General features: G+C 44.5%; 29 protein-coding genes and 1 pseudogene across 29 annotated transcripts; 10 read left to right on the forward strand and 20 right to left on the reverse strand.

Annotated features, from left to right (window-relative positions):
- Positions 1–3,671: 3,671 nt before the first annotated feature.
- LOC128711159 (protein croquemort-like) lies at positions 3,672–5,403 on the forward strand. The gene is made up of 4 exons (XM_053806024.1): positions 3,672–4,103; positions 4,169–5,013; positions 5,086–5,176; positions 5,245–5,403. Exons 1-4 carry the CDS (start codon positions 3,672–3,674, stop codon positions 5,401–5,403), a joined length of 1,527 nt encoding a protein of 508 aa, XP_053661999.1.
- A 514-nt stretch (positions 5,404–5,917) lies between these two features.
- LOC128711161 (uncharacterized) lies at positions 5,918–7,830 on the reverse strand. The gene is made up of 3 exons (XM_053806026.1): positions 7,732–7,830; positions 7,579–7,656; positions 5,918–7,483 (listed from the first exon to the last, which is right to left on the reverse strand). Exons 1-3 carry the CDS (start codon positions 7,828–7,830, stop codon positions 5,918–5,920), a joined length of 1,743 nt encoding a protein of 580 aa, XP_053662001.1.
- Positions 7,831–9,793: 1,963 nt separating this feature from the next.
- Positions 9,794–11,509, reverse strand: LOC128715227 (uncharacterized). The gene is made up of 3 exons (XM_053810109.1): positions 11,453–11,509; positions 10,070–11,362; positions 9,794–9,988 (listed from the first exon to the last, which is right to left on the reverse strand). The coding sequence occupies exons 1-3, from the start codon at positions 11,507–11,509 to the stop codon at positions 9,794–9,796; spliced, it is 1,545 nt and encodes a 514-aa protein (XP_053666084.1).
- A 1,771-nt stretch (positions 11,510–13,280) lies between these two features.
- On the reverse strand, positions 13,281–14,361 carry LOC128715206 (uncharacterized). Its single transcript, XM_053810088.1, has 3 exons — positions 14,308–14,361; positions 13,553–14,224; positions 13,281–13,478 (listed from the first exon to the last, which is right to left on the reverse strand). The coding sequence occupies exons 1-3, from the start codon at positions 14,359–14,361 to the stop codon at positions 13,281–13,283; spliced, it is 924 nt and encodes a 307-aa protein (XP_053666063.1).
- Positions 14,362–15,483: 1,122 nt separating this feature from the next.
- LOC128710915 (venom dipeptidyl peptidase 4) lies at positions 15,484–18,107 on the forward strand. The gene is made up of 6 exons (XM_053805778.1): positions 15,484–15,747; positions 15,823–15,900; positions 15,969–16,021; positions 16,097–17,652; positions 17,725–17,930; positions 18,018–18,107. The coding sequence occupies exons 1-6, from the start codon at positions 15,484–15,486 to the stop codon at positions 18,105–18,107; spliced, it is 2,247 nt and encodes a 748-aa protein (XP_053661753.1).
- A 3,306-nt stretch (positions 18,108–21,413) lies between these two features.
- On the reverse strand, positions 21,414–90,268 carry LOC128710935 (uncharacterized). Its single transcript, XM_053805799.1, has 12 exons — positions 90,109–90,268; positions 86,925–87,072; positions 79,577–80,593; positions 52,278–52,381; positions 28,170–28,798; positions 25,055–25,857; positions 24,787–24,944; positions 24,556–24,677; positions 24,351–24,414; positions 23,867–24,046; positions 21,635–21,739; positions 21,414–21,551 (listed from the first exon to the last, which is right to left on the reverse strand). Exons 1-12 carry the CDS (start codon positions 90,266–90,268, stop codon positions 21,418–21,420), a joined length of 3,624 nt encoding a protein of 1,207 aa, XP_053661774.1. The 3' UTR covers positions 21,414–21,417.
- Positions 26,563–27,079, forward strand: LOC128710937 (uncharacterized). Its single transcript, XM_053805801.1, has 2 exons — positions 26,563–26,622; positions 26,705–27,079. The coding sequence occupies exons 1-2, from the start codon at positions 26,581–26,583 to the stop codon at positions 27,077–27,079; spliced, it is 417 nt and encodes a 138-aa protein (XP_053661776.1). The 5' UTR covers positions 26,563–26,580.
- Positions 62,555–63,694, reverse strand: LOC128710936 (uncharacterized; annotated as a pseudogene).
- Positions 90,269–93,953: 3,685 nt separating the features above from the next.
- Positions 93,954–95,797, reverse strand: LOC128711165 (protein brambleberry-like). Its single transcript, XM_053806030.1, has 3 exons — positions 95,778–95,797; positions 95,625–95,716; positions 93,954–95,560 (listed from the first exon to the last, which is right to left on the reverse strand). The coding sequence occupies exons 1-3, from the start codon at positions 95,795–95,797 to the stop codon at positions 93,954–93,956; spliced, it is 1,719 nt and encodes a 572-aa protein (XP_053662005.1).
- A 1,217-nt stretch (positions 95,798–97,014) lies between these two features.
- On the reverse strand, positions 97,015–98,693 carry LOC128715058 ((Lyso)-N-acylphosphatidylethanolamine lipase-like). Its single transcript, XM_053809940.1, has 6 exons — positions 98,626–98,693; positions 98,478–98,545; positions 97,866–98,247; positions 97,526–97,789; positions 97,239–97,425; positions 97,015–97,152 (listed from the first exon to the last, which is right to left on the reverse strand). Exons 1-6 carry the CDS (start codon positions 98,691–98,693, stop codon positions 97,015–97,017), a joined length of 1,107 nt encoding a protein of 368 aa, XP_053665915.1.
- Positions 98,694–99,758: 1,065 nt separating this feature from the next.
- LOC128711303 (heparin sulfate O-sulfotransferase) lies at positions 99,759–101,127 on the forward strand. Its single transcript, XM_053806170.1, has 4 exons — positions 99,759–99,888; positions 99,964–100,205; positions 100,278–100,363; positions 100,433–101,127. Exons 1-4 carry the CDS (start codon positions 99,759–99,761, stop codon positions 101,055–101,057), a joined length of 1,083 nt encoding a protein of 360 aa, XP_053662145.1. The 3' UTR covers positions 101,058–101,127.
- A 10,840-nt stretch (positions 101,128–111,967) lies between these two features.
- On the forward strand, positions 111,968–113,989 carry LOC128710835 (alpha-tocopherol transfer protein-like). The gene is made up of 3 exons (XM_053805690.1): positions 111,968–112,139; positions 113,129–113,223; positions 113,312–113,989. Exons 1-3 carry the CDS (start codon positions 111,971–111,973, stop codon positions 113,987–113,989), a joined length of 942 nt encoding a protein of 313 aa, XP_053661665.1. The 5' UTR covers positions 111,968–111,970.
- Positions 113,990–114,957: 968 nt separating this feature from the next.
- Positions 114,958–116,814, forward strand: LOC128714320 (la-related protein 7). The gene is made up of 3 exons (XM_053809196.1): positions 114,958–115,141; positions 115,199–116,081; positions 116,154–116,814. The coding sequence occupies exons 1-3, from the start codon at positions 114,958–114,960 to the stop codon at positions 116,812–116,814; spliced, it is 1,728 nt and encodes a 575-aa protein (XP_053665171.1).
- Positions 116,815–117,084: 270 nt separating this feature from the next.
- On the reverse strand, positions 117,085–117,613 carry LOC128711169 (NHP2-like protein 1 homolog). The gene is made up of 2 exons (XM_053806034.1): positions 117,587–117,613; positions 117,085–117,467 (listed from the first exon to the last, which is right to left on the reverse strand). The coding sequence occupies exons 1-2, from the start codon at positions 117,611–117,613 to the stop codon at positions 117,087–117,089; spliced, it is 408 nt and encodes a 135-aa protein (XP_053662009.1). The 3' UTR covers positions 117,085–117,086.
- Positions 117,614–118,228: 615 nt separating this feature from the next.
- LOC128714701 (SNAPIN protein homolog) lies at positions 118,229–118,618 on the forward strand. The gene has a single exon (XM_053809575.1). The coding sequence runs from the start codon at positions 118,229–118,231 to the stop codon at positions 118,616–118,618; it is 390 nt and encodes a 129-aa protein (XP_053665550.1).
- Positions 118,619–118,722: 104 nt separating this feature from the next.
- On the reverse strand, positions 118,723–119,651 carry LOC128713748 (ribonuclease H2 subunit B). The gene is made up of 2 exons (XM_053808615.1): positions 119,618–119,651; positions 118,723–119,549 (listed from the first exon to the last, which is right to left on the reverse strand). Exons 1-2 carry the CDS (start codon positions 119,649–119,651, stop codon positions 118,723–118,725), a joined length of 861 nt encoding a protein of 286 aa, XP_053664590.1.
- Positions 119,652–121,559: 1,908 nt separating this feature from the next.
- Positions 121,560–127,187, reverse strand: LOC128713329 (transcriptional activator Myb). The gene is made up of 8 exons (XM_053808188.1): positions 127,098–127,187; positions 126,872–127,021; positions 124,009–124,935; positions 123,298–123,570; positions 122,904–123,121; positions 122,533–122,833; positions 121,775–121,888; positions 121,560–121,688 (listed from the first exon to the last, which is right to left on the reverse strand). The coding sequence occupies exons 1-8, from the start codon at positions 127,185–127,187 to the stop codon at positions 121,560–121,562; spliced, it is 2,202 nt and encodes a 733-aa protein (XP_053664163.1).
- A 3,050-nt stretch (positions 127,188–130,237) lies between these two features.
- On the forward strand, positions 130,238–132,542 carry LOC128714612 (nucleolar protein 10). The gene is made up of 4 exons (XM_053809485.1): positions 130,238–130,303; positions 130,371–131,497; positions 131,571–132,233; positions 132,299–132,542. Exons 1-4 carry the CDS (start codon positions 130,238–130,240, stop codon positions 132,540–132,542), a joined length of 2,100 nt encoding a protein of 699 aa, XP_053665460.1.
- A 162-nt stretch (positions 132,543–132,704) lies between these two features.
- Positions 132,705–133,301, reverse strand: LOC128711171 (deoxycytidylate deaminase). Its single transcript, XM_053806036.1, has one exon. It carries the CDS (start codon positions 133,299–133,301, stop codon positions 132,705–132,707), a length of 597 nt encoding a protein of 198 aa, XP_053662011.1.
- A 266-nt stretch (positions 133,302–133,567) lies between these two features.
- On the forward strand, positions 133,568–134,662 carry LOC128710776 (zinc finger protein 330 homolog). The gene is made up of 3 exons (XM_053805629.1): positions 133,568–133,701; positions 133,771–134,318; positions 134,385–134,662. Exons 1-3 carry the CDS (start codon positions 133,568–133,570, stop codon positions 134,660–134,662), a joined length of 960 nt encoding a protein of 319 aa, XP_053661604.1.
- Positions 134,663–134,894: 232 nt separating this feature from the next.
- LOC128711532 (COP9 signalosome complex subunit 6) lies at positions 134,895–136,202 on the reverse strand. The gene is made up of 4 exons (XM_053806413.1): positions 135,752–136,202; positions 135,529–135,680; positions 135,099–135,455; positions 134,895–135,035 (listed from the first exon to the last, which is right to left on the reverse strand). Exons 1-4 carry the CDS (start codon positions 136,200–136,202, stop codon positions 134,895–134,897), a joined length of 1,101 nt encoding a protein of 366 aa, XP_053662388.1.
- Positions 136,203–142,500: 6,298 nt separating this feature from the next.
- Positions 142,501–144,596, reverse strand: LOC128711767 (uncharacterized). The gene is made up of 2 exons (XM_053806653.1): positions 144,118–144,596; positions 142,501–143,872 (listed from the first exon to the last, which is right to left on the reverse strand). The coding sequence occupies exons 1-2, from the start codon at positions 144,594–144,596 to the stop codon at positions 142,501–142,503; spliced, it is 1,851 nt and encodes a 616-aa protein (XP_053662628.1).
- Positions 144,597–152,602: 8,006 nt separating this feature from the next.
- On the reverse strand, positions 152,603–153,871 carry LOC128715316 (uncharacterized). The gene has a single exon (XM_053810199.1). It carries the CDS (start codon positions 153,869–153,871, stop codon positions 152,603–152,605), a length of 1,269 nt encoding a protein of 422 aa, XP_053666174.1.
- Positions 153,872–170,278: 16,407 nt separating this feature from the next.
- LOC128710754 (protein artichoke) lies at positions 170,279–177,369 on the reverse strand. The gene is made up of 8 exons (XM_053805607.1): positions 177,230–177,369; positions 176,698–176,858; positions 173,345–173,667; positions 173,082–173,284; positions 172,754–173,000; positions 171,531–172,682; positions 170,781–171,463; positions 170,279–170,699 (listed from the first exon to the last, which is right to left on the reverse strand). Exons 1-8 carry the CDS (start codon positions 177,367–177,369, stop codon positions 170,279–170,281), a joined length of 3,330 nt encoding a protein of 1,109 aa, XP_053661582.1.
- Positions 177,370–180,370: 3,001 nt separating this feature from the next.
- Positions 180,371–183,850, forward strand: LOC128713693 (DNA-directed RNA polymerase III subunit RPC2). Its single transcript, XM_053808555.1, has 2 exons — positions 180,371–180,439; positions 180,515–183,850. Exons 1-2 carry the CDS (start codon positions 180,371–180,373, stop codon positions 183,848–183,850), a joined length of 3,405 nt encoding a protein of 1,134 aa, XP_053664530.1.
- A 203-nt stretch (positions 183,851–184,053) lies between these two features.
- LOC128713927 (metaxin-2) lies at positions 184,054–185,004 on the reverse strand. The gene is made up of 3 exons (XM_053808798.1): positions 184,959–185,004; positions 184,296–184,887; positions 184,054–184,228 (listed from the first exon to the last, which is right to left on the reverse strand). The coding sequence occupies exons 1-3, from the start codon at positions 185,002–185,004 to the stop codon at positions 184,054–184,056; spliced, it is 813 nt and encodes a 270-aa protein (XP_053664773.1).
- Positions 185,005–185,888: 884 nt separating this feature from the next.
- LOC128711180 (uncharacterized) lies at positions 185,889–187,352 on the reverse strand. The gene is made up of 2 exons (XM_053806043.1): positions 186,165–187,352; positions 185,889–186,089 (listed from the first exon to the last, which is right to left on the reverse strand). The coding sequence occupies exons 1-2, from the start codon at positions 187,350–187,352 to the stop codon at positions 185,889–185,891; spliced, it is 1,389 nt and encodes a 462-aa protein (XP_053662018.1).
- Positions 187,353–191,254: 3,902 nt separating this feature from the next.
- Positions 191,255–192,361, reverse strand: LOC128711081 (protein phosphatase 1B). The gene has a single exon (XM_053805945.1). It carries the CDS (start codon positions 192,359–192,361, stop codon positions 191,255–191,257), a length of 1,107 nt encoding a protein of 368 aa, XP_053661920.1.
- A 6,574-nt stretch (positions 192,362–198,935) lies between these two features.
- On the reverse strand, positions 198,936–205,894 carry LOC128714460 (RING finger and SPRY domain-containing protein 1-like). The gene is made up of 6 exons (XM_053809334.1): positions 205,620–205,894; positions 200,385–200,718; positions 200,217–200,306; positions 200,029–200,146; positions 199,319–199,941; positions 198,936–199,241 (listed from the first exon to the last, which is right to left on the reverse strand). Exons 1-6 carry the CDS (start codon positions 205,892–205,894, stop codon positions 198,936–198,938), a joined length of 1,746 nt encoding a protein of 581 aa, XP_053665309.1.
- Positions 205,895–207,982: 2,088 nt separating this feature from the next.
- On the reverse strand, positions 207,983–209,580 carry LOC128715339 (RNA-splicing ligase RtcB homolog). The gene is made up of 2 exons (XM_053810222.1): positions 209,336–209,580; positions 207,983–209,258 (listed from the first exon to the last, which is right to left on the reverse strand). The coding sequence occupies exons 1-2, from the start codon at positions 209,578–209,580 to the stop codon at positions 207,983–207,985; spliced, it is 1,521 nt and encodes a 506-aa protein (XP_053666197.1).
- Positions 209,581–225,009: the final 15,429 nt, after the last annotated feature.

Consider the following 225,009-nt stretch of genomic DNA (forward strand, 5'->3'; position numbering starts at 1 on the left):
AACATCATCGTTGCTAGAAAGCGTCGATCTGCTCTGAATCGTTAAAACTGCATGCTGCAAGGGATCACTGTTAATCATTAAGCAAAACCGAAAGATATAATCGACCGATCGAGATGTTTGTTACGCGCGTACGTTGACTGGTTCATGGCCACGACGGCGGTGGTTTGAATGCGATTGTTTTAAATCTTACATATTTTAAAAGAAATGTCTAATAGTAGCTGCTATCGTTGTAGCGCAATGAAACGCAACAATACAAACACGTACGATAATAATTTCTTGTACCACTTCGCATTCGACCAGATCTTGATCTGTGAGGCAGATCTTTATCACGATGTTGGGGCAATTGATCGTTGATCTTTGAATGATATGTGCAAGATAAATAATGTAGCCTAATACAAGAACATGAATGTGTTTTCATGCTTACATGTGACAAAGGAACAGTAAAGAAGGACAGTGTAGGGAATTCGTTTAATCAAAGGGCTAAGAGAAAAGATAATTATCTATTACATGTACACATACATATATATGTATACATATATTCTACCAAACAAATCACATGCGCCAATAACGACTATCGACAAAATCGATCATGAGAAGAGCAGAGAGAAGATTATATAAATTGCATGTAACTCTACTGTCTATCATTAACACTAGACGCATGTGATGGAGTGTGAAACTAATGTGAATGTTTGTAACATTAAGTTATTCAAACTTCGATGAATGTAAGGCAAACCACACACACACACACACTGTTTATAAGCGTCCGTCGCTTAAGTATTGCGTTCGTATGTGGGGGAACTAACCTGATAAGAACAACGCGCTGTAAAAGCTATGTTTCAACGGCTCGGCCTGTGTTGTTGGTTGCATTTTACGGACGGCTTGTGAATTCGGGGCGATGGCGGAAAGCAAAAAGAAAACTTTGAAAACAAAATATATTTTATACGATCTAATGATGCGTTAGGAAGAAAAAAACGAATCCAAATCCTAATCACAAAACGATACAGAGAGATTATTTATAGAGATTAGAGAAAGGATCTGCAAACGAAGCATCTATATTTTTTTGTTTCCTATTGTGACATAATAGGTGTATAACATTTTTGAATGCACCGCGAAAATTGCACTTCAAATGTGCGCGCTGTTGAAGAACCGACTCTTAACGACTGAAACCTCACGGCGAATGAAGCGTTTTACCTACAGCGTGTAGGTTTAATGCAAAGATCCAACGAAAAGCAAACGGATGCAACTGAAAATGTCTGTTGTTCAGGTATGTTTTGCTTTTACACTTCGGATTGTTTTTTTTGTTTTGCGAATGAAAAATGTACCATTTGTATAGTCCGTATCCATCTCTTTGTGCACGTTAGATTTCGTTCCCCCCCGAACGACTCCTCTCTTACGAACTCAGTATATTTTTGTACTTTTCGAAGATTTTATGTAGAAAAAAAACACAACTGTTTGTTCAGCTGCAAGTGAAGCGCTTAGCGGGTAGAAGTGATGATCGTAATTAGTGTGTTCTTTTTTCCTTCCCTCACAGGGAATGAATGACACGTTCAATGTCAATGCAGGTGAAAGAACCGAACTGTGTGGATCGTTATGGGCGAAACCCGGCAAAATGGGCGATCGTTGAATAAAGTTGAAGGATGTGTCATTTCTCCAAGAACGCAATACTTCTCAGCTGCTGGAGTATTAAAGGAAAATTGGCTATTAAGATGTTCAAATATCCGAATGGCCCTAAATGGCCGAAAAGGTTGAACAAGATCACCGGGTTTTGGTGTAATGGAGAAGAAAACGTCAAAAATCATTGATATTCTTTTCGTTTGTGGGAGCTCAAACAACCAAAATGGTGTCGCTTTCAGCGGTCCTGTTGGTCTAGACATACAGAGCGGATCGCTCTTTTGGAGTCGTCGAACATTTCACCTACCTTTGGTCAAAAGTTTGGAAGGATATGCTCAGTAGGATGTCCTTCCATATGTGTGGAAGGGCAACGGAGGAACCACTGCAATGAAGAGCTGTATAATTTATATGATGATCCTGACTATTGCCAGGCTCCCCGATACAACAATGACTCACAACCGGTTTGGAGTACTTCTGCAGCATCCCAACACCGCGATAGATATGTGGTAAGTAATTATGATAGCAAAATTTGGCCAACCAAGTACTATTGACTCTCATAACAATAAACGAGTACTCTCGATATTATGTTACATAGAATACGTGGGAAAAATCCCGAAATTAGTGATCCCGCTTGATATCTGCTTCCGGAAAACACAGGCACACGCAATGAACAACTCATTCCTCAACGAACTATTACTCAAAAAAAAGTATCAACAGTGACATAGCTCACGCTACGGTGATAAGCAACAATTGCTAAGGGATTGCCCGTCAACGTCGGTTGCTGCTGCTCAATCATCCCGTTTTGTATTGCAGGAAAACGGAGGGAGGAATTAAGTAGCTAATCTAAAAAAAAACAATCTAAAAGTAGTAAATCTTATCTGGTGTGGATTACGTACGATCACTCCAATACGGCTTAAGAACCACCCGAAACAATGCACCTGCTGGATCGATTCGAGATTATCGGTTGTCAATGGTCCGTTAAATCGGTACTACGGCCCATCACACCTCCATATCATCTCATCGTCGGCATGGTAGTATCACTAAGCCCGCAATTAACCATTCAATATGACGATTTTGTTGCGGTAGGGCGTTAACATCAACATTTTCGATGGAGGCGTTAGGTTTAGTGTCAATCGTGCTGCACACCGATCCAGACTACAGGCCCAAGGTAACAAGACAGGTGATGTTCAAGTGATGGTTTTCAGCGGTATCTCTAGTGTGCTAGACCTGCAACAGGACATTGTAACGTAGGAAATTTCGCACTTAAGGTTTAAGGCTTTTGGTCCAAGACAAATATTGAAGAGTGAAGTTGTTTGAGTAAAGTTACTGGTTGCGACTATTGTTGAAGTTGAAGTTAAGTTTCATGTTAGTACGGCTTGGATTTTGGGTAGCTAAGTGGTCTATTTGGTAGCGGCGCCAGTTTTCACACGACAGGACCGACCCATAATTCCATCCGGACTAATCCCCCGTAGGCAGAGCTGACTATCCCTCTACGGGTAACTAAAGTCGCAGTGAGCCAGAAATGGTAGACCTTTTGAGGTTGTTGTGCCAATAGAGAAGAAGAATCCACTTTCGTTCTGAATGAAGATATTTAAATCATTTCAGAATTTAAGAAAATCTGAGTTTCTTCAGTGCCTTCAGTGCCATAAATCCCGTACCTCTGGTAGTACCTGTGGCAGATGTCAAACGATAAAAAAATTGAATAATTGCAATGGCCTTGACCCCTGAGATTACGTTGACATTGAACATAAGTAACTTACAACATCATAAATATCATTCTAGTTGAATCTAATTTTAATCTATATACCCGTCGAGGAGTTGTCGGGTATTATTGTCTATTGCGAAATCGTTAGCTCCAACCGTCACCCAGCTAATCCTAAAACCCCAGCGACCTTCGCTTATCGAACCCAATATGTATGCTTCTCATCCTTATCAGACATCTGATATTGTCGATGCAAACAATGCGGATAGAGCAAATCACCTGTCCGATCTTCTGATAACGTTGTCCAGCTCAACACCCACCGCGGTTGGATACACACACTCGTATTACCGAATCGACAATGGCCTGTTGCTCGAACTGGTCGCCCACTTCCAAGCGCCTCTGTGCCTTGGGTAGTGCCACGGGTGTGTGCGTGTTTGCGCTCGCGCTCGGCTTGCTGTGGCCATCGCTGATATGGGCAATTGCCAAGCAGGAGTTTGTGCTGGAACCGGGCACCGAGGTGTACGACAATTGGATCGATCCACCAATCGACATGTACCTCGAGATATTCCTGTGGAATTGGACGAATTCGGAGAACTATCTTACGGAGAAGCCACACCTGGAGCAGCTGGGACCATATACGTTCCTGGAGCGACACGAGCGTGTAAATCTCGTGTGGAACACTAACGACACGCTGACCTTTCAACAACGGCGTATATGGCACTACGTGCCGGAGAAATCGGTTGGCGATTATGAGACGGACCGTGTCATTACCATCAATCCCGTACTTCTGGTAATACCTGTGGCAGATCTCGCAGCAGAGCACCATTTTGATCCGTCTTTCTATCTCACTTGCAGACCGTCGGATATGCATTGCGCGACGAACCAGTATTTCTCTTCTACGTTGATGGGATCATCATGGAAAACAATCTGGCTACGACGCCCTTCTACGATGTGTTGGTACGCGAGATGATCTTCGAGGGGTATGATGATCAGCTGCTCACCAACCTGCTACTGCTGCTAGAATTGATCCCACCCGAAGCCCGTCCACCGATAGATCTGCCACCGTACGATCGGTTCGGTTGGTTCTATGGACGCAACGGTAGCGAAACGTACGACGGTACGTTTACGATCGGTACTGGCAAAGATACGGTGCATAACACCGGCGTGATGCGTCTCTGGAATGGAGCAAATCAGACCGACTACTATCGTGGCGTTTGTGGCCAGATACGTGGTACGACCGGGGAAGTATGGCCACCGTGGGGACGAAGCTTAAGCGGAACACCACCGAACGTGACGGTGTTTGCACCGGACGTCTGCAGCTCGGTTACGCTGCAGTACGCCGAAGAGATGGAACGGTACGGTATCGATGGGTTGCGCTGGGTCGGTAACGATCGAGTGTTTGATAACGGTGTACACTACGAGGAGACGGAGTGCCAGTGCACGGCGGAGGATGTGAACACCTGCCCGGTGCTGGACAATGGTTCGATGGATGTGTCGCGGTGTAAGTTTGGCGCACCGGCAACAGTATCGTATCCGCATTTTTATTTAGCCAACGAGAGTTATCTCGCTGGTGTTACTGGTATGAATCCGAACGAGAAGGAACACCGGTTCGAGATGGAGCTGGAACCGTACACGGGCGTACCGTTGGGTGTGAAGGCACAGTTGCAGGTCAACCTGAACGTTAAGCAGTACGGCATGACGTGAGTGGAGTGCTTCCGATCGAAAGTTATATCCATTGGGCCTTAACATACTCCCGCGTATCTCTCTTTTAGATTGCTAAGGAACATCCCAGAGGTGATGCTTCCGGTGCTTTGGTTCCGACAAACGGCGAGCCTCACCGATGAGCTGGCGGATGACATAAAGGTGAGCGATGTACTGTGACGTTCATTTTCAATGCTCTACTAACATGTGGTTACTGTGAATCCTCTCAGTTGATTTTACTGCTTCCGGACATCGGAGTGTACGTCGCGTACGCTATTGGAGGCATCGGAATAATTGGTCTAGTGCTAGCGATGTACTTCTCTGTCACTAGATGGAAGCTGCAGAATACGGAACCAGTGCAAACAGAAACCAAAATGGCACTAGACTAATTTGCTTAGGAATAAAACATGAAGTACGGAACATATTGAATTTGAATGTGACCTTCTTGAAGCGAATTTTCATATGGAGAAAGGCAGAACCTTATATAACGAGCTGCTACACACTAAGAATATAGTTTTAGAACGTGAACACAACGACCGCAGGTCAAATAGGTGGCAGTATCCGTCAGATTTCACTTGGACTCTCAAGTCACGCTGGGTACCAAATCAGGGGATGTGTATTCCACTGTACCGAAGTGAAGACCGTACGAAAAAGAAGAGTACCATCTTTGCAGAGACCGGTAGTGTTTGAAGTACTTGTGGTCATGGAAGTTCATCTTTTCCAATTCAAGGAGAAATGCTAGGTCTCTGACTAGTTATCTTTGTATCTTCTAGATACCTACCTTAATCGGTAAACAGCCACTCCTCTCGAAGCACTACTCTACATACGGTATTTTGCAGTTTACAATGCAAGCTCTTTATTTAGAATACCTCGTTAGCTTAACAAACTGTTCCAAACGCTCGTTTACGCAATGCATTGGTTGTACGCGGCAGCAATGGCTGCGAAATCGGCAGCGGCCGCATTGGCCGTGTTGGTTGTGCAAGTCGCCACTTGGTTGGCAGTGCTGGCGATATCTACTACCTCAGCGGTCTTAATGCTCAGGACATCCAGTGCCACGTTATTGATGTAGGCCGGAGCGTTCGGTACGGTGGCACTCGTGCACACCGTGGACGGGAAGAGGGACGAAATGCACAGGGTCACACCGGCGGTCGAGGTGCGGATGCGTGAGGCGGCCGAGTTAACCACCGCGATCGTGTTGCCGACCAGGATGTCCGCAACGGTCGTCGCCTGGACGACGCACGATCCCAGAGCGGTCGTGTAGTAGACGTTCGTACGCACAGCCAGTGGCAGGTAGGTCTGCGAGCAGGCTACGATGGTTGCATTCGTGCTAGCGAGGTTGTTCACCATCGTTCCAATGACGGCCGATGCGTTACCCGTGATGGAAGCGTTCGCCGATGCGACCGCATTCAGCGTTACGGTATTCAGTACATTCAGGTTGGTCTGGAGCGTCGAAACCAGGTCGGTAAGGTTGTTGACAGCAAGCTGGGCAGCGGTCGTAACGCTCGTCTTTGCGTTACCGGCAAGCAGATTGAACACACGGTTCATGTTGCTCACAGCCGTGCTAATGGTGGAGGTGGCCTGCGCCAAGGCGGCGTTCGTGGCCGGTTGCGCGTTCGCGATCAGATAGTTGAAGGAACCGATAGCGGAATTCAGCACGTTGTTGGCATTGGTCAGGGCAGAATTGACCGTCGCATTGACAGCGGCAATACCGGCCGCACTGTACGGCACACCGGCATTAAGCGCAAGTGAGGCGTTTACTCTGGCCGCAGCGGACAACTGCAACGGAATGTTGGCCGTCGTGTACAGCACATTGGCCGCATCGCCGAGGAAGGTCGCAATCGCGTTGACACCGTTCGGACCGAGCGCACCCAGCAGGGTGGTGGACGTGCCCGGATTGGCGACGGCACTGTTGATGGCTTGCAGGGCGGTGGCCAGGTCAGCGTTGAGCGTGTTGGTAAGGTTACCCAGCGCGGCCGAAACCGTGGGGCTACCGAAGACGGACGAGGCAGCATTCACGGCCGAGTTGACAGCGGTGGCAACGTTGTTGAGTGCGTTGGCAACGGCCTGACCGTTGGCGGTGGTTGGAGCACCGGTCAGCCCGGTACCGATCGTGCCCAGGTTAGTTCCCACCCCTCCGAGCAGTCCGTTCAGTGTGTTCGTGATGTTGCTCAGCACTGATCCAGCTGTCGAACCGATGTTGGTGATGGCCGTGTTGAGTGCGTTCAGCGTTGAAGAGACCACATTGTTGATGAGGTTCAATATTGGCAGGTTCGAGTTGAACGAACCGGTACCACCAACGGTGATGCCACCGATGTTCAATCCTCCGGTAAGACTGCCACTAGCCGACAGTGAACCAGATGTACCGGCGGCAAATCCAGAGGCCACTCCGTTTAGCAACGTGGCCACACCATTTACAGCGGATCCGATGAGCGAGGTAAGTCCACTGAGCAGCTGGGGTTGAGGTTCCGCCTGGGAAAGGAAGCGTTCCGTGGAAGTAAGTCAGTGCGAAAACAGCAGGAATAGACGAGTTTCTGATGCTCCCCAAGAGCTGTCCTTTTACTCACCTGGACGGTAACCAACAATGCGCAAACCAGGAAGGCTTTCTTCCACAGCATCTCGATAGGGAGTTGTGTTTTTTTTTGCTGCTTAATGAGCCGACGAAGGCAACGACTTCGATAACTGTACCAGATCGTACGGTGGACGAGTTACTTTTATACCGTGGTGGTTGCTTCCTTCGGAGCTGTTCCCACTCCACCCAGAGGAGGACACCCAGGTGTGATGAAACGTTTTGCGGTACACCCGACAATGCAACCCATTGTGTAGTGCGCGAAAAATTCGACGCACTCCAAAACACCACCTCGATTGATCCTCGTACACACAGCGCGTGCACATGAACCATCTAGAAGCATAGCGAGATCGTCGAAGATCGCATGTAGATGACTGTATGAAAACGCCGTTCCGGTTCCCTATTCACCTTCCGCATTTATTCTAGAAGGTCAACGGCGCGTCCCTATGTTGTTATGGGGACGTGATAATCAAGTTCTAAGACACATCTGCGTGCCACCCGAAGAGAAGGTGTTCGAGGAGCACAGTGTCAACCATTGATAGGGCGGTTCGTTTCGCCTGTGGAGTAGTTTTGTCAGCAATCGTGGTTTAATAAAACTACAGATCAACGTTTGTGACGTTTTATTAGTGTATGACGCGTTGTTTGTAGAGCCCGGTCCGATAGCTCGGTTGGCAATTGTACCAAAGGAGACTTGGATGGAAAACATCCAGCACCTGTCCTCCCTTCATGAGTTCAAGGTCCAAACCACTTGGTAATATGTGCAATAGCAGCTGTTGGTAGACGTCTACTAATTAACAAAATAGTGTGGATATTTTTCCTACAGTTATTGTGCTCTTGTTCCTCGTGGTGATCGTTGATTCGAGAAGACCTCCAGAACACACCAGAACTCTTGGGAATGTGTGCAATAGAAGCTCTTTATAGATGGCTAACTAACGTAGATTTTTTTATTGTTTTTTGTACAATTTTGTACTTCTTGACGATCGTAATGTGACTGCGTATAGTATTGTACGCCCCCAGCCATCACATACATTTCTGAGGCATAAGGCAATGTCTGAAGTCCTCTCAATCCCAGGGGTTTTTGCACTACTGTGTAATGGAAAGAGTGGGTCGGTGGGGTATTTGGTAGTGGTTCCGGTTCCAAACGACGGTTTACTTACTTACATATCAAGCGCTACTACCGCCTCGCGGTCTTGACCTGCAGCAGGAGCCAATCCATAATGACGACCTTTCTGGACGACATCACTAAATCCCAATTTGGGTCTACCACGCCTCCATGTGGACAACCTAAAAGAACCTTAAGGGCTGGATCTGGTGGTCCGGTGTCATTCTCATCAAATGACCACCCCATCGGAGCCTAGCGGGTCTAATCCACTGTACGACAGTGAGTTCTCCATACAGCTCGTAGAGCTCGTCAATGTAGTGTTGACTACAATACTAATGTAATGCAGTAGTCAATGTGGTATAGGATCCTCCAATGTCTTTCCACACATTCGGGGTCAAAAATCCTACTGACCATCTTGCTTTCGAACACGGCTAAGAGGTTTTCGTCAATTTTGGACAAGGTCCATGTCTCAAAGGCCTATGTGAATAGTGGAACTATACAAGTGCTATAGATTCCCGGCTTCGTTCGTTGCGATCAGATCAGGCAGTCTGCACCGTAACGCGTATCTCACAGGACATACGACAGCACCGGTACAAAATCTCATCCGGACCAATCACCCGTAAGCAAGACTGACTATCCAGCTACGGGTAAACAAAGCCAAAGAATGCCTGAAATGGTAGGCCTAGGACTCTTGAGGTTGTAGTGCTACTAAAGAAGATGTCTTAGAAATAGAGGAGTTGCCACAATGTCAAAGTTCTACCAACTAATAAATTGTTTTCCTAGGAAGTCGTACCTCCTGAATGACACCGGACATCCCAAATCCTCCCTCCTCCTAATAAGATATCTTCTTTGCTTTTGGGTTGACTTAATTGTGCCACCCATCTCAGAATGATCACAAACATCATTGAGCGATAGCCTTCCAAATGGAATAGCACAGCGATTGGAATCGCCAAACAGGTGCTTCAATTGTTGTCGTCAATTTTGTAGATCGTGTAATGCCTGAGCCCTTATATACATCTGTGTAATTTTGTTAAGACCCATCGATCAATGTTTATTATTTCGTTGAGTGCTCGCAACTAATTCGAATAACTACATACATCCACGAACTGTACTACTGGTTGGAGGTCTGACAGGCGGCCAGCAAAGCGTCCAGTGCGGTGGCCTTTGCCACCAGGCCCAGGTTCATAATGGCGCCACAGCTTTCCACACGCTGCACCGTCGCCAAACTCTCCAGATTGATCATCGCAACGACCAACTTCGTCTGGATGCTGACATCCTTCATCAGAGAATCGTTCATGGTGACCGTCTGTGGAATCAAGGGAAGGGTAAAGTTAAATCGGTCTCCGGCCACCGGATGTCACCGGAGGTGCGGTGTACTTATACTCACCTCCGAAAGGCATTTAGCGATGCCAGCCTTTATCACTGGCGTTGAGCTGGTAGAGCCCAAATTGAGGCAGAAGTCGATACGGTTCGCAATGGTGCGCGTCTGCTCGCGCAGCACCATGTTGTACTCACTGATGAACGAATCCGTGTACCCGGTGTTGGCGAAATCGTTCAAGCATTTCTGCAACCCGTCGCGCATATTGTTCTCGAGGTTCGCGATCGCACCGCCGTACTTGTCCTTGCAGCTATTCGCGTACGTACCACCAAGCGACATGAACTGTGCCAGCTTAAACAGTGAATTGTCAAACACCGGCACCAACGACTTGACGTTGTTCTGAATGAACGCCTCCGCACCGGTATAGAGCTGCGTCATCTGGGCCTGCAGACTGGCGGTTATAGTGCTCGCGACGCTCTGGATGGCAGCGGTCGTGGTCGTGATCGAAGCGTTCAGCTGCAGTGCGGTGGCACGGGTTGTCGAGTCCTGCATGAATGGGTTCACACGCGACAGCCTGTTCACGATGTCATTGACACCGTTGGTGGCCTCACCGGTGTACTTACTCTGGTAGGAGCTGATGCGGCCTACCACCTGGTTGTAGTAATCGCGCTGGGTGTTGTTGACCGAGTTCAGCGCATTGGTCATGTCGTTGCTGTAGCTGTTCAGAATGCTGGTCGCTTGTTCGAAGGAGGTACGGATCGTCCGAACGGTGGTCGTGAGACCCTTCTCGGCCGTCGTCACCACCGAAATTGCACCGGCAAGGTTGAACAGTGTCGATGGCTGAATGTTCGACGACACGGTGCTGGCGGAAAGGGGTCCGGCCGCCATTACCGCCGTCACCTGCTTGTACAGTGTGTCCAGATAGGTAGAGATGTCCGTCACCGCCGTCTGGATCATCTTCATCCAGGACGTGAGGGCACCACTGTTCTGGGACGAGGTGGACGTTTGAATTAACGTTATCAATGCTCCGGCCTGGTCGAGTGCCACGTATGCCCGATCGATGGTGGCGTTCATGCTGCCGAACATACAGGACGGCGACAGCTGCCGCTGGCTAGCCACGATCGAGATGTTGCGCAGTACTTCGTTCACGTTCACGGTGATGTTGCCGACGAGTGAGACCAGTGCCTCGCCGGACGCAATCAAACTGGTTGAGCCGTTCAGCTTCGATATCTGGTAGCCACCGATCGCACCTTGCAGATCGGAGGTAGCCGACCCTACCATGTTGGCCGCCGACAGTACGTTCGGATTGTTCTGGGTAACATAGTCCATGGAGATATCCAATCCCAGGTCGGGTGAGGCACTCTGGAAGTGGGGACGAAAAACACGAGGAGCCCCAGAGCATGATCATTAAGCGCTGTTTGGAAAGAAGCAGCATGAGACGGTTCCACTTACAGCCAATCCACACAGCAGGGGTATTAGAAGAACGATCGAAGATCTCCACATTCCCATGGTGATTGCAAACTATTGAAACTACACTAGAAGATCGATCGGACGGTTGCTATATCGTATCGTCGTTACACACTTGCTCCACCGTACTACTATCACTGCGTGCGTTCTGTTCGAGCGCTTCTGGCATACTCCGCCGTGTCTGCACTGGTGGATCTGTTCTAGTTTTTGGAACCCGTCTGTTTGCTAAATCTGGCAACTCAAAACGAAACCACCACGATGTGTGGAAGCGGAGCGAGTTCCCCTGCCTTCTTTGCCGACGTGTCCATAATCGAGGGGGGGGAGACCGAAAGCTTTCACCATGCAGCCTACCTTCGCAATCGGTTTCGCTGTTGGATGCTCCACGTCTTGTCACGGGAGAACCTCAGTCGGCACACCGGTCCAGGCGTTCAAATATTTGAACAATCGCCAACCATTACTCCGTTGCGTTCTCGGGATGCTGAACACCGCCATGAAAATGGGGCTCTAGTGAAATCCTTGAAATCAAATCCATTTCAAAGCTGTAATCTCACGACGATAATCTGGCAAACTAAAATGAAAGAATGTACCAAAAATTTTATGTAACATGTTAACGGGTAGTGTAGGAAAGGTCATAATCCTCTTAATTAGATGTCCACCTTATCGCATCAACTATAGTGGCGTTAAAATTAAAGCTAAAGCCCCGACTGAAACTGTCGCCAGGCAAGCATTGTACAGCTGGACAAATATGTACCAATAATGGGCCCTGCTACTAAAACTATTACGTTCACTCAAATCTTTCAGTGCGTATGTTGTGTAGGATACATATCACTCTACTTCTCGATTCCTCGTTAGTGTAACCTTGAAGAATTCGTTGCAAACCTTCGTGTGATGCTTTTTTCTGAGTATCGAGGGCTTCTGAAGCCACTAACCCAGCGTGACGCTTTTCTACGAAAACCACCTGACACAATATTGAATTGTCAGACGATACTGAGAAAATAGCTGATGGCGTCTGCTTGGTCTGTGAGCAATTCTTTGAATAGTTTGTTCAATTGAATGGCAGTATAATACTGTCATGTCATGTCAGGTCTAATGGGATTTTAACTGGATATAAACTATTCCTGTTTAGGTGACTCTAGTGCTGAAGGATCTTCGGAATAATGACTGTGTTTTAGTACAATCTAGGACATCACAGGGTTATACAAAAAATGCCTTAAGCTTATTAAAATGGATCAATGCGATACCTTGAGTTCGATTTCTCGATCCTCGTTATGTTCTTCTTCTAGGACCCATCTTCAACCTAACCTCAATTTAAATCTTCGCAGCTGTTTTCTAACACACATCGAGCACAGGCCAGGACGTTTTTGGTGAGTTGCAAAAACAAAACCAAGGTCGGTACGGTAGATAAACAATCGTTTGTCAAATCACTTGATCAAACTTGCACCAATATTGTGCACGTTGCAGGAGGATGATTTGAGCGCCGTTATTAGCATGAAAATAAGAATAAAATATCGAGCGTCCAGCGAGGTTGGTGGATGTAAATGCTATGAAGTCTTTTTAGTATTTTTTTTTTAGAAGTTTTGCTACTTTTAAGTATACAATTGGAAAAAAAATCCTCCCCTAGAAACAACAGCTGATGTTGCCTATTATACTGCTTCTAGCGTGACAGTTCTTTCGTTGTAACACAGTTTTGAACAAACAAGCGAAATAATTTTAGATTTGTACGGTTTCTTTACATTTACCAAAGAAAACATAAACGGTCCAGGGTATACTGTGGTCTGAACTCGGTCTCGTCTAGCTTTCTCGCTTTCATCCTCTACTGGCCGGTCTGTAGGCACTGATTGAGCGCTGGCACGATTGCTTGCGCCATTGCGGTGTAAGTATTGCTGACTTGGTTAACGCAAGATTTGACCCGATCGTTCGATGCGACCACCTCCAGCTGCAACATGGTGGTGACAAGCTGGAACTGCTGTGCGAGCGTTGCCTTGTAAAGAGGAGCGACAGTGGTCGAGATCTGCAAAATAAAACAATGTTTTTAAAATGCATTGTAAGCTTTTAGCTCGTTGTGCGTGTGTATTCGCTACATACCCCCTTCAGACAGGCGGCTATTTCTGCCTTTACTTCGGAGCGGGAACCAGTAGAACCGAGACCGCTGCAGTAGCGTATATGGTTGCTTAACGCCTGGTAGTGTTGTCTCATGAGCGTCATGTAGTTGTTCAGGATCGAGGACACACGGCTCAGCTCGGTGTTCTCGTCGTTCAGACAGTCCTGGATGCGATCGGCACCCTGATTCACCAGATCGTTCGCCGTGTTGGCGAACCTTGAGCGACAGTCGGACAGGTATGGTGAGGAGGAGGTGGTAATGGCGTTGAAGTACGAAGCCTGGGCGGTGCTGAACGAGGTGAACGTCGCGCTAACCGATGCCTGCGTTTTGGTGTTCATGCAAGTGCCCACCGTGGAGAATGTGGCCGATATGGTAAGCGAAGCCGATACACTCGAGCTCAGGGTGGTGCTGGACGCTGACAGTACATCCGATGCGAGCAGCGCACTATCGCCGATTAGCTGGTCCGACAGGAAGCTGGTAAGCGTATCCGAGGCCGACCGCAGCTGCCCGGCCATGTCGGTGCGCAGGCTGGTGAACTTGTTCGCGTAATCGTTCACCTTGTTCACGACGTTGTTCGTGAAGGATGTCAGTGTGGAATTGATGGAGCTACGCCGGTTAACGATCGTGCTATCCAGCTGAGCGGATACATGGTGCAGCTGCAACGATTGAACAGAACAAAACGAACTGAAGCATGGGCATGACCGTCCCAGTAGCGGGTGTTTGAACACTGTATACTCACGTTGATTGCAAGCGCCGCCAGTACGGCAAACCACAGCAGGGAACGACGCGTCATGATTTTGGTCTACAGATAGGTCTAGTGTCTCCTCTCGTTCGAAATGCCGATAGTCGACTAAATCCAGCGCACCGTTTGTCAGCGAGTGTAGTATAGAATCTGGTTCGCACGGTTGTCAGAACAGTTGACAAAACTTCACACCAAAAAAAAAAAAAAAGGTGTCGCCAAGACCTCGAGGTTTGCCCACACCAGCGCGACACAGATACACATGCACGATTCATTGTTTGAACAAACTTCTTCATTTTCTTGCAATCGTGATGGGATGTGTTTTAAGTGGGGTGTTACACATGGACGGTATGGATCTATTCTTCCATCTCACTTTATCCTTTCCGTTCCGTGATTCATCTGAGCAGCCTCTGATTTATATCTCTTCTCGGATCCAGTTGAACAAATGCCATGAACGCTGCTGATGCTGTTCAGTATCATTCGTAGAACGAATTTTCATTGTGTATTATTCACAGCGGCGGTTCAACAATAAGGATATTGGGGTATTCGAACAAACTACCACAGAAATCCCTATATCTACCCAGAAAACTGTTGCTAAGGCAACGGATAGATGATCGCACAGGTTGCTATAATACTGTTTTATTGCTACTCAATGTTCAAAGTTGAAAGTACTAGTGACGTAGTGACGTACAAAGGAATTTTCTCTGGGAATTCTATGTCTGCAATAATGTCAACTCAACTACGGCTACCAATTAGCCAAGTGTCTTCCTTTCGCCTTCGATTCGGAATCTTTCTCCCCGCCTTCGTCTCCGCTACCACTAATCCAACACATTGTACAATAGCGTTCGATTGTCAATCACACTAATTCCTTACAAGCTTGTCATCGCATTCGAAGCAGTCCGCTATCTACACTCCGCACCGCGTAACGGTTACGGACGTTCGGCCTGCTCCCATCACACCTATCGAAAATGATAGCAAAAGATTACCTTATCAGCGAATTGGTTACGGGTCGTAAACCTACGGCGAACCTACAAGATGCATATAGAGGGCTTTGTGTGGGCTTCATTTAATTAACTGACCGCCACCGACGAAACCGGTGTGCTTCTTAGAGTGAGAGTGAGAGTCACCGTACGCGTGCGTGTATTGGAACGAATCGAAGTAGACCCGGTGTATCACATGATGCAGTACTCCGTACTGTTTGTCTTTTGGTGCTGCTGCTTGCTTGGTAGCCGTACCTTAGCTGCTCCGTTCGATGGAAAACAATCGTCCGAGCTGAAAGATTTCACCTTTGACGAAATCATCCCGAACCAGTTCGGATTGCGGAGCTTCAACGGCACATGGTTGTCTGGTGAGGAACTACTGTACAGGAATGGTGGAGACTACGTAAAGCTGAACTTAAACACGGGGGACAGTATCGTGGTGATCACTACTGATGTGTTGGTAGGTTGGAAGAAATTGGTTTAAAAACAAAGTGTCATTAGGCTGAAACCGATTTTCCATTCCTGTCTTCTGCAGAGTCAATTCCGCGGCGCATCGATTCAGTTGATTAAACCCGATTTCACAAAAGTCCTCGTCCGATACGATGTCCGAACGGTAGGCAGAAACGGTGATGGCAGAGTGATCGAACTTGCAACCTCATGCACAATCCCTCTCTTTCGCAGGTGTTTAGACATTCGTCTCTTTCCAAGTACGCAATCTACGACACATTGGACGGGTAGGTAGATAACATTGTCCTCGCTGGAAAAAGGGGGTTATAGGAGTACCTGATCGTTCTTGGCGTCCCTTTCAGATCTGTATACCACATTGCCAACCAGGAGGAAGTGTCAATCTGCATTCTCTCCCCGACCGGACAGAGCCTCGCGTACGTGAAGGATAACAATGTTTACTACCGAGCTGCGCTGCTTAATCCAGTGGAACGGGCACTTACGCTCGACGGTGTTACCGGTGTGATATACAACGGAATCCCTGATTGGGTGTACGAAGAGGAAGTGTTCGGTACGGATGCGACACTCTGGTTCTCACCGAACGGACGCCGACTAGCCATGGCCAGCTTTGACGATCGTGAGGTGAAGGAGTTCTCGTACCATCTTTACGGTTCACCGGATGATACGGACAAGCAATACCCGGAAGAGTTGCGCATTCGGTACCCAAAGGTTAACACCACCAATCCGACCGTACACCTGCAGGTGACGGATCTGTCTGTGAGTGAACCCACTTGGGTGGAACTACCAGCACCGCTGGCCACCGTTGGTGAGGATCATGTGCTCGGCACTGTCAACTGGGCCGGTGAGGATGTGCTAGGTGTGATTTGGACCAATCGCCGACAGAATGTGGCCACCTTCCAGAAGTGTCAAACCACCGCCGGAACCTGCACGGAAGCGATCAGATTCGATCGACCTAATGGATGGTACGACTTATATACGCCGCGCTGCTATGGACCCAATCGGTGCTTCTTGATGGGCGACAGTAATGGATGGCGCGCTGTGATGGAACTCGTCGATGGATCTTCTCCTGTTGCCCGTACTCCGTCAGGATTTACCGTTTCCTCCATCAACGGGTACGACGAACAGTCCCAGGCGCTCTACTATACAGCTGTTCCGGCAAGTCAACCGCACCATCGGCATGTGTACCGCGATGAGGAATGTCTCACGTGTGGCTTAACGGACGAGCTGGAGGATTCCGTAGCATGTAACTTTGCAAGCGTAGCTTTCAGTGCGGATCTGTCGTACATGGCAGCAACCTGCTCCGGACCGACACCTTCCTACACGCAGATCTTCCGTACCAGCGATAGGCAGCTCGTGGCGGAATGGGAGTGGAATATGGAGCGTCGTGAGCAGTTAAAACAGTACAAAAAGGTTTCGGTACGATTCCTGCGCGTCCCAGTCGGTGACGGTAGCTTCCAGGCAGCCGTTCGACTCTACCTTCCACCGGAGATTGACTTCGAATCACCTGCCACAGCAACTCGCAAGTATCCAATGGTGGTGAATGTGTATGCCGGACCGGATTCGGTCCGTGTCACAGATAGTTTCAGTGTTGGGTTTGCGAACTACATGGCCACGACCAAGGGCATAATCTACGCACAGATTGACGGTCGTGGTACGGGTAACCAGGGCTACGAGTTCCTGTTCTCCATCAACAACCGGCTCGGAACGTACGAAATGGAGGATCAGATTGCAGTTGCCCAGTATCTACAGCAAACGTACGCGTTCATTGACCCTCAGCGTACTGGTATCTGGGGCTCGAGTTACGGTGGCTATGCAACCGCCATGACACTGGAGAAGGATCACGAGCAGGTGTACCGGTGCGGCATCTCGGTGGCACCGGTTACTTCGTGGATGTTTTACGGTAAGTTCGGGTACAGGCCGAACGAGGTAAGGCGCCCCTAGGGCACTCATCACAATCAATATCCGTCTACAGACTCTATCTACACCGAGCGCTACATGGGACGTCCGACAGACAATGGAGCAGGGTATGATCGTAGCGATATCAGCAGCTTCACCGATGAGCTGAAGAATCATCTGTTCCTGCTGATTCATGGTACCGCGGACGATAACGTACACTATCAACAGTCGATGGTGTTTGTGCGTGCCTTGCTGGATCACGACATCGACTTCGAGCAGATGGTAATGGACCTGCTGATGGTGTGCTGTACGTTGTTGCAGTTGACAGCAAACTTATCTTTTGCCTATCTTTTTCCCACTTGTTTGCAGAGCTATCCGGATGAGGCCCATTCGCTGTCGGGTGTGCAGCGTCATCTCTATCACACGATGGACCAATTCTGGGATCAATGCTTTGCGTAAAGCATGTGGCCTTTAGTATATAGCACGGGGTACCCGGTAGAAGTAGGATGCTTACCACCCTGACGTATTCACCTCGCAATGCATGGAAGATCGCTAGAATCAAGTGTTGCAAGTTAATAGTTATGGACTACTTATATCCGAAAGTGGTTAATTTTTCATTTGGACAACTGTAGAAGAATACTGAGAGTAATAGTTTCTAAATGTTTGAGCATGTTTCCTCAGTATAGCTGTTATTGTCTCTTTGCTTTCAATGAAAGCACTCTTGGTTGAGGCTGGTTCACCATTTTCAATACCCAGAGATCATCCACGAAGGAAGTAACTTTCGGAGACAGTCACCATACGCCATTCTAATGGTCGATACGGTCGATCTTGTTTTGTGCATGTAGTCATGACCTACTCTTGGTTACTGATATCAAATCACTTTCATACACATGAGATCGATCTTTAGTGTAATGATGTGGAAATAATCTTTTAATTCTTCAACTTCGCCTCTAACTTAACCTAGCATTTGCAGCATCCACGAGTCGGAGACGTTTATAATTTGTTGAACCTATCGGAATTGAAATAGATGTCCTCTACTGATGGGATGATTTGAACGATTGGGGAAGAGAAGATACTTACAATCTGTTATGATAAAAGAGATTATGGTAGATGACGCAATACCCTTTTGAGATGCTGTTGCACTGGTGGTGGAATGTTGTGTATCTGTTGTATGCCTCGCCTGAGATGTGTACACCATTTGGATCGTTGACTCGGATCACCAAGCATTGGACACGTTGCTAATTATGCAATTATCAGTAACAGAACCATAGAGTTTCGTTTAATAGTTTAATTTTATTTAGCACTTGTTGCTCTTTTCTGTCCTTTTTTACAGATCTCATTCACATATTCAACGGATGGCACACTCCTTCATCCCGTAAGGAAGTTTCATATATATTGGATTTGTGTTCATCTTTATTTCGTCTTCTACACGTTATTCTGTAGTAATTGATTTGTGACCAGTGGGAACTTTCTGTTTTCTTTTTCTTCTTATTTACTTCATAACGTATCCGTTACCGTGTTCCATTCCCTGTTGCGCATCGAAGCATAAGTTTAAACGCGATTAATAAGTCCAACTAGGGCCACGTGGGATTTATAAGGGTGTGGGTGTGAGTGTTTGTGTATTTGCATCAGTTTCTATAGCTTATGTTTATAATATTTCATCTCGGGCCGCGGGCACTGTTCTGGCCCCGGTTCCGGCACTAACGCATTAACCTTTGTTTTGCCCGGTATCCGGTGCGATCGGCTGTGTACGACGGCGGGGAAGGAAAGATAAATGCAGTGTATAGCAAAATATGTGTTTACTTTATTTGATTTTTTGGTTTTTACGTCGCTTTCTACGTCGGAGCTTCCTGTCCTCTTGTCTCTCCTATCACATCTTGTGTGTCGCATACAAGCAGAAGAATCATATGATATGCATTGCAATTGTTTTGCCGGTTTTTTCCCGGCGGGTTCGTGCTGTGTTGAAGATGTCTATCAGAAAGTGCTAAAATGAGTACTATCAGGCGGGAAAACAAAAAGTCTTCGAAGAAGCTCATAAACGGGGAGTAGCTTTTTAACATAAACACGTACAATAGTGTCCTAATGGGCGGGTGGTGTGTGTGTGAGAGTGTTCGTGTAGGGAGGAATTTTGGTCCACCATGTAGATTTTGTGTTTACACGTTTAATTGGTGAGATAGATCAAAATAGTGTTCAGTGCTCCCGGCAACTTGTATTACAAACCAGCGTGTTCATATTCTTTTCCTGTTCCTTTCGCTGGTGTAACTGCTTTTATTTAATCTAATCTTTGGCAATAGCAATTGTTTGTCGCCATGTTGTTCGTGTGTCATAGTTGTGGGGCGCGATTGAGAGCCATTTTACTAGCGGTGGTTCCAGTTTGTGTTTAAATGTACCACCATCTGCTCTTCGGTAGATTGTGGTTTGCATTTAATTGAGTTTGATAACGGAGGTTTCTACTCCCTGTGTTGTATTCGTGTGGATGTGTGTGCGAATTATAGGGAACTAGAGCCATATCGATTGGTCATTGGGAGAGACCTTCTCGAGCAATAGTAACCTGTTTCACTGCAATCGTCCCTTATTCCAGTGACCAAATAATCCTCATCCCACGCTTGGTGTCAGCAAAAAAGCGACATACATGCTAAATTTTCTTATACTTCATCCTTCTACTCACAAATCCACATCCATTTACAGTCTTGCATCGGTTAGCTTCTCCTCTTTGTTCTGTGTGCTGCTTCTCTGCAATCAATAATTCTTCCCATTTTAAGCTAATTCCTATTCTGTCATCTATCCCACGCCGACTCACTTTCAATATCTCTGTACAATTATGTCCGGAATTGTGCATCTTTTCGCGTTCCTGGTTCCGCGCTCTGTTGAGCTGCTTTTCCTTTTACCTTTAGCGCTCTATAACATGAGTATAAACGGTCTCGGAAAAAAGCTTGTAAAAGCGTGCAGTAAAAGGTTTATTTTTTGTGTTTGGTTTAGTGCACAATTGTTAAACGGCGCCTTATCAAGGTAATGTCTACAGCAAACTGCTTTTGTTCGTTCGTTTGCTTGTTTGTTCGGCTTCTGCTTCCGCGAGTGTTTGTTTTTTTTCTGGATTGATCTGTGATGTGTTGGTTGTATTATTATGCAAGCTTGAGACGAATTTATCATTTGTAAACATCAACACCATTGGGATGTTTTGCCGCATCATACGCTAAAGTGCGTAAATGAATTGATTTTTTTCTTTTGCACATTATCAACAATTCCAGCTTGTAGTGTCGTTGTGTTCAGCGCCATATCCTCAGGGAACACACGCGATTCGCCCTGCCCAACTTTCGAGTCAGAGTACCGTCACAACTGGTTCGGTTCAGGTTCACTCCCGTGCTGAACAGAGTGTATGTAACAAATAAACACATTACACTTTAATTTTTGTTCTCTTCCTCCTCGATACGCACGCAAAACACGTAAAACGAAACTTTGTAACACAATGGACAAAACCATAGTCTTTTTGCCCCCCGTAATCGAAAAAGATGAAAACCTAACTGTCGTAATAGATGGCGTGATGTAGTGAAAAGATTAAATGTGATGATTAATGGAGTGCATCGAATATGCGCTGTGTCGCGTAGCAGCTTACTACACGCGCACACGCATGCGGTACAATGCAAACTTCCATGCGTATGCTTCCCGGCTGAACACATTCGGGAGGGTTTCCCATCGTATAAGGAAAGGATGCGTTGCTTGTGGAGATGATGAGCATGGGTGGGGCACAGGAGGCGGATGGTTAACACTTTTACAGTTCGGCCAGTTCCTTACTCTCTAGATCAAGGCGTTGCTTTCTCTTGTTGCGGTACCGCATGATGACCGCAAACACGATGCCATTAACAACAAATAGGCCCGCTATGATGAGCGAGGGAATGAGAATATCTGCAACAACAACAACAAAATCAATGTTAAAATACGTTACTATGGAAACGAAGGGGTTAGTTTCAGTAGTCGTGCCACCTTACCGTAAACAGTGTCCGCTTGCTTATCCGACATGTTGTCACTATCGCTGTATCTTCGCTTCTGTTCGTAATGCGACACAAGACCGCTCCCTTCGGTAGCTCTTTTTTCTAAAAATAAACACAGTAGAAGATCACACGTAAGTTCGGTAAGGTAGTACACACGAGAGGGAGAGAAGTAGCACGTCGGTCAAAATAAATACGGTTTGTATCTAATTTTCCCACGAGACAAGGGTGCATTCGATTTGATCTGTTTGATCTTATGATTCTTACCAAACAGATACAGTCTACGATATCCAAACGTGCGCGAACGATATGAATGAGTTGAGTCGTGCGCTATGTTGCTAGTGCTTGGCAGGGTGTACCATGTGAGACAAGACACATAACATACTGACCGTATGCCCACTGTCCTAATACACTTGAAGCAATCCAGCAACGTTCAATCGGATGGTGATAACGAACGAAAAATTCCCATCCAAAACATGGTACCCACACTCTCGTCTGCAAGAGATAATGCTACCCAACAAAGAACTGTGCATTATAGTCCAGTCCAGTTGATGACTGTGTGCGCTGGTGGAGCGAGACACTCTATTACGATCGATATAGGAGTACGTTGTGTGCGTGCAAGCAACGAGATTTTTTAATAGAGGAAGATTATGCTGCCATGAATGGATGCAGAGTGCACAACGATAGCATTCATTCATTTTAGTGAGCTGCACAAACGCGACAATTTATTGTAATATTAAAAATATACAGCCAACCCTCTTACAAGGAGATAATTCCTTTCCATGCTTTACTCTAGGTTAATATAGACCTAGAATCAGAAATAGCATAATATAAAATTCGCTCCTGGATCAGCTGCATTGTGCGAAAGATATATTTCATTTTCTGCAGCAGAAACTTATTCCCTGGCATCACTAACTCCATAATTTCTTCAGCTGTTGAGTGTTATTGTTTTCAATTCTCAATTTCAAAATAATGCCCAACTTTATTACTGCATTAACGGAGTAACTTCTGGACATTTCATTTTTAGACAATTTTTTTTAAATGTTTCTAATATTCGATTGCAAGCAGATAAAAGGGTATTAACTCTTAAACCCAAGGAAAGAAGACCTAAGCTTTAAGACACTAAAAATAGTTGAATTAAAAAATAATTATTAATAGCTTAAGTACACGGTGTTCTTACATACATTCATGTTTGTAAGTGCATTCTCTAATTATTCCGTTGGGAGGTTTATGGTTCGATGTCTTGATGAAGCTTTTCAAACCGTGGAAAGTAAGAACTTTAATTGTTATTGTTAGAACCAGTGCGAAGGGTCTTCAACAGTGTCATTAGCATGTTCGTCACACGATACAACCGAGTAGCGTAAAAGGTGGGCAACGCATGTCTAAGATTGTAACGTTCTCGGGTTCGATTTTCTGCACGTGGCCAGACACTACCGCTGTGCGGTCGTGATGTAAACGGTTGTGTTAATTTTTGAACAGACGCTGTTTGCTAAACGTTTAACGACCATTCCTATATCGTCTCTGGTACGTGTCAAGCTGGACGTGTATATTTTTACGCTGCGACATAACACAACGGTGCGTCTTCTGTCGCTCTCGTTTTCTTTAGTGGTTGATTTGTTACAGCAAAAAAGCATCAAACACTGTACGGTGATTACAACATCGTAAATCAATCAGTTAAAGTCGTAGGTTTTGGGTGAAACATATTCTGCGTCAAATACGATACCAGTTCGATGGTGAGGTAACAAACGTTGAAGGTGTCTTATATTGAGCATAAACGGCTGAAATTGTCTAATGCTAAGAGATACTACTCTTGGAGATTCCCTGGGGGATCTAATTTTATCTGGAGCTCACGGGAGAAACCAATCACGCGTACAGTTGTAATAGAAAGGAATGGAATCATACATTGAAAGCTATAATGGTAGACAAAGAATTGGTTTCGATTGCTGCTGGTTTGAGCCACTAATAGAAATTTACTGACCGTGATTATGCATGGTTAACCAACCGAAACGCACGTGTATTTAGTTCGCTTTCTGATGCTACAAATGTGAATTAATAAAACTTTCTTTAAAATTTAAGAAGCACGAACCCGTTTGAATAACTTCAACTATCTCCTTCTACCAGCACGGACTTACGAACATCTTCACAGAAGAACATGAACTGCATCTAATTGCCCTTTTGTGCACCCGTCAAAACATTTGCTATGCAGCAGCTGGTACCGTTTGATGCGCTTACCTATGCAGGCCGGAAGTGGACGATTCCAGGTGTGTTTCGCTGTGCAGATTAGCTCCCGAACACTTTCGCCGGTATCAGGAAACACGTGCAATGGATCACAGACGTACTTTACGCGGTGTTCAGTTCTTCGCACCAGCCGCATGTGCCCGGGCGTTGGTGATGGCAATTCGCAGCCTAATGCTGTAACAACAACAACAACAAAATCGACAAAACTGTTTAGACGACAACGCGTGCAAAGGCAACAAGCATAAACAAACGCACAAAAACGTCAAACTTGACGACAATTTTAACGAAACGTCAAACGATTGCACGAAATTGAAATTGTGTGAAATATTTCATCGAGGATATCGGAGAAATGTTTCATTCAGTTTCATACGAACGTTAATTGAAAATTTCCACAAATTTCAACTAATATTTTTTCGTAAAATGTTGAACAATATAGGAAGTACACATCGTATCCGACACATTCCCACCTGCCACTCACCTGTATAATGGACTAGCACACCGCGTTTGGGATAGATGACTTTCGTTGTCGTCCGTACAGAAACCTTTTGCGTATAATGTTAGAAGAATAGGAAGAAGGAATAGAACAACAAAGAGTGAATGAATCCGTACGGTAACGATAGCGGACAAGGATACTGCAGTTCCTGCGGCAATGTAATTAATCATACTTTGTGCAGTCTACCTACCTCAAGGCGTTCCTGTATGCTGACGATCTCGATCGGACGGCTGCTTTCGGTGCAGCTGTGAAAAAGCGTCTGGTTCGTGTTAAGATCGACCACTTGCAGATAATCTCGACACTCGTCGTCATCTACCTCGTGCCAGGGGCGAAAAAAAGGTTAAAATGTAAAGTTTCCCAAGCACCACCGGAAGCCATGCTTGCAGTTACTGCAATACAGGATTAATTTATTTTGACTTACAGCGTAATGCTAGGTCCAGCACGGTAAGCTTAATCCTTTGATGCACTCCGGCGTAGAGTGTCCACCGGCAGGTACTGTCGCCGATGTAATACTTTGGATAGCTGGGCGTCATGAGAAACCCTTGCCGGAGAGGATGCTTCAGTAATGTCCGCTGCACACTAAAAGAGCATACAGATTGAACGATAGCACAATGCCGATAAAGTTCCCAATAAAGAGGGAAGAGAGACCTCCCGGTTTGTTTGATTATCGATTTTTCTTTTTCGCTTACCTCATGTGCTTTTTGTGGGACTTGCCAAGCCGTCCGCCGTTTGGATTAAATCGTCGTGTTCCACCACCCCTGCCGTACTGTTCACCCCGATCATCCTCATCGGCATCATCTTCATCCTCGAAATCATCCTCCTCGCCGTCGTCATACCCACCGAGCGGTGGGTAGGGACCCTGACTCTCGTCGAACTCTTTCCGTACCGTTTCCTGCATTGTCTGGAACGTTCGATTGTTGAAGCTGAACGGTGGTGCACTTTCATCCACTGCAAAGCTGGTCCGGTTTTCGCCCGACAGTTGTACCGGGTCTTCCGCCGGTTCGGGAAGATCCAGCCGATCCACGTCCCAATGTCCGAGTGTCGTTTCGACGCTCACCGCACCGGTAGGTGGTAAAGGTGTACTGCTAGTGGACAATCTCGTACCCTCGCCGGATGCAGTTGTCATGGACGAGGTGACCGCGATTCGTGGAGGCGTTATCAAACCAATTACACTGATATCATCATCCGGCCGTGAACTAGCCGCTTCATCTGGCATGAGCTCGTTGTCGTAAATTTCGATGTCCTTCGTTGGTGCAGGCAGCACGACAATGTCCAGCGTTTCCGTCATATTGCTGGTGGTGTCACCGTCACCGGTGGTCGTGGAGTTCACTGCCGGTTGATCCTTCCTTCCGCCCGCACTATCCACAATTTCATTTTCCCTATCGTCGGCCACGACCTCGACGTCCTTCTTGAAGTAGTACTCATTGCCGATCTGCTTGATGTCCTCCACCACGTCCAGATTGGAGGGTAGAATTTTCAGCACGCGAAAGTCCTACGAAAACAGTGCGAGAAAATGCCATTAGCCGGAGGAAGTCTTAGCCTTGGAATGAGCCCAAAAGCGTCATTGGTGCTTACAAAACGTACAGCTTTCTTTTCGCCGTAGACAGTAATGCGGAATCGTGCTACATATTTTATTTATAGTGGACATTTATTTTATCTGTCCTCCATTTACTGGGGTATTGAGTGTGCGTGGTGCCTTGTCGTTCGGTTGATTTCTTTATTGTTCCTGCGTTATATGTTCCAGGCAAGGGTCAACAGTGATGATGGAGAAAATTAAAATAGCCAAACGACTCCCGATGGAGTTTTCGCATGCGTTCACACCGCGCTTGTTGAAGTCCGTCTTCAACCATAGAGTGTCGTTGAACGGGGAAGATCGAATAACGAAGCACAGTTTTGCAAGCAGATTTCTTTCACTGCATGAAGGGGTGAGATGGTGTTACCATGAACGTGGTTGCTAAAATACGTCCAACAAAACATGCCGACACCCAACAAATTCTGCACCAATGTGTGCACGGTCTCGCTAGAATCGAAATGCAAACACAAACCACCTGTATTTTACAACCGATATGCATTGTCACCGTTATACCGAACAGTACCCGAAATGGATAAATAAAATGAAATCTGTACAGTTTCTGGTGAAACCAGCACGATCCGCGTTACTTCACCGAACGAACCCAGTTCACTTTTTCACCGCGTGTCACCGAAACTAGTCGTGATGAAACTCCTGGTACTTTCTGTGCTTTTGTGCGCTTTGGTGGTAAGTTGCGTAACACTTGGAGCCGTATCTTTGGGAATGGGATCTAATACGTACACGGTTGTGTTCTTTGTTTCCCTACCAGGCCACCAGCACGGCCCAGTCATCCGTACGATCTCAGATGCAGAGCGCTCTCGGAAGCATGCTGGGGATCATGCGGGAAATGTCGCTCACAAACAAGGCACTCATCAGCAACGCGGACGATCAAATTGCATTAAATACGGCCTATACGGCATTGGACGATCTGTATTCACTGTTCTCTGTGTTCGGAAGCAACAACAGCGCCGGGTTACCACTGCCATCCCGTACCAAGTTGAACAGTGAATTTCCCCCTTTCCAGAACGCTGTCGCTGGGTGGGAAAATGCTCTGGACACGCGCACACCTGATGGCCTGTCCAGTGCGTTCAAAGCTATCGAAAATGCATTTTTGAGGCTAGCCGGAGTTGTGGTATCATTGTAAATTACAATTCTTCTGTAAATTACAACACGCACAATAAACGCTTGACATAATTTTACCATGGAAAACAAACCCATGTGTAGCTCTGTTTCAAGAAAAAATGTAAATTAAACATACGTGAGTTCAGTGTTCTGGGACGAGAACCTTCAAACACCTCATATCATATCACCTATGTCAATAGACGAATGGATGACGAGTGGTATCGATCAGTATGGTAGTGTATTCGTTATAGGCGCCGGTCTTCACATAACAGAGTCGGCCCAAGAAAACCAACCGGACAGACCAACCCCCATACACAGGACTGACTGATACAGGTACGGATAAATAAAATCAAAAAGAGCCATAAATGACAGGCCTCTAGTCCTCGCGAGGTTGGTTGTGCCAGTAAAGAAGACAAAACCAATACCACACTTGTCTATATTAGTTGTTCTGTTGTATCGTCCATGCAGCAAAGGAATGTCAGACAGCATGAGAATAAAATATCGGTAAGGCTACAAAAGAGTATAACAGGCTATCGCTACCGATAAGGCTACCGAAGTAGTCCAGCAGTTTTGCAAATATGGTTCGCAATGTATGCACAATTGTGTATTGACTATTTGAACATATGCAGTGCCACATGTTTCGAACGAAACCGATTTTCAACGGTTCGTTCCACGAAATTTATTCAAATGAAAATTAAACTCCAATTTTATAAAAATCCGCCTGTTACCAAGTGCAAAAGCCCTCCGATTCAATGAATCCGATCCGATTCATCTACAGAACTAGCATTTGTTATGAAAATTGCATACATTTAGGCGTTTAAGGAAAGGGAAATACTTGGGGCAAATAAAACATCGTTTTAAAAATCGCAGTCTTCGCTTGTTTAAAAAAAAAAGCTTGCCTCTAGTACACTCCCGAAAAACGAGAAACCACTACTAAATTCATCATCCCGCTCATTGCATGCTCAGATTGCGCTCATCTATAATGCAAACCAGCAAATGATGTCCTTTTGGTTGGCTTCCACCCATTTAAATTACAACGCCAGTCCTGGGCAATCAATTTGACGTTTGGGAACGGGACGGGTCCAAGGCAACTCCGTAACGGGTCTCCTTACCTGGGAGAAAACTTTCTGCCGTTGGCGGTTCCGGCTGCGGGTTGCCACCTCGGGCTCCTGCTGATTGCGATCCATATCCGTATCGTTGTGCTGCTGGTGGTGCTGATGCTGCTGTGGATGCTTTTGTTGCTGGTGCTGTTCGCGCATTGCCACCTCCTCCTCCTCCTCTTCGTCGTCGACGGGTTTGAGAATTTTCAAATTGTGAAACGAATGTACTGTGGCCGCCTGTAGCGCTTCGGCTCGTGGTTCACCGGCCCGCATCAATCGCCGATACGGGGAGGCAGACCCACCGGCAGCATAATGGCGTTCTTGGAGCGTCACCAAAGATTCGTCCCGCAAATCTTCGCCACCTTCGTTGGGATCCCGTGCTGCGGAAGGTTGTTCGTCGGAGCCGGGCACATCATTAGCGGATCCATTAGCGATACCATCGGTCGTTGGTTCGTTCGGTGTTTGGTGCCGCCAGGCGGTTCCCGAACTTCCGGCCGTCTCCGCCCCGGTACCGTATGCAGGATGGTAGCTCTCGTCGTCACCATCGGTCGAGTCCTCGTCGCTGTCACCGTCCAGCGGTTCCCAGTGGACCTCATTGCCAACGATCAGATGCTCACCGCAGTACTTGCTGATACGGAAGTCTGGAACGAATAACGAAACGGAGATTGTAGTAGCAGTGCAGAAGTGCAAAAGTGTAATTAAATACTTGACAAATTTGTGAACAATTTACTTCACGCTAAAACCACCAACCAGCCAGTGAGGGATGGAACGCAAATGGATGAGTAAATGCTGAAGCAAATCACTGTTGAACACAATACCGGAAGGTAGACTGCGGCGGTACACTGCAGCTTTCTAACCTTGGTACCAACGTTTCGTGTTTCATTCTCCAAAGGTCACTGCATGAATTATTGCTGTTGCCGTACAAAACACAAACACCACGTGTGCACGTTCCGATTCCCGAGAATCAGCATCCGATTTACATACCCATCCAGCCCGGCACAACTCGTTTAACATTATCCCTGTACCTCACTGCTTTTGGGTCGGTTTCTAACCCACATCACACATGCTTTAAAAGCCCTGATATAAATGACGGTCGGAAACAATAAGCAACTTTCGATGTAAGTACAATTAAGTCCATCAAGCTTTCATTTCTAGTTACCGCACTAATGGGGTATGCATACATAAAACAATGATATGCTGGTCGTATGTTGCCTTGCGGTACTCCTGTTACCGCATCTGGACAATGGGATTCCATTTGCAATTTGGACTTATAACGGACGTCCGGTAGCCATATTGCACTGTATGCATATCAGGAAGAGACAGTCAGTCATGTTTGGGCCAGCGTTTTTTTTTTGGTTAAATTTTAACAAACAATGTTTAGATATGTGCAAAGAGTAACCTAAAGCAAACATATCTCCTTCATGTGATTCAAAATCAAGTCGCATGTACTCGTCGATTGTTGCATTTTGAGATGCGACAAAGACTGATCCTTGTTGGTTAGACAGAACGCAACGTCTAACGAACCATCGGATAAAGGAGTTTCTGGAGTGAAATCGTTATCGATTGTTGTCCTTGAATTCTGCAAGAATATAGCTAACCATACTGCCCTAGATATAAACCGAACTAGGAAAGAACTTCCGATGACAAAAGACACGAGATCCGAGCGTTGTCTATTGTTGTCGAACTATCGATTTCGCCTCAGGGGTAAACCACCACTCGAGCTGGTAATATGGTTTTTGTTACAATTGTAAGCAAAATTTGTTGCTATTCAAATGAGAATGGTTTCCTCATCAAAATTGCTTCCGTTTGCAGTGTCTTATCAACGTTGTAAGTGTCACGTTTCTTTAGCTAATTCGACTAACTCTCTCTGGTATCTGTCATAATTCACAATAACGTAGTTGATTATCAGTCAATGGTGTCTATGGTGAAACCTACGCCTTAGCCTGCTAGATAGACACCTGAAATAGCATAACAAAACAGGACACTTTCTAATCTAACGATGCAATCACTGTCTGACACACCGTTGGACTTCGGACCCAAAATGGAACGAATGCCTTACTGTATTCTGCCACAGATGCTATCTTTCATTCATAATTACGTAAAAAAAAAAAAAACGCCAGCGTTACTAGTCAAAAGCCCGTGCTAAATGTCTCCACTTTGGCACTTCCACTTTATGGATTGCGTCGTTCATAAAGCGTCGCTTTCTCAAGTACATTAAATTAAACGCACACCGTGGTGTGCACGCGGAACGGCGGTTTCACTCAGCCGGTGCGAGCAGCACTGAAGATGGGACCGACCTTCAGCCCAGCTGGAATGATGCCAGACGCGTTTCATAAAAGCAAACGATAAGTGTCACTCGAGCTGATTGGAAAACCGTTCTACAATCTGCTCGTGCGAGCATCTAATCGGATTTTAGATATCTTTGCTAAACTGTGCTCGCTTCAGCTTCAGACGTGTGTTTTTCGGGTGCCTGACATAGGCGAGCATGGTGTGCGCTAAATTTTTTTTGTTTAAAAAAGCAGTGATCACGTAATAAAGAATGCAAAGATATTAAAAATAATCTACCACTGCTGCTGCTGCTGCACCAATCGCAGATTTACAGCCCCTAAACGTTACAGTGCGCGTCATTGAAGTATCGCAAATGCGCTGATGTTTGTTGCTTCAATTAGCAAATAACCGTTCGAAGATACACAAACATGCTGCCGAAGAGTTACGTTTCACAAAGCAAACAGAGACCATTGATTATTATGAATGATGCCATAAAATGTGTGTACAAACAAACGTGTGTGGAGCTGATGGGTGTATTCCGCGGAACATCAAACAGTCGGGAGGTTTTTGTCTATTTACAATATTTATTTGATCAAAGAAATCTCGATCGTATTGTATGTCGTGTTGCATAGTAAAATGGCGCTTTTTATCGCGTCACTATGCAAACAAAACTGAGCTGTTGGTTGAAACGAAATGGTCTAAAAGAAGAAAATAAATCTAGAACAACGAGTAACATATTTCAGTTGTATATTTAAAAAAAAACAGAACTACTAACTATGTAATGTACTGTTGATTGATATTCACCAGGAAAAAAAACACACACACTCGCATTTAAGCAAAAGAAGAATTCTATTGTTACGCAGAGTTAATTGAATTTTAATCTGTTGTTCTATGGAATATGGAATTGGTTCCTTGGAAATGGTTAGAAAGGTTTTAGCAGTCGATAATGACGTTCCGCTGACCTTTAAACATGTCCACCGAGCATCGCACATATTCAGAGTTATTCTAGCCCGTTGTCTAATCGAGGGGAGAAATTGTTGATTACCCGCCTACACAACAAGAAGTGTGATGCTGCTACTGATGCTAAGCACGTTCGTCTTCGGATACTGTTCTTCAATGGCGATCAACTGTGATAATGATTATTCCTGCACGGTTATACAACTCACCGCCAACCAGCTACGAGACCTTGCCCAATATCCGTTTGAGAAAACAAGCGTCCTTACGCTGAGGGATGCACAACTGCCAGTATTCGTCGGCTCGTCATTACACCCCAGCATACTACAGCTCAACCTGGAGAGATGTCAAATAGATAAACTAATACTACCGGCTAACGGGTCGCTCGACTACCTTATGCTAGACAGAACGATTGGAAGCATAGAAACGGCACGCAACGCACGACTCCGACACCTGTCCGTGACAAAGTGTGAGCTTTCTGCCCTGCTGCCAGCACTGATTAATTTGACTGCGTTGGAAACTATGCGCATACGGCGGATGCGAATTCCAACGTTCGACTTCGACGTGCTGCACGGGAAGGAAAAGCTGTTTGTGGTCGAGCTGAACCACGATCGTATTGAACGGCTACATCTCTCGCCGAACTGCACCTGCTGCCAGAACCTGACTGAGATCGATCTCTCCTTCAACCGCTTGGCCATGGTCGACCTTACGCTGCTCAGCAGACTGAGTGCGTTGAAAAGGCTTAGACTGAGCACGAATAAGATCGCCCAACTGTACGGTTCGCTCGAGCTGCCTTTCTTGCTAGAGCTAGACCTGCAAAGCAATCGCCTCCAGAGAATCGATCTGTGTCACTGGAACATCCGATCGTTGATGGAGCTAAACGTGGACAGCAATCGGATCGATCATATGCCCCACTGCGTTGGGAAGTTGAAGAATCTGATGAACCTTCGCATTGGGGACAATTTGCTGGTCGAGCTGGATTTTGCACCGTTCGCGGGGTTAGCGTTGTTGCACACGGATTTCAGTCACAACCGAATCAAGCAAGTTCAAAACTATCAGCTACTGTCACAGGAAGTGTATTGCTTGCTGCAAGGTAATCCTATCTGCAACTCATCAGATGTTTGCAAAGCAGCATAATTCAATTAGACCAAAATGAAGCGGGCACAGTTGCCGAACAGTACTTCGCTTCAGTTGATGCTCAGTTGCTTCAGCCGTCGATTACGTACGGCACGCATATGAAAGATGAGAATAAATAAGCTTTAGATACATTTATTTCACTGTTGACAGTTTATTTTCGTAATATCCTAAGCAGGGCATTGTTTGCATCTGTTATCGTTTTTCGTACACTGAAATTTCCATTCACCATTTTCTTGCTCTGTTTTCCATCTCCTATCCCAACTGCAGTCTACTGGGTTGCAGTGCATGTGGAAAGAGGTAACGTTGTGCGTAATATTTGCCGGTTCCAACTGTTCAATCAAATTGCAGTTGACATTGATGCCGAGCACATCGTTTGCGACTGGCACACTGATAGCTGTTATCCGATTATGCTCCGCGTTGAGGTATGTAAGCGATGGAAACCCAACGGTGCCCAACACTACGCTCGTAAGCTTATTATAGCCAACGTTCAACATTTGCAGATGCTTCATGCTGGCCAGTCTGCTCCAAATGTTGCTGTCATGTAAAGCATTTGCGGACAGATGAAGATAGCCTACGTTGGTCATCGCTTCTTCCATGCAGGTCGGTAACTGCTGAAGCGTATTGTTGTATATCGCAAAATTTAGCAGCTTGTCTAGAGTCCAACTGCAGCAGCAGAGTGTTGAGATGGAATTTACTGATAAATCGAAGAATACTAAATTACGCGTAACGAATGGACCCTCCACTTGGATGATCAGATTGTTTGAAAGGTACAACGATCCCAGGGTGTGCATGGTGTTGAAATGCGTTAAGTTTACCGTTGTCAGACGGTTGTGAGATAGGTGAAGCTCTTTCAGGTTCGGAAAATCACCGTCCGCTATGGTGCTGCAGTCAAGATGTTTGATTAGGTTGAAGTTCAGGTCAAGGCTTTCCAGCCGGTGCAGTTTGGCGAACAGGCTAATGTCAACGCTGCGTATGCGGGAGTTTGTGATCTGGATGTACTCTATACCGGGTAAGTAGATCACTGTGACAGGTACATCCTTCAATCGACTGTCATTAATGGACAGTTTATCCAAGTAGGTGTTATTTGCTTCGAATGTTATATTGGAGACATACGTTTGTTCGAAAACCAATCCAGAAAGCTTAGTATGAGATGGTAAATAAATACTGTGAACTGGTGATCGCTTAATGGATGTGCAGCTTTCGAGCATGCCTTTCTGATCAAGCAGTGCCATGCTTAGCGACGATATCTTCAGATTTACGTACGTCATGAATATGGTTTTAGCTGGTCGGTGGTTTAGTGTAAATGAACTCTCCTGTATTGGATTCCAGTCCCATACGGTGCAATCAAAATCGACACATTTCCACTGTACCGTTGCAGCACCTGACGATGCTTGAAGAAGTAACATCAACAGCCTAAAAACACATTTAATATGTATAGCCCCTATTCAGTAAGCATTAAAGACGCTCAACTATTCATACCAAACACAGCACATGCTTAAAACACACCACACTATTCAAACTGATAAAATGGTTTATAACTTCCCAAAGGTTGATCTTTTCATGAAATGAGCGAGTGCCACAGATGCATATGCCTTTTATTTAACCTAATCCAACCGCAAAACCGCAACGATGTACGATGTCATTAAAAACGAGTTATTTACGGCAGCATCAAGTTGATTGAATGTGACGACTTCCTGCGAAAAAATCCCGCGAAAATTATTGGCAGCTTCATTTTATGCTTTGCTCCTTTTATCAAATGTTCACGGAATGTTGTTTTTCTTTAGCGGCATAGCGTCCACAATTAGGTCTAGGCCTGCCAATTCTAGCTTCCTTTGACATTTATGTGCCCATGAAACATTAATTTAAGTAGTTAGCTGGAATCCAAATCCTTATTGGATTGCCTTTGGATTGAATGTTCTCGGACTCCCCGAATATAACTCTTTGTGCAGTATTAGGCAGAAAACTATCACCAACTCTCAAATTGTTCCAAAATTATAAAAATTCCATTGTCTATTATCAGCCAGAAGTTGCAGCGCCTCCAGAGCCTTCATGCTAATTTGCTCTGACTGCTATTAGACGTTAGTCTGTGGAACCGAACGATATAAGTAGTTCGGATAAATGAAATCTACACCTACAAGTGGCCGGGAATTGAAGGGACTCGGTGTAACTTTCCGGCAAGGGAGAAATCTTGGGATTTCTGGGAATTACAATTAGTTATTATGATTTTCCATTTCTATATCGCTTCAATTCGCAATTCGCAATCGCACGCATCAAAAGCATCCAAATTAACTACCATGGAAATAAATAGATGATGCAGCCAAAGTAGTAGTGATCATTGTTTCAACCGAAACTTTCTGAGAAATGGAACTATAATGATTATTGAATGCCTCCGCCCACCCTCTGCAGACTAAGCATGAACATATTAAAAATGCATTTGATAGATTAGCGGGATTAAAACAGCAAAATATAGCAAGCATTATACGCTGATCGACGACACTGACGACAGTCTATAAATTAGTCTATATTATTTTAGAGGTGCTTTTCAATTCCAATTATTCTGTTCATGATGGTCTATGACAGACTCTATGCGAAACTTAACTACACTGATTGATTTAATGAGATTTTATTTTGCCTTTAGTTGTAATAACCCACCATATAAGGTAAGGTTGCATTATATTTTTCGTTTATGACACTGCAATGATCTAATTTACGCTTCACCTACATCGCGAATCATGTTTTTTGTTTTCCTTACACGTATAATTCGTACTGATATCGCAATCAGGTGTGTTATAAAAATTACATTCCAACGGATTTCCTGCCATTTCCAGCTGCGTTAGATTTGTTGAAACTTTGTCCCAATCTACACTGCTAATGCAGTTGGAGGAAACATTTATTACGATATACTTATTGGGAACATACGGTATCTCTAACCGTGTCAATCTATTTTTACTCAAACTCAAAAGGCTCATATTCGGTGGAATACTACCGTTGTTAATAGTGACGCGCGTTAGTTTGTTATTGGTCAGTGTTAAATGGCTCAAAAATTGAAACCTTCCAAATACGTTTAGTTCATCCAAATGGAGATGATTGTAGTCAAAATTTACGTAAGAAAGATTCACTAATGTCTGCTCAAGGCAACTTGGCAGTGAGGTAAGTAGATTGTTATTGACCTGAAGACTGTTTATGTTTGGAACAACCCACTTACAACAATCCACCTTCAGCAGCCTGTTAAACGACAGGTCGAGATAATGCAGACCACTAGACAGCAAAGTGCCCGACACTGCACTGATGAGATTGTGTGATAGATCAACCTTTTCGAGAAACTTCATCGCGTTGAAGATATTCAGATTGATGCTTCGCAGCCTGTTATCCCGAAAGTACACATCAGCCAATGTCGGAAATGAAGTTTCCTGCAGCGTACAGTAGAGCGAGTGTATTCTGTTTTTGGACAGATCCAACAACGTTAAATTGTGCAACTCGGCAATTACATTCAAGTTTACCGTTTGAATAAGCGAGTGACTTATCGTGAGAACGTTCAGATCGTTCAGCTCGCGTATGGAAATCGGCAGATGGGCGAGTTTGCTGCGCTTGATCTTCAGATTCGTCACGCTACAGTTCTTCCCGAACAGTATCGAGCTAAGGAAGGTGTTTTCGAACTGCACGGCATAGAACGTTGCTCCGTTTTCTAACACAAAATTGCGTAGAGTGGACCTTTTCACGACGAGCGAGGTTTGCTTATCGTGACGCGAAGTTTCAAAGATGTCGAACAGCTTGCTGGTAGTCGACGATATTAAAAGATTTTGCAGCTCCAAGAAGATGTGAGTGCTGGGGATGTGATCCAACACAAACGTTCCTTCCTCACTCGGGTTCCAGTTCCGTATTGTACAGGTATAGTCAGCGTTACAATCAAAACTAAATTCCGTGGATGTGTGCAGCAGTGTGGACCACAAGATAACACTGAAACGAATTATTACCATTAAATATGTCACAGGAGAAAAGTACTTTAACACACCGTAAGACGATAGTCGTGCTGTCAAAACCCATTTTATGCGCACAAATGTAGTAATGCACGAGGTTGCGTACGTACAATGAAGTGATCGACAAGTGTGTAGTTATATAAACACGAGGTTGCCTAGTATTATCGTTAACAATATCCTAAATAGTCCATTGAAAGTACGTCATGCGTACATTATTACGCTGCACAATGAAGGAAATCACGCGCATTAGTATAATTAACGTCAAATTAAATGTCCATTTTCTACCACCGTCGATCTGCGCAAAGCATGTTTTTCGTTTGTTGTCAAATGTATCTACGTGTACTGACAGGGGAAAAACAAATTCAGGATCATTTTACTTAACAAGGCATCGATCGTACGTTTCGAGTGGTAGTAACCAAAGAACACCACCGCTAACCGAGGCCGGAGTGGTAATCGGTTGTCAGATGATTGAAAAATTGGAGGTGTAATATCATTTATAGACGTGCATTTCAATAAAGCCATAAACCTCGAGCTACGTGTAAGTGTTCATGATGGCTAAATTAGAACAACTTTACACAACCGATTGCTTTAATATTGACTTCTCGCAATTGCACGAACATGTATGCGGTAATCATATTTTTTTATTTAATTTAAGTCACATTTGTTGACTTTGCTTACTACACACGAAATATTGGATCTTATTAGAATACTGGCTGTAAGACTGCAATCCAACGGATTTCCTTTCATTTCCAACATCGTCAGATTTGTTGAAACTTTGTCCCAATCCACACTGCTGATGCAGTTTGAGGAAACATCTATGTACAAATCCTTATTGGGCACATACGGTATTTCCAAGCGTCGTAGTTTGTTGTTACTTAAGCTCAAATAGTTCATTTTCATCGGAATAGTACTCTTGTTCAGAGTGACGTACGTAAGTTTGTTGTTGTCCAATGTTAAATATTGCAGATTATCAAACTTTCCAAAGCGAGAGGTTTCATCCCGATGGAGTTGATTATGGTGAAAGTCCACAAACGACACATTGATCAGTGTTTGCTCTATACACCTTGGCAGAGCGAGAAAATTATTGTCATTGGCTACTAAGTTGCTTAAGCTTGGAACAACCCACTTACAACAGTCGAGCTTAAGTAGCCTGTTGAAGGACAGATCGAGAAAGTTCAAACTACTAGATACTAAAGAGCCCGACACGGCACTGATGCGATTGTGTGATAGATCGATCATTTCGAGAAACTTCATCGCGTTGAACAAGTTTATATTGACGCTTCGTAGTCTGTTTTTCCCCAGATGCATACTAATTACCGTCGGATTCATTGTCTTTTGGGTTGCAAAGTACAGAGCATGAATTCTGTTTTGCGTCAGATCCAATAGCGACAGTCTAGGCAGCTCAGCAACTACCTTTAGATTGACCGCTTGAATTAGCGAATGGCTTATTGTGAGCATGTTGAGATCCTTTAACTCGTGGATGGAAATCGGCAGATGGGCGAGTTTACTCCGCTTGATCTTTAGATTCGTCACGCTACAATTCTTCCCGAACAGTATCGAGCTAAGGAAGGTGTTTTCGAACTCCACTGTTTTAAGCGACGCATCATTCTCCAACGCAAAACTGCGTAGAGCGGACATTTTCACGATGACTGAAGATTCCATATCACGGCGCGAAGTTTCGAACAGGTCGAACAGCCCGCTGGTAGCCGACGATATTAAAAGATTGTACAGCTCCAACCTTCCGTGAGTGTTCGGGACGTGATCCAAAACGAACGTTCCTTCCTCACGTGGGTTCCAGTTCCATATCTTGCATACGTTGTACGCTTCACAATAGAAGCGCAGTGCCGCAGGTGATTGAACGAATGTTGACCACAAGGCAGCACTGAAACAAATCATTTCCTTATCATGTGTCACAGGAGAAAAGCGTTTCAACACACCTTACGATAAATGTTGTACTGCCAAAATTCATCTTGCTGCTGGTTCGTTTCACACGACGTCCTTTCGTATGTATGATCAACTATTCGGCAAAGCCTATGCAATTGACCTTCTAAATTGTTAATTTCGTGATGGCCATTAGTTTATGTGTCATTAAAAGTGCGTCATGCGTAAACCATTACACTACACAACAATATTAGCGACACAATAAAATAATTCAGATCGCACTACACGTGTGGCTGTATGCTATTCAATAACCTTACATATTTATGACTTAACAACGCATTGGACTTTCCCAGCGGCTCCCCGCGTGGTAAGCACATTAGGAGCAAAACAAAAAATTTAAATTTAACATAAACTTTTGTAAGGCATTTTTTAAGGTAAGGTTAAATTAATCAATAAAAGGTGTAATGATAATCATTACGCATAGCAATCACAATGTTATTTATTTCAGATACGGTTTTAGATACGATCGATTTAGAATAGTTTATTTTAGATTAGATTACCATACTATCTGCCCAAAAAATCACCTAAACCTAGGACCTAGGATACGAGATTTAAACTCCAATTGTTGCTGTAGATCGAAATCTTAGAAAAGTTCCATGACGCGTTAATCCTGATAAACCGTACTGCAAAGTTATGTCCTTTGCACCTCGTTACGACCTACGATACAATCGCACAGTTACTTGTTGTGTAATAAGTTTAATAAAATACATATCAGTCTACTCCAGCAGTGGAGTTGCAAGCTTTTGTCACAATTTCGTCATTTACGGTGCACTGCATTTTCTCACCTCTGCGCATTAGTGCTGTATCAAATGAGCAGTCAATCGGATTGCATTGCATATCTAGGACGGTTACATTGGCCGAAAGTGTCTTGAGATCAAACTGCTCTAACAAATTGTATGACACGTTAATTCGAAGGCCTTTCCCAGCCACCGGTACGCTCAGGCGTGTGATACGATTGTGTGACAGGTTTAGGGTGCCCAGCGAAAACGTTACAGCACTAAACACGGCACTAGTAAGCTTGTTGTAACTAAAGTCTAGTAGTTTCAACTTCTTCATACTAATTACGTTCCAAACGTTGCTATTTTCCAGCGCATTTGAATGAAGCCCCAGATAAACAACGTTGGGCATTGCCAGTTCCAGGCATGTCGGTAAACTGGATAAACCATTCTTGTTCATAGCGAAAGAAGACAGTTTGCTTACGTTCCACTCGCAAAGGTACATCGTGTCAATGCGGTTCTCGCCTAGATCAAGGAATTTTAAGCTGCGTGATACGAACGGGCCCTCAACACGCCTGATCCGATTCCTTTGAAAATCTAATGTGTCGAGCGCCTGCATGCCGTTGAAGCTGTGCAAGCTAACCGTTGTTAGTCGGTTGTTGGACAGATAGATCTCTTTAAGGTTGGAAAAATCATCACCAGAATCAACGGAGACACGCAGGAAGAGGATTTTGTTTCTGCACAGGCTAAGATGCTCCAGATGCTGCAGTTTGGCGAAGAGATTCAAATTGACGGCTTCGATGGGCGATTGTATAATTTCGAGCCTTTTCAATGCTGTGAGATGTGCAACCGTGGGCGGTACGCTCTTGAGCTGGCTCACGGAAATGCTTAGATATTCCACAAGCCCATTCACCTTTTCGAAGTACACGTCTTTCAGGTGTGTACGATCTAGCTTCAAATATGATACGTTGGTTGACGCTGGAAGCACAATACGATAGACGGGAGATTTTTCTATCTCAACAGAGATGCAACAATCAACTAACGCGTTGAGTATTCCCAGGTTGAACGAATGTTGATATAGGTTGATGAATTTTAAAATTGCAGTATTTTCAGGTACATGTGTCAGCACGAATGTGCCTTCCTCGTTCGGTGCCCATTTGGTAATAGTGCATGACATCTCGGCACACAAAAACTGGAACGCTACGATGGGCGTTGTTGCCGGTAGAAGCAGTAGCAATAAAGCGCTGAAAATAAAAAAAAAGCTTTACACAAATCTCTTCAACCAGTCGCTAAGAAAGAAGAGAAGAGAGTCATTACGTCGAACACATGGTACGAATAATGTGATTTCACAACACGACACAATGAATCTGCGACTCGTTAACGACTGCGCACACGAATATGCTCCGTTGGCACTGAACCCTGATGACTGCTGTTGTTTACTATCCCAAACAGTAAATGGAATAGAACGTACCCACTTTCGACTAGCTTTCCGTTGTTGTTTTTCTAATGTTGTTCTTCTAACACATTTAAAATCAGTTTAACACTTCCGCATTATTAATTTCGTCTAGAAGTTTTGCGAACGTAACAAATACTACCCTGCAGTGTTTCTCAACCCAACTCAACACCATCACCATGAATCTCAACACCATCGATTGCGATGTGAACATGGCAAAATGGCAACCGCCTGCTAACATTGCAAGCGACGGTGCTGAGATTCGTGGCGACATGTTTGAGTTGGGCTGTGAAACACGGAACACATTTTGGCGCAACATGGAACAAATTACCGTGAATCGTTTTACAACAGTCACACGGTGTTTATTGCATTCGTATGTCTGTGTGTGTGTATGTGAGATTGGATTAAGGTTAGTTGGACTTAAAATTGATCACACCTTATCCACTGCACGCGGTTTTGTGCTATAGGTGAAGCATCCATCCATCCATCCACAAGCCGATGCAAAGATTAATGTTTAATCACCAGCAAGTACATCAATCACAACATACGTATTTGGCGGTTTCCGCTCGTTTCGATCGGGCTGTGCTGCGGCCGCGAGTCACCGCGTGTTATTTATTCGCATTAGGATATGAGGTTTACTTTCAGCTGAAGCGAGAATTAATTGCATCCCGCTTGCCTCATTTCCATTCAGCTTGGCACAGCGTCTGTTTAGCTGATTTGCCGGAATGTAACTCGTCTCGCTCCAACTGTGAATTGTGTAGGGAAATTGTGATTGTGGATGATTCTTTCGTATTCTTTGATAACACGCTAAATCCCACAGCAAAATCATGCTCAAAACTACAAATTGTGTTGATGATGATCTTAAATAAAATTCGGAGAATATTATCCTAAGTTACCTTATTCAGAGATCGGTGAGCTGATGGATTAAATAATTTAATTATAATAATTAATGTTCATTACGAGAATCGTACATAGAAAATATGATTGAATTTCTCAGAATTATTGTACTTATTTTTTTTTATTTTAAACAAACAATGTTTGATGTTTACAATTTTTGCAACATAAAACATGCACGCTACGACTTTGATTGTAATCGATTGTTGCTTTAATGTTTTGATTCGAGCTATCTTAATTTACAGACGAGAGAATATTTCCAAGAACATCTTAAGACCCGAAAGACGAAAATCCTACCAGTTCATAACATTGACGTTATAAACTGCCCTTAGAGCACTCTGGAAACGCAGATTATTACCCACTGGCCTAACCTAACCACTCATTAGGATCTGTTCGGTTGGAAGCGCAACAACCTGACACCTTCAAATCCAACCCTTGCCGTGCTATTTTTAGCCGCGCCGCACACTAACTCCATCGCCACCAGGCACGTTCCTCTCGCTGGACGTGTCCAGTGGTCGTATACCGGTCCGGGTACGGTCCGTACGATTGATGGACGACACCGCATCCGGTGGATAGCGTCCTGGATTTCGTAACAATTTCTCCCACTTGTGCCGACCGCGCATTACCTGCCGCACCCGGCACTTTCCGTTCACGAACATCGTCTGTATGCCGGTGAACGTCACCGGACAGTGGGCAAGAAAAGCCGAACCGTCCGCATTGCACACCAGCACACCGGTTGCGTTGCTCGCGTCCGGGTACGGTACAAACACACGCCGGCATACATCTCGCCGGACAGACCTAGATCCCGCATCCAGCTGACACTCGGTGACGTGCTGTATGAGTACTCGCGCACTAGTCCGGCAGGGTCGCGTACTTCGACCACAACTTTGCGTGCGACGATTGAAGCAACGCTGCCCGGGGCAGGACATTTCGGTGGCTTTACCGCTCTCGCACACATAGTACCGGTTGCAGGAGGTTTCGTGCTCGAGTCGTAACCTGGCGACATCCGGTGGACATAGGTAGTCCGGTACGGTTGACACGTTATAGCAGCTGATCTGCCTGAACGCGATGTTATCCTGAGCTTTACTGCCGGTCAAAAAACTTGCCACCATAATCACCACTAGCAGGCGGTATGCAGTACGCTTGATGACAGGTTGTGTTACCCGCTTGACCGCTCGGTACTCGTGATGCATACTGTCACTGTAAGGTAACAGGCTATACTGACCCCAATTTGCGAGTCGTCAACTATTCTGATGCTTTCTAAGTATTAGACATTAAAAAACTGCACGCAGAAACGTGAGACAACGTACGTAACCGCTCCAATAAAATTGCGTACCAAAAGTGTGTCCAGACACTCCACAGTCGGCACACAGCTGACACATACGATCAGGGTCATTACAACGACACGAAAAACAGAAGCAAGCTGCATAACCTGCATTCGGTTGCACATTTTACCAAGTGTTGTTTATGTCTATTATGTCGGTTCGTTAGACAGTGAATGCAAGAAGGAAACAACACCAATCGTGCTCGCGTAACTATCCACTTTAACGAGAGCCAGAGTGTGCCAGTGTGGAATGGACGAAAAAAAACACACACACATGCCATTATCCAGGCTATAAATTTTATTCAATTAAACAATTTATCGCTTGAACTGTCAGCGGTTCGCTGCCGTTTTATCGGATTCGATTCCCCGCAAACAGGGATGGGATCGGGTCCAGATGTCCCGCGCTCGACCCAGTTCCGATAATCGATGATCGATTGTGGACCATGAGAACCGAATAGTTACTTCAAATGTTATCATCTCTCGTAACGATCGGCTGGCCGGGGTACGGGGTGGCCCGGTACGGTTCAGCTGCCAGTCAACTGTCACGCAAGCGCACATCGATTATCTGTCCCGGGTCAAACATTTCGCCCTGGCATTACGTTTTTTTCATAAAGTTTTCCTCAATAATCGAAACATTACTGTCCACACGTTCGACTCTTTAGCGGCGAACGCACAGCAAATGGTTGAGCTTACCGTAGCAGCTCATGCGGAAAAATACCTCATTTATCAATTCATTTTCACCGAGGAAGCAGATGGGATAGGGGGTTCTGTGTTGGAAAATGTTGTCATAGTTTCTGGAGCAATGTGCCTTCCACGGTGAAAAGTCGCATATTGGTGGTGAGGTAAGATGGATACTGGATGTCAGGTTATGTGACAATTGAAGTCGATCGGAAGCGATGAAATGAATGTACTTCATGACAACGAACCTCCATAAAGTACAGACGGAATACGCTAAAGCAGTGACATTCTCTCCATTTGCAGCTTACATGGACTACAGCGTGTAATGGTATAAATTGGTACTCAACTGGGCGGACTCGTTCAAAACCAACATCACCACTTTGTTTGGTGAACAAAAAAAAACACGAAACCCATCCACCGGCCAACACCAACCGACAAGGATCATTGAATGCGAGAATCATGTTCCGCCATAATCATTCTTCCGAGCGCTCGGCACCACCCGAAACACGTCTAACCTCACGAGGGATAGTAGCAAATTATCCGCACCACTAACCATCGTGTGTCCTTTCCACGGGAAAGGAACCAAAGTACCCACGATTGGTACGGTCAATCCAACCAGCTACCCGGTGTGCAACGCAGTGGCAGAAGGGAGCGATGGCATATCCTGCACACCAAGCAAAAAGGTTACCCCCGCACGTGAACGGAAGACACCGAAAGGACGCATCGAACTCACGGCGGAAAACACAATCAATCTTGCATCGCATCGATGCCACGCCGGTGATTTCCAATCACATTCCCCTTCCCGGGGCTAGCACAGTGCCAACCCTGGGACATGCCTGGGGAAACTCCAAAAACCCGCAAAACCCGGCACCAATCGTCTTTGTTATGCCATTGCTCAGCACCCGGTCGGGACTTTGGCTTCCGATTTTGTGTACCAAAGGACCAACGGTGACCGCGCTGCTATCGGTGCATGTCTGTCCGATTGGTTCCGATTTGCTTGCTCGCTCCGTTCGGTCCGAAAGCTAGTTCCACTATTGCCACAAACTGTCTCCCACACATACGTGTTGGTGTACCCAAATGTTTGTCAGCTGACTTGGTCGAGACCCGTGTCGGAAACGTGACTCGAAGCGAATGTGACGCTGACAGGCAGTTCTTGTCCGGTTTTAGTTTGTCCACTGTTCTCGACAGGGTTCAGAGTGCAAATAGACGAGTGTGCAGTGTAAGTGTAGTTAACTAAGATTTGACAACAACACAACTCATCCAATCTGAAGTACAAATTCCCAATATCAGCAACTTGATAGCGATCTGTTTTTAAAAACAACTCACAATGTACCATTTTTTCATTGGTCCCACCGAATAACGCATTCAAATATTCTTCCTTATGATGAAATTTAAACTCGTAACCGGTTGACAGAAATAATAATCGATTTCTTTGGTGCTTGAATACTATTGAGCTCGTCTTGTGGCATGCACTGATAGACTGAATGAAAAGTTATAACGAAATTAACATATGATATGTTCATTACTAAACAATTATGATACATTTTGTAGCCGGGTTTCTCCTTCTCATTTTATAGATCGATATTGACTTGGGAAGTGTGCAACAGTATGAATAAAAATGTCGGTGCCTGTGGTACTGAGGTCACGGTCAGGATGAAAGCGCATTATTTTGTGCATATCATATCTTCCCCCTGCTGCATGCAATCAACACTCTCCCTCCAGAAAACTTATAAGCCGCACAACTCACAGAGTGCCACACAGGAAAGGTTCTAAAATGAAGCTTGCAAAAAAAAAATCTTTATCGATTGAAGGGAAAAGGCACCGATCCGATCAGCGCTCAACCGTGCGTTGCAGGGGGGGAACCGTCCAATCAGGGGTTCGATGGTTTGGTATCCGATTTGCGTCCAAATCGGATCGCAGCACATGTGCGACATTTGTGCCGTCTGCGAATTAAAGTGCAGAACCGAACTGCAACGCAGAACGAGCGGAGTACGGCTCAATAAGATGAAACCGTTTATCAACATAAAGCAGTGCCGATTCACGTTGAGTGCATATTTTATTTAGCATTGTTAGCTAACAGCAAAAAAAAGAATCCTTGCGGTTAGTTCAATCTCACCATTTTCATCATCAATATGCATGTTTCATTTGCATGCAAAACCCCCCCTCCCGAAACAAATATTTTAACTCGACTGAATAAACTTTCACCTTTAGAGTATATTTGCCTCTCGTTGTATTTTTTTTTATTGTTCCCTTTGCTTCCCTTTATTCATTAGCAGCCGAAGTTTGCGTTCCAGGCAGATAAAGCGAGTACACCGCAAACACCACCGCAGCGAGTGCAGCTTTGCAAACTAACTCCGCAAAAGTTGTACGAACCCTGCTTCCAGCCAACTGCGCTCGATGTTCCCTTTGTTTCAGAGAAGTTTCAACTATTCGCGATAGTGTGTGGCATAGTAGTAGTTGGGTGTGCTGCAAAACAATCGTTCATCATAATTTCGTAAACAGCATAATTATAAATCCCTGTTCCACTCGGCTGATTTGCTTTCGCACTGCAATTTATCTGCATAAAGCACACGAAATATTTTAAATTCACCAACAAACAAATCGCAACCATAACAGGGGAATATTTTAACTTTCCAAATCATCTCAAAGTTCAAATAAACACAGCAGCCGAAAGATCATCTAGAAAGCATTAGCGCGAGGGATAATTTCAACCCCTTGGCAAACAAACAAACAACACCTAGCGGGTACAGATTTCGAATCGATGAAGGAAGATGATTGAGTTCTAGACGAGAATTGTTGTGGAAAAAATGGTTTCCCAACGCACACGGACACCAAAAACGGACCTTAAACCCACGAGTTCGCATTAGCAAACCGTTGTCCATCTGTGCGTAAAATTGCGTTGCTACGCAAACAATCCAGACCCTTGAACTTGCGCAAACCTTAACTCGACGGACATCCGTGTAGTGATTTGGAAAGGGAATAAACGGTAATCCAACCGTGTATTTTTTTTTCTTCTCGTATCTCTTCGCACAACACGCCCAAATTGCCCTTATCGTTTAGCTAACGGAGGTTCGGTTCAACTCAAACCCAGGAGTATAATTCTTGCTCTTCGATAACAAAAAAAAAAAAACAAAAACAATCGTCCCTTTTTTTGTCGTGGTCAAAGATCGATGCCAAAACGTTGGTTTGGTTCAACCATGAAAAGCTTGCTATCATTACCACATACACGCACAAACGAACGGCGCTTATCGATTTACATTGTTTGCGTAAGCGATTGGCCCCACTGGTATGCCTCAAACGTTCAAAGTTGGGAAAGGATCGTGGATAAAAAAAAACAAACACCCAACCAAGGTACGACGGGCGCCTCGATGTAAGCCATATATAGGAAAAACACGTTTTACAGGGGTTGAAGGTACAGTTTTTAAGAGTTTTACATGTTAGAATATTTAAAATCACGCACAATTGAGTATTTTCGTATTTTAGACGTGCCAAAAGGACTGTATTGAATGTGGTAGTTTGTTGGCATTCGCATAACATGATCTTCATTTACATGATAGAGCTTAAGAAGTCAATGAAACAGATTTTTTAATATCCCGCTGTAACATTATCTACCAGTAGAACCAGGTTGTCTGTGGTTAGTTTTATCGTATGTCAAGGTTTCAAATTGATAGAATATTATTCCAGAGAGATCCTTCTAGTACTTCAGAAATAGAAAAGGCCCAAGCGCCTTAAAACAGATGGGAGAATCGATATGGTATTTTCTATATTAATTTAGCAATGGCCATGTTCATCTTACTGGATATGTTTGTAAGATAATTACGTGAGAAGTTTAGAGTCATGCTGGAGTGATGGAAAGGGTTACATGTCATTTCATCAATACACAAAAGAACTAGTAAAGTTGATTACATTAAGCCTTGAGCGCATTTCACTTCGCACTTCAAAACCCTGCAATCAAACATTCCAACTGGTATTTACCACTTACAATGCTTCTGGGCATATACAAATTCATGACCTTGGATGATGCCCATCATCGTCAGCATACCCTTCGGGCAATAGCTGCAAGGCACGGTTTGCAAATAAGCGAACATAAAAGACGAGTTACCGAAATGTAAATCCCACATTGTTTTCGTTACAGAACGTCACCCATGAACGGAACCGTGGCTGGGAGGAAGCCTTACAGGTCGGTTTTTGAATGCCTCCATTCTTTACCACCTACCTAGCAAGGCGAGCGCTTTCGGAATTTGCCACAGTTTCGTTTCGTGCATGAGCAACCACAGCGAGACGATAAATTTGTATGATTTCTTCATGCTTCAAACCAGGGGAGCAAGATGCTAGAAAAATATTGCTGTTTGGGATTGCTTTGCTAAATCCTTAACGTCCTCTGCTTGGCACCACCGTGGAAATACGAGTGTGCAGGATTTGTCTAACATTACCGCCCCTAATCTGGAGAGGATTTCGCGTGCCCAAACGGTACGAAAATGGCGTCCGAAACGTCAACTTACGGTCCGACGTTTTGGCAAAGAAACATGAGGCGTCGAATGAAAACTCCCGGCCGTACGGTTTCTGGCTATGCGGTCTGGTGTGTTTGAAAAAGTGCATTCAGAGCGTTCAGTGCTTGACGCCTTCAACACAAAAATAACACCCATCCCAAAGCCATATAGCCACATGTTACGGATATTAGCTCGTCAATAAATTCATCTCACACGCGCTGCACCGCTGCATCCTCGACCGCGAGGGTTCGTCGTTCGCCGCTTACACCGCGTTGCAGATGCGACGAGGTGATAATGGAATCGTTCGTAACCAAACAATAATTCCCTGTTCCCGGAGGGTTCGATCGGAAGGATGGCAAGGGAGTAGCAAAAAGAAAACAAGGACGAATAAGGATGGTAGAATGGGAAACGTGATAAGGGATTTTTCCTGCAGCCTTTCGAACACAGCTTCATTTCGCTTTCGTAGTAGAGTTGATTTACCCATTGCGTACAAGGAGAAAAAAAAGTCCTCCCCACAACAGTTCACGCTGAAAAGGGTGCTAATTACGAACGATTGAACTGTAACCCAAACACTGTTCGGACGTGTCACAAATAGCCCCGAACCATAGTGGAACGTCGATGCGTCGATGTATCCTTTTTTTCTACGAGGTTGCCCCAAATTGGCAAAAGTTGTATCCTGGTCACGGCACCACCGGCTCAAACGACCAATTAATCAAATTCGCTTTCACCCGAAGATAAGCTCTTATCCTCATCCATCAATCCCATCTTCGAAGCTTTAGGGACGAAGCGATTATGCCATTGGCCAAAATGATTGTGTTTGCGTTGATCCTTAGCCCGCAATTTCGCTGATCAGCTGAAGCGTACGCACTGAAGCACTGGTATGTGTGTGTGTCATCGCCCTTACCCCGTACGTGTGGGAAACGTAAACAGTTGTGACATAGTTTCGGTTCCCATTGCTGTCATGAAAAGACACCCCTAGGCCGATCGAAAATCGATACCAATCGTGGTATGGAGTTTTGATTTTGGCAAACACGAAAGATTACTTCAAACGTGATAATGTTTAAGGTGGAGAATGGTCCCCACCCCACCCTGCCAAAAAGCAAACATCCACCCTCTGCACGGTTCGCACCCAGCGACCCCGATGTCGCGCTTAATATCGTGCAAATGTGCTATAACTGCGCAGTACAGTGGCTTCTCGCAGGAAACTTCCCTGGAAAACCGTTTTGGAATTTTCTTTTCCCATTTAGCTAAAACTTTCCAGACACTCGCACCGCAGGTGAGTGAAAGTTACTCCAACGAAAATGTTTGCCACCTATTAGACAGTGTGTTGTTTGCTTTTGGGATAATGAATGGGCCAAGACCTGCATTGTGCGGGCCTGTGTTGGGAATCCTTAAACCTCGCTACCTCAAAATCGAACCTCAAGAGATTGGATGACTTAATTTTAATGGCTCTGCTTTATGGCACACCAGGCTAATGTAGCCTGAAGCACTTCCCTTAAAACGCGGTGGCGCAATTCTTATCGAGTACGGAATGTTTGCTTAGGCGGATCCTTCTCATCGGGTGGTATGCAGCGTCCCATGGGTTCGGTTAAATTACCCTCAATTAGCGGCCACAGTTCAACGTCCATCCGGATGACCTCATAAAAACGCTTCACGCAAAATCATGGACGAATAGCATCCGTGAGGGTGATGCGGACCAGCGCTACGGCTAAAACTTTCCCGACCAACAACAACACGACTTAACGAGGCACTCATCATGCGAATTGTGTCGCCGATACGGCCAAGGACACAACATTACATCATCAGCTACTAAATCCGACGCACACTACTAGCGCCACGCGTCCTCAATGTGGAAAACGGAATACGATACGGTTGTAGACCAACAAAAAAAAGCCCCCCCCCCTCCACACACACACATACACACATGCCAGTCTCCATATCTTGTCCTTACGCCTCCCAAGCTTGGTCACGCTCGCTCACGTCGCAACCGTTGCGGCAAAATGGCCAATCAACGATAGCCCCTTTTTATGGCATTAATGTTCACGCTTGCAGGCGGCGTCCACCGGGCTCATCGTAATCCTCGCGCCAAACAGAAACGTCGATGATGTACGCGTATCAGTCTGTGTCACAATCCGTTTTTTTTTTATCGTTCTATTGCCTTTCTCTCGATTGATTCGATTTGCTTTTTCTTCCTGCGGCTCGAGGCAAGGTTTGACGTTACGCGATAAGTAGTGCACGTCGGGCAAATCCATTTCCATCTTGCTTAAGTGGATTACACTGTGAATGGTGAAAGGTTTGGTGAAAGATTTACGCTAGAAAAGGTTAAACGTGGAGGAATTCATATAAATTTCTGATTTTTAAACAGTTATAATGTTTTAGAGCATGTTAACAAGACGTCGATAACCAGTCAAATAGTTTTATATGTTTGTAAACTATATAATGTTTGTATAGATAATGTGTTAAAAAACATAAACTCTTTCCCAATTACCGATAAGCATTATGGCAATATATTTACGGAACATTTACCGTGCATCCAGGCGATATGACAAACTGCACTAACCTTATCCAAGCTCGACCATTTCAACTCCCATCGCCATTAGCACGCCTCACAAACCTCAATCCATTAGCGCCTAGGCGCAATTGGCTCTAGGTCTTATAAACATTGGCACACATAAAACACTATCAAACACATACCATCCCTTGACAATATCCTGCGAGAAAGACAGAGAGAAAAAGGAGCATAAAAAAACAACCCCATACGAAAGCAAACCACTCACCCCCGGCATCTATTTCCCGGGGCGTAAGTCACCCGGCACAAGATGCCACATTCACAATCGGTGTCCCACCATGTCCTCGGCCACGTCGCCATTTTTGTTCAGGACGGCAATGAAACCGCGTACGGTCTCGTAACATCGAAAAGCCGGCTGCCGGTGTCCTATGCCTTGGTGCTGGTGTGGAAGATTCACCCTCGAGCAAATCGTGAGAATGCCACTCTCGCAGACACCGTGGCGACAGTAAGGACAACCGGCATGCTGCACTCGGCTTGCTAAAGGCGTGCGTGTGGTGTGGGAAGGACTACCCAAGATCACCCCGAATGACCTTGAACATTCCGTCGATGCCGACGGCGGCCGTCTTCCCGATGGCGCGCTTCCTAATGGATGGAATTAGCATTGGCAAGGCCAAACGTGGGACGCTTGGTATGGGTTCGGGTTCGCATGCGTACCAATGTTGCAGATGTTTGCCACACACACGTTTCCGACCGGTCGATTAGCTCGGTACCGAAATCGGCCAAACGGTATGTCTTTTTTATGGCAGATAAATGGAATCCGTTATGGGAAAACAATGCACCCAATCAAATTTGTATGACTGTTTGATCAATGTATGCAAATAGGATCTATTTCGCAAAGGTTGCAATATTACTTTAAACTTAACTTTTGTGTGTATTTTTTGCAAGCAAAATGATTTACAATATCAGTATATTGTATTTCTAATTGTATAAATTATATTCTTAAAAGATTTCCTAGTTCTGTTTTATTGAACAATCATTAATTAGACGGTTAAATTATTTCAATATGCAATACTTTCAAATCGGTGCGATTTCCGCCTAAAAGTAGGCAATCAAATATCATCAGATCATTAATGACTATTTTTGCTTACTGCAACTACAGTAGAACGTTGATTATCCGGGCAACTGTGGACCGGCCGCATTCCGGTTAATCGATTTCCACGGAAAACAGGTCCTTCACCTTTGTACGTGCAATAAGTGAAGATGAAGATGACAGGACAAAGCTAAAAGCATTCATATGTGTTTAACTTTTGCAGCTATTGTTTATTAACATTATGGAAGATTTATCAGAAGATGAACTCTTTTTACACCATTCTAACCGGTTAAACGGTTACAACAGTCATTCTACTAGTTGTCATTCACGGATAATCCGTCAGCCGGTTAATCAAGCTCCAGATAATCGACGATCTATTGTATAAGAACACCATTACAAACTTCTAGTGTTCAAGCACAAAATTTGATAAGTTAAAACAAAATATTAGAACATCAACATCATTTATGCTTCATAAATAAACGTCAATCCTTCATCTCACGCTTGAAAACAAACGATAATGACAACCTTTTGACCCATTATCTATTTACGCATAAATTATAGCACCGAATGCACAAACCGTCGAAGATGCACCGGGAAAATGCAAATCGACGGCAAACCTTACCCGTACGTGGCCCACGACCGGCCGGTGGATGGAATTAACTATTCACAAGCGTACGAACGTGACTTACCGTCCATGCAGATGTACTTGATGCGCACCGTCCCTTCCTTCCAGACGACGGCGAACGGGTGGTCCTGTGAGAAGACGAAGCTGCAGTGGTTCTTCCCGGAGCACCTGAAAGCGGAACACGGACACAGCGAAAGATGAGCGAATGGAAATGGATTCAAAGCTGACAAACAGGGACAGCTACGCGTACGCGTGTATTTGTCTTTAAATAGTGCCGCCATCGACATGTTGGCATCTGCGGGAGAAGAAGATCTCATCCCGTGTTGGTCGGTCCGATTGGGAAACAATGGAAAGACTTACCCGCCCGTTCGAAAGTGCATAATTAAGGGGCAGGACATTTCGAAATGTTACGTTTCAGTCGATCAATTTCTTGAGGCGTTTCTCGACGGCAAGAGCACCAATTAGACCGTATCCAAAAAGCGTCAACGGACAACGGACTGTACTGCTGCAGACACGCGGGTCTAATTATGGCTTTGCGTCTTTCTTGATCATAAATTTCTCCAACGAAACCTACATAATCATGCATTCGGGAGGTGCATCATCGCATGATTGCATATGTCCGGTACGGCTATGCTTTATTCTTGCGAGAGGAGGAATGAACGTTGGTTCCTTGAGAAAAAAAAATAGAAACAAAAGAAAGACACCCTCCACAACTGCGTACAAAGAAAACAAAAGCATTCGTGACGTGGTTATGACAACCCACGAATGACTTACTCTGCTTCCCGTTTCATTTCACGGCACTACAAATGATGTTGATACAGTTTTAACAAACAAAACACGGACAATAAGCATAACCTTCAAACATTTCCTTACGACACACACCAAATCTTCGGATGCAGAATTTATGCTACGCCAACGTAATTACGTTCTCAACGGTCATAAAAATGGGCCAAACATAGCCATCCATCCGTGCGATCGTTACGTGCCGTAGCATAACGTGCGGCACACGGTACTTTTCTCTCACAATCCCATCACAATTTTGTGTTTTTCTCCCATTTTTTCCGTGTGTGTGGTTACGCTTCCCACATATTAACACTTGTGTGGGATTTAATTTATGGAACAAGCGTAATTTGATGGGTAGGATACGATCACAGGAAGGAAGCAAAACAACAACAACAAAAAAACACACCAAAAAATATACCCAAAAGTCACATAAAATGTGCCATAAATAAGTTAATATTTTCAGCTGCAGCATGGATGGCGCCCGGACGATCGTGAGGCGAGTAGCGAGCGAGAGGAAATTCAAAGTCAAAGCCGAACGAATGTTAAACAGGCACATCGGTGGCGCCAGCATTTGTTCGGTTTTTGTTCTTGTACAGTTGGAACAAAAGTTAACAATTTATTACCTTTTATGAACAACGAAATTATGGTCGAAGCAAATTGGTGGTAAGACTGGAAAGATGCTCTGTAAAGATCGGTAAACTTTGGTTCTGTTTGCGTCAAGCAGCGCAGCAGCTGAAGCGCATCTAACGAGATGACAATCTTATGTGTTTGATTAAATAGTGTGTTTCGTATCGGGAAAGGATCGTTTAACGAACGCTAAGTCACCCCGAAACGTAACATTTAGTTATAACGACGGAAGTTCCTGGGTAGCAAGTACACTGAGCCATAGTGGATTTAATAAAACTCTTAGCCCCTTTTAAATAAAGTGACTGCCTGTTTTTAAGCTCATTACGCTCCTACCCCGTGGATGCAGATGCAGTCCGGAAATGCGTCTCGCTTCCCAGGCGTTAATGATCCCATTGCAGTCGTCGAATGGCTGTGAAAAATGACCGATTTACAACCCTCTCGCAACCCTCACAAATAAGGCACCCAAATACCGGAACAGTGCCGTCGCCAGGCAACAATTAACTTTTATTCCGTCGCACTTCAAAGGATCAATTGAACTAAAAGTTCGGGGGAAAGAGCGACAGAAGCAGAAGAGAGAAGAAAAAAAACAAAGCCACCCAGGGCCTAGATTCAACCGCGTTTATCTGTCCCTTCCCGAGTCCCAAGTGACACACAGAATCTCACGGTTGATTTATGTGACGTCGAAGACGATTATTGGTGGCAGCGTTGGTTCCCGTTCCGTTTTCCCACTTCCGGCATGACGAAAAGCCGAATCCGCCGAGTCGAAGAAGATCCGCCTGCTTTGGTGCGCACGCGAGGGAATTAATTCTTCACACCCAACAGCACGGCAAATGGAGGCTTCTTTCAACAGGCAGAGCCACAAAACGTGTACGCGCGCACACATTCGTATAAAAGTCTTCGGTTTGTTAAACCCGTAAGGGGGACCCTTTTCCACGGACAACAACCAGTGCGTGGCAGTACTTTATCTTTCACACTGTTTGAAAATTATTTATAGCTTCGTGTTTTTGGGAGGCTTTTAAAAATCCTGCCAGTGCCCGCTGGAGAAGGTTGTTTCACTTGTGTGGGTGCGGGACCGAGATTTGTGACATTGAATTTATAATGGCTGAGGAAATCTGTTTGCTATTGAACATTTCGGGGAATATTTTACGGGTCTTTTGGGGACGCAATGGTGTAACGTGCATTAAAAATTCAGTAATCTGTCACACATTTACACTATTCGGTGGTATCGGTTGGAGCGATTTTAACCTACAAAAGGGAGACTTTTTATTTGATGCTTCATCTGTGACGAAAGCGAAAGTACAATCTTTCGTTTGGTGTTCTGTATTGAATAATATCTTCTTGCATCATAATAACGAAGTTGATAGGTTTTGTGGCCGTGTCAGTGTCTCAAACTGATTAGTTTAAATTAAGAACTCATAATATACGACACTCTCTTGCTCCCACCATATGCACCCACCAATACATTCAATCTTATCTTGGAAATTAGTTAATGACAGCTGCCAGAGACACATCTGAACGCTATTGGAAGATTGAAGATGCAATCTTATAAATTTAATCATTATTCTTATTTCCTTTGGTTGTCAAATGAACCTGGTGTTAAAGACACTTTTAAGATAGGCGGATTAAGATGACAAAGATTCGTCACTCAAAGTACTGTTGTTGCACAATTCTCTTAAAATCAAGCAAAGAAAATAAAGTACCTCTATATACACTAAATGACATTTAAGCTACTCCATCGAAAGCTGTCAAAATTCAGTATCATAAATGTCAATACCACCTTTGCTGACATGCAAGCATCAAATATGACCCTGGTTTTTCCTCGATTTTCAATTTCTGTTAATTTTTGGGAAACTTTTGCAGTGACTGCCCCATCTAAAGATTAATGAATCGTCATTTTGTTACATCAAATTTGTTGATTGAGCGATTATTAAACGTGACATTTACACGATAGCAGGGCTTTCACCATCATTACTGACCTTGTCCAATCAGCAACATAAAGTTCATCGCTTTCGTTGACATCGGTAAACTTGTTTCCTAATCTAACATAATCCCCCCACACTGACAATCACGAGCACGTGTTAGCATTCTCTCTTGGGAAGACTATTACCAACTGAAAATCATAATTTCCCCCTTATACCAGGCCAATCTGCAATGTATAAGCAGGGATAGCCCGATCCGTGAAGGTGCATAAAATTGAATTAAATAGAGTACGCGAAATGACCGGGAAAATTTCAACAACTCCAAAAAAAACACACAACTTCACGTGAGCCTCGGGCAGCGAAAACACACAACACCCGGAAAAATTACACATAGAGGAACGCCAAGCGGTATCCGGTGGGATTGGACCACCAGGCCAGGTAATGGTCCATTTTCCGACGCGTGGATGATGAAACGTGTACATAGCACGGCCGCATTCGTCCGTGCCCGGGATAATGCTGTTGGCACGTGATTACGCTACGACTAGTTGTTACAAATTAGCAGTCAACGCTTCGGCTCCTTTCGTACGGTCGGTTTCACTCGCCAACTGCAAATTGGGACAGCCTTCTCCTGCTTCTGCTCAACGTTACGATACCCGGCCGAACCTATCCAAAGCTGGCAAACGGAGTGGATAAATGCTCGATAATTGAGATATTGGCATGGTCTGCTGATGCTGATGTGTTGCTTTATTGTTATGCAAATTCGGTGCAATCAATGTTCCCAGACGGGCGCATAAGCGTAACGTGGAAGGTTAAATCCTTTGCATAACTTATCATCAACAGGGATTACACTCTGTTAGTCGCTTACCGTTGACCTTTTCGTACGCTTCAAGGTTGCGCAATGAGTCCTTTGAAGGGTGGAAGTTAATTTTTAAGTAAATTGTGCCAACAGAGAAACGCAATTCAAACTAATTGTTAAGCACACAAATCTGACTTGTTATTGATTTTTAATTATGCCGCTCTGATTTGAAATTGAACTCTTTTGATCTTTGAGAACGTTGGGGTCCCACTGCAAAAAAATGTAACGAACGTTGTCAAAAAATATCATAAGAAGATGCGTTACAGTACAATAATCCTACTAGTTCAATAATTTAATGTACAAATGCACTTCATGGTGTGAAAAATCTGTTAAAGTAATGTGACAAAACCATCTGCGTTTGTTCGTGGAACGTTGCGTCCGCGATTTTGTTTTTATTTTTTGTGAAAAAGGGGCTTTTAAAATTTCATAATTTCAATAAACCATACAACTACTAGCATTCTCTCGTGCAAAGCCATACAACACACACACAACCAAATACGCATATCGGTCATAAGGCATCTGTTGTGAGATGCATTTTGCATCCAACCGTAGTCGCACAAACCAAACATAAGCTCAAACCGAAAAACCATGTGCTAAATATTTCCCACCCATTTAACCGATACCGTTCCGTACCGTTTGTTTGCACAAAACCACAGCCATCCCCCGGTGTTCCGGTGTCGGTACGCGAGAAGGGCAGAAGGTTCTGAGTAGCTTACGTTGCGAGTGCTCCCATTTGGGTCGAATTTTTTATTCACTCTAGCCAACTTGTTGTTTTCTTTTCAGCTCGTGCGTGGTTTATTGCACACGCCCGTTCGGCAAAAAGGGTTGCAGTTCGTGCTCCAAATATGCTCCAGCTGCATGAGAAAAGGTGGATGTGATTTTGTGCGTGTATTTTATAGTACGTGAAACCGCACACAGCGATCCTGCTGCACATACGCTCGACGGAGGGTGAGAGTACGATGTGTATGCGATGGAGTGTCACAAAAAAAACACACAACGGAAAGCTTTTCCCACAACAAGTATGACGGCGTTGTCCGTGTCACATACCCATGCTGTGAAGCTCCGGTAATGGTAGGCCAAACCAAAGAAGCTTAGTTTTCATAAGATCACCACATACCATTGCATCTTCGGTAAGGGAGGTGAGTAAGTCAATAATACTATAGCACCATACCATCAGGCAGCAACTGCACCCCAAGATGTGTGATAATTCCTTTCCTCGAATACCAAGTTTCTACACCCGAAAGAAAGTTCATCACGCTGGGATGGATTTGGGGGACTGTCGTTTGGTTTTGTTTGCTTCACAGATAAAAATAGTACTGTTTCGACTGCTAACAAACTGTTGCCTTTCAAAAATAAAGTAAAACAAAAATCAGCACATTGTATAACAAAATCCTCTCAACCCACATCCCCACCGGGTAGCATCAGCCGGCGTTCACTCGGTACATCACCGTTGGCTACACAAGTCATGCTGTAAGTGGTGCGAATTCTTCGAAAGATGTAATGCCCCAACACTCTGCTGCTCGGCACCGAATCCCATTCCTCGCACGGTCACAGACACAACACATAGCCAAGCTTTTGCTTTTCCCGCTGTCCAGTTTGTGGCCCACGCATAAAACACCACGCCACGTGGACATCGAGAACAGCTCCGGCCAAGGACACGTTGGCGAGCATAACATTTCATTGCTCCGTTGCCCACGACGGGCAAGTTAATAAAAGCACCACTGGCTAGATGTGATTTGTGGAGCACGTGCTTTCTTCCTTCATAAAATAACCTTCGCTTGCCAGTGCTTTTTGACTTGGCGATAAGAGGGCGAGATCATCAACGAAAGTCGGGAAATTCTATTGGAACAGCAATAATACAGGGACGGCGAACAGAAATTCCACCAGTCAACTGTGATTCATCGATGAGAATATTTTGATGCGCTTAAAGATCAAACCAGCTGCCGAATGAATGATGTGCGAAAGTGTTTCGCAAAATGAAAAATAGTTCAGCCGTACTAAAGCTGTTCAATAAAAATATCAAAAATATGATAAAATGGCGTCTTGTTCGGTTGGATCAGAACTTGTTGGAGTTGGAGTTGAAGTTGAATGAATTGTCTTGAGTGATCCAGACAATCGAGAAATGTTCCACTATCTCGTTCTTAAAAACCAAACCAACAGTTTTTGTCATTATGTTTAATTTGACAGTGAAAGTTGTAAACAAATTCTTAGAATGAAGCATCTAGTTCTAGTATTTAGTTATCTTAGTAGAATCTTAGTAGAAGCTAGAAAAGTTGCTTCTTAGTATTATAAACAGTCTCCATTCTTATTTTCAATATCTAATTTAGCATTTACAGATTGTTAAGTAAATTATTACATTATCGAGCTGAACTGATATAAACGTGCAGTAGTGAACTCGTCGAACAGGAAGCGTAAACATTCAAGGCACAAAATTGTAATCATCGCAACGTTATCAAAGCAACGAACACGCGATTTAGGCTATTTTCTATTCAATCGAGAAACCCTTAGCATAAATAATTGCAGCCTAACCTCTAAAATTTCTTTGTTCCAGCTAAATTAGTCCAACAAATGACTGTATTGCTCCAAGATTCCGCTAACAGCGTCTCCCAACCTTAACCTCAAAATGTGGTAAACCATCCATTACGAAAAGTTTCAAATTAGTTTGCGAAATTCCCAAGCACAACGCATGTGTTTCACCTGATATGGTGCTGCCATCAGCGTAGAAGCTCCCATTTTCCTGAACTAACTCCCTCCCAAAAAAAAACCTTGATGAGCAAAATCTTAATTAAATGCTTGAGCCCGTCGTGGTTCAATCAACTGTTTGATTGGAACAAATATCTGCTGGATCTGCTGGAAGTTTTCTAGTGAGCCCGCCGGATCAAACCAAACCAGGGTTTTAAACTGAAAAATCCACTCCGTGTGTTTAATCTGGGATCGCTGTGAGGCACTCGCAAGCGTGAAGTGGAATTGTGCATTAATGCACAGCTTCGCCCCATGGAATCCGCACCCAACATCCACAAGCCCAGCAATCGCCAAGCGCGGGACCATAATTCATCCATTCGATTGTGTGCGTGGGCAGCGTTACGATGGATTGCCAGGCGTCGGAATATTGGCGTTGGCACCCGAGCATATGGTGCGCCGGAACCGTGAAACGGGAGATAGCAAAACTCTCCGACCGCTATCAAACTCCCTGCAGCTCCCTTTCAGTGATGGGGGAAATCCTTTAGAATCGCCCAATCCTGATGCGCTGATGGTGGTGGCAGGGCAATAAAATTCAACCCCCCGCCACAGGCACCATTATTTCCATGCTCCTGCCGGGCTAAGACTAAGCAGGTGAAGACATAAAAGTAAACCTCACCGGAATGCTGCAACGAAAAAAAAAAAAGGAAACGAAACGGAAATAACGTGTACAATCCAAATGCTCACCTTCCTGCTTCAACCCATCGATACCGCGATTACAGTAGCGTGGTTTTAGTTGCTCACTTCCGATAATACTTCCTATCGCGCAGATGGAGTGTTTCCGCCCAGGAATCGTTTTGTCGGCATTAAAGCACTCGTCCATACACTGCTTCCCTTTTGTGCTTTAATCTGAAGGCATCCTCTGGGTGTATTCTAAATTTAGTGTGTGTTACTTCATCCTTTCTAGTGGTTAGCGAATTCATGACGCTTCTCGAGGGATTTTCAATTCATGGTTGGTTACTTTGTAAATCTTGTGCTAGATACGGTCCTGTAGATTGTCCGTTGCGTGAAATGTTCTTTCAAAACTGTTGAAGATTTGTTAACCGAACCATAGACGTAACATTTATTGTACAGGAAACTTCTATTTCATATGTCTTTTCAGCAGCAAGAATTTGTTTGTAATACAGGAAATGGAAAAAAGTCATGCCTACCCTTTCCTGAACTTTACGATCTATTTCCGGACAAACGGATATGGCACGTGAATCGGATATGACTGGCGTGATGTCATGACAGACGCATACGTGCGTGCGTCGTTATCCTTCCGCTCTTCAATATCATAGAAAAAGTGAACAATAAGCAATATTAAGCTTTCTAGAGAACCCAATTTTATATTTTCGTAGGCTTCTCCTTTATTTCTAAACCATTTTTATCAGCAATGTACAGTGACAGAGCAGTAATTCTGAATTTCTGAAAACCCTTTAAGTACGCTTACACCCATTTGAGGTTTTCTTTTTTTTTAGTCAGAAGCATCATCATTGAACGGCGCTCGAGGTGCACCATTGAGGGTAGATTAATGAGCTACTAAATAAATTGGTACGACACCCCGCCTAACCACAGTATGGCGGGGGGTGTGACATCGTCGGGATATCTTGTTTGCGAAATCAACGAGCTGTTAAAAACAGTCTGCTTCTCGGGAGAAAAAAAGAACAATACCGCACTCGGTACGTAAGCGGATAAAGCCTTAATTAAGAAAGCAAACGGTGCACACGAGCTAATGAGGTGTAAGAAATCCCGCTCGCCAAGTTGTGCCGCATGCGGACAGGGTGGGATGAAACATTGGAGCATTGGATCCATCTCGCTTGGAAATTTATTTCGCAGATGGGAAACAATTTATCGGTGGTTTACGTTGTTCAAAATGAGATGTTCTTTTACGCTGTTATTTTTAAAACTGGCAACTATTACTTTTCCATCAAAATCAAAAGAGTATGACTAAACCATTGTCGGCAATATGGAGAAATTGCATACATTTAACTTACCTTATAACCTTATAGAATAAAGAAGAAGACTTAGTATAAAAGATTTGAATTTTTTTGTATGAAACTTTTTGTCCGAATGGGTGAAATAATCGCATAAACAAACTCGCTTTTTCCATTTAAAGTTGGTAAATGTACAATTTTCATTGAACATAAATTTCCATTACTCACAAAACGACGAAATGTCTCACGCATAGTTTAGCACGTAAACAATTCATACTTAAATAAAGCATTTTTTGTGCAATATTTCCATTTTTCTTCGTCCGCTGTCCCATTCACTGTACGAAAAACAGTGGAAATTTCATCGCCAAACTAAAAAATAAAATTGAATCCAAAAGAAAACAAAAAAAATACTGCGAAAGCAGTGAAAAAGTACGACTAAAAACCTAAACGGTTCAAGTGCTTCAAACAATTTTCTCTTCGTTGTTACACTCCCCTGTTCCATTGTGCCGCGCTAGGATAAATATTGTGGCCGCGGTACAATAACGGCCGCGGTACAACATAAAGGGCCTCCATTCGTTGCCATTTTTTTAAAGGGATTTTTCTCCGAACGAACGATGGCAAACGAGGGCTAAAACGAACCGCCCAAAACTCAAAAGCCAAACAAACAATCGGATCGCCATTGCTTCTAAGAACAATGGAGCAAACGCCAACGTGCTCCATCAGGACGTACTAGCTAACGATACTTCCGAGCAGTTTCCAGACCCGGTTGAGGCGCCACGCTGCACGCCGGAAAAAGCTCACCAACTCGTTGCCGCACGAGCGCGCTAAGGATTGTTTCGCCCTTTTTCTCAATATTTGTAAAAAAAAAACACAACAGAGCAAAATGGTTGGAGAAACGTGGGCTTTGCTTTGGCAGTTTTATTGTAAGGTGTTTTGCTCTTTTTTTGTGCTTGGTGCTGGTATGCCGTTTTTACTACACGTATTCCCTACCGCTAGATATTAGCACCAGCAAATAGGTTATCAACAACAGCGCCAACACGAATGCAGATACAAGCGATGGTGGCATAGCAATTAACGTAAATCGATTTAAACACTTGACAATCGTTTTCGTGACCGTCCATTACGAATTACGGTACCCCACGTTGGCTATTAATTGCTCGTTATCAGACAAATTAAGCTGCCATGTGATGAATATACGATCGACGCTAATGGATCTGACAAAGACACCGTCAAAGTGACGAACATTTTTTGAGAGCTTTTAACATTCTTCCAGCGGCAATTGATGGAACCGTGAGCAGTGTGAATATGAACGTGAATTTCTTGCTGTGTAAGATCTATTTCACCATTTTTTTACATTCCTTTTAGTAGCTTTGGTGTAGTTGGTCATGCGCATTGCATACTTTTAGGCATTTTTAGACAAAAAGGCAACTAAGCCATGAGCAGTTCTACGATTCGCGGGTCCAAAAATACGTGATTCGACATATGCATGTCGTACAAACATTTACTTTCGAAAACGTTTGAGGATTTTAGACACTTTTGCAACCATTATCTCCACCACTAACATTACCAAACAGCAACAACCGATTGCAGCATATCCACAAAACAGCACCTTCAAACTAGCCAGCTCAATATCCGCCCAGTGATTCTTGTGATGTTTGTGGTGTTGGTTCCAGGTACCAACCATATTGCGGTACGGTTTCTGCAACAAACCAGTCGAACGCATCGTGAGTAAGCTACGGCGAAAGAAGCAAATGTACTTAAGGATGATGTGAGGAGTAGCAACACGGACATTCAGCCATGTCCGAGCGAACGGCAACCACTCACAATTGCTTTAGCTGTTTCACATATTTGAACTTCGCACCGTACGGCACCGTGAGAAAGTTAACGATGAATTTCCGCTCAATCGGTACAATATCGCACATCCTACCGAGCAGTTTTTCATCGTGAAAGATTATGTTCATAACTGCCTCGTTAGCTAGGATAAGCACGTTGTTCCGCCAGTCGCAAAGGTAGTTGGCCAACCCTTCCGGATCTTCCTTGCGTATCAACCGTTGACAGGTGCGATCAAGCCTTCGCTGAGGTATGTGACCCTGTGCCAAGGCGGGAATATATCTAGCCAGATTATGCATCACCGGTATGCACACATTGTACTCGGGGACGTTCGCAAGATCTTTAAAGCTTTTCGCAGATGGTACAACGACGGGCATAGATAGCTGAGCGACCAGGAACGTCGCTAGTGCACAGCTAAGAATCTGCAGCACTATACCAACCAGCAGTTGCATCGCCCGGTTCGGGACGTACTCGTTCGGGTGCGGAAATGCACGTGTTCCACTGAGTAGCTCGTAGACAAAAAACAGATGCCAAATTGGTGCATGCTTGCGGGTAAGTACGATATTCAGCAGGATGATGAGCCCCATGAAACTTAATATTGCATAACGTAGATCGCGCGCAAATATGTCAATAAAAAACGTATCGGAGTGATGCGTGTGGTTCAGCGGTAGGTAAAGATGATAGCTGCAAGAATTACACAGCGGGGTTAAGCAAAGGGAACAGAACAGCCAATGGACTGGAAGGTAACGCACTCCATTTTTGCGACAATTATCTGGTTTTTAATCGTGCTTCCTAACGGCTCCGCGATCATTCCCAGATCAACGTCTCCTCTATCCAATGCTTTGTAAATCTCCGATGTATGGTTATAGTTTCGATAAAGTATGCTTTAGCGAGGGAAGAAGAAAAAATAATTGAGCATTCCAGTATTGGTTCGTACTTCCAAACTGCACAAACAAAAACACATACTTCAACTTAAAGTATACTTCCATTAATCGAAAGATCCACATTATCATGGGCTGTTCCGGTTTTCCAAACAAAAGTTTCTGAAACGAACATACAAAACAAACGCACAATATTTATGTTGCAAAACAATGAGATCGATATCGATTGCTTACCCCAAATGTTACATTGGAACCGATGAGTTGCTCACCAGTTGCCCATCCTGTTGAATGGTTTTGTTTCAAAATTTGTATGATTTGCTTCGAGTCGGCATCGTACCGAAATACATCGGCACTGCCCAGTTTATTGAGAAGATGGAAAGGAATTTTCATGCTCACAACAGTTGCAGCACACACTTTCAACCACTGTGAATCGCTTACTAAAACCGAACAGCACGAAAACTTGAAGGCACACTGTTTGACGATTTATCATTCATCTCACGCTAATTAGCGAATGAATGAGTGTGTAGTGAAATTACACTGTTTAATTAATTGCATGAATAAATAACTAAAATCGTACGATTTAACTCTCTTTTGGAAACAGAAACAGTAAATCGTATTCGAAACTGAATGTTCATTACCATGATGGTATTCTGAAAATCCTTTACCCCATATAATCATGTGGAATTTAAATACTTTTAAGCTGGAGAAAAACGTAAAGTTCCAATCCACCACTTAATTAAAATAATTCCAAATAATTTACGGTCTCATTCGATAGGCAACCCAATTACATCAACTGCGCACTGTTTCGCTTTTTGTAAAATTGCTTTAAATGAACATGATATATCTATTATCAAACAATTAAAAAAGCTTGTGCCACACTGCTGTGCCAGCCATTACCCAACATCGTGTTTTTTTTTTGCCACCACCATAAATATGCACAGCTTGTTCCTTCCCCTTGGAAATATGGCATGCTCGTGAAACGTGTTTGACTGGCAACTTTTCCTTCAGCTCCCCGGAACTATGCAAAAATCAAGCGTCAATGCCATGCAAGGCCACCGTAAACGAAAGTAAAAGTATCGCTTCTTCACTTCCTCCATTTCGGTGCTGAAGCGTTCTAGCGATTCCTTCCGGCGGAATGTGACCGTCGCACTACAAACGAAGGACGAAATGGTACCATCGACAGTAGGGTCGCGCGCGGGACGCGTCCATTGCTAGCTTCGTAGGTGCCCTCTCTCTGCACTGCGCATGTTCTGGGAGCCGGGGCATTTTTATGGCCAATGTTACCTTGGAAAGTCCGCACCAACAAAACATGGCAAAGTGCTGGAAATGCCGAGATGGCCTCGAATTCGACCCGGACAGGTCACGGAACTTGTGGGTTAAAGCTAAAGACAGTCAAACACGGTTAATCGCATTGACTGCTCTTGTCTAATCGATGAATTTGTAGAAATACTAGTATTTATACAAAATAAACTTTCTCTTTTTGGCATAATACTCTTCGAAATATTTAATGAAAAGTTATTAAATTTCCAACCCCAATTTAAAACAAATTTCAAAATTCAACATTTGGTGGGACATGTGGTTGCGTCGTCTATTATGAGCTGTCAGTACGTTCGATGCGACATGCAATGGAACAATTTTAACAAGCAATCAAAATATATTTCAAAACTTCATCTCAACAATTCACAATAAGCAAATAACCATCCCCACACACCTCTCCCTTCCCGTGGGTATCATAATAATGCGCGTCACGTTTTGTCGGATATTGCTTTGAAGTGTTCCGGGAAGATAATTCATTTGCGGAATAGACTTCACTTCCGGCTGGACAAACTTGGCAATGCCAGCCCAAATTCCAAGCCCAAGTCGTCCCCCTAATGAGCGGAGCAAAATGCGAGAGCCGCCGAGTTTGAAAGCATCCGGGGCAGTGTAGCCGGAAAATTCCTTCAACACCGTCCAACTTGCGGCCTGTGTTTTTCTTACGCGAATCCGAACCCCTCCGACACGCGTTAGCGTTCTTTGAAAAGTACACCAATCAGGTGCGTGCCTACCTGTGTTCTTTTCCTTGCTTTGTGTTATTTTTTTTTGCCGTAGTTGTCTGTTGCAGAAAGTTAACACACCTTCGTCTAAGTCCTCCTGTCGCACCTGTACCGGGCGGACGCACTAATGAAATTGTTCCACGGTTGCCATAAACGTCACGCCAGGCGCAAGGGGAGGGTTGGGAATTTTCATCACCGGTGGTACCGGCTGCCGGTGGGCAAATGTTTTAACCGTCCGGATAGACCCTCCGAATAGTAATGTCCGGATAAAACCCGGGGAAAAATCCTCACAACCTGTTTCCGTGTGCTTGGGTAGAATAAAGGAAAGAAAACCGATGGAAATCTCACCCCAGCGCACGAAGAAAGTTTCGAATTAGTTCCGTGACGATCCGGTCTTCGCAATTGGCTGTTCATATTTTCCTGATGCTGCCGTTAGCTTTCTCCATCCCCTACCAGGTTGGTGAGTTTTGGGAGGTAAAATCCGATGACAGGACGTTTATCAAATTCATTGCAATGTTTGGCTTATGTGTCGGAATTGGCGAGCGATACGAAAATAACCGCCTTAAAGTGCGATGTTTCCCTTACTGCAATGGCAATTTCGTAAGCAGCAGATGTCGCCTACAAGCTAAAAAGGGGTTGAACATTTCCGACCGGGCAAACCTGTAGCAATGTCGGAATGTTTCCCCTTTTTTTGTCGAATTGAACAGCACTCCCAATGCTTTCAGCATGCCCCCGTAGAGCGCTGCAAGATTCATCTGCAGTCACATATGCTACCAAAACTGGATGAAATATGATTGATATTGAGTTAAACCATGTTGACCTTTCAGAGCCCCGTGCCGGTGCCAGCACTGCCAACGGCACTATGTGATCAACAATCGAACCACACAGCACCTGAAACGAACTAGAAAGATCGTGAAAAAGGGGGATGTTTTTTCGCACTGGGAAATATTTTCCTCCCCACACAATTTTCCGTGAACTCCGACGTGGACTTCGGGAAGAGAGCGTCCCTAGCAAAACGTAGCGAGGACTAGTGCCAGCCCCTCCTAAAAAAAGGGCTCTTTTTGCCTTTGTTAGGCCAGAAAACTTTGCACCCCACAGACAGACACCTTTCTGTCACCGGCAGATATGTTTGGGTCGAACCTTTCGGAGCACATTTATGACACCCCTGACCCCACCTAGTTCGCATCGAAGTGCGCGCCCGACCTCCAGCAGGATAATTTATTTAATTATATAGCGTTGGTGTGTGTAATCTAATGAATCAAGCGAATTTCTAACGCTGGTTTGGTTTGCCACACAAAATAAAACCTCTCCGCTGCTACAAGTGGAACCGCAGAATGAAGATGAATGTTCCAGTTCACATTCCGGTTCCGCATTGGAATCGGGCCCGTGTGTTTGGAAATATTTTCGCGTCAAAAAAGAGACCAACACGTCCCGGTGGAAACACTGTGCGCGATCGGAATAGTAATGATGGCCAGAAAGAAACGTCAACACGTGCTTCGTATGTTACCCTTCAATGCATGCTTTCTAATAACAAGGATATTATGGAAAAATTGAGATATCTGGATAATACAGGGTTTTTGAGATGACAGAACAACGCAAGCGCCTATCACCACAAGCGCAGCACATGACATTTGAACGGCCTTACTAGACACCACAACCGCAGCAGGCATACTTCAATGCAAGCACATGATATCACAATGCCAGCGCACCTTACCATAAAACCCGTACGGCGGTATAAGCTAAGTACGATCCGACCAGTATAAACGTACCTTGGGAAGGATTTTGACAACCAAACGATGCGTGTTTGGAACCGAAGAAATATTTACCTCGATTATTGAATTTAATAGGCCTTACTTCATAAAAAATACAGTAAATGTTTCGTCGCTTGGGTATAAAAAATCCCTCCTTGGACATGTTTATACCAGTCGGATTGCACTTCACTTATACATCATGTGCGTTGCCGTTGTGATATCATGTGCTTCCATTTAAGTCTGCCCTTTGAGGCCGTCATGTGCTGCGATTGTTGCGATAGACGCTCGAGTTGTTCTATCATCTGAAAAATCCTGTAACACTCAATGAACAATGCATCACTTCAAACTAAAATTCTACCTATTCATAACATAGCTGCCTTTCCTTTAGCGCCGCATTGTTATTTCCCCAAATCGTCCAGGATAATTAACCATCCTCCCCAATGGGCAATTAGCATACTTCGAAAATATAATTTACTATCCTCATAACCGAAACCTTCATGGGCAACCATCCAACAAAAAAAACGTTCGGAATAGAACGACCACACCTTAAATGTCTTTCCTTGCATAAACATTCCGAATTTATGCGTTTATCGAGCGCAGGACGCATGCAACAAAAATCAACGTTAGAACAGAATCGAACTGTTGTCTTTTTGCTGCTTTTTCCTGTCCGAAACAACGACAAGCGGCTCGTACGCAGGGACGGTTTATACAATGGGAAACGCAACTGAGTCTTTTTTTACGACCCGATCCACAAAAGGGATAGCTTTTAAAGGACGCAAAACCCCTTTTCTAGCCGTGCCGTTGCGTTATAAAGCCAACGGTTGGTTGGGGGTTGGCCAGTGATGCACAACAAGGGGAGACTATAATTTTTCATTCGCAGAAGCGACCGGAGTGTATCTGCCGCACCACGATACCTGGTGGAGCTTGCTCACAGTGGTAAATAAAGCATTCAAGGGATGGAAAAGTAATTACCCTTTCATTAGAAACGATACGACGGGATGCGAAGTGCGATTTATAAACCAATGTCCCTGACAGGTTAGCAAGTTTGACGCAGAATGTTGGGAATTAATATGATTTACTGATGAACTGCTTCTGTGGAACATCTTTTACTACTTTCCTTTGTTTTCGCATCGAAAAGTACTCGAAAGAAGATCAGGTGATAAAATTGAATAAATTTAAATTGATTTTCTACGGATGAAGGAAAACGCCTAAAGTTATGCTATTCGCATGACATAATTATCTCGTTAAAAGCTGCTATAAACTTACCGTCGAATTTATCGACTTGCCTATCTCAATCTTAGTAGTAGTAGCAGTCTATTGTGACAAATTCTCATACAGTTTCATTAACATCTGGTATCCTTCAGACTTATTCGGTAGATCAAATCGAATCCCTCTCTAGCACCACAATTGCGTGGTTTGCCCGAAAAGAAAATTCCTGCTGAAGAAATTTAATTTCTTACTTTCCATTCCGCAACCGGTACGGTTCAAATTGGTCACGAACCCGCCGGTATATACACTTTTTTTCATCACTCCCGGCATTAATTCGCGTACGAACGGACACAGTGACACACGACGTGACAGCAATCCGTTCGCCTTCAATTTGTACCGCAGCACAAACGGTGACTTGAAATTGAATTTCTTTGTAGCAATGAAATCCAATCCAATCTCTATTCGTCCAGCTCTGCTCGGCAACAAACCTCTTCCCGAACCGTGCCGGATCTTTAAGGATCAAACGAAGTTGTCTGGGTGCTTTTTTTTTTGGCCAATGAGGACCATCACTTTCGTCCTTGAGTGAACGTCAGAGAGATACGGCGCACGGAACCATGGGACTGAAGTCAGCATCTTACGAAACATCATCTCGCACCGGGCCATTCGCTGCGTAAAGGACTCCCGGTAGGGCACGGAGTCTCCCGGGTCGGTTATAGACGCAAGCTAAAAGACTTCTTCACGCAATACAAACACGCACACGCAGCACAACGATGGAAAACAAAAACATGCCACGAACCTCTTGATGTCATTTCCCATCAAGAAGCATCGTGGCCATAGAGCCCTTTAGGGCCTATATAGCAGTGAGCGAGAGAGCCCAGCCAAAAAAAACCCCGGCGAATCTTCCACAGTAACGCCCAAAACACACTCCTTCGCATGGTTTTGATCCAAGACGAACTTCCCTGTGCGAAGTTTTGCAGACGAACGTTTGATGTCGCTCGCAGACTAAACAAATGCCCTCCGGGTGATGGTTGGCTATCAAGCCCCCAACGATTCGGCAAACAGTCGCCCCACAAACGCAACGGTTCGTTTAGTTGATGGTGACAGGTTAAGGAGCCGCTTTTGTGGTTTGTTCGAGCATGACGAGTTGGGGCACGGCAAACCGCCCGTCAAGTACTTATTATGTCTTCAATTTATTTTTCAAATTCAACCCCCCACAAATGCTTTGTTTACAGAGAGGATGGAAGGAACACCACTTTGACGTAAAGATGCAACGATTTCGGATTACCTTGGGCTGTGCGAAATCGAACCTGATTATGGCTCAAAACGACGAGTGCAAAGATGAAAAATAAAATATTTTCAACACTCGAATGCGCCAGTGCGGCAAAGTAAAAACACAAACAAATCATTCAACAACATTTTCAACCGGGAAATGGTTTAATCAGAAGCGTCTTTGCTGTTCATGTGAAAAATTCTTTTCACAACAGCAACAAACTCATCATGCCGGCCGGGACGGTTTTTCCTGCTGTAATTATGGGGGAGATGTTATCCTTCAATTGATGGACATATTCACGGGAAGTTAGATCCTGTTTGCCATGCCATCCTTGCCGTGCTCGTCCCCGTGCGAAGGGAAAACTTTCCAAGGCTTCAATTATTAACATTCCTTTGCTATGTTTGAAACTTTTGGGGGGAGGTGAATGAGCTACACAGTTTGTTTTTCCCTCGAAAGATGGCTTATTTCTTTTCGTCGGTGTTTTTTACGAAATTAATCTCTTTTTTTTGTACTTCATCTTAAACAGACAATTTTTGCTTTAGGTGTTTGTAAAAGTTTCTCATTGTTGGTTTTCTGCATTTACATTATTTTCAATTTTATCAAATACCTTAAGTTTCTCGAAAGTAATTTGACGAATACTACCGACGATTGATCGTAAAAAAAACTTTTTATTGTAATAATATTGTTTAATTTAAATTTAATAATTAAAAATTGTCACTAAAGTATACTACTCTTTCAACAGAATATAAAAAAAAACTGTCACAATAATAAAGAATAAATGTTATCTTTCCGAAAGTAACTTCAGTAACGATGGCGAATAATATAAACAGAGAAACTTAATAGTGAAACACAAAACGCTTTACTGAATCGTAAAAATTGGATATGGAATTGCGTGCACAAATTAATGAATAACAAATCGGACAGGCTGTTTACGTACATCCGGATTCAAGAGTTGAGATTTGATGTACAAAATTTTACGAATTTTTAACAAATGATGCACAAAACAGGAACTAAAACTTATGTTCAATAATAAGAAATATTTGTGATTAATGTTTGTCAGATATAATTGTCAACAATTTCATTTTATATAACCAAGCATGCCCAAGATAAGGCAAAAGACAAGGAGGAAATGCCTTGAGGAGTTTGCAATCTCTTCAGTCAATATACGACTAAGATACGTTATAAATGTAATAAATAAGAAAATTCGTTTCATATCTCAACTCTTGAATCCGCCTGTTAGTAAACAGGCTGGACGATTTGGCATTCACTAAATTGTGCTCACAATTCCATATACAGTATTTGCGATTCTAAGTAAAGTGTTTTGTGTATCGTTATTAATCATCTCGTTTATCATATTCGTTTGTGCGATTCAGCAAATTGGGCACGCCATATTCAATCTATCGTAAAACCATGTGCTAAATAACAAAACAAAACTTCAAAAACCAATTCAAACGTTTTAAGAAAAACTTTACTTATTTCCCTTTCGTATCGTTTTCATAAGCCTCAAGGCATTAAAAATCGATCGATAACGATACTCGAAAGGGGACAAAATGAAAGATAAAACCATACTGTCAAACGGTATTTTGCACAATTGCTATGGAAACCTCCCTAATGCAATGTTAAGCTTGAACAGGGGAAGATGTGCTGTCACTACTTTACCGGAAATACTAAATCTCAGCCAACAACGTTGTTTCCTCTGAATGTGAAACACAGCGCATTAGAAGTAGACAGTCCTACCCTGTCCTAGACACCTTCAATACCAACTTAGTCGGATTACCGGAATACTGTCGTCAATAGTACAAGCTTCAATTCAGAAAAATTCACTACCAGTCATGTAGCGTCAAACTGAATCACAATCGACAAACGGGTAATGTTCTACCGGAAAAGCTACTTTTCTCGAAAGTTTGTTTTTCCCGCAACACTTTCGTTACATTTCTGTTTTCCGTGGGAAAAAGCAACAAATCCATCTGTACTAGGTCCGAATGTAATGTTACTGAAAAGTTTCAGGGAAACCTGCGCATCCACAGCTGAAGACAGTGTGCCGAGCAGATGGGTGCGGGATTTTCCATTACATGGTAAAAGCTCCTCCACAATACGGCCCACTTGTCACATTCGTTCTGCACTTACCCAGGCTAGGACGTACGCGAGTACACGATAAAACTACACCTCCGCTAAAATGTTTTTCCTAGCATATGGGCATGTAGCTGCGAGTAACTGCGAGCTACTCGGAACTCATTCACACCAGCCGGGTGGTGGTGCATGTGGAATGTGGTGGATTTATAGATTGAGTGTTTCATTATTTATCCACAGCGCATTTCAAATCCCAAAGCAGAGCACCGGGAACACCCCTAGCAAAGCGAAGTTCGATTTACTTCACCGTAGCACAGCACCTGCATCATCCTTCGCGTACCTTAAGGGAGCAGGTAAGCGAGATACCACCAATCGGTTACAAAAAGCTGAAAACTTACTCCAAAACCGGCTGCAACACTGTTGCCAACGCGCCATCCTTCAGGAAACAACCCACGAAAAGTGGAAACGATTGAGGAGAAAATTTGCGATTGCATGTTCGGTGACAATTTCGATTACCGGGCTCCTGGTGCTGGCCACTTCTGTCTGGTTGTGTGTGTGTGTGTGTGTGTGTGTGTGTGTTTGTGGCTGGTGTATGGGGTTATGCCCAACAATAGCAACAGAATTATTTAAGGTTATACACTCAACATCGAGCCACCTAGGTAGAACACAGGGACAAACTCACCCCGGTCCAAAATTATCCCTGTACGACTGGTTAACATGCGAAGGAAACGAACCTAGAAACTTTTTCACCGATTGACACCGAGCACACTTGTAACGGTACAGCCTTCTTTGCAGAAAACTTCAAGTATCCCGTCTCCCGCACGTAGTAAGCGACCCAGAACCAGCGAAGGATTTATCGAATTACGGTACGCAAGGGGGATCGAAGTCTTCCTCCTTTTTTGTGGTACTACTGAGGAAACAGGTCGATGAACTCTGTCGCCATCTTTGCCTGGGATGCTTTCACACAGCAAGACCACCGAGCGAGATGGGGATGAAACGCGGTGGTGAAATAGATGGAGAGCACACACACACACACAGGCTGAAGAAGAACGATAAGTCCTTCGATTGCCACACTGCCGAGCACCAACAGAAAGAGGAAGTTGGCCTTTTTTGGTAAATAATTTGAAGAGATAGCAGTTGAGGGAAAAAGATGACTCGTAAGCCTAATTGAGTACACAATCAGCGTCCAGACATGCTGTGCGTGTATTCAAGATACTTCCGTCTACTTAATATACCGAACAGTCTGCAAACCTCGGTGTCTTTACTTTCTCATCGGTCCTTCACTTAATTATTAACCGTACACATATTATCCTGCGGAACCAAATTAGGAAGGGCAACAAAAAATGAAGCTCAGTTTTAAGCTCCCAAGCCTAAAGGATTGTGAAGCATCAGGATATTTTGTTACGATAATACATTCTAACGTCAGATTTACTCCCGCATGGTTATTGTTGCCTAATGAACTTTTCATACAGTGCACGAAGAATCAGTATCAGAAACATTCATAGCTACAGTTCTGAAACATTTCATTGAAATATATTTAATCTTCCCAGAAATGACAAAGTCTTCGTAACCGGAATGAAGATGCTCAGACAAAGAGGTTAAAGCTGCAGAGACCCGGGCTCAGACAGCTTTATCGTGTGAAGATGACAGACGATGCCACTCAACTATGATGGAAAACATATTCTTCGACTTCTTCGGCCCAAACGTAAAATCGGTATTCTCTAGCTAATTTTGAAATTAGGTAACAAATTACCTTTCCGATTGATACGGAAGAGCGAGGCAAAAAGGCCAACAAAAATCCCACAACGCTGAAGCAAACTAATTAAACTCATTTTTCATCCTATTTACAGCAAAATATATGGCAAGATACGCTGACGCATTATAATCAGCACGTACATCGCAGCGTTTCTAATCAATCTTTCCACTCGTAAAACCACACTGACGTTGAGTAATGAAATACACAACCGCTTGCCCGTTTTGCAGGCGAATCAAACTGCAATTAGCAGATGCTCGGTGTTTGTGCCCCGAGTCGTACGAACGCAGCATCGTTTAAAGAATGGAGATGTTTGAGGAGAAAAAAAAAGAATCCATTAAATGCCAAACGTACGAAAATCCTTCTCATCCCCCAAGCGGGTACCGGTGGCGAGCACTTTAGAGTCGCGCTCGCTAGACGTAATCGAAGTACACAACGCAAAAACCCTATATCGCACCCGGCTTAAAGTGGATCAACCGTGACAGCTCGTAGTGTATCATCTTTCTGCCACAGTGCCAGTGCCAAAATTCTGACATTGATGTACGACAGTAGCGCAGCTCGTTTGCATTAATAAGATGTCTACACAACAATAAACGAATATGTCACACCATCAATTACGAGCTCGTTCGCCGGCAGACCTCAACTTCGTGCCCGGGGCCAGCGGGTTTCTTTTCTGAGCCAGGGATCTATCCAGGTGCACGCAATTCGAGGTTAGCCGATCAGCGATTATTTATTCCATTTTGGCAGTGAACCAAGCCGTTGGCAGCTCAACATACCCAACGGTCGGGTAAAGTCAGTTGATCGATTTCGCATCTAACTTTATCGGGTGCGCGCATCATGATCCTCTATTGGGATAGGTTGCTCGCGTCATATCATAATTAGGTGCCCCCGTAAGAGATATTCGATAGCACACTGAGCATTATGGATGCTTAGATACAATATTGCGGTCACGATTTAATGCGATCCACTCGACCAAACAACCTACAATCCAGCTTGAAATTCGAGTATTCTCATTTTTTAGTATCCGGCATATTCTATGCCTAATTGCCCCTCCAAGGACTAATCAAATTCCGATCTACTTCAAGTAGATTACTTCTAGAAATAAAACCGCATCGTTTTTTTTTTTTGTTCAAGGATGTACCCATTGTATGACTATATCTTCGTTCACAGCGCAGGTACCGCACAGAAAATTATTTAATTTAATCCCAATTCTAACACCTTCCCCAAGCAGACAAAGAAACCTACGGGCCAACAATTACGGCAGCATTGGCTTAATTAAAAACACGAATCGAGCGAACGAGTCCCCGTTTGCCGTGCCTTCCCAATCATCCAACACTGAGTACACTGGATGTGGCTTTCTCCTTAGATCGAACCGTACCAGCTTCTGGCCTGTCTAGATTGTGCACCATTAATTGCTAATTGGACTAATTGATTACGAGCTGTACGCGTTCCCGGTTCCCGCGAGCGATGATTGGCAAACGAATTTTTTCCGACGAGATTCCCGGACCAACGGTGCAACGCTATGCCGATAAATGGTGTGACAAACTTGTGTCAACGGTAGACATAGGTAGACGAAATTGCATTGCAACTGCATACGGTAGCAAATTTTCCATTTGGTGGTCATTTTTTTGTACGACGCCAGGCTAACCATTTAACCCTTGAGCGCGTGATGAATGTTTTGAATTGTGTCGCGAAACCTAATACCAAACGTTATGATGTTAGTCTTGATTTTTTACACGCCTGAAGGTATGCAATCAGTCATACATATGATGTCGTTTAAATGATCAAATGCTTTAATAATCAATACAGGGTTTCGAATCATCAACTGAATTCCAAGATTGCTTTAACACATGGTGTGTGGTGTTTTCTGTCAAATAGGGCAGTTTGAAGTTATTTTGACACATTTAACTATGCAAAAAAACCACGCAAAAGTACATATTGTAATCGGTGCTGAAGGGAGCATTTTAATCAGTATGGTGAAATTTTCCACCATTTTAGGATTTTTCAAATATAAAATAGTTTAATGTTGTCATATCACTAGCAAAAAACATAATTTAAACAAACCGAATACAGCCGAGCCGAAATCGAATGATGACAATTGGCAGATTGTTTTCCAGAACGTTTTTAGCTAAATTCCTCTAAATGCTTATTAATATCTCCTAAGCAACTGAATAAATGTCCCCATAAACTTCAAAATTCCAGAAAATTTCTGACGAAACCCTCTCAGCAGCGTTCGAAAAGAAGATGCTCAGAAGGATTTTTGGCCCCGTATATGTGGAAGGACAATGGAGGAGCCGCTACAATGACGAACTCTACGAGCTGAACGACGAATTGAATTAGACTCGCCAGGCTCCAGCGGGCTGGTCATGCCATGAGAATAATACCGTACGAGCCCGTCCGTAAAGTCATTTTTGGGCTGTCCAATAGGACAGATTAGGCGTGGTAAGCCCAAATTGAGAAGGAGCGATGAAGTTGATGCGCCCTTCAGAAAGGCCGGGATAATGGATTGGTAGAAGATGACGTACGACCGTTACTCCTGCAGCATGCCAAGACCGACTGTAAAATACTTTGAAGACTTAGACGACTTACCCATTTAAGGGTTAATTTTAAAACCGAGCATCGTCATCCAACGTCTATTGGAATTGCAACGGCTTTGAAAGAGATGCACATTGTCAGAAGTCACGACGAAAAAGCACGAAATGCTGGTCATTGTCTTATCCTCTCAATCTACCCGGGGAACAAAAGAAGCACCTGACTACTAAACTTGTTAATCTCTTTCCAAACACCGGACAATAAACCGTCTTCTTATGTTCAGTTCAATGCTCCGCGCCGGCTCCTTGTTGTTCCTTGTGCGCCTTGCCGTATCATCCGCAGGACGAAACCGCGCCGGTCAGAACGTTGGCAGCATTTTCCGTGGAATGGCGAAACAAATTAAGTTGCATAATTAATTAGTCGCTTTAGCGCCAGCTGTCAGCAAATCCGGACCGCCCGAGGCATTCGGTCCAATTCCGACCAACAATCCCGAGCGGGATGAGTTTCGCGCTTTTTCTTTTGTCAATTTACGTGGCCAGCAGGTTCAATTTCTATAAGGCAAACCCAAATTGTTTTCCTACCCTGACCGCTTGATGTAAAATAAGCATATTTATCAACCTTTTTGGGCTGGGCTGGGAGGAGGTCCCAAATGTTGGTCTTACCTTGTGCAAATTTTATGCAAAACATCGCTCAAGGAAACGGCCACTCACGGTCGCATTACCGCCGTCCCCGTCAGCCCGTCGATCGTAAATCGTCAAAATGGCTCAAGTATTTTCTCAACCATCAAAGCACCGGAGTGACGGTTGCCTCTTGCAGCTCAATCAACGCATCGTCGCTTAAGCGGCTAAGCGGCATGATCGTCCCTAGCGTTACCGGTACACACGTTGCTGCTTCATGCAACCGAACACAGATGGGAGGATGAGTATGCAAAACAGCAACGCGCATCATAAAACAATAATTTTCCTAAAGTGCTACAGCAACCCAACCACCGGGTAACGCGCCCGGTGCCAGGTTTTGAGCGATGAATCCCATTTAACACAACGACCGAAATGACGCGGTACGCGGTGCAGATACGCCGATAGATATGATCCGTGCCGTATACAGCGCGTAAAGAAAGCTGACCAACTGCACACATCGCTATTTTGCATTCGGAATGGCCTCCCGGAGAAGATTAGGTAAATTATCTTCCACTCTGGTAAAGCGTAGGAGGATCAAGTGCACGTCGCTTAAAACAAAACCTCGTCGTCCGAAACGGTCACTAATGGTGGGATGAGAAGGAGGATAAAATTATGCAAATAGCATAGAACGTGATCGGGACGGGAGTGACTATGCACCAGATTTAGGATTGGTTTATTCACGACGTCGAAAAGGTGCACGTTATGTGCACTATACATTATTAATGTATTAATGCTATATCTCTGCCATTTTTTTTAATACACTTATTTTGTTACTCATAGAAAAACAGATGCATTGCAACGTTCTGTTTGAATTCATGCTTCTCCATTTCCATTTCATCATATAAAGTATGGTTGTAATAAAATATAATTCTCGTTATCTCCCGCACGACAAAAAAACACCCCCCCCCACTAAATGTCAAGAACAAATAATAAACCCGAATGCTGAAAGAAACCAACACAGAGGGCCCGCACATCCTTGCCGTTCCATCCGCACAATTCCACACATTGTCCCAGGGGAGTAACGCTACGACTGAAGAAAACGCCGAACCGAGCTTTCGCCCGTGAGTTGAAGATTGAAAACAAAGCACAAAATCTTCTCCAAAAGTTAAACGGACGTGCGGGGGAATGGCATCGGAATGAGATAAGCTGGTTGGCAGCAAAACGAACGAAGGGGCAACATTTTCATACCGGCCTTGGGGGCGACACGAGCACCAGGGCGCCGGTAAGCGGTAAGTCAAGACAGGACACGACAGGACATTGGGGAAGGGCAAGGGGAAGACTCATTTTCATAAAAAATACGACCGAGAGTAGCAAGAAAAACAATCTTCCACGATCCGTTCCGTTGGCAATTTGGGTTATGGTGGAAACGATGTGGAACGAAGCAACGGAATATCTTCGCTGCCAGCTGGACCAGCCGGAGGATGAAGGGACCGCACCGGTGGGTTAACTCCTTACGCAAACGAAGCACCTAGAACATAGACGAACGTTTGTGTAATAATTGCAACGCTTCGCTTCTTCGATATCGTTCTAGCGCGAGACATAATTGTACGCCGCGTAAGACCCAGTGCCGGCTTGATTGCTGCTCCGCCGAAACGATTCTTACCAAAACCGGAACTGATGGACGGCAATCGATGAATGGGCAAAAGACACAAAAGACAAACAGACCGGGGACAACAAAAAAAAAAAAACCCCCATCAACCAAGAATGTATCTCAATCAATCTCGGTGGTTTGCATCGGTATCCGAAACACGAACTAACCCCAAAAATCAATGGACCAGATCGGGTGGGTATTTCTAGACCCGTCACGGGTTTCTGTTGCGTTGTTTTGGGATCATTCTGCAAGACACAGCGCCACACTGCAATGGGGTGGGAAAAAGGTGAACGCAATCGAAAGGAAATCGAATGGAATTGAATTGTTTCTTTGGAGAAGTTTATTCGATTCGAAATCTTGAGGAATCCTTCAAGAAACCCAACGTGACTGTAACTCTTCCGAGAATTTAGAACATTCCCAAGACCTATTTCTCTTCTCTACTGCCGCATTGCGAATGCTTTGGTGACGTAACCGTTCGGAGTAGAGAATGGCATTAAAATAAGTTTCCAGAAATATTGGACATCGTTTGTTCACCTTAACAAATGTATCCTGTCCAATGATATGCATGGAGTGACATATTTTAAACACCAATACCCGCATCACATTCCCAACATTCGCGAACAATAGAAGAAATGCAAGTGTTACATAAAAATAAAGATATTATTCGCACCTGAATAGCATCATGATTTCCTACATCAACAGTGACGCTGCTATCGGTCGGCATTCAAATATTTCTCCTTTCATCCAATGATCCAGCGAACTCCAATCGGAAATCCGATTTTATCAGAACCCCCCCGGAAAAGCGTATAACCATAGAGAAATTTTGGAAAAATTCAACTTCTCACCAACTACCAGCAGCAGAACGTAACCTTACATCGATGCCACTTCCACAGGCTACATAGACACGGTGAAACAAAACGACTTACCGGTAGTTGAGTGCATTCCGGATGTTGTACTCCCGGAAGGAGCCATTTCGCATCGACCGCTCCAGCTCGAAACGATCCAGCTGCGATACCCGCTTCCGCACACTGTCACACTCACCGTGCCGTTCGGTCGGTTTTGGTTTCTGTTGTTTTCTCTGCTGCCTCAACTCACCCAAACGCCCGTCGGCTTCCTGCGCACCAGATGGCACACTCCCGTTCGGGAGATTATATTCCACCTCATCGCCATTATCGCGCAACACACTATCGCCATTAGCACCGGTAGCACTATCACCACTAGCCGGACGATCATCACCAGCGCCCCGGACCACACTAACACTCGCCTCGCCCGTCACTTCCTGCGTGCCCATCAACCCCGAAACGACCGGACCGGTGGATGCATATCCTTCTGCAGCATCCGTACCGAACGCTCGCGGCTCCATGGCACCGGTTCCGGGTGGCAAGGAGCTGACCGGTGGCTGCTGGTTGCTGGCCGCACGGTCCTCGCCCCACTGCTCCCGTTCATCTTCCCACGATTCGGTGAGGTTCGTGTCGGTGTCGTTGGTGAGCAGTGTAATTTCCATCGAGTTGGAGAATCCCGTCGCCGGTGGGTTCGAAGCGGTGCTCGCGTCCGGCACCGTGGCACTCACACCGCCGGAGTCAGTCGCCGGAAGCGATTGTCTTCGGTAGCGTGCGGCAACTTCGTATCCACCGGGCTCGTCCCCATCGTCACCGTCGGCATCGTCGTCACTCGTTAGCCGGCGAAGATAGCGCACTATCAGGTGCTCGAGCGTAGCCCGCAGCGAGCTGCGCTTGTCTTTGGCCAGTGAACGGGCGGCCACAATCGTGGTGCCCTCGCGCCGATGCGCACCGTCCGCCGTCAGTTCCCGCGCGCCGGGTCCATCGGACGCTTCCAGCTCTCGTTCGTGGTTGCGCCGCAGTGTGGCCAGGAAGCGCCTTCCGGCTTCCGTTTCCTCCAGGATCAGCTTGTCTACCTTCTGCGAAGCGAACGGATGGGCAATGCTGGAAAGGAGACGAGAGACGGATATCAGTTACCATACGGTAAGAGCACGAGTAGATTTTGAGAACGGAAGAAGCGAATGCAAATTGCCGACAATCGTAAAGGATCTAGACGGGGAACGAGTTTGGAACTTTTTACGAAACTTCTGCGAGCGAAAGGAAATACAATTTGAATTTTTGGTATATTTTTTCTGTACATTCAGGCGCACGATTACTCCAAAAAAGAAAAACAAAATCAAATCTCTCCATATTTTTAAGATAAGAGCAGAACAACTTTTCACACAGCTTGAAATTATGTAAAAGGGATTTGATTGAAAATTTTAAAATGTTTTGACATTTAACAAAAAACTTTGTTAGCTAAATTTTCTAAAGAAATCTGAAACGTCTCCCAAACACTCCATCACACTCAACATAACGTCCAGAACTGTAGCATTTATAGTCCTGGTACCGGCCTGGGACAAGTTCTGTTTAAAACAAAATCACGCACACACACACACAAAAATAAAATAAATATTCAACCGAAGCGTCAACCAAGCCGTCGGAAAGAAAGTGCGAACAAGAATTGGACATATGTTGCAAACGATTTTCCATTTTGCTCCATTTTTCTTTCACTTTTTTATATTGCGTTTTGGAAAGCGCTCGTACTGACCAAAACCAAAAAAAAAAAACGCTGAATAAACTTCCCACCCACGCCCAATGTCATTGTGATCCCGATGTCACTTGGGGACACACCATGCCGGGGCCACCACCCCCTCCAGCCATTTGACGATCCTTTCAACGGAGAAAAAAGGGAACTGTTTTTTTTTTGCTGACTTAGAACATTTTCCCCACAAATGCACCCTCCCCCGACTCGTGGGCGGTAAAAGTGTATGGCTACAGCGTTTCAAGAAAAATTCCCTGGAGAGCGGCACCAGGAGAAACTTTCCATCCTTGCGCGCGTGGAAAAAAAAAACTTCGTGTGCAGAACGGACGTTCGGGTAGTGGCTGGTGATAATGTCCTGCTTTAATGTGTTAACTGTTCCAAAGGCGACGGAGTGTGTTTGGTGGATGTGAACACGGACAGCAGAAGTTAAAAGTGCACTTTATATCACCGTGCCCGCGGGGTGCTGGCAAATGCGTAAACTGTTGCAACAGCACCGCTGGCCGCGTCGCGTACTGCAATGTTTGCATGTTTCTATGGCGAAAAAAATGCAGCACAAACCGTTACTGTTACCATCACTTTCAATTGGATCGTAGAGCAGCAGCAGCTGTGGAACAATTTAAGTAATACGATGGGATTATGACAGCGAGCATACTTTCCATTTTGTTAGGTTTATTCGCTTCTCTTAGCAAATAGAAAAAAAAAACATCAACTACCGTGGCGTGCGGTAGCAGTTTTTTTTTGTTCTCGGGACGTAATTTTCATCACGTTCGTCCCATTATTCTTTCTTTACTTTGCGAACATAATCAGCGAAGTAATTGGTTTGTATGATTGTCTTGTGAAACGCAGCATTTGAATTTTAGAACGAGAAGATAATCTTGCACTAAGAATACTTTATGCGCTCGTTGATTATAATAATAATCTTTAAAACAAAAACAGACAATAAGCTCACAATAACGCATCTCATATTGGTCCCATCTAGGGCAGAACATCCGTTTACCTACTAAGCAGGGTGATTGTCCACACAGGTTAATATTGTTTTACATACAAAGCTGGTGGTTTCAAAGAAATGTTGAAAATAAAGAGCAAAGGCTCACAATATTGCACCTTATTTGAGTCCCACCTCAGACCGACAAATTGTTTTTTTGATAGAGCAATAACAATTTGCACCTACATAAAAAAATGTTTTTAATACATTTTATAAGCACGTGAGTTTCGAAATAATCTTTGAAATAATTGAATAAATAGCTCTCAATATCGTATCTCATTTCAGGCCCATCTCAGACAGGGCACCGTTTTGTCATGAAGCAGTAGCAATTTCTACACAATTTTTTTCGTGACTTGTAATTAATGTACCAAATCTGGATAGACAGCTCATAATACAGCAGCTTATTTAAGTCCCATCGCAGACATAAACCCTTTTCTCCATTAAGCAGCAACAATAGCAATACAGATTAACATTGTTGTAAAATTGTTAATACAACAACATTGTAAGATTATTGTACAGGTAAAGCTCTAAATAACCTTCAAAATCAGCAAGCTCACAGTAAACCATCTCGTGGTAGTCCACCCTTTCGCAATACACACACAGATAAAAATTGTTTTTGACCGACAAAACATTCAATTGCCCTGAACGTACACAATTTTAACACATTGTCGTTTTATCTTGCTATCCATACTGCCCACACACACACACACAGACACACTCATAAGTAGTCTGCATAGTATGCACTACCAGAAAAGCAGGAAATCATTAAAGTGACAAAATTAATCACTGTCCGCTCGTGCTTCCCCGTCTGCCGTAATCGCCCAACCAGACCATAGTCACCTTGTCACCGAATGCCCGGCACAAAACTTAGCTCATTTGTGTGCCCGGCGGCTACATTGCATCGCTTAATGAACAACTTTATCAAACTGCTGTGTGCAACTTTTATCAGCCTCTGCACGGGAACGGGGTGTGGGAGGCGGGTGGGGTCTGGTTGCAAAGGGAGGAGGGGGGTTGGAACATAATTTTATGATTTTATTATTTGCTACCTTCCGTGAAGCAAAAACACGGCACCTTCGTTATGGTGATGATGATAATGATGAAGTTACTTTTACCATGCCCAGCCTTCGGTAACGCGAACCTTTGTCTGGTGGGTGGAAAAGGGAGGTGGGTGTGGGAGGCTTCAGAAGGCTACTTTTCCTGCAGCGAAACTAACGTACCGTTGTACCGTCATTTATAATCTCGCCGTGGTTCTGCTTGGAATGGGGTTTCGTATGGTTGGAATACAGCAGGAAACACAACGAGAACGTACCGAACTGCAAGCACAAGGATCCTTTTGTATCCGTTTGCGTTTTGTGCCCCCACCCTCTGCTGTGTCAATATGCTGTGAGTCCTTTGCTTTTTTATTTGGGTGCCCGCTCCTTCGACCATAGTCAATGCCTTCGGTCGTCAATTATCGGAAGCAAACAGCAGAGACGAGCATGGTGGGAACGGCATTACCACACCAAAAACCCGAAAACAATCAAATGAGTAATTAATTTATTCCACCATAAGCCACCAGCGCGCGGGGTGACTTGAACGGACCGGGGGCATCCGGGTGAAAGCAATCCACCCTCAGCACAGCCCGAATGGACTGCGGGGTTTGCCCTTCGGTACGTTCGGTACGCCACAAAACATTCGCGTAACTTGTGCGGTTAAAAGTTACGCTTCCTCCACGTGGCAAGAGCGTACACACGAAACGGAGCATCGTGGAGTAGCCGTTTTTTACTCCATTTTAAGGTTGGATTTGCAGGATTTAGGTTTGACTGGTGTTTACAAACTCCCTTCGCGAGGATTACTGGGCGCTGGGTTGGGCTTAGGCTTGAATGCGTCAGCTTGGCACAATGTTCGGGCAAACTTCGACCACGCATCGTAGCGATGCGAATGTTCGAACTTCATAAACTAGGTCATAGTACATGCGGCCAGCATCGGGCCCACAACCACAGCCAGCAACACGCCACGGACGAACGTAAAATGTGAACCAAAGTTAGTGTATCTTCGGCTCTGTCAAACACTCGCTATAAACACAGCATCTCGCAAGGAATCGTTACACGCTTCCCTCACGTAACGCATTTAGTTTCGTTCGCCCGGTCGCGGCACTCGTTTATGAAGGTACCGCTCCGTAGCATTAGCCGCTAAAGACCATCATTTTACCGAAACAAACCTAATATGCGTCTTGCCTATTCACGGCAAAGCTCACATGTGTACGCGACGTTGGCCGGTGGGTTCACCGTGCGACGCTACGTTCCCTTTTCATTGAACGTACGTGATTTGAATAGATCCCATCGGTTTTTGAGGGTGCTTTGTTGCGAGAAATAACCATCGGGATTTATTCTTCCAGTCCAGCCCCACCAACGGGGCACGTTGGGCTCGGTGGGCACAGAAACAATGCCATCGTGTGGTGGTTGGTTTCTTGTGCCTGCCAACCCGGCACGGGGCCGCAACGTGTTGCAAAAGAGCGGTCACAAAGCACAGCATGCCGGGGGGAGGTTTCACACATCCGTTGGAATCGTCACAAGCCGTGGGCACACGTTCGTTTGGGGAAGGCTTTTTTTTCCAACAAACACATCAACATCACTCCGCTTTGGCAGGAACGAGCTTTCGGCGCCTGCCACAAAAATGGGCTAGATGGCGGAACCTACAAAACAGGAATGGAAAGGATGAGTGTTTCGGTGACTACAAAGAGACAGTATTAACATTCCGTGCAACCCGTACCCGGGCACACACGGACACATGAATATCATCAGCAGGATTCGGCGTGGGTTGCATAAGCTGGCACAATCAAAATATGCCAGCACGGTGAAGAAAGAAATTCGTTGAGGAAAAAGAAAAATTCAATGGTGACATAAACAACAGGATTCCGAACCGAACCTCCGGAAATGGGGGACTACAAGACTACAATCCAATCTACTTCTTCTACTACACTGGCCCTAAACGTTGTTTAAAGATAGATGATGTATAAGTTTCAATAAATTCAAGAGTTTTAATACAACAAAAAACATTTTTACCACTTCTTATATCCTCCACTCCGTATTTAAACATCTCGCAAAACGGTTACCCAATGTATAGCTTAATTATTCTCTGCTAACACAATTACTAAACCTACCACAACTCAGCCAGCGTCCGTTGTATGGAAAGTTTCAAACTTGAATTCTATTTATTTCAATTAAACTTTCTCCACCAACGGCTCAACCGCTTGGTTCGGTATCTGGTTGCAGTACTTTACAGCCAACTTACACCAACCGTTCTACCGTCAGCCTTTTCGCAACACGGAAAAGAATAGCAATTATGCTGCCGAAAGAACCAAGTAATAGGCAGCACATTTCCTTCCGAGAGGAAGACTTTGTATAATTTTTCTTTACATTTCTTCTGCCCGTAAACCCGAGAGGCGGGACCCGATGGTGTATCAGCATACGACGAAGCGGAAGACAGTGGAAAAAAAAATGCTTCCCCATCAATTAGTCAAGCGTCCTCGAGGCACAGGGCGCCGGTGCCGGACGAAGGAGCACAACCCCTGGTGGGAAAATGTTCGTCACCAACGGCGTGATAAACCTTTATAGCAACCATTAAGGAAGGTTTTTGCGTCGCGGTCGATTCAAACTGCGGTACCCAACTTCCAAAACCGACCAGAGCTCACCAACTTGCCACGAGCGTACCACGACACCACATCGCTTGGGTGACAATGTCACGAGGTCCTTCTGTTCAGCGCAAGCCCACGCATAGGCAACAACGACACAAAAAAAAAACCCACCAGTGCAAATCTCATCGGGTGGGAAAGAATAATAAAAGCACAAGATGAAATTAAGAAAAACTGGAAAACTTTGGCCTCGGAAGCAATTTCTGCGCGCCCGTCGCGCACGGTGGAAGGAAAACAAAAATACACAAAAAGATAAATTGCGAACGAACGACAGAGGACAGTGTTGCGACAACACGACGGGTACAAGTGTCAACGTCGTCTTCGTTTTGGCGGTTGAGGGTGGGAAGGCTGCGAGAACCGGCAGAGATTCCTGGGGGCCTTCCGTTTCGATGTGTCGTCGCTCACATCTCGCATCAACCGGGTCAAGGTCTTGAGCGGCCGCGTCGACAAATGGACGGGGACGACCGCGGAAAGCGACCGCAGAAGGTATTGTGCGGAGGTAATGATGCGACTGACGGGAAAATATGTTTTCCTTCCTGCCGTTAGTGCACAGTGGGAACAATACGGCACCCACCCATGCCATAACGTCCATTTACTTTTCTTTTGCAGCTAAATGCAGAAATGTTTTGATGAGATAAAACTCAACATTAATCTTTCTATGGCGCTATTGTGCGATAACAAAAGTGTTATAAAGTGTGCTCTCTTCAAGTTGCTTTTAACCCTGTGCAGCTTTAATTGATTGTATTAACACATATCATACCCAACCTCAAGTTGTAAAATGGTTTTTCCCGTAATAATACCAAAATAAACGCCTAAATTCAAAGAATTCGCTCCCCGTATCCTGGTCACGGCACCAAGAATAATCGCAACATATTCTTACCGCATTCTGCGCGGTGTCAACCTATCGCTAATGTCACTGAAAGAACATGTTAACAACCTTTTTCTATATATAGTAAACACAAAAATAAAACACCTGTACGGTGGTAAAGGGCAAAAGAAACGATTCTCTGCCGCGTTTACTGCCGATGCTTACCTGTGCTCGTCCATGTAGACGCAGTTCTCGGTACGCTGTTCCATGCACCGAGGAGTGAACCGTGCCTCAAGGATCGCTATTTTCGACTCGAGATTTCCACACGTCAGCCGTATTTCGGTGTTGTAGCAGCCCCATTCCTCGATTACCTCTGCGCGGACGACGTTGGTGAGTTGTTGTTGTAGGGCACGTTGCAGGGCAGCAGCACAATCGCGAATGCCCCATTTTCCAAGCAGCCGATGCACCACGTTAAATGGAACGATAGTAAAGCGAATACGGAATGGTGTTAGAATTGAAAATGTGTTCAAAGTTTCTCCATTTCAAACATACAAAAAAACCTCCGAATTGTAATCCAAATCCAATCAACATCCTCTCTCTTACTTTGCCCGAGTGACCCGTCGTCTCCAAGGTTAGGGAAATGGTAAATATTTTAGCTGTTTTAGACGACACAGTTTGAATCGATTTCGAGCTTTTTGTTATTCGTTTTCTGCTCAATTCTCTATTCGTAGACAAAGTTTTACTGTCCCCAAAAGGATACAGCGGGAACCGTCGGTCAGCTCACTGAGCTGACCATCCTGGCGGGGTTGGTTTCTAATGTGATGCTTCATAATTATACCCAACACCATCGATGCCGCAAAAGTTGAGTCCCCAGAAGGGACACCCGCAACAAAGGGACCAATCAGGCAGCGAAAGGTCAGGTTGAGCATTTTGAAACACTATTCCACCATTAACATCTCTCTTAGTGGAAAGGTCAAAACCTTCGTATAACATTATTATAAACTTTAAAATTGTACAATAACGTCTGGCTAAATATCTTCAATGGGCACCAATTGAGCCGTTTGTGACAAAACTAATGAGAAAGACTTTCGGAGATATGCAATCTGAATAAAAAATTAAGCAATGAACGTCACGTAACGATCCGCAGGATGTTTTTTTCAAGGACCCATTAGTATCCTTGCCATAAGTCGAGAAATATTCACTGGGTTTTTTATGAAAAAAAAAAACACACACAACGAAACCATATTAAAAACTGTCCTTTACAAACAAAACTCTTTCTTTTCTCACACACTCTGCGAAATAGGCTGTTATTGTTTATTCTTTGCTCCTTAAAATTCCATTCAAACAACTCAGGACATAATAAATACGATTTACGATTATTCCCACACCAAAAAACAAGATTACACAATTTCCTCCCTAACCCAACCGGGGTTAACATTAATCCCCTCCGTGCCCTTTGCACTCACCACCCACCCACCCCGCTCATTTCCCGGGAGTGTCACGACCCAGACTTCTCCTCGAAATCCATAACCCTCCGCCAAACAACAACCGGTGGTGGTGGTGTGTTTATGTGCATGTGCTTGATAATATTTGCACAGTCCTAAAGTTGAGCCTCATCCACTTCATCCACACCACCAGTGGCACCGGCGAGAGCATCGTCACCCTCAGTTGCGGGTAACCTTTTTTGATAACATTCACCCATTTCGCCGCCTCCCCCATTGGATTGGAACCCTTAAACAATTGTTATCCTCCAAGCCTAACCGAAATAAAATGTCCACCGCCACCGTGCTTTCGTCCCACGTTTCGGGGGGACCCCACCGCGGCTCCACACACGTCGGAAAAAAGGGTTCCGAAAACACTGCTGTTAATGGGACCTTTTTGGCAAAAAAGAAAACCGGTAAGCGCACGGTTCCGAGACGGTTCTGGGTGAGTGATCGTTACCTATTTCCCCTTCCTGTGCACCCGCCATCCGTACGGATGCAGCACTGCACGGTAGGATCATGAAGGATATGATCCTGCCACCCTGGACACGTCAGCAAGGACATGGAACGTTATAAAACTCAGTACCGCCACGGCTCGGTTACCAAACCAAGCAGCATTTTGAAGGGATGATTTTATTTGTACATACACTCGCAAGGACCTGGCTCTCTGCACCTCAGCCCAGTGAAACCAATTCACTCAAGAAATACGGTCAATTTTATTGCCCAACACCCCCGTCGAAGATGGAAGGGTTTTGGGCAGACGAAGGCAAGGTTAAGGTGCGAATTTAACAGCAATTGTGCGTAACTGAGCTGGTGGGAAGGCTTGCTGTATGGGCTCTAAATCCACCATCGTTTCGTCCGATTGATGGTTTATCAGACCGATACATCTGCGATAATTGCTTTATGCATTGCGGAACCTTTCCGACCCGTAAACGTGAGCTAATTGACCGCATTATTTATCGTGGCCATAAACAAATAACCTATAGAATAATGCAGCAAAGCGACGGTACGCTTCGTGCATGCGATTTGGATGTTATCTAAAGACAAGCAGTTGAATAAAATAAAATTACATTGTTTAATTGTTGTTTTGAAGGTCGTTTGAATTTTAGCTGTCAAAATTCAAAGTATTTGTATTTGTGTTGTTGTTCAAAGTACAGACAGTCACCGAGATACGCTATTATAGCGGACCGCTATAACCCGGGAAAAATCCGCGTATCTCGAATTTTCGCGTAAGTCGAATCCGGGAGAAAAATTGTTTATACTTCAAAGTTGACATCGTTCTCTGCACTTATTCAGCAAACCACGCTACTTTTTGATAGAATACATTAAAATAAACTAAAAACAAATGTTTTATGTGACAGAAGAAACTATTATTCAGAATTTTACGGCAATTTTAAACCTTCTTTCTTAAATTTTGTGCTATAAACTAACTCAGCTGTCAAATTTCCAAAAAACAAAAAAACAAAAACTCCAAATCCGCGTATAAGAGGAACCGCGTATCGCGGGGACTGCCTGTATTTTCAAAATTATTTGTGTTGACAGTTGGTGGCTAAGTAATTACTGTCATGCTTAACATTTTGACTGTTGTTAAGTAGCAAAACGAATAACAAATTTTGAAAAACACATCGAAGTGATAACCATCTCAAACCCATTTCTAATTTTTGAAGAGAAAATGAATTAATTCCTTTTGCAAAGATTTCCCTACGAGCACCTGAAAGGAGCCTTAAAAAGAATTAATTACCATATCATTGAAATTTTACCCTATTCCGATACCCATTCTCAGGCGTATTCTGCTATCATATCGCATCGCATCTACAAGTATTCACTCTTCCGGAAGACCTACTTTCATACGACAACGCACATACACCAGAAACACCCGGAGCCTGCACTTGACGTTGTGATGTCCTTTACCCCTTTTTTTCGCTTACCTATGGGCGCTATCATCATCTCCTCCATCGCACTGTGAGCAAACGTGCTGCACCATCCGAGGACAAACGGTAGCATCAGTAACCGAATGCCCGACAATGAATGCCAGTGGGCAAATCCTTGAGCATTTCCGGCAGGATCTGTGCAACGTTTCGTAGCCATACTGGTTTGGCTGTTTACTCTTTCCGGTTCACGGTATGGGTTTGATACGAAGTAGCAGCTACGGGCAGGGCACTTCCTGACTTACTATGATGCTGTGTTATGTTTTACATAAATAGTTGCAATAAATTAAATAAATAGAGACCTCGTCCTGCCGATATCCAGATCGGTCTGTTTTGATTCGATTACATTAATCTTTACACAATTTATCCGTCTGCTGCTGCCTCCAGTGATTGATATCCTTACGACACACTTTAACGCGTCTCTCACTGCTCCGTTTCACACACTTTAAACACCCCGACACTGGTGAGCTAGCGAAATTCTTCCAATGCCCCGAAAAACTCGCTGCCATCCTGGCTGGTGGTTGCCATGGTCCAGCAGGCTTTGGGGCAACGCATACTGAGCATCGAATGAACTGCACCACAACAACATGCCTTGGTGCTTACACGCTTATTGCACCAGCACAACACCTCGGTAAACACACACTTCACGCTACCAGGAGGGACTCCGTGTCCTTCATTCAGGCACATCCGTCGTCTCCCTGCCACTAAATCGCTAACATCACAGCAGTTGCACAACTATCCGCCCAAGCAATGGGGAAAAAATCCAACGATCAAATCTTACGCGTAACACTACCCCACGGTAGGCAATGGTAACGTGAATTGTAAGAAACACTGCACTCACTCCAACACTCCGCACGGACTACTCTGCCTGTCGACAAAAGCAATCAAGGAAGCAACACATCCCACCTCAAGGATGCTGTAACCGCACGGAGGGATGAGAACGAACTGGCACGCGCACAGTGACGTACACGGAATTTTCGCTCACTTTCCACAACGGTACACACCAGACAGCAGGTGGTAAGGACCACCTTTCAAAACAAGCATCACACACCGGGATACGCGCGTTTTGCACCACGGATCACACGACACAACCGACGACGCAACCGATCTGCTGCATTCTGGACTGGCGTCGTGCGGAAACGAATTCTGTTGGGCCTTATCCCTAGGAAGACTGCTGCCGGTATGCGGCTACACCACGAACCGCAACCGAACCGAACCGGCCAGAACGGTCGACCTTCTGAAGTACGGCCGAAAGGGAAACAAACATCCGAACGGTACGGGCGCCAGAACGCATGTGCGCCGGGAGCGAACACATTTCCTCCATCAGGTTGCAGGTCGTGTTGTTGTGTGTCGGTTGCTCTCCCATCTCTAACCTTTCCACAGCATAACAACCCCTCGCAACATAATTTCCACCCTCGCCGTCGCTCATGCACCTCGCCGTATTTTTTTTTTCAATGCTCTCATCTAATGTCCGCTCTATTTAGGTTTTGATGCTTCTAAACAAGTGTGCTGGAGATTGAACCGTTTTGGTAAAGTGGTTAGTGTGCTGGATTGTCAATCCATAGCGAAAGTGGTGTGTACGAGTTCAAATCTCAAGACTGTTTGAAGATGTGAAAAATATTTATTTAATTTCCTGCTGCTCAAAGTATTTCAACTTTTTAAGAGTAATCCTCAAATTCCTTCTTCATTATATCGAAGTTCTTGAAATTAAAGAAGTATTTTCATTTTGAACATTATACTTGAACAATGTTGCCAGAATGACACATATTGATGCTGTGTTTTTCTTCTCAGAAGAACTATTTTCCCCATGTAGTGGTGAGAGAGAGAGAGAGAGAGAGAGAGTAAGGAAATGCGCGCGAGAAAAATATTCTCACGAGAATGTACTCAGCGAGGGGAAATTCCAAACGAAGAATGCATTCTACATGCTCACCACCTGCTGAAATTCTCATGTTCATTCAATATTGACACAGTGCAGGACAGGTAAAAGACACCACATAAAATTTCACTTAAAAAATATTTTAAACATAAAGTTTTTCGGCATGATCAATTAATTTGGTTGTAAACGTTCTCTCCAAATTCCTCAAATAAATTAACCACCTAATATTTGGTCAAATGATAAATTATAATGTTAGTTCAAGGCGTTTTCAAGAGAAAAAAAACCTGTTTTTGCTCCCTTTACATCCGTAATTTTATGCTTTACTGCAAACCATCCCACAGTTCCCTTCCTTCCATTCCGACCCTTATGGTCCTTGTTTCAACAATGCTTTTGGCAATTCGCAAGTGTATCAGATTTTCGATTCTTGCTTCCACGCTTTACATGCATGGTAAATTCCGTCCTTTTCATTTAACCGCGAGTTATATTGTTGATAAAAAAAAAATAACAATGAGAACGCACAGCATCAAGCGCACTAGTCCTGCGAGAGCGATTTGTTGCATAGGACAACCAACCAAAAATCCAAACATTGATTTCCCGTCCCATGATGAGGTTCTGTTATTGCTCTTCTTTTGTGTATACGTTTTTCTTTCATTCTGCTGTTGTTGTTGTTGCCCGCATGACTAAAAACATCGGTAACTTCCGCAGCATCCAGAACGGATGTGCATCCCGTGCCCGTGGATGTTTTGAACAATGACAGGAACATATTTTTTTCATACTTTAGCAGATCGTTTTGTTGGTCTTCCAACAAGGACTTATTTTAGCTTAAAAAGTATCACGCTTTCTAACTGTTGAAACATTGCATACCGTGCTGTGTCTGTGCGGGTTAGAATTAATTTTGCCTTCAATAATGTAAATCCTATATCCGGTACAGTGATGGACGGATGATAGCGCGCCGTAACCATGGCAACGTCGGATACAAGCACGAGCAACAAGGATATGATTCAACCAAGAAAGAAAGATAGTTTTACCCATGCCACCCACATAGAATCAGCGGCGTTCTCACAAAACCAAATGGTTCATATCGAGATCGGAAATAGCTGCAACATTCCGATACATGTCTACCGGCAACAGCATAAAAACGGGGTTCATTTTTGCTTTTTACCAGGATTTCCACACGGCGCTGGATAAAGGACAGACTTTACGTACTATCGAACGGACCGTTATTTCCGCTCCATCTTATCATCAGTCTGCAATCATGAATTGTGTACACTGCACGGTAAAACGGTCTGTTTTTAATTAATAAACCTTCGCGTCAAATGAATTGTGTGAGTTTGAAATGAATTTCAATTATACAGCAAGCATTTTGTATACAAATTGCTGAGTATAATAAATTTTAGCTATTAGACGAAGAAATTCGATAAATATTATACCTAACTATTTTTTACAGACGAAATAAGAGACTTTCTTTCAAAACTTGTTTCTGCTATAATGATTGCAATTAGATTTTACTCTTCACCACTTAATTTATTGCTTAAATTGAACATGACTTCACGCTAAATTCTTGTACTATAAATTTGATTGTTTGCTGCATTAACAGTGCCATTACGTACAACTAATTAAAACCTTTAATCTCATTAAAAACAGAACAAATTCTAAAGCAACCCAAATGTAAAACAATAAATTATATCAAATGAGCTTTAGCAACTTTCAATCAATTGAAAAATATATATCTAACTTAAACTGCGCCCAAAACACAATAATATCATAGTAAAAGCAACATTTTGCACTATCGAACTCAACCGAATCAAATAAAAAAACATTAATTATAAGTGGCATTTTTTCCGAACTGCTTCATTCATTCTGCCTGAGGTATTCTTGAAGGGCGAGGTAAAGCAAATAATGGAACAATAATTTAAAACATAAACCCAGCGAATCTAACCAACGTTTAGTTACCACCCCTACTTACCTTTCACAAACCTCTGGGTTCGTGCAGGCGGCAAAACTCTGTACCAGCCAGTGCAAAACCTCGACAACGGTCACCTCGAAGCGTTATAGCGGTACAGTGCTGGCGCTCGCCAAATGATGCCTCCAGTGGGGTTACACTACGTCTACGAAAGTCATCGGCAAACCGTGAAACACTACGTCGGACGGAACCCAAAGCGGTGGAGCTGGTCGACTGTTCCCTTGTGACACTTTTCCTACGTTGCGTCGAACCATGATCGTACACTTCATCGGCTTCTTCATCACTTTCCTCGGTGGGACGTGATCGTGAGGGAGAGTTGTGTTCGTTTGTATTACGATTGCTATATTTTGGCGTTTCTACTGCTGCTGCTGCTGCTGTTGCCGCTGAAGAATCACGCAATGCAATGAATTTAATAACCGAGCGTGTCAACAAATCTACCACAGCTACACATCCCAATCCAATCGTTAGCCGTAGCAAATCCGGTTCGAATAGTTCCAACAATCCGCCGAACAGATTCCCCGGTACGGCAACAATAAATACAACGCGTAACAGTTTGTCCGCACCGACAAATGCAAGACAAATCATACCCAGCAGTAGGTAGCCCAGGTGCATGAGGATTACATTTAGCTTCGAGAGAATGTTTTCGCTACCACCGATCTTTTCCACCAGCCATGCTAACTGACGGTTAAAATCTTGCTGCAGGTTTTTGAGCGACTCGAGCATATTGACTACGGTGGCGTTAATGCGTTGCACCTGCTCCAATGTGTACCGGTACTGCTCTTCTACTGCACGATAATGCTGTGTAAAGTGAACTCCAGTTTGTTCTATCTTGGCCGCTATTTCAGCCGCATTCGCTTGCAATCGTTCCAGATCGGCTAGAAGTGAGTTGTGGTTCACTTTGCTTTGCTTCGATTGTACTTCCAACTGGGCCATGCTATCATCGATACGATTGCGTAGATCGGTCAACAGTAATGCGACTTCTTGTTGGCCAGCCTTTATGAGACCCTTTTCACGCAACAAATCACGATAATTTGACTCAACCTTCGCACGGTGCACCTCGGATAGCTTCATTATATCGCCCTGTTGTTGCATTATTCGTTCATTTTTGCCTTCCATATCGTCAACCACTTGCTTTGAGACTGTTTGCAACTTTTGCTGACGCTCTGCAAGTTCGTCCATCAGCCGTACCTGCTCGTGGGCCGTAGTCATGAGCTTATTCACCGTCAGCTCGGTAAGTCCACGGAACTGTTCGTGCCGTACGCTAGCACAAACCGCCTTCGCACGGTTCGTGATCAGATGATACGCGTTCCACGTATTAGGATCCATCCGTTCGGTACACTGGCTTAAAGACATTTCATCCAAGCAGGGAAACATCGAACGACCTTCCGAATCGGACTGACAGTTGAGCAGCCACACGGAAAGTTTCCCCAGCTGTTCGGCGTTTAACTCGTGGCAGGATTTTTTCAACTTCAAAATAATACGATGATGGCAGAGGTCCAGCTTGGAAAGGTGCGTACCAATCCATTTAGAAGCTTCTCGGATAAAGTTTTCTTCACCATCGGTTAATTCGTACGGTACCGAAGGAAAAGAATCCACAGCCGTTGAAGCATCGCCTGTAAGGTGGAACATTAGTATAAATTTGATGTTTTCTATCCTTTCTTCATTTATATCATGTACCATTCTCTTCTGTTGGCCATATATATTCAAGAAATGAAGTGGTGGATGGCTTAAAGCCTGTGATCAGCAGTAAAAGAATGATAGAAACCGTACTGGAATTAGAAAAAGTAGTTATTTATTTCATTTTTACTATAAATGGGAAATAGTTATTACCTTTGGCTGTTCACCAACATGCTTGTACGCACTGATCCCTCGGGTAGAAGGAAAGATTTTTCGCACAAATGACCCCAAGGATGAAATTTATTTTTGTACACCGAATGGTGATTTCTCCCCCACTGAGCTAACTTCAGCTCTCTAGCACGGAGAAAAATGAACTGCTTTGCAACATTGTAAAACGCTACTTATAAAACAACAATTTAACTAGGTGGTACCAAATGTAATGGCTTAAAATGATTTAACGCTGGATCAAATTAACAGCAATTAAATAAAATGAAACGAAACTTGCGCGCGAGTATCGTAATCGAAGGAAAGTAAATAAACAAATGTCATTCTTTATTGTGACAGCTCATTTCGCTCGCTCGTAAACTTTCGCCCTATTTCGCCCGAATTTAAAAATAAGCGGTAACAATACGTTGAGAGTTCGTTCCACTTGATCACGTTTTGTTGTCAAATCACTACGTTGCCTAGAAAAGCATACTCCCAATTGTTTCGTTATACTGATGTATGCGAACTTTATTACTTCCGTTATGTAAGACGCTAGTCATTACCGCTCAAACCCTAAGGTAATCTAGTTCGTAAAAAGAAAACAAAAACACAAACTTACTCACGCCATATGGTTAACAAAACTGCTGCTGCGCAGAGATTATATAAAATGCATTCTCTTCAAAAGATTGTACTAAAACAACGTTTCACTAATGTTATCACTTCATCTGGGATGAATCCGATTCTGGAAGGGATGCTTTGTTGTAACTATGGTTATCGTCGGGGGCTCCCATTTATCGGAATACGCGAATCAAAAACCTGACATCACTGGAAGCGTGGCATATAAAATATTCTGTGTGCCGTTTTTTGCTTTTTTTGTGCTTTCGTTTGATTGCTAAAAAAACACAGATGGAGGCTCTTAGTATTTGTTGACTTCCCTAGCTGTTGTCACTGTCGCTACTTCATCACACACTCGTTCTATAGAACAAAATACTGTTTCTGCTTAAACACGTGGAGTATATAATAGGAGAGCGTTTTATGACGTGTTTCGCTTGGGTTTCGCAAGGTAACTATCGCTCGTACTAGTGTGTGCAGTTCTCCAGCTGTCCGTTTGCGTTAGCTGGCAGTAGAAAGGTACATTATTTCGAGGCATTCTTTTCAAGTGATGGCATATTTCGTCGCTCTAAAATCTACACAGGCATGGAACCCGACTGGGAGGGAAGGAAGATGCGAGGGCGAGGATAGTAGTTCACTCCTCCGCCACAAGCTCGGTCACTTTGCTTTGTGCGTTGATACGTTTGTCGTACGTGAAGCAAGCTTCGTTGACATGCTGGTTAAATATATCCGGAAAGTCCGCATACAAATGATGACTAGCATTATCGATTATCTGCAAACGGACAACGGCAATAATGTAATGCGTATAGGGGGAGATAAATTTGATTACCACATCAAGAGCGTGTGTGTCTGTATTACCTTGACCTGGACGAAACAGCCGGCACGCTTTTCCTTCGTCACTTCACCTGCTTCAAAGTCGATCCAAGATTCGGATCCGTAAATGAATGTCATGGGTATGGTGGGATCGATTTGGTCGATTCGCTTCAACATCGGATTAATGGGCCAACCAAAGTTTTTCTGTATCGCACAGAAACCACTTTCACCGCTAGATAAAGATAAGAGAGAGAGAGAGAAAGAAAGAGAATGTGAAAACAAAACAAACATCTTTTTTTTTAATCTACAGTGTTCTCTCCAAATGCACTTACGAAGGTTTCTGAGCATTGACGAGATGCAGATAGTCCGCAACAATCCGTTCGTCCGGTACGATTCCTTCGAACCGCGAAGTAATATCTGTCCGCCGACGACTCAAAAGCCAAGCCGCGGTCGGACCGGCCATACGTACGACCGTCAATGGGTAAAAATTCATCTTCCGTGCCGTCCGATAGAGGATCCTTATCCAATACTTTCGCTTAATTCTCGGTGGTGTTTCCATGAAGCCCCATGGATCGGCTAAAATCAAACCGGCCACTCTGGAGGGTCGGCCGTAGATACAGTTTAATCAAACAAATGGGGAAAATTCTTTACATACTCATCACGCACACTTACCGCTGTGGATGTGTGATGGCGTAACTGCAGGCCAGGTAACCACCCATCGAATGACCCAGGATATACATGCGCTCCAAACCCATCGCCACACGCCAAGCTTCGATCGATGCGACAAATTGTCGTTCCGCTGCGATCGGATCGGCATCATACTTCGGGTGGGAGCTTCGACCAAAGCCCAGTATATCGATGGCATACATTGGCCGATGGTCTGCAATCGCATCCAGATTTAGCACCCACAGTCCAACACCGGCCCCGAGACCGTGCAGCAACAGGACGGGAATGTTTTCGGACTCCCGGTTCAGTGCCACCGTCCGAATCTTATCGTTTGTCCCGACACACTGACCTACTTCGACGAAGATACTTTCAAAGGGCTTTCGTAAAGCTGGGCGACAAAATCACATAAAAAGAAAAGACACCTTTGTGAGCACATAGTGCATTGATTTAGGCCTTGCCCCCGGAGGGAAGGACAACAAGTTGGCTAGCGCATAACGCTGACGAAGAAACTTGTTTGCACAGTAAACAAACAACACAGTTTCTTGCGCGAGCGCACCATCCCTTCCACAGGTAGTTGCTACCATGTGGGGTTCTACTTGCACACTCTGTTCTACCAACCTGACAGCAGCGTTTCTTCCACTTCTTCGAGTTTGGCACTGGAGTAGCGGGTCCATTTGTGCAACAATCTGCGGGGAAAGAGGGGGAAGATATCATCAATGAAATCAATTGCTTTGCTTCTAGATGCATCCACCAAAACGTGACTCACCTCTGCTCCGACCGCTTGTCCTCGCACGCCTCGTATGACTTCGATGGTACATTTCTTGTTCGGGTCATGGTGCTCTCTAAAACAAGCTGTTATGTTGTTCCAAAATCTGTCTGAAATCAAGTCCGGCTGCTGGCCACTGCTCAATCAGAAAAAAAAATTGCCAACCTCGAACACCGTGACCTTATCCGTTCCGTCTGCCAAACCACCGCCGAAATACTGATACGGACACTAGCGCGCGAGCACAACCACCACCGCCGCTGCTTATCGCATCGGGCGCGACTTTTTGTGCGTTAATTTGCTGCACAACACTTGCGAGGAGCATTCGCGACAAACGAACCCCCGTACGCAAACCAATTGGTGTTCTATGCTCTTGCCCAAGCAACAATTTTTTCACCGCAACTAACAATTTCACACCGGCCGACTCCACATACCGAACGGCTGTTGGTAAGATATTATACCTATCCCTTTCGTACATTGTACAGCGACTTAGTTTTTCAGGAAATAAAATTTAAATGCGTAACAAAACGTGATTCGTCCTAAAAATAACTTAAATTCTTTAAATTCATACCCTTTTTGGTACTCCGGTTCCAGAACCCATCCATCCATTCCTCACTCGAGATACGTACGCAGCCTAAATGATTCCGCTCCAGTTTGCTGTTTTTTATTCGTACGCTATCAAAAGTGTCAATAAACCACGCTAAAATTTTCTACGTTTATCCAAATGGTGCCCTTATCAAGATAAATTGAATGCTTACACAATATATCGATCATACTTGCAAGCCAAATACTCAAAAAAAATATGAAATTCGTTGCAACAAAAACTGATGAGAATCTTTCGAATCACACCGCTCCGGTCCACCCATCACTACAACGAATTGTCAAATTAGAAAGTAAACATTCACACACATCAAATCAAATTGTTATTGTCGTGACACAATCGGAAGAAAACACGTAGAATGTTAAACAAGATAGGGAAAATGCTCCCCGCAATTGTGCTTCTGTGTAATACCCAGTAGTCCTAAATATCCTAAAACGCTTCACCCAACTCGACATAACATTAGTCAAGCTACCAGCAGAAACGCAACAGCGCCACGCCATCGAAGGAATTACATCCTGCTAGGACAGGAACGGAAATGATAACAACAAAATACTTCTTTCTGCTCATATTGATTACTGCGGGTTTTGCGTTCATTCTACTGTACCATTGGTTCTCGACAAAGGTTATTCTTGCCGATAAGCAGCTAACGATTCATCTGGCTGAAGGTAAGTTTGGAGTTCCGAAAAATTTTACCATTGATAAGAGTAATTGACACCACTATCGCACACACACCCGGGCAGGAAACAATGAGCAACTGATACACAGCAACATCAATCATTGGCAAACGGCCACGGCAAAGGTGGACGACAGCACGACCTATCGGAACTATGATGAACAATTTGTGATAATTTACAACCGGGTGCCGAAGACTGGCAGCACCAGCTTCGTTAATCTTACGTATGATCTATGCAAGAAGAATGCATTCCACGTACTGCACATTAACATTACCGCCAACATGCACGTACTGTCGTTACCTAATCAGGTAAGCGGTTACTGAACCGGCCAACATTAACAGCGTGTTGCCCATTATGATTAATCATTCTCTTTTGCTCAGGTCAAGTTTGTGCGCAACATAACCGCTTGGGATAGCATGAAACCTGCCTTCTACCATGGACACATGGCTTTCTTAGACTTTTCAAAGTACTATTTGACGTGAAACGCAGATGAATAAGAAAACAAATCGAATACAGCCGCTTCTTCTTGTTTCAGATTCGGTATGCCATCGAAACCGCTGTACATTAATCTCATCAGGCAGCCGCTCGATCGGCTAGTGTCCTACTACTACTTCCTGCGCTACGGCGACGACTATCGACCCTATCTCGTGCGACACCGAGCCGGTGATACGATGACGTTTGACGAGTGTGTTGCGAGGCAGAAGCCAGACTGTGATCCCACGAACATGTGGCTTCAGATACCGTTCTTTTGCGGACACCATGCCGAATGTTGGAACCCTGGCAGCAGCTGGGCCCTCGAACAGGCGAAGCGCAATCTCGTCAACGAGTACTTCCTAGTCGGACTGACCGAGGAGATGGATGAGTTTATCGAGCTGCTGGAATTGTCGCTTCCCCGCCTGTACAAAGGTGCGGTATCACACTTTCAAAAGTCGAACAAATCGCACCTGCGCAAAACCAAATCCAAGGTTGAGCCTGCGGAAGAAACGGTGGCCAAAATTAAGGAATCGGCCGTGTGGCAGATGGAGAACGAGCTGTACGAGTTTGCGCGGGATCAGTTCCATTTCGTGCAGAAGAAACTACGCACGCCGGGCAGGAACGTGATGCAGGATTTTATGTACGAGAAAATTAAACCAAATCCAAACGGCGCCGCCAAGAACTGATATAGGAACCGGGATCCCCGCAAGGTGAAATCTCCCAAACGGCGTAGGGAGAAGATTTGAGCGGGACCCATAAAGAAGCAAATCGAGATGAATGGATGCTTGTGATACGGGTGAAATTTATGTCCTGTATATGTGTGTGTGTGTGTGTGTGTGTGAGAGACAGAGAGAAAGAGAGTATGTGACCAATGTGCGTATGTTTGTTGTTCTTTAGGTGTACGTGATTAGATTAGCGCAAAAAAGACACGGAGAAGAGGCAGAAGCTCATATACAATCTCTGCGCGGTTCGAAATAGGCTAAACCACATTGTTGATTAATTGTAATTTTGTTTTCCTTAGTGGCAGCTTCACACAGCACTAAAGCTAAGCTAACCGATCATGTCTCTTTTCTCGCCCACACGATAGTACTACGAACTGATCGATCGTCAAGCTCACGATGGGCTTAAATATTTCAAATAAGCATAAGGATTATTTTTATGTTAGTCAATTCTCACACGCTTCATCAGCATTGTTTCTCTTCATACGATCAGTTCGTTTAGTTTATCGTACCACAAATGCTCACCGTACCGCAAAAGACAACTTAACTCATTCCTATCGTATCGACAACAGTTTCCTACTAAAAACAACACAGTTCGGATGATTAGAAGCGATCTTCAATCATGCACGAGTATAGAAAGCCGCATTTGCGACAGTTTTGATAGCGAAGTAAAACAGCTTACCTATATAAGAATTAGGCAATTAATGATAACATAACCAAAACGCAAGACGCATACAATAACTAAATGAATAAAAGAAATATTTTTATTAAGCACTAAATACAGAGCCTACACACGGACGCGTATAATTTTAAGACAACCGGCAAAGTAAACCGATCGTCCGATACGTTGCGATCCCTCATGGAGTTTCACCACTCTACCCAGGAAATTAGCACCACGTGAGATAACGATTTGCCCTGTTTGTGGACCCTTATTGGGGGTTTGCGCTGCCATTGTTTCTTTACGCTTGTTCCGTGTCAGAATGGTCACCGATTACACCCGAGAACCTTTTGACTGGCCCCATCCGCTAAGGTGTAATTAACTATCTCTCTCCCATTTGCTGAACTTTGTTGATTACCAAGTTTTTTTTTACCGCCATCTGACCAGAAGTCAATCGTTCGCTCGTTTGCTGCATGTACGAGAAACGTGCCGTAAAAATATTAGTCTACCCAGGTAGGCAGTTAAGATGATCCGGAGTTAGTAGGCAAGATACGGGGCGGTAAAGCTCATCATTCTCCGGAAAACAAATGCACGTTAATATACGCACATTCACTCGGTGCAGCTTTATTTTTTTACACTGCCACTGTTGTTTTGTACCACACGTTCCGTTTCCGCGTTCGCGCAAGTACTTGGGTGCAAGTGGGTGAACTGTGCGCGGTCCACACGGGTGTATCTAATTAACCTAAAATTAATGATAACATCCTACCCCACTGTACTTTGGTACTGTCCATTGCGGAAAATCGCTCTAGTACTGTTGTACAGTGTGGTGGCAATCGAAACACGTACATCAAAACATTAAACATCAGTAGTTGTTCGATAGATTTGTAATTTCTTGAAAAAGATTTTGCAAACATGTTTACTGTGATTGACTGACGGGAAGAGTACCTTCTATCGCTTTATGTTTATACGATGGAGAAGATCTTGAACGATCATGAGCACGAAGTATGAGCTTATAATTATTCCAACTCTTCAACTACTCTTGTCTCCACCAAAGCCTTTTTTTAAGCGATTTCCATAAACCCTGTGTCTATGAGATCACATGATGAATTGTAATGGTGATCATTGGGATAAATGGAAAGCACTAGATAGTTGATGACTTCTGCAAGAATTTATTCTACACATGAGTACTTCAAGCTTTCAATCATATTGCGGGTTCCACGGACAAGAAAATGGTATATAAGTTAATCGGTAGCCTCGTACAAGATATGAGAACTCCGCTATGCAGATCAGCAGTACTACTGGTGATGTGTTACTACACACTATCTTTACCATTGCACACACACAAGAAGAAGCCTTCATCCACCTAAAAAAAGAAAAAAAGAGTTGTTTCATCCACTGTTGCGTCCAGCAACAGGAGTTCCTAGCCACACGAAGCCCCCGAAAAGCGCCCTCTTTCGTATAATCATGGGAATGTACCACGCACCGTTTCTAACAATCTTAAGATTGTGTTAGTGACGGTCACTAAACATTCTGATGGTAGTTCACTAGAAGGATGCTTCACTTTTCGCTCCACCTGCAAAAAAAAACCTCCTCTGGAAGCGAACGCCACTATCTAAGCGTATTTACTTCTTTTCTATCAAACCAATTTTGTAATTTTAAAACGACTTTTTTTCTCAACGGGCAACGGGTCTGTTTGGTTGCAATCTTCCGCATTTTATCCGGGGAGAGACGGCGTTGTTTTGTTTGCGATCGCCATTCCATTAGCACACGATTGTTCGCAGATGAACTTCCGTTTCTCACAGCACTACCACTCTTATCAACACTACCATAATCCTCTTGATGTAATGTTGCGTGCATGATTGCTCATTTTTTCTACTTTCAACAAAATATCCGCGCGTTTATTTCACGTGCCCGGGGGTTTTAATTTTACGAGCCATTGCGTGAACGAACGCATTGGGGCTGTTGGGCTGTAATGAGCTGAGGAGCGAGTTGCGAGCTTTTATTTCAGCTAACCTCGCACACCGGCTAATAGTAGTTAATTATGAATCAAACAATGATTACACAATAAAATCGCCGAGCAATTGTACGCGAGCTTTTTTAGGTGGTGGGGAATAAAAGAAGCGCCAAAACATATCATTGCAAGCGAAACGCGCGCAGCATCTTCACTTGGATCGGAAGAGCTAACCTTGCACACACAACAACCGAAGAGGTATTATGAGGATCGCGTCTGTCAACTCACTCACTGTTTGCCAAACACTTTGGGTCTTTGGGCTTCGGTGCATGTTTTTGCTCGACGAATCGACGTCGCTCACCACCTGAAAGAAGATTGTTAAGATCGGGGTGTGCTACAACAGTTTACGAGCACTGCAACATAAGCACTGAGAAGCTTATATGCGCGTACATACCATTTGTGCAACAGATCACCACCTCCGGCATCTTCATAGTACGGGTAGAAAACCGGGTGACCGACTCCCGGCAACCCGCTTGTACGTCCATCCATATGGAATCTTTGCACGGTTGTTGCAAACACCAAGCTCCCCACCCTTTGGGTGTTTCTCACTGGCGCGTTCGCCCCAAACTCTCTTTTGCTGGGTGCCGGCTTCTGCTGCAACAAACCTAGCCGTGATCCTCTAGTAGCCAACGCGGGCCAGCTAGTAGGACGGGTGTGCAAGAAAAATTTGAATACCACAAGAGGTTAAACTCCACCGAGGGCCGAGGTTTGGTTTGCTGTTGGTGTGCACGGTACCTTCCTACCCAGTAGGAGTTACATTTCGGTCGCGGAAGGTAGCAAAATAGTTTGCCTTCGTGAACATCTCCCCACGTGCGCGATCGCTTGTTGAGTGGGAAAGCAAAAGGTACCATTTCGTTTCGGGTGATTTCAGGCAGGACCATATTTTAGAGGGGCAGCAGTCACGAACAATTAAAAGATGCGACCGTAGTTAATTGGGAAAAACGGTTGCAACCACTCATTGTGCTGTGTGCTAAAACAATGTTCCGTAGTTTTCGTCATGGGCGGTTTTGAAATTGGAAACGTTTTACTCTAGTGCGCCGGTTAGAAAGTGATTAGTTGGCAAAGTGTCTTTTGCCATTTAGTTGTGCCACATCAGGAACGCGCACGGATGTGAAGTGTGTAGTGTCAGGGAGTGATGATGAAATGCTTTGTTTCTACTATTTACATTAATTTACCCTGGAAGAATAAAGAACCTAGTCATTCCTGCGGCTAATTCGTATGCGTGCCTAGTTGTATCTAGTGCGAGACGCACAAAACTTCATATAAAAATAATATTACTATTTTCTAACCTTCCTCACTACGGAAGGTCAACGAAAGTGCAGCTTGAAAGTATAGCTTAGCTTTAATTAATCACATTACTAACCAGTACCGTTATGAGCTGTGATGCACGCCCTCTATTGTGTGTGTATGTTTCTCCACTAGTAGATTAACCAAAAGGGGTGAGTGAACGCAGCAAAAGTGCATCTCCCGTTCGGAATCGCTCAGTTCTATTTTCGCGGCCCCGACTGCATTTTTCTGCATGTACATTATCAGACCCGTGCGCGCCTTTGTTTCCTATTTGCCTTCTACCCCCCCGGGGAACGAAGAGCGCTACGGTGAGTGGGGACGGCTGAGAGGCACAATCTCGGAGTCAAAGTGCCAATAGGGCGTCGAGTGCGGTGAATAAGTGAGTCGCTACAGCACAAAGGCCTACTGGCCGCCATCGACGCGGCAATCATCAGCGCGACCCGATCGGCCCGCGCTGCTGCTCTTCTAGAAGCGTTCGCATTCACGCGCACCACTCTCACTTCCGTCTTCCGAAACGCAACCGATACGGCTCGCCTCCAATAAACACAACCGGAGTGCAAGTGTTATATATCGGAACAGCACCAGTACGGGCAGCTTCAGTTGCAATCTCCTACTCTGACCATCCGCTAGTTTACCCATCCATCTTCTAGCTTTCGTGGACGCACCCTGAAACAGTATCGGTAGGTTATTGTCGAGCTGGTAGTGCTGTTACAAAGTGATTTGTGTGGAAATTTGTTGCGAATACTTACCAAACACAGGTGACACAGGTTGCTATTTCCAAAACATTCCAAGCAGAGGCGCTGGTCAGCTGTTGAACATCTCACTACAACTACGCCAGTGTGCTTTTGCGCAGAACAACACGTGCACGTTACCGTTCGCTGACTGTCAGAATATGAAACCGTTGCCAAGGGCAACCCATCCGCTGAGTTTGCGTACGATCCCGTGTCAAAACGGGACTATTGCAATTCTTCTCCGTCAGCTGTAACCGGGGATGCGTCATCGGTGCGTTGTGATTTCCGATTGGAATTCCACCAGAAACTCGCCCACGAGTCATATGAACACTCTCATCCCCCGATGTGAAGGATTCTGCGTCAATAGTTACGTGTGTCAGGTGCCGCATCTTGCATCCAGGTTGATATGACGTGGGTGATTGTGACCAGCACGTGGTGCGTGTGTGTGACCTTTATAATGTGTTTAGCCAATTTCAAACGAATCACTTCTTAAATTGTTTTCCGCTCGAACCATAATTCTTTGCATCGCATGTTCACATGCATTGTACCGGTCTTGCGTGCATTACCCGGCCGTAATCGGGAAGGAGTTATATATCATACGATTAAAGTGCGATGCGGTGCTGTTCTTGGGAAGTAGGAAAGCTACAAAGTATGCAAATTTCGCTGCGTGTCGCTTTTGAGGAATCACCAAACATACGTCCCCGTCATCAAACTTCCGCCTTTTCAGCGGCTCAGAGAATGTTTACCGTGAAGTTTATATGCCCGATAAATAGATTCGTCAGTCTAAGGGTGACTGGCGAATGATCCGGAACGGCACTCCCGATAACAGCAAGGCACGGACGGTTTCGAATAGTGATAACCATTCTAAAAGTATGCCTTGAACGTTAGTCAGAATGTTTGCGGGGAAATAAACTCTCCAAGTGTGATTCAAATGCAATTGGATTAAAGACATTGTCTGCGTGTGTGCGTGTGTGTCATTTGTGCATCAGGAACTTAATTGACCAGAACAGTGCAAAACGATCTAACATACAGACCACTTTATTGTTGTCCGTCTTCATTCCAGTCCAATCTTCATGGTAGTTGTGTGGTTTGGATGGTTTTATTCTAGTCAAGCGTTAAAGACGTTGTGTCCACAGTAAATTAACGTTGGAAGAGTTCCATATCCAATCACATGATTCGCTTATGATCGCTATAAATATTGCACTGGACATTGTACGATGGCCCCATATGCCGTTCTAAACCCGGATATACGCTTGTTTTCACTTACTTTCCAGCAACGACCAACGACCCCTCGTGCGATCGACCTAAGCCGAACCGAACGGCACGTGTAATCGTGTGGTTTACCAGCGTACCAGCCGGGCATACCTTTAAGTGCAAGTTCTAAACGAAAACAACCAAAAAAGATCGCCAACAGTGTTCACTTTATCATAAACCCCGACTGGAACGATATACGGTAAGTACACACCAGAAATACCGGTACCATTAGAGGTCAGCACAAAACGAAAAAGACCCACTACTTTGCATGGGCGCTACTGTTATTAGAGTGGCTTCGATCGCTCGGCAGCACACAAATCATAGCTTCCCAACAGTATGACGACAGACGTCCGGATGTGTTGTGTCATAGCAACCTTTGAACCGTGTGTGAGCGCGCGCGCACACGATCTGCACAAGTTGACAAGAGGTGACATATACACACCGGTCGAGATAGTAGTTGTCGTCGTACTAATCGAGGGAACACCTTTGAAAGTATAGAACATGGGCAAAATATCAACAACACTTGAACGGATCAACTTTACTACTCCGTTCGATTACCTCACAGTGCTGGCACAGGAATTAAGCGCAAATAGAAGTGCTCCTACGCCGGTTTAATAATATGGCGTGCGAGGTGGTTTGCGACGTTTGTGTCGTAGACGCTTTGCTGGTATAGTGCATGCGACTCGCCATGTGTGTCCCCGGGCACGATCGCAAAAACGGCTGCGATTTTGCTCTCGAACTCGGACCCGAGATCGTGTCGGGGCTCTCTTCAATGTTTGAAGAATCGGTTCAATTTACTCAACCCCCGCACATACAGCGGTCAGCGCCGAATGGGTGGGAGTGTCTGGCAGGTTTGCGCCGTCATCTTGTGCTTGGAACTGTACTCTCAAGCACATGCAGCTGCACATCATCATCGCGTTCACTCGCCATGCATCGATGAATTTTTCATTAACCAGTTTGCCTTTCGAGGGGGGGAGCTTCGTTTCCCGCCGCTTTCCGCCTGATCGTGCGCAAGACGACACACTTTAACTTCCTACAATGCGGGAACTGTTAAGCGGCCGGGCAGCAGGAACTACAAGCTTGCAAAGCAGAATATGGAAGGATCTAGTTATCCAGAATCATTAAAAAGCCATTCATCCATTGCGTGGAAGTTTGCCGGAAGAATCGGAACTCGGAACTCATGCTCCATACCACAGGCAACGGCTTGAACTCGCTTGAAGGTCGCCCATTGAAAGTGCGCAAGTATTTTCGAACTGAAAATGGAAAACGAAGCACACAAAAACGCAAACATCAGTTGCTTTGTTTAACGGTTATGATGCAACTTCCGCCTTAAGTGGGACATCACTTACAAGCTTCCAGTGGTACTGATAACTGGTAATAGGCACGCGATAAAAACGTTACCCCAGAGAACGCCTCCAACTCAGAGAACGTAGCTAAAATTAAAAGAAAAACTGCGTTTAAAGGGAAGATTATTAAATAATTAACATAGGTTGTTCCATTACAACTAATGTAATAAACGTTTACAGGTTAATATATGTTTTAATCGGAACTCACTCACAGTGCGCGCATTGATGTGTGAAACTGTTTTATGTTTCTGTTCGCCACCTCGCGTTACCCTTATTTCACACCTCGTTCAGACATTAAGCGATAAATCCATCTAAATTGACGCAATGCTCAGTTCCGATGGTGTCTCCCAAGGCAAGTCATAAATTTGACGCCTTTTTAAACACCACCCAAGCGTGTAAACGTTCGCTTCCGTCCATCGCAATTGAATCAGTATTGGTGTAGTATCGCTTTGTTTAAATCATGACTCGGTAAAAGTTTTAAGGTAATTCAATTTAAAACTCGGTCCTTTGTGAAATGGACTGTTTGAATTTCACTGTGTCATTGGCGATCTCACTTATCGATCACTCATCTCACTCACCCAGGGTTTGCACGTTAACTGTATTAAAACATTAATTTTGCATGATTTGCACATTGTTCGGTGTCTGGCAGCAACCGCTGAATGCGGTAGCGTGATTCATCTGTACGCGCGTACACACGTGAGGATCATCTCGAGTAGCGCGTTTCATATGCTCTCCCAGCACGACCGGCCATGATCTTTGGGTAAGCCCACCGCACCCATACCTCCCTTGTCATCTTACCGCCCTATGGAAAGCTTTATCCTGTTCATGTTTTTCATACTCTCGTACGACACATACCTGGCGCGCAAATGAACAAAGTTGGACGCTCTTTTGCTGTGAGTCGCATACTCCCTCCTGAAGGCTACCTACTTTTCGTTTCCAACCTCAATCTCACAATCAATGCCACTCGGTGAATGCACTGCATTGGGAAGCAAAACTATCCCAAAAACTGCAAACCTTCTGCAGCAAAGAGAATGCATCGCATATGCTTGAGAGTATAGTTCGCAATCGCAGTATGATCGCCATACAACCAAACCGTCAATCTTTTATTGATCTTTCCTTCTCAAAACTACCCCTCGGTACAGATGGACACTAGGTTTGCTAAAGTAGTGGGGAGGGTGTATAAACTGCAGGCCTACCCGGTGCATCGTACTTTACGCATCATGTACACTGCTCACCTTCCCTTCGGTTACCGTCCCAACGCTTCCAACACCGTTCCCCCGTTCACCAACCGGTACACATAGACGCGCGAATATCGACGATCTCCCTGTTCGTTTCGGCCGGTGTGTGTGCCGTCCAACAGGTGAGCTCAGAATTTTTATATAGCGGCTTGATCGATCAGCACTTCTCGCTAGTTGCCGAGAAACGTTCGCGAGCGTCGGTAACGATACGCTGTCATTAGTGCCGTGCTTCTTGTGTTGTGCTGTGCTATCACTGGTGGATATTGCTTAACAGCCAAATGTTAGTACTGCTATCGGTGCATTACAAGTGAATACGTCGTGTTTTACCCGTTTAGATGAGGGATATACTGCACTGAGTAAACGATCGTGATCATATGTTGCAAAAATTTCCACTTTTTACTGGCTTAACGCAACCGTTTGCCGGTGTAGATCCATCTCGTTTGGTGGTACTGTGGCGTAAGGGCATCACGTTTGCAGTTCCAATTTAAACCCCAACCGGATTTGTTGATCAGTTCACTATCGGAGTATAAGAATATAGAAAACATTTCAATGATCTTTGTCAATAAAAGCAATTCTTATCTCCAAATGGTTCTCCATCCATGGCAATATGAAACGTGTAAACTCTCTTTGCAAACACACAAGTGATAAAAAAACATCTACAAACCGGACAATAACTCTACCATATGTGCCTTCAAACCCATTCCATCACACATGTTTTGGGTGCGTGTTTTGCCTCACCTTGCGTGCGTACTCGGCAAGCGATCGAATTTGCCCAAGTGCCCGAAAGGGTGACGCGTTACACTTTCCATCCACCTTCAGTGAGGCCAGTGAGCTTCAGTTTCCCTTCCATTCGAAACCGACGAGAACGCGTCAAGGATTGCTGGGTTGGCTGTAGCATAGAACCGGCGGGTCTTTTCTCCCTTCTGTGCAGCAAACGATCATCAACTATGGTAGAGTGTGGAGGGTTTGTGTCTAATGAAGACAAAGAAGTAACCATCCCTTTAAAACACTGCACAAGTTTGGGGTAGTGTGGTACGCGGTGGCTAATTGAGTGGAATGACTTTGTTTTTTTTTTTTTTAATTCAGTGACCTATTCTATAAGACATTTGCAAAGGTGGCACACCGAACCTGCACCAAATGGAACGTAAAAGTTAATGCCCTTTTAGCAGGGTTCTCGGTATCAAGTAGAACCCAGGATAGAAAACAATGCACTATTGCTTGCTACTGTTTTGGGACGATGTAACAACACAACAACGTGATTTATATTGCATTGTTATAATATCTCTATCTACAAGCACAAAAACATCGTTTTTACTGACGCAAATCTATCATCAAACCGTTCTATCCAGGAATGCACCCCATGCGGGATAATGCTTAAGCTCAAATTGCTATCCTCACACCCTTACGAGTCCCCCCTTCGCATTACGAAGATAAACAATAAGTTGTTGTACCAATTAAACCAAACCGCTGATACGGATACGGTTCCCGTGGATATCTCTAACACTAAACACACCTTATTTTACGTAAGAGCATCGTTTCGTGCTGCTTGTGCGTTCATCATACGCAGCCAGCTAAATTGCGATCGACACAAAGTTGATAATGAAGATGGGAAAAAAGTATTGATTGAGTACGGTACGGGCATGAGAGAACTTTGCTCCATTACTGTACTTTGGTGCTGATAACGATCGAGCACGCTTTGAATTTGCGAGCCTGTCGATAATGGGGTGATCGACAACAACAACGGCTAATTGCCAGGCAAACATGATTCGTGCGCTAACTACCGACAAACTGGCAAGTCTCAAGGCGCACCAGCTCACGCAGCTGCAGCTTGTCCGTTAGGGTCAAGGGTGATATTCCCAGGGGGGAACGGGGCGGCTTCCGTCATTTAGCGGTACCGGTGCACAAAAGCAATTAGCACCTGATTTGGTGGGTTACAACAATAGAGGCTTGTTTCTTTTGTTGGCAACACCGAAAATTCGGAACCGAAAAAAAATGTACCATTTGTATGGAAAGGTCACGCAAATTATTTCCGCGACCACATCGAGAAGATCACGTTTACTTTGTGTAGAAAAACATCCCAAGTTTGTGGGCTGTCTTACAAGATTATTATACATTCAATCTCGTATGGTTTAAGATCTGCAGCTCGATACTGAGTTTTAAATATTGATTCTTGATTGCTGGCCCTCCAAGACGGTATCATTTCATCAACATGAGTAAGTAATTTCGATGAAGGTATTCTGATCAATTCGTGTCCGCAATGAGCCCCAGTGAATTTCCTGTAATAAAAAATATGTACATTTAAACGATTTCATCGTATTTCTTTAATCTCTTCCGCTTCTTCCAGGGGTACCAACGATGCTGTCCGACGTAGAGGAGCTGCCCTCGGTGCAGCTGGGTGACTATGTGCTACGGTTTGAGCTGGAAGATCTGACACCGTTCGGCAAGGAAGTGGCTAAGAACGAGCTACGCGAAACGCCCGAAATACGTACCGCTGCCATCGAGGAGCTGCGCACACTGCTCAAAGGTAAGCGCGTCTGGAAACCTTCGATGATCTCATTGCCCACGGGCTCCGTGTGCCCTTGAGGATGAAATTGCGCGTACCCCATCAATCATGCGCAGCTAAACACATTTCAAATGAAGCTTAATTAAATCCGTCACCGTCGCTGACGGGAGGGGGCATATATCCCATCAAGTTCGTAAAAATAAAAATCCGAAAGGAAGATTTCCACGTTAAATCACTTCGAAGAAAACATTTTCGCTGCATGAGTTGACAAATACAACAACGTGTCGTGGGTCTTGAGATGATAATTGAAACTATCAACAACTTAAACGATCATTGAGAGAAGTAGTATACTCTAAACTACCGAGAGTTATTATTAGCAGTGATCAAAGTATGTAAAACAGGAAAATACTCATCACATAATTTCATCAAGGCTCAAGAGAATTGCAGTAGAATATTAAAAAAAAAATAAGTCGTCCATACAGCCATCAAGTCATTGGGACAACCCCGTACTGTTTGCGGTTGGATCGATCGAACAATCATTAGTCATGCATTGCGATCATGGATGTCTTTTTTTCACGCGTCTATCTCCTGCCAGTCGGACGTACGACAAATTGCTTAGGATGAGTGTTGTTACGTGTACTGAACGATTCACAATCTCCCCTAAGCAAAACAGTCCCTGTATCTCCTGTACGGACTTCTCGTACCATTGTACCACCCTTGTTAGCTTGATCGCTGATCGTAGACATCGTGATGAAACATTCAACGATAATTTGTACACACAGTGAACGATCGGACGATGACTGGCCCAAAATGAAATGACTCAATGCGATCACAAAATGATCGTCAGCGGGGTGAGCTTTGCCCATGATTCTTCCCCACAAAACGATAAATAATTACGGTACAAGCGATCAATGCGCAAGGTCTTTTAATATATATAAAAAATGCCAAATGAACTTTATAATATCTAAATTCATCTCATCAAATTCATCTTTTTCCGTTTCCTACCTTAGATGTTGAAGATTTAGTGGTGCCGCTAGATAACGATGACTGGATGATCCGATTCCTTCGTCCGTGCAAGTTCTACGCAAAGAGCGCCTGCGAGCTGGTAAGAAAAGAAAGATATCAAGCATTATTTCAAGGTATTTCCTAATTGGCTAACATTGCTATAACTATTCTGTGTTAATTGGTTCCAGATTCAACGGTATTATCAGTTCAAAATAAAACATTTTGACATGTACAACGAACTGATGCCTTCCAAGGAGGCTAACATCTTCAAGCAGAACATACTGGCCGTGTTTCCGAACCGTGATCAACTCGGACGCCGTGTGCTACTGCTCGAGCTGGGCAAAACCTGGAAGCATAAGGAGGTTACGCTGGACGAAGTGTTCAAGGGATGCGTACTGTTCTTGGAGGCGGCCATGCTAGAGCCGGAAACGCAAGTCCACGGTGCGGTTGTGATCTTTGACATGGACGGACTAACGCTGCAACAAGCGTGGCAGTTTACTCCACCGTTTGCCAAACGTATTGTGGATTGGCTTCAGGATGCGGTACCGTTGCGTATCAAGGGTATCCACATTATTAACCAGCCAAAGATCTTCAACATGGTGTTCGCATTGTTCAAGCCGATTCTGCGCGAGAAGTTGCGCAGTCGTATCATCTTTCACGGTACCGATCGTGAGTCGCTGTATAAGCACATCTCAAAGGAGTGTCTACCAGCCGTCTACGGTGGTACGGTAGATGCGCCGCGGGTACAGGGCGAACAGTGGTACGAGCTGTTGCTAAAGTGCGACAACGAGTACAAGGAGATCAACAACTACGGCTACACCAAACAGCTGGAGGAGCAACGCAATAAGAAGAACAAGAAAAAATGATGACATTAACATTCAGGAGATGATAGGACCGCTGGTATACCGGGATACCAAAGGTGAAAGGTCCGGATGAGTACACTTACATCTTGAACTTGGTCGACCTGGTCGGAAGGCGCCAGCATGCGCCATGTGATGCTTATATATTCCATTAATAACTACAAAGATCTATCACCAAACACTTAAGCTCCACTACTAAGGAACAATTCAATTCACAATTGAACAATTCAAAACAAACAATTGACCCGATTCCCCGATAGGATTTAGTGTACGCCACCAAACGTTACGCCATGGTTTCGGGACTCACAAAAAGCGCAAGACGCACGCACATACAACACACTGGAAGCACAAAAAACAAACACTCATTTAGCTCAGCTAGCATCCTTTTACTAGTTAGAACGTTGGGTACAAACACCAAAGCTGGCATTGCAAGCCATCTCACCGACGCATTGGTGAACAAAATTAACTTAACTAGGTGTGATAATGATTTTCCATCTACAAACACAGGCGTGATAGCTAGAATCTTGTAACGGCAGAGCTTTTGTCCGTTTGCTTGTACAGTCCTTTCCCAGCTTCATTCTCTCTTTCGAATGGTTGAACAGACTGTTGTGAAGTAAGTAAACTTAGGATAAATTATCGTCTTTTTAACATATCTGTAAGTATTGCGGGTAGAGAAGTTGAACAAATAAAACGTATGAAAGGAACTGCGGTGGCGATTTTCGGATATTTTCTGTGGTCAATATCACAATTCTGCGAAAAAACGCCAATCTATAGTCAACATGGCTTTCCAATTGTTTTGTCATTTTGACCAATGTACATTTCCAATGTGCAGCGCGGTCTCATCGTGCTAGCAACACTGCTGTCATTCCACAATACGAAAAATGTTTTTACCGGGAAGTTTTGTATGAACATCAACAAACCTAGCTGGACAGCAACGAGTTGAGAATCGAGTTTCGAGCTTTGTGGTGTTTAATATGGAAGGTTCGGAAAATCCCAAACCCGGCAAAGATGCGGAAAAGGATACGGCAGCAGCCAAGAAGGGCCGCCATCGCAGCCGACACAAATTTAACTCCATTCGCAAGCACATGGAGTTTTACTTCTCGGATGCTAATTTATCCAAAAGCCGGTACATGGGAGAGCTACTGCAGAACGGACCGTGTAAGTTGACTCCGTTTTCCTTTTCGGCTGCTTTATCTAACTTTTAACTATTTACAGTCATTCCGCTGGAGGAGTTTTTAAAGTTCAACAAAATTAAAGCACTGACTACGAACGTGGAAGACATTGGAAATGCACTGACAAATTCCACCCTTCTAGAGCTTTCCGATGATCGTGCCAAGGTGCGCCGCCGGACAGAATTGGTTGCAAAGGAAAACTGCGAAGAATGTACGATTTATGTGGAATGTTTACCACCGAAAGCCAACCACGAGTGGGTGACGAATGTGTTCTCGAGCTACGGCAAGGTGGTGTATGTGTCGTTACCCACCTTTAAACACTCGCGCAAGATCAAGGAGTTTGGTTTTGTGGAGTTTGATGAAGAAGCGAGCGTGCAAAAGGCACTGAAAGCCTTTCAAACATTTGGCGGAGTGCTGGCATTCGATACAACTGATCCGGCAAAGATGGCGAGCATTAAGACGTACGAGCAGGACAAGACCGAAGAGCCGGAAGGGAATGAATCGGTAGACAAAGAATCTGATAGCAAAAACCCTGCGGAAGATACAGTAGGTACAGTTCCCGCAGTAGACGAGGAAACAAAAGAGGAGGAAGACTCGGAAGAACCTCCGGCAAAAAGACACAAAGTCGAACCGACGAGTGACGAGGACGACGATACACAGGATGAGCAGCAATCGGATCGGGAGGGAAATGTGCAAAAGGGCGGCCGCACAAGCGACGATGAATTCCATACAGATCAAGACGATCCTGCCGGGGAGGACGAAAACAAGAAGCCAAACGAGGAAGTAAAAGAAGAGCATGGCAATGGCCAGGGTATGCAAGTAGAAGGAGGTGGTAAGAAAAAATGTCGCCAAAGGAAGGGATGTAGCATCATCAAGAAAGAGCTGCAACTGGATGATAAGGTTTATGAGCTGAAAATTACGACCAAGTAAGTACGCGCGAGGGGTTCGAGGTGTAATTTGAATAATGATAATATTTCTTTACTTGCACGATTTTATAGGAAAGATTGGCGACGGTTAAGGAACAAATATTTAAATTTGCAGAAGCAAGAAGCGAAAAAATTGAAGCGGCTTTTCCAGCAAACGAATAAACAGCATAAAAGGGGCCACCCTAAAGCAACAACTTCGAGCGCGGGCAGTGGAATTGCGATCAAATCGATTAAATCATCTCCGAGGGTTAACTTTTACGGTGCCATGCCGGTCGATGAGGAACAGGGTGACGGAATGGACGGATCAAACGCTCTGCAACCGGAAGCACCAGAGGAAAGTGTCGCCATAGCGAAGCGTCCTCTGTTTTCCTTCGAACCTGGTCTGATCGTAAGCGTCAAATTTCGGGAGCCTTGTATCGACGTGAAGGATTTCCGCGCGGAACTACGGCAGCATCCGTACGTGAAGTATATCGACCTCAAGGAGGGAACTTTTGAGGCTTTCATACGTGTCGATAAGCCTGCGTCGGCCAATGCGTTGGTGAAGGAGTACAATTCGGCGGAATACAGCGCACATATACTGAGTGGCGAACAAGAGCAACAGTACTGGGACAAAATGATGCGCGATCGGGAGGATAAGCTGAACAAGCGGGTTAAAACGGAACGGATCCGAGGTCGTACGAAATTGATTCGTAAGATTAACAATCACATTAAGTTTGATGATGATGATGATTGAATTTGAGCTACGAGCGAAGTGGAAAGTTGCTATGGAAACTTAACACTTGAAAATAAAGTTAAATTAATGGTAATGAGAGCAAATTTGCATACCCATTTCTTTCAAGCTTCAGGATCAATTAGAAGGCGGTGCAGATGGGCGCGTTTTACGGACTTTTACCCGTAAAACCATACACTAGTTTATGATTTTTCTTCCATTTTTGCATCTCGTTTTCAAAAATAGATAAAATGCGTCATAATACACTTTGTACTTTATCCCAGTCCTCCCCCCTTTTAAACGAGCAGCCGTTCGATCTCCTGCTGGATTGATACAATCTGAGATTTCAGCTGCGATCCTTCGTCAATAGTCACGGAGCAGGCGACGATTGGGCGTGATACACCGCACGCACGACCGAGCGCCTGCTTGGACCGCACAAACACGTACGGCACGTTCTTGTCTTCGCACAGCAACGGAAGATGCAAGATGATTTCGATCGGTTCCGCATCGGCCGCCATCACGATGAACTCGGACAGACCACGGTTCAGCGTTTTGGTAGCTTCGTTAGCACCGCGGCGCAACTGCTTGTAGTTTACCGCCTGCTGGATAAGCGTCATGATCTTCGAAGTAAGTGACTGGTCGGCCAGTGGGTAAGCCTTCGGGTTAACCTCTTCAGTCTGTGAAGGAGAGTAGCATGAAGAACGCCATCGTATTAAAGCACCGGATGAGGTGAAATACCACGCGGTTTGTGCACCGTGGGTTGAGTTAAAACACAGGTAATTGCAGTACTTTTTACAATTCCACAGCTAATTTCACTTACCATCTTAATGTTTTGATGAATTTCGTTCCCTGAATAGAGTAGTTTATTGTAAAAGTGGAATTATTTGCAGAAAACTTCTAAGCCTCGGCTTCTAGCTTCATTGGCCGGAAAAACAAGAGTAATGATGAGCAAAGCGGTAACCGCGTGGTTGGAGAATATCTGTCGTAGCAGGTTTGGATATAAAAATGCAAGTGTCGCCATTTTTGCAACTGTCATCTGGCTTTAGTTGTCATTTGTTAGTTATTTAGATGATTGTACATTTCTATAGTACTTATTGTAGTAAATGGCCAATTTGTATCTGTTCTGGATGAGTTAAAGAAACTTAAAAGATGAATAATCGTGAATTTATTGAATAAAATGAAAAATAAACTCGAAACTCTCAACTTTCACCCTAATGTCAAAAACAGCACATCAAATTTCAAGCCACCTTTTCATATTAATCTTGACTAGCCATACAAAAAAAGTCTAAAGTTGATAACAAATCGTAAACAAAATCCATAAAAAACCCAATAGAATATTTATATTATTGCTTTGTCCCAGTGAAATTGTATACAATTCTTCAGCTTCATAAACCCCGTAGTACGAATAATCGCAAACAGATATCTCGTTCCTTCGACAATGGCTGATGATCATTCGGATAGTTCACTAACATCGATCGATGACGAGCGGACGGACAATACGGAAAATCTGTGCGAAAACCCAACCCGCGACATCCTGACCGAGGGCTTCTTTCGCCTTTTCAAGCCGGTCATCGACGATCTGGAGAACAATATTCGTGGCGCAAGCAAAACACAGAGTGAGCTGCGTCAGCAGTTGGAAGAATTGTCCGGTGAGATGAAGAATCTAAACTTCGAGAACGATCCCGTATTGCACGAATATTTCAAACGTATGGTGCGCGTCAAGCAGAAGGTTGTTGTGATCATGAACATTCTGCAGGGTGCACAGGAAAGGCTCGTGATGTTGTGCCAGCAGCAGGAACTTCAAGCACCCGTCGTACCCAGCTCGTGAATATCGCGTATTACCAAAGCTAGCTTAATGTTTAATTTTACGTAGCTGTAACATTTCACTTCCATACAAATATATACTTTTTGTTTACTACGCACGGAATGTGTTTATTTTTTGAAGAAGCTCGAAATGCTTTTCGACCCACTGGCCGCCTTTGCTAGCGCCTTCGCTTTCGCGGATACTTTCTTCTCTGTTGCCGGTAGTTTGACGGGGGTCGTTTCGTGGATGTCTTCCTTTTTGATCTTTTTCACGACCGCGGACTCCAAGTCAACTATGGATTTACGTTTTTTGGAGATATTTTCATCCTCGGGAAAACCCAGCGCCGTCGCGAGTTTGCGACCAAACTCGAGCGAAAGATAATCGGCAATGATGCCGAAAGCCGTGTGCAGTGTACCCTGCTCGTCCTTCGCCTCCTCCGTTTCGTTTTCCTTCTCTTCCTTGATGTAGTTCAATGAGCGGGCTGCAGGGTATTCCTGCTTGCCTATGGCTTTGCTCAATCGGTGGCATTTGCTAACAAGCCATTCCAGTGTTTTTGTCTCGTTGTACTTAAATGCAATAATGTTGCCGGCACACTTTTCATCCGCAACCAAGCTCATTCGCGACGGAGAAACCACATCGTTGAGGTTTGAGATGTACGGGAACGAATCGTCTATCAGGATTTGATTTAGCGGTACTGCTCGTTCGCTGCACTTTTCTACTAAGTAAGGTAACACAAGAAACAGTGCATCGACTGGCGTGGGCAGGAATATTTTCCCATTGGAACACACCGATTCGTTGATGAACCATGAACGATGTTGTTCGTTAAAGCAGCTTACTTCGTACAGATGGGATGCATCTGGGGTGCGTCGGATTAGGTATTTTGATTCATTTTTTGTCGCAGGATTGCGCAGCGATACAACACTCAGACCGGCACTATCACTCTCAATTAAGGAATCTACAAAAAAGGGAAATAAAAACTCTATTAAAGGGATTCGAAACAGATTCGAAGAAGGAGGATCTTACCTTTAAACACAAAAAAGAACTTGTTCGAGGACATTATGAACAGCACAACAGATGATAAAAACAACAAACAACTTTTAGCGCGAATTGGAAATGAAAGGATGTTGTTTGTGTAACTGTTCCCCAACAAGCATCCCAAGGTTGCTACACACAGGTACACTTAGCCGAGACAACGACCATGGGAAAGACACCGGCAGGAAAAGTGTCGGAAACACTTTTGATGATCGATGCAGTTGATACATTTTGAATACTGTTTTATTTCAGCATTCCTACAAACAATCATTCATTTTTGGAAAACTTTTGGTGAAATGTAGACCATCTTCAACAGAAAAGGTGCCACAGTGGATGATGAAACTTCAGAGTGCGGAATACTTTGTCGGAACTATTTTAATCTCACTATTTCGCCCTAGAAAAAAAAATCACGCGGCTCGAATCCGTAAACCACAAGGATTGTATTGATGATCAATAGGATGAGGTTACCCTTCGTTGAAAAAGAGTTCTCTAAAAACAGGATTGTGCAATTTTCAAGCAGCAGTGAAGAATAAACTGTCGAAAAACGCTGATAAACAGCGGAAGCTGAGCTGGTTATCGGATGGTTATCGGGTAGCTTCGGAAGAGAAATTAATACCTTACTCATCCGTGCTGGATAAATATAGGCTTTGAATAGATTTGTTGTTTGATTATGCAATTACTTTATTTCTTTCCCTCGTCTTACTTTAAATTACATCAAAAATGAAGAAAAAAAAGATTGCCCTGATACAACACTTTATCCATATTGTATTAAATAAATTTGCAAACGTATACACGTTATTACCGTATATGAGCAACTGTAAAATACACTTATAAAAAATATTTACTTCTTGATCGGGTGTGTTTTTTTCGCATGCATTCCTTTTATAATTTATATGTTCTCAACTATATAACGCATCTTTCCCTCTTCCTTATGACTCATTTGAGAACTAAACATGCTAAACATTTTAAAAATATTTTCTTTTAGTTTGAACAAAAGCGTTGCTATGTATGTGTGCGTGTGGGTGTGTTAGACAATATAAAAAAAGAACTAACTGTTACGGTTCACTGCGGTCGTCAAATGGTTCTAAATAATTCGAAATAAATGTTCTCCAAAAGATAGTTTCACCCTATCAGACGTGTGTACCGTAAACAACCAAAGAGATTGAAAGAAAAAACGATTTTACATACAAATGTCATAACAAAAATTATCCTCCAATATGTGTGATTTAATTTAATTTTAGCGCTAGAGTGTAGATTTTATGTCCAAATAAGTTTATCAAAATAAAGCTACGAAAGCCCCTGGTTGTAACTTTTCGATTATGACAACGCCTCTTTTTGTTTAAGGAATCTCTAAGGTGCCTTTTCATTACGCAAGTGAGCTTAAAGAAAGAAGCGAAAAAATATATGTGTATATAAAAATGCTTTAAACTATGTTATGTGCAATCATTGATGTTTTTCTTTCCCCATACGAACATTTTGCTGTACGGCGAAAAAATGTTAGTTAGCTTCTTATACTAGAGATGAGGTTTTTGGTTAGTTTGGAACGCTTACAATGCTACTTTTGTGTGCCTCTACGAAAATTCTAACTGGGAGTTTACGTAAGAGCAATGTCACGGGACTATTTTTTTGCTGAAAGTTGCCAGTGGGGAGAATGCGTTCCAGTTACAACCCTTATGGGTATGCGTACGTTCCGCGGTTGTATCCGTATATTCTAAAATATTGAACATATTTCACCTTACTTAATTACCTTACTCGATTAATGCTTAAAATCGTAACGCCTTACGCACACGCTTTGCTGTCCTACTTCACTAGTGGTTCAAGAGCACCGATCCTACCCATTTAAATTGATAGCTTTTGCACAAAAAAATAAGAGGGGAACACGTGCGCGACCTGGTGTCGGGCCGTGTTACGAGCTAGCAGAATGTTGCACCATCTATTTGTAAAAGTTCAACGATCGCGGCTGAAGCGATGTCTTTTTCAAGCAACCGTGTGCTTGCTGCGAAACGATCATATGATCACGCGTTTTGCCGCATGCATACTTCTCCCACTTTGGATCGACGAGCTGGAAACAAAAACATTAAAATTTAAATAGAATCAGTATAACAGTTCCCTCGTTATGATAACACAACACAATTCCACAAAACCTACCACCGGTGACTTTGTGTTAGATTTGTTAGCATCCTTTGCATCGCCATCCAGTAACAGTTGATCGCGTAATGATGGCGAAAGGGTCACGCCCGAGTCCGAAATAAGGGATTTACTCTGAGGGATGGCAAACACGAGCAAACAAAACCATTTGTTAGTATTCAACACAAACTAACCTAGCTAAAAACAAACTTTACGAGGAACATAAAACGGTTTAGCGGTAACAAAGACAACAAATCCGGATCAACAAACAATATTTCGATTGTGTGCGTTAAAAAAAAAGTTTTCGCTACGTACATCTTTCTCATACACATGTTCATGAATAGCATGTATTAGTGATGGGAAAAAAGACTCCAAAGACGAAGCATTCCAAAGGCTCCCGAGTCCGGCTCAAAATCTTTAATTCGGAGTTGATTCATGAGCCGTCTGTTCGGTCTGCTCATGAGTCGTTATTGAGCTCTGGAGGACACTTTACTAACGTAGAACTTTGGTTGTTGACCTGGTAAACTTTGTATTTAGCAGTTGTCCTATATGTAATGCCCTTTTCTAAGGCATAGATCTCCGATTGACTTTGTATCTCGAGTAAGAAAGAATTCCACAATAGCCTCTTGGAAATGGTCGATAGCACAAATCCACAAAAATAACTGAAATTAACTTCTATGTACAAAACGGAAAACGAAACCCAAATATGCCGAAGGTTGCATAATCGGACCGCAATGAATCCACTCTTCTTCTGAATCCAGATTGTACATCAAACTTACCGGTGTTTCGGCGAAAAAGCTCATGTCGGAGTTTTCCCACTGGTTCGACAACATGGATGAAGTTGACGGTTTCTTTGCAATTCGCGGGGAAAGCTGTCCACTTTGCGCCGGCACATTGTTTTCCTTCGCGTCAACCGACACCGTTGGAACGTTGTTGTTGACGACGGTTTTATTGTCCAACGATACGTCGCTACCGCTTGCCAACGTTGACGAATTTTCGGCGGAATTTTCCTTCGCTTGCTCTTGGTTCATTATTTCCGCAATGTCCTCGCCAATGCGAGCAGGACTCGGTGGAACATAGCTGAAGCGAAAAGAAGGACCTCGGTTAGCACTTGCATTTGTGAGCCATGTGTGTAATGAATTAATCTTACATTTCCGAACGACGCTTTCCCAATTCCGCCATCGCATTCTTGAACGGAGTCGGAGTGCGTGGTTCGACGACTGGTGCCTTTCCGGCTTCCTTTAGCGGTGTTTTAATCTTAGCATCATCTTCAGTTTCTCCTGCGGTCTTCTCGGGTTCGTTTTTCGTTTCCATCTTTACCGATACATCTTTCACTGGAACTGGCGTGCTTAATAGACTAGTGTCGTTCTGTTGGGGATAGGAATAAACGGTAACCCAATTATTAATAAAAAATAAGCACAACATGAATCGCTTCATCTGGAAAGAAGGATCGCGCAAGGAACGGCAAAGCGGCACAAAATTTAAATAATACACAAACAAAATAAAAATTATGTAAAATGATAAAAAATGAAAAGAAAACATACTTTAAATGTTGCTCGTTTGACGGGCGTACTGGCGGGTAGCTGATCGAAGGATACGTTCAGACTGGGAGAGTTTAAGAACTGGCTCGGTGAGAAAGGTAGCGGTTTGATCGGTGTAATGGACGGTGATAACAAGTGTATTTTCTCCGCACCGACACGATGATAACCGTTAGCATCCTGGCCGGTGGTGTGCATATTGCCCTGTGCGCCGCTTCCCCCATTACCGGCCGTACCTTGCTGTACGGCATAGTGCTCCTGCATCGACAGCAGTTCGTGCTATATAATAGTATGTACAGTGAAAGCATTGGTGTTATGACGTAGTAATACAAATACGGGACAATGTGGTAATATTGAGGGATTTTTCTTGCGAGTTGTTGCATATGCAGGTGTGTTTGTGTACATCGGATTAAGATGTTAGATGCAACATCCTGGAAGGAATACCGAAGCAAGTTGTGTTCCTGTACATCCCGCGAGTAACAACGATAAAAAACGAACATAAACATTGCTAATAAACTTAACATAAAAAAGGTTAACAATTTAACAAACATTTTAAACCGAGTGACTCAATCCATACGCGTGTATGGATCCATACGCTCAATCCATGTAAACGCAAATATCTTTACTTAGACTACTGTTCGTTTAACTTAAAAACAAACAAACAACAAGCGTAACAACAGCAACGAAAAAATCACCGCACTTGCAAATAAATCTTACCAATTCGTGATCATCCTTCAATTTACGCTTTCTTCGCAGAATGTTCGGCGTAGTATGGCGTCCCTTTCGTTCCGATTGCTCTACGCCACTGTCCTCGGTTCGCGTCGCATTAATCAGCTCATGCAGATCGATGTGAGCGGGAAGATATTGCTGGCCACCGATCGCCATCGGATTCCCACCTACTGCGGCTGTACTTCCGTCGGTAATGTTGTTATTATTATTATTATTGTTGTTATTCGCCACATTACTTTCGCTGAGGAACTTCATGTTTAGTCGCGTCGGATAGACTGGTTCGATGATGTACTGCTTTGCCCGATCCGCCAGTGGGCGAATCAGGAAATCACCCTGCTCGGTCGACACGGCCACCTTACCATCGATCTGTCCCTCCTCGAGCGGTATTTCATCCCTGAACTTGTGCTCATCGATCGAGGACTTTTTGCGACTGTTGCGTATGATGTTTTGCAAACTTTCGTGCGGTGGATAGCGCATCGGTTTGGGTTTCTTTTCACCACCCTCCATATCCATATCGACGATCGGGGCTACCGACTGCTGCTGATAGTCGTGGTGTAGCAGTTGGTGCGGCTGGTTGGCCTGTGACGTTGAGAGAAGCTTCACACGGCGCCGGGTCGCATCTGAGCCTTCGTACTTACGACGCATCGTCGAGTTCCAATGGTTTTTGATCGCATTGTCTGTCCGGCCGGGAAGTAGCTTGGCGATCTTTGCCCACTGGTTACCGAACTGTTTGTGCGCTTCGTAGATCATCTGATCCTCCTCGTCCGTCCAGGCGGTCTTTTTTATGTTCGGATTGAGATGGTTGTGCCATCGTTCGCGGCACTGCTTGCCAATGCGGCCCCGCAGATGCCGCGCGATAAGTGTCCACTTCTTAGGACCATACTTTGTGACCAAGGCGACCACTTTGTCGTCCTCCTGAAATGGGTAGAGAGAAAGAGTGCATTAGAAGCTAGGGCTAGAGGAACACCTTTCTAAATATTATTTAAATTAAATTTTGAGACTCCAAAGCCATAATCTACTAACATTTTCAGACGTGGGATATGTTCATGATCATGTGGTGAGAATGACACTGGACAGCCTGAACACATAAAGTAAGCCAGTACTCCACATTCCTTCTTCTCATTTTTCGTAGTGAAAACATCGTGAAAGCAGAAAATCGTAAGCAAATCGGAGGCAATTTGAATTTTTGCTCCATCATTGCCGGCAGGATGTACAGGCAAAGAACGCAAAGCCGCTTCTTCGGGACTTAATAGGGATAGGAACTCAGCGCTTTCTGGGTTTCCTTATTTCTTCAGCGTAAATTGCTGTAATAATTTACTTCCGGCCATTGTTCTACTAGTGCTTTTTGCGTCTTTTTTTTTGTTATCTCGTCCGTAGAAGGAATACACATAATACAACCCTTGTTGTTAAAACAATTGCACGTCCAATGCATATCATTTCTTCCTATAATATAGCAATACCGAATGGCCGTTCTTCTTGAATAATAAAAAACAATCCTATAATATCTCAGACTTTATGAATAGCTCGGAAATGGACAAGCCATTCATCCTGATTTTCCCAGTGCCATCGGTCATGCTCCGCTGATTACGTAAATTACGTATCAACCATTAGTCTTGTATGTGTCAACAGGTAAATTTTAGAGGTTTTTTAAGGGCACCCTTCCACATTGTTCCGATTGGTTGGTTTAAACTCTCGCTTTTTTGTCTACGCAACGTTTCACCTCGTTGCACCTTTCTTTTCCCTTCGAAATAGTGAGCACCTTCAAGTTGGACGTTTGCCTTTTTCTTCGTGCAACTCATGTTCCAACCTTCCCGATTCATCCTCCCGCATGAGCCACATGTTCGGGTGTTTGTTACGATCATCATTTGTTCATCATTCCCGTGTTAGCCCACGCCTTACACCTCAAACAGCAATCCAAACCCTTTTTCCCCTCTACAAATAATTATACGCGAATGAAAAGCACCACCACCAGCATACAACAGGCGGAATAGCCACATGAGCACATCGCCGCGCAAAGGAAGTACAAGATCATGAAAGAACCACCGAAAAGGGGGAAAACTAGGAAATGAGATAAAGCACTCCTTCGCCCGTGGCTATAGTGGGAATAGTTTTCCTTCGTTGAGAGTTTGTTTTTTTCATTCTCGCACAACATGTATCATTTTGATAGTGTGCAATTTTTTCCACTCCCGCTTCACCAGCATTGGTAAACGCCTATGGACACTACTAAGGAATGGATTCCCTGCTCCTAAATTTGCGTCGGTACATGCATGGATAATTTCAGGGTTTTTTCCCTCTCGATCTTGATGAATGTTTTGTCCCTGGGTACCTCAAGTGGAATAGACCCCTTTTTCACGACAAACATGAAATGGGCGCATTGGAAAGATAGAAACACGTTCTGTCTTGTATTGTTTTGCAGTTGATTATAAAAAAAGGATAAATACGCAGCATTGCGACATTAAATTAACTTTATAATTTGTTTCCTGCTGCAACAAAGTGTGTGATTTACGCACTAAATTATATGATCAAATTTCGATCCTCTAAAACAAATGTCTCAGGTTTTCTGCTCCACGTGCGCACACTTCAACGTTCACAAAACCGCTGTTCGAAGCAATTTGTGTGACATCTGTTCATATTTCGCCGTCCGACCATGATCACGTGTCGTCAAAGATTGGTTTATCGGCTGCATTGCAAGCAGCTGCTTTGCGTAAGTGGCTTAGCACTTCTGCTTTGTAGGAAGATCAATTTCATGCGGGTTTTTTTTGGCACGTGGATGCCTACAATATCAGTTCTTTAGCAAGGGTGATACTAAGGAATAAGTTTAAAAGTTTCGAGGTGATCATAATCAACTAACCTCCTTCGTCCAGGGTCCCTTAATCAGATCTGGATTGACTACTTTCGTCCAGCGTTGCTGACATTGGACGTCGGTACGATCCTTCAGCAACTTGGAAATTATATCCCACCGTTCACCGTACTGTTCGACAAGCTGTTTGAGGGCGGCATCCTGAAAGAAGAATTAAGCAAATAAGAGAAACAGCATTATAAGAACTCCACGCAACAGCTTGAAGCGTGCGCCTTACCTCGTGTTTAGTCCAGCGAGATTTTATGGATTTGTCTCCCTGCGAGTGCTCCGAATTATCGTCATCCGAGGTGTCCATTGTTCCAGACATGGTTGACAGTCCTGACAAGGGATGTCCTTGTTTTTTTCAACAGCACCAAATTATGCAAAAGTTCAATCAACTCTCGTGCAGAGCAACACAGACAAGCACACGAAACACACAAATGGATATATCTGTAATCCTTGCTGCACGCATACACATGCAAACAGGACCTGATCCTGTCTCCCTGGTAAGCGGGATGAAGATCCGCAGGGTCCTCAATAGATAGGTGATCCCACTTCCGAAATTTCTCTATCGACGGGATGGCGCGCTGATGAAACAGCAACCTTCCTCGATCTCCCTCGCACACGATGACGTGTGCCTGTGTGAGTGCGTTCGTGTTATCCTTGTGTCTCGCCTTGCGCCTTGGCATATGCCGTGTGTTTAATAATTATTTCCACGGCAGATGTTTTGTTTCCGCTCACGCTCGATGCTCTCGGTGTGGTGCGCTGATGGCTGAGAGGCGCCCCTTATGTTTTCACTCGTTTCCCGTTTTTATTGTTCCGTCCCTTCTTCTTCATCCACATCCGAGCCAGGCGGACCATTTATCCTTCACCTAGGCAAATGCAATAATACACCGTCACTCTGGGGTGGTGATGTCAAGCATAAGGGTGCTTTTGTATTGCTATCTCTCCTGTAAGCGCCTCGCGGTCTTTCTCTCTTTCTCTCTCTCTCTCTCTCTTTTACTCACTTTGTTGCCGCCACTAGGATTTTATCGCACGTGTAAAGGGCTCTTCGTGTTTTTCCTTCCTTTTCCTTTGCTTCTTCACCAACACATACGCGCACACACATACACACGAATACACGAACACAGTAGGACACACAGCACTGGAGCGCGTTGTTCCGAGAGATCACGTTTGCATAACTTTTTGTGAACCTACTTTAACACACAATTTTAACCGGCGCATCGGTTGAACATGATAATTGATAGCGCAAGTACACTAGCCACCATGCGCGCACACCTTTAACCGCACACATGCGCACGTATTCTCAGGCGCAAGGCAGCATAAGGTGGTTTTTACCTTCCTCCCTCTTTTTCCAGTTTCACCCCGTTTTTCGATCCACCACCCTTGGCGCTTGGCACTAGGGACACAGACTAATCGTCCCAGGAAGCGATTTGATGCGCAAAACGAACTTGAGCCCTGAATCCAAATGCGACCCGCGACAAGAGGGTCGCACCGTTTCTTTGCTGCCTTCACAGCAAAACTACACCCCGTGTGTGGTGTGTACGCAAAAGCGCTTCAAAAACACTGCTTACCAATAAGGGTAGCAAACAAGAACCACCCCTAGAGAACCGAGGATAGCCTAACGCACACGGTACGAATCTACCCTCTGCTGTTGCTGCTGCTGCTGCCGATTCCACTACACTGTTTACGTTCGGTACGGTAAAAACCCTTGCTGTGGGTCTATTTTTGGGCCCCCGGACGGCAGCAGTGGAAGACTCCTTGCTGGAATGTCCCTTGGCGGTGCTTGTGTGTGAAATGTTTCGCACTTGTCAGCACGATTTTCACAAGGCACGTAATAAAATAGAGCCCAGTTTTACGTGAACGGTTTTATTCAATTTGGATACGCTGCCGATGCGCCCCCATTAGGCTGGTGGGGGAAGCTCTCGAAAATGGTACGCACACCTCCGATGCGCAAGTCTTCACGGTTTGGTTCGTTAAAAACAATACATCCAAGTAGCCTGTTCCCTGTTGCCGAAACATAAACAAACGGAGCTCAGCATCCACTTTCCGGTGGCGTTTTCTTGACTAGACTGATAAAAAGCGGTACAGTACGGCACGCGGTACACAGGGCGATCACGAAACAGTAAACACACACGCACAGCGAAACGGAACCCACAACAGGGACGGAAGCGCTTCAATTTTATCACTCGCTTGCAACACTTTTCACGATACGTTACAATCATTCACTGGCTCGCAATTCCATTCGGTGCGTTCTTCCTGACACAGAAACACCTTTGAAACGGAATCACTTGAATTTTCATTCACGCAACTACATACTATCAGCAGCTGCTGGTGTGTGGCGTAGCATGCAAACCGAACGCATCCATTTTCTGCTTCTCCGACAGCAATCCGTGGTTGAGCTTCGTGTTACACAGCGATTGTTGCACTAATCACTGCCAAATCGGCGTATTCTTCATGGCAAACGCATGTGCAATTGGCGTACTGGTGGAATGGTTGTGTAAAATAGATAATAAAATGGCTAGAACACTCAGGGTAGGTCCGTCGTTACGCGTTTTGCGACCGTTTTCGCTTGCTTCGAAAAAGCCCAAGGTGGTTGAAAAGGGCCAGGTCATGGGCGTTTGAGCCATTTTGACGTTTTGTTTGTTGACACATTGAGACCGTTGTGCGCGCTTTTGGGAAATAACAATTGATAAATTATTGATATATTTTGGTTGTTAGTAACAGAACATAATTTCATACGTACTTTCATTATTTCGCAAATATGTACCACTGAACATGATGAAAATAAACCGAAAAATGGGCATTTTAATGAATAATTGACATTAGGCAGATGCAGAACGCATTTGCGATTGTGCCACCTCTTGCATCGTGATTTTGCCCGGTTTGCGTCATCTTTCAAATGTCAAAAATCAACGAAAAACTGGTAAATTTAAATAACAAAAGGAAAGTTGGTTGAAAATATCATTTTACCAACGGGTTTTTATTGTGTTTTCATTCAGATTTCATAATAAAAAGGGTATTACTGCACGGCTCTAGTGCTTGTGGTACGAGAAGGTGCATAAAAAAGGATTAAAAGACGATTGAAATGTTGACCTCATCCCACTGGATACAATGTTGATATTGTGCTGTTAATTTTTACTCCATGCTCAATCTGTTTCATAAAAAAAACGATGATGATTTCGTTTGGACACGGTTTTTCTCGTGTTTCTATTATATCTTTACCTTGTGCGCGTTGGAAAAGTGCTCCTAGGTACACCTTGGTCGAGACGATCTGTTTACAATGTGCTTCGTCGTTTGACAGAATTGCTGCATGGCGGGCTGGAATAAACACAAGAACACATTTTGCATGTACATTTCGATGAAATTCGCTCGAAAATGTTAGTCACGGACATAAATAATGTTAAAATCTACAACCTAAGTGGAGGAAAATCCATACCACAGGTAAGGAAAGCGCGAAATAGCGATATTTGAGAATATTTGATAATGCTTCGCTTAATCCATTTCACAGTGGCTTACCGATCACAAGCAGAAAAAGGCATCGAAGAAAAATGCGGACGGCGATCGACATATAGAGCTGATACAAGACTTCGATATGCCCGGTGTGGCGTCATGCATTTCCATCTCCCCCGATGGACAGTACATCTTAGCTACGGGGACATACAAACCACGGGTGAAGTGTTTCGAAGTGAGCAATCTGTCGCTGAAGTTTGAACGTTGCTTCGACTCGGAGGTGGAAAAGTTTGCCATCCTCTCCGATGATTACAGCAAGCTTGCTTTTCTACATGCGGATCGGTTTGTGGAGATACATGCAGCTGCCGGCCGACACTACCGACTGCGTATTCCAAAGTTTGGCAGAGATTTAACCTATCACAAGCCAACGTGCGATCTACTGTTTGTTGGCACTTCGCCCGAAATCTATCGGCTGAACATGGAACGGGGTCAGTTCTTGTTGCCATACACGAGCGAAAGAGCCACTGCTATCGATAGTATCACGATCAATCCGGAACATCAACTAATTTGTGTCGGAACGCAGGATGGAATGATCGAAGCGTGGGATTACCGTGATAAGAAATGTTGCGGCACGCTTGATGTTGCTGCAAATTTTCGAAACACAAACGGCGTTGTTGCTGCTACAGCTTTGGAATTTAAAAATGGTCTAACTTTAGCGGCCGGCACATCCACCGGACACGTGCTGCTGTTTGATATTCGAGCGCGCAGTCCTATCGCGACAAAGGATCATCTTAATCAGTTGCCAATCAAAAAGATACGCTTTCAACCGGATCAAAATTCGGTGTACTCGCTCGATGCGGCTATGCTGAAGATTTGGGATGAAACATCGCTGAAGCAAAAGGCTTGCATCGAGACGCGTAGTAATTTCAACGATTTTGCCCACTTTCCCGGCAGTGGATTGTTCATGTTTGCGCAGGAAGATGTAAAAATGCTACCCTACTACATCCCAAGTGAAGGACCAGCCCCGAAATGGTGCTCGTTCCTGGATAATTTGGTCGAGGAAATTGCATCCGAGTCTGTGCAGAATGTGTACGATGATTACAAGTTTATAACGAAGCAGGAACTTGCAGAATTGAAGCTGGACCATCTAGAGGGTACGCAAATGCTACGTGCATACATGCATGGGTACGTATCCTTGAGGTTTTTTTTTTAATTAGTTGTACATCTACCACAATGAAGCATCTTTTCTTCGTCTCAGGTTCTTTATCAACATTCGCTTGTACAATAAGGCTAAAGCTGTTTCGGATTCGTTTGCGTTCGATGGTTTCCGTAAGGACAAAATTCGCAAGCAGATTGAAGCTAGCCGCCCTGCTCGTCTGCAGCTGAAATCTGCCCTACCGAAGGTAAACCGAGAACTCGCACAGCACCTCATCCAGGAGGAACACATGAGCAACACAAAACGTAGCGCCATTGCGAAGGGTTTGCTGGGAGACGATCGGTTCAAGCAGATGTTTGATAATCCCGACTTCGAGATCGATAAAGAGGCAGAAGATTATCGACTTCTCAGTGCGGTACTGAAACGCGCCGATCGTGATAAGGCAAGACGCAGGGAAAACGTCGTCGTTACGGCACTCGAGGAGGAGGAAGGAAAGAGCACGGACGATGATTTGTACAGTGAGAAGAGTGAAAGCGAAAAGGAAGAGGAGAAAGATGAGTCTGACGAGGAAATGGATGAAGATGTGCCAGTGCCTGCAAAACTCAAAAATAGAAAAGCAAACGAACGTCGAAATAAATCTTCCAAGTGGGGTGCGCCAGCGGACCAGGAGGCGGATGAAGATGCAGAATCTGGGAAAAAGGTTTCCTTGACCATAGAGGAAGGAGCAAACTTTGACATCATACAACCTGCGAAGAAAATTCAATCGTACGTATCAACTTCCATTGTAATGTTCCGGATTTACTATACAGTATTCCTCCTTTTTGTTTCAGTGTTTCTCTTGGTAAGCGTGTGAATAAGCTAGAACATGCAACCACAAACGTACTGTTCCAGAATGGAGTTGGTAGACGGGAAATTACGTTCACAACCACCGGACGATCCAAGAGTGGTAAAAATGGACAAGATCGGGAACGGGCACGATACCAATCGGAGTTGAAAAAACACAAAGAAGAACGTCGGCAAGTTATTCGTTCGGCCAAAGGCGTGATCAAAAAGACGTTTGTAAAAAAACATTAAATACTGCTATTAAAAGTATTGGATTAATTTTCACACAATAAACCGATACGATCGATGGGTTTTACGTTGAATCCAGTAATTTTGTATTTTTTTTTACTGAAACGTACTTTACTGTCTATTGCGGAGTAGACGAAACAGAAGCGATTGATAAATTTGGCTAGTTTAGGGGTGCTCTTTTAGAGAGAGCCTAGTGATGTCTATTCCGTCAGTTGTTCCGTTCTTTTTTGGGGTTGCAGGCACTTGATTCAAACTGTCCCAATCGATTTCGGTAAAATCGATCACTATCTGACTGTGGCGCGGTTTGTACTGTGTGTACCGAACACCGGCAGCATCAAACATTCTCTTTGCCGCGATCGTGTGCTCCTTGTGCGCGTGCTTATCGCTCATATACACAACCTCCCGGATCGACGACTGGATGATAATTTTCGCACACTCGTTACAAGGAAACAAAGCCACATACATGGTGCAGTTCTTGACGTCCGTACTGTTTTTGTTCAGGATGGCGTTCACCTCCGCATGGCACACGTACAGGTACTTTGTCTCGAGCGGATTATCCGACGTTTTGGACCACGGAAATTCGTCATCACTGCAACCGGTGGGGAACCCGTTGTACCCGATACCGACCACCCGTTTGTCCTCGTTCACGATGCAAGCTCCAACCTGCGTTGATGGATCTTTGCTGCGTTTTGCCGCGAGGAAAGCCATCGCCATGAAGTACTCCGTCCAATCGATGGTATCTTTCCGCTTTTGGCTTGCCATTATCGTATTGTGCAATGTAGCGGAAGATCAGCCGCGCGCGAGCTGTGGGCGGATTGCAATCCCGCCAACCGGTACGTTTTGACAGAGTTCATCTGTCAGCATACCCAGGCCAGCATACCCAAACGTCAGTCAGTGCATTGTGTTGTGTTTTCGTCGTCGATTATGTTGGATAATGGTGGTGTGAAATAGTGCATTTTTCATTCTTACGAGCCCTTCTTTGCCCTGAGCACCGCTTCAACTTTCGGCTTTTGCCCCATTAAGTCAGGATGCCGAAGAAAAAGACCGGTCAGCGAAAGAAAGCGGAGAAACAGAAGCTTCGGCAGAAGGAAATCCGCAACCGGGAATTTCAGCTACCCGAGCAACCATGCAACGTTGCAATGGACTGCGAGAAGTGTGGCAAGTATGTACTTTTCCGTGGGATATTCCGTCGACACTAGGGCAATGATGTTCTTTTCGTTCGTCTCCCCAGGAAACAGAAGTCCAGAGCATTTTGCTACTTCTGCCAAAGCCTTCAGAGACTGCCGATTTGTGCTCAGTGCGGGAAGCAGAAATGCATGCTCAAAACCGGTGACTGTGTGGTGAAGCATGCGGGTGTGTTTACCACTGGCCTACAGATGGTTGGTGCAATCTGTGACCATTGCGAGGCGTGGATATGCCATGGAAGAAAGTGTCTCCAGTCGCATGCCTGCACCTGTCCGCTGATGGACGCGGTGTGCATCGAGTGCGAGCGTGGCGTATGGGATCACGGTGGACGAATGTTTAAGTGCAGCTTCTGCAACAATTTTCTTTGCGAAGACGACCAGTTTGAACATCAGGCCTCGTGCCAGGTACTGGAATCAGAATCGTACAAGTGCCAATCGTGCAACAAGCTGGGACAGTACTCATGCTTACGGTGCAAAACGTGCTACTGCGACGACCATATCCGCCGGAAAGGGTTCAAGTATGATAAGAACAAACCGATACCGTGTCCGAAGTGTAACTATGAGACAAGTCAGACGAAGGATCTCAGCATGTCGGGTAAGAAAAAGTGTTTGCCAGGCTAGTGGATATCTACGAGTAACTGGGTGTTTTCTCTCTCTCTAGTTCGCAGTCATAAGTATGGACGCAAACGGCTTGATGACGATGGAGAGGATGATGATTATGCGTATGATGATGAGTACATGGCTTACCGCACCAGTCACGATCATTACAACGAGGTTTCGGGAGGGTCATCGGATGATGACTACGAAGATGATGACGACGACGACGATGATGACGACGAAGACGATGATGACGAGGATGAGGAAGGCGAAGAGGAAGTCACCGAAGGCAAATCGGCCCAAGGAACATCCTCAAGCACCTCGTCAAAGGCGCAAAAGTAGCCTGGAAGCTGGATGATGTGGCGTTAGTTTCTTTCGGCAATGCAAAATTAGGTAGCTCTTTAAAGCCACATTTCTTCTTGTTTATTGCATAGCAGATCTATACAAACGGGTTTGCAAGTGTTCTGAAGATGGAAAGGATGTTTGTAAAAAAACAAAAGGAGCGATGAATGAAAAAAGGGAATAAAAGAAACGGAAACTAAAAGTAACCAGCTGAGAGCTGTGTGCTGGAGCATTAGAAGAAAATGCCCCTTAAGCGTCGTCCCATTGCTTGACGGTCGTAGAGAACGTTAAACTTATTTACCAGCTGATTCATATCGTTGGCTACCTTGGTTAAAGCTCCCAGGTATGTAATCAGTCCGACGTCGTTGGATTGCTGTAAGAAGTCGAAGAGGAATTAAAATCAATCTTCACGTGGTCACCTTGGGTTGATAGTTACCGTGTAAAAATCTTCCTTAAAAGAGGGATTCTGAACGATCGGTAGACGGCGGCTAAGTGAGTAGGCCATTCGTAGTATCTCCTGGTTCGGTTTAAGCTGATCGTTTTCGACCGCCTTTATGTACGCCAGTATGATCTTAACGCGGGAGTTCAACATTTTGATCGCATTGTACTGCGCGAGCAGATGCTCGGCTACGGTGGAGTTAGTGTCAGTCTCGTTATTGGACATGCGGGCCACATGATCGACACCGATGCGTTCCGCTTCCTCCGTTGCAAGTGTATAGACGAGTGGCACGAACAACATCATGGCCTCGCCCTGCACTATGTCAATCACAGATTCATACAGTGCAATTGGAAGCTGTGCAAAAGAAATGGAGGAACAGATTAAACGAATTGCTTGTATGATTCCTCTTTCCTATTCCATTTCTTACGTTCATGTTACGATTAAGAGGATCCAGCAGTAACATCATGGGGCACTCGTTGATTTCGCAGATTTGTTTGTGAATGTTAATGTGTTTCTCCGACGGAATAGTGTCTGTCGTGTACCAGCCGAGAAAATCGAGATCACTAAACACTTGTTTATCTGTTTGCCAAGGACAAAAATGCATATTAGGTACGCTTGCTGAAGTGAACAGGCCAGTTTTGGGTACTTACACTGCTCTTCCTTCACCTGATAATAATCCATAGCAATAACAACCACATCGTTCACTATATCGTACTTGAGCTCGAACGAATTCATCACCTCGATGTTACGTCCCTTCTGCTTTCCAATAAGCGCACCAAACACCAACGGCTTACTGCTTCGCTGTGCACGGGTACGTGTCCAGTGGTCAGCAATGTTCATAATCACGAGCGGATGCAGTGAGCAGGTAACCGACGGGATCGTTGCACTGCTAGCCATCACATTTCTTCCCTCCGGCTGGATTGGCACGGGCTTCCCGCTAGATCCACCGGCACTATCCATATCCGACACAACAGGCGGCGTTGAAGCTTTGGAAGTGGATGGAATCATTGGCATCGCAGCCGATGCCGCTGATGATGTGCTGCCGGTAGCGGATGCACTCTCATTATCGATGTCCATTTTCTCCTCCGCGGGTTGACTCATTGTGCTGGATAATTTGAGCTACGAGTTGTGTAAATTATTGTGTTATTTTCCGGTTTTGTGATCAATCTTACTGCACTATGTTACGACGGTTTTCGTCCGTGTGCGAAGAAAATTGACATTGTTTTGGTATCTTCGCTTTGTTTGACATTTGATGAAACACTGTGGAGCCGCCGTGGCACAACAAAATGACGTATGGTGTTCAGAACTTTCATAAAACTTTCATAAAAAGATGTGGAAAAAGCTTTTATACAAAATTTCATAATATTTCACTCTTAAACTAATATTTTCCAGAGAAAAATATGAGCTTGCCTTCATGTTGTCAGTACTGGTTGCACAAGGTTAATAGATAACACCTGATTGCGGAGTAGAATTCTACGTAAACAAACTAGAGCTCAAAGCCGGTTGCGTGATCAAATCTCAGTTTGTTTGGGACATTGTTGTACCACTGCACCACAATGTTTAAAACGCCGTATCGTAGTATATCAGTATTTATGATATAGACTAGCAAAATGTGAAGTTTTAAAGTTTTACTGCATACGCGGGATTAGAACGCCTCTGATGTACAAGGATTTATAGATGGTTGAATACTTTTCAGTAGACAACGCTAAAGTTCCCTCAAATAACAATACACTTTAGCTTGTTCTTGAGTTAAGCATTCTTTTTCACATCCATTCCTGTATCACCGTGGTGATTCCGTGTTTGATATCGTATGTCACATTCCAGCTCGTTGCTTTTTATCGAGAGTTTGCGTCGAAGAGAAAAAGCGGAACGCTATAAGTGACTCCACCGTGCCATGAATCTGTACCTATTAATCCGGATGAATGATAAATGGTAGAGCCGAAAAGCAGAAGTGTAAACAAACGGACTGTATGCGTGTATGTGCAGAATCCGCGGGCCGTTTTCATTTCGCTGCCACATACCGTTGGGAGAGAAGGTAGGTGGAACCCAGAAAAAAAATTCCATTCGGTGCAAATGATCCAAAGGTTGCATCCGTGCTACCGTTTCAATCGTGCCATTCTTCGGTGCCAAGGGTAAGTGCTGTTTATTTCCAACCGTAATCCTTTTGTCTACAATGAAACGACCCTTCTGCACCGTGCCCATCATGCCGACTGGGTGATGCTGGGCCGAAGCGGTTGATCCTGGCTGAGAGAAAAGACGGCGATGCATTTCCATGACAACAATGGAAAACCTTGCATATGCACCGCATACGACTCACGGCAGGGGGATAAACATGGTGATATTTCACGGATTATTATCGTCGTCATTATGGACACCAGTTTTAATCATCTAGCATATTTATACGGTTTGTTACCTCGCTTTCTCTCCTTCTTCAACCCCGGAGAAGGATTTCCGATACCTTGATGTTGACTGGCGTCGATTCGAAATTTACCGAATGGTGTCGGTTTGCCCACCATTGGCACACAATGACAAATTGCTTTCCGTGCTCAAAACCATTCGAGAATCTATTTGGGGAATCAGTAACACTATGGCTTATTTGCCTTTCTCGTCCGGCAAACAAGTGGCTTATTCGGCCAAACCGCCCGAGAGGAACGGAACAGTTTATTGCGGTTTCAGACGGATAGTGTGCGTGGGGGGTCTAATCGAAACCGGTGATATTAAAAAGGATTAAACTGCAATATGTTAGCCTATTTTGAGGCCATTTAGAGAGGTTTTCTCTTCACTGTTTGTTGGTGATGCGTGTGGTTTGGGTGAGGATGATAAGTCAATTGCCAACCAGTTTATTGAATTGAGGAGGAGGAGCAGAGAGTTGCATGTAATGGGTAAGGGTTGAAAAGGGGAAGCAGCACGTGAACGGTTGTATTTAATTGAATGAATCAGGATATCATTTGTCAGCGATAATAGGTATCGGAAAGCGTAAACTGATAACCTGCTGTAACCGAGAATATGTGGGAGATTTGTGTTTCTCTTTCTATTTAGTTAAATTATAGGTTTGGACAATTTGTAACCGCAGTTATCTACATATTTGGATAGCCCCGGCAATGAATGAACTCATATCTTTTGAAGTAGTAAGTTACGCAGTTGCTTCTTGATGTCTTCTGTATTTTGTCAATTCACATCTTCAATGGTTCCACTCTCAAACCTAACTCCTCACATACTCTTTTACAGGATCGTGTAATGTTCCTGCAACACGTCAACAAAAACCCTGCCAGACATCAAAGATATCTCTCAAATCGGCAGGAGTCTTGCAGGATTAGGAAAAGGAACATTACGTAAAAAGTTATCGTACAAAAGAGAGACAGAGAGAGAGAAAGACCACAAATGTTTCCTGCCCTGCCATGCTCGATATGTAATCCCTATTCATGCCAAGCGGAACAGACTGGTATGGTGCGCGAGGGAAAATATTTTGATCTGCAACGAAGCGTTTAATTGAAGTGTAATTTAAATAACAATTAAAGCTTACGTCCTCTCATCTCACATACCTTGATGCAGTCAGGATGAATGAAAGAGAAGAATGAGCAGGATGTGTCCCATTTCTAAACTGACCGATTCATATCCTTTGGTCCGAGTAGCCATCGGTTGTCGATTTGTGGACATTAATCCGATGTCGGATATCTCTTTCCCGCGTTCGCTTGCTTTGTCTGCTTCTTAATCCAAATCATCGCCCATCGAAACTCATAAATGCATCGATGTTATGCTGTTATGCGTTTATCCCGCGCTTATCCTTTTGGCGTTTGACAAGGGATAGAGATTCCTTGGCGAATTGATTGTTCGCTGCGGGATGCAATCGAGACGCCCGATTTATGCAATAATCTTCTCTTACCACAATAAACGTTCCTTACCCCGGTATGTCTTCGTTGAATCTGTTATTTTATTTGTCCGCAAAAAGATGAATATTCAATACAAACTCTTAGTTCCAGGGAGGACAAATTAACTACGCGCTATTGATGGTTAAATGTGAACTGAACCACGGCTGGACCACTGTATAATGTGTGGAGCGAATTTCTTTCGGAAACCATCACAGCACGCGCTGTCTTCTCATCAGCTGTGTGTGTTTAGTATTTCGAAATGGTTGAGCCGAGCGAAAGTAATGGCGCTTTGGGTGAAGCATTAAACCGACTACTTGGCGAAACATTTGGGACGTCCGGAAGTGGGCGCATCAATATCAAGGCCCTGCACCAACTTTTGAGCAGTTTGATCGATTTGCACGTACGTTATGAAGGAGAAAAGCAGCAGAATAAATTAATCCTGGAGAGTGTACCTTCGCAAACAGCAGCAACAGCCCCGGAAGTGGTGGTGTGCGTGAATCACATATCACAAGGCGATATAATTACGGAGTTATCCAGGGACTCATTATCGACGTCTGAGAAGGAAACATCTAAATCTGCTGATAAAACCGATGAAGATTGTTCAAGTGCAAAGGATAAGGAGCCGTCATCGATAGAACAGCTATCGGGAAGTCTGGGTAGAAAGGAAGAAGCTGTGCCAAATGCAATACAAACAGTCAAAGAAAACGGAAATGGTAATACCTTGGACAAGAAACCATCTTCGATGGATATGGGTAGAAGTGTGGGTAGAAAGGAAGACGATGTTCTAAATGCAATACAAGCAGTTGCAGAAAGTGAAAAAGATAAACCGTTGGACATGGAACCATATTCGAGGGGGGATGAACAAAAACAGCAGGATGATAGACAACAGAAGGAAGGCCTCAACTCGACTACCCATCAACGAAGTTCGGATTTCTTAGTCAAATCAACATCTGCTTCAGAAAAATCCAGTGATCTTCACTCGCAGGAACTTTCACCTGCTAGCCATACGCCGTCTAATACAACTAAAAGTTCTAGAGCAAGTGTTGGAAAGAAGCTAACCTCCCCTTCGTTTGTGGCTGATAAGATATCTGCGAAAGATAGCGCAACACAAACGGCATTCGAGTTCGAGGCCATTCTTGAAGGTTGTAGAAGCCATTTAGAAGCCGTAAAGGAGGAAGTCCTTTCGTTGAAAACTCGTTGTCAATCCCAACACGAGGATACGTTGAAGCTGGCCGGTGGACTAGATAGTGTCGTGTATCGTGTCGGAACGCAGGAGTCTAAGGTGGAAAAGTTTGACAAGGACATCCACTGTTTGGGTATGCTCGTATCGGACTACGAAGTTAACTTCCAAAGCATTGCAAAACATCTTGAACGGCATGACGTTAAAGTGCAGGAGTTTGAGCGGACATTCCAGCGAATAGACAAAGAACGGGACGCTCTACGTGCGGATATAAGATCCATCAACGAGCAGGTTAACTATCTTACTACCGTGAAGGCGGACAAGGTAGATGTTCAAACGGAGCTAAATCGTCGCTCTCTTGTGACGGACATGCAGCAGCACGTTCCGTACCCCGTCTTCAACGATACAGCTCGTGATCTTACGCGCACGGTCACACAGTTACGCGAAGAACTGCACGAGCTGGATCAAAATCTTAAAACGGTGCAGTACGAGCTGGTTAAGGGTCTGGGAGCGAAGGCATCGGCGCAAGATGTCACCCAGATACGGAAGCAGTTAGTCGGAGCGTTGAGTCGTTGGCAGAAGGCGGAAAAGGATCAGCCAGCACCTGCGGTGATCATGGGCGATACAACTTCGTCAGCAGTAACGGCAATCTCTGGAACGGGCACTGGCTCTGACGTTAGTAAATGTTTGACGTGTGGCATCCAGACGACCCTCGAGGGTAGCCATACCGTGGTGCTGACTAAGTTTACCCCAGTGAACAAAACCAAACATGGGGCACGTAATGCGGGCGGTATCCACACAAAATGTATTCCACCGGAGAAGGTATTCCGAACGGGCAGCTTGGGAGTGGTAAAGAAAGTAACGCTGGACGAAAAGCGTACAGAACAGCAATGGAAGTTTTAACAGATGTTGCAGAGGCTGGTTCACAATTTAGACTGTGGAATTAAATTTTAATTTTTGTAAATCATTAAGTAAACCAATATTTTATTATCAGCTATCTAATAGGGAACATTCATTCATTACGTAACGGTTATAGTGGTTAGTACTAGCGTTTTTATGTGTTAAAAGGGGGGTCAACATTTTGTTACGTAATGTACAATAAGATTAGGACCTTTACTTTAGACTCTAGGGAATTTTATACAAATATTATGATATTTATCTTCTTGCTGATGTTTAAAGGTCAATATTCTCGATGTTGATACCTTCTGATGTTCACTCAGACGTTGGTTTTTGGATTCAGGTGTGTGTTTACATCGCATGTCGACACATAAAACAAGTGTTGTGCTCATATATCTCTAAACAGCCTCATAATCCTCGTGCGTTAAAGCAAATGCGGCATCCATTTTAAAATCATATGCCGTATACCCAAATTTTTGTTCAAAATTGTAAAAACATTGCCTAATGATACATCCAAGGTATCAACTATACGATAGAACTTCAGTTTTTATCATGCAATCACCTTTTAGTGCTCGGATTCTCGAATCAATTATCGATATTCGGCAATTAGAACCGATTGGCTTCGTGTTCGGTGTTTGTAGTCAGCTTATCTGCTGAAAACAGTCGTGTTTAATTGTTCCACAATGCTTCTAGAGCCACTTTAACGGTATTTTTTAAAAGGTAATGCCTTTTATTAACATTCGAAATTTCTGATTTTCCATTACGTGATAAATGACAAAAATGGAGTCACTAGGTTGAAGGTTTAGATGTTGGAGGTAAAAAATTAACGCAATTAGTAAAAATCGACGATAGATCGACGAAATGTTATGTAATGAATATTGGCGGGTTGCTTCCAGTGCTACAATTCGTTACGAAACGGGTAAAGGGGGGAAGACCCAAGAACTGTCAATTTTTTCGTTACGTAATAATTGAATGAGCCCATCATATATCAATTTATAGATAAACTTATTTTCTTTGAGAGATTAAATATAGTAAGAAACACAATGAAACAAACGATTATTCTTTTTTACAGGATTCAGATTTCTTTATAGATCATCTAGAGCGTCGAGGACCTAAAAGACTAAAATCGTGTGTCGCGTTTTATTTACAACGTATCGGTACCCCGTCTTGGCTAGGCTTTGTGCGATAGGACCAAAAATTACCTATGAGCGTAAAAACAGAGTACCAATAACCAATCGTTTACACAACTACAGCTAGATACAGCTTCATATCCGCCTAACTATTTACACAAACAAAAAACACGTACACACACACATACACTTATACACGAGAACACATGGATGAAGCACTGAAAACGGTTTTCTTTGGTATGGCTTGCCATTGTGTCGATATATCTTCTTTTGTTTTTGTAGGATTCCGTAGTTAGGTGCCGTAAGTGTGCGGTCTCTTACATTCATCTATCCTCCACACTGCAACCGATGAGGTTCTCTATGCTGAATCCCTTCGTATTGCCGTATTTCCGCTTGCGGGCCGCAAACGATGGTTCGGTACCATCGAACAGCTTCGTCGTTTCGGCATACCCGGGACTAACGCCGGATTCGGGATGTCCGTTACTGGCGGGAACTATCCCTCGCAGTGGTTCCGCAACCATCAGCGAAGGTTGCAGCTCGGTGTAGAAATGTGTGCGACGTTCCTCTGTAGCTGGGCGCGATTCTTCCACCGAACCTCCGCTACTGCTTGCCTTGTCGGACTGTTCGTCCTCTTCGATGTAGTAATCGTCCGAATCACGCACCGTCCGCGTGGGACTACAATGCGGGGAGTAATCACCAGATGGTTCGATCGTGGGTGACGCTTGCGCTGGATGAGGATGTTCCACGTCCGGTGGCGATCTAGATGCTCCTGATAGGTGCGCATTTGCTGGTGCATCCTCGGGAATGGCTTTGCGGCCATTCAGTAGCATCTCGTGGTAACTAAGCGATCCCGGCCCACAGTCTGCCGGTGATTTATAATCGTCCTCACTTTCAACATCGATCCGATCGTCACTGGAAAGATCAAGATCGGCCGAGATGTGTTCCTCTTCGGCGTAATCACCGCGTCGATCACTCCGTTCGCTTGGTTGCGGATCACCCATGCGGGTAGCAGCAAGTTTATGTGCTCCGTACGGGTAAGAGATGGCTTCCCGCACCAGCCCACCAGTGCACGGATGTACACCGAGGCTCGCCGGATGGGGCCCATCGTCGTACAGATCTATCAGCGGCCCGCTACCACCCGCCTGCCCTTGATGATAGCCGTGGAAAAATTTGTTCATGGCACTCGAGATCTTCAAACTATCGACGTTCCGCTGCAGGAAGTCACTGTTCTCCATCATGGCCACGTTCAGATCGTCCATCTTGACCGAACCGAACAGATTAAGCTTGCTGTCGAGCAGAAAGTCCCCTGTCCGGCCCGGTCCCAACGCTGCTAGCGGTCCACCGGGTCCATCCGCTCCAAACCCGGCCACCGAAGCGGATGCAGCAGCGTGGGCCGGACCGAACTGATGCATCGGTATCACGGGCACCGGCTTCCGTATCCAGAACGGTGCGAATGGTGCAAACACACCCGGGAAGCCCATGCTCTGGGCAAGCGTTGTACGCTTGTAGCGCTTACGGCGCCGCAGGAAGCTACCGTTGTCGAACATGTCCTCCGCGAGCGGATCCAGCGTCCAGAAGTTGCCCTTGCCCGGGTTGCCCGGTTCGCGGGGAATTTTGATGAAGCAATCGTTCAGGCTGAGGTTATGCCGGATGGAGTTTTGCCATGCAGGGAACTTTTCCTTGTAGTACGGAAACCTGTCAGGTGGAAGTGGCAGTTTAGTCTGGTGTCTAAATTGCAGCTTTTGGGGGATAAAGATTTGGATGTCTGAAGGACCTTTTACATCTACTGAGGTATCTTGGAATATTGGAAGTTCAGTAGTCTTAATAATTGCCTATCTTGTCGGGATTTGTACATGATCGTGTTGATCTAACCACTTCTCTGAATGTTTGGGATAGGGGACTTTGATTCTCGCCTGATTACAACACACCGCACTACTTACCGTGTCATAATAAACTCGCAGATACCGCTGAGCGTCAGCTTCTTCTGTGGTGACTGTAGTATAGCCATTGTGATAAGCGCTATGTACGAGTAGGGCGGCTTCACCAGACTCTGCGAACGATGGCTACCGGATTTCCCCGTCGTACCGCCTTCATCCGTCCCGTTCCCCGTGTCCGCACTGGGTTGGTTCTGCTGTCCACCGGAGGTTCCATTTTCCGAACCGGAACTACTGCGTGACCGGTTACGGTTTACACCGCTGGACCGATTCACCGACGGTGGTACCTGACTGTTATGGGAACCACCGCCCAGTGTCGGGTGGTGGTGATGCTGGGTGCTGGAATGGTAGTGCTGTTGTGATTGGCCCGCAAGGTCGCCTAAAGCGTTAGTGCCCGCAGATGTGGTGGCATGTGAGGGAGATGCACCGATGGACAGCAAACCCGACGGTCGCAGATCGAGCGGTGATGCCATTGCGGGATGCATCATACACTCCGGTGTTTGGGCACGTTTTACCTCGAATGCTTATATTGTTGTTAGCAAAATCACTTGTGAACACACGCACACACTTGCTTAATTTCACTCCATTTTGTTTTGCAATGGCGTTAACACTCTAATTCTTGTTGTACGGTAATTGAACTGATGGTTTGCACTTGATAACAGTTTTTGCTGCAGAGCTCACTTCCCTTTTAGTTGGTAAAACCCTGATGAAAATTAATTCCATCCATTCGGGTTTGTGCTTATGTTTTGTGTTTTAATATCTTTTGTACCGTGTGTTTATCACTTCACTGCCACTCTTTTATGATTTAAAAACATTTCTTTCACATAAAATCGTACATTGCAGGTACCACACACGAAATTTTACGAAAATTTGACTACAATTGTACCGTACAACGAATGGTTAGCCCGACCTTTACCAATGGAATGAAAAATGGCAGGCAAAAAGGCGTTCACGTCGCGGATAACGACAGCGACCGACCGACCGAACGACGACTGTGACCGGCACCGACGAAGGCAAGAATGAAAATGTTATTTTAACTTTGTGGAAAATTGTGAAAATTTTGCACGCGCTACACTTCCGTCATGTCTTCCTTCCTGCCCCCGGTTCACTCCGCCAACCATCTCCCTTTCGCGCTCACTCGCTCACTCGCTCTTTCTCCGTACAATGTTCACCCCCTATCCATCCGGTCGGTATTCCCCGGTACGACGGGGCCAGTACGCGGATGGGCGGAGAAATGAAAATCTCATTCCTGCCTCGCAACCCGACAGGATATTTGCCGCCCGGCTCTGGCCCTGCACGAGTAAAATGGCGCCCCTCGTCTGTGTATTTGGCTGTTGTGCGTAAGCGTTTGCGTACGCTTCGTTCTCACTCTCGCGCACGACCGGTAACGCAAAACTCACACAAACGTTTTTGGCAGTGGGAAAATGGCCGTATGTGGCCCGGTTGCGTACATCATCCCGTGCTGTGCAAGCGGGCTAGTTGTAATACAATAATCAGGTTTCTTGTGCTACAGAGTGTGTCTTTCCTTCACGGGTTTCCCTTCCGCTCGAGGCAGCGTTCTGCAGCAAGTCAAACCTTTTTTTTTTGTTGTTGTTTGTCAAGCTTCGCTCGTAAAAGGAAGCTTCTTATTGTGCCTGCTTCCAGCGACGGCGTCCCCCCAAATGGCACACATGCACACACACAAAACGCGTAAGCAAGAAAGTAATTTTAACCACCCGAACCGGCGCCAGCATCGCCAACTTTTCCCGAAGGAACGAGCGGAAAAAAAGTTGTACAAACTGTGTTCCTTTGCAAGTAAAACATTTATTTTAGCAAAACCACGTCAAGCAAGCCGTGCGGATGAAAGTGAGAGCGCTATACGGGCCGGTTGCACTGGTGTGTGTGTTTGTGTGTGTAAGCGCATGCGGTAGTAGTGTTTGTGGTTGTTGAACCATTTTGGGTGTGTCCTTGCGAAAGGATTTCCATCGGAGTGAGGAGAGGAAACACGGCGATTTGAGGTTGTGCAAACGAGATGACTATATGCTATACAGCTGGTGCATGTGTATGAGTGTGTTCTTTGATGAAGTATATAAGGATCTTTTAGTTGGCTGAAATAAATCCCGCTCGTGTATCGATGTGTGCGAGAAGGCGCTTTATGTGTGGAACAAAGGTTTAACACAGCCGGCTTGGCTATGGTGGAGCTTTGCTGGTGTAATTTGTAAGTCGTAACGGTGCACAGCGTGACGATTCGCTTCGTGTGTCCACTACGCCGTTGTCCTTTCTAGCTGCCTTTTTACCACCCTCTGCCGGGTAGGTAGGGAGGATGTTGACAGGAGCTGATAGAAAAAGGATGTAAGCAGCCACTCTGGTCCATTTACAAGCAGCCTGTTTCGCGATGAAAGAACAATCCTTGTTGTTAGCAGGAATTGGCATCGTCAGGATTGGTTTGGATGGAGTCGACGACTCCAGACAAAAGGGAACGCATGCATCCGCGCGCGTTAAGGTACGGTACCGTCGGTGGAAAGTAATTCAATTTGACGACATGTGATAATTTGTATGCTAGAAGCTTGGGAAAGCTCGTCGGGAAAGGCCGTCGGGGCAACTTGGAGTGTTGTCGACCGTCGTGACGTACCCCGAGTGTGCTAGTTTCGTTTGCTAACAATTCACCATCTGAGGTCCATCAGAAGGGTGCACATTGTCGTGGTTTTATTGAATGTGGCCAGGTTGAACTATGACAGTCATAAATCGTTGATATACAGTCATAAGTCCGTCATCAGACAGTCAGAATTGATGATCGCAGACCAGTTTGCCATTTTTTACCAGTGTGGGGAGTCAATTGATTGATTGTAATTAGTGTTGTGGTTATTGAGTCTTTTGAGAAGAGTCATTTATATGAATCTAAAGTGAGGAGACTTTCACATCAGGAATCGACTCTCGACAGATTCTTGAATCCTCGGCTCAGAACTATGTCCCTTGGACACCTAAACGTGGAATGGTAAATGAACCTATTTTGGGGGGTCGCGGAGTGATAGTTGGAACGGGGGAAAGTAAGGGGGGGGGGGGGGTTCTGAAGAGGTCTAGTCCTGCCATTTCTAACTTTCCTTGACTTTGTTTTCCACGTAGCCGAATAGTCAGTCCTGCGTACGGGGGATGTGTCCCGATGGGATTTTGGACCGGTCCTGTCGTGTGAAGACTGGCGCCACTACCAATACACCAAGCGGACGGACAAGCTTATAGGTAATAAATCTTGGATGACTCAAGAAGCTTAGTGGACTCATGAATCTTTGAATACATATTCCGATTCATTCGTTCCCTCCGAAGAATCAATCAAATTCCTTAATCTGTACTAGATTCACCCTGCACTAGGTGTAATGGGCTAGTCTGTTTGTTTTGCAACTATATGCTGTCGATATGATTGTTTTACGAAACTGCAGCGACTTTTCAATCTATGGCATAATTTTGACGATTACCGACGGCTTCAGCAAGTAATAATTCCTAGTTTTCTTAAGTCAGATATTGCCATGAAGGATGAATTTGAAAATTGTATATGAATTTGAAAATAAAAAATAAATATGAAAATAATATGAATTTGAAGTATAATGTATAAATGCAAATATTGTAACATAAAAGATGTTACAGATTTATAACAATTCCCAAATTCGTCTAAACTGTCTTAAACTTTAGGCTTAACATGTTAACCTCACCTTACATACCAAGGTGGATCAAAACAAGGATCCCCCCAACCTGTACGACTTTCAACCTTTTCGCCCAGTAGGTTGCAATAATCAGTTATCTTGTCGGACAATATCTCCCACCCCCCCTTCCCCCCCAAAGCATCCCGAAAAGGGATTCCGTAACCAATAATAAAAGCACGCGCCTACATCTTGAGCATCATTCATTAGTTTTCGGGCACTTCGGCGCACAGCGGCAATATAACATGGCCAAAACTGCCGTCCCGAGGTCGGCTTCATGCCCGGCTGCTTCACGCAGTCACCGGTCGGACATGATTGAATTGTTATGAAGAATCAACTCAATTGAGCGTCGCCCTGCCTGCGTTCGGCCAGGATGAAAGGAAGAATGCGGTGTAATTGTTCGATGCCGATGCAAGAGTATGTACGGTGGGCAGGCATTTCGGGGCAAATGCGTCCCTTTTGTTGTTTGTCGGTAGGAGCTTTAGGGCCATCTATTTGCCATGGTGACCAAGTGTTTCGGAAGCTGGAAGAAAAGGCCTTTTGTTTCGCCTTTCTTTTTTGGTGGGTTGGTCTTAAAGAGGACTTTAGCATGGACGGTTGTGGAAAAAGTTGTTACTGAACAACAAGCCAAACAGCCACTCATGCACCGAGTGGACGAAATGGTCATTCAGGTTGAGAAATTGTAGGCAATTGACGAATGTTCCTGACGGTAAGGTTCGCAATACTCGTGATTGGGTGAACAATGCATTAACAAATGCGATAAATTGTTCGCTGATTGAAAAGGTTTGTTGTTTGGATGGCTGAACTCATCCGCGTTTAGTGTTTCTGAACAAATAGTAATAAAACATAAAAATAGTTACACCACAGATGAAGCACGATTTAATCTACTATTTACAGCGCCTAAAAGTATGCAATCCATTCATATTTGTATCCATTTAGCGACTATTTAGCAGCGTTTGAAATGAAATGTTATTAAATCCGACAATGACTACCAATTCAGTACAATCGCTTAGTTAACAATCTAAGGACACTTGAGCAAGAAAAACAAACTGTCCTCACAACACAACAAACAACTTTAGAAAGCCATTTCCTACCTACCAAAAGCGTATGAACGGTTGTACATCTAATTGTCCTTTCGAACCTCCGGGCAGAAAATGTAGAGAAATGCAAATATTCTTCCACCATGTTCAATAAAACAGTCACAGAACACAGAGCGATGTAAAAGGGATGGTAAGCATATGGACCGAGGGTCAGCCCGGACCGCTGCGAACGAGTTGAGTCGAGTTGTGTGCGCGTGTGTACACAGTAAATAACAAAACATTGTAAGACGATAAAAGGACATCCCGGCCCGGGCTGACATTTGGGAATGGTTGCCTCGAGGCGGACCCTACTTCTGCAACAATATGATTTTGTACGGGATTATGATTTTGTCACATAATATCTTGCGGCTATTTGCTTGTGCTTGAGCGCCCGAGCACGCCCGGGACAGCAATTTCGATTCCCATGGATTTGCTGTTGCTTGCTTGCCACGAAACACTCGAGGCAAGATGTTGATCCGATCCTTTCTGCAAATAGTGCGGTGCGTCATGCGCACAAGGTCATGCCTGTTGCCTGCTGCAATCGGTTCGGTGCTTCTCCATTGGACGCTAGTGGCAAATGGGTTTTCGGATGTCTCAATTGAACTTAGTTTTTGTTTGATGCGATGGTGAATTGTTTATAGCGAAGCAAATCTTGTTATCGATCGCTCATGGTTGCGATAAAGCTAATTAAATTCAACTCTCTCTTTATTACTCCCCCTTGACGTTGATTCACACGGTTGTTTGTGAGGGGTTTGGTGCGCCTGTAAGTATGCAGGCAGTACCAGTTTTATCTTTCGAGTTCGGATAAGCTAATCAATTATCAAGTATTTTGAATACAATCAGGCGCCCATCGCAGTGTTTTGTATAAAATGTTTTAACGGAAAATTACAAACATAACTCGCTCATATTTAATAACTGAAGTCCATGCAACTTATAATTGCAAGAACACAATTAATTGTCACTTTTTTAGGTTGGGACCATCTCCATCAATTCTGACGTCACAGAATACCGAATGCAAACAAAGAGTTCTGCTCATTACATAATCACTCTTATGCGCACAGATTTTCTTTTGTGTAGCAAATAAATAAAGAAGAACAAACATCAGTCGGCTCTGCAAAGTTACACAGCTTTTAGTTTTCCCTTTTTAAAAGAAGCGCAATTAAATGGTACCGGTTTCTGGGCGGCGGTGGTGGATTTTGGGGGTACGAAAGCAAACGAGCAAATGGCACATGAAAAGTAAATTTGACAAGTGCCGTCGCCGTAAAGTTTCGTGCGATGAGCAAATCGGGCGAAAGTGTTTTAAACTTTTAACCTGTGAGTGAGCCCGATTTTTTTTCCTTTCGTTGCATGCATCGAAGGCCAATGTAATTGGTTGGCTAATGGTTAATACTCTTCAATAAAATGGCCAATCTCTTGCGCAAAATCAGCGTTTGTTTTGGCGCGCCCGAAAAGTTTTTGAAAGTGCACTTCTACCCACTCAAACCACGGTCAAACCACTCGGGTGCTGCATGACAATTCTGAGAACGGTAACAGCTGTCCGGGCGCATATTGTTGCATCCAGCAACGAATCCGTACCAAAAAAACGGTGCGAAGGTATGTGTCGTTGCGGACCGATGCCTGAACGTTCCTGCGTCCGGTGATGGTGACGGTGAGAATTACGCGGCTGGAAATTGACGGGAAATGACGGTGGTAACAAGCAAAACTGTTTATTGACACGATAAACGAATTTACAGAGTTTACATATTTAAAACACATTACACCAGCATCAACGGCGCTGAGCGTTGCGAACGAGTGAGAACGGGTGACGTACTTTTCGGTAACTTTTTGTTTTATTCATCCTTCTGTTTGTTGGAAACTGTCGTTTACTGTTATTTTTATGAGTTCGTTTTTCAAATTTAAATATTAACAGTACTACAAAATTGGAGACAAGGAGAAGTTTGATAATGATATGACATGCATAATGATAATCAATAAAAGAACTACGGGAGAATTATTGTGCATGTTTTGTATGCAAAATAGTATTTATTGTTTATTTTTAATGTAAAGTGCTTTATTTTAAGGCAGCACAGTAAGAGGCGAATAAAATCTTTTAATTTAAGATTGTTTTGCATTGCAGATTGCATAATGTTTGGTGCATTACGCTTTTCGTGAAGCGACAGCGCCTAAATGTATGCATCATGCTGTACCGCGGTTTAATCGATCTTTCAGATTTGTTATTTTTTCCTTACGCTTCGGTCACGTTTTCCAATAACTTTGACGAGAACACACCTTCCGAGAGTTAATAAATTCCGTTCGCTTTGGAACTTAACTGCTGAAAGCGAGCGGAATGTGTTCGTGATGCGTAACCAAACTTACCGCAGCGATGCCGTACTCACTACAAAGAACGCTCAGTATCGTACGGATGGCGCAGCAAAAAATAAATAAATCCTAAACCTTCCGAACGTTTGGTAACGATTGCAAAAGTTTCACGATCCCTTTTCCCCGGTCTCTTCACCGGTACGAACAAGTTATTGGTTTTTGCAAACCAAAACCAACTGGCACACAGCGTTCGCCAAACGATTACGATTCATCGACGAATCGGCACTGTGCTTTACAATATTGGAAAATGTTCGCATGGCCCTTTGCATATCCGTCCGCACCTCTGTGGATGCCGTGTACTTCAAAATGGACGCAGCTATGCAGAAGGAAATATACGGATAGTATCCGGCACCGTTTCTTGGTGGCACCAAGCCGTTCCCAACCCTCGCAGCAGTACGGTAACGGGCGCCTGGACGGGGGTTCGGATCGGTTGCTTCGGTAAACTGTGGCGTTCGGTTTGTGCCGGAATTTGATTCCGATTCTAATCCGGAGCATTTCCTGCGCTGCCTAGTCAAACAGAGAGCGGCGGGCGAGTGTTGGCACACAAATCGAATTGAACTTTATATTACGCCCTACGGTTGTTAGTACACCACCGTTAGTGGATTGCGGAAGACAGGAAGGGGCTTCAAGTTTCGAGCTGCGAACTACTATTACTGTTGATACAAACAACATCAATATTAACAGAAGCCACAGCATATTGTACCGCGTGGCTGAGGACCCGTGATGGAGACGCATGGTGGATCAATCGCAGGAGGATTTCAATTGTGGAGCTGGTTGTACATTTTCGATTTACAGCGCCGATTTGAAGGTTTAAGGGTAGCTACTGAACGTGACCATGCCTTACATTGCTTCTTAATACAGTTCCCTAGTAAAAACCTCACTTTTAAGGCTAGTTATTAAAATAAGCCTGTTTGTTCAGCAATTTGCATACCTTCTGGCGTTTTTTCGTCAAGTTTACTATAATATTGTATTTAAAGGTGAAATCTGATATAAAAATAAAATAAAGTACAGAAATTTTTTTTTTATTATGTTGCAAATTTAGAAAACTTTTTTATTGTATTTACATCCCACACCATTACTGTATCGCAGTTGGCGTGCAGTAGCGAAACCGTTTCGAAATGGATGATTGATTCTTGAATGTCTTGTGCTATCGAACATTTGCCTAGCCGTATCCATTTCGCCATTCCGATGCAATCCAATCTCCGGGTTCGTGGTTGTGGTAGTTCAATTTCATATTTATTTTCCACCACCAGCCGTTAACCGTGCTCTATTGGATCAGACTGGCCGTTAAAGGACCGTAAAGGGCCGTAGCATTGGAAACTAATTTGAATGTTCGTCTGCTTTCTACGATACGATACCGATTAGTCTTTCATTTCGTGCGAGTTAATTGGAGGCTGGCGGTGATTGAGCGTTCTCCTCTGCCGTGAGCGGTTTACAGATACCAAATTTCAGCGTTACATGTCCAATAAAGGGCATTGGAGTTTGTCCCCGGCAGGGATTGGGGAGTTGCGTATCCGGTGAAACTGGAGTGGGGTTGTGATTTCCCGTTGATCGGGAAGGACACGCCAGTGGGTGTATTAGGAAGCCATCGTGCTTAACGTATTTTCCCAAATAAGCTGTAGAGTGATGTTGCTGTCGATCGTGGTTTACATCGGCATTATTGTCCTGCTGTACATCGTCCGTTGAGGCCAGCTCCGTCCCACCAACAACGGACAGGATGAGCTCTTGCAAATCGTATACAAGCGAAACGCGTTGTATACCTTCGCGTGGGTAAAATGGAACGATCGCATCTTTCCCTGCTGGCAGATGATCGAGAATGGATAAGTGCAACCATGGAAAGTTGCAGTACAACTCCATCGCGCGACCACTGCCGGTGTGAATCAGCCGCATCGCAAACCCATCTTCGGCGGTGTTATTGAGCCCATAAATACCTTGGATGCTTTCCGCACGCTCCAAACCTTGGTTTCGTGCTTTGTACAGGCTCAAACCGAGATGCTGTGCGATACGAAGATCAGCTAAATTTTCGGCCGCCGTTCGAAGATTTCGGTTCTCATCCACGTAGGAGTCCGCGTTCAGTTGCACAACGTGTTCAAACGTTGCTTGTGCACCGGCATTACATCCTCCAAGATTGAACAGAAAGCGATGAGCTAACCGGAACATTTCATCGTTGGTGCCACAGGTTTGATACTGGATTCGGACCACATTCGATGGTTCCACGCTGATGGTAACAGTAGCATAGGTGCTCTGATGCTTTGCTAACGATTTGCGCACCAAGCTTAGATGAAGACGTGTGTCGTCCACGAAGGAATGCCACACGCGGTTCAGATCTACCGGTTGGCCGCCCAACGCATCCGATCGCACACCATTTCCCGCCAGAAGAGGCCATCCTTTCTCGAAATGAGCCGCACAGATGAGTGTTGGGTCGAGCTGCAAATATTCTTCGAGACGTTCAACACCGAGCAGTACGTTTGCGCTACTCGTCCAGGTACGGTCCGGTGCGCACAGTTCGATGATGGCCGCGTCCAGATTCAGCACGGACAGCTTCAAACCAGCCACCGTTTGCCAGGTAAACTTTTGCACAGATACACTACGGCCCTGTCCGTTCGTTAGCGTTCCAAAGTCTTCTGCAGTCAGTGTTACTGCGGACGCCATTCAGGGAGTGAAGATTTAGAATTTGGATGCAGAAAGTTGCCTTTCTTCAACGGGATGTGAGCAGTGTAGACGGAAAGAGTTGATAAAGTTACTGTCTTTTCATACACAAGATTTAACAAGAGAATGTTTAACAGTTGGTTACTGTGATCGTTTTGATAAATTAGGACATAACAAATGGAGAAATTTCAAATCTACCTTCGATCAAACATTTTAACATTGCAAATAGCTTGCAGTTTGGCTTTGAAGGTGCAGACAAGTAAATTTTATTTGTTTTAGGACTCGAAGAACTCAAATTGCTCAGTGCCAAGCGAAGGTCATTAGTATTATAAGTCCAGGTACGTTTAGTATAGAGTTATTCATTGTAGTATAATGCTACAAAAAGTGTAGCAAAATGCTCCATTTTGTAATTGTGTTTCTGTGTCATTGAGCACCCTTTTTGTCGGATAAATGAACAAAGGTTTGTAGAGTAATGTTTATTATCGATATTGCAGCAATTTAGGCGCATTATGTATAAATTTTAATAGTTTCTACAACGTGTGAGCCTGAAAGTATGCAATCTGCTTCGCAAAAAACCGCTGTGTGTGAGTTTTAGCATGATTTTGCTACCCAAATCGTTTAAAATGACAAGGTGCGGACGGACAAACAAACACAAACCGAAGTACAAATGAAAATCTGCTTAATCAAACACAACATCACAACAAAACAAGATGTAATGCCGGGAAATGCAATTAATTTACCCCAAAAAACCGGATTGCGTGTGTTTTGTTTTCCACCCAACCCACAAACGGCAACAGACACACACGCGCCGAGAGCTGCGAAAGCATGTGTTTGCTGATAGTTGCGTGCTTTGAAGTGCTTCTAAGTTCGCACTGTTATTAGGATGGACGATGTGGGCACTGTACAAACACGGTGTGTAATGCCGAGATGTAATTTCCCGACACCGTCGGCGACAGTGTGAAGAATGTAATAAAAATCATTCACACCATCTCGAGTCCCGGACCCGGGTCATGCTTATCGCGTGGCGTGAAGTCAATCGTAGCGTATCGGGTCGTACATATCCATGGGCCTTAAGGTGGAGGGTCTAAGCACCCACGTGCCGATGCTTGAGATAATGTTTTGCCCAAACAGCGATGCCAAACGAAAGGAAGAAAAATAAAGGGAAAACCCCGACTCTGTGCCCGGCGAACAGGGATTGGCACATTCGTGCCGGTACGGCCCGGGCCGTTTGTGGCAGGATGTGTATTTGATTGTGTCATTTTTACATCCCACTTTTTAACACCGCGAAACCGTGCACCGTCGTCACGGTGGGCAGGTGAAAGGACAAGTACCTTGTCCTGTCGGTACGTCTTTGTGGCAACCGATTTAGACACAAATTGCCACAATATTTCGTGCGAACGGTCCGGAAATATTGGGTGTGAAAATAAACATATCATTTCGCGCAAGGGTGCAAACGCCACGTGGCACTCTGCCGTCTCTCTCACTGTCACTCCACTTGGTTGCTGGTAGTGTGCACTCCTGCAAAAAAATCAAAAACCCCGAAGGATGTTGCCTTTTTCGGAAGGGATATTTTATTATTAAATTTTTGTATTGCACAAGAAGGCGCGCCAAGGTGGCAGGCGGTGTCCTTGTGATCGTGAGCGATAGGACAAATTAAAACCGACAGCTCGCTAACTGCTTCAAGTGGTGCGGGACACTGGGACGCACGCTGTGAAGAAAAGGGATCCGGGGGGAAAACAACCAAATCACGACCCAGGTGGTGACCGGTCGCGAAGAAAGTTAGAACGTGCGTCCGACAGGGCATCGACTAATTCCACGACAACCTGCTGCGTGTGAATGAAGCAAAAACCCTCCGCGTTCCCGCTTGATGTTTAGCGTGCGCGCGCGGGGTATTTTATAATCGACAACCCCTAGCACCACGGGTTTGAAGAGGTAAGCAACGAGACACGCATTAAACCATTTCAAAACCTCCCCGAACGGAAGCAATGTGGGTAGTGGTTCGCTTTTGTTCGCGACAAAATCGAATTTGTATTTGCGCGACGGGATCGTTTAAGTCGCACTTAATTAAATAACTATTTGAATGCGTAAGGACGTTACGTTGATTTGCGAAAGGATTCGAGAGGATGTTTCAGAACGCTTGGAGGTGAACAAAAAAAAACACATTCTGGTGGTAGTTTAATATCGTATTTCATTTGCGATTCATTGCCCTATTAGCGATGATGGTTAAGTGTCTCACTATCCTCAACCAGCAGGAGTTTTGGTTCGGTTTGGTACTTCAAGCTGACAGGAAGGATATCTAAACCTCGCTAAACAAAAAAAAACGAGAAGAAACACTTTAGCACTCATCAAATAAAGGGAAAACCCGATATGATTCGAATCGGTGAATTTGATTTGCGCAAAATCCCCCTGAAACCCTCGTTCGTTTGAAGCGTTTTAGATGTTAGGTGCACTGTGGCGGAGATTTGTGTTTTATCTTTTGCGTCCGCCGGTATTTTTTTTTTTGTCTGTCCGTGTCTGGGAAGCGGCTGCACGACCGGGACGCCACTCAATCAAACGCAACCGGGTGCGTGTTCCGTGCGCACCGCGGTACGAGTGTTTGCTGGATTGCCGGTTTTCCAATACGCCACGGGTGTGGAAGTGTCTGATTTGAATAAATTTGCCACCCGGGCACCACCCGCCCGCCTTGCGCCCCGAAACGGGGGCACCATCTGCGCCATTGTGCTGTTGCGGTACACAAATATACAAATATTCGGCCGCTAGACGGCTCCCGGTGGGTGCCGGGGTTTCTTCGGTAGCAGCGACCGTTTTGCGATTGTTTGATTCCATTTTCAGGCTGTGGAGTGTGGTGTCTTTGTGTGCGGCGCGTACATTTAGTTTGATTTGCGCACCGATGGATCCGGTTGGGTTCCGGTGGCAAATTTCGGGCTGGGGTCCCGTTTGTGGAGGAATCGATATCGGATTTGTCTAAATTGAATAGAAACTAATGGCAGGTTCGATCGATTCCCAGGACCCTTCCGGGATGCTCTGTGCACTGCTTTCTCTTGTTTGCTCAGTTTCAGGGCACAATTTTTGGGGACCGAAAAAGTTATCGGTCTGTGGTGGAATGAGCACCAAAGCGATGAAGGTTTTACGCGTGCAAACGAACCAATATGTTCGCTAACCGAGCAATGAGCTTTTGTCAAATAATACGTCCGCATACCGGCGCAGTTAGATGAGACTGAATGTTGGGCTGATAATTAAACTGAGAAAGAAGTACATTTTGTGGGTGGAACGAATCGTTAACGGTTCTGTGTCTGCCAGGTTGCGTACGATCATTCCAAAATGCTTCATTCATTGCGGGTTTATTCGAATTTTATCACGTTTTAGATGTTTTATTTTGGTTTATTTATTCGTTTTATTACTTTGCATGTTGTAAGAGCACTCACATATATCTTCTGACCGTGAACAATATAATTTCTGACCATAAAGAATATTTTAATCGAGAAAAAAAAACTAAAACTTTACTACAGGGTGTCTCACATCAAATTGCATCACGGTTGAAATGTCACTAGGTTCTGCACATGTGACATTCGCTTGTAGTTTTTTTTGTGTATTTAAACTTACTTTCTCCTCATGTCTGCTTGAGATTTAACCTCCTTAGGATGCTGATTTGCTGTGCCTGCTTCACAATAGCCTAGTATTTTTCGATGGGTTCTTAGTCTCGGTGCGTATGGGTCATGTCCTTGGGAAAGCAACTCCAGGAAAATAGTTGAATAGCAGCACGAAACTAGATCACGCTTGAAAATCGCAAGTACCTAGTGTTGCTCCTACAGCGGAAGGCATCTGTAGAAATTCCTTGGGGTAGATTTTCTCGTTTACACTTTCGGTAGTAACGAACTAATGAATTACTTTGTCAACCACATTAATGTACTGCGTGCGTCGTCTTCCTAGTTATAACGCTTCTTGTACAGATAGTCCCCGAGAAACGCGGTTCCTTTTATAAGCGGATTCGAGGATACACGGTTTTTAGAAATTAGACAGTTGAGTTAAAGACAATAGACAGAACATAAAATTTAACCGAAAAGGTTGAAAGTTGGTCGAAAATACCTTCATTTTTCATATAAAACATTTGTTTTCAATTTCGTTTTCGTTTTCGGTTAAATTTCGTTTCGTTAACGTTTTCGTTCATAAGGTGGCCTGACTTACCAAATAAATAAATTGCATATTGTAATTGTAATTGTATACATTGTACGATATTGCACCAGGATTCGACTTACGCAGACGTTTTCCGGATTATAGCGGTTCGCAATAAGAGCGTATCCTAGGGGCTTCTTGTATATTGCCTGTATCCTAGGGACTGCCTGTTTGTAAAAGTACTTCAAATTCGCACGACTATTACTGAAACTTTCAAAAGAAAATACTCATTAGATAATTTTCTAGAGCGTCTCAACCGTTGTGGCATTTTGTTATGAAAAACCCTTTAATGTTGCAATAGTTGACTATATATAGTTTAGTAGAATAAACTGGGTATGTGTTCCAATGAGTAAAATTTTTATCTTATTCAATTATTCAAAGTTGAAGCCTGTAACGTCATTTTCGAGCAGCACGAATAAACCGATGCCCGGATAAGCGATGTTCCACTGTTTAGTGTACTAATATCAAGGTGTATATATTTGATTAGTGTAGGAAGGGGTTCGAATTAGTTATGCTCAAGATTTTGGAATAATTGTCGAATTAAAAATGTCGTTATCCATTAGTATTAGTATAAAAATGTGCCTTTTTCCAACATATTCTCTACGGTTGTTTTTTTTTCATGAGAAACATTCGATTCGTATGTTGCACAAAACAATATTTTGTCAGTTCTCGTATTCGCATCTGTGTATGAGGTTCTGATTTGCGATGCATGCTCCATAGCACCTTCTATCATCCGGAACAGAACACAAAGAAAAGCAACCGGAAATGTACTGCTAGCAGCACGTTAATCCCACCATTCGTTATCCTTATCCCGCGTGCGTGCTAATCGTTGCGTGTTAGCTTACGCAACCAAAGCAAAATCCGTTCTTACCTGCGTTGTGTGTTGATCGGTACGAGCAATCACAACAAAACACAGTCAAAACGACCGTATCAAATGATTGTTCAATTTTTTACTCATTTTCCGTGCGTTTTGTATCGCACCCACAACCCACTCTGGGTTCTTTTCTGGCTGAGATCGGCTTCAACATTGTCTTGCCTTTTTCACAGTCTGGTTCCGGGACACCGCACCCTTGTGCAGCCCACTTGTACAACAATCGCAACAGCAACAATGACAACAAACCGAAAACGAACCGGGAAGGGTGCGAGACAAAATTGTTACGCTCGATTTCGACGCGCCGGTTTAATGCGCTTTTGATTCGTTTTTCGGTTCGCCAGTTGATTTTTCCCTTTTCGGTACCGAGGCCCGGATGCTGGAGAAACAGGGGAATACTACAATGGGCACAAAACTCGGCAGACCCGCGCTGGCAGTCGAGTGGAATATAAGCGATAATCCTATCCTACTTAACAAACGCACCAAGCCCAACTTTGTACGCGCATTGGTTGCCCAACTGTGCACAGAGAGGGGTGACGGGTCTTAACGCAGAAAACCCATCGAACTAAAGAAACTTCTTAGTTTAAAGTATAAATAACGACAATTTAATTGTTTTTTTTTATTAATTTTTTAAAAATAATTTATTTATAAACACTTATAGGTTTTGTTAAAATTTTCAATCAATTAGTTACTATACACAAGAAATATTGGAAGTGAAGCCAATGAAGTTGTTGCTGGAATTTTTTTCATAAAACAATGAAACGTATTTAACTAATTTTTTCAATTAATTTTCCTTATTTTACAAAGTTTTTTTGTAAAAGGCCGCTTTGGGGGATGTTTAATACTGTCAGTGAAAAATAGTAAGGTTATGAAAGGGATATGACTCAATCCGTTTCCCTTAACCACAAACCACTGCACCGCAGGAGATGCTTATCACATGTTGATTTTTTCTTTCTTATCTCTCTCTCTCTCTCTCTCTCTCTCTCTCGCTATCCGTCCTTCTTTTATGAGCTCTTCACTCCCCACCGAACAATGACGGTAGTTAAAAAGTGCACTTGAAAAATTTGCGCCCCACACAAACACACACAACAAAAAGACGACGGGCAAACGGATGAATCTACGGGATTTAAGGATTGTCAGGACCAAAGGCCGAGCGCGATGGGTATGTGGTCCGTGCAGCAAAAAATAAAAGGTAGAGGCAACTGCTGCTACTTCGCCGCTGCTTGTGCCACCGGAAGCATTACCGAACTGCTTGAATAATGTTTCCCTTTTTTATTTGATGCACCACCATCAACCCGGCGTGGCTTCGGAGCCAAACACGCTGCGTTTCCCGCGCGGTTGGCGTTCCCTTTCTTGCGCGTATGTGTTGCGCTTTTCCACCAGACGGCAGAGCGCAGTGGCGAAAGTATAACAGTTGGTTTAGGAGCATTAATGGACCACATTTCGCGTATCGAATGCGGAACTGGGAGGCTGTTGAGTTTTGAGATCTCGATTCGCTTTCGAGTTATTTCAATTATGCACCATCGTTTAGCCACCGCTAGCACGGGTAGTACACCACCCCCTTCGTCGAGTGCAATTCCTGTTGGGAGTGCAACCGGGTGGACCGGGGTGCAACCGGGGGAAATTTATTTTGCAATTGATGCCTGCGGAACTGTGTTGTATTTATGGTCTGTGTTGTGTGCTTTATGATGCATTATTCATGATTGCGACCGATTCGGTGGTGTATTTGCTTAAGCGCCACTTGTCGGTAACACTTAAGAAACAAAAGATGCTCTTGAATTGTTCTATGTTTCATCGGTTGTTGTTTTTATTGCTTTGTTTTTGCTTTGTTTCATGCAGTACGAGAATATACAGTAGAAAAGATCCGAAAGTGATATGTATAGGGCTACATTGTTATGTAATGTAAAGAATGTATGAGTTGTAAATTAAATTTTCTTTACATCAATTTTTGTGCAACAATTTCTTACATTTATTGTGCATAATAATTTTAAACCTCGAGGTTTTCGGTCAACTTACTAAAGTGCTCCCTTCAAGTTCAAAAAAAACTTCGTATTGGTACCACAATTTATCTCAACGTCTGTCGACCTGTCGATTGCTACCATTTTCTTGCTCATTTCTGTGCCGCAGTGTGTAGCGGCGAAATTCTTGCGCAAGATACACAATCGAACAACAATACAACCTTCATTCTCGAGCCGCGCAACAAGAGGCACGATAAATCCGCACTTAAGTACTGAGCAAACGGTGAAAACAACCTTTAAATTATGGTAAGGCATTTTGCGTATCACGTGCACCACGTGGAACTTTCTGACCCGCCGCGCCGGGATGCGTGTATGTGCCTCACACCGGAAAAGGGACTGGGGAAATCTATCGCTCGAAGAATCGACGCTAAACAAAGTCAAGTGAAGTGGGAAGGCCAGGACAAACAAAATCATGTTTGCGGAAGTATTCAAACGGGCAACTTTTTTGGAAGGTTTTTGCCGTTCAATAACATAACAGCGGGAGACAAGGTTATGAAATTTGACCTTCATTTATCGGATCACAAGCGTGGTTCTGAGCGAAACTGCTCAAGTTGCGGCAAAACGAGCACAATTTCAATGGTTCCAAAGGCAAACCTGTGGTTACGTACATAAAACGTCTAAAAGTATGCAATTCACATGCCAAAATGGGCAATATGATTTAAAACGCCTAAAGTTATGCATTCCGAAGGTAATATTAGTAATTATATCACGTGAACTCGTCTATTTTATGCTATTTTTTATTTAATGTATAAAAATCACAATATAATATAAATTCAAGTTTCTTCCACTGCATTATGTGCTCCCTTTATTCAGTGCTACACCGACCCACAATATAAGCTTCTGGTTGAACTTTCAGCGGATTATGCCCCGGTTGAAGGAGACATATAACCACTCCTGCCCGAAGGAGCGGCAGTGGTCCGATAGTACTCGTGCGCAAAGTATTTCGTTTTGTTTTGTTTGACTCTTATCGTAAGCCCGACCGCTATCGCGCTGGCGGTTGTTTTTCTCGGGCACATAATCTTAAGATCTCTTGAAAGTTTCCACCGCTCCAGCGGATCAGGGGGGGGGGGGGGGGGGGGGGGGGTGAGAGCGTGCGCTTCGCTTTTACACAACAGGCCGAGTCAACATGGTGTGTATGCAGGCGAAGAAAAATAAAACTCTTGTAAGTCTCTTCGTAGGTTTTGTACATGTTCTCGCTTGAACGTCCGTTATGGTGTCCGGGAGATACAGGGCGGTTCGTATTATGAAACGAAACGGTAGTAACGATGGGTTTTGTTTTTCTTTATCGTCTGTAAAGAGATTAGGAGTGTTGATTTTTGCAGCCTACGGAAACAATTTCATATCAAACTTCTTTCGAAAAGTAATTTTTGTTCTATGCTTATTGTGGCTATGCCAAGGTTTATAAATGCATTCTAAATTTGGAACAGTGAATTGCGATTGGAAATGATACCCCTAGGAACCATCGGTTTGTTTCTCGATATAGTTCAATATTATTCTTTCGACCATACTCGACACCATACGGTCGCAATAGTTGAAAGCAGATCGAGGCAGATTAACAAACTTAATCCACCAAAAACGATGACTGCCACCTGAGCAATCGAATCCATATGGCACAGTTCTCAAAAAAAGACCATCCGGGAGTAGATGGTGCAAACTGAGGCACCCAGTGTCTAAGTGTCTGCTATTTGCTACAAATATCAATAAAAAGCCCCTTGATGGTATAAAACTCGTCGTGCATGATAATGATGATGATCATGACGTTGTTCCCCTGTGGTCGCAACAGGGAAGGGAACCGATTCCGGTGACCCTCCCGCACAATACGTTGACTATTTGTCGACGGGATTACCGGCGATTAGGAAATTTAATAAAGCGGCATAAATCATTAACCACTTTTTCGGGGTCGTCGTTTGGGTGCAGCCTCCGGAGGCAGAAAGGGAAAACTCGTCGTTACCGTCCGCATCGGCGAGTCATAAGCCATTAAGCGTAAAACCGGTATCAAAAGGCGACCATCACCGTTTAATCCCCAGCTATACGGCACACCCTCCCTCCAGCAAGTGTTAAGTTCTGCGAGTTTTCAGAGAAAAGGATCCTGTTCCGGTTGTTTGACACCCTTCGCACTTTGCGTTTCGGGAGCAGTAGTGTGTAAAGTGTCGTAAAACAAATATGAAAATAGAGTAAGTATTTAATTATAAACATGTCCTCACGTCGGTGGAAGGGATAATTTTCGCACTTGGCATCATTCTGGCTTTTCCCCGGGACAACCCCGGGCAGTGGGTGGTTCCGCTCTTTAATGTTCTTCTTTGCTGCATTATAAGCTTGTGAAGAATTCTGCCTATTATGATGTGATGATGGTTTTGTCTGTTGTTCCCTGGTCCCTGGTTTTTAATTCATCATAACTACACCAACACTATTTAGTGCAAGATAATTCATCATTCCATGCACACAGCTGCTGTTAGGACAACGGGACAAAGAAATCCTCTCTCTCTTTTTCTCTCTGTTTCAATCTACTAAAGACACTTGACGTTTCATCACAACGTCATTAGCAAATTATTAAAACTATAACCATAAAACGCATCCCATTTCACATTGGTTTTAATGTTCTTGTTTCTCACTGTTTGGTGAAATTCAGAGAATCAGCATCAAAAGAGGACAACTATGAAGAAAGGATGTACGATAATTTGTGCTTAAACCATTAAGTGAAGATGAAAAGTTTGAAGTGAGTTTTTTGTAGCACGAGCGCCCGGAGAAGCACTGCTGCTAGTGAGACAAATGAGCGAAATACAGAGTGAGAATGATTCACTAATGTCAACGCATTATTTCATCCCATTTCATCACTAACACTGGCTCACCAACTCAGTGCCTTATTCGAATGGAGATGGTTCGAATAATTATCGGTTTGGTGTGAGATTGCAGGGGTTAGGTACGGAATGTTTCCAAGGTGGTTGGGTTTCTGTCCTGTAAAGACATTGTCTCGTTACCAGTGACAACATATCCTTCAGCTTTCATTCGGAAACCATACGCATGCTGCCGGTTTCACAGTGTGCTGGAGTGAAACCCGGGCCACTCAATAAAGCAAGCCAAGCGAGGAATGGCGTGACAATATTCCGCTCTTAATCGATTCCGACACGTGCATTTCGGATTCGTGCTTTGTTCCTTCTCACTTCTTCCATCCTGGCATCCTTTGCATCTCCCGGCTGTTTCGATTCATCGCAAATTTGTTGGGAGGAAAATATGTTACTGCCCGTAGCTGTGATCGGTGGCGTTTGTTATTACAGGTCGGTGCAGCATCGTTTGGACTTCGGAAATGATTGGTGTTTGGCGCGGTATTAGTTCGCTAGCAAGGCTTGCAGGAATTCGATTAGATTTCTGCTGTAGCGATTGTAGGTATGCCGTGATCTCGTCAAGCGGTTGTCTACCGCCACAGGAAAATGTAGTTCAGGAAGTGAAGAGGCACGAAGATTGATTAAAATAACAGAAAATAAGATAAAAAATCAAGTCTGACAGTCTTTACTGTGTATAAATCTTGTTTTAATAGCAGATCTTTTACCTTAGTAGAAGCGACGTTCAACAGGCCCAAGATGTCAGTTAAACGGTATGTGAAATAATTTGAGATATTTCAGATGAAATATTTTTAGATATTCGTCAATCGAATTCCCGATTCTTCTTCTATATCAGCACAACAAACTCAAAAGGTGTAAGGCCATTTATGGCTTATTTGACTTTATTTACCCGTAGCTGAGAATAGTCAATCCTGCGCACGGGAGATTGGTCTGGATAGGATTTTGGACCGGTCCTGTCGTGTGAAGGTCGGTGCCGCTACCAATGCCCCGCCGGTCCTTGGCCTTAAGGTCCCTTGCATAATATAGGTTATTTTTTAGGGTTTATTAAAGGATAAAATACTTATTTGCAGGTAGCACATCCAAAATGAAGTTTTTACGCTTATTTCGACAAATAGTGTAAAATTTTAGTTACATTAAGTTTTATAATAATAAAGTATGGAATAGAATATTTGAAATTTAACAGATACAACAACTAAACTCTATCTCCATGCCAAATTTTATAAACTTTAAATTCGCAAATCTGGGGGCGGCCCGATGTCATGATGGTGTTGTGTCCAAGTCCCAGTTGTCAGTCTAGAACTATCCCACTTTTGCATAATATGTCCTGAATAAACGACTCTATCTTTGTTTTGAAGTACCACAGGTAAAAATTTCTGTTCAAAAAAAGATGAAGAGCACAAAGCCTAGGATAGATTTTATTCCAGGTCGGGCGTGTTGTAGACCTTTGCGTTACCAACTCTACTACCTTATCAACCGGTAGTGTCTTAGGTAAAACATGTATAGAACAGATCATTTCCCGCTCTGCTCGTAACTATCTGCTGAGGCAGCAACGCGGACGTTTCTACTGCAAAAAAGCTTCTTTTGGTACTATTTAAATATTATTACATTAAACACTGGTTTCATCAACGACGTAAAAAAGCATGTTCTAATATTTTTTTTTCCATCCGCATTGTTATCACCCAGACTTTGCCGAAGCGAATACATACCTCACAAATGTCAGGAAATAAAATTTTCTTTCCTTCACGCGCCATGTGGAACTTATGCGGGGGATGTACGACGGCCTATCCCACACTTCAGCCTTTTGTTTTACCACCCGAAACGGAAGGAAGCGACGAACACTTTTACGTCGGCCACTTCACTCATCCAGCGTGAAGAATACGTGCGGAATCCTAGTCAAAACCGTACAAGGGTGGAAAATTTGCGCAAAGCAAAAATTGTGTTATTATTTCTATCATCGCCTGCTGCTATAACTACTACTTGTACTTCTACTACTACTACTACTATTACTACCACTGCTTCTGCCATTGCCTTCATTCTGGCTCGAGTCGTCGTGTGTGACTGCCACTGTGTGCTAGGGCAGGAAGCGGGAAGGATGTGCTCCTGTGAAGATGGGCTTTTGCACAATTCAACCGATGCCTGCGTGCTGTCAGTGGCTGGGAAGGAAGTGACGAACCGCGTGTGGTGTAGTGAGTGACACTAATACTGCTCAAAAACAGCGCCTTCTCGCTTTGGCACGCTTGAGTGAGCGGGAGCGCGATCCAACCCACGGTATACCGTGCGTTACAAGAGAGCTTCTTATTGGCTGGCCACTTTTGCCGCTTCAGTCTCGCTCTCGTCCTTGTTGAAGGGTCCTTCCGGCGCCCTTGTGTCCGTGTGCACACGAATACTAACGCACAGCCACACGGCCATCCTGAGCGAACCGAGTATTCCGTCCGTTGTTGTTATGTTTAGCGTTCGCAACTGTGTGTTGTGGCTGTGTTGGTCATTTACAATTATGTGTTGGCTTTTTTACATAGCGTCCTTGGCGGTAACTGCAACGCGGGATAAACGGTGCTCCAGCCCTATCTCTCTCTCTTTCTCTTTCGGTACCCTTACATAGGGCACCACTCACTCCGTGCCAGCGGGATGTAATGAAATTTGTTGTGAAAATTTCCACATTAAACCCAACAATGTGTGCACATACAAGCGAAGTAATAGAATTGATTTGTAGGTTATCTATTTACCTTCCCCATGTGGTGTATTTTTCCGGGGTGAGGGAAAAATACCGGATGGAAGTGTGGGGGTTGGTGGGAGCAAACTACTTCCGATCCAGCCCCCTGCACCATCCAGGCGTGTGGAAAGATGGCGCAGGACGCCCTGTGCCGTGTGCTCCACAGTCAACCATTGTAATGTTCCAGCGTATCGACCACGACTCGCCTCCGATTCGTAGCTGGCGTTCTTTGTTGTGCCACAATCGAATCGGGAAGAAAGCGAACGACGGCTGGGAGGGGTGGGAGTGCCACACGACACGGCAAAAGAAATCATGAACAGGAATTGCGTTTGTAAACGCGTTTGTGGAGTGTAGATTAATGTTTGCAATCCTGTGGAGGGCGACGCGCTCAACGAGAATTTGTTGCCCGGTGTGTACCGATCGATGTGGATGAATTTTAGGATGAATTAGATTCCCGAATGGTAAATGGGCAAATGGCGTCGTGGATGGGACGGAATTTTGCTGCCCCAAACAACGCCCCCCCCTCCCCCGCTTTCTGGTTTGGTTGAGCGGAAATGGTGCTTTGTTTTCTGTGTGTGTCGCCTGGTTGGCTGCTTGTTTGTCTTCGATATGGTCGAGATGGCTTAGTGAAATTTACGTCCGTGTGGACACACAAACTGCGGTGTACCGATTGTTTGGACATTAGGTTTTGTTTTCTACCGGCGGGGTGTTTTTGCTGCCTGTAAAAGTTAATAACATGTTTACAGGGACAGGAATTATGAAACAAACGCTATCGATGCCTTCAAACAATGTTTTATGTCGGCTTGTTTGAATGTTTGTTTAAAAACCTGTTTTTGTTTTTAGTTGATATTGGAACAATTCTCACAATAATTGGTAGCAACGATATAAATAAATGTGTAAAACATATCGATAATGTTTTGAATAATTATTTATCTAATTTTATACTGACTTTTGATGAAGTAACGACAATAAAAGATGCTTTGATGAAGGTTTGTTATGAAAAGTAGCAGTAGATATTTCGTGTATACTTTTTTTCTAATGTTTCCTCGAAATTACTGTTTAAATTAATTAAAGTATCTGACATTGGAAAAGCGGATGAAACCCGTACCAACCTGCATAATCCATTGTAACCTTTTGCAAAACACCAACGGCAGGTAATCTGCTTACTTTTTCCACCACAATGCTTCTTGATTTGCTGAAGAATATCCAATCCAACGTGGAGAGCAAAATAAATTGCGCATTTTCATTAACTTTCCCGCCCCATCCGTGACAACCATCGTTGTTGTTGCCACTGCCACTTGGATCGCGCCATTTGGTGGACCTTTTCCCTCCGCGTGTGTCTGTGTGTGTGTGTGTGTGATGGTTCACGAATACTTTAGGCCACGCAGTGAAGTGATCTACGCTACACGGGAAACCGGCAGAAAGAGTATTTTCCAACACTGGGCAGCCCAACATTGGCAAAGGTGCTGGTGAAGTTAAATTTAATCAAATCCGAGAACAAATATGCGAGCAAAAGGCATGGAATGGGCAGGACGAACATAGAATCCGGCAAAGCGTCTTAAGGGGAATGAATTCGATGCAAGTGAATGGTATGACACAATTGGAAGGTTGTGAAATGTAATTTAATACCCAAAAGGTCTAGCGTAAGCCATTAAGTTTGAACGATCAGCCATGATTGCTGTATCTTAGATGGCTTAACTTGGGGTTGATTTATAGAAGTTTAGTTTAAGAACATTTAAGTGCAGCCATAACAATGCTGAAACATAACAAAAAATGCATAAGTATAAAATAAAACAAAAAAAAACTTGAAACACAAAGTACAATGAGACAAGACAGTGTAATAAGTGATGAAAAGGGAAAAAAGACAAATGTCGCCAAGTTGTTCTCGTTGCCTTAGGTTGTTGATTACTTTTGTAGCTTCCATTTTCTATTGTTTAAAAAAAGAGGGTTTTAGGTTATTCAGGATCCAAATGCGACTATTTATATAAATATAAATATTTTCTTTAAATATTCCATACTAAGTGTATCATAAAAACCTTTGGCTGTGGTCTAATTGGGTAAAATTGTTTGTTTACTTGCATTTTTCATCTGTTTCCCTTAACAAAAGGTATCGTCGGGAAAAGATAAAATAAACTGCAATGCCCAGAAGCATATTCTTAACAGTTTAACCATCTTTTACTACGCCGCATATCACTGATTCTACGTCTTCTTTCGTGAAAGAAGAAACTGACAGAAGAAAAAAAATGATGGCAAATGTTTTTCCTTCCCGGTGACAGAGTTTCTGTTTTCCCTTTCCGATGGCACCGGTACGGACCAAAGGAAACAGGAAACCAATCTTCTGCAGCCCGCCTGTCGACAAGCGGCGCACAAGGACGCATGAAACGTGTCAGATTTGTCTTGTCCCGGGACGAAGCGCGGTCGGTGTAAAATGGCATCCGGATCCGGACGGTCGGTTTCGAACGGGGCAGAGTGGGAGTGTGTGCAGCGGGAAAAATGGTGCCAAAGTGTCAGGAAAAGTGGAATAGTTTTGCCAAGGTGTTTCGTTCTCTATTGTCGTTCCCGTGCACCGACGGGGGTTTCGCGAGGGAAATGGTTGTTTTTTTTTGTTTAAATTTCCGGAAATGCAAACAGTTACTTACTTTGCAACACTGTGCGAGTGGTGGTAAATGGCATGAGATGTAACGAAAGCAAGACGAGCTTATTTAAATGATGATTTTGTGAAGTATTTTCCGTTCCTTCGTATAAATCAATTGCAATTGTATCTCGCAAATGCAATTGTTACGCACCTAGCAGTACATCAGAATGGATGAATCTTAAGACATCATCTTAATCCCTTTTCTAAGATCTTTTTTTTGTAATGTAGATCTCATTTTCAAAGGCCATGCTGGTTCCCGAAAAAAAGTATAAAATTCACAAAGAAAATAATCCAATTAACACACATTTTCCCCTCCATCTTACGACGCCATACATAACCTCAATTTTACCAAACACGCACGCTTTTCGGTAACGGCCATAAATCACCACTTTCTATAGCCGATCCCATTCGGATACGTTAAACGGGGTATCATCATAAAGAAACAAATTATCATTCAACCAAGCCAAACAAGACAACCGGCATGGCAGCGGAGGCCATCGGTCCCGTCGTTAACATTTAATTGCCCCTTGTTGTGCAGCTATCATCATTAATTAGTGCCACCGAGTCGACCGGAAAACTTGAAGAAGCCATGAGCCCAAGTTTAGGATCGTTGGCTCGAGTGTGATTTGTATTTTTCGCACTTATTTTGCACAACTGTCAAATCTCATCCCCATGACGAATGGTCGAATAGGCGGGGAAGCATATGAACTGACCCGCGAAAAACCTGCGACGCTAATGTGAAAACGAAAGGGAAGTGGCGTGGTTGGCTGTGTCCAAAGGCGTGACTGTCAAAACAAAGCGAAGATCCATCACTGACGTCAGCTGAGCGTTTGAGCGTCCAATCTACAATGTTCAATCTAAAAACATTCTCCACCCGGCGAGCATGTATTAACACTCCTAATCGATGTCAGATGTTGTGTCACCTTGCTGCGAAAGTGAAAGTGAACTTCTCAAGCTGATCGGCAAAGGTTCAAACGATGCGATATCAAACAAGTGCACTCTTGTGTGTGTGTGGTATAATCTCAATCTACTATATTAATACTATCATTAACCCGGTCTACAACACATACAGGCTCGTTTCTATACATAACATTTCACAAAAAGGGACTAAGCAGCTGTAGAGCACGTAAACGCGGTGACCGATAATAAATACACGAATACCATTAGAGCATCCGATAGCCGACAGCAAACAGCCAGAGCAAGAGCGGTGGAATGATTGTGCCCGCGCGTATATCACTGCTCGCCCGCGATCGAGCGCTGGCCTTGGCCAGATTGAGCGGGTACTTGTAGTTGTACTGTGCGTTGTACTGCCGCTTCACTGCATCCAGATCTGCCGGCAGTGGTATGCACTGGCTGTCGAGGAAGTTGATCGCACCGTCACTAGATTTCGCCAACACGCACAGTTCCAGCTGGGGATCACTCTGTGGCCGGATGTCATTACCATCGATCGCTAATGACCGGCTGCTGTACGCTACCGTCCGCTCGACAATGATGTGATTCGCGCGGTCACGTATGTAGACATAGAAATCGGCGACATCGGACGATGCTGCCACGTACCAGTTCACCACCAGCTGCCCGCGGAAGCTGTGAAAGGAGAGCACAATCGTGGTTATGAAGGGTTTTTTTGCCTATTCTTCGCAGCAGAGTCTCCGCCGCGACACTTACTATGCAATCTCACGGAACCGTAGATCCGGCAGCGGTCGGAACGCATCATCTTCAACGGCCGGAACACACGCCAACAGCTCGTCCGTCACATTGTACAGACGTTCACCGGCCAGCGAGTTCGGGGCGGCACACTCTAGCTCCCGGTAAAGATCACCGATCGAAGGTAGCAACCGGAGGTGATGGAAGAGTGGCCGCATGTAACAATCGCACCGCAGAGGATTGCCACCGAGCGCCACAGTTAGATTGGACACTTTCATCTTGCGCACCAGCTCCGGTTCAAAGCGCGTCAGCTCGTTCGAACGCAGATCGAGCAAGGTTAGGTTGCGCAGCTGCAGCAACGCCTCGTAGGACGCATTGAACAGCTTGTTGTGGTGGAGATACAGTGTGGTAAAGTTTACTGGCATTCTAAAGACCTCGTTCTCCAGCTTGGACAGTTCGTTGTGGGACAGATCCAGCACCCGGAGGGACGTCAGATTGCCGAGAACGTTCGGTCGGATGTCTTTAATGTTGTTGTGGGACAGATTCAGCTGGTGTACCGTGCCGGTGCCAACCTTCATGTCACCCGTTACGATGGACATGGTGTTGTAGCTTAAGTCGACCGATCGTAACCGGTACGGAATGTATGGATCCGATGGGAATGTCTTTCGCGTCACGAAGCTAATGCGATTGTGGCTAAGATTGATCTAAAATGGGACGTAGGTAAAGGTTGGTTAGCCTCCTGTTACGTGCGTTCCCAGTCGTCTAACTCACCTCGTCCAGACTGAGACAATCGTCCAGCAAACCGTGTGTCTTGTTGTCCAAGGAGCTGAGCAAGTTGTGGGACATATCGAGTCGTCGCAACGAAACCAACCCCAGGAATGCTCCGTTCGGTACCGAGCGTAGCACATTGTTAGACATGTTAAGCGTCAGTAGCTGCAGCAGTCCATCGAAGGCACGCTCGGCAACACTCTCCAGTCCATTGTTGGTGAGCTGCAGTTCGAACAGAATGGGCAAACTTCCGAACGCACCTTTCGGCAGCTCGGTAATGTTGTTGTGCGCAAGATAGAGGTACTGCATGGTGCCAAGGTCGGAGAAGCTATCCTTCGGTATGGTGGAGATACCATTCGACTCCAGATGTAGACGCTGCAGTGTCAGCAGACCGGCAAAACTACCCCGTACGAGATTGTTCGCCAACCGATTGTGGTTCAGGTCGAGCCCTAGAAGCGAATTCATGGTGGGCCACGTTTTCTCCGGTATTTCGGCGATCTCGTTGTGGGACAGATTCAGCTCGTTCAGTGATATCGGTATCTGGAACACCTTCTCCAGCTTGTTGTACTGCATGTGCAGAAATCTTAATCCCGTCGTTTTGGCGAGTGCACCGCGCGTTATATCACGCAGACGGTTGTAGCTCAGATCCAGGTCGAGCAATGTTGGCAGTGTGCCGAACGTGGACGGACCGATCTTTTCCAGCGCATTGTAGCTCAGGTTGAGGTTGCGCAGTGAGAGAAGATTCTGAAAGACGGCATTGTAGATGTGCGAAATGTTGTTGTGCGACAGGTCGATCGTATGCAGCTCGTACAGCTTCGGGAAGGTATTCTTCGGCACCTCGACGAGATTGTTGTACGATACGTTCAGGATCTTCAACCCGGTCATGTTGGACAGCGGGAGCTGGGTCATGTTGGTTAGCAAATTGTGCGTCACGATCCATTCCGTCGCGTACGTCGTTTCGTCGAACGCGGTACGTGGGATCGCGCGGATGAGATTGTGGGACAGATCGAGCACCGTCATGTTGGCACAGTTGATGAACGATTTGGATTCGATCGTTTCGAGCCGATTGTGCGAAATGTTGATGTGCGTCAGGTAGAGATCTTTGAAGGCATCCTTCTGAATTTCCGTAATTTCATTTTCCGCCAGATCGATCAACTAAAAAAAGCGAGAAAAGCGGACGGCATTAAACGATGTCTCAGTTAATCTCTACTCCTCAAGCGATGTACCTCAACATAGTTCAGCTGGAAGAACATTTGATAGTCCACTTTCTTAATGCGATTACGGGCCAAATCGATCGTCCCGATACGTGTGACCGATCCGAACGTTCCGCGCCCAACATCGCTGATCATGTTGTCACTCAGGTAGAGCCGTCGCAGGAATCGCATCCCACGGAATGTGTTTGCATCAATCTTTCGTATTGCATTGGCGGCCATATTTACTACGCGCAGTACCGTGTTCCGTGCAAATGTGCCTCTGTAAAGATATTGAAGGGTTTTTTTTGTCGATTATAACCACTCGTTTTGGCAGAAGGAAGAGTCCCCCCTTTGTTGGTACCTTGTAATTTCTGTCAGTGCATTGTTGGAGACGTTGCACCAAGTCATCTTGGTAAGATCGGATACATGGGTAGCGTCTAGTTTGGTGAGATTGTTGAAGCTCAGATCGAGTATCTCCACCTCCCGCATTCCCTTAAATTGACCCTTCTTCAACGCCGTCAGCTGATTGCCATGAAGATCGAGTGTTTTCACTTTCTTTAAGCTCTGCAAATGAGGTTGTTGTTGTTGAAGCATTTGGGGTTCAATCTAATCGTAAACACTTACACCAAATATGTCTGCTGCCAGCTCGCCAAGTGGACCGTTGGTCAGGTGGAGCTTCTCGAGGCTGAACTCGAACTGTGCCCCAGCAAATGATCCTTTCGGTAGCGTTTCGATCCGATGTCCGTCGATGTTGAGAACTTTGAGAAGGCCCAGTATTTTAAGTGCGGCCGTTGGGAACTGTGTTAACTCGGTGCGCACCAGATGAAGCTCCTGCAGTGTATCGTTGATGCCGTAAAATGCGTGATCAGCAATACTGGCGAGCGGTGTATCGGTCATGTACAGGTGTTTCACCGACAGCTTGTGGAGTAGCGTTCCGAACAGATTCTCTGAGAAGAAAGTAAAACAGAAAAAGAAGTGGCGTTTGAATTTATTCTCTGAGAGTAATGTAATGTGGGTGACTCAATGTCGAGAATTGAACTAGTTACGGTTAAGATACGAGTCGCTATGCGATCGTTCACGGGCATGAAGTAGCAATGGTCTCGCTTTGCTAATTCTCCTACATAAACACCAAAACACGTTACCCGTGATTGCACTTTAAACGCTATAAAAGTGAGATCTTCAAATTGAAAATAAAATTAAACACATTTTCAAAACAAATGCAAGCAGAGGACACACAGCGTCATATTTTACCACTAGTAAATGCCCTGTCAGCCCTTCGGTTTTATGAAAGCGTTTAGAGTAAGTTGTCACTACGGTTTTACGATCCGTGTCCGTTGACATAAACATGACTTATTTTTCACTCTCCACCGGAAAACCCACCACCGGCCGATGGTCAATCGACCATGGCAATGGAACAAAAAAAGGGCTCTGGGGCTTTTGTGGTCTGTCACACTCGAAGGGCTCGCGGTGAGCATTTGAAGTGTTGCGGCCCTAACACCGCCGTTACATGCAGCTTTGACTGAGCTTAAACTTGTTGGGCGCGTTTTGTCCACGCTGCTGGCACGGTTCCGTTTGTTACACGGAAGCGTACGAATGCGGTGATACGGAATGTTTGGTAACCCGCTTGGCTGTGCGGGGAGAAATTTTGAGGCGTTCATTTCACTTTTTAATCCAACGAAATTAATCCCACATTTAGCGGCGCGTTATGGATGAAAAGCGCAAACAAATGTTTTGTTTCTCTTGTGCGAGGATGTGTCCGATCGGTGTCTGTGTTGCATTTGCATTCTTAATTCTTCTGATGGAGGTATGCATACATTAGTGACAGGCAGGTGGCCTTTTTTTTTGGGGTTGCCATCCGGTTCGGGGCAGCATGCAAACAGCTTTCTAATTTTCTGACAGATTGTTTGATACCGTGGTGATAAGGTGCTTTTTGATTCAATATTTCTTTTCGGTTGGTTACACTGTGCTGTCTGTCATTTTATGAAGAGATATGTTCTTTTAAATTAAGGGGAAATGTACCCTCAAAAGTTTGGACAATCTGTTATGTAAAATGATTTTTAAACAGAAAAACAGCTTCAATCTTAGTTTTTTTTTTAAAGAAGATTAATTCTAGAGGAAATGGAAAAATTATCTAAAAGTCACAACAAAACAAGAATTTTCACATGCCTTTCTTATAGTTACTTCGAAGGAAACCGAGTTTGTGCTATCATTCTTATCGGCGTTTGGACGAAAAAAAACATCATAATTAAAAAATTGGAAAACATTTTGATAAAAAGGATTCAAAGCCCTTGCCGTAGAAAATTTTTAAATCTTCATATAGTGACAAAATGGCGGACGTTTCTTTATCGGCACAATAACCTCAAGAGGTCTTGGCCTATACAAACTGGCTTTCTTTGGACTAGGTTATCCCGTAACTGGATAACTGCGTACGAGGGATTGGTTCGGTTGGGATTTTGGACCGGTCCTGTCGTGTGTAGACCGACGCCGCTACCGAATACACCGGACGTTTAAAGTTAACACAAAAAAAAGATTCTTGGCGAAAACTTTGTCAGTAGTTTGACTATAGCATAGATTTATACACGAAAAATGTGGTGAACGTTTCATGTTACTCTGTTCAAAGGCACAATGTACATATGCAGTATTTACATGGCGATGCATTTATCTATTGTACTTGTATTTGTAAAATTTTGGACATGGTTTTAGTCATTTTTAAAATACCATTGCTTAATAAATAAAACTTCTATTCGGTGCTCGCATGATTTCGCTAAAAAGAGCTTGTTTAACCTTGTTAAGAAAGTACAATCGGGCAGTGGAAACAGACAAGCGCCTGGTGTACGTTGCTCCACATTTTCCCCATTTCCGTTGAGCTGTCCGGGAAACTTTCTTGTGGCACTGTTGTTTTGCTTTGCTTTTGCATTTGTTCCTACCCCAAGCCCAGGCTTTCATGCCGCTATGTTGTGAGTATGGGAAGCGGCTAAAACATAAACGTGGTGTAGTAAAGATTTAGAGAAATGTATTAAAACAATTACAGCCGGTACCCATTCGGGCGAATGCTTTCTCGCTCCCAAACCTCGCAGATACACACACAGAAACACTCCTTGAGAAACACTCGTGCTCGATTCAAGTGAGCAAGCATTAGCACGGCGGACAACGTGGGTAAATCTATAAAACGGGAACAAATAATGGATGGCGGGATGATTTAGGTGTGGGCCTTCGTTTCCTGCAGCAGATAATCTTGTTATGGGCTTAGTTAGTGGGAAAAACAGCGAAAAGAAATACGAATTCAGCTTCAAAGCTGAAACCTGTATCTGGAGATAGATTTGTTTACTATTCCATTTTTTTCGCTAAGGTAAAGTAAAATAATCAACACTGAAACGACATTTAAGGCACCATAATTGCGGCCACCTCCAGGGCCACGGCCACTGGGTAGATGAAAGCAATTTGCAACCCAAAAGCTCCAAAAACTCCACAAAATTATATGCCGCTGTGCAGCCAACCTGAGACGATTTATGAGCAGCCTATCAGACGCATTACACTGTCGTACCTTCGTAACTGCTCCGCCAACAAATCTGCTTGCCAACGTTTCTACCTTAAGGTTGTGCGAATAGTAAAACGGTTCCAAATGACCTCAACAACTTGACGAGATAATTTTATCCACCAAATACACATCACCGGCAAAGGTGAAAACAATGCTGCGTTGCGTTTGCGGGAAAACCGTATCAAGCGATAAGTCGAGACACAATGTGCGCCTGCACACACGTTTGATCTCTCATATGGATCGGGTGGCGGTGAGGTAATTGTGCTGCTGCGCTGGAACGGTGGATTGCATTTGGTTGCAAATGCACCCTTTCTCGCTTGCTTTATCGAGCCGGACAGCGTTGCATGTCACGTTTCGCTGCCGGTTTGGCCCGGATTGTGGAATTTGGGTGAATTTGTGGGGCGATCAGTCGATTGTGCAAACAACACCAACTACTTACTGATTTTGCATCGCTTCAAGCGAAGCTGAACGATCGGTACGTTCGTGCTGGCCAGGTTGATGAATGCCACGGAGAGGCTGGCCAGGTTGGAGTTTTCACACTGGATGTATAGCCCATCGTCGGTACCGTGGGTGCAGACGCAAGGGTAGATGAGCTTAGTTCTGTAAAAATGAACAATATTTGTGCGTTAATTGCAAGATTCAGGGCAGGATTAGTGTACTCCTTATCACAAAATGTCCATATGTGTTCTGTTAGTAACGCTACTTCCCAACAGAGGGCGCTAATAAGAGCAACCTTGCTCGTTGTTAGCAATAGATTTCTTCCATTTCAGCACATATTAGCATGAAGTTTTGAGATAATTTAAGAGGGTGCACTCGTTCATTAGCAACTCCTGCAAATAAGTCTTGCGTTGGTAGTTATATTTTTCCAATAAAGTGGATACTAGAAACTATCGTTTTAACCCTATAAGAATTTTATGGTTTGTTAGTAGGTAAACTAATAAACTAAGTGCATGTACTTGGAATTTACTTACTTTTCCGGGCATTTATATTTCGGTCCGGGCGGTATATATTCCGCGTGGGCAAACGGAGGACACACGGATAGCCACCCTACCCACAGTGCTACAATTAGACCCAACCCATTTAACAGCCGACTGCCACGTTTTTGCTTCATTGTTCTGTGTGGCCGTGTGTTATGTCTTTCCAACTGTGTCCTATGCACTGGGACATAGATTGGTGGTATTGCGCCTTTGCTGGGGCGATTCTTTCGCTTAAACGGGTTTCGGTCACACTGCCGCAAATCAATCTAGCTCACCATTCACAAACGATCCCACACTGTTGGTGCGCGCAAAAAAAAAGCGACCACCTTCGGGACGCGGACCTGGGCGGAGTGGACATTATTCGCTGACCTTGACGCGCATGATGTTGCCACCGGTGAGGTTCGTTGTCGCTGTTTTCCGGCCTGCCGGATACCGATCACACTGCACGATGCTAAAACCGGTACACTGAATGAAATGGAAAGTAAACGTACTATTCTCCTACTAGCGGCGCAAATGTTTCGCACGAGTACGAATGTTTGAGTACGCTTAAAATGGCAGCCCTTTTGCTAAGGTGCTCAGTTACAGCGCGGTTTTTTTTGCTGTGCTTTGCCTGATTTAGACACCTCCAATCGTTTGCCCGGTTGTGTCGAACAGATGCCGAAAGGTAAGAAACCACCGCGTAACGAATATGTGAGATGGAAATAATCAACAATGACCGTCACTGGTAAAACAAAGTAATGTTTTTTTTTCATGTATTGAAGGTAAATGGCACTAGCTGCCATTCATTCCTCGGTTTGGAGTTTGTCTCTACGGGAGGTAATTGATTTCTTACGATAGAGCCCATGGATAATGAGCCACAAATAATTGTTCATCAACCACTTTTCACCGGTGATGATCAGCTGGAGAAGGTTTTCTCAATCCCACTTCAAGCTGTGTTAGCAACAAAAATGACTTTAAATGGCTTGTTGAAGTTTATCAAAATTGTCAACATAAGATGTAATGTTTTGAAGACAAAGTCTAGTAGAAACTATATTAACATAAAAGAAATCTCAACAAGCATAATTAATTTTGCTCGTTCGCTCGATCTGATAGCTTTCTACACTTCAAGCTGTCTTCAAGTGCAAATCAATTGCGGCTCCCGCAAAGGCCGGCCACCTTGCCCATCCAGTTCGCCAGGAGAATCCTCAGTCAATGGCCGCAAGGGTCCGATGGTCCCTTGAACATCGATCCACTTCACCACACAACGGAGACGAATTGCATCGATCTATCATCAGCGCGATCGCTGTTTCTCTCTCTCTCCATCGGATGGCGAAAGGAGGTTCGTCACTTTTCGCTCGTTCGCACGCGCAAATCTTTCGTATCAAACTGTTTCACTTTCCTATCAAACACTCGGACAATTCACTCAGCGGCAAGCTGTAATCATTCCCATTCCCTGCTGTTGTGTTTCATTAATACAATCGAGTGATCACACATACACGCACACACACACAAAGACACACATATACACGTGCTGATCATTTAATTGGAACGCTTTTTCTTCTTTCCAACCGGTGACGGTGCGCGCTAGGACACACTAATTAATGGCTGTTGGTGGTGGTGTGGTAAATTTTTCACATCACAGATCACGGACGCAAAAATGAGCAGATCACGCACGACTACGTTTTGCACGTGGACAAAAAAAAAAGAAGCGCACATCGAGGGGTTTTTCCCCGTCTCCTTCTGTGCTTTACGGGCGAATCAGTTTCACCTAAAAGCTGATGGGTTCATTTTATGATTACGATTACGGGGTATGATTTACATTACAGCCGTTGGTTTGTTTTATGCACAGTTGACCAGCTGCGTTATTACGATCCTATGCAACGATCGCAAGGTTTGTGTGTAGGAGCGAAGCAAGCAAGTAATGAAGGCTGTGGCAAAATAAATGCCACGAAAAATTCAACAAGCACAGGTAAAAGTTGGGTGGCGATTGATGGGAACTTCTTTTCCGTTTTTTGGTGACACGAATTAGCACATATTCCGGGCACGAATCGGAACCGAGTTGTAGTCATGGCCCGGAGAAACATTATTTGGCACTATTTCTGAATAGTGTCAGTAAGTCACTTGATCAGCTGGTTACGGCATTTGATCGGGTGTACACAATAGGTGGCAGCGATCCATCCAAATATCATTCTCCAACCAACTACACTGCTCCCATTTTTGAAAAGGTGAAGGTTGTTTCGTTCGTCAATTGCACTGAATTCGATTTTATTTTACTTCGAGAATGCTAAACATACAGTTTACAGCAACAGATCACTGCGTCTAACACTTCTGCAGTGTAAATAATACAATCTTCGAAGTTTGTACAAATGCTAACCGAACCGAATGAATGTGAAAGTATGACTAAATCAGACGACGAATGGATATGATCGTACCACACGAACTGGTTTTTTCATCCCCCTCCTTAGCTGTGGGGTTGTAGTTGTACATGTTGTTGGCATATTGTTGCGAACGAGCATAATAAAAAGGAGAACACAAAATAGTCAAAACTTACGATCCGTTGGTTTAAGTAAGGTTGACAACCGGTGCAAGGGAAGTTTGAAAATATGTATAGTACACAGACAGAAAAATATATTATATTGATTTTCCTGCTTAATTTTTGGTTTTTCAAATGGAAAATAGGAGAAAATCAAAGGAATTCAATCCATTTTCCACAGAAATTGCACAAGATATTTATGCATGAAGGTGTGCTATGATTGGGTCTGCCCGAAAAACTGCTTTCCAATTTCGATCACATTTTGTTTACATCAGAGGTGTCAAAGCAAATGATTCAAATTCTTTACCTACGGAACCTGTATATAGGATATTATCATAATTTATGAGTTTTCCATGGCAACCATATCATGATTCAAATATTTGTTTCATTGTTTAACAGTTAGATACCTATATAAGAATATATTTCACTACGCATGAACAATATTCCCGTCGGACAACCCTGCTACACCGGCCCGAAACGTCAAAACAGTGTTTACCAGCGAACACGTTACTCCGCTGCGTAAAATTACTTGGTGTTTTTTTTAAATTTAAAGAAAAAGTAAATAGTTCAGCTGCCTATTTGCTCATTAACAAAAGAAGGTAGTTTTCCCCTTCGAATGCACTATGCATGCCGAGGAAAAATACTGGAAAGAAGAGGGCAAAAACTACAAGAAAGTGCAACGTGCACTAGAGGTGCGTATGGATAACCCTACACCACCCCCAAAAGGAGAAAGACCGGCAATATAATCAATTGAATTCGCATTGCAGGAAAAATGGAAACTAGTGCCGGCTTTCCTGCAGGTGAAAGGATTGGTAAAGCAGCACATTGACTCGTTTAATTACTTCATCAATGTGGACATCAAAAAGATTGTGCAAGCGAACGAGGAAGTAAAAAGTGATGCCGATCCGTGCTTTTACCTGAAGTATCTGAACGTACACGTCGGTAAGCCGGACGTGGAGGAAGGGTTTAATAACACCAAATCTACCACTCCGCACGAATGTCGCCTGCGGGATATGACGTACTCGGCACCGATTACGGTCGACATCGAGTATACCAGAGGCACGCAACGTGTCGTTCGGAATGGGTTGCTCATCGGTCGGATGCCGATAATGCTCCGGTCGTCAAACTGTGTGCTGACCGGCAAATCGGACTACGAACTGTCGAAAGTGAACGAATGTCCAATGGATCCGGGCGGTTACTTTATTATCCGCGGCACGGAAAAGGTAATTCTCATCCAGGAGCAACTAAGCTGGAACAAAATGATCACGGAGGACTACAACGGTGTTATCCAGTGCCAAGTAACGAGCTCCACGCATGAGAAAAAGTCGCGCACAATCCTGATTACCAAGCATGGACGATACTATCTAAAGCACAACTCCATGACGGAAGAGATTCCCGTTGCTATCATCCTGAAAGCGATGGGTATTGCGTCGGATCAGGAAATAATGCAACTGGTCGGTATCGATTCGGAAACGCAGAAACGGTTCGCACCGTCCTTACTGGAAGCGGCCAATCATAAAGTTTTTACCCAGCAGCGTGCCCTGGAATACATGGGCTCGAAGTTGATCGCGAAACGGTTCACTACAGCGGCAACGAAATACAAAACCACGGCCGATGAAGCGCGCGATTTGCTGGCCACGACGATTCTCGCGCACGTTCCCGTGCCGAGCTTCAACTTTCAGGTAAAGGCGATCTATGTGGCGCTAATGATCCGTCGTGTAATGGCCGCCGAGCTAGATCGAAACTCCGTGGATGATCGTGATTATTACGGCAACAAAAGACTCGAGCTGGCCGGATCGCTACTGTCTTTGATGTTCGAGGATCTGTTCAAGCGCTTTAATTGGGAGCTGAAGATGATAGCCGACAAGAACATTCCGAAGATTAAGGCCGCCCAGTTTGACGTGGGGAAGCACATGCGAGAGGCCCTCATTACGTCCGGATTGGAGACGGCCATTTCCACTGGTAATTGGACGATTAAACGATTCAAGATGGAAAGAGCAGGTGTAACGCAGGTCCTGTCGAGGTTAAGCTACATCTCCGCACTCGGTATGATGACACGCGTTAATTCGCAGTTTGAAAAGACTCGTAAGGTGTCCGGACCGCGTTCACTACAACCCAGCCAGTGGGGTATGCTTTGCCCGTCCGACACACCGGAGGGAGAGGCTTGTGGGTTGGTGAAAAATTTAGCCCTTATGACGCACATTACCACCGAGGTGGATGAGGAACCGGTAATCCGTCTAGCGTACAATGCCGGTGTCGAGGATATCCGTCTGCTCGGTGGAGAAACGATCAACAATCCGAAGGTCTTCATGGTGTTCATTAACGGTAACATTCTGGGCGTAACAATCGCTTACCGCCGACTGGTGGAGGTGTTCCGGATGATGCGACGACGCGGTTTGATCGGATCGTTTGTTTCGATCCATACATCGTTTACGCAGCGCTGTGTTTACATACACACTGACGGAGGTAGGCTTTGCCGTCCGTACATCATCGTGCAAGGCGGGCGACCGCTCGTGCAACAAGAACACATCGAGCAGATGAAGCTGGGGTTGCGGAAATTCGATGACTTCCTGCACGACGGGCTGATCGAGTATCTGGATGTGAACGAGGAAAATGATTCCTTCATCGCTTACCAAGAGCGTGATATCGATCCGGAAAAGACGACGCATCTTGAGATCGAACCATTTACGTTGTTGGGTGTTTGTGCTGGCTTGGTACCGTACCCGCACCACAACCAGAGCCCACGTAACACGTATCAGTGTGCTATGGGAAAGCAGGCGATGGGTATTATCGGATACAACCAGAAAAATCGAATCGACACACTGATGTACAACATTGTGTACCCGCAGAGTCCGATGGTACGGTCGCGCACGATCGAGCTGACCAACTTCGACAAGCTACCGGCAGGACAGAATGCAACGGTGGCCGTTATGAGCTACTCCGGGTATGATATCGAAGATGCGCTAATCCTCAACAAAGCAGCGATCGATCGTGGGTACGGCCGGTGTCTCGTGTACAAGAACAGCAAGTGCACCATCAAGCGCTACAGCAACCAGACGTTCGATCGTATCATGGGTCCGATGAAGGATGCACTGACGGGTAAAATTATCAGCAAGCACGAATGTCTCGATACGGATGGGATCGTGTCGCCGGGCGAACGGCTCACCTGCAAACAGACGATGGTGAACAAGGAGATGCCCGCTGTAAAATCGAACAATCCTATCGAACAGAAAGAATCGGGCCAACAACCGATCGCGTACAGTGCGGTACCGATCACATACAAGGGCACCGAGCCGAGTTATGCCGAGCGAGTGCTCGTGTCTACGAACAACGAGGAAGAGTTCCTGGTGAAGATCCTGTTGCGTCAAACGCGACGTCCAGAAATTGGTGACAAGTTCAGCTCCCGCCACGGACAGAAAGGTGTGACGGGGTTGATTGTGGACCAGGAGGATCTTCCGTTCAACGATTACGGAATGTCGCCGGATATGGTGATGAACCCGCACGGGTTCCCCTCCCGTATGACGGTGGGTAAAACGCTCGAGCTGCTGGGCAGTAAAGCGGGCGTGCTGGAGGGAAAATTCCACTACGGAACCGCATTCGGTGGATCGAAATGTCAGGATCTGCAGGATGAGCTGTTTAAGCATGGGTTTAACTATCTCGGTAAGGATGTTTTCTATTCGGGCATTACGGGCGAACCGCTCGAGATGTACATCTACTCGGGACCGGTGTATTATCAGAAGTTGAAGCACATGGTGCAGGACAAGATGCATGCACGTGCGCGTGGTCCACGAGCAGTTTTGACGCGCCAACCGACCCAAGGCCGTAGTCGTGAGGGTGGGCTGCGGTTGGGCGAGATGGAACGCGACTGTTTGATATCGTACGGTGCCAGCATGTTGATCATGGAACGGTTGATGATTTCATCCGATGCGTTCGATGTGGATGTGTGTAACGTTTGCGGTAGGTTGGCCTACTCTTCCTGGTGTCACAACTGTCGCTCTTCGGCGAGTGTGTCGAAAATATCGATGCCGTATGCGTGCAAGTTACTGTTCCAGGAGCTCACCAGTATGAACATTGTGCCGCGGTTGAAGTTACAGAATTACTAAAGCGGAAGCGGAAACTGACCGAAACAGATATGTATAAGACGTTACGAATTTAAATAAAAAGGTTTGAAAAGAGAAGTGACGGATGTTATGAATTAGCATTCAAATATGGAGGAAACTCATCACAAATAAATTCAGTATCTACATTCAGAATACAGCTCGCTTATATATATTCAAACTGCATAGCACCCCCCAGGACGGCGAGATTATTTCATTAATTTGCCCTTTTCCTTCGCCGTAAAGTAATCCACGTCGATGTGGAAGCACAAATTTTTCAAATTGCTGTGCTTGTTGATTGTTTCGGCAAGCACGTTGTTAGGCAGCTTCATGGTAAAAATACTGTACAGATGACCAAACACGAGCGCATCCAATTCCGTTGGCCTGAACGAAGGAAAAGAGAATGATTATTTGGTAGCCATGATAACTAAATTCACTCCATCGTACATACTTTTCACCGAAGAAATACATATTATCGCCCAACCGGTTGCTCAAATCCTGACACAGGTGATCCACATCCGCTACGACCCTGTCCAAGTTTACGTTTAGGTAATCTGCCATCCGAAGCTGTTGCTTTACGGCACTTTCCTTGCGCCAGTTCTGCACATAATTAAGCGGAAACGGAAACACACATCCATTGCGTTGCTTCGTCACTGCGTCGCGCACATCCGCATCCACCCAGCTGATGTACTGCTCGGCATTGGTAAACATGTGCTCCGCCAGGCAGATGAGTGAACGCACCAAATCTTTATCTTCCGATGAAAGGTCTGCACTGAGTGATTTGTTAAAATTTTGCTCCACGAACGTGACGATGTGATCAAACTCGGCGTATATGAAGTTTTCTACCCGTAGCACGGGCAGCTTCGTTCGCCGGCCACCGGGCGAGATGAATTCCGCATTCGCCCGTTGCTCCACTGCCACGGGAAGGTTAAGCATTTTTAGATAGGTTCGTACCGCCAGACAGCTAGCATTTTCCGCCAGCAGTATCTGTTCCTCCTCGTACGGCTGGTACAAAACGGCATTGCGTGGCCAATCCTTCATGTCTGCAATATATCGAATGGTGTTGTGAGATTTATCGGTGAAATGATTCTGTATAGCAATTTGATATCTCTACCGGCAGTCGTCGTTCTATTGTAAAAGCTTTCTATTGTCGATGCCATTGCTTGTGAGAAGGAGAGTGTAGTTTAGCACCTGACCTATACGGCAGACAAAAAAGTGAAATGAACAACAATCCACTCCGTTATGTAAAGTTTGCTATTCCCGTATCTGTCGCTGAAGAATGCCGAAATCACAACAAAACGGCTAATGACAGCTGGAAAATGTTTTCGGTCAAGGTTGATAGACAACGCGGTGTGAGTAGGGGATCAAGGTTGCTATATTACACGTTCATCTAGAGCACGTGTCAGCAGTTAATCATGAAGAGAGTTTTGTATCGTTCATCAACTAATAAAATAGAATTAGCAAAAGCCTTGCTCCATATTTTAAACAGGTTAGAAACATTCTCTTGCAGCAGGAGTCCTCTAAACCTCTCACGGATGAGCACCGTCGTCAGCCAAGCCATAATCTCGGTAGAGTAGTTACCTCAGACTGTAGAAAGACGGTACTGTCGGTGCTTACCTTTTTGACCCAAGATAGGTGAAGTTTCGGACGACTTCGAAAGTGCGGTCATCTATCTGTACGTAGAAGAGGTTTAAACCTATGATGTCCACGATGGGTCGCGGATGGTCCTCTCTAGCATTAGGCTGAAGAGTAGACAAGCTAGTCCATCTCCTTGGCGCAGACTGATAGTAAAGGGACCTTTGAGTTTTCCGGTTCTCTCTCTCTTTCTTGACGTCACGATCTTCTACCCGCCATTTCTCGTTTACTAGACCTTATATTACCACGCAGCTGCATAGTTAATCCTTGCTTCGAGGGAACGATCTGGACGGGATTTTGGACCGGTGTCGTGTGAAGACCCCACCGGCCGTTCAGTTTTCCGGTTATAAGTAATGAAAAGAAGTACTACCAACATACTTTATTAGTTTGTTCTGCATAAAACCTTTGCTTAGTTAACTGATCCCGTGTTCAAGCAGGATTGGAATTTCGCTTTGATCACTTGTACGTAATTCTCCACATCTAACACAGTCGAGTACGCGCAGACATCTACCCGATGCGACAGCGCCAACAGCTCCAGTTCTATGAAGTGCTCATAACTCTGGAAGCGTTCTTGGGCCGCATATAACTGGTCGCTCAATGACATGTAATACTGCAAAGAAAAAGAAAACAGTTGGTCGATTAAGCACTCGAGAGTTGCAACGCGATGTTGTTCCATTCTGCTTACATTATTCATACACTCTGTGGAACCACTTGCGCAGATAACATTCATCTGCACCGCGCTACTATCGGATATGGCGGCACGTTCCAGGATCGGTATGGCTACCGTCACCAGATACTCCATCGTTTTTAATTCCGGTTCACCACAGTGCAGTAACTTTGCCACCGCCAGCGATTGGTCGTAGTAGGGGAAGATGTATCGCTTGAAGCACAGATAAAGATATGCATGCCCGTTGGACATTCCGGCCGTGGTAAGCTGATCGGAGATACCCATGGTAAGCTCCTCGTCAATCCTCGTGCGGTAAGGGTTCAGCGACATCTCAACGGATCTGTACGTCATGTAAAGCAGTTTATTGACATCCTTCTTGAACATCGTGATAAGATCTGCATAAGACTTCAAGTAGCTCCCCAACTCTCGTGTTCCGTCGAGTGCGGAAAGATGTGCACGGACACGTCTGAGCACCCGATTGGCTTGGGTTTGAAAGTTTAACTTAGTGTCCACTATGGCACGCTTGAAAACGGCGAGAAACTTTTCGACGGAACTTTGTGTTGGGTTGGCTCTCGCCTGCCGGTTGGGGACGGTGATGCCTTCCAGCGAATGCAACAGTCCCATCGAGACGGTTGTTAGTTCGTGTACGCTTGAGTGCATAATAAGCGTCATGTCCGGATCGGACATTACCACGTCGCCATCTTGTGTTGTACGATCGATTAACGATATGGCGTCGATCTCCGGGGTTGCTTTGGAATGGTTGTAGTTCGCCATTTGTCTTAAAAAGTTACTCTTCTCCGATTGTACTGCTTCCAGTGCGGTGCGTAGGGCAAGGTTCGTTAAATTACCATTCCGCCGATTGGCAGTAGTAGACCGGGAACGCGTCACAATATCTTCCAGTGAGGCTTCCGTTTGATTCCACATGGCCCCCGCAAGGTCGATAGCATCCCGTGGCTCGAGTGTATTATCCAGCGAGTACGTTGCCAAGTGCTTGATGAGTTCATTCAAACGGAGAATAAAATCTGTTGTCACGTAGAACGCTGGATCAAACACGGCGCTAGATTGATTCCAGCTCGTTTCAGGTTGTGTAATGTGCGATGCTTTACTGGGCAGTTCTGTAGACATTTGGATCTTGTCACACCAACTTCCTTTGTAGTAACTGATGGCTACCAGCACTAGCAGCGTTAGGGAACGTTTTGCGGTCATGTTCTTCTGCACTAATACGATCCTTCTTCACTGAGCTAATGCTTAAACTTCCAAACAGTCGACGGTATGCGGCACAGCTGAAGCACACTAAGGCTACCATTAGATGATTACTAAATTTGTAGCTTTCACTCGGTGGAATGAGTTTTCACTTTCAGTCCCCTTCTTCTCGCAGGTGATAACAATCACAACCAGCTGTGGACACATCGAACCGAGCACGATAAGAGATTTGGTACATTTATCTGTTGGATAGGTAAACAGAAACACATTAACGCCTCGTTCAGTTTCCTCGTTTACGCACATCGGAGCCACTTAAGCCACGCACGCACACGGTCGCTCCAAAACCCGTCTGTACAGAACGAAGATCGCACCCGCGATCGACGACAGTTATTCGGATGCTTCTCATCACTAAAATCACACACGTAGCGCACAATCGTATTTCAAACGGTCTTCTAGCAATAAAACACCAACTCTATTTTCTTTTTGTTTTTCATTTACAGTGCGTGATGCTGCCCATTGCTCATCAGGCTGCGAACCCTTTTGGTGTGCCATTCGGTTTACTTCCTCCCTTGTTCGCACCGTGACGACAACAGTACGAGCGATAAGATACTTCTGCGTGTTCCCTTCCGAGCAAGGACGACAGTCACACGTTAATATGTCCCTTGTTTGGTTTTACACACGGAAATGCCGCGATTAGTTTTTTGTTGTTGTTTTTGTTTTGCTGATAGTACAAGTTTTACACACTCAATGGATCATCGGGGCATACCGGGCCCCCTCATCAGTCCCTCTACTGGCGACTCGGAGGACGAGCACTTTATATTCTTATGCCAAAAATATATCTTGAATCGGATGAATGAGGGTGAGTATGTTTTTTGTTTGTATATCGTTTACTTCCTGTTTGATTGCGATATAAGTTTGGCCCATCGTACAGTGTAACGCTTTTTTTTGCCCCGGGGAGATATACACATCTGCATACAATAATTCAACGGGATTGCTAGCGGACACAACACATGCCTTTTCCGACTGCGATGATAAATGATGCTGCTATTTAAGTATATTCGGGGCATAAATGTACTACTGTTTCCTTTCGCTTGTGTGTGTTGGCGCAATTCCGCTAGGCTGTGTGTGTGTGTGTATCGTGGGCTTAACGCGCCTGGTAGTATGCAATCACTATTCACCTTTTAAGGATCGTTTGTATTAGTCTGCGGGTTGGATACGGTAAGATAGTACTTTTACGGGGTTTGTGTGTGTGTATGTCTGTATGGGTCACTTAGGACGCCCCCTTTTCCCCTTTTCCTAAAACCCACCCGGAGTGAGTAATACACCTATTCCGTAAATGCTTGCCCTAATGCGGTTCTGTTCAGCCTGTTGCTAGAGTGTGTTTTAACTGACTCCATTTCTTCTGCTGTATGTCCATTGTGTACGAAAATGCATGGTATTCCGTTTGTTATAATTAATCCTTCGAAATGGAATGGTTTCAATCGTCTACCTTCCAGCAGCTCTGCTGCTGTTTGCGCTGTATGGGTGGGTTCGTACCAAGCGGCTATGCACATACTTAAATGGCAAATTTCCAAGCGAACCGATGCACACTTACACATACACACATACAGTTATCGGGGCAAGCGTGTGGGAGATGGTTGTGATTTTTCTCCATTTTTGCTCTACGAATCATACACAATTTATCCATTTCATGCCATTTATGCCCAGTTGTATGTTTCTTGGCTTTGAATAATAGATGATATTTTTGGCTGTTTGTTCCGTTTGTCGATTGTGTGACAAACCTATCACAAAACATGCAACATTTAGCGGGACTGTGACGGCCACCCAAACCACTAAACGGAAACCTTTTGTGGAAGTGGTTTTGGTCGACGGCCGAACCGAAACACTTCCGGTAAATTGTTGCACTATTTTGTACCATTTCGTTAGAGCGTTTCTTTGTCGTCGGACAATCCAATCTATTAACGTAACAATGTTGTAATGTCCAGATTTCATAGCCTATCTTCAATACAAGCTTCAACGGTCTGGAAAGTGTTTTAATCGATCTTTTCCCGTGTTCTTCACTCTAATCAATCCTACCGTTACTTATTGTTGAAGGATGATTTATTAGCAAACTTTATACAAGATAATGCTTAACTGAAAATGCACTAAACGCTTAATGCAGATGTCTTAGCGGACAAACGCAAAGAAGGGAAACAGACAAGTGCTTACAGGAAGAAACCTAATTTGCATGCTTGTATGTCTGTTTACTTTTTACAGTGATCGTGTGGTAAGTGTTTTAACTACTGCACACAATATCATTATTACACTTGATTATAAAGTTCTTTGCCAAAAAATCATGATCCTGTCCTTCGTTTCTATTCTAACCCACACAAGAGGGAATGTATGTTTTTGTCGGTCATGTTCTTGATCGACCTTTGCCCACTAAATCTGCCCTCAGTTTTTTTTTATATAATCGCTTTAAATCGTATCACAACACTTCTCTTCAGAAACAGAAACAAGAAAAAGAATATCGATGTGTGTGTGTGTGTGTTTGAAGATAGTTCCTGTTGTTTTCCTCTTCGCTTTATCTCTTTTTGATACCCGTTACCATTTTCATCTAATCTCTCGGTTTCCCTATATGCTTCACAATAACATGTCTTTTTTGTGACTTTAACACTATCTTTAAGCTTATGTTCAGTGTTTGGTGAAGTTTGCTTTCATTTGTTTGTTTGTTTGTTTTTTTTTCTTCATCTGCCCTTTTTTCAATTCAACCATGTTTAAGCTTCGACAAACGTCACCTAATCCCTTCTTCTGTTGTGATCTGACGACGTACTGGTTATCCTTAATCTCGCGGAACTATTGGGCAATAGGGGAAGGGGTTTGTCTAGCGCCTATCACAACAACACTTTAACAAACTATTTTCTAACCCTTACCTAACGGACTTAACAAAGTAAAAAGGTACAAAATGAAAGTAAAAGACAAAAAAATCGTGCACGATACGTTAAAGAAGACAAGAAAAAACATTAATTCATACGTTCCTAAACACTTACATTCACTTTACTAATGTTTAGCAGAATTTGTTAAATGTAGTTCCTAAAATCATATCATTTAAAATAATGCTCATAATAATACAATACAATAAAAACACTGAACATAGATTGTATGGTGATTTGCTGGGTTCGTTATTGCGCCAAGCTTTATGACTCCATGCTGTTCAACCATCCCGAATAATTCTTCCTCCACTATCATTCAGATGCTGCCTGTACCTCTGTGTGTGTGTATGTGTTGCTGTTGATGTTTAGGACTGTATACCCCTGGACACGCAATACGAATTGGGAACAATTAGAGTGCAACAGGGGTTTTCTGTACAAAATAGCAATTGTTTCTGTTGGTTCTTTCTTTAGTTGCTCACAACTCAACATTGGCACCCATTTGAAGACAAATTGTAATGGTTGTGTGCTCCTGTTTACTCAGGGTTTTGCGTCTCGCTAACAGCAACAATGAACACAGCCTTATTTGCTACTACTACAATCTCTGTTTTCGTGTGCTTAGGAAGGTGGATGATGCGTATGTTGTTACTACGTATATGCGGGTGTGTCTGTACTCTGCAACCGGCTCGGTTCCACGCGTCTTCAGGACAAACGGGAACAACATTTGCGTAGTAAGTAAACTGGATGATTCATTTTGTATTTCTTCTGCTTCTTGAGTTCGACCGTGCGCTCGAGACAAATCCATGATTTTCCGAATATACTAAGCATCTTCGAACAGATGTGCATGATCATAGTGTGATTCGAACGATTTTACACGTGGACTGATCGTTCGCATCTTGCAACAGAACGAGAACATCGTTATTCCTTCCTTTTACATCAACGGACACATTCCAGCTTTGCTTCTCTGTTAGTTTTGCGATATCCTTCTGGAACATTCTAATACTTGCCCATTTCACAAGATTCTGCTAATTTTGGGTGGAGCTCCTTAAAAATGTTCGATATAAACGAGCATTTGGCGTGTAAGCCGCCGCCAGGCGGTAGATCAGGAATGTCTTCCTTCGCGAGCTCCTTCAGCAGCGTGCCATAATCGATCGGGTCCATCGTGCCCAGTATTTGCTCGATACGGTTGCGCAAATGTAGCTCCAGTGCTTCTTCGCGCTTCTGTGCCTCCTCCGACACGGTCGGTGCACCGGGGAAAACGATAATGATGATGCACATATTATCCCTGCTACCCTTCTGCAGACAGGTGTCGATCACTTGGTTCGCAACGTCCACCAGACTGTCCGATATTTCCAGTCTGTTGTGCACGAACTGGCACAGCTCGTCATTGCTCATTACATCCCACACACCGTCGCAAGCCAGTATCAGGAACTCGTCGGCCGGTTCCCTGTCGCGGCAAAATATTTCCGGCTCGGGCGATACCAGCTGTTCGCACTGGCCGAGATTCTTTACGTTCTTGTACGTGTAATCGCCTAACGCTCGGCTGACTGCAAGACTGCCATTCACGCGCTGCACCATCACCGAACCGCCCGCATTCAGTATGCGTTCCTTTTCACCCGGCAGGATCGGTTTGTGGTCCTGGGTGGAGAAGATTGGCTGCCGGTTCTGGCAGAGTACGGCGCGCGAATCGCCACAGTTCGCTATGTACAGGTGCTGGCTCGAGATGAACGCACAGACGGCGGTCGTCCCCGATTTGTCCAGGCCCGATGCGAGGTCCGGAATGTTGCGCATCGATTCGTCCAGCTGCAGGAAGCCGGTATGTATGCCCTTCGTTATGTCATTGTTACCGAACTCGGTCGTGGCGACGATACGCTGCAACAGATTCTCCGCACAGTGCTTGGCCACATTGTCACCCGCATGACCATCGAACACCGCGAAATAGTTCCAATCTTCCAGGTTTTCACCGAGACCGGTTTTGGCATGGTACGCGTCTTCCATCTCGCAGCGCCAGCCCTGCATCGAACCGACACCGTACCGAAGCCCATTACCTTCCCCATGCTCATTGTGCTTGGAGGTCATAGGTTTCTCCAGGAAGGCACCCATCGTTGCTGCTTTCGGTTTTCTCTGTTAGCTACGGTGGTTTGCTACCTCTTGCACTTAAACCCGCACACTGAAATATTGTGGTGTCTTTTGCTGGTGGGAATCTTCCGAGCGAGTTTTCTGAAATACACACAATATGTTAATGCATAATAAAAGGATAGATTTAAAATAAAAAACTCACCTTTCCGTCGGTTCTGGCAACGAAACTCTTCTATTGGGCGAAATTTATCAACTATCAAATTGAATCTACGTTCTGTGGAAGAAAAATGAGAACGAAGAACAACATTAGATAATAACGATAATACACAACATAACAAGTGATTTAACAACAACAATAACACACGTGCAAGCATCACTCTCCTTGCTCGTCGACTTCTCTACGCACAAACGTACGTGGCCTGTTGATTATATAAATAGAAATTATCTCATATGCGATAACTTGTTTCTTTAATGCTTCTAAAACGCTTAATCGGCCACATGGTATCGAGATATGCGCTCTCCCAGGGTGATAAATATAAGGGATATCTTACACTTACCAACACACCTCACCGCGTGGATAGCTGCATTTGAATAACCCTCAAAAATGAGTCTCCCCATAAAGTACCCAAATCTAACCATCGCGCGATCAACGGTACGTTCATGAAGTTCGATAAGAATTCATTACAGCAGACGATTAGAAAAGGATAAGGAGCTAACAGCAGATTACTGGTTTCGAGGTGAATACACGTATCTTTCCAAACAATCGATTCAGACTTTATGTCTGATCAGATCCGGTGACTTTCATTCCAATTGATTTATGACGTGAGAACGAGGAAAGACCCCCCTTTTGTATGAATTTATTGCCCAGAACTACAACTGGTCCTAAGTGAATAGAAACACCCCAATCCATCGAATGGAAAAATCTGAAACCACACAGCCTAAAGGTCAATACGCTAGCGTAGCACCAGGATGCGTCCTATTAGTTACGAAGTTACACGATATGTGGAGGGACCAATCTTGTTTGTCACCGCTTTTGCATACGCCACAATGTAAAGCTGTTCCAATCCGGCCATAGGATGCGTCAGGGACCTGTTAAGAGGAAACCCGAAGCCCTTCGTTTTTGGGACATGAGAAGCACCAGCGCTCTCCCCATGTTTGCATACAATTTAATTAAAATTCCCCCTTGTCTCTTCGTAGGCCTTGCGCATTTTAACTTTATCACACTAAAAATAGTGTGACCACGGAAAGATACGACACCGACACCACACTCTGTTCGATAAACCACCATCGGTATATGCGGTGATAGAAACCTCGTCCTACTCCTGGGACTCTTCCGTTTTTGCTCGGTACGGAACAAATAGCTAGACAATTGGGTCCGGCTCAGGTCATTGTTAAATAATTTAAAATAGATTATTCTTAAATTGTTCCGCGGTACGCGCAAAACAATTTACGTGAGCGATTTTGTATGTGTGCTCAGCTTCCCTTCTATAGCCCGGTTACTGATAGAGGTGCTCTGTTATTTAAAATGGGGACCACATTCACTACGAAAGAATGTTTCAACGATGACGGACACTTAAAGGTATTACGAAACGCATAAAGAGCATTCCTGGGGCATATTCCTCGCGATTGTGCTTCTTTTACATGCTTTCGGACAGAGCAGCTTATGCTATTCTCTCTCCGCAATGTAACGGAAAAGGATTATCCTTATTGCCTACTATCTCGATGACTGCTCATCGGAACGATGTGCCCTATTCATACGGGGCACACTTGAACGCGATCACATCATACGCACGCCGTCCTTGTCCTTTCATAGGTTGATGGACGGGTTTGTAACTAACGGTCCTGGCGGTACGTTCTTCCGGCAACTCTTCAAGTGGTCCTGGGTACGGATATGCCTTTTGTCGCCGGACGTATAATGTCATACACATGTTGGCCATTTACCGGATATCTTTCATGAATCAACGAACGACCTCTCATATGCCGGACGGCACGGAACAGTGAATGAAACACTTTCCGCGTGACCTATATTTCGCAACCATTCATTGATGCTCGCTAGCAAACCCGATTCTGCGTTTAAAGACCGTCTGCACTTCATACGAATTAGCTCCTACAAAAACACAAGAGAAGAAATTATATACGGTGTACAATAAAAATGGGACAATATGCACTATTTGGACGCCAATAATCCACTCTTGAATAAAAAAAAAACGAAATATTTCAGGCCAAAATACCCAACAAACACCTGTGCGAACACCCTAACGAACGCAGTACTAACTAGAACGAATCCTATGAATGAAGCTGAGCAGTAGATATATCAAGCGTCCCATTTTCACTTACAGCAACTGTGCTACACGTTTTTTGTGAGCTTTTCGCAACTGCATACACTATCGATGAGTAAGATATACACACTAATACAAAGCAAACACACACAACATTTTCTGTTGCCAATTGTAAGCGCGCCCCCGCCGTAATCGATTGTATTCGCGGTGTGAGTCACTAGCCTCTACTAAGGACCGCAAGTGCAACGTTCCACTTGCACACACATGCACTTGCCGAAACGTAAACGTACGGTTGCATCGGGTTGGAAAATTGTGTGTTACTGGCACGCACCGTCCTTTTGCGATGGTAGAACAGCACCAGGGAAAAACCAATCGCTCATGAAAAATGAATCAATCGTTGGGCGCGCGAGGAAACTATGCGACGAAAGGGACGATGAGGGGGAGGAGGGGAGGGACGATGAGGGAATGGGCGAACATGAATCGGTCGCTATGGTTCCCCAAATAAACCCGCCTACCTCTCGATACGCTTCCGACAGACTTTGCATATTGTGTTCTCCTTTATTTAGCTACTTTACCACAGACAAGGTGATTGTAGGCACATTTCAAATGAGGAGTAAAAGCACATTCGCTTTGCACTACATTTAAAATCCCATTACTATGAAGTACATATCGAACCATGGTTAAAAGCACGCAATTAAACATGTTGCTCTGCAGTTGCTTCCATGATAAAAGGTACGCTTTATCGGGGACAAAGTTTACACACTAGTTTCTAGACAACTTTTGCCATGTGCACTTTGGGGTGGCATTGTTCCGGCCCCGGGGTTGCACGGTTGTTGAGGTGGTAGGAGTACTTATTATAATTACTATCAACCCTGGAGCTTGCCCGCATGGGGCAAGAGTGATATAGGTTTTGTCCAGTAACTGACAAGATTGCAATCTCGAAACGGCTTGCAATCAAGGGTATCGATTCGGAAGGATATAAGCTCTACATGAACGCTTATCGTGCGTGTAAAAAGGACCCAATGTTGTGTATTGTCTCATTGGCAGTACTTTACGTTGTGCTGTTCGCAAAATCCTTCTATCAGATATCCTTTCGTAAACAAAGTTTCTCTACATCGATAAAACCCCATGTTGCTCGACTCTCGTACATTCCTCGGTACGTAAACCCACCGTTCTAATGCTCCGGTACAGCTGCACAGTTCCACCGCGTGTGTGTCTGTCGTCGCTTCTTGCGTCTTCGCTTCCGGGTGTGCTTTTCCGTTGCAACGATCTTCCGGAACAAACAGGACAAGCTTAGGCAGCGAAGAAGGCCGCTATTCATTCGGATCTATCGTGAGCGTTGTTTAGTCGTGCTGTGCCGCACATGATTGTTACTGCCAACGGATGCTATTGTGGCGGTAGTTCCTCCTTCTCGGTTGTGCAGTACGGGCTTATATGTGGCTTGCCTTGTTGCGAGAGCAAGCTGTTGTAATTACGCTGGTCACACTCGTTAAGCTTGACCCGATATGCAACAGCTCTCAGCACCTTGAGATGATGATTACAAGACACCGCGCGCGCGACACTATGCTAAACAAAAACAAAACTAAAACGCGACTTTACACACACACGCACATACGTACATTACACACACGCACACACATTACTAATGGCACACTTGTGGACAGCGTTTCATCTACACACCATCGTTGCTTACTTAAATTCGCCTAGTCAAGAAACCGCATCGGTGACACTCGATACACTTTTTCCTATATTGTTTTCAATAAATAATGGTTTCTCACACTTCGCTTTTGGTTCGTTCGCGATTGATTTTCGTTCCTCTATACCCGGCCTCTTCCACGCTATCAGCTGTGGTTCATTTGTGTGGCGAATAAATACCAGCAGTACTGCGCTTTTTACTTTGCAAAACTCGTTGATTATGATACTGCAAGGATTAGATGGTGCAGAAATGTCGTCGGGTGTGTTGTGTTCTGCGTTGCTTAACAGTGTCTTCTTCTTTTGGCCCACACGGTGTCAACCTGTTCATCAAGAAGGCGTGCTTTCGCGGTTGCTGCTACTGCTCATTAACTGCACAGAACGGGCACTACCGATGGTGGTGGGATAAATCGAATGATTTTCGATACGGATACGCTCGGTTGTGATAAGAAAGCGTATAAACAATCCTCAGGAATCCCTATAACGAACCAGTGTGCCTTTTTCTCGGTCAGAAAGTATCGCTCCGTTTCGCCACAGCAGCGCTTCGACGTCAATCCCGCCGATGTGTAGCCGGTTCGGTAGTTATTTCAATGAATTTATATGTATGTCAAGCAAATAGATAACGTATTTGCTCTTTGCTACGGTTGGTATAAGCGGTTCGCGGGGAAAACAATGCTCGAGCACAGTATATCACGAACGAAAAGAATGTGTTGCAAGTTTGCTTTGCTCACGGAACGCGCACAATTGGTAGGCTACGCTGTCAGGAAAAAATGACAGTTGAAAAAATGAAGTGACAGCTGTGCTGTCAGACGTCTGGTACATATGAAACGTCTCACGTAAGACGTTTGACGATATTCATAGATTTGAATCGATCGACCGTTAGGAAAATATTTGAATAACCTGGAATGAAGTCATTCTTAACATGGTATATTTAGTAAATTCGGGTGATGTGTCATTAAACGTGTTAAATGTGTAAGATATCTAACGGTACTACACCAACATGATAATAGTTCAACTGCAAATAAAACCATCCTGCCACTCCACAACTCCAGTATGTGAATATCCAATGCATGACTAAAAGGCCGATCGCTGGTTTCATACTGAATGTGATATTTATAGCATTGAATCATTACAAACACTGCTTTACTTTGAATAACAAGATTTTTTTTCAATCCATTACAATCCCACTCGGTTTAGTCCATGTGCCTTGATAAATGAATCTATTCTGCTCGGTAGAAAGATTTTATACATACACTTTCAATTAAATATTTACAGCATCTTCAACTGTTTTTGCGCGCATGTACAAAAATATATCAGTCATATTTGTTACTCTATTTATACACTCTTTTTCTACAACTTCTTTACACGCACTTCACACTATACAGGCCCAATGTTGATAAACACTCTAAAATCCATCTCTCTAGTATTACGCGCTATTAAGGACCACCGTCGTTTGATATCATTTGCTACTTTTTATCTAACCTTCCTGCGTGCTGTTGTAATGGAATATCGGACGCTATTGTGCCTAGCTGTGTTACAAAACTTGTGTTTTTGTCCGATAGCATGATAGCTTTCATTCGGAACAATATGGCTGAAATAATCAGTTGGACGAATGTATTTCGCCCGATCGCATTGTGACGATGCTGCAGAACGTTACTGTACTGGCGGAAAACGGAAACTATAAAGAACAAAGAAGCTACAAAAGAAACGATGGTCTCAAAAACGGACCATACGACGAACAATGTTCGACTCGATGTTAATAGGGCCTTGGTATTCTCTGAATAGAAATAGACCGTTTTGGTTGCTTGATTCGCGTTTTTTCCTTAACTCCTAGCGGTACACTAACGAGTTTGTATCTCCACTTACGGCTGCGCCCTAGGTCATAAGCAGCATAACCGCGCCTGTGTTGATTGTTCCAAATAGTTAAATAGCTCTTTCTACTGGTATTGTCTTCGATGAGTGAACATACGTAGCTATACGTTCAATATGTGTTTAAAAACGAAACGCTAAACGTAACTAGTGGAAAACCTAATACTTAGAACCTACAACAACAGTAAAAACTGACGCATTTACAGTCCGTGCTAACCTCCTCGAACATTGCACAGAGAGTTTCTGAAACTCAACGCCGGTCATCGGAAGACGATGCGGAAACTCGAGATACATTGACCGGAAGGGGAACTTCTCCAGCGCAACCGGCAACTTGGTGGTGACGGCAGTAGCGAAAAGTAATACGAACAAGAAAAAAGATTTTAATACACTACGCAGTACGTAAGTACATGGTCCACACACTCAGCGCTCCATGTCGAGGCTCCTCTACGAACTACGAATATGAACGGGTACAATAATGGCTTTTTACAGCTAGAGCCTTGCTTTTTTCTACTAGGCCAGAAGCTATTCATTCGCTACCTTCACTCTTCTATCTATCACACGTATTCTTCACTTCTGTTTTGTGCTCGAGCTGCTCCGACTTAGTTTCCGATTCTCATTAGAATGGTATCACATTTTCTGTACACTGCATGGAAACATTACCGCAGGGCAGCAAAGCAGCAAAGCATTGGAATATTTAAAATTAACAAAATCGCTATTACTTCAAACATTACCCGCACTGAAGACGCGTATGCCAGTGCTTATTGTAGTTGTTCTTCGGGGTTGCTGTTTGGTTTAGTGCTGTTTGTTGTATCACCTGCTTCGTTAGCTTCCGACTGTCCCGGACTTGTGCCCTCTGGAGCCGATTCCTCCTGTACCGTGCCAACGATTTCTGCCCGGCACATCGGACAGAACTGCAGCAATGCGGCACAGTTCGTACAGAAACCTCGGTGCTGACAGGGTTCGATCCGTATCGTTGCCTTCATATCGAAGCAAAGCGTACAGGAATCTTCCCGCACGCTCAACTTGCGTAGTTGTTCCAGGAAGAGATGGCGCGGTAGAACAATCTATTTGGAAACGGGCGGGAGAGTAATGATTTGCATTCAAGTTCGTTGCTATGATCGTGCACTACTCGCTAGCTTACCTTATCTTGCTCACTTAACACGGCATGACCGTTAAAGCTCATAAACGTCCGGTTTTTGGGCGGATGGACAAACGGCGTAGAGCCGAAGTTGAAGCGACATTGCTGGAACGACATGAACGAGGCCGCAGCGAAAAACCCATCGATTGCACCGCCCGATTCAAACAGCTGCCGGAGCACCTCACACTCGACACCGTCCAAACTGAAGATCACTTCCCGTGCATCAAGATCCAGCAGGCAACCCAGTATGGAACCACCGGACCATACGTTCAGATTGTGCTGCATCGGTTTCGCTTTATGCCAGATCAGCTTCCGGCAGCCATCGAACGCGATCGAGTACGCATCGTCCCCGATGCCGTAACCTTCGTGGCTCAGAAAGTTGGAATCCTTCGTCGCCCAGCCAATCTGCATGACGCCCGGTGTCATGATCAGCACCTCATAGTACCAGCAACCGGCATTAACCTGATAGGTACACCGGACACTCTCGAACGAGTATGCATCGCACCGAGCCGTCAGTCCATCGGCCGATATTTTCAGGTACTCGCTGACATCTCGCGTGTTGAGCATCACATTTACGTTACCAACATCCGCTACCTCGTATGAGTATTGCCGACCTTCGATCAGGACTAGAAGGGGAGATGGAGACAGGCAAATGCACCAATGAGTGTAATATGTTTTGCAAAAAAGATAAGGATTATTTTCGGACCACTTACAATAGTTGTCTAAGCACCACTGAGCACAAAACCCGACCTGACGCATGGTGTAATCGGTACTCGCGATATGTCTCTCGAGGCGCAACAAAGGATTGTCCGGATAGAGCGCTAATTTTCGCTACAATAAAAGATGTACACATTATACTTTAGTACACATTCAACAGGCAACAGATTGTTCTCATGCTTACCCTTATCGTGCTCTTGTTTTCACTCGTTTGTGCAAATTTCTCCAGCGCAATCAGCGAGAACAACATCACATCGGGATGGATTCCTTCGTCCTAGCGAAGCAGAGCAACGGTTTAGTCTACATCAAACTGTTTTTTTTGTTATTGTTTTCTGTATAAACAAAACCTTACCAAATTTCCCAGCAAATATCCCAGCGTTACCTCCGACAGGGCCGATATACTGCACGGACCGGCAAGTCGTTCCGCAAGGAAGCCGAGAATGATGCACATGTTACGCTCACGCTTCGGTGTGCGCCGAATCGAACGTGTTATCATATCGGCCACCTCTAGCACGGACTCTTTCGACGGAAGCGGACTGTCGTCCAGCAGCAGCGTGATGACGCTTGGGCCCATCGGGTTGTCGAGCGGTATGACACGTATTAACGATTTTACCAGCTGTATCCAACCGGAAGGTTTGTCCGTTATGTCGTGCAGCATCACCATCGAGCTAGGTGTTTCCGGTTCACTGTCAAAAAAGAAAAGGAATTAAAAGTTATATTGTGGAAAGTAAACTTTAGTCGATATGTGAGCTACAGGTGAGGGAAAATCGGAAAATCTGTGGCTGGATTTCGACTCCAAATGAAAATTGTCAAAAATATCATATTTATACTATACACAATTACATTTAACTTTTTGGTAATTTTAATATTAATAGCTTCAAAAACGCGCAATGAACGAGTGAAACTTTACGTCAACCTGTAACGTTTACGAACGCCGATGAGGGCAATGCAAAGTGGCATTGACGCAATCACGAATCATTAATCTTTGAGAAATTTTTTGAGAATTTATGAATCTTTGAGATTTCATATTCCGGTGCTGATTCCGGAGTCGAATTCTTCATAGCCGATACTACTCTATTCTCTTTGTCTATCTGTTCAGTAGAAAACGGTCTGTTCTGTAGAATAACTTGAAGGATTCAGAAGTCAGCATAACCAATAAAAATGGTATTACTTTTGGTATGAAAACCAACACCATTGCTTCAAGTGATATTAAAAAATGCAAGTAAACCCAACGCTTTCGAAAGCATCCTGCCGCTAGACGAACGTCCTTGGGCAGGATTGGGTACTGCTGCCAACACCTAGCTCAAGTGTTGAATCAATACACAGTCCTGAACGGCAACTACTAGCGAACGCCCAGGGTCAACAGCGGGCGCCACTTCGGTCATCCCGGCTTTTCTTCTTTCTCCGACGGGCGAGCAATGTAATCACTCACCCGGCGCACACACTCGAGGGAAAGACGAGTGGGCCGCGCGCACGATCCAAATCTGACATGCATGCCGCCCTGCCAGTGATTGGCATGCATGCACGCCTTGTTTCAAGCTGCATTCGCATCGATATGCATCCGTTTGTTTTGTACATGGTGCTGTGTTTTGTGAACGATGTTTTTTTCCCACGCTAGGGATGTTTTCCCACCCGCCCTCCGGAACATTGTGGAGTTCCCTTAATCATGTTCGTGCTGCGTGGGGGGTGGTTCGTGTTTGACGACAGAATTTTAACAAATACCATTGAATTATCTTATTACATTCTACTCCATCCCTAATGGAGCTTTCTTGCGCTTTGAAACGCTCACTAAAATTTGATTAAAAACGCTCCTTTTTAACTTGACAGTCACACCACGGTGCATCGCACGAAGCAGCCGTGGAATCGGGAAGGTGTCGTTGTATTTACACCGTGTACGCGACCAAGCGAATTTTCCTCGCATCGACCTGTGTCGACGCAAAACATGCGGGCAAACAAATACAAAGCAGCGTACAGCAAGCACGATTTTGGTGGATTAAAGGGCACGTTTCGCTGTGCTTTGAGGTTAACAGACAACGGGCATGTCCCACCCGCTGGGCACATTTTATCAGCAACCGCGCAATGTCGGTGTGTACAGTATAAGGTGGCTAACGTCGTGTTCGCGAACAGGCAATATCCCGATGGTGGATCATCATCGCACAGTTCGTCATCGAAGGTGTCTGCAACGATAAGAAAACGCTATCATACGTTGATACGAATTTCATGCCAACTGCTTACCGATAAGATCAACCAATGTGACAAAAGCTGTAAGCTGTATCTATTCTGGTTCTTCTGTTTTTTTTCAATATGAGTTACTTGGAAAGTTTATTCACTGATTCGATGGACATTGCCCATGATCGAAGCAGCTCAGAGTATAACATTATGAGCGGGTACCACCGCCAAATGAACGACATAACTTATTTGAGTTTCACCTGTTGAATGTGTTGCCTAATTTTGGGCAAAACCGTGATGATTTGCGGGTGAAACGAAATCTTTTAACCTAATCAATATATATGCATTCGCAAGGGAATCCGTAAGCCACCGGAGTCTCGTCCGGGTCTAGTCCGCTGCACGACAGTGAGTTCATCGCACAGTTCGTAGGGAGCGTCATTGTGTCGACTCCTCCATTGTCCTTCCACACATACGGGGTCAAACAACATTCTGTGCATCTTCTTCTCGAACGCGGCAAAGAGGGCTTCACCAGTTTTGGACAAAATCCAAATCTCAGAGGCGCGTCCTCTTTAACTAACCCTTGCGTAAGTTGAGATTTTAAGTTAAGATAACCCCGCGTGCACAATTTAGTGAATGTCATACGGCTCATTAGTTCTTTAATATACCCTTACGCTGTAATGAGCTTTTACGTCATTTTAAAACAGCAAATGATTAATAATGGCAAATATATTAAAGCTGCTCACACTACGTAAAGCAAATATGTTTCATCGTTCGCAAAAATGCGTACTTTTCTTCCAATCCCAAATGGTTACTATTTAATAAACATATCAACACATCACTTAAAACAAAGTCAACATTCTACTTCGTCCCAAATTCCCACATGACCCCTCAACCCTAAATGGTGCGCCTGCCTGCCGGCGGTGTGAGAGAAAATCTCCGCACAAAAGGTTTCGTGTGCAAATTAATTAAAGCCATCAGTGCAGGACCGTTTGGCCTCCGTTTCGCAGTGCTTCTCCAGACGCGGGGATTCGAACAGCGGTGTGCCGCAAAGTTTCCTTCCCATTTCGTAATGCGATACGCGTGTTTGCGTGCACCATATTCGTGGCGTTTCGGTGTTGGAATTGGTATCCTTCGTGTCCGGATTTTGGTTCCCTACTTACCCTAATTTGCTTATCGTCTCGTGCACCCGGGCACAGCCCGTCGGGCTGGGCTTATGCTGATGGGTTTTTACTCCGCAAACGACAACAACATCGCCGTTCAAGGTGCTACACCAGGGAAGCGAGTGTCCGGCGAGTGGATTATTGAGCCAACTTGCTGCCGGTGACAAAGTTGCCGATTGGTTGTGATGAAATTTGCCTTGCTTTGAAAGCCATAAACGTTTGATACGACCAAACGGAATAAAACACAAATGATGAATTCATCGCCAAAGTTTGTAATATCGTCGGAATCCGTATCGCAGTGCTGGCATTCAATTAGCACTGGAAAGAGAGGACGTTGCTCTCGTTCAAGTTCGCACCATGTTGTTCCAAATTTGTCGCAAAACAGACAATGGAAGATATATCATAATTGCTTAAAGCCTTAAAGCTGGCATCGTGGCAGCTGGAGTGAAGTTATTGTAGTAAATTTCCTGAGTGAGAATCGCATCGGAGTTTTCCCTCTACTAGGGGGCTCTCTGTCCAACGGGAACATTAATGAATGCAGACGAATAGTTTGATGTGCGAAAGAAAGACACGTGTGGCTCTCGTTCGTCTTTGCCAGTGTGAAAAATATACGCTTCTGACGACGAATGGTTACTAATGTGGGCCGGTTTTATTCCGCAAGCGCTTATCATTACAACGCACACTACTAATGTAATGAAATGCCATTTACTGATTGTTTGCCACAACGTGCTATAGAGTAACAAATAATAAAAAGTAACAAGAAATATAAAAATTATATTTCAAACTAGTTTTAATCCTAACTAAAAACACTTTACAGACCAACACGTAAAAAGGAGCACACAAAGCGACAGAGGAAGGAAAGTTAGCAAGGGGAGTTAGACGAGGAAAGACGGTAACGAAAGGAAGACAAAGAAAAGGAGTACAGGCAGTGCCCGAGATATGCTATTATACCAGACAGCCCGCAATAACCCGGGAAAAATCCGCATGTCTCGAATTTCCGCGTATGTCGAATCCGGGAGTAAAACCGTTTATACTTCAAAGTTAGATAGTTGGCTTCCTTCTCTGCACTTAATTTTTTCAGCAAATCATGCGACTTTTTGAAGGAACACATTAAATAAATTAAAAACAAATGTTTTATATGACAAAGGAAGCTAATTTTTTTCGTCTAATTTGTCACCTTTTTGCTTAGAATTTGTGCTATAAACTAACTTAACCGCTGTTTCCAAAAACCGCGATTCTCGAGGACTGCCTGTATTCAACCAACTATTTTCATGGCGTTATCGTTCGCCTACGGGCTGGACGTTAGTGTTACGGCCCTTGGCGGCGTGTTACGCTACTCTTGTGCGAACAATGCGCTTATCAACGAATGTAAAGCAAAATGAAATTAATATCACAGTGTGAGAGCCGATTAGGCAGCAAGAAAATAAACGGTTGGTGGTTGGTCGCAAAAAAAAGTGGAGATTTCAAGATTCAAGGGCAGTAAAAGGCGAATGATCGTGCATTTTATGCAAATTAGAAACAATTAAAATAATAAATCGCTGTGTCGAAATCAGCGAATGACCTGTTTCGCACCCAAGGAAAAGCGCTTTTAAAGGACAGAACATAATTGGGTGTTGCTAATTCTAATTCTTTTACACCGACCGATGATTCATGAGTGATTTAAAGTGTTTTATATAGCGGATCTGAACTGATTGAATGTTAAGATTGTTCCGTGTGCGTTACCATCGGACACTGGGCCGGATTTACTGCCACCTGAAGGCACACGTGTTTGAAGGACACCCTTACGCAATGCTCGGTGACTAAACGACTAAGCCTTACAAACAGCACAAGTGAAACACTAGAAGCCAGCTATGAACGGTGTTCAACACACGCTTACAGATCGATTCATTTCCGCCCCCCAAACAGCAAGGATTATCGTTCGCAAGGGGCCAAAGGTCAACGGAGCTCGGATAACAGCGGTGCGTGAGTAATCACCCCCTGGTCGCACCTTTGTCGCACCATTTTGAATTGCTTAAATCAACGATTCCGCTAAGGGTGGTCGCTCGATCGATCGTGCAACAGCTAAAAAAAAAAAAACAAGTCCACAAAAACGGAAACGTCGTTGAAGCGACGGGCGATGCTTGAAGCGCCATTCGATAATTATACTCATTTACGGGGGCACACACTCATTTATGCCACCACCACCACTCCTCGCTGTCCGATTGCCCTTTTCGAAGGTTTATGCCTTTTTTTTTTCTTTGTCGTAACAACACACTTACTTGTCCACAATCGAACCGATGATTTCGAGCGTTTCGTTCACCAGCATGTCCACCGTGTCGGAGAGTGAAACCTGCCGATCGGACCGGGAATAGTGCCGGATGTGGTGGTGTCCATTCTGTCCGCCCGAACCACCGACAACGCCACTTCCGGTACCGCCGCTTCCACCACCACCCGCCAGTCGGCCCGTATCGCTGCCGTTCGGTGCGTACGAATCCCGGCTGCTATCATCGATGAAGCCTTCGTCGACCTTGTCCTTACAAAGGCACACGCCCATGTCGAACTTTGGGACAATCGCGTCAACGGGAGGTGATGTGTTAAAACCGGACAACACAGCTGCTACGTCGGAAGATGATGGTGAGCGAGGTTGGGCGCACGTTCGCTACGTCGGATGGGATGTCGAGTGCCGCAAAACAAAAACCGGGTTCACTGTTATGTGGCCAGTTGCTTCATATTTGCCGATAGCCGGTCGACGACGACCGACAACACTTCCGGTGTGGAGAAGATTTTTCTTTAATCGTTTTGTAGTTTCACCGATATCACTTTACCGGGTGCAGGTACTTTAACCCTATTCCTGGCAACCAAAAAAAAAAAACACCCTATTCCTGGGAACCGGGTTACCGTTATAGTCAACAACTTTAAATTCGAATAACGTTTTAATGTCTAGTCCGATTTGGATGATGTACGTTGGAACAAAAAATAAGTAAACCGTTTATGTTTTTAAATCTCTTTTGGTTGTGTTTCAGCTTTCAGTCGTTTTGATGCTATTTAGCTTCTATTGAGCTCTAGTTTTTTTTTGTTCTAATATAACATCCAAATCGGATGACACATTAAAAAGATATTGGACTTTAAAGTTGTGGGATATCCCTGGTAGCCCGGTTGCCAGGAATGCCTTACATGCATTTCTTGGCAAAATACGATGAATTTAACACATATTCCAAGTTTTGAATAGCTTTGATTAGTAAAAAAAAAGTTATAAGTGAATAAAAACGCTAGGGCTACACTTGTAGCCGGTTGCTAGGATTAGGGTTAAGCGAGGTGGGCTAATGAATGCGGTGGTTTAAAGAGCCGTGTGCCGTTGCGCGACACCGATTACGATCGTTTATTCTGCGACGTTTCGGTGCCTTCCTGCTAACCGTGCGCGGATCTATTCTTGAGCAGTTGATAGTGTTTGATAATGAGTGCACGTCACTGGGCAGCTGAAGTGTCCCATATTTTGGGAGCTGCTGTTACTGCCCATAGTGAGGCCGCTGGCCTCCTAGATGATTCGATCAAGGCAACCTTTTTAGCACCTCTATATTGCTGTTTAGCATCACACTAAAAATCACTTTCTTCTCGTTCAACACCACGCACTCGATCGTTTGCGGGAATGCACTGATTTCGGGACAGCGGTGAACTTTCCTGTCCCGTGGAGCCCTTTGGCTAGAAAATAAACACGCATGCAACCAGTGAATGGCGAGCGTGTTTGTGTACGGGGGATATGTGTTTGTGTTTTGTTCCACCCCGCCAAACTATTCACCCACCCACCGACCGCTTCAGGAGGACATTCACTTTACATCATTCTCTGCACCTGAAAAGTGTGTGGTCCCTCTCCGCGGACTAAGATTCTGATAAGGCCAAAGCTGAACGACACAGTCGCAAATTAATAACCCACCCTGTGGGTGATCGACACGCTCGGGAATCGGTTTCTTCACTGGGTTGTTCACTTTGCAGCAAGTATCACTCACAGAAACCACCTAGCCACGAAATCGGGGGGTTACGTTCAGATTGGATTCGGTACAAATAACACCTTTTCCTGGGTGAACTAAAACCGACTACAGGTAGAATTCGTTTGCGTACTTGCACTGGGAAGCTATTTCACACGGCCGGAATGTTCGAACGCGACGAAAAGACGAGCCAGCTCACGCGAAATGGGGGTTTTGGATTGCCGTGAAACCTTTTTTTAGCGTTCTGTCGTTCAATCCCTCCCGTAAGCAACAAAAAAAATAATACAATGAATCAACAAGGCAATTCGGGGCGCTTAGGTGGACAAGAAGATTGACATTTAATGTAATCAATTTATGAAAAATTTGTTTTTATTGAAATTGTAATTCTTTATGGAAAGGAGTTTTACAATTCGTATATAATTTGTTGTGGTTTGAACTATTTAAAAATGGAAAATTGTTCACGCACTGACAGAGTTACCCACTGTGGAATGTCATCCAAGCCACCCTTGTAAATATTACAGTGACCTACCACCGCGTGGTATTACTTGGGAGGATAAAAATACCAGACATTTTCTTTACTGATTATTATAGAACGAAAAATTATTTTATTAGAAAACCCGGTATTCACAGCACGTCAATGAATGCGTTCAAGTTTTTTCTTAACCTTTAATAACAGCAATCGGACGTAGTTTGATTGATTTATTGCTTATACCTACATCGTGGCAAGTTTGAACCACATCCCGAACATCCTTGTACGAATCCGGTGCTTCCTCCTGCACCAGCTTCGGTGATGCGACACGAATCGAAATGCCTTTCTCTTCCAGATCCCGCAGAACGTCCTTGTAGTCGAGATTTCGGCGCGATTTGGCACGGGACAGACTGCGACCGGCACCGTGACATGTCGAACCGAATGTTTCCACCATGCCCGTTTCGGTACCCGTCAGCACGAAGCTGCACGTGCCCATCGATCCACCGACAAGCACCGGTTGACCGGTAAGCTGATAATCCACTGGAATTAGCGGATGATGTGGTGGGAATGCACGAGTCGATCCTTTCCGGTGAACGAGCAGTTGCTTCGGTCTACCATTCACCATGTGTTCCTCCATTTTGGCAACGTTGTGCGAAACATCGTAGATAACGTGCATATCCAAATCGTCCGGCGTGGTGTTGAATTGTTTCGCAAACGCTTGCCTTGTAAGGAACGTCATTGAGCTGCGGTTCACCCAGGCAAAGTTGGCAGCTGCCGACATGGCTTTCAGATAGTTTTGACCTTCCGGGCTATTGATACGCGCACACGCCAGCTGCCGATCGTTTGTTTCAATCTTGTCCCGCTTCATGGCCTTTTCCATCTCAACCAGCGCATCGGTTGCTACCTGATGGCCAAAACCACGGCTTCCCGAGTGAATCATGACGCAAATTTGTCCGAGCTCTTCGATGCCCATTTTGCTAGCGGCGTATTTATCGTAAATTTCTTCCACCACCTGTATTTCAGCATAATGATTACCGGCGCCTAATGTACCGAGCTGTGGCAGACCACGTTTCTTCGCCCGCAGGCTAACCTTGCCCGGGTCGGCATTCAACATGCGGCCGTATTCTTCGCAGTGCTCCTTATCTTCGGCCCAAACGTATCCCTCACGCAGCGACCAATCCATGCCCATTTCCAGGGCTTCCTCCAGATCATGCGCGTTCATGGGAATGATACCCTTCGATCCAACACCTACGGGAATGTGGTCGAAGAGACTTTGAGCAAGCTGTTCCTTCACCGGTTGTACATCCTTTTCGAACAGATTAGTTCGCAGCAAACGAACACCACAATTGATGTCGAATCCGACACCACCGGGTGAAACAATTGAGGTCGGATCGCTCATATCGAATGCCGCCATGTTACCGATTGCAAACCCATAACCGGAATGAATATCCGGAAGACCGACGGAACTGGAAGTATTCATCAAACATAACACAGTGGTTAGGTCAGTGCTTTCTGAAAAATCTCCAGCTAAATATTGTATTACCGTCCAACAATTCCTGGTAAAGCGGCCACGTTCGCTATCTGTTTAACTCCGGGAAGAAATCCACCAATCATCCCAGGTCGGCAGGCGTTGCGCAGCTCGTCGAACATTAGCTTTTCCAGCCGACTATTGGCATAGAATACGCCTTCCACGTTCATGTTCGATTGGAAGCCTTTTTTAATCAGGAAGCTGTTCGGCGATAGCCGTTCGATGTACTTCATCTCTTCGTTATACTCTCGGACGACCATTTTGGTTGAATTGAAGCTTTTCTAAACTTGTGAAAATGAGCAATACTTTGTTTATTCACTGGGCGACACAAAATGCAAAATTATTAACAAAAATGATGCAAATGTTTGACAACTGCAACAAGCCGGTTTTGACAGCCGGCTCGATGTTCGAGGGCAAAAAAAACAGTCGCATACTTACTCAGTCGCGTGGAGGCAATTGAAGTTTTCATCGATTTGGAAATGCAACGGTGCGTGCAATCGTTATTCAAACGGGTTTTAACTGAATAATATTATCTATACAACTTTTAATGTAAATGTTGCTAAAATAATTTTATGTCACGTTTCTTATGAGCTTCTTCACCTCAATTTTCGGGAAAGAATTTGTGATTTTATAATAAAAGAAAGTGTAGGTGGTGGTTCGAAAGAAATGTTCCACTGCGCGAATGCTTTGCCCACTATTGCACCAAGCATCGTCACAGGTAAACACAAGTGCGAGCTAACTTTAGTCCTTGGACGGTTCTCCAAAACCACAGCCTATGTAGGCGACCGTAAAATGGGGCCAGCTACCAAGCGTCATCCGCGCGCGCTGACCACAATCACCCCAAAACTAATACGCACATGTTTCCGAACGTTTCGTTCATCAGGCTCGCTTAATGCGCTCATTATTCATTGTCTTTGCAACTAATGTGTTTCTATTGTACAAGCCTTAATTTTCACCCAAATTCGGGAGTTCCTGCACTGTTTGCTGTTGTTGTTGCTGTGGAGGATGTAGTTCAAAGGGAAGAACGAGATAGGATCGTTCATTGGTTTGTTCTCGGGTACACTCATTTTGTTGGCCACCTTCGCAGCTTCGTAACTTGATGGGGTATCCGTCACAAGATTGATCGAACATTACAATACGCGTACAGGTTTCTGCCATCAGTCGAAAGGGACTGTGTCGGCATCGGATCTCGGTCTCCTACCAATGAACATATGGGCACTGTCGTCAGGAAGGTAGGAAGCAGCTTTCATTTATAGTTTGTGTGCATATTTAAAATCTTTGCCTTTGTGAACCCCTTAGCCCTGAGACTTTGTCCTCTTGGCGGTGTTCGAATGACGGTAGTGGCGCGCTCGCTAAGTCACTACGAGGTCTCGCTCGTACCTGAACTGTTTGCGGAATGGTGAAGCCCCCCGTTAGATCCCAGGTGGGAGTCCAGCGTGGGCAGATGAGAATCGACAGATTAGCTGTTGGCCCTCGTACGCTCTAATGCGCCACTGGTGGGTCTATGCGTGTTTCAGTCTAGCATACCTAGCACACGCCAGTACCTGAAGTCGATCGATGGGAGGTTAATTTCAACCACACTGACGGGCTTGTTGAGCAGTGAGACATTTTAATACGAAGCAGTGAAACGCCACCGAAGAGCGTTTGGCCAGAGTGTGTTTGCTATCACCTAAATAGACGGCAACAGTAAATCTGATTGAGAGGCAGCAACGCTAAAGAACCAGTGCAACGAACCTATCCTTAACTCAATCTGTACCCAGTTCTTCCCCGTACGTACAACGGGAGCAACATCCCAAAGCTGACTCATAGAAGATCTCGAATATCTCGTGGACCGCTGTCTCGCGTTCGTACGTGGTGGGATTTATTTTCCAAACCGCTTCCAACGCGTGGAACACTGCCGGGGGTTGTGCCGCGGTTTATGGCGCTGCAGCCGAATCGAAATTCGTGACGGGAGGACGACACGGGCGGACCGTCCAAAACCGCCTTAATAAAAGCAAACTTCCAAAAAATGGCAAAAACCACATTCGTCCATGGAGTCGAGCCCGGTTTCTCCCTTTTGTTCCTGACCGTGACTGCGGTGCGACGCATTGCGATGGGTACCGTGCGAGTGGAGTGAATTCGCAAAAGTTTTTCGCGATCCAGCGCGGACGGACTGCACCAGTTTTCGGACGACTGCTGAACGGTTACGATCGATCGTTAATGAATTCCCGTCCGCGTGTGCACGCTGCATAGGTGGTGGTTGTGTGAGTGCGTGTGTGTGAGCGTGTTTTTTGTGTGTTTCAACGAACGAGCGAGTTCCTTGAAGAGTTGACCGAGAGTTCCTTGAAGAGTTGGCCATTTTTACGATCATGTGATCATCCGGCTATCGGTACATGGTAGCACTGGTGAATGATCACAGCGTGAAAATACGCAAATTTTGAGCGAAAGTAAGCAAAAAATCCAGTTTACGAACCCAATTAGTCCCGGATCGCAACATTCTCGGAACTACTTGGTGGTGCGCTCTGTGTGGTCACCGCCGTTCGGTAGGCGTCTGTATCCAGAAAGGTGTCGCAGTTGTGAAGACAGCTTGTTAGTCGTAACCGAAGCCATTAAGCGTGCTACCGTGATTTGATACAGCATCCATTAGCATACGCTTCACGCCGTACGTATCAGGACAGACAAGTTAGTGCTGTGCATGAAGGTGTCACTGGAGCAACACACGGGAAGAAACTAATAAAATACTAATTTCCATCGGCTGATTAGCGGAGTGTGCGCTCTCGCTGGAATCCTTCGCCCAGAGAGCTGTTACGATCAGCTCAGTGATCGAAGTTTGGAGTTGAAGTCACGCGTCGAAGATCATAAGGTCCGAGGTAAGCCAACCATTAGCTTAGAACGCTATTTGCATAAAGTGAACCATCGGCGATAGCTTCTTATCTCGGTACCTATGTCAGGTCGAGACACGGGGCCAAGGTTCGTCATCACGTAAGCCGACGATACCCGAGAGGGCAAAGACACCTCCGCTGTCACAGCTGTGTCAGGCACTGTTCTTGTGAGACAGTATGTCTCATTGACTGCCAGCCAAGATATCGCCCAATATCGCTTCCCAAATCACTGCCTCCCTAGAAACTCACCGCCCGCCCCCTGGCTGACACCGAAGCAGGCATCGGAGAAGGCCGTGTTTGGTTGGCGTAAAAGTTGCATAAATTTTGACACCCACCCAAATCTCGCGGTGCACAGCCCCTGCTGTCACGCAAATACGTCGCGCACGATGTATCATATCGCGGTTGAATGGTGTACAACCCGATCGTGATCATATGCCGCTTGTGTGTGTGTGTGTGTGTGTGTGTGTGTTTATTTATTTTTTTTTTTAGCACAACCCTATACGTACATATTCTATCTTGTAGTTTAAGCTTAAAGCCCGTCCCTGTCAGCGAAGGTGTTGGATAGTGGCTTTTCTTGCGCTGCAGGGTAGTAATAGGGTTGGGTAAATCATTGGTTTCATATAAATTGAGCGAACCGCTTCGTTCTTTGTGAAGAATAGAACAAACATTACAGATATTGTGCTCTTTTGTCTTCCATAAAAATTATGTTCCAGGTTCGACGGGTAGTTCACTCAATCTGCCGTTCCAGGTCGTTCTTCAACTGTTACTACATTGGACAGGCAGTTCGCTCGTTCCAAGTAGAACGTCATATTGTTCCTATACTCGAACGACAGTTCTTTCGAACCTGCCGTTTCAAGTCGTTCACCAAATATTCCTACAATCGACGAGTAGTTCGCACAATCTGCCATTTCAGGTCGCTCCACCTCCGTTACATACCGTTTACCGTCTGCGTTATATGTCCAACATCCATTACAAGCCGCTCAATGTGCGTCATTCAACCTACTTCACAGCTCGTTTAATTACTTTTACATATAACGCATAATTCACCTGACTTGTCTATATAGATAGTTCCACCTGGGTGTATCTATTCGCGAACTGCAGTAACATAATTTACCGAACGAACTTCGTTCACTTAAAAGAACTGATCGAACTGTACAGGTTTAGTTCTTGTGACCCAACTCTAGGTAGTACACACTCCGCAGACAGAGCAGCACAATCTGCTCCGACACCTGGGATGAACACACGGTGGGTGTGCGTGTGTGTTTGCGCTATCGTATCCGCTAGATCTTCCATTCCCTCGCAGTCATCGCCAACGTACGGTGAAGGATGGCAAGAAAAAAAAAAGCACAACAGTTCCTTACACTACCAAACCCGTGCCTGCCATATTTGGTCGAACGAGCTTGAGCGTCTTTTGGATGTTACTTTTTTGTTTTATTTCACCCATTTCGGGAGCTGCGCGTACTCTACTACGCACCCACCCTAATACCCGCAGCTCAAAAACACACCGACTGGCTGGTCGGGACCCCAGGGCCGGCACTTGGTAGAATGTCTGTCAGCATCCCATGGCGGTTGCGGTTTAGGCGGGCCACCATCACCACCGGTAGACCTTCAGCAGTCCCACTCGCAGTGCGGGGTTTTGCCTATGCAACCGCCGTTTCACTTTGCGTATTCGGGTGTGTGTGTGTGTGTACGGGTTTTTCTACTCTTCTTGGCAAACTTTTGGACACTTCTGGTCCACTGCTCGGTAGCAGCGAACCCCGGTGGGCATGTTTTGTGGAAACCACGCTTGTCCACCACCGAGGGTGTGGTTGCCAAAAGCTTTTTTCTTGTTTACGGTGTCAGGGTTAAGGGAGATCGTGTGTGTGCTACTGGATTGGGGACCGATGCTTGAAAGGTTTCTTGAGGTTTTTTTTTTGTTATTGCTGTATTGATTCCCGTTCGCCAACAAGCTCTGCAATACGTATATATTGCCATCCCGGGAGTTGAAGTTTGTTGGGGGAGTGTTTTGAGCGGATGGTACGTGCGATTGTCCAAACTTAGACGACCTAACCTTGAACGTACCCGAGGGCACCGAGACAGTTAGTAGCACACGTGTAAACAGGTTGTTTCTGGATACTGCCAACACTGAATTACCAAAACAAAATGTTTATAGCTTTATGAAGGACAGATCGCAAGAAATTTGCCCACCAGGAAAGGTATTTACGGCAATAAAACGTAATTGACAAGCACGCAAACCTCACATTACAAATGCGCGGGATGGGGCAGTTACTGCCTCGAAATGAAGCATCCAAACAATAGCATTCGTTGTAGGTGACATGCTCCTTTTACAGGAGGTGACACTGTTTTATAGTCGGTCAATAAACGCTTGTAAAGTAGGATTACTAGCTGAAGATTATGCGTGTCCGCTCAAAACGAGCCACCGGGACGCAAAGGTAATTAGTGGGCAGCTTGTTTTTCTAATCACACTCGCAGCGGCATAGATAAAAGCGCCCCACGCATTCGGAAGAAAGCGTTGAGCCGTCTTATAATGGCGATGGAATAGTTGCCTTTTCGAAATGTATTTGTCGGTAGCATCTACGGTTTGGTGGTGCTGTCCGTATTGGGAAATAAAGGTATGCTCTATCGGGGCGATCGCACGTTTCACCGGTAGTCAATGAAACCAGCGAGCTGCATGCGGCTCCATTTCAACCAGTCATAATTCACGTTTTGTATAGCTCAGAAACTGGCGCTCCGGCTACTTAACACCAATAAGCATGAGATTAAGGATCATAATTTGGACTTGCCATCTCGTTACGTGCAGTCGACTATCTGTCCTCAGATGTGGAGGACGATAAATCAGATAAATTTACTTTGCCTACTTAGGCGAGGTTGGAGAATCTCCGCCTTAATTACGAAATACAGGGTTTTACAATAGAAATAGGCAATCCCGACTTACTTAATCGCGTAAGCGAATGTAATAAACGGGAAAATTTATAGTGAAACACTTTTTAGAATTGGAAAAACATTCACAATTTAGTGAATGCCAATTCGACCAGGCTGTTCGCGCACATGCGGATTCAAGAGTTGAGATATAAAATAAAAATTTTGACGATTAAATTAGACGAAAAGTAAACCAAAATATTTATCATTATTGAACATAATTTTTATTTCCTATTTTGCTCATCATTTGTTTAAATTTTCGTAGAATTTTGCACATTATATGTCAACTCTTGAATCCGCGTGTGCGTAAACAGCCTGGCCGAATTAGCATTTACTAAATTGTGCACGCGATTCCATATCTAGTTCTTGCGATACCGTAGTTCCTGTTATGTGTTTCACTATCAATCCCACCGTTTATCTTATTCGTTTGCGCGATTCAATAAGTTAGGCAAGCCACTTCCTAGCTATCGCCAGACCCTGTCGTAGATCGTGAAAAACTGCACTTTACTTCTCAACTCTTGAATCCGCATATAGGTAAACCGACGGCTGGTACTCCATTCACTAAATTATGCACGCTATTCCATATTTAGGTTTGGTGAATCAATTTATGATTTTAAATTTTCATTATGAATCTTCCAGCTTATTTTATTCACTAGTGTGATTCAGTATGTTTGGCTCGCCCTGTAACCCTGTGTCTCGTAGGATGGGTTGACAATATTTAGGAGATTTCAGATGACAATGACCAGTTGCATCAGAATGAATATGCTTTGTTACTATAGATCGATTGAGCTGTATTAAAGAAGCGAACCATTAATGATGTTGCGTGTGTGTGTGTTCTAGGTGTACACACAACAAAAAATGGTGGATCGTTTTCGACAACACAAGCTCGCTACCGTTCGTGCAGCACAAAACCAAACCACTGCCCTAGCCGCACACCATATGTGGCTAGACACTCATTCCATTGGACCTGCTGCACCATTCATGGGCTGATGTTTGCGTTGGTATGAAGCACATCCCCTCGAAACCCTCGAAAGAGGTTACACTCCGGAGGAGGATGCTCGTTGCAATGATTGCTGCAGGCCACGGGCACCGGGACCGGGAGTAGGCGTAATGATGTCGTCTGCAGTCTGTCGCGCAGATCCGCGAGTCCACTGGCCCCGATTCGTGGGCACACAACCGTAGCAAAAACCACCAACAAACGGCGACGGGCCAGTTGTCTCCCGTGTTCCGTTTTTCTTTCTTTTTTTTCCGTTTTGTATCCATGGTGAACGTTCAAATGTACCGTTAAAAAAGAAAAGACAGTTTCCCTGGGATAACCCCACTGGGAGGGGTGGTCGGGAATTGAACGGGAAGAGACGAGGGCATAAATGACTGCGTACCTCATTATCATGACATTATGGAGCGCATCGTCAGTGGCCGAAAAGCAGTTCACTGGTCAAAAAGAGTAGCAAAACGTGCACCAACGGCGAGATGGTGTTGGTTGAGCGAAATTTCGTCTGCAGACAGTCCATTCGAAAGGGATGGAGTGCAATGGATTTCAAGGACAGGATAACGATATTCTAGAGCGCGAGGTGTGTCAGAGCAAAACACGGCAATTAAATCCATTCAATGAATATCCACGAACAAAAAAAAAAGACAAGAGCGACGAGAAAGAAAAACAAAGTAGAAGTGATGGAAAACTCGGCTACTTGTGTTGCGCGATTCAATATATCATACAATTTTGCCACATGATCGTCCACAGGCCGCTGCGAGACCACTTTTTCAATGTCATCGAGCAAGAACATCTAGAGATCGGGTAAAGATGTTTAAAAACAATAAAGTATCTTTACTCGGTAATGTTAATGTGAATTGTGCTACATTTATAGTACTTTTTACAACAAATAAACTCATTTAATTTTTCATATTTTTTTTCTGACTGATTTTTAAACGTTAAACGTAAGGTTGCAACGTCAAGGCAAGTCCTTGTCGGATTGTGTTTTTCTGGTGAGGTTGAAACCTAAACCGTCTTTATCCAAACCATGCACCGTACCGTAGCCGGGACGACTGTTTCTGCAATTCTGCCAACCTACCGATTCCGATTTTTCGAAGGTCAACCGTGCCCGACGACGACGATGACGGGTGTGTAATGAGTGTAAAATTGAAATTGAATTTTTGACATTTTAATACAGAAAAATAAAAACGAAAAACGAAGAAAAAAGTGACACACAAAAGCCGTACGTAGGGTGGTGGATAAATGGTAGCAATGTTAATTACCTCGCGCTGGCATTCGTATGTCACACGTTAAGAAGCTTTGTGCTGCGAAGAAACCGAGGCGATTAAATCATGCGAATAATAGTGCCCGGTCTACATGCACGGCAGAGCCATTTTAAATGGGAGCCATATGAAAGTGGGTCGTAAAAATAGGAGTTAAAGGTAGTTAAGGATTGAACGATGACGACGCCGAGAACTCGCCTTCTTCTGTTTTAATATTTAATCTGCGAGGTAGAAACTAGTTTACCGCGCTATCTACTGTTGCTCATGACGGTAACACATTAATGTAATGAATTGCTGAAAGAATAATGAAGTAAGACGTTTGAGAACTTGTAGTAGTTCAATGTGTATGCTAGGATTAGCGTCAGTCAGGTGGTTTATCAGCTCATAAAAAAATCATTTCCACGTTAAGAACAAGCCCTGTTGTCAAAGTATTCAACAAATTGAGATAATTTCACTATATTCATGATAATTTCACTATATTCATTTATTTGTTAATGTCCCCTCGTGTATGTGTTAGTTATGTTAGTTTTGGGTTGTACTAAGAATTGAACTCACGAAAGTACTGGTGCTATACACGCGGGTATCTCGCACGGCTATTGATCCGCTGCAATATCGAGGCGTTGATTGATTATACCATTCAACAATACTTTGTCTCCACACAAGCACGAGAGCTCATGTGTGCCAATCAAACTAAAAACTAACCGCTACAGTCCCTTTCGCTACCTGAATTAAATTGTTCGCTTGTGTCACAGTGCAATAGAATAAAAATAGAGGACAAAATACGTAATTCTGCACGTGCTTGTTTTGTGCGGTTGGCAAAACGCCTTCTCCGCCCCGGAGTGTATCGAAACCAATTTCGTTTGCATTGAATGGATTTTGTGCGCTAGATGCATATTGTCCACTACGATCGATACTGCCATGTGGCATGGCACACGGTCAGTTTTCGGTTTTTCCTGGTTACGGTTAAAAAGATTGTCAACAGTAAAAGGGCCGCGCTTACATGATTCGTTTGTCCCTCTCAATAGGCGAGACAAAACTGAGCACGAACGAAATGTAACTTTTTTGCCGGCAGTATAACTGCACAGTCAGCCACCGTATCATGATAACGGAGCGAAGTGAATGGGAAAATGCCACACAAAACGAGAGGAGGTAGTTCAGGAGTAACAATTTATCGATTGCATAACAATCGGCCGCCTTTCGTCGTAGCACTTACAGCCGCTTATCGGCTCGGAAGATTGATGACCGCCGGTCAGCGGGGGTTCACGAAAGGGTCTAAGGTGAAGGAAAAATGCAAAGACAAAATGGACACCCTACAGTGCGCCCCGCTTTGTTGTTTTTTGTTCATTATTGACGGTAGCAAACTAGGCCATGCCGGTTTTCCTTCAGAAGAGTGCGAGGACGATTCCGTTTTCATCGCGTCTTTCTTTTCCACCTTATCGAATTTTACATCGTTCACGAAAATGACGCGGGAAATGGTGCATGAAAAATGACCGGCAGTGTGGGGATCGGGAAAATCTCTGCTGCCTCGAGAAAGGGGTGAATGCTTCAGCTTGGTTACGGGATCTCTTTTATTCGGAGATCGGTGGCTGATTGATGGGTCAGTTAAGCACGAGCAGGATGATCGTTTGAGAGCCATATCGGGCACATTTTGGGGCGGGTGCTGTGGTGATCGCAAGTGTTAAAATTTCATCGCCACAATTGATTTGAAACGTGGAGCGCCCTCTTCTTGCTAGCCTTTTTCCCCTTCTCTGATAGCCGTTCCTACGCCAGCACCACGCTCGTGGTGAATCGGTGGTGAAACGTTACACAAAGCCACCTGCAGTGAAAGTCGAATGAAGATCATCAGCGGATGCTTCACCGGACACGGACGCACACACACACATACCGGATCATTGCCGCTCAGGGAAGAGTGGATAATTGAATCTTTACCACATAACGCTTTAGCCGCACGTACTTGGAACATGGTAATGTGGAGCAGTGTGGCTGTAAAATATCCACGCCTGTTTAGGGGGAGGGAGAGAGAGCGTGTGCTAATGCCCAGACCTCCCTCCTGATGGACGATCAGCTATCTAACGCTTAGCTGGCAGAGCTGGGTGATGGATCGTTGAAGTGGTTTTACGAAGTTGCACAAAGTGGTGCAATTGAACGCAAAGAGCATAAACGATCGATGCTAGTGCAGCGAATGAAAACGAAACGTAGCAAAGCGCAGTCTTGTAATGATGAAAAACGAGAAGAAACTTCAATAAAGACACCACGTACTGCTAGTAGAAAAGGAAAATTTGAAAAAGTAGCAAAGAAGAAAAGTAATAGCATGTAACACACAACTAAATGAAAATCAAATCAAAAGAAAAGCGAAAGAAAATGAAAAAGCAGATAAGAGGGAAACAATTGAACCACAACAGAGAGTACAAAAGACATGCCAACACATGGTACCACAAATAAAACCGATTGTTTTGTCCGGCTAGTGTGCATGAGGTAAATGGTAAAAGAAGAAAAAATACATCACCAATGTAAAACAATTGAGAAAAAAATAATAGTGGTAATATTAGAGACGGAAAAGGATAGAAAAAAGATGTAGAAAATGATGAAAAATGTGTAACAAACCAAAAAAAAAACCGTAGCTGCTCCGGAACTGCGGCACAACGTAAAGCGTGTGATGTACACAAACAAACATGCGTAAACATGAAAATAGATAACAAAAAAAAACCTGAATTCATATGAAAACAGAGACAGGCAATCAACAGACATCGGCAAAGTAAATGAAACAACAGAGATAACAAACAGCGTTGGGCAAACGGTTTTGCCGATTACAGTCGTTTTAAGGGAAATGCACATTATGCAACTCGTTCGGGAGATCGATCAAATCGTTGCACTCGGTTTGGTGGCTGGGCGGTTTTTTTTTTGCTGTTGTTGTTTCCATAATCCATTCTCTGTTGCCTCTTTTCTTAGTTGCTGTAATGCGTGACGTCTAACATCAATCACAGCGGGAAGAGAAAAAAAAAATGAGTACATTAATTCCCCCTTTCGAAACATGATGCCAAAACAAATGATTTGTTAGTGATAGGAGAAATAATACAACAAATGAAAGATGTTGGTATATTGCATTACACGTACAGGCCGGTTATACAAGATCATATTCGCAAAAAAAAAACAAATATAAATCTAAAAATGTTTTGTTCAGTTCGTTAAATGTTTCTAATTGAAGCAAGAAAACAACAACATAATGCTCTTAGTAAATAACATTTCGTTTAATGAAAATTACGTATGTTTGTTCGTAAGAAAGTTGATACAACAGACGATAAAAAAAACACACATTCCAAAGCAAATAAAAGGGAAAACAAAAAAAAAAACAAAAGCATCCAACCGATAGAAACACATGCCGGCGGAACTGGATCGTAGGCAATAATGCATGCAAAACTGTCAGTTTGCTGTCATGCTTGGCGAAAAGGAAGCAGGAAATTTGCATACCACAAACTATAACCGCGCGAGTACGCAAAAGGACGCAGCAAAAAAGCAGAACAAAATTACCACACATGAAAGTAGCGCGCTTCCTTTTGCAAACGGTAATAGTTTCACAAGCAAACGAACCCTGCTCCCAATCAATGATGAAGCAAATTTATGCATGACATCTCGGAAAAGGAAGGGAAATAAAAGTATTTCATACTTTACGCGCCTGCCCTACCGGAGGCTACGGATGGTAAACAAAACATGCCGGCCCGGCTAATATGAAGCTCCCCAACCCCCTCCAACCTCCGGCAAGAGGGCTCACACTTTCGATATTCAAATGGTGCGCTGGCCCGGGTAAATACCGGGCTCGCATTTCATGGTAGTAAATGATATGCACAAGCGCACCATTAGTGGCCGGAAAAACGTGTTAACGGGCGTCGGATTATTCCGGGCTGTCTGGGGTTGATGGACAGAAGAGTGTTGTGCGGAACTGCGCCACTATCAGTCAACGTGATCGCGATCATACAATCTTTCCTGTGAGCTGTCACCAGCGGGAGTGGATTAAACAAATATTTTCCCTAATTTATCTACAGTGCACGAAACATTTCGCGATATGTCTGCCACCGGACGAGCTGTCACGGCTGTCAAATGATTTGTTAGTTCCCGGTTTACTGCTTTTTTTTTGCTTCTTCACGCCAGTTTGGGGCTATTTGCTTGATTAACGCCCTGGGGATGATTATGTTCCGGTTTCCTTACACGGTCACGTCCAAACACTTCGATGGGTTATTCCGTCACAAATACTCTATTTGCTAGCTGATCATCGGTAATGCAGCCAAATCACCTTGTGCGTACCATGGTAAACCGAAAGACTTTTTTCTAAACTCAACATTTCTACAAAGCAACATTAGAAGCTATGATTTTTTGTTATGTTATTAATTTGTTGAAAAAAAAAACAATTTCCGTACTAATAATGATGTGCCGTAAATCATCAACCGGGTTGCGTCACGACAAACAACAGATACGAGAAACAACAGATACCGTTGTTGTGTTGCATACCGACGCAGCCAGAAATATTATGCCCATCTAGGGAAAACTGTGTGCCGCTCGGTAAGTGTGGAACCCGGAAGCTCAACCCCACCGGGTAACGTTCGGAAGGGTCGCACATTTTTCAAGTTCAAGTTCAATCACGACCACCGATTTCCGACCGTCCCAGGCACAGCGACGCTGTGAGGACGATAAAACACCATGCCACGGGTATGTCGGACGTGTCGCATGCGGGACAGAGTGTCAACTCGCCCCGGCGAGTTTTTTTCTCCTCGCCCCGGAGCGTTTTTGTGTCTGTTGTACTTTGCATTTAGCTGAATATGATTTCTGTATCGACACGAAACATACATTAACCGTGATGCGGTTATGCAGATATTGCGTTCCATTTTAGGCGCGATCGGGAGGAATTATTGGTTGCGCGAAAGGACACGCGGTGCGGTTTCAGCAGCCATGTAGCAGAGTACGATTGCTTCACTACTTTTAAATTAAAAAATAAAAATTTTGTGTTGAAAACTTTGTTTTTCCGAACGGTTTACTTACTTTTGAAGTAATAAATACAACACACAGGCCAAAGCAGTTTACAGATTTTAGTAAATGACAGCTGTCAAAAGAATAGTATTATCTATCAGTTTATGGTTTACTTACTTTAGTAATAATAAACAAAACACACATTCCAACGTAGTTTACATATTTTAGTAAATGACAGCTGTGTCAGTGACATGACATCTGCAAATGACAGCTGTCGAAAAAATAGTATTATCTGCCAGTTTAAAAAAATAAACCTCTAAATTGAAAGAAAGAGGTCCTGTTGTTGTTCAACAAGAGGGACTGCTTCCGCATTACAAAGACAACACACACTGATGTTGAGGAAACAGAATCTGCACACTGCTCGCATTCGCCACAGGTAATTTTAGTGCAGATATTTACGATGGCCAGCGTTAAAGCCTACGGCGGACCCGTTCAAACCTTACCAATTACCATAAAATTGAAACAAAACGGTCGCAGATTAAGATCATGCCGACGGATTCGTTTTATTTTTTGCATGCTGTCCAAACTGTTCTGCTCACCGTTCTATGGAGTTAATTTCTTACTAACACTCTCCCCCTTGGAGTGACTCAAGATTTGTGAATGGAGAAAAAAAGAAGGCCTCCACTACGTCACCATTATCGGTTTGTTCGGTGTGGTCAAACAAAGCGCCAGTCGACAGAAATTCCGGCATTCTGTTTAACAAATCGTATGGAAAAATAGTTCTACCGGTCTACCGAAGGGGGGAAATAAAAACACACTCTCATTCGTGTTGACCCGGTGCCTGTGCCGCTTCGTCTCCATCGAAAGCACCATCTGACACTACTCAATCCCAGCCGGCAGCCAGTCCTCAGCGAATGCGGAATGATAATCAGCGATGGTGATCGTGCATAACGATCAATTTCGAGGTTTTTAATGACCTAACGTTTGCCTTTTTTGGCATGCGCTTACAGTTTGATTAATAAGGCGGCAAGCGGGGCACACACACACAGCGTGCTTGGTTCGGCGGTGTTTCGTCCGAAGGCGCACCGGTTGAGATCCTAGTTGCCGGAGCGGTCGTGTGGTACAGTTCTTCGGCACAGCGATCGACCTGCACGATTGTGGGTACGCGCACAACCCGACGGAAGATAAACATGCAATTGCTGACTCGTAAATCAATACGCGTAGTACACCGTTGGGGGAAAAATGGCTTCAACAATGAGCTCCTTTCTGGCGAGCGTTGGACGAACGCAACCAATACAGCACTTCGATATACAGCGTTGACGCATTACGCACAAGTGGTCGTTTTTGAGGGGGGGAGGGGGGAGGAAGCCATTGTGCTCAGCCCTTGTTTATCTTCCGGAAGAGGTCGGATTTTGCATGGTGTTGTTGCCCGGGTGCGTTTCAGGGTTAACGTACGGTTATGGTAAAAGCAAAACAATCGTCCCCAGAGAGCGGGACCGACCATGACGAAGAGATTTCGTGCGGTTTGTTTTTGTTAGTTAGCCCGATTTGGAAGGTGTGCTGGACAGGATTTAGATGTTTGCGAAGGAATGATGCGCTTGTCAGTCGTTTCCTGACGGTAGATTGGCTCACAGATCTCGCAATTCACATCGGTCGCAAATCACGCAGTTGCCGGAAGAATTCTTTGATATGGAAATGGTAAAGGGTTCTGGTTGATTGTTGCTAGAACATCCAAAGAGAACTTCCAGCTACAATATTTTGCCACTCGTGCTCTGGCCAGAAAAAAAAACTACAATTTTTGTTTTGACACTTTAAGAGCAAAGCAGATGCGTGTTTGAAGGTGGATTTTATTTGGCAAAGGAACGAATTAACATTTATATAGTTTAAAAATCTATTTTAACTTATTTAATCCAACCGATAATTTGTTAACTATATTTTCTTAACTTTGTTCCATAAAATTTCGTGCTTCGTCTCCAATTCGCTCAAATACGAGTGAAAAACAAAAGACTTCAATAGCAAGCGACGAACCTTTCCGTCGAGCGTCAATTCGACAGTCGCTTTCAAATGTGTCGAAAACTGTCAACGGTAGTTGTTGTTTTTCCTTTCACACGCTACAACCAGCGTTCGTTCCGTCCGCACATAGCGACTGCAGCCGAGGGGCGTAAGAAATGCTTAATTACAAAACAACACCGGTACCAGCGACGACCACAGCCTTAGCAATCGCTCACACACCGATCGGAAGTGGGTCTAAGTAATTATGTACTACAACAGCTGGCGTTGTTATGAACTTAGCACGCACACGGTTGCGCACTGCACGCGAACAGCAGTGAGGAAAACCGCCGCACACAGCGCACGCAGAAAGGAGAAAAGAAAAGGTGCCCAACACCCCGCGCTCGGTTTCCAGTGACGCGGAAACTGAAGGAAAAGTTCATCACCACCCGTGAGTGGGGCCGGTTCCCGTCGGTGGCATGAGGAAGCATTTTTTTTTGTGCCGCAAGGTTTAGCGATTGTGTGTTGTGCGGAGCAGGCAGAAGGAAGGTAATATTGGGGCTTTTGGTCTCTAACCGAGGAGGCGAGTGCGAGACAAGTGCGGTGCAGAAATTCTGCAATTTGATGGGAACATGTTTGGGAGGTTGATAGGAAATGCCGTTGGGCAAGTAATCGGGTCACCTTTCCACTTACAATGCGCCCGCCATT

The sequence above is a fragment of the Anopheles marshallii genome, chromosome 3, assembly GCF_943734725.1.
Source record: "Anopheles marshallii chromosome 3, idAnoMarsDA_429_01, whole genome shotgun sequence".
NCBI lineage: Eukaryota > Metazoa > Arthropoda > Insecta > Diptera > Culicidae > Anopheles > Anopheles marshallii.

What these genes read in the sequence shown, in the direction of transcription:
- LOC128711159 (XM_053806024.1), top strand. Translation starts at nt 3,672, where the DNA reads ATGGCCTGTTGCTCGAACTGGTCGCCCACTTCCAAGCGCCTCTGTGCC. An exon ending in CCATCAATCCCGTACTTCTG is followed by an intron (nt 4,104 to 4,168) that starts GTAATACCTGTG and finishes TCTCACTTGCAG; the next exon opens with ACCGTCGGATATGCATTGCG. An exon ending in GTTAAGCAGTACGGCATGAC is followed by an intron (nt 5,014 to 5,085) that starts GTGAGTGGAGTG and finishes TCTCTCTTTTAG; the next exon opens with ATTGCTAAGGAACATCCCAG.
- LOC128711161 (XM_053806026.1), bottom strand. Translation starts at nt 7,830, where the DNA reads ATGGGTTGCATTGTCGGGTGTACCGCAAAACGTTTCATCACACCTGGG. An exon ending in CGAAGGAAGCAACCACCACG is followed by an intron (nt 7,657 to 7,731) that starts GTATAAAAGTAA and finishes CTCATTAAGCAG; the next exon opens with CAAAAAAAAACACAACTCCC. An exon ending in CATTGTTGGTTACCGTCCAG is followed by an intron (nt 7,484 to 7,578) that starts GTGAGTAAAAGG and finishes TTCCTTTCCCAG; the next exon opens with GCGGAACCTCAACCCCAGCT.
- LOC128715227 (XM_053810109.1), bottom strand. Translation starts at nt 11,509, where the DNA reads ATGGGAATGTGGAGATCTTCGATCGTTCTTCTAATACCCCTGCTGTGT. An exon ending in CCCTGCTGTGTGGATTGGCT is followed by an intron (nt 11,363 to 11,452) that starts GTAAGTGGAACC and finishes CCCCACTTCCAG; the next exon opens with AGTGCCTCACCCGACCTGGG. An exon ending in TCGCTAAATGCCTTTCGGAG is followed by an intron (nt 9,989 to 10,069) that starts GTGAGTATAAGT and finishes TTGATTCCACAG; the next exon opens with ACGGTCACCATGAACGATTC.
- LOC128715206 (XM_053810088.1), bottom strand. Translation starts at nt 14,361, where the DNA reads ATGACGCGTCGTTCCCTGCTGTGGTTTGCCGTACTGGCGGCGCTTGCA. An exon ending in TGGCGGCGCTTGCAATCAAC is followed by an intron (nt 14,225 to 14,307) that starts GTGAGTATACAG and finishes CAATCGTTGCAG; the next exon opens with CTGCACCATGTATCCGCTCA. An exon ending in TAGCCGCCTGTCTGAAGGGG is followed by an intron (nt 13,479 to 13,552) that starts GTATGTAGCGAA and finishes TTTATTTTGCAG; the next exon opens with ATCTCGACCACTGTCGCTCC.
- LOC128710915 (XM_053805778.1), top strand. Translation starts at nt 15,484, where the DNA reads ATGATGCAGTACTCCGTACTGTTTGTCTTTTGGTGCTGCTGCTTGCTT. An exon ending in TCCGATACGATGTCCGAACG is followed by an intron (nt 15,901 to 15,968) that starts GTAGGCAGAAAC and finishes TCTCTTTCGCAG; the next exon opens with GTGTTTAGACATTCGTCTCT. An exon ending in ATCTACGACACATTGGACGG is followed by an intron (nt 16,022 to 16,096) that starts GTAGGTAGATAA and finishes CGTCCCTTTCAG; the next exon opens with ATCTGTATACCACATTGCCA.
- LOC128710937 (XM_053805801.1), top strand. Translation starts at nt 26,581, where the DNA reads ATGAAACTCCTGGTACTTTCTGTGCTTTTGTGCGCTTTGGTG. An exon ending in TGCTTTTGTGCGCTTTGGTG is followed by an intron (nt 26,623 to 26,704) that starts GTAAGTTGCGTA and finishes TTTCCCTACCAG; the next exon opens with GCCACCAGCACGGCCCAGTC.
- LOC128710935 (XM_053805799.1), bottom strand. Translation starts at nt 90,268, where the DNA reads ATGGCTACGAAACGTTGCACAGATCCTGCCGGAAATGCTCAAGGATTT. An exon ending in GTCTACATGGACGAGCACAG is followed by an intron (nt 80,594 to 86,924) that starts GTAAGCATCGGC and finishes TCTCCTTTCCAG; the next exon opens with CATTGCCCATCCGTTCGCTT. An exon ending in TCCACTTCCGGCCTGCATAG is followed by an intron (nt 21,740 to 23,866) that starts GTAAGCGCATCA and finishes GTTTATTTTTAG; the next exon opens with AAAAAAGAGCTACCGAAGGG.
- LOC128711165 (XM_053806030.1), bottom strand. Translation starts at nt 95,797, where the DNA reads ATGTTGGTGAACAGCCAAAG. An exon ending in ATGTTGGTGAACAGCCAAAG is followed by an intron (nt 95,717 to 95,777) that starts GTAATAACTATT and finishes TTCTAATTCCAG; the next exon opens with TACGGTTTCTATCATTCTTT. An exon ending in ATGGCCAACAGAAGAGAATG is followed by an intron (nt 95,561 to 95,624) that starts GTACATGATATA and finishes TCCACCTTACAG; the next exon opens with GCGATGCTTCAACGGCTGTG.
- LOC128715058 (XM_053809940.1), bottom strand. Translation starts at nt 98,693, where the DNA reads ATGACCCGAACAAGAAATGTACCATCGAAGTCATACGAGGCGTGCGAG. An exon ending in GGAAGAAACGCTGCTGTCAG is followed by an intron (nt 98,248 to 98,477) that starts GTTGGTAGAACA and finishes TTTGTCGCCCAG; the next exon opens with CTTTACGAAAGCCCTTTGAA. An exon ending in GCCATCACACATCCACAGCG is followed by an intron (nt 97,790 to 97,865) that starts GTAAGTGTGCGT and finishes CCGACCCTCCAG; the next exon opens with AGTGGCCGGTTTGATTTTAG.
- LOC128711303 (XM_053806170.1), top strand. Translation starts at nt 99,759, where the DNA reads ATGATAACAACAAAATACTTCTTTCTGCTCATATTGATTACTGCGGGT. An exon ending in AACGATTCATCTGGCTGAAG is followed by an intron (nt 99,889 to 99,963) that starts GTAAGTTTGGAG and finishes ACACCCGGGCAG; the next exon opens with GAAACAATGAGCAACTGATA. An exon ending in TACTGTCGTTACCTAATCAG is followed by an intron (nt 100,206 to 100,277) that starts GTAAGCGGTTAC and finishes TCTTTTGCTCAG; the next exon opens with GTCAAGTTTGTGCGCAACAT.
- LOC128710835 (XM_053805690.1), top strand. Translation starts at nt 111,971, where the DNA reads ATGCTGTCCGACGTAGAGGAGCTGCCCTCGGTGCAGCTGGGTGACTAT. An exon ending in GCTGCGCACACTGCTCAAAG is followed by an intron (nt 112,140 to 113,128) that starts GTAAGCGCGTCT and finishes TTCCTACCTTAG; the next exon opens with ATGTTGAAGATTTAGTGGTG. An exon ending in CAAAGAGCGCCTGCGAGCTG is followed by an intron (nt 113,224 to 113,311) that starts GTAAGAAAAGAA and finishes AATTGGTTCCAG; the next exon opens with ATTCAACGGTATTATCAGTT.
- LOC128714320 (XM_053809196.1), top strand. Translation starts at nt 114,958, where the DNA reads ATGGAAGGTTCGGAAAATCCCAAACCCGGCAAAGATGCGGAAAAGGAT. An exon ending in GCTACTGCAGAACGGACCGT is followed by an intron (nt 115,142 to 115,198) that starts GTAAGTTGACTC and finishes AACTATTTACAG; the next exon opens with TCATTCCGCTGGAGGAGTTT. An exon ending in GAGCTGAAAATTACGACCAA is followed by an intron (nt 116,082 to 116,153) that starts GTAAGTACGCGC and finishes ACGATTTTATAG; the next exon opens with GAAAGATTGGCGACGGTTAA.
- LOC128711169 (XM_053806034.1), bottom strand. Translation starts at nt 117,613, where the DNA reads ATGGTAAGTGAAATTAGCTGTGGAATT. An exon ending in GTGAAATTAGCTGTGGAATT is followed by an intron (nt 117,468 to 117,586) that starts GTAAAAAGTACT and finishes TCTCCTTCACAG; the next exon opens with ACTGAAGAGGTTAACCCGAA.
- LOC128714701 (XM_053809575.1), top strand. Translation starts at nt 118,229, where the DNA reads ATGGCTGATGATCATTCGGATAGTTCACTAACATCGATCGATGACGAG.
- LOC128713748 (XM_053808615.1), bottom strand. Translation starts at nt 119,651, where the DNA reads ATGTCCTCGAACAAGTTCTTTTTTGTGTTTAAAG. An exon ending in GTTCTTTTTTGTGTTTAAAG is followed by an intron (nt 119,550 to 119,617) that starts GTAAGATCCTCC and finishes CCTTTTTTGTAG; the next exon opens with ATTCCTTAATTGAGAGTGAT.
- LOC128713329 (XM_053808188.1), bottom strand. Translation starts at nt 127,187, where the DNA reads ATGTCTGGAACAATGGACACCTCGGATGACGATAATTCGGAGCACTCG. An exon ending in AGGGACCCTGGACGAAGGAG is followed by an intron (nt 124,936 to 126,871) that starts GTTAGTTGATTA and finishes TACCCATTTCAG; the next exon opens with GAGGACGACAAAGTGGTCGC. An exon ending in GCTTTTTCGCCGAAACACCG is followed by an intron (nt 121,889 to 122,532) that starts GTAAGTTTGATG and finishes GCCATCCCTCAG; the next exon opens with AGTAAATCCCTTATTTCGGA.
- LOC128714612 (XM_053809485.1), top strand. Translation starts at nt 130,238, where the DNA reads ATGTTAGTCACGGACATAAATAATGTTAAAATCTACAACCTAAGTGGA. An exon ending in CTACGTGCATACATGCATGG is followed by an intron (nt 131,498 to 131,570) that starts GTACGTATCCTT and finishes TCTTCGTCTCAG; the next exon opens with GTTCTTTATCAACATTCGCT. An exon ending in CCTGCGAAGAAAATTCAATC is followed by an intron (nt 132,234 to 132,298) that starts GTACGTATCAAC and finishes TTTTTGTTTCAG; the next exon opens with TGTTTCTCTTGGTAAGCGTG.
- LOC128711171 (XM_053806036.1), bottom strand. Translation starts at nt 133,301, where the DNA reads ATGGCAAGCCAAAAGCGGAAAGATACCATCGATTGGACGGAGTACTTC.
- LOC128710776 (XM_053805629.1), top strand. Translation starts at nt 133,568, where the DNA reads ATGCCGAAGAAAAAGACCGGTCAGCGAAAGAAAGCGGAGAAACAGAAG. An exon ending in GACTGCGAGAAGTGTGGCAA is followed by an intron (nt 133,702 to 133,770) that starts GTATGTACTTTT and finishes TCGTCTCCCCAG; the next exon opens with GAAACAGAAGTCCAGAGCAT. An exon ending in GAAGGATCTCAGCATGTCGG is followed by an intron (nt 134,319 to 134,384) that starts GTAAGAAAAAGT and finishes CTCTCTCTCTAG; the next exon opens with TTCGCAGTCATAAGTATGGA.
- LOC128711532 (XM_053806413.1), bottom strand. Translation starts at nt 136,202, where the DNA reads ATGAGTCAACCCGCGGAGGAGAAAATGGACATCGATAATGAGAGTGCA. An exon ending in TCAGGTGAAGGAAGAGCAGT is followed by an intron (nt 135,681 to 135,751) that starts GTAAGTACCCAA and finishes CTTGGCAAACAG; the next exon opens with ATAAACAAGTGTTTAGTGAT. An exon ending in CTCTTAATCGTAACATGAAC is followed by an intron (nt 135,456 to 135,528) that starts GTAAGAAATGGA and finishes TCTTTTGCACAG; the next exon opens with CTTCCAATTGCACTGTATGA.
- LOC128711767 (XM_053806653.1), bottom strand. Translation starts at nt 144,596, where the DNA reads ATGCATCCCGCAATGGCATCACCGCTCGATCTGCGACCGTCGGGTTTG. An exon ending in TGCGAGTTTATTATGACACG is followed by an intron (nt 143,873 to 144,117) that starts GTAAGTAGTGCG and finishes TCCACCTGACAG; the next exon opens with GTTTCCGTACTACAAGGAAA.
- LOC128715316 (XM_053810199.1), bottom strand. Translation starts at nt 153,871, where the DNA reads ATGGCGTCCGCAGTAACACTGACTGCAGAAGACTTTGGAACGCTAACG.
- LOC128710754 (XM_053805607.1), bottom strand. Translation starts at nt 177,369, where the DNA reads ATGAAGCAAAAACGTGGCAGTCGGCTGTTAAATGGGTTGGGTCTAATT. An exon ending in TGGCAGCAGACATATTTGGT is followed by an intron (nt 173,285 to 173,344) that starts GTAAGTGTTTAC and finishes CCTCATTTGCAG; the next exon opens with AGCTTAAAGAAAGTGAAAAC. An exon ending in CGGTTCCGTGAGATTGCATA is followed by an intron (nt 170,700 to 170,780) that starts GTAAGTGTCGCG and finishes CTCCTTTCACAG; the next exon opens with CTTCCGCGGGCAGCTGGTGG.
- LOC128713693 (XM_053808555.1), top strand. Translation starts at nt 180,371, where the DNA reads ATGCATGCCGAGGAAAAATACTGGAAAGAAGAGGGCAAAAACTACAAG. An exon ending in AAGTGCAACGTGCACTAGAG is followed by an intron (nt 180,440 to 180,514) that starts GTGCGTATGGAT and finishes TTCGCATTGCAG; the next exon opens with GAAAAATGGAAACTAGTGCC.
- LOC128713927 (XM_053808798.1), bottom strand. Translation starts at nt 185,004, where the DNA reads ATGGCATCGACAATAGAAAGCTTTTACAATAGAACGACGACTGCCG. An exon ending in CAATAGAACGACGACTGCCG is followed by an intron (nt 184,888 to 184,958) that starts GTAGAGATATCA and finishes GATATATTGCAG; the next exon opens with ACATGAAGGATTGGCCACGC. An exon ending in ATGTATTTCTTCGGTGAAAA is followed by an intron (nt 184,229 to 184,295) that starts GTATGTACGATG and finishes TCCTTCGTTCAG; the next exon opens with GCCAACGGAATTGGATGCGC.
- LOC128711180 (XM_053806043.1), bottom strand. Translation starts at nt 187,352, where the DNA reads ATGACCGCAAAACGTTCCCTAACGCTGCTAGTGCTGGTAGCCATCAGT. An exon ending in CCACAGAGTGTATGAATAAT is followed by an intron (nt 186,090 to 186,164) that starts GTAAGCAGAATG and finishes TTTTCTTTGCAG; the next exon opens with TATTACATGTCATTGAGCGA.
- LOC128711081 (XM_053805945.1), bottom strand. Translation starts at nt 192,361, where the DNA reads ATGGGTGCCTTCCTGGAGAAACCTATGACCTCCAAGCACAATGAGCAT.
- LOC128714460 (XM_053809334.1), bottom strand. Translation starts at nt 205,894, where the DNA reads ATGGGCGTGTGCCTTTGTAAGGACAAGGTCGACGAAGGCTTCATCGAT. An exon ending in ATCGGTTCGATTGTGGACAA is followed by an intron (nt 200,719 to 205,619) that starts GTAAGTGTGTTG and finishes CTTTTTTGACAG; the next exon opens with TGAACCGGAAACACCTAGCT. An exon ending in AAAACAAGAGCACGATAAGG is followed by an intron (nt 200,147 to 200,216) that starts GTAAGCATGAGA and finishes CTTTTATTGTAG; the next exon opens with CGAAAATTAGCGCTCTATCC.
- LOC128715339 (XM_053810222.1), bottom strand. Translation starts at nt 209,580, where the DNA reads ATGGTCGTCCGAGAGTATAACGAAGAGATGAAGTACATCGAACGGCTA. An exon ending in TTACCAGGAATTGTTGGACG is followed by an intron (nt 209,259 to 209,335) that starts GTAATACAATAT and finishes GAATACTTCCAG; the next exon opens with TTCCGTCGGTCTTCCGGATA.